General features: G+C 41.5%; 4 protein-coding genes across 5 annotated transcripts; all 4 read right to left on the minus strand.

Moving 5' to 3' along the window:
• Positions 1–11590: 11590 nt before the first annotated feature.
• Positions 11591–59289, minus strand: nod1 (nucleotide-binding oligomerization domain containing 1). 2 transcript variants are annotated; one of them, XM_034173981.1, is made up of 12 exons: positions 59157–59289; positions 50159–50361; positions 49878–50052; positions 39050–40862; positions 38883–38966; positions 24489–24572; positions 24308–24391; positions 20962–21045; positions 20797–20880; positions 20641–20724; positions 18606–18689; positions 11591–11915 (listed from the first exon to the last, which is right to left on the minus strand). In XM_034173981.1, the coding sequence occupies exons 2-12, from the start codon at positions 50333–50335 to the stop codon at positions 11843–11845; spliced, it is 2826 nt and encodes a 941-aa protein (XP_034029872.1). In that variant the 5' UTR covers positions 50336–50361; positions 59157–59289; the 3' UTR covers positions 11591–11842. The 2 variants fall into 2 exon arrangements, with proteins under 2 accessions (XP_034029872.1, XP_034029871.1); XM_034173980.1 differs by having other exon boundaries at positions 50159–50326; positions 59157–59276.
• A 43865-nt stretch (positions 59290–103154) lies between these two features.
• Positions 103155–133841, minus strand: LOC117513412. The gene is made up of 5 exons (XM_034173597.1): positions 133610–133841; positions 106904–106941; positions 104965–105193; positions 104225–104328; positions 103155–103328 (listed from the first exon to the last, which is right to left on the minus strand). The coding sequence occupies exons 1-5, from the start codon at positions 133839–133841 to the stop codon at positions 103170–103172; spliced, it is 762 nt and encodes a 253-aa protein (XP_034029488.1). The 3' UTR covers positions 103155–103169.
• Positions 133842–135381: 1540 nt separating this feature from the next.
• Positions 135382–141216, minus strand: LOC117513748 (CD83 antigen-like). Its single transcript, XM_034173982.1, has 5 exons — positions 141126–141216; positions 139433–139560; positions 137494–137722; positions 136755–136858; positions 135382–135862 (listed from the first exon to the last, which is right to left on the minus strand). The coding sequence occupies exons 1-5, from the start codon at positions 141163–141165 to the stop codon at positions 135704–135706; spliced, it is 660 nt and encodes a 219-aa protein (XP_034029873.1). The 5' UTR covers positions 141166–141216; the 3' UTR covers positions 135382–135703.
• Positions 141217–146480: 5264 nt separating this feature from the next.
• Positions 146481–243468, minus strand: zgc:113232 (uncharacterized protein LOC541546 homolog). Its single transcript, XM_034173983.1, has 23 exons — positions 243292–243468; positions 237870–238001; positions 234424–234477; positions 224931–224984; positions 223993–224046; positions 221433–221486; positions 221036–221089; positions 220377–220430; positions 219591–219644; positions 219217–219270; positions 217669–217713; positions 211457–211510; positions 211301–211354; positions 197538–197591; positions 181976–182047; positions 181822–181857; positions 180622–180666; positions 180480–180512; positions 165330–165476; positions 162652–162828; positions 158068–158158; positions 152783–152860; positions 146481–146745 (listed from the first exon to the last, which is right to left on the minus strand). Exons 1-23 carry the CDS (start codon positions 243367–243369, stop codon positions 146540–146542), a joined length of 1734 nt encoding a protein of 577 aa, XP_034029874.1. The 5' UTR covers positions 243370–243468; the 3' UTR covers positions 146481–146539.
• Positions 243469–276960: the final 33492 nt, after the last annotated feature.

Raw genomic sequence — 276960 nt, forward strand, 5'->3', positions numbered from 1 at the left:
GGGGGATGAAAATTTACAGGGTGATTCCATAATTTTTTCCTCAGAATTGAGTGCTTCCATTTTTTTTTTTCCTCTGCTTGGTCTAAAAAAGTAACCTTTACTGACTGCCACAATCTTTTTTTTCTTGATTTCTTATAGTGTTTCTTAAAGCCAGAAAGTTGCCATTTGAAATGACTTTAGTTTTGTATCATGTCTGTGATCTGCTTTTTTTCTACAAAATTAAACAACTGAATGAACATCCTCCGAGGCCGGTGATTCCATAATTTTTGCCAGGGGTTGTATATATATGTGTGTGTGTGTGTGTGTGTGTGTGTGTGTGTGTGTGTGTGTGTGTGTGTGTGTGTGTGTGTGTGTGTGTGTGTGTGTGTGTGTGTGTGTGTGTGTGTGTGTGTGAGGCGAGGAGTGACGAGGAAAAACTGTTAGCGAGTACAGACACACGCTAACAGTTTTTCCTTGTCACTCTTTTTCAGTAACTAGCAGCACATTTATCAAAGGAGTTTAAACAGAATCCTTACTACTGATACCAGGTGCTGCACTCGTACAACCAAAGTACCAACTAGTTTTTGAGGCATTAGTTGCCAAACTAGTAACACTCAAAGTCTCACTAGTTAACTAGTGACAGGCAGAAACTGAGATGTTAACTAGTAAATCACAGAGGTGTCAAATGAATAATCAGTCAGAGATTTGAGATCATGATCATTTTCCATTCTAAAGTCCACACACCCCCGTTTGGAAAACGTCCTCAGTGGAGTCTGCAGACGTCTGCTGCCAGTGTTTCTCCAGCTCATGAATTCGGAGCTTGAGAGAGAAATTTTCCCTCTTCAGATCTGCGAGTTCCTGCAGATAAAACAAACATTTTAATGAGCACAAACACACAAAAACCAACAACATTAATGTTGAAAAGTTTGAGCCAAAATCTGAATCAGTAACAACAATAATTTGGGTCAAAGAATAAAAGCAGTTCAACATTTTATCCTCATGACTCCCCTTAAAATCACAAAACCTGTTTGATTCTAGTGGAGTTTAACTGCATAAACTTGTGTTGACAAAGTCAGAGATTTAATCAACTAAAGTTAACAGCATTAAAGTACAAATAAATGAAAAGAAGCAAAGCTGCTGAAATATTCCAAAATAAAAAGTATCACTTACATTCTGATACATCTTCACGCTGAGCCTTTCCATAACTGGAGCAGAACCCAAGAAGGAAGCTGCAGAAAATAAAGAAAAAGATCAAATAGTTTTTATTATTTCATTCACAACATGTAAAAAGTCAGAGATGCACAAGTCCACTGAATTTGAATAAAGTCTGAATTTTGCAGTCAGAACAACATTTCTTGTTCTTAATGACTGACTGTGAGTAGATTTCACTGGAACAGAATCTGTGCGAAATTTAATTTGTCTGTGATCAGACGACTGACAGGTTCAAGGTCAGTTCCTGGTTATTGACAAACTGAATGAAATGCCAAGAAAAAAAAACTTACAGAAAGTCATTTTATCTTCCATGATTTAAGTTTTAGGTCGATCGGTTGAAAACATTTTAAAAACTCCCAAACAAACACACTGAACATGATCACCTTTACATGTCTAACAGTAACCGCAGGATACTTTGGCACTGTTTGGCCACCATGAAAAATCAAATCTGACTGAGCTTGAAGGTCACATTCAAGGTCACTAAGATCAGCCCAACATGAAGCCCTGAACAAAAACTCTCATTTTACTGCAAAGTTATTAAAATGTTTTCCACCAGTGTTTAAATAATCAATTAGCAAAAAAAAAAAAAATGATAATCAGCTGTCTTAGTGATCGCTTAATTCAAATGTGAAGGAGTATTTGACTGATTAAAAACAAAAATATATTTATAAATAACTGTACCTGTCACACTGTTTGTTGAATCTACAAGTGGCAAGAAAATATTTAACTGTCGATGCAGCTGATGTAGAAATTAAGACTCTTTCTGTTTACAAACAAACAACTGTGTCTCTGATCACCAAAGAATCACAATTGACCACTGACTCATCATAAAGTGGTGGAACAGGAGCATAAGTGTCATAAAGACAACAAAGCTTTTGATCAGTGTATCCTAGCAACAACCCCCCCCCCCCCACACACACACACATCTTTTTTTTTTTTACACACTTACATTTTAAATATAATAATTATTAATTATTATTGTTTGTTTTGGAACATGAAACTTTAAAACACTGAACAATTTCAGCTCAACATGAAATCCTGAAGAAAAACACATTACTTAATGGGTGATTCTTAGACTATGGGCACTTATTATGTCCTTTGATCATATTGTATGAAAAACAGAAAAAAGGGGAAATTTCACACTTTTATAGTTATCTTTACAATGAAAGTGTGTTAAGAAACTTGTTCTAGTAGTCTATGATGACTTTTTCACCTTTTTTCAGCATCATTATATGCAAATATTGCCGTTTTGTGCTTGTCCCACACCCAGACTTTTGATCTTCAATGATAAAAATGAATGGTAAAGTAATGTTTTTTTCTAATGTTTTAAAATATCTCTGAATAAAATATCAGTAAAATAATCAAAACATAATTGGGGTATTCAATGTCATACAACTGTTGTGATTTTTTTTAAACAAAATGTAGTTGTCCCACACTATTGCCGTAATTTCCACCACAACACTGTAATGTCCCTTTAAACAGTTTGTATGAAAGATTGTTTGGGTAGTTTCTATGGAGATAAACAGTGACATCAGAGCACATGTATATAGCGCCAAATCACAACAAACAGTTGCCCCAAGGCGCTTTATATTGTAAGGCAATGGTGTGGTGGAAATTACATTTACAAGGCCATTAGTACCCGTAGTTAAAGAATCACCCTAATATGTTACATCACTGGATCTTTTTATTTAAGATAATTTCCACCTACAGTCTAATTATGATTGAAAGAACTTAAAAGTTTACAAGATTTTAAATCCTGAAAATTAAAAATTACGTGAAAAGCGCAACTCAATGCATGTTCACTGAAAAAATTATCTGATATCTGAATAATCATTTAATGTATTAATTTTAAAGGAGAATTTGACTGTTTCCACGTTTTGAACTTTGCTAACTGTTTTGATTTTAACCTGTTAGCTAAAATGTGAAGATTCTGCATTTAAATAGATTTTAAGATCATTTATTCACTTCTCATACATTAAATGATTAATTATAAAATGAATTCAGATTCTCATCAGCAGCAACAACTAATAAAACACACAGTGAGACAGAACCAAAGGTTTAAAACTGACTGTACCTGTTACATTTGTTGAATCTGAAATTGGACACAAACTGATTTTGTTGTTGATGCAGCGATGAAGAAATCAACACTGTTTGTGTTTAGGACCAAAGAACTGTGTCTCTACTCAGCCAACAACCACAAAAGTGACCACTTACACAAAGTGGTGGCAGCAAAGACAACAAAGCTTTTGAATATTGAATGACGTCATACAGAAAAAATGACTCATAATCATCCCAAAGACATATCGTTCTCTTTGGCTGCTTTCAGTGATGCTGGTATTTGGTTAGACTCTTTCTCTCCGATTGTTCTGTCTGAGTTATTTTCATTAGTTACTTCCTCCAAACCATCAACATGTCTATTAGACCCCATTCCTACCAGGCTGCTCAAGGAAGCCCTACCATTAATTAATGCTTCGATCTTAAATATGATCAATCTATCTTTGTTAGTTGGCTATGTACCACAGGCTTTTAAGGTGGCAGTAATTAAACCATTACTTAAAAAGCCATCACTTGACCCAGCTATCTTAGCTAATTATAGGCCAATCTCCAACCTTCCTTTTCTCTCAAAAATTCTTGAAAGGGTAGTTGTAAAACAGCTAACTGATCATCTGCAGAGGAATGGTCTATTTGAAGAGTTTCAGTCAGGTTTTAGAATTCATCATAGTACAGAAACAGCATTAGTGAAGGTTACAAATGATCTTCTTATGGCCTCAGACAGTGGACTCATCTCTGTGCTTGTTCTGTTAGACCTCAGTGCTGCTTTTGATACTGTTGACCATAAAATTTTATTACAGAGATTAGAGCATGAAATAGGTATTAAAGGCACTGCGCTGCGGTGGTTTGAATCATATTTACCTAATAGATTACAATTTGTTCATGTAAATGGGGAATCTTCTTCACAGACTAAGGTTAATTATGGAGTTCCACAAGGTTCTGTGCTAGGACCAATTTTATTCACTTTATACATGTTTCCCTTACGCAGTATTATTAGACAGCATTGCTTAAATTTTCATTGTTACGCAGATGATACTCAGCTTTATCTATCCATGAAGCCAGAGGACACACACCAATTAGCTAAACTGCAGGATTGTCTTACAGACATAAAGACATGGATGACCTCTAATTTCCTGCTTTTAAACTCAGATAAAACTGAAGTTATTATACTTGGCCCCACAAACCCTGACCTCTAGTAATACTGTGAGAAATCTTGGAGTCATTTTTGATCAGGATATGTCATTCAATGCGCATATTAAACAAATATGTAGGACTGCTTTTTTGCATTTGCGCAATATCTCTAAAATTAGAAAGGTCTTGTCTCAGAGTGATGCTGAAAAACTAATTCATGCATTTATTTCCTCTAGGCTGGACTATTGTAATTCATTATTATCAGGTTGTCCTAAAAGTTCCCTGAAAAGCCTTCAGTTAATTCAAAATGCTGCAGCTAGAGTACTGACGGGGACTAGAAGGAGAGAGCATATCTCACCCATATTGGTCTCTCTTCATTGGCTTCCTGTTAATTCTAGAATAGAATTTAAAATTCTTCTTCTTACTTATAAGGTTTTGAATAATCAGGTCCCATCTTATCTTAGGGAACTCATAGTACCATATCACCCCAATAGAGCGCTTCGCTCTCAGACTGCAGGCTTACTTGTAGTTCCTAGGGTTTGTAAGAGTAGAATGGGAGGCAGAGCCTTCAGCTTTCAGGCTCCTCTCCTGTGGAGCCAGCTCCCAATTCGGATCAGGGAGACAGACACCCTCTCTACTTTTAAGATTAGGCTTAAAACTTTCCTTTTTGCTAAAGCTTATAGTTAGGGCTGGATCAGGTGACCCTGAACCATCCCTTAGTTATGCTGCTATAGACTTAGACTGCTGGGGGGTTCCCATGATGCACTGTTTCTTTCTCATTTTGCTCTGTATGCACCACTTTGCATTTAATCATTAGTGACTGATCTCTGCTCCCCTCCACAGCATGTCTTTTTCCTGGTTCTCTCCCTCAGCCCCAACCAGTCCCAGCAGAAGACTGCCCCTCCCTGAGCCTGGTTCTGCTGGAGGTTTCTTCCTGTTAAAAGGGAGTTTTTCCTTCCCACTGTCACCAAGTGTTTGCTCACAGGGGGTCATTTTGACAGTTGGGGTTTTTCTGTAATTATTGTATGGCCTTGCCTTGCAATATGAAGCGCCTTGGGGCAACTGTTTGTTGTGATTTGGCGCTATATAAATTAAATTGATTTGATACAGCATCATAAAGGGATGAAACGGTTCAATGTCGCCTAGCAACCCCCCACCACCACCATACAGGCTTTAGCATTTTTATTTTTTGCCGTTACATTTTAAAAATTGAGGTGTAATAAATAACGTGGAAAATAGGATTAAAAGGATAATTCCAGATTATTTTAAGAGGAGCATTAATCCATTGGTGACAAACTCAATGCTAAAGTTGTTTGTCCAAATGCTCTTGCCGTACTCAGCAATGCAAATCTGAGAGTTTTCCCCAAGAACTTTTTGTTTTTTGTTGTTGTTGTTTTGTTATTATTGTTTTTATTTGTTTTTTTATTATTATTATTTGTGATGTCGAGGTCATTGTTGCATAATTCCGGCAGTTATATTATTAAACTCATGTGCAGTTCTCCAGACAGATTTATCACACTGTACCGTGTTGTTTGTGTTTCTTCATGATTGATGTAAATGAAGTCCAACACATATTCAGTGCCTTGGACTGTATTTGATTCGTCCACCAGGGGGCGCAAACCAGTTCATTTCTGAATGTCAGTCACAAACCCACATGAGAAGGTTTGAATGAGGAAGATCATTCTGCATGTTTGTCAAACAGAGCATCCAGATAAAAAATAGTTTCCATCCTGGATCAGTTGAGATCCAAATGAACAACAACCACCACCAGAACTGATCAGCAGGGTGTTGGTGCAAACCCTGTTACTTTTTGGTGAACGGAGTCTGAATAGGCAGCAGAGGAGGAAGGTCAGAAGTGTGGAGGTCAGAAGATGGAACCTTGGATTTCACAGCTCAACAGAGTGTGAACAGCAAAAACCAACTAACTTAGTTTACTTGATGACACCATCTTCAAGTAACTTCTTCTGATGGTCATTTTTGATACCAGTTCTGCAGGACATCCAAGTCTTGCTGTAACCTGTCAGTCTTTAACTCAGTGAAATCTTGGTGTCATCTGCAAAGATCAGAATCTGTCAGTGGACGACTTCCAGCATTTTGTGAACAAAAATAATGAAAGACTGGGCTCAAGACATTTCCTTCAAGATGTCACTAAAATCCTCTGACAGTTCTGAAGGACACTTTATGGTAAAACCTGTTGTTTTGTCCTTGTACAAATTCAGTGTCCAGTCCATTGCTTACTTTGGATTTCATAGTTTCCCACCTTAAATATGAACCTCAGAGGTCAGGTCAGGGCAGGGAGCATGAGCTCATGCTGCATGTTACCAAATCCACCACACTACAGACCATAATGATCATCTGCTGCAGCCAGGTGGAACGTGGGCGTCTCCTTGGCGTTCTCCAGCCACTGGGGTCAACACCCAGTAACTGGAAACGTTAAGGGGGGACCATGTATCATTTGGCTGGAACAGAAAGAAGGACACTTTTGGGAGGTGGGGATGGACCGCTCATCTGCCTGTGTGGTTACCATCCAGATCCCAAGGAGGTCCTGTAGTGTGGTGACACCAGTGCATGCTCCCAGACCTGGTGTTTGTTCACATTTGAACACAACTGCAAACATTTGTACTTGCAAATATTCTTTATTCAAACACTCATTAAGGAATCAGAGTGAGAAGGAGGAGTTACATTTACACCTTTTTTCTTTGCTACATTTGCACATAATAAGCATAAAGAAAACTTCTCCAATTGATCTTACACAAAATGAAACCAAAGTTAAAACAGTCAATAATGAAGTAATTTCTCTCTTTTTGGTTGCAACATATATAAACATTTAAATACTATTTACAAAGGTTTTTTTCAAAGAAAATAATTTTACAACTTTAGCACCTAACATAAAATTTCAGATAGGTTTGAACAACAATGATAGTTTGTTTAGGCCATGTCACACGAGAGCATGAATGCCACATGGATCACATGAATTGGAAAAACATACAAAATTGCAGTTGCATTCATACGGGGCAGACATTTGTACAACCATGTACGAATGCTGTTTGAATTCCTAGAATGTGGTTCAAAGCCGGCTTGAATGATTCGCGCACATACCGAGAGCAGAAGCTCCCCAATCCAAATCCAGGTCGACAAAGCAGAGTGGGTGGAAGGCAAGTGGGGGCGTGGGGGGGTGTACGCTTTGGTCTGCTCTTTTTCACACTGCTGGATGTCAAATGACATTCAACCCATGGACGATTACATGTACACCAGGGTCCCCTGACCATTGCATCAGTGGAGTGCATATGTGATCAGATTATTACGGACATCTGATCACAGACGTGCACACCCACAGCCGTTACTACTGACAGGGGTCAAAGTAAGTTTAGATTCTTGCAGTAACCGTGCTACTCAGAAAAGTTTTTTGCTTTTTTGCATCATATTAAACAGTGGTGGGCACAGATAACCAAAAAATTAACTTCAATAACAGATAATAAGATAACTGAAAAGTTATCTTTGATAAAGATAAATCGATAAACCACCCAAAAATGTATCTGAAGTTACAGATAATCGATAACCGATAAATTCCGGTGTTGTCTATGGGACATTTTCAGTTACTAAAGAGCTGAAATTGATTTTTAACACGATCGCCTTTGAAAGCATCAAAAGCGGTAAAAGATCTAAATAAGCAAGAATGTTTGACCATGCTGCCCCCTGCAGGAAGCAGCACAGACAAATCCTGAGAGCACACACGAAATCAACTCTTTAGTAATCGTAATCTTTTTTTTTTTTTTTTTCCCAACATTCTGCCCCTTTTGGAAGCTCTTGTTTACAACAGTGCTCCCACTACAGAGACACACTGAGAACAGCTATAAGGTCAGCTCCCTATCAATTTCAACGCTCCGGTTAGGCGGAGGTCTTGAAAAATAAAGTCATACTAACTTGTGGTTTTTTTTTTAATACTGATAGAATAACTCCATTAATGTCAATTCTGTCATTTGTACAAAGTTAAAATATAACATATATCTTTTAATGTTGAATAAGGCACTAATTCTGAGGTTTTGTAACAAACACAGACCGCAAAGCATTCTGGGTAAAAGTGCTAAACAGTGATTGGTTCAGTAATCCATTATGTAAACCAACACGTTAATGTGATGTGTGTCGTGTGTTGGTTTAAAGAAAAATGTGCCTTTGTAAAATATTCCATTTTTATTTGTAAAAACAGGCATTTTTACGGAGCCCTGGACGTGTCATCGCAATTGCATGTTTTAAAACTTTTATGATGTTGTAAAACATGCATTCAATATTAGTAAGTAAGTAAGTAAAATTTATTTATATAGTGCCTTTCACAGACATAAGGCCATGTACACACGTTGTCGGGTATTTGTAAAACCGAATATCTTACCCTTTCAGTTTGTGGAAAAAACTTCATCCACACTACGTTGTTTAAAAAAAAAAAAAAAAAATCCATCCACATCGAACCGTATAAATGTGTTGTAATTATTCTGCCAAACCTTTGGGTGGCGGTACTGATTAAAATTCTATCCAATCAAGAGCCTTATACACTAACGTCTATAAACCCAGAGAATATATTCACGAGAGTTTTAGGCACTAGAGTTTAATGCTGTTATCTGTGGACCCTGAACAGAGTGTCTGAAATGCATTTGTCCTGTCGTGAACGTCTGAGATTACCTTATGCTACCCATAATGCATTGCTGCCTGGTACAGCATGTGCTCACAAAACCTTAAAAATTAGCACATTACTTTAAAACGAAAACATATATCTGATATTTTCACTTTATAAACTTCAGACATGACAATAATTTTAAATAACTTGTCTAAAATGAGTAGTTAAAATTTGAACCATAAGTTAAACATGTATGCCTCTGGATGACTTGGTGACATTGCGATTATATTAGTATGGTATTAAAGGAAATTACATTTTTTTTGGTCACCAGTGCTCCTTTGCTTACAGATGATAGAGTGGTTTCTGATTGCAGAGGATAGAACAACATGCTTATTAAGAAACTTTTAAAAGGTAGGTCTCAACAGCATTACACTCCACCAGTCCGTCATTGACAGGAACCTGGAGCTGGTAAAACTGCTGGTAAACTTTGGTGCAGATATCCAATGCCAACAGGGAAGGGTGGAGAACAGTCATTTATACCAACACACTTTTGCCAGATTTGAGCAAAAATAATAAAAAACTACTCTGCAAACATCACCACCACCAACCACTGCAACGTAACCAAACACGGTGCTCAAATACAAAATGTGGCACTGCTTTTATGTAGCACTTCTCCTCGAATCTTTCAAATAAACAAAATAAAATTAAACAGCCACACCACGGAGTGCATCATGGAGATGTGCTGACTTGCTGTGACACACAGTGTATTTGGTGTGATTGCACAATGTTTACGTCGAGTGCATGCAATGATTGTGTGCCACAGACATTTCACATTATAATATTTCTTTTGTGCGCCCAGAACAAGATGCACGGAGGGCACAGTCAGGATGTGCTGGCAGGATTTGGCATGTCTGATCCATTTCGAGGTCCCACGAACCCAATCAGAATGCTCCAAATGCAGCACGAATACGGTACGACTGCCCGTCACCCGACATTCAAATGCAGCACCACAGTGGTGTTTATGTTATACATTCATGCTGGCTGTGCGAATTTGGCAGATTTTGTTAATTACCACACGAATGTTGTATGAGGAATTCGAATGCAGCTCAAATTGTACAAATGTCATTTGAATGTCCATTTGTACGGCATTCGTGCTCTAGTGTGACGTGGATGATGGTCGAGACATTTGGCCAAGATTCAACGTCCTCGAACAATTCGTACAGCCGCTTGAATGCAGTTTGAATTCGAATTGCGTACGAATTGCCATATGAATGTCGTACAGCATTCATACGACAGGCAGAGTCCAGTACGACTGAAACTCGACCGCCGTTCACAACACAAATGTAGAGTGTATTTGCTCTGGCTGCACAATTGTCCTGAATCTTGTAAGAGGCGTCTGAGTGCAACTCCAATTTGCATGTCATGCGAATCTCATTCGTACAGCATTTGGGCTCATTCGTGCTCTCGTGTGATGAGGTATTAGGTCTGAACAGTGAGGCAGGAAGAACAACAGCTGCATTAGTTAGCTACATAAAAAAAAAACTAGAAGCACTCAGAGAGTGCAAACCTCCGCCAAGGCCATGGGGTCACTGACGCCATAACATATACACGCCGTGGAATCACTGAACCTAAAAAAGTCTAATAATGATGTTTGCTCAGTAGTAAAAGAAGATCTAGCTCCATAACATTTGAAGCTACATCAAATCTGATGACACCTTACTGAATCAGTACAGATTCAGCTACAATTTGGTGTTAGTTGTGCATCTCTAGCTTCATTTGTCACCTCACACTGACACATTTTCCATTTTCCCTATATTTTTGCATATTCTGGATCACCAGATCTGGAATCCGGATCCGATCATCACCAAACTTTGTTGTTTGATAGAACATTTGACTATGTTACACCCTAATTTTTTTTCAAGCCTTTCTGCCTTGTTTTTGTGGAGTTAGAAACTAGAATGTCAAAATTCCCCCTATCCCGCAATGGTGAAGAATCCTTAAAAAAATTCCTGGATCCGGATCATGATAAACTATATTTTATATACTTAAGAATAGTATAGTGAAGTATACTTGGCTTATACTGAAAAGTATAAACAAAAGTCTAAGTACATTAATACTAAGACTTATACTTTAATACTAAAACTTATACTTATACTTTAGTATACTTTTTACGTCTTTCTGCCACAAAGTACTAACACTTATTGTGCACTTGGAGCAAGATATACTAACCCTTAGCAAAAAGTAGTATACTTAAGGTTCGTTTTATTAAGTATGCTTCAGTATGAGTATAAGTATAGCAAGTATACTACAGACTGTGTACTGTTAGTATACTAGAAAGTACACAAATTGAATCCTTTTTCGGACTAAATTGGAACATTTCAAGTTTATAAAAGTATATTTTAAAGTTTGTTTTAAGTTTGCAAAAGTACACTTTAAAGTACACAAGTACACTCATCTATATACTAATCAATGTAATTGGTATATCCCTCTTGTATGCTTAAAGTATACCACACGTACACTTACCAATGTACTTGATATATCCCTCTCCTAAGCTTAAAGTATACCACAAGTGCACTTATCAATATACTGCCATTGTACTAGTTGTATACTTTGAGTCCCTATTTTTAGTTTATTATTGTATACTTAAAGTATACTGTCATACACATTGGTTATTTCATTTTTTTACTTTTTATACTTTAATTGTGCTTGGCATATTACTTAAGGTTACAGAAGGTTGGATGTGACCATTCCATACCAAAAAAACAAACAAAAAAACAAAAACAGCTCAACACACAAACACACTCGTGCAGTTGCACTTCACGTTCTCAACAAACAGAAATATCACACGTTCACAGGAAGTCAGTGGAATTGCAGCCGTTTCTCTGTCGCAAACTCTTCCTCTTCCTCTTCACTGAGCTGGTTTCCCTTCACACTGTGGGAACAAGCAGACAATCAACACGCACACATACACACAGAGACACACACACAAATGCTACTGTAAGGCCACAGTTTTCAGAAACACTAACCTGGAAACTTACACTGTAAATTTGACCTGCTCCAGAGCAGATTACGTTCACATTTTAACCTTAAACTCAGTCACTGGAGCATTATTCAACATGTGATTAATTCGAGCACTCAATAGACAATAGACTGTTTTTTTTTCTAGTTAATAGTGTTTTAAAATGTGATAGAAATTCATGAAAAACATGCAGTTAAGTCAGTTATCACAGATAATATTCAGTTTTATTGTCTTTTATCTACTCATCACTCATTTGATTACTTGATTGTGGGATCTGTATCCATCAGCATCATGATCCTGATCAACAGCAAAATTTAACAAGAACAGACTAACTACTTATATGGTGAGACACAATTTCTAAGGGCTCTAAGGGCTTTCTAGTTAATAACTGAACCCACCCAAATCTGTCCAAAAGAGCATATCTGATGCAAGTTTTACATTGATGATTACTTATATGAATAAAAGGTTGTGGTCACATTTTCTTCTGTTTTCTTCAGTCTGACATTGGCACAGCATGAAGCATGAAAGAGGATGTTGTGACAATTTTTCAGTTTCACAGGTGTTTTATGGTGTGATGGTTCTATTCTGTAACAGACTTAAATTTTTACCTTGATTTGAATTTATACTTCTGTTACCAGTTATATAGGTTTGAAATAAATTCTGCTTAAAGATTTCCATTCCTCATAATTACAGTGATGAAAGTGGGCCATGGAAAATCTTTGGCAAGGGCCAAAGGCCCGAAGCCCCCGGTGGGGGTGTTTGGGGGTTCTCTCTTGGAAGAATTTGATAACTCAGATTCATTCTGGTGCATTTTCAGGTCCATTTACCCACCAAAAAAAAAAAAAAATCTAAAAAAAAAATATATATATATATATACTCAACAAAAATATAAACGCAACACTTTTGGTTTTGCTCCCATTTTGTATGAGATGAACTCAAAGATCTAAAACTTTTTCCACATACACAATATCACCATTTCTCTCAATATTGTTCACAAACCAGTCTAAATCTGTGATAGTGAGCACTTCTCCTTTGCTGAGATAATCCATCCCACCTCACAGGTGTGCATACCAAGATGCTGATTAGGCCCATGATTAGTGCACAGGTGTGCCTTAGACTGCCCACAATAAAAGGCCACTCTGAAAGGTGCAGTTTTATCACACAGCACAATGCCACAGATGTCGCAAGATTTGAGGGAGCGTGCAATTGGCATGCTGACAGCAGGAATGTCAACCAGAGCTGTTGCTCGTGTATTGAATGTTCATTTCTCTACCATAAGCCGTCTCCAAAGTCGTTTCAGAGAATTTGGCAGTACATCCAACCAGCCTCACAACCGCAGACCACGTGTAACCACACCAGCCCAGGACCTCCACATCCAGCATGTTCACCTCCAAGATCGTCTGAGACCAGCCACTCCGACAGCTGCTGGAACAATCGCTTTGCATAACCAAAGAATTTTTGCACAAACTGTCAGAAAACCGTCTCAGGGAGCTCATCTGCATGCTCGTCGTCCTCATCGGGGTCTCGACCTGACTCTAGTTCGTCGTCGTAACCGACTTGAGTGGGCAAATGCTCACATTCGCTGGCGTTCGGCACGTTGGAGAGGTGTTCTCTTCACGGATGATGCGAAGGAGATGTGTGCACTGCATGAGGCAAATGGTGGTCACACCAGATACTGACTGGTATCCCCCCCCAATAAAACAAAACTGCACCTTTCAGAGTGGCCTTTTATTGTGGGCAGTCTAAGGCACACCTGTGCACTAATCATGGTGTCTAATCAGCATCCTGATATGGCACACCTGTGAGGTTGGGATGGATTATCTCAGCAAAAGAGAAGTGCTCATTATCACAGATTTCGACTGGTTTGTGAACAATATTTGAGGGAAATGGTGATATGTGTATGTGGAAAAAGTTTTAGATCTTTGAGTTCATCTCATACAAAATGGGAGCAAAACCAAAGTGTTGCGTTTATATTTTTGTATATATATATATTATATATATATATATATATATATATATATATATAATTTTTTTTGTTGGGTCGGGTCAATTTTTCCACCCATCTTTTCACACAGCTTGTATTGTGCTACTGGACTTTAATCCACAAAACATACATTGTGGCTCGCAGTACAGAGTAAAGGAAATGACAATTCAAAGAACTCAAAAAATAATAATTCTCAGTATCAATTCAAATGGAGCAATAGGAGTATTTATGGCACATTAATGCATCAACCTGTTCAACCTTCACTCACTTCTGTTTTTCTAGTTTTGGCAGGAGGTTTGGAGCTATTGATAATCTCTGTTTTCAAATTCTTTGCCACCTTAAAATCTTTACAAATGTGATTTTACTTCAAGATTAATTTCTGATTGCTGTACATTTTTAAGTTAACAAAACCTTTCTTACATTAGAAAACTTGTAAGTAAAATAGTTTTATTTAAAAAAGATTCTTCTTATAAATCTTTGATGTTCATCTGTAAATTACAACCCCAATTTCAATGAAGTTGGGGACGTTGTGTAAATGTAATTAATCAGAATCAGAAGAAGTTTATTGCCACTGCCAGTGAACAGGATTCACAGACTAGGAATTTGCTTCGGTACAATGGTGCAACATTAAGAAGAGATAAAATGCTAAGATAAAATATAACATATGTGTCAAAATAAGATAAAATCTAAGATTTAAAAAAAAAGAAACTCGAAATATGAGAGGCTGTGTGCAACAGAAAAACAGAGAAACAGAAAAATCAGTGCAGTGGGAGGAGTGCAATTAAAAACCAAAGTACACTGTCTAAAGTGACCCGTGATAAAATGATAAAGTGACAGAGTTAAGCTTAAGGTGACTGAGTTATGAGGAGTTCATGAGTCTAACGGCAGAGGGTAAGAAACTGTTCTTATGGCGTGAGGTTCTGGTCCGGATGGACCGTAGCCTCCTGCCCGAGGGGAGTGGTTAGAACAGACCGTGTACAGGGTGAGAAGGGTCAGCTGTGATCCGACCTGCTCGGCCCAGAGTCCTGGAGATGTGCAGGTCGTGGACAGATGGAAGGCTACAGCCGATCACCTTCTCAGCAGAGGCCACAATGCGCTGCAGTCTGTGTCTGTCCCTGGCTGTGGCCCCGGCGTACCACACCATGATGGAGGAGCAGAGGATGGACCTGATGATGGCCGTGTAGAACTGCACCATCAGCTGGACAGGCAGCTTGGCCTTCTTCTGCTGCCGCAGGAAGTACATCCTCTGCTGGGCCTTCTTGATGAGGGAGTTGATGGTTGACTCCCACTTGAGGTCCTGGGTGATGGTGGTGCAGAGGAAGCGGTGACAGACCACAGTGGTGATGGGGCTGTTGGTGAGGGCGAGGGATGACGGGGGGGCTGTGGCTTTCCTGAAGTCCACGATCATCTCCACTGTTTTCTTGGCGTTGAGCTCCAAGTTGTTGCTGCTGCACCAGGTCACCAGCTGGTCCACCTCCCTCCTGTAGGCAGACTCATCCCCATCCGAAATGAGTCCGATGAGGGTGGTGTCGTCCACAAACTTGATGAGCTTTACAGAGTCGTGGCTGGAGGTGCAGCAGTTAGTGTACAGGGAGAAGAGCAGAGGGGAAAGGACACAGCCCTGTAGAGATCCTGTGCTGAGAACCCGAGTGTTCGAGACATTTTTTCCCAGCCTCACACGCTGACTCCGGTCCGTCAGGAAGTCTGTGATCCACCTGCCGGTGGAGTTGGGCACGTGGAGCAGAGAAAGCTTGTCCTGGACCAAAGCTGGAAGGATGGTGTTGAATGCAGAGCTGAAGTCCACAAACAGGATCCTAGCGTAGGTTCCTGGGGAGTCCAGGTGCTGCAGGATGGAGTGCAGGGCCAGGTTTATGGCGTCATCTACAGACCTGTTGGCTCTGTAGGCAAACTGCAGGGGGTCCAGGAGGGGGTCAGTGATGGACTTCAGGTGGGATAAAACCAGGTGTTCGAAGGTCTTCATGACTACAGGCGTGAGAGCCACAGGCCTGTAGTCATTAAGTCCAGTGATGCGTGGTTTCTTGGGGACTGGAACTATGATTAAGACCTTGAAACAGACTGGAACATGGCATGACTCCAGGGAGGTGTTGAAGATCCCCATGAAGACTGGGGCCAGCTCATCAGCGCAGTATCTCAGGGTGGCAGGAGAGACACAGTCTGGGCCCGGGGCCTTACGTGGATTCAGCCTTCTGAAATGTCTCCTCATGTCCTCCTCTTGGACCGAGAGGGCAACAGGGGGAGTGGGGAGGGCAGCAGTGAGAGGGGGGAGGTCCAGAGTGTTTGAATATCCAGTTGTGTGGGGGGTGGGGAGGTGTGAGTCCTTGTCTTCAAACTGTGAATAGAAGACGTTCAGGTCGTTGGCCAGCTTGAGGTCGTCAATAGAACGAGGTGCTCTGGGCTTGTAGTTGGTGATCTCTTTCAACCCCCTCCACACAGAGGCTGAGTCGTTGGCAGAGAACCTTTGCTGCAGACGTGAACTGTACATGGATTTAGCCGTTGCCACCTCCTTGCTAAATCTGTACTTTGCACCTCTATAGCTGTCTCTGTCTCCTTCTCTGAAAGCCACCTCTTTCTGCTGACGGAGCTGCTGGAGTTTAGGTGTGAGCCAGGGCTTGTCATTGTTAAATCTCACCCTGGAACGCTGTGGGATGATGCTGTCTTCACAGAAATGAATATATGACGTCACAGTGTCTGTGTAGTCATCTAGACTGTCTGTTGAAGCCTCAAACATATCCAAATTTGTGGTGGCCAAGCACGCGCGTAGCTCCTCTACAGCTTCATTGCTCCACACTTTAGACGTCCTCACAACAGGTTTAGAGAGTTTAAGTCTCTGTCTGTACGTGGGGATCAAGTGGACCATCACGTGATCTGAGAGTCCCAAAGCTGCACGGGCCACCGCGCGGTAGGTGCCGCTCACTGTCGTGTAACAATGATCTAACGTGCTCCCTTCTCTGGTCAGGCATTTAACAAACTGTTTGTATTTTGGTAATTCCTGACTGAGATTCCCTTTGTTAAAATCACCGAGAATTATAACAAGAGAGTCCGGAAAATGTCTCTCCACGCTCATAATCTGATCCGCGTGCGCGCTCGGCCTCAGAATGTAATTATGTATGTAATGTAATTAAAAACGTGTGGGAACTGAGGACACCAATTGTTGACGCTTTGTAGGTGGAATTCTTTCCCATTCTTGCTTGATGTACAACTTCAGTTGTTCAACAGTCCGGGGTCTCCGATGTCATAGTTTGTGCTTCATAATGCGCCACAGCACACTTTTCCACTTTGCGTCTGTCCATTTCAAATTAGCTTGGGCCCAGAGAAGGCAGTGGCATTTCTGGATGTTGTTGATGCCATGAACTGTGTTAACTGACAATGGTTTTCTGAAGTGTTCCTGAGCCCACGTGGTCAGATCCTTTACACAATGATGTTGGTTTTTAATGCAGTGTCGCCTGAGGGATTGAAGGTCACGGGCATTCAATGTTGGTTTTCTGCTTACATGTATAAAGTTCTCCAGATTCTCTGAATCTTCTGATTATATTATGGACTGTAGTTGGTGGAATCCCTAAACTCCCAGCAATTGAATGTTGAGAAAAATTGTTCTTAAACTGTTGGACTATTTTTTCACGCATTTGTTCACAAAGTGGTGATCCTCACCCCATCTTTGCTTGTGAACAGCTGAGCCTTTGGGGGATGCTCTTTTTATACCCAATCATGACACTCACCTGTTTCCAGTTAACCTGTTCACCTGTGGAATGTTCCAAACAGGTGTTGTTTGAGCATTCATCAACTTTCCCAGTTTTTTGTTGCCCCTGTCCCAGGTTTTTTGAAATGTGTTGCAGGCATCCATTTCAAAATGAGCAAATATTTACATAAAAACAAAAAAGTTTATCAGTTTGAACATTAAATATCTTGTCTTTGTGGTATATTCAACTGAATATAGGTTGAAAAGGATTTGCAAATCATTGTATTCTGTTTTTATTTACATTTCACACAATGTCCCATCTTCATTGGAATTGGGGTTGTACATGAACTAACGATTAAAAATAAACACCTTTAAAAAAAACAAGCTTATTAAAGTTGAGAGTTCTCACCTGCTTAATGTGATTTCTGAATATCACTGCTGATCGCTGAGCAGAAGGTATCGTCTCATTGAGACGCTGCTCTGTTCAGCTCCGCCCCCCACTCTGTGTGTGTGCGCCAGCTGACACAGACAGCTTGCTTGAAAAAGTCTGCATTTTAGACATCTCTCAGCAAGCCATCCACCATTTTTTCGGATGTCTTTTTTGAAAATTGACCGTCTAAATGAAGGCTGGACGGCTCGCTGCCTAAAACTCTGTTGTAATCTCCCAATGGCTCAGTTATTTAAGGCACAAGTTTGGGGGGAAAAAAAATCAGTCTTGTCAAACTCTATTAATCACAAGACCGACAAGATTTTTAACTACACATTGGTCTAGCAGGGAAAAATATCTACGAGACATAGCTCAAAAATTACTGGTCCATGTCCTCGGACCAGTGGATTTCTCTACCCCTGTTTATGCCTGACAAATTACAATACATATACATTGGAATTACTGTAGATTAAAGACAATATAGGTCTTGCTCACCATATTTCTTTCAGTGCTGTATTGTGACAAAGGGCCTCAGCAAGGTGTCTGATCCCATCCACAGTGAACTGGTTACTGATCAACCTGCAGCGGAGGAAAAAAAAATAAAAATCAATTTCTTGATTGATTTTACCTTGTGAAATCACATCACAAAGGACAGCTACACTGGTTCAGTTTGTTCTAAGCAAACAGGGGTGAGCAAGAGTCTATCTTTTTTGCTAGCTTTGGGTCTTGGATTGTCTGTTTTTGGGTCTATCTTCATGACCTACAGTATGGCGTATGGTCCAAAATACATGAAGCAAGTGCATTTGGAGACTGTCCACCACCACTTTGCTAATAATCATATTTTATGAACTATAAATTGTGTTGTTTTGTTTTTGTTTCTCCTCAAAGTGACTTATAAATGAAAAATACTGCACTGTCATCTGTGACAAGCTGCTCCTGTACACTGATCTGAAAGAGGCACTGTGATTCACAGAAGGCAGAAAGAAGGTAGTGCTAATCAAGGTAGATGCCAACCACTGTAAAACAAGAAAAACAAGATGACTGTCTCTATGAAAAGGATATTCTGGTTCTAAAAGAACAGATGAAAATATGTAATAAACCATGCTGTTTAACTGAAAGACCATACTCCTTAATAAAGAGAGGAAACCTAACCTTCATACTACTGGCCCTCCAGTTGTTTGGACGTTTTGGCACAGACTGAACAGCAACAACAAGGGTGGCTAGGCTAGGCTAATGTAAGCTCGCTGTAATGTTTAAAAAATGTGCAGAAGTTGTAAAAACATTTAATTGCATAGAGTGAGGTAAACATGCACTCATTTATCTCTGAACAGATGGTTTCATTTGTTCAGTGGCAACAAAAAAAGCAGTTTCCTCTTGAAATGAATAATGAATAATGTGCTGTTTTAAAACATTTAATAACAGTTAGTGAGGCATATGTGTACACGTTTAGCTCTGAACAGGCTATTCAGTGGCGACAAGAAGCAGTTTACTCTTATGTTGTTTGTGCCTGTGAACATTAATATTAATTAGCCTGTTAAATTCTGGTCACTTCATGGTTTCAACACTGGCCCTTTGCACACTTGGTTTCGACGCCGGCACTGGATCAACACCTTGATGTTACTGTATTTAATTTCATTCAATTAATTTTAGTTGTATAGTGCCAAATCACAACCAAGCTGCCTCAAGGTGCTTTACATGAGTAAGGTCTAACCTTAGCAACCCCCCTGGGCAAACACACAGGTGACAGTGGTAAGGAAAAACTCCCTTTAGTAACAATGAGGAAGAAACCTCAAGCATCAAAGGAGTCTAGTAGTTTCACTTTATATCAAAGCCTCTTGGTATTTCCTTATGTTGAATACACTTTTTTGAGCCATACTGACACAGCAACAATTCCAAAAACCAGGGTCCATCATACTATGGGGCTGACTCAGTGCCCTTACCAAAGGTAGCTTACACTTCTGTGATGGCAGCATTAATGCAAAAAGGTACATTGAGATTTTAGAGCAGCATATGCTGCCTTCAAGGCAACATATTTTCCAGGGAGATTCATGTTTTTTTTTTTTTAAAGACAATGCCAAACCACATTCTGCACATATTACAAAGGCATGGCTGCAGAATAAGTGTGTACAGATACTGGACTAACCTGCTTATAGACCTGACCTGTCCCCAATAGAACGTGCAGAGAATTTTGAAATGAAAAACACAACAACCACCCCATAGTGTTACGCAACTTAAGACATGTTTACAAATGGGAAAAAAATAACACCTGAAACTCAACACAGTGGATCCAGTACATATCCATTGGGATTTGGCACAGGATTTACACCGGATGCCCTTCCTGAGGCAAGTCCATTTCTCCAAGGAGAACCACAATGAGTCTCCCAGTCAAGTAACAATCAGGACATACTCTACTTTACTTCTGATGTCTGACAGGATCACGGGTCCACAAAGTAGAAGGAGTAAATCTCTACAGTTCATTAGAGGCTATACGTATGTGTCTAAAAAAAAAAAATGCAATGTTTCTCCTTACCAGAGGTGAGTTAGCCCAGTGTTTGCTTTGATTAAGTCAGCCAAATGTGGAGTCACATCATCAGTCAACTGATTCTGCACCAACCTAAAACAAGCAAATAGTCACTGTACTGAGAGAAATTAAAAATAATTGCCAAAAGCAAAATAAATGACCTACCAAAATATCCTGAGGGAGCTGTTTTCTTTCAGTGCTTCTGCCAGGCTCTTCCCACCCCTTGATGTGATGCCATTGGCTGAGAGACTAAACAAAAGGTAGGTTACTTCAGTACTTTATTGCTTTAGCTAATCATTTTATTGTCCCTGCAAAATCATGCTGTCACACCTGAGGTTGGTAAGACTTGGATGGTGCCTCAAAGCTTCTGCAAATACTTCTGCTCCCTCATCACCAATGCAGTTCCCCCACATTCTGTAGGCAAAAAATATGATTCAGACATAGGTGCCTATACCAGCTTGCTGAAACTTTAAAATGACTGAAAAACTAACTGAAACAAAACTAAAATTACTGAAACATCAGTATGTAAGATGTCTGGTATGTGTACCAGTATTCCCATCCATAAGTTTTTAAAATATCACCACTGGCAGCTCAAAGCAGCTCAAAGCACTTTAAGTTGAAAAAACTGTTGTGTTACTGAGTCTCACTGACAAAGTGAAAATCGGTGGTGACAAAGTGAAAATGAGGCAGCACACCCAGTGAGGTTTAAAAACATATTTATGCTTCACTTTCTTTCAATTATGCACAAAGTCTGCATGCATTGTCTTGCTCGGTTGAATAGTGCAGTGGTGACACCATGAAAAACAGAAGCACATCTGCTGTGAAGTTTAAAAACATATTTCTGCTTTGCTCTTTTCAGATATGTACAAAGTCTGTTTCTGAGGATGGCACATGTGATAAAACCCTCTTACCTGTCAATCAGATAGCACTTTCTGCATAAATACACAAGTTTATCTTCCTGTCATTCTTGCTGCTCATTACACACACTGCACAGGGGCATAGCCATAGGGGCTAGGGGACAGAATGACCCCATCCACACCAAATGCCTGAGAGTAAAGGTCCACATCTGAAGATATTTTAGACATTTATTGCATATGCTGTTGCTGCTACTACTGCTACTACTAACAATAATAATAATAATAATAGATTTATTGTCATTACAAGTGCAACAAAATAATAATAACAATTATTATTATTATTATTAGTAGTAGTAGTAGTAGTAGCAGCAATCAATATTACTCCGTGCCTTAGTTTTACCCCAGTTTTGCACTTGGTGAAATTGATAAGCCACATAAAAAGATGTTGACTTAATTGACCTTTTCAGCATAACTGAAGTGGGACGTGAAGCAATACATCTTTATGTTGTTCCTGTGTTTGTTTTTTGCTTTTTGTTTTGTTTTTTGAAGGAATATCTAAGTTAGGGCATAACTGGGTCTATCTGGGGTTGTAGCTTTAAAACCATGTCAGTTAGGGTTGAAGAAGCCATATATATATGAAAATGATTAAGGCTCTTGGGGGTTAGTAAACATATTAAACAAAAATGTAGGTTGTGATGTCAATTTGGGATAGAGTAAAAGCAAAGAAAAACTGAAAATATGCAAAAGGAAATAGTAATACAGCATACATTAAGCAGTATAATTAAAGTATTATAGTTGGGTAATACAACACTACACACTACAATTTATACATGCATTTTAAAAAGATTTACATAAGCAGTATTGAGCAAATAAATTTATTGATATCCTGAAACGTATCACGTACTGAAGGTCCAAAGATAAGTATACGGTGCATCTGAAAAGTATTCACAGTGCTTTACTTTTTCCACATTCTTCCACATACTTTTTCTTACAGCCTTATTCCAAAATGGATGAAATTCATTTTTCCCCTCAAACTTCTACACACAATACCCCATAATGACAATGTGAAAAAAGTTTTTGTTTTTATTTTTGAGATTTTTTTAAACTTTATTAAAAATAAAAAATAAGAAGTCACACAAGTAGTCATAGCCTTTGCCATGAAGCTCAAAACTGAACTCAGGTGCATCCTGTTTCTACTGATCATCCTTGAGACATTTCTACAGCTTAATTGGAGTCCACATGGGGTAAATTCAGTTGATTGGACATGATTTGGAAAGGCACACACCTGCCTACATATAAGGTCCCACAGTTGAAAGTGCATTTCAGAACACAAACCAAGCATGAAGTCAAAGGAACTGTCTGTAGACCTTGAAGACAGGATTGTCTCGAGGCACAAATCTGGAGAAAGGTACAGAAACATTTCTGCTGCTTTGAAGGTCCTAATGAGTACAGTGGCCTCCATCATCTGTAAATGTAAGAAGTTTGGATCCATGAGGACTATTGCGAGAGCTGGCCACCCATCCAAACTGAACGATCAGGGGAGAAGGGCCTTATCAGAGCTCCAGCATTCCTCTGTGGAGAATGCAGAACCTTCCAGAAGGACAGCCATCTCTGCAGCAATCCACCAATCAGGCCTGTATGGCAGAGTGGCCAGACTGAAGCCACTCCTTAGTAAAAGGCAGATGACAGCCCACCTGGAGTTTGCCAAAAGGCACCTGAAGGACTCTCAGACCATGAGAATCAAAATTCTCTGGTCTGATGAGACAAAGATTGAACTCTTTAGCGCGACTGCCAGGCGTCATTTTTGGAGGAAACCAGACACCATCCCTACAGTGAAGCATGGTGGTGGCAGCATCATGCTGTGGGGATGTTTTCAGTGGCAGGAACTGGGAGACTAGTAAGGATTGAGGGAAAGATGAATGCAGCAATGTACAGAGACATCCTGCTCCAAAGTGCTCTTGACCTCAGACTGGGATGGTGGTTCATCTTTCAGCCAGACAATGACCCTAAGCACAGAGCCAAGACATTAAAGGAGTGGCTTCAGGACAAGTCTGTGAATGTCCTTGAGTGGCCCAGCCAGAGTCCAGACCTGAATTCTATTGAACATCTCTGGAGAGATCTGAAAAAGGCTGTGTACAGATGCTCCCCATCCAACCTGATGGAGCTTGAGAGGTGCTGCAAAGAGGAAGCAAAACTGCCCAAAGATAGGTGCACCAAGCTTATGGCATCTTATGTAAGAGGACTAGAGGCTGCAATTGCTGTCAAAGTTGCATCAACAAGTATTGAGCAAAGGGTGTGAGTACGTGTGATTTCTTAGATTTTTTTATTTTTAATAAATTTGGGAAAAAACAACAAAAAAGACAACTTTTTTCATGTCGTCATTATGGGGTGTTGTGAGTAGAATTTGGAGAGGAAAAAAAATTCTCCCCACTTTGGAATAAGGCTGTAACATAAAATGTGGAAAAAGTGAAGCACTGTGAATACTTTCCAGATGCACTGCAGTATTGAATTTTGAGAAACCATATACAGATCCCTACCAAGAAGCATACAAACACAATCTGTGGGTTATCAGTACAGTTCCAGTTCCGATTGTTGCTGTGGAAACAAGCAGTTCAGCTAAAATCAGCTTTTTCCACACAGCCTTCATAACAACCATTTCCTTACCTTACAGGGTACTTTAGGAATAGAACACAACCATTCTTGCTCTGTGTATAAGTAGGTAGCTTTTGAGGAGCATGTGCTATAAAATAAATGAATTATACACCCCTATAAATACAAATATTATACAAACAACCTTCTCAGATATAAAACAATCTTACCCCACTTCAAATATAGATGTGCTCTTCTGAATTGCACTGGCCAAATACTTCGCGCCAACACTGGTGATCTTATTTAGACCAATCCTAAGGAAGAAGTTGTGGTTATTATTATTTTCAGAAACATGGAACTAAATGTTGATGTCTTATGTACCAGTGTACAACTTTAAATCTCATTACATACTTGACAATACGCAACTTTGGACACTCCTCAATGATCTGAGCAACTAACTTGGCTCCAGCATCTGTGATGTGATTGTTGTAAAGCCTAAGAACACAAAAATAAATTCAGGGTGAAGTTTCTATAACCCCTGGCAAACAAAATGGAATCACCGGCCTCGGAGGATGTTCATTCAGTTGTTTAATTTTGTAGAAAAAAAGCAGATCACAGACATGACACAAAACTAAAGTCATTTCAAATGGCAACTTTCTGGCTTTAACACTATAAGAAATCAAGAAAAAAAGATTGTGGCAGTCAGTAACGGTTACTTTTTTAGACCAAGCAGAGGAAAAAATATGGAATCACTCAATTCTGAGGAAAAAATTATGGAATCACCCTGTAAATTTTCATCCCCCGAATTAACACCTGCATCAAACCTGCTCATTGACATTGACCCTATGTGTCTTTTTGCAAGGAATGTTTTTGCAGTTTTTGCTCTATGGCAAGATGCATTATCATCTTGAAAAATATCATCCCCAAACATCCTTTCAATTGTCCAAAATATCAACATAAACTTGTGCATTTATTGATGATGTAATGACAGCCATTTCCCCAGTGCCTTTACCTGACATGCAGCCCCATATCATCAATGACTGTGGAAATTTACATGTTCTCTTCAGGCAGTCATCTTTATAAATCTCATTGGAAAGGCACCAAACAAAGGTTCCAGCATCATCACCTTGCCCAATGCAGATTAGCCCACTGTAACCTTGTTTTTTTCTGTTTAGGTGTTAATGATGCCTTTTGTTTAGCTTTTCTGTATGTAAATCCCATTTCCTTTAGGCGGTTTCTTACAGTTCGGTCACAGACGTTGACTCCAGTTTCCTCCCATTCGTTCCTCATTTGTTTTGTTGTACACTTTTCGATTTTTGAGACATATTGCTTTAAGTTTTCTGTCTTGACGCTTTGATGTCTTCCTTGGTCTACCAGTATGTTTGCCTTTAACAACCTTCCCATGTTGTTTGTATTTGGTCCAGAGTTTAGACACAGCTGACTGTGAACAACCAACATCTTTTGCAACATTGCGTGATGATTTACTCTCTTTTAAGAGTTTGATAATCCTCTCCTTTGTTTCAATTGACATCTCTCGTGTTGGAGCCATGATTCATGTCAGTCCACTTGGTGCAACAGCTCTCCAAGGTGTGTTCACTCCTTTTTAGATGCAGACTAACGAGCAGATCTGATATGATGCAGGTGTTAGTTTTGGGGATGAAAATTTACAGGGTGATTCCATAATTTTTTCCTCAGAATTGAGTGATTCCATATTTTTTTCCTCTGCTTGGTCTAAAAAAGTAACCGTTACTGACTGCCACAATCTTTTTTTCTTGATTTCTTATAGTGTTTCTTAAACCCAGAAAGTTGCCATTTGAAATGACTAGTTTTGTGTCATGTCTGTGATCTGCTTTTTTTCTACAAAATTAAACAACTGAATGAACATCCTCCGAGGCCGGTGATTCCATAATTTTTGCCAGGGGTTGTATTTCATACAAGTAAAAAACAAAAGTTGGGGTACAAATGTTGCTATTACAATTTTGTAAGAAAAAAACAATACACTTTAGATTCTTTTCATCTGGAAAATTCAATTCTGGACAGTTCAACTTGGACTGAAGCCTTTTTGAAAGGTATGTCCTTAGATAAACTTCAAAACAATCTTCAGAGAAAAAGGCTGGTCCACTTCAAGCAATGTCTGTTTATGTATACTTTTGGATTCACAAATAGCTCGTGGTTGTCATTTCAGATTCACAGGTCGACTCTCATCACTGTGACAACTGAAAGAAGAAAACTCTCCAGTGTCCAGTGAGAGTCTGAATGATAAACCAGTCACTGAGACAGTACATTCTGTGATCTGCTACCTAGAACCTCCCTCAGACTACAAAGAAATAAAAACTCATTCACAAATTTAAAAATGCTACTCTGATTTTTTTCCCCCATGGAAAAATAGCAGTTGAGGGCAGCACAGTGGATTAGTGGTTAGCACTGTCGCCTCATGGCAGGAAGGTCCTGGGATTGCTTCCCACATGGTCCTTTCTGTGTGGTGTTTGCATGTTCTCATGACTGTGTGGGTTCCCTGGGGGTGCTCTGACTTCCTCCCGCTTCCAAAGACATGTAGGTTAGGTGAACTGATGACTCAACATTGTAGGTGTCAGTGACAGTGTGAATGAATTTGTATGTCTGTTTGTGTCTCTGCGACAGACTGGCTGCCTGTCTGAGGTGTATCCTGCCTCATGTCCTGTGACCACTGGGATAGGATCCAGCCCCCCACCCACCCATGACACTTAATTGGAATAAGCACATGTATCAAAATGAATTAATGAAAACAGTAGTTGAGCCTCAATTCATTCAATGTCCCTGTAGTGTTGGATATCAACTGAATCCCAAACAGCAGTGTGGCTGGGCACGTTAATATACCTTCCAGAGGTGAAAGGTGGTTTTGACATGTTCTTACTGAATGTGGATTCCACACGTTGGGTCCAGTCATTTTGGAGAAGAGAGAGACAAAAATGACAAAAATTGTGTTACTGTGGATAAGGAGCTGGGCTACACATATGTAGACCTGCCTTCACATCCTGCTCACGCTACTTGCCTGTGTCCTTAGACAAGACATTTAATCTGCAATGTCTCAATCCACCCAGCTGTCAATGGGTAGCATCCTTGGATGGGAAAGGTACCTTGACACTTGCATGAATTTGATCCCCGTATTGACACGCAATCTGGCATGCCAGAGAGTAAACTCGTAAATCGTTGAAAACTGTGTGTGGCTGTGTACAAGTGTGCATTTAAATTTTGAAATGTTCACAATCTCTGGCATGCATTAATTTTATGAACAACACATGAACATTGCACAAGCTATTCAAAAACACTGCGAGTCAATGTCAGCACATCACAGTGCATCTCATCTGAATGATTATGATGAGATGTTAAATCTATAATAAACACAATTTTACAGACACTCATAAGAAGGAATGAAAATGCAACTTTTTAATCAAGCCATTACAATATGAATAATTACCTTTGAGATGATTTCAAATGCATTCTCCACATCATGAAGCGCACAAGAACAGCTGCAGTGGTAGAAAATTCCTTTGTGATTCCGGGAGCGAATAAAGGTGGCTTCATCAGCCAAATTCTGAGAGCAAATGATTAATCCACTACAAAATTATTATTTTCTATAATGCAGCATCCAGCAGCACAAAGAGCAGCATGATGAGGAATATAGCGGGTCACATTGGCATGACAAATTGTGCAGCAGTGCAAGGGTTAAATGCGTGAAAGTATCAAAGTGCCTTAACACACGTTGGACTGTTGTCCCCTCCAGGGGGAGTCGTTCATGCTAATCTACTTCCCACTATGGAATCTGAAGCCCAGTAGTGGGCACAGTTCCGCTAATCTGCTACCCGCTAATTATCGAAGATAATATTTTCATTATTGGTTTAGCTTTTTTCATGATTGGGGCTTGTATGTTGTGTCTTTTTGTTTCTTTATTTTGTAGCTACCATTCTTTGTCACTGTCATGTTTGGTGGTGGGATTTTTCTGCTCTGTCCTCTGCTTGGTGGTTGGCGTTTCCTTGTGATCCTCTCTCCAGCTTGCCACACCCCTTCCAGATCCCTCCACACACACACCTGTTTTACATTTCCTGCTAATCACTCCTTCTATTTCAGTCATACCCGTCACCCTGTCTGGTTGTGAGATTGTTGAGCCTTGGGCCACTTTTGAGCACTTATTCTTCTGAGCATTGCTGTCCTGTTTTTGTCTACCTGTGTTTTTGACCTGCCTGCCTGTTTCTGACGCTGTCTCTGCCTAATGCTTCGGATCCTGCTGCTTATCTTGGTCAGCCTACCTGTGTACCGAACCCGGACTGTATTTTCATTAAACTCTGTTTTACTGACATCTGAATCCTGCATTTGTGTCCAGCCATGCCATCTCGGTAAGCCTGACAGAACAATCTCGCCAGCTATGGACACAGCAGGTTCAGATCCAGCCCAGCTGACGCTACATGCTCTCTCTCGCTTCACCGCCGCTCTCCAACAAGTATTCCAACAGACCTGTCCCGGTCGTGAGGCGGCGAGGTCTCTCATGAAGCTCTGGCAAGGCAGACAGTGGGTAGCAGACTACGCCATTGACTTCTGCATTCTCGCAGCCAAGAGCGAGTGGGACACGGCAGCGTTAACTGACACTTTCGTCCAGGGACTCTCCAAGGAAGTGAAAGATCAACTAATCGCCATTGAGCTCCCAGATGATTTGGATTCTTTGATCACCCTCGCCATCAAGATCAACAGACGGCTATCGGACCGGCACCAGGACCGGTCTCGTCGTGAACAGCGCTCCCAGAATTCCAGACCAAGTTCGTCTGGCAGCCTCCGGCCCCTGACCGCATGAAGAGGAACCCATGCAGCTTGGGAGGACACAGCTCTCAGCAGAGGAACATCAGCGCCGCCAGTGGGAGGGGTGTTGTTTTTACTGCGGTCAGCTCGGCCATCTGATCGCAAGTTGCCAGGTCAGGGGTGCCCCGCCCCCAAACAAGCAAACTATCCGGGTGAGTCTGAACGAAATTTTCTCATCTCACATTTTTATTCAAGCTAAAATTAAGTCTGATGAAACATCTGTCAAAATCTCAGTATTTATTGACTCAGGATCTGATGCCTATTTAATTCATACCTCTCTTGTCAGGACGCTGAATCTTAAATTACATCGGCTCCCACGCCCCCTGGAGGTTAAAGCTGTGGATGGCAGTCTGTTGGGGAGAATTATTCATCGCACCCAGTCAGTCCAGTTAACTTTTTCTGTGGAGCATTCAGAGAAAATTAGTTTCCATATCTTTGAAAATATGACTCACCTCGCCATCTTGGGGCACCCCTGGCTAAAATAACATTGTCCTAACTTTGACTGGGCCAACAACCAGATTATTTCATGGGGGCCCAGCTGTACCCACACCTGTTTAGTCAGAAAGGGGGAGCCAGCTGTAGAACTTAACCCAGATCTTTCAGGGGTACCTTCCTGTTATCATGATCTGGCACTAGTGTTTAGCAAAGCCAGGGCAAAGTCCCTGCCACCCCATCGTAGCTATGACTGCACTATTGACCTCCTTCCTGGGTCTTGTCCCCCTAGGGGGAAATTATTCTCGCTCTCCGCTCCAGAATGCCAAGCAATGGAGGAATATATCAATGAATCCCTAGCCACAGGGCTTATTCGGCCATCATCTTCCCCGGCAGGTGCCGGTTTCTTTTTTGTGGAAAAGAAAGATAAGTCTTTGCGACCATGTATTGATTACCGGGGGCTTAACGAGGTCACAGTAAAAACCCTTACCACTACTTTCCTCAGCGTTCAAGCTCCTGGAGGGGGCCAAAATTTTCACTAAACTAGATCCTCGCAATGCATACCATCTGGTCCGGATTAGGGATGGCGACGAATGGAAAACCGCCTTTAATACTCCCACGGGCCATTACGAGTACTCGGTGATGCCATTTGGGCTCACTAACGCACCAGCCATATTCCAGGGTTTTGTGAATGATGTGTTAAGAGAGTACTTGAATAAATTTGTGTTCTTATACCTAGATGACATCTTGATTTTCTCCCCCGATGAGGAATCTCACAAACTGCATGTCTGTACTGTACTACGCAGGTTACTGGAAAACCAGCTGTTTGTCAAGGCGGAAAAATGTGAGTTTCACAGGCCCTCAGTGTCCTTTCTGGGGTTCGTTTTGGCTGAGGGGGAGATACGTATGGATCCATTAAAGGTAGCCGCTGTATCCGAATGGGCCACACCTCAATATCGTAAGGAAGTGCAACACTTTCTTGGTTTTGCCAATTTCTATAAGAAATTTATCAGAAATTTTAGTACCTTTGCACAGCCTTACCTCCACCCACCAGTCATTCGTCTGGTCCCATGAGTGTGAGGAGGCTTTTCAGGAGCTAAAGAAGCGATTTACGTGTGCCTCTGTGATGCTCCTTCCAGACCCTAGCCGGCAGTTCCTGGTGGAGGTGGACGCCTCAGATGTAGGGTGGGGGTCGCCCTGTCTCAAGTAGGTGCCACAGACAATAAACTGCATCCATGTGCGTTTCTCTCAAAAAAGTTATCATCAACCGAACGCAATTACAGCATAGGTCACCGCGAACTCTTGGCAGTTAAGGTGGCCTTGGAGGAGTGGCGGCACTGGTTGGAGGGGGCACAAGTACCTTTTCTCGTCTTGACCGATCATAAAAATCTTACTTACGCGTCGCCAAAAGGCTTAATGCCCGACAGGCCCGGTGGTCCATTTTCTTCAGTAGATTTAATTTCACCCTATCCTACTGCCCAGGGAATAAGAACGGGAAGCCGGACTCCTTATCACGTAAATTCGAACCTGACAGTTAACATCCTATGCCCCAACCCATTCTGCCTTCCACCTGTTTTGTTTCAGCTCTTTCCTGGGGCATTGAGGATAAGGTGAGAGTGGCTCTAGGGGGACTCCTAGACCTCATGACTGTCCTGCAAACAGGCTCTTAGTCCCTGGCACTCTGAAGGGGAAAGTTATTCAATGGGCACATGACAGCCCCTTTGCCAACCATCCCAGCATTAGAAAGACTACTTGGTTAATTAATCAGCGGTTCTGGTGGCCCAAGATGTCACAGGACATTAAGGAATATATTTTGGCTTGCCCAGTATGCGCCACCCACAAGGCTTCCACACAGAATCCCTCTGGTGAACTGCTTCCGTTGTCCATCACAAAGTGTCCGTGGTCTCATATTGCAGTGGACTTTGTCACCGGGCTGCCCGTTTCTCAGGGGTTCACAGTCATCCTAACTGTTGTTGACAGGTTCTCTAAAATGTGTCATTTCGTTCCCCTGCCCATGTTGACCTCAGCTAAGGAGACAGCAGAAGTCCTCCTTTAGAATGTGTTTAAGCTACACGGATTCCCCATGAACATTGTCTCCGATCGGAGTCCACAATTTGTTTCTCATTTTTGAACTGAGTTTTGTAGGTTGGTGGGGGCAACTGCGAGTCTCACATCTGGTTTCCACCCTCAAGTCAATGGTCAGGCTGAACGGATGAACCAGGAGTTGGAAAAGGGGTTACGGATCCTGGCCTCGAGCAACCCGACTTCTTGGGCCACACAACTGCATTGGGTGGAGTTCGCACACAATTCCTTGCCTTCATCCTCCACAGGGTATTCTCCATTTCAAGTTGTCCATGGCTATCACCCCTCTCTTTTCCCCTCCACAGACTTGAACTCACTTGTTCCATCTGCCATGGTGCAAATCATGCGTTGCCGGAGGACCTGGGAGCGGGCACGGCAGACTCTGCTCAAGACGTCGTCTGCTTATAAGACTGCAGCCGACTGTGCCCGTACGCTGGCCCCACCGTATACACGTGGTCAGAGAGTATGGCGGGACCTCCCTCTCCGTGGGACCGTTCGCAAGCTGGCTCCCAAGTTTGTTGATCCATTTCCTGTCTCCAGGGTCATCAATCCGGCGGCGGTTTATCTGCAGCTGCCTCGGTCTCTTCGTGTACATCCATCTTTCCATGTCAGTCGTATCAAGCCAGCCAGGTCCAGTCCTCTTTGTCCCCCGGCCAAGCCCCCTCCCGTCGCACGGTTCGTGGAGGGTGGTCCTGTCTTCTCTGTTCGTCGTCTTCTTTCGTCTCGCCGCTGTGGCCGGGGGGTGCAGTACCTGGTGGACTGGGAGGGGTACGGTCTGGAGGAACGCTCCTGGGTGCCCTCTCGGTTCATCTTGGACCCTTCGTTGATCAGGGACTTTCATGCTTCCCATCCTGGGGTGCCTGGGCCATCTGGAGTCGGCCATGGGGGAGGGGTGATTTCATGAATGGGGCTTGTATGTTGTGTCTTTTTGTTTCTTTATTTTGTAGCTACCATTCTTTGTCACTGCCATGTTTGGTGGTGGGATCTTTCTGCTCTGTCCTCTGCTTGGTGGTGGGCGTTTCCTTGCGATCCTCTCTCCAGCTTACCACACCCCTTCCAGATCCCTCCACACACACACCTGTTTTACATTTCCTGCTAATCACTCCCTCTATTTCAGTCACACCCGTCACCCTGTCTGGTTGCGAGATTGTTGAGCCTTGAGCCACTTTTAAGCACTTATTCTTCTGAGCATTTCTGTCCTGTTTTTGTCTACCCATGTTTTTGACCTGCCTGCCTGTTTTTGACACTGTCTCTGCCTAATGCTTCGGATCCTGCTGCTTATCTTGGTAAGCCTACCTGTGTCCTGAACCCAGACTGTATTTTCATTAAACTCTGTTTTACTGACATCTGAATCCTGCATTTGTGTCCAGCCGCACCATCTCGGTAAGCCTGACAGCTTTTCAGATAACTTTGAAAACCATCACCGGACTAATTATCTTACGATAAGTTTTGGTCTGATAATTCTTAGACCACTAACATATTTTTGGAGATGTGGTAAACAAAGCTGAGTAGTTACAAACATCTATGAAATCTAAAATCAGTTAAGTACCTACCTGTTAAATGTTTTATAGTAGATGTGCAGTTCTATCCTCCGCAAACAGAGGACAGCTGGTTGCAGAATAAACCACTCTATCCTCTGCAGGCAAAGAAGAACTGGTCACAAAAAAAAGACTCAATTCTTTTGACCCCATACTGATACGATGACAATATCACCCAAGTCATCCAGAGGCATACAGTTTTAACTTATGGTTCAAATTTTAACCAAACTAATTTCGGACATGTTATTTAAATTAACGTCATGTCTGAAGTTTTATACAGTGAAAATATCAGCTATATGTTTTAGTTTTAAAGTAATGCACTAATTTTGAAGGTTTTAGTGTGGACATGCTGTGCCCAGTGAATTATGGGTAAGTCAGTACATTCACGACAGAAGAAATGGATTTGAGACGTTCTGATAAGGCTCCACACGGACAACAGCATTAAACTCTTTATATATTGTGCCTAAAACTCTCATGAATATATCCTCTGGGTTTATAGATGTTGTTGTGTTTGTTTTATATAAAAATGCCAGAAGAAGCTTAGATTGCTCCTCCATTATTTTCATTTGGAATCACTGCAATCGATTCTTGTATGCTACTAGAGTTCTGCTTATGTCAAACATTGTCTGTCATCTTTGTTCCAGAGTAATATATAAGATGTCTGAAATTCAGTTTGCAATTATTAAATTCCACACATCTTAAACGTAGCTGACACGGATTGTCTGGAATTTTGTTTAGGCAAGTTTTCGGTCTCTACTGCCATCTACTGGCCAGTAGTGTTCATGGCAGTATTCACCCTAGTACTGAGCATCCAGTAGTTGGCAGTGTTGTATTTATTTTGACACTGGTTATATCAGACTGTTATCTAATTACAACTTGGCTTTTTTTTTTTGTTTTGAAAATGCCTTTTCTTACAAATAAAAAAGTGGCATATTTTACAAAAGCACATTTATCTGTAAACTCCAACACACGACACACCTCAACGGAGGCACATTTTAACCATAATCCTTTGCCAGCTGTCTGTGTTTGTTACAAAACTTCAGAATTAGTGCATTATTCAACATTAAAAGATATGTTATATTTTAACTTTGTACAAATGACAGAATTGACATTAATGGAGTTATTCTATCAGTATTAATTTTATTTATAAACCAAACCATAAGTCAGCCCCAAATCAGAAAGATCTGGGATGGCATGAAAAATGCTAAATAATGCAGTGATCCTTACATTTGCTTTGACTTGTATTTCATGTTTTTCTGTGGTATACTCCATTTCATTTGTTCATATACATCCATTCCTGAATTTAAGGCCTGTAACACTTTCCAAAACAGTTGAAATAGGGACAATTTCTTCAAAATAGAAGGATTAAATCATGGGGGTGTTTTAATACATGAACATTCCCAAGCCTCTCAATATGTCTTGGAGTTTACATCAATCATTAAAAAATACAGAGTGTGCTACTGTATCGGGCAGTACAGTGGATTAGTGGTTCGCACTGTTCCCTCACAGCAAGAAGCCATGGGTTTGATTCCCAGCTGTGGCCTTTCTGTGTGGAGCTTGCATGTCATCCCTGTGTTTGCGTGGATTCTCTCTGGGTTCTCCGGCTTCCTCCCACATCCAAAGACACGTAGGTTCAGTGGAGTGGAAACTTGTTGTTGTCGTCTGTAGGTGTGCATGCGTTTGTTTGTCTAAATGTGGCCCTGCATCAGACTGGCGTCTTGTCCAGGGTGTACTCTGCCTCACTTCCTATGACTGCTGGGATAAGCTCCAGCCATCCGCGACCCTTAATTGGAGTAAGCAGTTGAAGATGAGTGAGTGAGTGTGGTAATGTATCCCAAACCTGTGTAAAACAGGCTGCGCTCAAAAACTGACCATGCTGGAAGGATGACAAAGCTAAGGTGAATCAAAAAAGATCCCACACCTACTGTAGTACCCATAGTTTTTACAAAAACACTCAAAAGATACAAATACTAATTCTTAAGCAAAGCCACGAATTATAGCAACTGGCCTCAGTTCTTTAGTTGAGAACATCCAGAGTGTTGTGCATATAATCTGTATAAGTGGAATGTCAACACGGAGAAAACTATGCTGGTGAGTCCAGATATGACTCTGCAATCAATACAATATTGATTTTAATCAACAGAGGAAAGTTTTATTAACGTGAGGGAACAAATGCCAGGCTGCTGATGTCACTGACCACAGTGAGGTAGAATGGAAGAGCATTCTGTGTAATGAAACTCTGCTGGCTCTTCATGAGTAACCATATTAGAACTATTTTATGGCTGTACATTTTTTTTGTACATTTGTTGTCTGTGTGTTCACTGAAAACATCATGCACATATGAGAATATAAATTAATAACTATTGGGATTTTAGATCCCTGAAATAATTAGCAAACCTGTAAAACATATAGCTAAAACTGCCCCAGCCCCATCTGTTATTTCTCATTAAGGTTCACATTTTTGCATTAAACTAGATATAGAGTATCTTGAACATAATGTTTATGATCAGGACATTATTTAAAAATAATTGCTTTTCATATTCTTCCATTCATACTAAAGGTAGACATCTAAAAATGTGCATGTCTCATGTTTTCATTATAAATGCTCCCAATTGCGGTATTGTGTTGATGCAATGTAGCATAAATGTAATGATTAATGTAATGATTAAATATGCACAAGTGACTTACATTTGATCCAAACATTCTGAATGCCATATTTGAAGAAAACCTGCGTTACTTACATGAATTTTAACCACAAATACAATTTTTGTGGGTGTAAAGCCTGAGTCACACAGAGATAAGCTCATCTCTCATCTTCAACCGCTTAGCCGGGATCGGGTCACGGTGGCAACACCTCCAGTAGGGGACCCCAGACTTCCCTTTCCCAGGCCACATTAATCACCTCTGACTGGGGGATCCCGAGGTGTTCCCAGGCCAGTCTGGAGATATAATCTCTCCATCTAGACCTGGGTCTTCCCCGGGGTCTCCTCCCAGATGGATGTGCCTGGAACAACTCCCTATGAAGGTGCCCAGGGGGCATCTTTACCAGATGCCCAAACCTCCTCAGCTGGCTCCTTTCAACGCGAAGGAGCAGCGACTCTACTCCGAGCTCCCCACGGATGATTGAGCTTCTCACCCTATCTCTACACCAGCCACCCTCCTAGGGAAGCCCATTTTGGCCGCTTGTACCCACAATCTAGTTCTTTCAGTCATGACCCAACTCTCATGACCACAGGTGAGAGTAAGAATGAAGATCGACCAGTAGATTGAGAGCTTCACCGTTTGGCTCAGCTCCCTTTTCGTCACAACAGTACGGCAGAGCAAATGCAATACCGCCCCTTCTGCTCTGATTCCCCGGCCGATCTCACGCTCCATTGTCCCCTCACTCGTGAACAAGACACAGAGGTACTTGAACTCCTTCACTTGGAGCAAGACCTCATACCCAACCCGGCAATCCATCAACACAGAGACAAGCCTGTCTGTGATTTAGGAGAGTCACTGACATTCTGTGTTGCAACTCCCTCAAAAATAGTGGACTTTGTGGGAAAGAAACTGCAGTCACATATATGAGACTCCTTTGCATGCATAACATGTCTGCCTATATGCACAAAGGTATGCTACCTTTGTGCATATAGACATGCAGGTTCTGCAGAAACCTCCAGAGTTCTCTCAGGGATAACAAAATATCACAACAACAAATAACAAAATACTTCACTGACTTTACACTAACAAATAATACATTTTAAAATACTTCTATTACTTTTTCAATCATTACATTACAACCCCAATTCCAATGAAGTTGGGACGTTGTGTGAAATGTAAATAAAAACAGAATACACTGATTTGCAAATCCTCTTCAACTTATATTCAATTGAATACACCACAAAGACAAGATATTTAATGTTTAAACTGATAGACGTTTTTGTTTTTGTGCAAATATCTGCTCATTTTGAAATGGATGCCTGCCAACACATTTCATAAAAGCTGGGACAGGAGCAACAAAAGACTGGGAAAGTTGAAGAATGCTCAAAGAACACCTGCTTGGAACACTCCACTGGTGAACAGGTTAATTGAAAACAGGTGAGTGTCATTATTGGGTATAAAAGGAGCATCCCCAAAGGCTCAGCCATTCACAAGCAAAGATGGGGCAAGGATCATCACTTTGTGAACAACTGCGTGAAAAAATAGTCCAACAGTTTAACAACAATGTTTTCTCATCATTCAGTTGCAAGGAATTTAGGGGTTCCATCATCTACAGTCCATAATATAATCAGAAAATTCACAGAATCTGGAGAACTTTCTACACGTAAGTGGCAAGACCGAAAACCAACATTGAATGCCCGTGACCGTCGATCCCTTGATGTAACACAATGATAAACATACCACTGTCCCAGGTTTTTTTAAACGTGTTGCAGACATCCATTTCAATATATATATATACTCAACAAAAATATAAACGCAACACTTTTGGTTTTGCTCCCATTTTGTATGAGATGAACTCAAAGATCTAAAACTTTTTCCACATACACAATATCACCATTTCCCTCAAATATTGTTCACAAACCAGTCTAAATCTGTGATAGTGAGCACTTCTCCTTTGCTGAGATAATCCATCCCACCTCACAGGTGTGCCATATCAAGATGCTGATTAGACACCATGATTAGTGCACAGGTGTGCCTTAGACTGCCCATAATAAAAGGCCACTCTGAAAGGTGCAGTTTTGTTTTATTGGGGGGGATACCAGTCAGTATCTGGTGTGACCACCATTTGCCTCATGTAGTGCAACACATCTCCTTCACATCATCCGTGAAGAGAACACCTCTCCAACGTGCCAAACGCCAGCAAATGTGAGCATTTGCCCACTCAAGTCGGTTACGACGACGAACTGGAGCCAGGTCGAGACCCTGATGAGGACGACGAGCATGCAGATGAGCTTCCCTGAGATGGTTTCTGACAGTTTGTGCAGAAATTCTTTGGTTATGCAAACCGATTGTTTCAGCAGCTGTCCGAGTGGCTGGTCTCAGACGATCTTGGAGGTGAACATGCTGGATGTGGAGGTCCTGGGCTGGTGTGGTTACACGTAGTCTGCGGTTGTGAGGCTGGTTGGATGTACTGCCAAATTCTCTGAAACACCTTTGGAGACGGCTTGTGGTAGAGACATGAACATTCAATACACGAGCAACAGCTCTGGTTGACATTCCTGCTGTCAGCATGCCAATTGCACGCTCCCTCAAATCTTGCGACATCTGTGGCATTGTGCTGTGTGATAAAACTGCACCTTTCAGAGTGGCCTTTTATTGTGGGCAGTCTAAGGCACACCTGTGCACTAATCATGGTGTCTAATCAGCATCTTGATATGGCACACCTGTGAGGTGGGATGGATTATCTCAGCAAAGGAGAAGTGCTCACTATCACAGATTTAGACTGGTTTATGAACAATATTTGAGGGAAATGGTGATATTGTGTATGTGGAAAAAGTTTTAGATCTTTGAGTTCATCTCATACAAAATGGGAGCAAAACCAAAAGTGTTGCATTTATATTTTTGTTGAGTGTATGTGTGTGTGTGTGCGCGTGTCATCATGTTGCCTGTGAAAAACTATGTCACAGAGACATTCCACGTCCATGTACAAAGACAATAAAACAGCTGACACACGCGGTAAAATGGCTGCAGCAGCCATTAAAACAGCGCAGCAGCCGTTTTAACCTGTGTGTCAGCTGTTTTATTGCCTTTGTACATGGACATGAAATGTCTCCGTGACATTGCTTCTCTGACAATCTGTGACAATGTATCAGATCTGATCACATCTGTGACTGCACAGATCTGATCACATTTATTAGATCTGATCAGATCTGTGACATTTCACGTCATGTACAAAGCCGCAATTAACAGCTACGACAGCTACACAGATGTGTCCACTTACCCCAGACTCTCCACAAGTTTATGCTTACACAACCCTTCAGCAAGTACTTCAATGCTGCTGTCTGACAGGTGATTGACGCTCAATCTGAAGACAAGCAGGATAATGTTGTCATGTCCAGCATACACAGAATAAACAGTCTGTAGTAAAGTATCTTTTATAATGCTTACTTTACAGCTGTCAGCTTACAGAAGGACGGTTTCAGCTGTTTGATGCCATAGTCACCGATGTTGTTGTTATCCATGTCGAGCCCCAGAAGTTTCTCACGGTGTTGAAACACAAAGTTGAGCGCGGCACAGTCACTTGAGTGTACATTACAATATGCCAGTCTGATGAAGTTGGCTGCGATGCCTTGTGCTGTTATCTTGGCGATGTCTTTGCTACCTGTCTCAAAGATGCAACGTAACATCCACAGGAAATTGGGCAAAGCGTGAATTTTCCTGCCATCAGCGCTGTCATAGTGTGGTAAGCCGCGAAGGTGGGACTTTACACTCGTTGAAAGGTATGATTTTAATAAAGCTCGTTTTTTCTTTAATAACATTGGAGAAACCACATTCTCCATCAAACTCTTGTGATCCTTGGAAAGCAGTCCACACATGAAAAGATTAATAAAATGAAGGTGCTCATTTGATGCAAATGGTTTCTTTTCCCTGATCTTGGATAATCTGCCCTTACAGGTGACGCAAGACAGACACAGTGATTCCTGTTTCCTGCTGCACTCTGTGAAGAACTTAAGGATGGAGTTTGGCTCATCCTTGTCATCCAACACAAGAGCAAATGCTGCCAAGAAGGACTGTAGAGTGATGTGGAGAAATTCAAAGGTTGCAGGGCTTCCTCTTGCATCATAATCACTAACAGGTCTAAGAAAGCCCAGGAGGAGGTCCTCCTCTGTAAGCCCACAAGCTGTGATCTCATCTTGGTGACAAATAAAAGCGTCTCTCTCCATACCTTGAAGTGCTAGCTTGGCAAATGCAGCTAGGGGCCTTAGACCTGCTTTGAAAGTCTCAAATGTACATCGAGAGCGTCTCCTCAGCAGACCTGGTGCAGGTATGGCTGAATGGCTGAGGAAAACCTCAGACAACAGCAGGAAAATGTCAGTGAGAGTGACACAGATTTCGGGCAAAACAAAACTATCATGAATGGCATGAAGGTGTCTAAAACTCTTGAATACAATCCAACAAAACAATGGGATGGTACACAGGCCAGAAAGGTGGGGGCTAGCATCCAGCTGAACTGAAACCAGGTCTCGATGTTCTTGTTCCTTGAAGTGCAGATTGATGTAAGTCTTTAGATGAGTTGGAGAGAACCCCCTGAGAGCCACCTTCTTTCTGATCACCTTTCTCTGGATTTCAACACCTGATCGCGCTGTCAGGACCTTTATTGATCCTTTGAGTAATTTCCCACAAAGCAGGCTAATTAGCAACAAGAGGGAATGTGCCTTTTCCTCTGGTGACACCATTTCAGGTACATTTATCAGGTCTACATTGTCTTGAACCTCATCATAGCCATCAAAGGTAAAAATCACCTTCTCAGGAAAGCGCACAATATAGTCAAACACCTCGTTATCTGGATCTTGATCAGGGTAGCAGTTGTACTTGAACAATAGGTCTCTGAGAGAGATCTGGTCTGTTTCCTTGAAAGTAGTGAACATCCTACAACGAAACTTGAAGAAAAAAATGGCATCAGTCTTCAGCTGCTTCTTGGACCACAGGTTTTGAAGCTTCTGAAGGAAAGTAGATTTTCCCACACCAGCATCTCCAGTAACAAATATTGTTTCACCTTGAAGATCACTGGGTGGGCAATCCTCTAGGAGTTGGTCAAGTCTCTCCAAGAAGCCAATACTTTCATTGGAGTCGTTTAAGAGTTCTATTAATGTGTCAGTGTAGAGATCCTCCAGCCGTGTCTCCTCTTTCTGGCCATATGACATAATGAAGCAGGAATCCTGGCCGATTTCTTGTCTCAGCTTCTCACAATACCTGCTGACTTAAAGAGAATAGAAGGCAAAATTACTACTATAGCAAGTGTTAAGTGATGTATTCATGCTATCAGTTACAAACAGGGCCAAAATTGTTGCCACTCTTGATTTTCAGCTGCACACTAAAAACATTTAAAAAAAAAAAAGGGGGGGGGGGGAATCCATTGTTTTATCATGTGAAGATTTAATAAAAAGTCTAAAACTAGTGAAAAAACAAAAATCTGAATAATACCTAGTGGGAAAAAAATAAAATCTGAATAATAATAAAATAACGACACAAACACAAAATGTGCCATGGATACAATTATTGGCATCCTTCATCAATATTTGGTTAAAGAACCTTTGGCATCAGCAGCATCCTTAAAACCAGCAATCTTCAAGTTTGTTACACACATCTGGTACTAGTTTCTGCCAGTCTTCCATTGCTATGTGTTCCAGCTCTTAAAATTGCAGGAACCTTTTGTGTAGTGGCAGATTTCACCTCTGTCTATTGGCTCAAAGTTTAAAACTGGCCTTACAGTGCATCCAGAAAGTATTCACAGCGCTTCACTTTTCCCACATTTTGTTGTTACAGCTGTATTCCAAAATGGATGAAATTCACTTTTTTCCACAAAATTCTACATCTAATACCGCATAATGACAATATGAAAAGGGTTTGTTTTTTTTGCAAATTTATTAACAAATAAACAACAACAACAAAAAACTAAGAAATCACATGTACCAAAGTAGTCCATTTTAACTAGGAATGTCTGGAGAAGCCCAGAAATGCTGAAAGCTCTGGGTGTGGAAGGACTGTCTTGGATGAGACAGTCTCTTCAACATTGCATTGAGGTCTGGGACAGTGCCTAAGAAGTGGTAAACTGGGGTGGTGGTCCCCATATTTAAAAAGGGGGACCAGAGAGTGTGTGCCAATGACAGAGGCATCACACCGCTCAGCCTCCCAGGTAAAGTCTATTCCAGGGTGCTGGAAACGAGGGTCCAGCTGAAAGTCAAACCGAAATTAAGTCAAACCTCAGATTGAAGAGGAACAATGCAGGTCCATCCTGGCCGTCGAACAACTGACCAGCTCTTCACTCTCACAAGGATCCTGGAGGGTGCCCAGGAGTATGCCCATCCAGTCTACGTGCATTTTGTGGGCTTGGAGAAGGTGTATGATCATGTAGCCGGGAGATACTGTGGGAGGTGCTGCAGGAGTATGGAGTAAGGGGGTCCCTTCTCAGTATGGTAGCATGCACTCTACCATACTGTTGTGATGAAAAGGGAACTGAGCCAAAAGGCGAAGCTCTCGATCTATTGGTCAATCTTCATTTCTACTCTCACCTATGGTCATGAGGGTTGGGTCATGACCTAAAGAACTAGATTGCGGGTACAAGCGGCCAAAATGGGCTTCCTTAGGAAGGTGGCTGGTCCTCAGAGATAAGGTGAGAAGCTAAGTCATCCGTGAGGAGCTCGGAGTAGAGCCACTGCTCCTTCGCATTGAAAGGAGCCAGGTAAGGTGGTTCAGGCATCTGGTAAGGATACCTCCTGGGTGTGTCTCTAGGGACCAGCTCCAGGCACGTCCAGCTGGAAGGAGATCCAGGGGAAGACCCAGAACCAGGTGGAGAGATTATATCTCCACACTGGCCTGGGAACGTCTCAGTATCCCCCAGTCAGAGGTGATTAATGTGGCCCGGGAAAGGGAAGTCTGGGGTCCCCTACTGGAGGTGTTGCCACCGTGACCCGATCCCGGCTAAGCGGTTGAAGATGAGAGATGAGCTTGTCTCTGTGTGACTCAGGCTTTACACCCACAAAAATTGTATTCCAGATAAGTGGTTGAAGATGAGAGAGAGTGATGAGTTAGCAGTGCATATCAGAGCACAACCCAAGCATGAAGTCAAAGGAATTGTCTGTAGATCTTCGATACAGTATTGTCTCGAGGCACAAAACTGGGGAAGGGTACAGAAACATTTCTGCTGCTTTGAAGGTCCAAGTGAGCACAGTGGCATCTATAACACATAAATGAAAGACATTCTGATCCACCAGGACTCTTCCTACAGTTGGTTCCCGTCTAAACTGAGCAATCACGGGAGAAAGGCCTTAGTCAGAGAGGTCACCAAGAACACAATGGTCACTCTATCAGAGCTCCAGCATTCCTCTGTGGTGAGAAGAGAACCTTCCAGTAGGACAACCATTTCTGCAGCAATCCACCAATCAGGCCTGTATGGAAGAGTGGCCAGACGGAAGCCACTCCTTAGTACAACCCCAATTCCAATGAAGTTGGAAGGTTGTGTAAAATGTAAATAAAAACAGAATACAATGATTTGCAAATCCTCTTCAACCTATATTCAATTGAATACACCACAAAGACAAGATATTTAATGTTCAAACTGATAAACTTTTTTGTTTTTGTGCAAATATTTACTCACTTTTAAAAATGGATGCCTGCAACACATTTCAAAAATGCTGGGACAGTGGTATGTTTACCACTGTGTTACATCACCTTTCCTTCTAACAATACTCAATAAGCATTTGGGAACTGAGGACACTAATTGTTGAAGCTTTGTAGGTGGAATTCGTTCCCCTTCTTGCTTGATGTACGACTTCAGTTGTTCAACAGTCCGGGGTCTCTGTGTCGTATTTTGCGCTTCATAATGCACCACACATTTTCAATGGGCGACAGGTCTGGACTGCAGGCATGCAGGCAGTCAAGTATCCACACTCTTTTACGACGAAGCCATGCTTTATAACACGTGAAGAATGTGGCTTGGCATTTTCTTGCTGAAATAAGCAGGGACATTCCTGAAAAAGACGTTGCTTGGACGGCAGCATGTGTTGCTCCAAAACCTGGATGTACCTATCAGCATTGATGGTGCCATCACAGATGTGTAAGTTGCCCATGCCATGGGCACTAACACACCCCCATACCATCACAGATGCTGGCTTTTGAACTTTGCGCTGGTAATAATCTGGCTGGTCTTTTTCCTCTTTTGCCGTTTTGACGTCCATGATCTCCAAAAACATTCTGAAATGTGGACTCATCAGACCACAGCACACTTATCCACTTTGTGTGTGTACATTTCAAATAAGCTCGGGCCCAGAGAAGGTGGCGGCGTTTCTGGATGTTGTTGATGTATGGCTTTCGCTTTGCATGGCAGAGTTTTAACTTGCACTTGTAGATGTAGCGACAAACTGTGTTCACTGACAATGGTTTTCTGAAGTGTTCCTGAGCCCCACGGTAAGAGCCTTTACACAATGATGTTGGTTTTTAATGAAGTGCCACCTGAGGGATCGAAGTTCACAGGCATTCAATGTTGGTTTACAGCCTTGCCGCTTACATGTAGAAAGTTCTCCAGATTTTCTGAATCTTCTGATTATATTATGGACTGCAGACGATGGAATCCCTAAATTCCTTGCAACTGAACGTTGAGAAACATTGTTCTTAAACTGCTGGACTATTTTTTTCATGCAGTTGTTCACAAAGTGGTGATCCTCGTCCCATCTTTGCTTGTGAATGGCTGAGCCTTTTGGAGATGCTCCTTTTCTACCCAATCATGACACTCACCTGTTTCCAATTGACCTGTTCACCTGTGGAATGTTCCAAACAGGTGTTCTTTCAGCATTCATCAACTTTCCCAGTCTTTTGTTGCCACTGTCCCAGCTTTTTTGAAACGGGCTGCAGGCATCCATTTCAAAATGAGCAGATATTTGCACAAAAACAAAAAAGATTATTAGTTTGAACATTAAATAGCTTGTCTTTGTGGTGTATTCAATTGAATACAGGTTGAAGAAGATGTGCAAATCATTGTATTCTGTTTTTATTTACATTTCACACAATGTCCCAACTTCATTGGAATTGAGTTGTAAAAGGCACATGGCAGCCCACCTGGAGTTTGCCAAAAGGCATCTGAAGTACTCTCAGACCATGAGAAATAATTCTCTGGTCGGATGAGACAAAGATGCTAGGCGTTATGTTTGGAAGAAACGAGGCACCATCCCTACCGTGAAGCATGGTGGTGGCAGCATCATGCTGTGAGGATGTTTTTCAGTGGGGAGAACTGGGAGATGAGTCAAGATTGAGGGAAAGATGAATGCCGCAATGTACAGAGACATCCTGAATTAAAACCTGCTCCAGAGTGCTCTTGACCTCAGACTGGGGCGACGGTTAATCTTTCAGCAGAACAATGACACTAAGTACACAGCCAAGATATCAAAGGAGTGGCATGAGGACATGTCTGTGAATGTCCTTGAGTGGCCCAGCCAGAGCCCAGACCTGAATCTGATTGAACATCTCTGGAGAGATCTGAAAATGTCTGTGCACCGACACTCCCTATCCAACCTGATGGAGCTTGAGAGATACTGCAAAAAGGAATGGGTAAAACTGCCCAAAGATAGGTGCACCAAGCTTGTGGCATCATATTTAAGAAGACTTGAGGCTGTAATTGCTGCTAAAGGTGCATATACAGTGGGGTAAAAAAAGTATTTAATCAGTCCCTGATTGTGCATGTTCTCCTACTTAGAAAGATGAGAAAGGTCTGTAATTTTCAACATGGGTACACGTCAACTATGAGAGACAAAATGAGAAAAAAAATCCAGGAAATCAAATTGTAGGATTTTTAAATAATTTATTTGTAAATTATGGTGGAAAATAAGTATTTGGTCACCCACAAACATGCAAGATTTCTGGCTCTCACAGACCTGTAACGTCTTCTTTAAGAAGCTCTTCTGTCCTCCACCTGTTACCTGTATTAATGGCACCTGTTTGAACTTGTTATTTCTATAAAAGACACCTATCCACAGCCTCAAACAGTCAGCCTCCCAAACTCAACCATGGCCAAGGCCCAAAGAGCTGTCGAAGCACACCAGAAGAAAATTGAAGATGTGCACCAGCTGGGAAGAGTGAATCTACAATAGTCAAGCAGGATGGTGTGAATAAATCACGTGGAGCAATTGTAAGAAAATGGAAGACATACAAGACCACTGATAATGTCCCTCAATCTGGGGCTCCACGCAAGATGTCATCCCGTGGGGTCAAAATGATCATGAAAACAGTGTCAAAATCCCAGAACTACACAGAGGGACGTGATGAATGAACTGAGAGCTGAGACCAAAATAACAAAGGCTACACACTACGCAGAGAGGGGCTAAAATCCTGCAGTGCCAGGTGTGTCCCCCTGCTTAATTCAATACGTGTCCAGGCCCGTCTGAAGTTTGCCAGAGAGCATATCGATGATCCAGAAGAGGATTGGAAGAATATCATGTGGTCAGATGAAACCAAAATAGAACATTTTGGTAAAACTCTTTTAGTCATGTTTGGAGGAAGAAGAATGCTGAGTTGCCTTCCAAGAACACCATACCTACTTGTGAAGCATATGGGTGGAAACATCATGCTTTGGGGCTGTTTTTCTGCAAAGGGGACAGGACGACTGATCTGTGTTAAGGGAAGAATGAACATGGCCATGTATCGTGAGATTTTAAGCCAAAACCTCCTTCCATAAGTGAGAGCATTGAAGATGCAACATGGCTGCGTTTTCCAGCATGACAATGATCCCAAACACACCACTCAGGCAATGAAGGAGTGGCTCCGTAAAAAGCATTTCAAGGTCCTGGAGTGGCCTAGCCAGTCTCCAAACCTCAACCCCATAGAAAATTTGTTGAGGGAGTTCAAAGTCCGTGTTGCCCAGCGACAGCCCCAAAACATCACATATAGGAGATCTGCATGGAGGAATGGGCCAAAATACCAGCTACAGTGTGTGCAAACTTGGTGAAGTCTTACAGGAAACATTTGACCTCTGTCATTGCCAACAAAGATTATGTTACAAAGCATTGAGCTGAACTTTTGTTATTGACCAAATACTTATTTTCCACCATAAATTCTATAAAAATCCTACAATGTGATTTTCTAGATTTTTTTTTCTCATTTTGTCTCTCATAATTGAAGTGTACCTATGTTGAAATTTACAGACCTCTCTCATCTTTCTAAGTAGGAGAACTTGCACAATAGTGCAGCGGATAACTAAAAAAATACTTCAAATGGTAATGCAAGCACCAAATTTGGCACACATACTCCTTAGACATTACTCTTTTAAAAATGCCCAAGTGACCACATGAACTTTCAATAGGTTTCAATAGGACATAGGTGTCTGGTGATGCCGATATCCTTGCAGAAGAACAAAGTTCCAAGTCTTTAGGTTCCTCGTGCTCCCTGCCATGCAGTATGGTTGTGAGACTTCGATGTTAACCAGTGACCTAAGGCAATGATTGGATGTCTTCAGTTACCAGGTCACTTCAGAGGATCCTTGGGTACCACTGGAATGTCTTAATATCAACGAGTGGTTACTAAGACAACTAAGATGAGAAGTATCACTTGCATGTGAGGGGAGCATCAGTGTCAACAATTTGGCCATGTGGTGCGATTCTCTGTGCATGATTCAGCAGGCAGATGAGCGCTGTAACTGGCCAGTAGCAGGAGAAGGCCAAAGGGATACCCACTGTTCGAATGGCTACAGCAGATTATTTTATTATATGTGGGAACGGACCTCTTGTCTGCCTGAGTGGCTGCCATCCAGGACACAAGGCGTTTCTGTGAGGTTGTGGATATGGTAATTACAGGACCAGCACATGCATCTAGACATGACTTTGCCTTGAGTTAACAAATTTGAAGTGAACATCCCAAATGAGTGTATCTTGGTTGATTTCTAATTTGAGTCTGATCTGGTTTCAGCAAGACCCTCTGAAGACTATTCATTGCTGTGATTTATTCTGCCCTAGCAGTCGTAGGGATTGATTGATTCATTTTAGTTTGTTTATTTGTTTGGTCAGCAATAGCTTGCTCTTTATTGTATCTCCATGCAAACAAATCAGCAACAAAAAAGGCATCAATATTTGGAACTACATGAATTATAAACCTTCCAGCTTTGTTTGAAAGCAGAAATGCCAATATTCCATTTGCCCAGATCTTAATGTGGTAGCATGGGTAGCTCAGCTGTTTATTTTCAAATTCAGTATATGTATCTTCTAATTTATCTGCCAAGGGTCACCAACCCTGGTGCTGGAGGGCACCTGCCCTGCATGTTTTCTAACTCTCCCTGTTCCACTCCAAGGCAACTAACTGTATCAGGTGTGTTCAGCCAATCAAGAGCTGGAAAACACCACTTTTAATAAAATCAGGAATGACTTGAGTAGGTAGATGTGGAAAATGTACAGGGCAGGTGCACTCCAGGAACAGTGTTGGTGACCCCTGTGACAAAGTGATCCAGACAACAGGAAGCCAACTGAATACCATTGTACAAATTAGCAGCAGGGAATGCTCCAGGCATGAGTGTGTTTCATGCACATGGTTTCACTGATTAGTCCCTTGCATCAACTCTAAAGCCCCTTTCACACTGTGTGGAGAAAAGATTATGTTGTTTTGCCCCTGTCTTAAAGTAACCCTAATGATGTACTTGTTATTATTACACTAATTGCACAAATTTGTTTTTGTAGCCACTAACGACTGGGAGTGAAGCATGCTGGGGTCATTCTGAACTGGGAGTGAAGAGCTGGGGTCATTATGTTTTTGAACTTTCAGATGCCTGTTGATTAAAGGAATTATGTGCGCCTGGGAGTTTGAGATGGCCACTCACCCTCCCTTCGCGCACACACTAGAAAAGAGGGGGCAGAGCCATGCTCCGATAGAGTCTGCTGCGGGTTGCGTGCGAACGTCCAGCCGGTTGACAAGCGCACTCTGCCGAAGGTGTTGGCTCTCCACCTTAAAGGCGTCACGGTAAGAGAGAAAGAGATATTTTATGCGCTGCAACCACTTGTGTTTGATGTAACTGCTTTTGTGGGGAATAAACATACGCCTGTTTGTTCTAGCAAAATGCAGTCTGTGTGATCATTTCTGTGTGCCGATCTGACCGAACCTTGTTTCAAAACACACACCGGCCTGCTTCGAGTTGCTTCATGTGGCGTCATGACGATGCAGGAATGTTTGCGTCAGGTGTGCGCAGCAGGGGGCAGAGAGGAGGTGATGATGCAGAGGAGGATCTGCAGGCAGTCTGGCTGCAGCCAGACTGTGCACTCTGATTTCTCTTCTAGTTTATATTTGTTCTTGTGCAGAGCTGCAGAGCTGCACAGCTGTAGGGCTGCTCTCTGATTTCTGTTATAGTTTATCTTTCTTTTATTGACCACGAGTTGCGTGCATGCGCGCGGGCCTGCGTGCACGAACAAACCATCTGTGAGTAAATGTGGAGATGTCTGGAGTTATTCTTGATGTGGACATGTCCTGTCTCTGGCAATCAGTCTGTGAGCAGGATTTATGTCCTTTTTTGTCCTTTATTTAACACAATTATGAGAGAGTTTGAGGGGAGAGCAAGGAACTGCCTGCAGCCAGCCAGTTCTTTTTTCTTTTAATTATTCACATGTGCGCACACGAACGAACTGTCCGTGAGTAGACTGGAGATATCTGGACTTTTTACTGGATGTGGACATGTCGTGTCTCTGGCGATCAGTCTGTGAGCAGGACTTTTATGGACTTTATTTAAACACAGTTGTGAGAGAATTTAAGCGCAAGGACCTGAAGCTGCAGCCAGGCTGAGCATTTAATTTTTTCTGTGATCTTTGAGCATGTAGTTTTACTGCATTGTGTACACGGTATAAAAACAATCCTCTGTGATTTATACTTCGGGAACAATAGAACACAGCAGGAATCATAAACTGGTGTTGGGTAACATTGTATTGTGAGGGTGTGGCTTCCAGTCACATTGAGTACTGTTGCTTTGCCCTGACTTGTGTTGAATCCACTTCCTTTCTGCATCCTGTGCTCAACGCAGAAAAAATTAAACATGTTTAATTTTTGGCGTCCGATTTGCTTCATCCTGTGCGTTGTCACGGTGTTGCGGCTTTGAGCTGCATTGTCTCGGCACTAGGCTGCATCCACGTGGCGTCATCATGACACCGCACGATGCAACTCAAAGTGGGCCCGGTGTGAAAGGGGCTTAAGTGATGACCTTCAGTTGAATGAAAACCCACAGAGTACTCCAGGGATGACCAATAGTGATACTTACTGGGATCTGTGTTCACCACCGTCAGCTCCTTCATGTGATCACTTGGCTTGTAATTGATCTCATTCAACCACGGCTGGAGATCAATGTACGCATCACCAACTTTATACAGGATATAAATGAAAAATTCACAAGCCTCCTCTCCTTTGCATTGGATGAACTCCAATATTTTGCGTACCTAAAAAAAAAAAAAAGATGACACAATATAACAATATATTTCAGAAGGAACTGGTCAAAATGAAAGCTTTATTGAACAATATTAAAAACTGCCTTGACTGAAATACCTGATCTGGCTTGGTGAGGGTACGCAGCACAATCTCAACATCTTCTGGACAGAAAAAACCAGAAGCCAAAAGGTTGTCCAGGATGCATTGAATGCTCCTCACCTTGGACACCAGAACCTCTCGGTAGAAGGTGAGGAGGTGGAGGCACGGCACCACGTCTTTTTCCATCTGACCCATATTTATGGAACAACACACAGTCACGACTGTGGGACAACAATCAGACAAATGAAAGCATGTCAGATTTTATACATCAGCAAATACATTCTGATAAGTCAATTAGGACTGCAACTCACTATTATTTTCAGAATTAATTAATCGATCAGTTATTTTCTTGATTAGACGATTCATTGTTGGGTCCTTAAATCAATGTCAAAAAATAGCGAAAAATTTCAATTATTGTTATCTAAATGTCTTGTTTTGTCCACAGCCTAAATATATTCAGTTTATTGCTAGAGAGGATTCAAGATAATAAATCAAGTCAAATAAATGAGAAAATATTCATATTTAAGAATCTGAAATAATTTTTTAAAGACGTAAAAATGATTAATGAATTATCAAAATAGTCCAGTTAATTTATCGTTACAGCTCTAAAGTCAATTACAACTACAACAACAGCAGTGCTTCATAACAAATCAGGAAATCAGGCTCTTTCAAACAAATGAGGATTGCAGGAATGCAAAAATGCTATGAAACCTCTCCTGCAACATTTTAAAAAGTGCTTGTGATATACAGTTGGGTACATTCATAAGTGTTTAGGCAGTGCCACAACCACAATGGAGTTGAACCAAAACAATCAACATGTATTTGTAGTGGAGACTTTCATCTGTAATTCAAGGCATTAAACAAAATACTGCATTAACATTTTAGGAATTACAGCCATTTTTATACACAGCCTTTCCACTTTCAGAGCCTACAAGCCATTGAACAATTGACTGAACAGCAGTTTTGTGACCAGGTGTGGCCCGATCCCTCATTATTCCATAAAGATTGAGCGGACAAAACGCCTGGAGTTGATTCCAAGTGTTCATTTGCATTTGGTAGTTTTTCTACGGAACTCTTAATATGAGATCCAATGATACAGTGCACCCGGAAAGTGTGGAATTTACAATTATTTTGAAAAATAGTTTCCCAGCTTATCTGACCAATAAAGATTCTCTTCAAACCAGAGCAATCAGCAGTTAGGACTCATCACTGCACAGAAATGGCACTCAGTGAAGGGGCTAACAATACAGTATGGCTCAAGGATTCAGATTCCACTACAGCTGCTGCTGTTGGATCTTAGAGCATCTTATGATACTACTGATCACTGCATATTATCAGACAGACTTGAAAATAATTTCGACGTGGCTATCCATATGTAGCTATATCAATAATTTCAAATTCTATTTGTACATAGCGCGTCCTTGTTATGATTAGGGATTACGGTTAGGAGCTGTTTTAACATAGTTTAGGATTCTACGTATCAACAGCAAATACTAAAGGGATAATAACCAAGCGTGAGGTCTGTATGGGAAAATATCAGACCGAGGTGTTGACTAGGGTTGAGCTGGGTACTCGTCTGAAACGAGTATCTGGCTCAACCCTAGTATAACATGTCAACATGGCAACATGTCATAATCTGTAACAGTGTCTGGTTTCAATGACAGTCTTTGAAACGTGTCAGTAGCTTCTGGGAATGTTTGCCATGTCTGCCATGCAGACCATTTGCCATGATTGGCAAAGAATGACACTGTGTCACAGCCAGTGAAGGCATGGAAAAATGGAAGCCCCAACTGACTTTTTCAGGTCCCAACGTAGCCACAATTTCATGGACTGGAATATGTCTGAATCCACACCAGTACCAAAGGCAATCCACAGTTCTTCCAAGCCAGTGTCTTGAAACTTTGCGACTGCGATTACCACAACATCAGTATCTACTGTGCGGATCATCACTTGTGAATTTCCCTGCTTGACAATGTCATTCACATGAACGAAGATCCTGGTGTTTGCCTCTTCATGTGAACATGCATTAACTGCAGGGCTAACAGCAACTGAAGTGCCAAGAACTTCCTCATTAATGTTGCTGAAGATGAGTTTACTTCAGCAGTTGGACAGTTCACACATTTTGTCGCCAGAAATTTAAACAATTCTTGCTTGTTTTCATTGTTTCTAAGGAAGCTCTGCCAATTTCCAGGTAGGCGTGAGGAAGAATGAACGTGGCGTCTTGTGCCAGAACCGGTTTTATTGTTTCAAAGAACTTAAATAGAAACACTCAACAGAACTATGTATTTTATTTAGCACACAATGGGTGCTCTGTAGGCATCTAGCATAGCATAGCATTTAACAATTTTTTATTTACTACAGATAATAACCTTGAAGCAAAGAACGGCAGAGCACCCAACAGAGCTATTCTAATTAGTACACGATTGGCGCTCCATAGGCATGAACCCATGTGGTGTTGTGTTAGGCTAATGAACTGAACTTTATTAGAGGAACTAATATAACATTTTCTTTATTTACTACAAACACTAACCTTGAAGTGATAAGATTAATGCAGACAACTTAAATTCTCAGTGTAATATTTCAAAGTATCACATTTTGTTCACTTTTACTTTAATTTTCATCACTTCATCACCTCCTTTTGTTTTAGTGAAACTGATTATTTGTAGATGGCAGCACTGAAATGTATGGGAAGCTATTTGCACAAAAATTTACCTTTCAATGAATTCTAAAGAAAAGACATGTAAAATGTATAGTTACATTCTTTCATTCATTCAGTCATTCAATGATAATTGAATTTATTGATTTGACTGTGCAGAGAGCATACAAAGATAGATTACCTCCTACAAGCATCAGCCATATTGGAAACCAAAATGGTCGAGGGCAACAAGGCATAGGGACATCTGTCTAAAAAGATATTTCACCCTATAATCATTGAATTGTCATTTTGAATTATTTAAAAATTTGCCTTACTTGCGGATATATTGCAAAATATCTGTTTTTGGTGGTGGCCATATTGGAATCCAAGATGGCGGACATGATACAATCTTGTAAACAGTCTCATTAGATTTACAGACCCAGAAAATGGGGGATAGCCTTAAACAGAATGCTTTTATCTGTCTTAGTATTGAAGTTATGGGTTGTAATATGTACTGAAAGGCGGCCAGATTGAAATTCAAGATGGCGGCCACCAGGGGGCGTTTCAGGGGTGGGTCCTAATTGAAAAATGACCCTTTGGGGGTCCTCTACCACTGTACCAATTTTCACGATTTCTTCACAAAATGCACTTTTCTTCTGTTTGAATGTGCTTAGCCGCTGACCTATTTGCTCCTACTGAACGCGGTACTTTTGAGAAGAATACATTGAACAAGGCTGACATATTATTTCCCTGCTTGCCATCACTGGATGTTTGCATGAATCACCAAGTTCACACAGATCATTAAAAAAAATAGACAGTCTTACAGACCACTTACACACATACATACATATAGCTGAACACACAAAGTAGCCTATATTAATAGTATTTTTATTGAATATGGCTGCATGCAGTATCTGACACTTTCTCACTGCAGTTCATAAAAATAAATTGGTCAGTCGAACAACCTCTCTCCCTCTCACAGTCACAAACACACCTTAATCACTATTGTTTAACTTTGTGTGGGAAAAAATGCCAAGAATGTTAGGTAGTAAAAATAACTAATTGAAAAAAAATCACAGTTTGATCATAAAATTAAAAAAAGAAAGTTGTGTTGAGTATGACAACTCTTGTTCATGCATACTTAGTAGTTCATAATTTCCTACTACAATGAATGTTAATTCTGAGGCTGTTCTGTAAATATTCATTCATACACTTAAGAATATTAATGTTCTGAGTTCATAAAAAACTTGTTCTGTAAATAGTTCTCTGACTTTTGTGATCAAAAACATTTATTTGAATCTCAATTTTGAGGCTGTTCTGTAAATAGTTTTCAAATAAACAATAAATATAGCAACTTCTGATCAATTCGTATCAATTTCAGACTTAAAATAATGTACTGATTTAAGCCCCAGCCATTTCGGGTTCAACTACGCCCACTTCTGGTTTAGGCCCCGCCCACTACGAGTACAGATACTGACACAGATAATTTAGATGGTTGAACAGATACACATACAGATACAGATAGTGGTGTACTCACTCATCCCTAGTGTTGACAGTAGGGACCGGGTGTTTAGCGTGGTCCATGCGGAAAAACACAGAGGTCTGATATTCCTGTACAGACCGAGCAAGCCAGGTTAATAATTTGTTTATTACAGGGCTATTATATATATAAACACACGAACTTACGGTATCGCCTGAATATGAAAGCCGCTGACGGTGTTGGGCTTGTAATCAAACCTGGTTGCTTCACCTCCATGAAGAACTTGCTAACAGATGGTCCGGTTGTTAGCCGGTAACCTTTCAATCTGTTTAGATATTTATGGAGTATGTTCATGTCCATCTTGGTTTTTCTAATCATGTTTTTAGCTTTCTGGTTTGCAACAAATTTGATGCGCGAGCTGGGCTGATTGTTCTGGTAACGGTCTGATATGGGAAAACACAAGATCGGAAATTAGATCACTGTCCTCAAAATCATTGCTGATTAATGATCTAATTATGGATCATCACTTAGATATGATTGGGTTATGTGAAACCTGGCTTAAACCTACAGCTGTCCTCCCCTTACATGAGGCCTGCCCACCGGCGTACACATTTAGTCACATCCCTCGTGATGTGAAGCAAGGCGGGGGTGTTGCTCTTATTTATAAATCTAGGTTTAGTTTATTAGCTGTTGGGGGTCACAAATATAACTCGTTTGAACATTTGATTCTCTGCTCTGCCCACGATGCTACGTATTGCCAACATCAGGTAAATAAAAATCAGCTACTATTTTAGCACTGTATATAGGCCCCCTGGCCCATACTCTGAATTCTTAGATGAATTTGATAGATTCATCTCTAACTTGTCGATAAGTGCAGATAACATTCTGATTACTAGTTACTTTAACAGTCATATAAATAAGCCTTCTGATCCCCTCTGCAAATCATTTATGGAAATTGTGGATGCATTAGGATTTCAGCAATGCATTCAGGACTCAATGCACATCAGTGGAAATACCCTGGATTTGGTTCTTGCATGTGGTATTGCTGTCACAAATACTGATATCATGCCTCTTACATCAGTGGTCTCTGATCACTCACTTATTAAGTTTACAGTTTCGCTGCCGTGTTTAGTGGAACAAAAACCTTATTTATCACTGCGGCGATGCACCAACTCCACAACTACAACTGAACTTGAAACTAGACTCCCTGAAATCTTAGCTTCATGTTTAGAAAATGCCCAATCAGTAGACAGTAGACAGACACATCTTATGGACAGTTTAAACTCAGTGCTCAAAACTACACTCGACATGATTGCGCAACCTTTGTTAACCCCCCGCAAAACACAATCACCTTGGTTCAATGATTACTTGCATGACCTCAAGCATAAGGCCAGAGGTCTAGAATGGAATTGGCATAGTTCAAAAGTAGAAGTATTCCACCTTGCATAGCGTGATGCTGTCTTAGACGATAAGCATGCACTACTGGCTACAAAGTGGCCCTATTACTCTGATATGATCAACAAAATCAAGCGTAACTCAAAGTTCATGTTCGACACAGTGGCAACACTTATTCATGGACAACCACCTGTAAGTCACACACACACCTTTTACAACACAAGATTTTTTTAATTACTTCAAGAAGAAAATAGAAGACATTCAGTTAAACATATCCCAGAATGCCTTAACCCAGCAACTACACCCTGCTATTGAGGTAGGCGCCATTACTGAGGTATTTCCTAGATTTACAGAATTTGATAGTATCTCACTATGCCTGCTGACGAAACTGGTAAGTCTACAAAAAGCATAACCTGCTTATTTGATCCCATACCAAGACTGTGCTGGAAATGATTAATCTCTCATTAACTTCTGGATCTGTTCCGAAATGTTTCAAATCTGCAGTGATTAAACCATTACTTAAGAAATCTAATCTCGACCCTAGTGTATTGAATAACTACAGGCCAATATCAAATCTATCATTTTGCTCTAAAATTCTGGAAAAGGTGGTTTCACGGCAACTCGTGGACCACCTTACTGAGAATAATCTTTTTGAGCAACTGCTGTCTGCTTTTAGAAAATATCATTCCACAGAGACAGCTCAATAAAGTGCTGAATGATCTTTTGCTTGCAATGGATTCAGACACCACTATGGTTCTGGTGCCGTTAGATCTTAGTGCTGCGTGTGATACCGTGGATTATCATATTCTACTTGATAGGCTGGAGAATCATTTTCAGATTACTGGGAGTGCCCCTGCATGGTTGACGTCATACCTGACCAGTCATACTCACTGTGTTTTGTACAATAACACTGCCTCTAACCTTAGTGACATGAAATTTGGGGTTCCACAGGGGTCCATCTTAGGCCTCCTGGTTTTCTCTCTTTATATAAATTCAAAATTCAAATTTATTAATTTATATATCGCCAATTTACGATGAACTCGTCTCAAGGCTCTTCACACAACATAAAACAACAACAAGAAAACTGAATTAAAATTTAAAACACAATAAAAAGATGACCATAAAAGAATACAAGAATAAAAACACATTATAACACTAATGATAAAACGGAATACAAATGAGTCTTTAAACATGACTTAAAGTCTCCACAGTATCAGACTGCCGAATGTGTGCCGGGAGATCATTCCACAGAGCTGGAGCACGGTAGGAGAAAGCTCTGTGACCGGCAGACTTTTTATTCACCCTGGGAAAACACAGAAGTCCTGCACCCTGAGAACACAGGGCCCGAGCCGGTACATAGGGGCTTACCAGGTCAGTCACTTGCGTGTAGATCTACATGTCAATATATATAGCACCCCTTGCGGAGTTTTGGGATTACCTTTCACTGCTATGCTGATGATAATCAATTATACATGCCGATAACTGCTGGTAATCTCATCCTTAGAAGATTGCCTTACATCAGTGAGAAGCCGAATGTCTCAACTTCCTACTTTTAAACTCTGATAAGAATGAAATGATGGTTCTTGATCCAATGAGACATCGGCATCAATTTGACCAGCTAATGCTTAGCCTAGGCTCGTGTGTCATACATCACACTAACAAAGTGAGGAACCTTGGGGTAATTTTTGATCCTACATTGTCCTTTGACCTCCATATTAGAGATATTATGAGGACTGCTTTCTTCCACCTGGGAAACATAGCAAAGATTCATCCCATCCTGTCTATGGCTGATGCTGAGACCTAATTCATGCATTTGTCTCTTCTAGATTGGACTACTGCAATGTTCTATTTACTGGTTTACCACAGTCCAGCATTAGGGGTCTCCAACTGGTTCAAAATGCAGCTGCCAGACTTTTGACATGAAGCAGAAGGTCTGACCACATTACACCCATTTTGGCATCTCTTCACTGGCTTCCTGTCCCAGTGAGATCAGATTTTAAGGTTCTGTTACTAAGCTATAAAACTGTTCATGGACTGGCACCTCCCTACTTAGCCGACCTAATTAAACCCTACGTACCGGCCCGGGCTTTGTGTTCTCAGGGTGTAGGACTACTTTGTGTCCCTAGGGTGAATAAAAAGTCTGCGGGTCACAGAACTTTCTCTTATCGTGTACCTGCTTTGTAGAATGATCTCCCTGCATCAATGAAACAGTCAGATTCTACAGAGACTTTCAAGTCCAGACTTAAGACACACTTATTTTCCCTTTTGTATGGCTGGCATACTGGCTTAGTATGTTACTATGCTTTTTACTCTTTTAAAATCATTTCATTAGGAAACGGAGTGGGCTGCGGTCTTAACTTTATCTAAATTCTGTGTCTTTTAGTGAAGCTTTGGGCTAGTGGGCAGCGATCACCTTAGTATTTCTTCTGTTTTTCTTGTTGCTTAATGCCTACAAATTATACTGTATTTGTTGTCTTTCCAATGTCTGATTCTTTTTTTTTTTTCTCTCTGTTTGAGGTGTGGCTCCATCCAGAGATGGGTGTGGTGTCTGTTTCTACAACCCTCCTGGCCCAGAGTGTCACCCCTTTGTGTCTGGTCTGCTTGAGGTTTCTTCCACTCAGACCCCTGTGTGCTTGCTCTGGAGGTTGGTAAGGTTAGACATTACTTGTGTGAAGCGCCTTGAGGCAACTTGGTGTGATTTGATGCTATATAAATGAAATAAATTGAAATTGAAATTAGCCAATCAAAGTGCACGTAGCATTGTAGCCATATAATAAAGATACATAGCCTCATAATCATGTGACCAATGAGAGACACGCTATGTACAAATAGAATTTTTCTATACAAATACGGATATGCCACTGCCAAATAATAAGTCCCTTCGGCTACTCCCTTGTTTATACTCGGGGTCACCACAGCAAATCAGAGGTGGATGTGGACCTTAAATTGGCACAAGTTTTACAGCCGATTCCCTTCCTGACGCAACTCCAGATTATATGGAGAAGTTTGGCTAGGGCGGGGTTTGAACCGAGAACCTTCCGCACTGAAAACAAGTGCAGAAACCACTTGGGCACCACCCCTGCGGATAGCCACTGCCAGATAATTTGGGGATTTTTTGGGGGGGGCGTTATGTCCATCATGGTTTGTCAGAAAATATGTCCTGTTCTCAGTCCTTCGTTATTTTCCCTTCACACCTGTTGTACATAAACGGTGAAACTATGTAATTACTTTGGACATTTCACTCTCCATATCATCCCTGTGTTTCTTGATTTGGGGTTTAATTTACTGTCCACACTGTCGCTGGGGTGTCATTATTAATTAAAGCAGTTCAGTTCAGTCAATTCACATGAATTAAATGCCAACACCAAGAGGAAGTACATTATTTAATCAGAACGCTGCTTTCTATTTTTACTTTGTCACTTTTAAGTGAAATACCTAGGAATAAAGGAGTTTAAAAAATGAAAGCAAAGTGAAAACATTAATTCTATAAAAAAAATTTTTCCTACCATCGTATCTTGTCCTCGCATGTCCAAGAGAACTATAAAACAGTTAAATGTCCTTAAAATGTCTTGAAAGTTACTTTTTATAACACTTCTGTGTGTTTCAGGAAGTGAAAACACAAACTCCAACTGCGTCACACCCACAACCTGATGTATTCAAAGAACAGCAGGAATGTGGGAAATTCTAATGCCCTTAGTGCTGCCCTCAGTCAAATTTTACTTTTTTATGATCTACCCTCTAATTTGTAGTTCACTTTACATATTGTTGGAAAATATATTGTTTTTTACACTTTACTTTTCAAACATATTTTATGTTACAGCCTTATTCCAAAATTTTTTCCCCCTCAAAATCCAACTCACAATACCCCATAATGACAACATAATTTTTTTTGTCTTTCGGCTGTTCCCGTTAGGGGTCGCCACAGCAGATCAATCATTTCCATCTCACCCTGTCCTCTGTATCTTCCTCTGTCACACCAACCACCTGCATGTCCTCTCTCAGCACATCCATGAACCTCCTCTTTGGTCTCCCTCTTCTCCTCCTGCCTGGTGGCGCCATCCTCAGCATCCTTCTCCCTATATACCCTGGGTCCCTCCTCTGCACATGTCCAAACCATCTCAATCTCGCCTCTCTGACTTTGTCTCCAAACCGTCACACCTGAGCTGTCCCTCTGATATGTTCATTCCTAATCTTGTCCATTCTTGTCACTCCCAAAGAGAATCTCAACATCTTCAGCTCTGCCACCTCCAGCTCTGCCTCCTGTCTTTTTGTTAGTGCCACCGTCTCTAAGCCGTACAACATAGCTGGTCTCACTACTGTTTTGTAAACTTTCCCCTTCACTCTTGCTGATATTCTTTGGTCACAAATCACTCCTGCCACCTTTCTCCACAAACTCCACCCTGCCTGCACTCTCTTCTTCACCTCTCTACCACACCCTCCATTACTTTGAACAGTTGACCCCAAATATTTAAACTCATCTACTTTCACCACTTCTACTCATTGTAACTTCACTATTCCACTGGGCTCCCTCTCATTCACACACATGTACTCAGTCTTGCTTCTACTGACTTTCATTCCCCTTCTCTCCAAAGCATATCTCCACTTCTACAGACTAGACTCAACTTGCTCTCTAGAAATCACATGTACATAAATATTCACACCCTTTGCTCAATACTTTGTTGATATAACTTTGGCAGCAATTATATGGCATTAAATTTGTCTCAATACTTGCAAATGCACAGAGGGTGGTTTGAACATATCCCTTGATTTGTACACATGCTTTGTGATCCACAAACACAAATTTCTGATTAGTAACGTGTGTGGGTTTTTACAAATAAATGTTTATTTGCAAACCTGAAAATTCTGTTTGTAATGTGTGATTCTGCATTTGTGGATCACCAAACACACGCATTCATCACTTTGCTCAGTTTCGCAATATTGAGACATTCTCAGCACAAAGCTGGACAAATCCACAAACAAACAGTTTGCGCTTCACACAATGTCAAATCCGCAAATGAATAGAGGGCGATTTACAAATATTCCTCGATTTGTACACGTGTTTTGTGATCCACAAACCGAAAAGCATTTGCAAAAAGCATTTTCCCGGTGCGCCCAGACAAAAATAACTGTATGTTGGTTCAATACATGATAGAAAAAAAATCTGTTTCATAATCTTTTGATGACGTTTAATGTATGTGTGTTTTCACATCCATTACACTCACAGTGTCCAACAACACGCCATAAGACGTGTTTATATATATATATATATATATATATATATATATATATGTGTGTGTGTGTGTGTGTGTGTGTGTGTGTGTGAAACCACACTGTAAAACATTTATTAAAAAAAATGAACAATTATAAACTGAACACTCTTTTACTTATCTGTGACTTTTTCATTTTAAAATAAAAGATAAGCAAACGTAATTTGGGTCATGTTTACGTTGGGTTGTTCTGGTTTACTATAAATAAAATTGATGATGTCTAAATGATGATGATGATGTTCGTCCTTCGTGAGTGAAGATGACCATTTTTCTTCACATTCAGCACTAGGTAATATGTGTGCGCAGATGGCTAACCAAGCCAGTCTTTGCTCTGAATTTTTTGCTGCGGTGTGGGCATGAAATGTCTGGCTGGGAAAGGGAGCTTGACCGGTCCTTCCGGTGTTGTCGCTTTTGCTGCAGTTTTTTGGATGCGTTTCACTTCAGAGTCCGCTATGCCTGTTTTGACTGAGGCGCGCCAAGCAGGGCAGTCTGGTGAAACTTCTTCCCAGGTTTCAGCAGGGATGTTACAGCACTTCAGGGAGGCTTGGAGGGTGTCCCTATAGCACTTTTGCTGTCCACCACGAGATCTCCTCCCTTCCTTGAGCACCAGTAGAATAGACACTTTGGGAGGCGGTTGTCTTCCATGCGGTGTACATGGTCGGCCATCAAAGCTGGGAGTGCAGAAGTGTGGCGCGAATGCTCTCCATCTGAGCTCGCTCAAGAACCTCTGTGTCTGGAACTTTGTCCTGCCATTTGATGCGGAGCAATGTTCTCAGTCATCTCATATGGAAGGCGTTTAGCTGTCTGGCATGGCAACTGTAGACAGCCCACGTTTCACTGGTGTACAGTAGGGAAGGAAGTACCATGGCATTGTACAGCTTCAGCCTGGTTTGCTGGCTCAGTCCATGTCACTCCCAGACTCAGACTTTATGTTAAAGTATGTAGCAAGTGGACATAACTAAATGCAGCTGCAATGTTTTAGAGTGTAGGGGCCAGCATGCAGCCCTGCTTTACGCTATTGGTCACGGGGAAGAGCTCTGAGTACTCTCCGTTGTCCTGGACTCTCGCATACATGCCATCGTGGAACTGCTGGACCAGTGACATGAACTTGTTGGGGCATCCATACATGGCCATAATAATCCACAGAAATTTGTGTTTATGGATCACAAAGCACATGTACAAATCAAGGGATATTTGTAAATCATCCTCTGTGCATGAGCAAGTATTAATGAGACAAATTTAACTCCATACATTTACAGCCACAGGTCTTCTTGAATATGAAGCCACAAGCTTGGCACACCTATCTTTGGGCAGTTTTTGCCCATTGAATATCTCTCCAGAGATGTTCAATCAGATTCAGGTCTGGGCTCTGGCTGGGCCAATCAAGGACATTCACAGAGTTGTCCTGAAGTCACTCCTTTGATATCTTGGCTGTGTGCTTAGGGTCATTGTCCTGCTGAAAAAGGAACCGTCGTCCCAGACTGAGGTGAGGTCAAGAGCGCTCTGGAGCAGGTTTTCATCCAGGATGTCTCCATACATTGCTGCTTTCATCTTCCCTCAATCCTGACTAGTCTCCCAGTTCCTGTCACTGAAAAACATCCCCACAGCATGATTCTGCCACCACCATGCCTCGCTGTAGGGATGGTGCCAGGTTTCCTCCAAACATGATGCCTGGTATTCACACCAGAGTTACGAGAATTATGAGTGCTGAGAAAGGCACCTACAAATAAAATGTTTTTATACATACAACCCCTGGCAAAAATTATGGAATCACCGGCCTCGGAGGATGTTCATTCAGTTGTTTAATTTTGTAGAAAAAAAGCAGATCACAGACATGACACAAAACTAAAGTCATTTCAAATGGCAACTTTCTGGCTTTAAGAAACACTATAAGAAATCAAGAAAAAAAGATTGTGGCAGTCAGTAACGGTTACTTTTTTAGACCAAGCAGAGGAAAAAAATATGGAATCACTCAATTCTGAGGAAAAAATTATGGAATCACCCTGTATATTTTCATCCCCAAAACTAACACCTGCATCATATCAGATCTGCTCATTAGTCTGCATCTAAAAAGGAGTGAACACACCTTGGAGAGCTGTTGCACCAAGTGGATTGACATGAATCATGGCTCCAACACGAGAGATGTCAATTGAAACAAAGGAGAGGATTATCAAACTCTTAAAAGAGAGTAAATCATCACGCAATGTTGCAAAAGATGTTGGTTGTTCACAGTCAGCTGTGTCTAAACTCTGGACCAAATACAAACAACAAGGGAAGGTTGTTAAAGGCAAACATACTGGTAGACCAAGGAAGCCATCAAAGCATCAAGAAAGAAAACTTAAAGCAATATGTCTCAAAAATCGAAAAATGTACAACAAAACAAATGAGGAACGAATGGGAGGAAACTGGAGTCAACGTCTGTGACCGAACTGTAAGAAACCGCCTAAAGGAAATGGGATTTACATACAGAAAAGCTAAACGAAAGGCATCATTAACACCTAAACAGAAAAAAAACAAGGTTACAATGGGCTAAGGAAAAGCAATCGTGGACTGTGGATGACTGGATGAAAGTCATATTCAGTGATGAATCTCGAATCTGCATTGGGCAAGGTGATGATGCTGGAACTTTTGTTTGGTGCCTTTCCAATGAGATTTATAAAGATGACTGCCTGAAGAGAACATGTAAATTTCCACAGTCATTGATGATATGGGGCTGCATGTCAGGTAAAGGCACTGGGGAGATGGCTGTCATTACATCATCATTAAATGCACAAGTTTATGTTGATATTTTGGACAATTGAAAGGATGTTTGGGGATGATGAAATCATTTTTCAAGATGATAATGCATCTTGCCATAGAGCAAAAACTGCAAAAACATTCCTTGCAAAAAGACACATAGGGTCAATGTCATGGCATAGGGTCAATGTCAACGAGCAGATCTGATTTGATCAACTTCAATCAACCAACTTTTTTCTTGTATAGCGCCAAATCACAACAAACAGTTGCCCCAAGGCGCTCCACATTGCAAGGCAAGGCCATACAATAATTATGAAACACAGTCTACGTCTAAAGCAACATAACCAAGGGATGGTCCAGGGTCACCCGATCCAGCCCTAACTATAAGCCTTAGCGAAAAGGAAAGTTTTAAGCCTAATCTTAAAAGTAGAGAGGGTATCTGTCTCCCTGATCTGAATTGGGAGCTGGTTCCACAGGAGAGGAGCCTGAAAGCTGAAGGCTCTGCCTCCCATTCTACTCTTACAAACCCTAGGAACTACAAGTAAGCCCGCAGTCTGAGAGCGAAGCGCTCTAATGGGGTAATATGGTACTACGAGGTCCCTAAGATAAGATGGGACCTGATTATTCAAAACCTTATAAGTAAGAAGAAGAATTTTAAATTCTATTCTAGCATTAACAGGAAGCCAATGAAGGGAGGCCAACACGGGTGAGATATGCTCTCTCCTGCTAGTCCCCGTCAGTACTCTAGCTGCAGCATTCTGAACCAACTGAAGGCTTTTTAGGGAACTTTTAGGACAACCTGATAATAATGAATTACAATAGTCCAGCCTAGAGGAAACAAATGCATGAATTAGTTTTTTCAGCATCACTCTGAGACAAGACCTTTCTGATTTTAGAGATATTGCGTAAATGCAAAAAGGCAGTCCTACATATTTGTTTAATATGCGCTTTGAATGACATATCCTGATCAAAAATAACTCCAAGATTTCTCACAGTATTACTAGAGATCAGGGAAATGCCATCCAGAGTAACGATCTGGTTAGACACCATGCTTCTAAGATTTGTGGGGCCAAGTACAATAACTTCAGTTTTATCTGAGTTTAAAAGCAGGAAATTAGAGGTCATCCATGTCTTTATGTCTGTAAGACAATCCTGCAGTTTAGCTAATTGGTGCGTATCCTCTGGCTTCATGGATAGATAAAGCTGGGTATCATCTGCGTAACAATGAAAATTTAAGCAATACCGTCTAATAATACTGCCCAAGGGAAGCATGTATAAAGTGAATAAAATTGGTCCTAGCACAGAACCTTGTGGAACTCCATAATTAACTTTAGTCTGTGAAGAAGATTCCCCATTTACATGAACAAACTGTAATCTATTAGACAAATATGATTCAAACCACCGCAGCGCAATGCCTTTAATACCTATGACATGCTCTAATCTCTGTAATAAAATTTTATGGTCAACAGTATCAAAAGCAGCACTGAGGTCCAACAGAACAAGCACAGAGATAAGTCCACTGTCCGAAGCCATAAGAAGATCATTTGTAACCTTCACTAATGCTGTTTCTGTACTATGATGAATTCTAAAACCTGACTGAAACTCTTCAAATAGACCATTCCTCTGCAGGTGATCAGTTAGCTGTTTTACAACTACCCTCTCAAGAATCTCTGAGAGAAAAGGAAGGTTGGAGATTGGCCTATAATTAGCTAAGATAGCTGGGTCAAGTGATGGCTTTTTAAGTAATGGTTTAATTACTGCCACCTTAAAGGCCTGTGGTACATAACCAACTAACAAAGATAGATTGATCATATTTAAGATTGAAGCATTAAATAATGGTAGGACTTCCTTGAGCAGCCTGGCAGGAATGGGGTCTAATAAGCATGTTGATGGTTTGGATGAAGTAACTAATGAAAATAACTCAGAACAATCGGAGAGAAAGAGTCTAACCAAATACCGGCATCACTGAAAGCAGCCAAAGATAACGATACATCTTTGGGATGGTTATGAGTAATTTTTTCTCTAATAGTCAAAATTTTGTTAGCAAAGAAAGTCATGAAGTCATTACTAGTTAAAGTTAATGGAATACTCAGCTCAATAGAGCTCTGACTCTTTGTCAGCCTGGCTACAGTGCTGAAAAGAAACCTGGGGTTGTTCTTATTTTCTTAAATTAGTGATGAGTAGAAAGATGTCCTAGCTTCACGAAGGGCTTTCTTATAGAGCAACAAACTCTTTTTCCAGGCTAAGTGAAGATCTTCTAAATTAGTGAGACGCCATTTCCTCTCCAACTTACGGGTTATCTGCTTTAAGCTACGAGTTTGTGAGTTATACCACGGAGTCAGACACTTCTGATTTAAAGCTCTCTTTTTCAGAGGAGCTACAGCATCCAAAGTTGTCTTCAATGAGGATGTAAAACTATTGACAAGATACTCTAACTCCCTTACAGAGTTTAGGTAGCTACTCTGCTCTGTGTTGGTATATGACATTAGAGAACATAAAGAAGGAATCATATCCTTAAACCTAGTTACAGCGCTTTCTGAAAGACTTCTAGTGTAATGAAACTTATTCCCCACTGCAGGGTAGTCCATCAGGGTAAATGTAAATGTTATTAAAAAATGATCAGACAAAAGGGAGTTTTCAGGGAATACTGTTAAGTCTTCTATTTCCATACCATAAGTCAGAACAAGATCTAAAATATGATTAAAGTGGTGGGTGGACTCATTTACTTTTTGAGCAAAGCCGATAGAGTCTAATAATAGATTAAATGCAGTGTTGAGGCTGTCATTCTCAGCATCTGTGTGGATGTTAAAATCGCCCACTATAATTATCTTATCTGAGCTAAGCACTAAGTCAGACAAAAGGTCTGAAAATTCACAGAGAAACTCACAGTAACGACCAGGTGGACGATAGATAATAACAAATAAAACTGGTTTTTGGGACTTCCAATTTGGATGGACAAGACTAAGAGACAAGCTTTCAAATGAATTAAAGCTCTGTCTAGGTTTTTGATTAATTAATAAGCTGGAATGGAAGATTGCTGCTAATCCTCCGCCCCGGCCCGTGCTACGAGCATTCTGACAGTTAGTGTGACTCGGGGGTGTTGACTCATTTAAACTAACATATTCATCCTGCTGTAACCAAGTTTCTGTTAGGCAGAATAAATCAATACGTTGATCAATTATTATATCATTTACCAACAGGGACTTAGAAGAAAGAGACCTAATGTTTAATAGACCACATTTAACTGTTTTAGTCTGTGGTGCAATTGAAGGTGCTATATTATTTTTTCTTTTTGAATTTTTATGCTTAAATAGATTTTTGCTAGTTATTGGTGGTCTGGGAGCAGGCACCGTCTCTACGGGGATGGGGTAATAGGGGGATGGCAGGGGGAGAGAAGCTGCAGAGAGGTGTATAAGACCACAGCTCTGCCTCCTGGTCCCAACGCTAGACAGTCACAGTTTGGAGGATCCCAAAAAATTGGCCAGATTTCTAGAAATGAGAGCTGCTCCCTCTAAAGTGGGATGGATGCCGTCTCTCCTAACAAGACCAGGTTTTCCCCAGAAGCTTTGCCAATTATCAATGAAGCCCACCTCATTTTTTGGACACCACTCAGACAGCCAGCAAGGAGAACATGCGGCTAAACATGTCACTCCCGGTCCGATTGGGGAGGGGCCCAGAGAAAACAACAGAGTCCGACATTGTTTTTGCAAAGTTACACACCGATTCAATGTTAATCAATTTGATGCAGGTATTAATTTGGGGGATGAAAATTTACAGGGTGATTCCATAATTTTTTCCTCAGATTTGAGTGATTCCATATTTTTTTCCTCTGCTTGGTCTAAAAAAGTAACCGTTACTGACTGCCACATTCTTTTTTTCTTGATTTCTTATAGTGTTTCTTAAAGCCAGAAAGTTGCCATTTGAAATGACTTTAGTTTTGTGTCATGTCTGTGATCTGCTTTTTTTCTACAAAATTAAACAACTGAATGAACATCCTCCGAGGCCGGTGATTCCATAATTTTTGCCAGGGGTTGTATAACTGTTAAAGTAAGTCCCTTCGGCTGTTCCCTTGTCCTCACTCAGGGTCGCCACAGCAGATCCAAGGTCTACATGTTGATTTGGCACACATTTTACACCACATGCCCTTTCTGATGCAACTCCATACTACATGGAGAAATGTGGCAGGGGTGGGGTTTGAACCGGGAACTTGTTCACTACCAATACTGCTTTAAATATGATTGTGAATCCATGATTTTATTGAACAAAGCTCTTGATTTACTGATCGATCTACGTTCCGACCCTCACCTATGGTCATGAGATTTGGCTCATGACCGAAAGAACGAGATCGCAAGTACAAGCAGCCAAGAATAGTTTCCTCTGCAGGGTGGCTGGGCGCTCCCTTAGAGATAGGGTGAGGAGCTCGGTCACTCGGGAGGAACTCGGAGTCGAGCTGCTGCTCCTCCACATTGAAAGGAGCCAGCTGAGGTGGCTCTGGCATCTTTTCCGGATGCCCCCTGGACGCCTCGCTGGAGAGGTGTTCCGGGCACATCCCATCGGGAGGAGGCCCCGGGGAAGACCCAGGACACGATGGAGGGACTACGTCTCTTGGCTGGCTTGGGAACACCTCGGGGTTCCCCCAGAGGACCTGGGGGAGGTGTATGCAGATCGGGAGGTCGGGGCGGCTTTGCTTGAGCTGCTGCCCCCGCGACCTGACCTCGGATAAAATGGAAAAAAATGGATGGATGGATGGATGGATAGATAGATGGATGGATGGATTTTATTGAACTTTGTTGACATCACATCACCACTTTGGTCAAAGAAGACTTTGGAATAAAATAAAATTAAAAAATCCAAACGATTCGGCATATGACAAAGGAGTTTGTAAATTACATGGTCTTTTTGGCTTCACTGTTGAAATTTAGACGAGTATCACAGAAACAACCGTTTTGACTTCAATCCGATCCATTCTGAACTCGTCCACAAGCTCATCTTCACGCAACTTCAGCTGCAACTTTCACTTCAAAATATTTGTAACGGCTGCAGTACACAGTGTCGACAGCAGGGGGTGGATCGGTGCCGTCTATGAAATTCAGCTTTTATCGTTTTGTGAGATGATTGGATAAGATATTGACACGTGATATAAAGGCGCCATCTTTCAACCCTCCCATTTAAGTGCAACAATTCATAAGTACACCTTATAAAGTTACTGTGGCCAAGAAGTTTTCTGTACCTTCAGAATGCTAAATCCACATGGAATAACTATTTGGTGTTAAAAAGTTGTGGTGTTTTGTGAGGTTGTTGATGGTGTTTATTTGCTTTTTGAAAGATGAAAATAAAGGCCTGGTTTGTGAACAATTCTGTACATTTATGTGGTATTTGTTCAAATCTGTGGAAACCTGTTTATTAAGGGAAAAATATGTTAACTTGAACACTGTCTGCTTGAAAGAACTGAGGTAAAACCTTTCATGTGGGTATGGTATAGATAGAACTCCTGCACCTGTAGCCTGAAATGTAATTATTGCCCAACATCTGTATTTGTCTGAATTGTTGAAGCTGAAGAACATTCAGTGATGTTCATGGGTTATTTCATATTAACTGACTATTTTGTGTCCTGCCTGATAGAACCACCAAAAGATAAGGTTATTTTTTTTTCTTCAGGCCCATAATCAGTGTAAATATGACGTAGAGGGCATATTTTTAAGAATTAAGGCAAATAAATTCTGCTGTGGCGACCCCAAGTGAAAAAACAAGGGAGCAGCTGAAGGAACTTACTATTTGCGAGTGATCTTGCACTAGTCAGAAAAATGCTCTGAAGCAGAGGTTTGTATGGCCGCCTCCGTAGACTCACCAGTGCTCCGCCCCTGCAACCTCACTTTTGTCTTCTCTCCCTGTACCACCTTCATTGCCTTCCAATGGGGATGGTAATCCACAGAGAGCCAGGGCACCAAGCAATGTGCACCGAGATGTCGTGAGAGTGGCTGTAATGGTCTGCTCGCTGTGTAATCCTATCTCAACCAGATCCATACCTGCCAACATTTGAATGTACCAGTGTGGGACAGCCATGCGTGGCCACGAGCGCTAATGGCGTGGAACGTAAGTGGGGGGGTCCATGGGCACCCCCTACTGCCCATTAGTCACACACAGCTGCAGGACTAATGGGCATCCCACACACTTATGCGGGATACAGGAAACAAGGGTAAATACCGGGACTGTCCCGGTTGGCAGCTCTGCAGATCATGTCAACTGTAAACATTATTAACCCAGCAGAATGTTGGGGACAAGCAAGGCAACAGGCAACAATACAACAGGCAACAATACATAAGAAAAAAAAAGCCAAACAAAGCACCTGAATGGAGAACACTGAGCAGCTGCACATCCATGCATCGCAATCTTACTTCAACTTTGAGCATGTTTAAAACATTCCCGATTGCTCACAGTGTCCTTCATCACTACTTTTCTTACCTATGTCAGGCCCTGATTGGATATTCAGTTTCTTTTTGTGCCACAAATATTACCTACCAGATGTCCAATATCAGCAGTGGTAGACCACCTTAAACCATTGGTCACGTTAGCTACAAGCGACAGAGACAAGCCAACAAGCTCCCTTTCATTTTTAATCAGAGTGGGTGTTTTACACCATCAAGAGACAAGCTAGCTGTAGCCAAAATAGACAGGAAGTCTCACCAACCCCTGCTTCAGGCTCCCGGTCAGCTGGTGAAGGGACGGTAATGCACTGGTTACATTAATCCCCAAATACTTAAACCTGGAGGAGTTTACTTTAAAGGAGATATCGGACAGCTTAAGTTGGAGCACTGACGGCATTTGCTTGATAGCATCTTCTCTTCGAAATGTTTACTTTGTAACCTGAAAATGAAGGGAATCTCTGAAAAAGGTCTGTGAGCACCATCCAAGAGGGGTTCTGATTGCAACAGTATGGAGATAGCGGCTAATGAGGAGGAATCTGTTGACTCCTCAGGAACTTCCACAGTCCTTACATTATTACACAGTGATCTCACCTCAAGATCTTCACACGTATTTCCCGCTCTTGCCAGTTTGGCTGAGAGAGTCTCCACTATAGTGTGGAAAGCAGTGACATCATCAGTGCAGGTGGAGTGGGACATTTCCATTTCATCTACTGTACTCTTCAGAGCGCTCATAGCTGACTGCATGCAGGGTAATACTGACGGATCTTTCAGACTTCACTGATTGGTGGATTATTGTAGCTCTGTTCTAAAGGTAGCCACCATCTTGTTATGTAGGAAGGAGAGCAATTTCGCTTTGAAGTCAGTGGTGGAGGCGGTGACCCCTGTGGACATAGCAGCTGGGGTTAAGCAGATGATATATTCATAGATTTGGGTTTAGGAGGCATTTTGGTCCGTACGAAAGTCATTCACTCACTCATCTGCAACCACTTACTCCAATTAAGGGTCACGGGGGGGTGGTTGGACAGAACGCCACTCTGTCGCAGGGACATATATAGACATTCACACTTGCAGGCACACCTACAGACAGAAAGGCCACAGGTGGGAATCAATCCCATGACCTTCTTGCTGTGAGGCAACAGTGCTAACCACTAAGCCATTGTGCTGCCCAGCACAAAATTAAACTTGATAAATTATGCAAAGATAACACCAAAAAAAATTTAAATTGCAGGAGTCGTGTCCTACTCCACTGGTCGCTAGGCTGGAACATAAAAAATAACTAAGTTAATTAATTAATTAATTAATTAATTTCACACATTGTATTGAAATTTTATCTTCACTTATTGTTTGTTATATATATACACACACACACAAGGAAAATGTAGTGATGTTTCAAAAGTAAATAACTAAAAAAAAAAACAACAAAAAAGCAGAAGCGAAAATGTAAAAAAGCAGTACCAGATCCGACGCTCGGAGACGGTGGCCACCTGGGGACTCGGGACTTGGCGGCTCCAGTATTCTCCAGGTTCAGTGGCGGAGGAAATTGTGTGGTTCCGGTTCTTCTCAGGACAGACGTCTTCTATCCTCGAGCCTACCCACACGTCACCTTTGTAATTGACTATTGTCTTACATTCTGTAATCTGTTGTATTGTGGTTGTGCTCATTCACAACAGTAAAAGTGCTCATTTTTGACTCTATCATTGTCCGTTCATTTACGCCCCCTGTTGTGGGTCCGTGTCACGACACTTTCCCAACAGGGATGTTACGTGAAATGGAAATAAAAACAGAATACAATGATTTGAAAATCCTCTTCAACCTATATTCAATTGAATACACCACAAAGACAAGATATTTAATGTTCAAACTGAGACTTTTTTGTTTTTGTGCAAATATTTTCTCATTTTGAAATGGATGCCTGCAACATGTTTCAAAAAAGCTGGGACAGGGCAACAGAAGACTGGGAAAGTTGATGAATGCTCAAAGAACACCTAAATGGAAACAGGTGAGTCTCATGATTGGGTATAAAAGGAGCATCACCAAAAGGCTCAGCCGTTCACAAGCAAAGATGTGGCAAGGATCACCACTTTGTGAAGAACTGCGTGAAAAAATAGTCCAACAGTTTAAGAACAATGTTTCTCAACATTCAACTGCAAGGAATTTAGGGATTCCATCATCTACAGTCAATAATATAATCACAACATTCAGAGAATCTGGAGAACTTGCTCTGCATTAAAAACCAACATCATTGTGTAAAGGATCGTATTGCATGGGCTCAGGAACACTTCAGATAACCATTGTCAGTTAACACAGTTCGTCACTACGTCTACAAGTGCAAGTTAAAACTCCACCATGCAAAGTGAAAGCCATACATCAACAACATCCAGAAACACCGCTGCCTTCTCTGGGCCCGAGCTCATTTGAAATGGACAGATGCAAAGTAAAAGTGTGCTGTGGTCTGATGAGTCCATATTTCAAATTGTTTATGGAAATCATGGACGTCGTGTCCTCTGGACAAAAGAGGAAAAAGACCATCCAGATTGTTACCAGCGCAAAGTTCAAAAGCCAGCATCTGTGATGGTATGGGGGTGTGTTAGTGCCCATGGCATGGGCAACTTACACATCTGTGATGGTACCAACAATGCTGAAAGGTACATCCAGGTTTTGGAGCAACGCATGCTGCCATCCAAGCAACGTCTTTTTCAGGGACGTCCCTGCTTATTTCAACAAGACAATGTCAAGCCACATTGTGCACGTGTTACAACAGTGTGACTGACAACTAGCCTGTCTCACAACAGTCTAAGCCCAACTCATGTTCCCTGTTACTGGCAGAGGTGAGACGAAGTCACCATCAAGTCACTCTCAAGTCATGAATCAGCAAGTCCCAAGTCAAGTGTCGCGGCTCGTCTTTAGTCTTCTCAGGATGTCGTCTTTTAGATAACACAAACTAATTGCAAGTGATATGCTAGAAAATGACACAACACTTTAGAATAATTCAGCCTTAAGCAAGATAAAATGCACAGAGTTTTTAAGTTTATTTAAGCCTTCGACACAAAGCTTAGACAAACTGAGTCCTCTAGAGAGACTGAATATGACAACCGCGCTCGTCTATTTATTGGAGACCCGCGGGCATCGCTCCTCCTTCGACTTTTTTTATTTATTTCATTCCCAAGACATGGTTTTCTATTGGAAGCGTCCTCTAGTGAACCCTAAGCAGGTGTTAGGCCATTATTTCAATGTGACAAACGCTCTCATTAAAACATGAAGGATTTACAACTGATTTTTTTAAAAGACCTTCAGCCACAGGTGCAGCTGGCCTGAGGCCCCCTCCGCACGTGGCCTCAGCCACACGTGCAGCTGGCCTGAGGCCCCTGCACGCGGCCTGCGGGAAAGCACCTAAAAGGCCTTGGAAAGCCCCTGACAGACTAAATGACTAATAGAGCCCTTTTTTTGGGTTGAACACCTGCTAGTTCAACCAGAGGACATACAGTTCGGATCAGGACACTTGATAGTTCATCACAGTTCAAATATGGACCTAAAAATTCTTCTACAGTCCCTCCTCTGGGACTCGAAAGAGTCCCATTACATCAACTATACTCTTGGGTTGTTTACTGACAAGACATCCTCATTTGTGCATTGCAATAAAAAGAAAAACACAGCACTCGACTTACTGATAACTCTGGTGCGGATATGAATATCAGTGATACTTCACACGGTAAATATATTGCAGTGCAGGTGAACCTACATACTAAGGCACAAGGTGAGCAATTAGCTGGATTATATCAACACAAGGTGACATTCAAACATTGAGTTTTGGTGTAATTCAAGGCACTTAAAATGGCCACATAAAACAAGTTACATCAACCTCTTAATCATGGCAAAGTAAAGGCTTCACATTGACATCAGTGCAACCAATCATCTTCTGGCATCTATTGACTCACTCAACCAGAGGCTCCAACCCATTATACTTGGTTCTACATATTATTTTGTTAAAGCGTCACACATTTATTATTTAAATGCATCAAATAACCCCTACGTTACCACTATTTAGTCAACCAATCAAGTAACTATTCTAAGGTTAGCGCAGCTATGTCTAGTTAAATGATAAACACAATAAATGGTTTCCCTTCATGTCCGTCCTTAAGTCATTTGCCTTAGTCAATCGTATAATGGTTTTCATTATAGGCCATTTCTCAACATTCTCCACTTTGTTTTTCTTCTTTTTCAGCTTGTTTTCTAATGCCCGTTTTGGCCAGACACCAAATTTAGGCAATGCATGTCTCTTGAGGCATGCTATAATTTAAGAAAAAAGGGGTCCCTATGGTGCATCTTTACTACTAAATCTACAAACACGCCGTGTAAGGGTTCCCTTTTTATAACTTTGCAATGTGATATCTATGTGTATGCATTTAGCTTTATCTGTGTTACGCAGATGATGGTAAGGACAGACATTTACCCAACCTTCGTTACTAACATATATCCTTCTTTGTTTTATTTACACTCAGATTTCTGAAACCAGTCCGCAATTCAAACTCAAGAACCAAGATCATAGTCCGTGTTCAGTGCCATTACGTCAGTCCGCGCTCCTCAGCATTTACTCAGCATCTGAAGTTTTGGGAGAAGTTGGGGAACATGGGGAGGTTGGCCTTTCAGGGGTAGTGGGGGAAGGATCAGGAATTCTGGCTTTCAGACAGTCGTGCAGTTCTCTGATGGATCTTTCCAGCTCCTTGTGCTGCTTGGCCAGGTTGTACAGGGCCCCCAGAGAATTCTTGTCCACATTCAGGGTGGTGGTGGCCAGCCCTAGCTGTTCCCTTTCCATATGCTCCATCATGCAGGCTAGCATGTCCATACTAGACTGAAGACCACACAGTTGAGTATGGAGGCCCTCCTGAGCACAAGAGATGTTGGCATTGTCACGGTGTATCCTGAACAGGTATGCAGCTGTCTGACTTAGTTGTGGCATGATTTCCTCAAATAGCTCATGGGGAATGTGATTTGTGAGGGGCAGGAGCTGCTCCAAGGTTTTTGGAACAGACTCTTGTGGAAGACGAAGCTCTCGAACCAAGATTGCCATGTCCTGTGGGGTGACCATGACCAGATTAAGGTTGTGCAGTCCAGGGGACAGGAAGTACAAGGAGGAAGGCATTTCGTGTGTGGGGGGAGTATTGTTGATGTCGCACAGGCAAGTGGGTGGGACACTCTGGGCATTTAGCAGCCTGTACAAAGCTCCCCTCTGTCCTGGTGGGTGAGTTCGGCTAAGGTCTACCCCTGCTGATCCTCCTCCAGAGGTACTGGGCTGATCAGAATATCTCTCCTGCCTTGGGGGTGGAAAGCTGGGGACAGGTCCTAGCAGCGAATTGGGTCTAGGATGCACTCGGGCGGTTGCTGCATATGGCCGACCTTGGCTGCCTCCCCTGGAGGGTATCGTTGCCACTGGCACATGTGACTGTCTCCATGGCATCTGCGGAAGGGGTGTGTTCCTGAGTCCAAAGGGTCCTTCAGGTGATGGTGGAGTCCTCGGGCCGACTCTTGCTGCAGGCAGATTCTGTGAAGCTGTCATCGCTAGGTGCTGGAACGATGAAGATCCTTCTGTTGCCAACTGGTTTAGCTGCTGGATGGATGGCGGCTGTGGCGACCAATCATGTCTCGACCATCCCTCCTGTATATCCTCTTCTCCAAACAGTTCTGAGAGTCCAATCAGACTTGATAGAGGCAGATCAGGCATAGGTCCCTGATCAGGGGAGTCTGGTCTCTCAGCCATCCTCCTGTGTCCTAGTAATATACATATACGTTCATTATTACAGCTCCATGTCATTCTTTCAGATATTGTCTATCCTATCCCTCATTTTTGTGGGTGCATGAGTGTGAATGTAAATGTGCGTGCATGTCTTCTTCCTCGTCCACAATATCACCAAGCACGGTCCATCCCAGTCCTCCCTATCTGGGGTGTACGCCACAATATTAGGGAGCTGGGGGCTGTCGGGGAGGATAATTGGTATTTCATCCATTTCCATATATTCTGGTTCTCTGTCTGTTTCGTTTGTGCTTTCTTCTAGGGCTCGGATGGCTAACAGTGGGAGCTGTCCTACTGTGGATGAAAGCAATTTATTGACCAGAAATTTTATCAAGGGAATACCACAACATATTACCAGCAAGACCGCCACCCCTGTTAGTGCCAAGATTACACCTATCTGGTATAACCAGTCTTTCCATGATATCCACCCTCTCCTTAGAGTCCCAAACAGTGAAAACAGTGGGCCAATATTCATTCCATTCCCTACAATGTATCCAGAATCGTCAGTTTCATTTCTCCCTCCTATGGAGTTACTTAACAGTTCCTGTTGCATCTCTTCAAGTGTGATTAAGAGCTCTGTCAAATTTCCGTCTTCCCCTGTACGCATGGGAATAGCTGTGCAACATTCGGTGGCTTTGATCATAATACAAACTCCTTGTTCATCAGCCATCATCATCTCGATAGCTAATCTATTTTGCATTGTCATTAGCGAGGTGGCGTGCAGTTGTTCGGTTAAGGCTCCTACTGCTGCCAATGTCCAGTTCAGGTATCTTTGCTGATTATACCACAAGTAATTAATCCACTACACCTCCTGGAACCTAGAACGGATTTTTGGAGTAACCCCAAACAGAGCCAATGCCCATCCCCATTTATCCGCATCTTCATCTGCTTTAACTCTGCTACTGTCTATGGCTTCTAACTGTCGGGGTATCCCTTCTGGTATCCCGTTTCTTACTGTGATGTTGTAGTCTGTTTTAAACGTCATTATTCCTCTTTTCTTACGAAGTTTCTGTGGCATGGGTTGTATTGAATTTGGCATTTCAATTACTGTTATTGCTCCTGTGAGCATCACAGGAGCACAAAGGCCTTTCCAATTCGGGGACAGCGATGACAGGAGTTTCCTTTTTTGTCCGCATATCCAAAAGATGTCAGCTAAGGGTACCGTTCCCTTAGCTAAATTTGGAGTAGATACCCATGAAGCATGGGTGAGATTCAGTCCAATTACAGACCCCCCTGTGGCCGGTACTATTTGTTCACACTGTATGCCTGCTGCTGGCAGGGTGTGACAGACGGTAATGTTCCATGCTGTTTTGGCCGGTTTGTATTCTTGCTGCTTTTGCATACACTGTATGTGGTGTTTTGGCTGGGTCGTCCCTACCTGCCAATCGCTTATGTATTGTGCTACTAAGCCTTTAGCTATACAGAATGGGTGTATCATCCCTTTCTCTATTTTAATCATAGGTGGAACGGTTCCTTCTGTACTTAGGGGCACTGGACAAAGTTTACTGTCGGCAGCATATTTTTCATCACCTACTGCCATTTTCATAACACATTGTGTATAGCATTCTGCTTGGTCTGGGTTATGTTGGGGGCTCCTATAACAGTTGTTGATATCAGGTAGGGGTTTAGCCTGAGGTATCACACCTTTCCAGTGACAGGCTATGCAAGGCTTTTCACTGATCTGCCTAGCCGAAAATTTCAACCATTGGTAAAATAAATTGGTCTTCAACCCTTGTGTGCGGGCTAGGTCTGTACTGGGATCCCATCTCCCTAAGTGACTGCTTGTTTCTAGGCTTCTAATTGTCCTCTTTTTCCTTGGTTTGATTTTTACCCATTTTGTGGCTTCATGTACTGTAACAGTTACGTCTTGCTTGGTTTCCCTGCATCCTCTTTTATCACAAATTACCTCTATGTTGAGTGTTCCCTCCTCTTCACATTTGATGCTAATGGCTTCGCCTAATATGTAATCCCCCAGCTTTCCCTGTATTCCTATGTTCTTGTAGGCTTTTGATTTAATGTATACCAAATTATATGTTTTTCCTGTGTTTAGAATGCCTTGTTTAGCTGCTATTGCGGCCATGGCCACGGCACAGTCCGTTGTATGTTTTGGATGTCTATTTTCTCCCATACTGACCACCAGTAGTATTGTCAATCCCTTGAATAATTCCTTAATCATTGCTCTGATGACTGTTGAGATGTGCTACTAGATGTGCTACTAAGTGAGCCGTCACTAGATGAGCTGTCACTAGGGATGTGTGGTGTATCTGTGCTTTGTCTGGGTTGTACTTCCTGCGGTTCTTCTGTCGGTAAATCTACTGAGTTGCTGTCCGAGTCTGATGTCTCCTGTGGCCTGTCTATCCGTCGGTCTGTATTTCTGTCTGTCTGTTGGCCTGCGTCTCCAGTTGTCTCTGAGTCTGCATCTGAGTCTGTCGCTGCTCTATCTGGCAGGGATCCACTACTCTCTGAAGCTGTGCGTCGTCTTTGTTCAATCAGTCTCTGTGAGCACCTTGGCCAGTGTTCGCCTGGCCGCAGGGAGGCGTGGCCTTCCCTCGGTGCTTCTTCTGGCTGCAGGGAGGCGTGGCCGTCCCTCGGTGCTGCTGTAGGGTCTCTGGCTTCTCCTGCTTCCCCCCTTGGCCCGGCGGCTCTGCCAAGACGAGCTTGCCGAGGCCGCAGGGGCGCTGGGCCACCAACCCTACAGCAGTGGTTTAAATGAAACCAAGTGTCCTTACCGTCTACTTTGACTGCTGTACGTGAGGCAAGAATAACTTTGAAAGGACCTTCTCGGCGGGGCCTGTCCCACTTCTTTTTGAACACCTTGACGTAAACCAGATCACCAGGCTGGATGCTCTGATTTTCAAGTGGAATCTCTGCTTCTCTGTCTTCTGTAGCACCTTTGACCTGCAAAAAGATAGTTTTGTGTATTTGGGTTAACTGTCTCAGATAATTATGCCATTCGTCTTGTAGCTGCTCCAGCGATGGTCCTTCGTAGGGTCCTCTCAGGTATGGAATAGGCATCGGCCGACCTGTAAGAGCTTCAAATGGTGTCAAATGGGTTAGTCGGTTAGTTTGTGAGCGCATTGACAATAAAGCAAGCGGCAACGCATCCAGCCAGGTTAGTTTGCCATTGCTGTCTGCTATGATTTTTGCTAGTTTGTTCTTTAAAATGCCATTAGCCCGTTCCACCGCCCCATTTGATTGGGGGTGATAAACACACCCAAACTTCTGTTTGATACCCAATTGTTTGAATGTTTCTTGTGTAACCTTGGCTACAAAAGCCCTACCGTTGTCAGATGAGATAGTATCTGGAATGCCAAATCTTGGAAAGACATCTCGGCACAAGAATTTGGCTACCGTTTTATGGTCTTGATTTGCAGAGGCTACTGCCTCAATCCATCGGCTGAATCTGCATATCACTACCAAAACATATCTCATTCATTTAACTCGATTTTCAGCTCCCATGTCTATGAAATCCATCATAAGATGTCTGAATGGCCCATCAGGGACCGGAATGTGGGCTAAAGGGGCTGTGAATGATTTCCGGACATTGTACTGTGCACATACCTCACACTCATTCAACAAACGGTCCACTGTTGCTGCCATATATGGTGACCACCAGACAGCTTTTAGTTTGTTCATAATTTGGACTCGCGAACAATGATCAGGTCCGTGGGCCCAAATGATTGCATGTCGTAATAAATTGGTGGGTAACACAAAATGTCCATGACTACTGCGCCACAGCTTGTCCGCTGGCCCCTTACTGCGTGTCTCAATAGCGCCTCGTTTAACCCACATTCGTTTTTCTTCTCCACTGGCCCTACTTTGAGCCACTATCAGTGCGTCAAGTGAAACCAGTGGGGCACAATCTTGGATGGTTAGCAGGGGAAACATATTTTCTCCTTGTGCTCCTTTGCGAGCTGCGTCATCTGCTAAGTTGTTACCTTGAGCTATGATGTTATTATTCTTTTGATGACCTGCACATTTAATGATGGCTACCTCAGACGGTAATTGGAGAGCTTGTAACAGTTGGGAAATTGCTTCTCCATGAGTGACAGGGGTGCCATCTGCTCTCAGGAATCCCCTTTGTTTCCAAATGTTTGCATGTACATGACATACGCCATAAGCGTAGGCTGAGTCTGTGTAGATATTAACACGTTGATCTTTAGCTATCTGGCAAGCCATAGTTAAGGCTTTGATTTCTGCCAGTTGGGCTGAACAAGGCTGATCAATTCCTTGGGACTCCAGTAATTCAAAGGTCTCGCCATCCGTGTTTAGTTTAACAATCCCCATACCCGCATGCAATCCCGCGGCATCCCGAAAGCATGAGCCATCCACGAACAGGGTTAGATCTGCATCTATGGCGTGATTATACAAATGTTCTCTGGCTCTCAAAAATTTCTCTGTCTCTGCCACACAGTTATGTGGAGTGCCATCTAACGGTGTGGTCAATTTGGTGGCGGGATTCACCGTGTGACAACGTTGTATTGTTATTTCTGGAGCGGACAACACAACTTCATATCCAGTGCGTCTAGCTTGTGTTAAGACAAAACGTTGACTGGTTAGCAGGGCATGTAACTGATGCGACGTGTACAACGTTACTGCATGTCCCATGATTATGGATGATGCTTTTTGAAATGCAAAGGCAGCTGCTGCTAGACCCTGATAGCATGGTGGCAATCCTGTTTCAATATTGTCAAGCTTTGTACTATAATAGGCCAATGGTTGTTTTCCTTCATTTGTTTCCTGCATTAGTACAGCACAAGCATAACCAGCTTTTTCAGTAACATACAAATGGAAAGGTTTCCCATAATCTGGGTTACCTAACGCGGGAGCAGATTGCATGTCTGTTTTTAGGGCCTCAAAAGCTCCCGTTGCCTCATCTGTCCAGACGAGGAGAGCTGCATTGCTTGTTTGCCCCACTGCTCTAATCATGGCACGCAAAGGTGCAGTTTTTATAGCATAATCACAAATCCACGGCCGACTGTACCCTGCCATCCCAAGGAATGAAAGCATCTGTCCCACTGTTTGGGGTTTGGGAGCCTTGATTATAGCCTCCACTTGGCTTGGGGCTATACATCGCGTGGTCCCACACAACTGTCTTCCCAAGTATTCTACTGTTGTTTGCAGAACTGCAATTTGTCCTTACTTACTTTATGACCTCCATCTGCCAATGCATGCAATACAATTAATGAATCTTTTTCACACTGTTCTTGAGTCTCTGATGCAATAAGGAGATCATCCATATATTGCACCAATGTACTGGGTATATCAAGGTGTTGTAAATCTTCAGCCAGGACTTTGTTAAAGATGGCTGGGGACAGGTTCAGTCCCTGAGGTAGCCGTGTATACGTTAGCTGTTGTCCCAGAAATGTGAATGCAAACAAATGTTGTGAGTCTGGGTGCACAGGCACACTGAAATAGGCTGAACACAGATCGATTACTGTGTACCATTTTGCTCCAGCAGGGATGCTTGATAGTATAGTATGCGGATCAGGTACTATAGGTGCATCCATTTCTATTATTGCATTGATAGGACGCAGATCATGTACCAGCCGATACTCTTTGGTATTGTTTTTAGGGATAGGATAGATAGGAGTATTGCATGGGCTTGCAGTTTTTATTAAAACTCCAGCTGCCATTAGTCCCTTAATTACTGGTTTTATGCCTTCAATAGCCTGAGGTTTTAATGGATACTGCCTTTGGTGAGGCAGTTTTGCTCCCGGTTTTACTTTTATTTTTACTGGTAAGGCTGTTTTTACTAGTCCTACATCCGTTTTGCTTTTGGACCACACCACTGGTGGTATTTGCTCTAACAATTTCTCTTGTTGGGCCGATAACACCATCTGTCCCTCTGATCTAGGATTGAGCTCCACTTTTTGAGCTATAGCCTCATCATTACTTTTAAATTAATTCGTATAAACTGCTGGTCTTTTGACAGATGTACTTGTGGACTTTCCATGTTTTGCCATTCTTCAACTTCTGAGGCTGTCTTTACCATTGGACCTAGGTCATGGGATTCGTACTTTTCTGAGACTAAAAGGGTCACATGAGGCATGGCATTCGGCACTTGATACCATTGTTGTTCAGCTGAAGTTAGCTTGACAGAAGCTGCGGCCCCTTGGGGGCCTAAATAAATTTCTGTGGTGGTTATGTGAAACAGCCGTTGATTCATCAATGCATCCCAGCAGCATGCATAGTCAGTTTGTTCTTGTTTGGCATCGAACATCAGGGTGACATGTAAAGGTAAACTAGGTGTATATACTGCTTCATAGTGTTGTTCTGCCCAGGGCTTCCATTTTTCCCATTCCAGTTGAAGATTTGAATTTTCTGGTTGTAACTTCAGCCAGTATACCATGGGTTGCACAGGTCGGACCTTGTTTTCCATGTCCATAAGCACCATAATGTTGGCGAGTGCTTCGTCAGGAAAGTGTATTTGCAGTCCTTGATGGGTACACACTATCTGGGTTTGTAGCTTACATAAAATGTCTCTTCCCAGCAAATTCACAGGTGTATTTTGTGAGTATAACAGGGGTGCTTCAATTGTTTTTCCTGCAATCGTTACAGGAAGTGGGCGTGTAAACGGTATTATTTGAGTCTTCCCAGAGAAGCCGATGGTCTTAATTACAGACCCAGAGAGGGGGAGATGAGCGCCCATTTTCCCTATGCAAGAGTATGTTGCCCCTGTATCCACCATGAACGGGAAATCTCTGTTTTGTATATTAACAGTGACGGTTGGCTCTTCCTTAGGTATCATCGAAATAGCCAATGCCACCGTTTCCCCCTCTGTCTTCTCTAGGCCTCCCTATTGCCAATAGGCAGAGGGTCCAACCCAAGGTCGGGCCGGACAATTTCTCATTCGATGTCCAGGTTGTCCACAGCTCCAACACTCATTAGAGGGTTGATCCCCTATTGGGGGTGTTGGTCCCATAGGCGGTCCCGCTTGACTGTTCCTGGGAGCTGAGTTTTGGAATCTACTTCCAAATGAAGGTTGGCGAGATCCTCTTCGCCACCCTCCTCTTTGACCTTGAAAGTTCCGTGACTCTCCTCTCCACCCATGACTGTAGGTGGGTCCATTTCCGGGTGTGCCAGTGCTATGGTAGTGATAGTGATGCTCCACTGGTGCTGAGACTTCTCCTGTAGGAGTGCTTCCTGCTGCTCCTTGGGGGCTCTGTGTGGCTGTTACCACAGGTGCCTGTATGGTGGCAGCAGTGTTTGCCGTAGGGCCTGTGCTTGCCGACTCAGAAGGAACAGGGGTCATCATTGGTGCCTGGGTCTTTGTTTTTTTCTTTCTTGACTTTGGTTAGCTCTCCCAACTGCATCTGCACCAATTTTTTCGTCAGGGATTTTGCTGCATCTTCTTCTTTTTGTTTTTCTTTCTTGTAGATTTCAAGATGGTGACAAATATGCTCAGAGTATAAAGCCCAATTCATTTTCGATAGTCCCACGACTCCATCTAGGGCTTTCTGAACCTCATCTGGTAGAGCCTTTTTTTACAGTTATTTTAAACAGGATTTCAGTTGCTGGAGAATGGTTCCATGCATTTCCTGTTTCCTCCGCCCATCTCTTCTGGAATCGGTGCAGGAACTTCTTTGGGCACTCTTCAGGTGTCCACTCCTCATCATCCAATTTAGAGGGATCCAAGACCTCAGGGTACTTTCTTCTCAGTCCTTCCCACATGGAGTTTCTATAGCGATTAAAGGGGACTTCATCATGTTGATTAGTGCCCATCATTTGTGTTAATCCAACCTTTCCTGCTAATTCTTCAGTGTCATGTTTTCCCATGACATGCATTAGCAAGGCTTTTATGTCACCTAAAGACAAGGTTACCCCTGCAGTGCCTTCTTCTAAGGCAGTTATCCATCTCCCAGCTCCTTGGGTGATGTCTGGCAGTCTGTTGGCCAGCCCCACCATGTCTGTCCAGCTCCATGGGGTATACACATGATGACCATTTCTAACCACCAATGGGCATATGAGGTCTTCGTCCTCCTCTTCTTCTGTGCGGGCTCCATACTGTCTTCCAGATCGAGTGCGACTGACTGGTTCCAGGCAGTCCATCCAGTCGGTTATATTCTGTTCTAAAGCCGCTATGTCTTTGGCTACACATTGTTGTCTTTGCCTGAGTCGGGCCTCTTTTGCACTCTCAATGATGATCTCACCAGAAATTTTTCGGGTGGGTGGCTGTATAATGTGATTCCCTTGATTGGGCGTCGACTGTTGTAATATTCTTCTTTCCTCGGTGTCCCTATGTCTTTGTATTCTTTCCTTCGCTAGCCGAAGTTGCTCAGCTAGTTCTTCATTATCTCTTCTGGCCAGATCCAGTGTGTCACAGAAGCTCTTGTGCCACTCTTCGGAGCCTCTATAGCCTGTGAAGGTCCAGTCGGCTGACTTATGGTGGGAGGGGACGGTTTTCAGTGGACCTCGATGTGCAGGCGGAGCCTTCAGGTCTCTCTCTTTATCCTCGTCTGCCTCCGTGTCACTGTTATTTGTGGCCCCCCCTGCTGGTCGTGGTGAGCGACCACTTACTTTCGGACTTGGAGACCTTGTATGATCCATTTGACAGACTGAGGACCTGTCTCCTTGTGGCTCTCGAGCTTTTAGTGTCAGTGTGAATTTGCCCTCCACATCCATGCCTTGGTCCTCTTCACGAGTTTCTAATACAAATTGTCCAGCTGTCTTTCCCATATCATGACGTTTATATGGGGGTGGCTCTGATTCCCAGCTCGGTGCACTGGCTTTAGTCTCTTTGGATCTTTCCTCTGTCATTTTTTCTCTTTTCTGCTGTAGCCTCTGTGCTTCCTGCTTGAACAAGGCCAAAACTTCTTTTTCTTCAGTGCGTTTTTTGTTGTTTTTTACGTTCTTCTGCTGATCTTTAATTTCTTTTTTCTGTATTTCTACCGCAACTGCTTCACACATCACCGGATCAAATGATCCCACCAAAGGCCATTGCCTGCCCCCATGTGACCTTTTGTGCCACTTTCTCATACATTGGTTGGCCTTAGTGCGTTTTCCTGGATATTTTCTTAGTACTAAGTCTAGCGGGGTACTTTCCCGACCTTGACCTTGAGAGTTACCCATGTAACCCTGACAAACGCTATGTGAGGTGTTTCTATGGAGTTCTGGTAGTCCCTCAGGGGCTGTCCTGATCCAGACCAATAACTTGCTGGCTGTAACACCTGTTTTGTATTTTAAACCCTTAAAAGGATTAAATTTCCAACTGCTATGCCCGTCTTCTTTTTCTTTAACTAAATATGAAAATTTACCTGTTTCCCACCGAACCTTCCTTGGGACCACAGTCAGAGTCAACCTAGGAAACAGTTCTTCACCTGGATCGGTTGGTAGTGTTACTAAATGATTTAATGGTATGCTAAGTTCTTTATTAGGGTCAGCACAAAGCAGCTCCAGCCACGGGGTTAAACCCTGATGCCACAGACGTCTTATCAGCAGCTCCCAATTAATTAGAGGGAATTGTTCTTTCTTTTGCTTCAGATTGATTACCTTAGTAATCTGCCATAATTTCTGATTGATCTCTTGTTCGTCCTGCCAATGTTCTGCTCCTACCCTGTCAAAATAGGTCCTTTCCAGCCAAAAATGTGTCCTGATTCCCTGGGTTTCGATGTCTCCGTCAGTCAAGTAATGTTCTGGGAGTATTATTTCATCATCACTTAAGTCTCCCATCAAAGACTGTCCCAAGCATTGATCAGTCTGTCAGCTTTTTCACTATAATCTAAGCTTTAACTCTTTTGATTTATAACCAACTTTATTTATTTAATCCTCTTACAACCCTAACACCTCCTAATGTCTTTGCTCCCGACTTTCTATTTCCCTTCTAATTTTTATTTTATTTTATTTTATTTTTTTTAACTTTCTGCTTCTCGTCTTTTTCTGCTGTTTGTTTATTAGTTTTCTCTCTTTGAAATAATATCTACCTTCTCTGTATTTACATAGCACTCTTCTCCTGTCTTTTTCTTCACTGCCTCTGTTTCACACTTTCCTCTCTGCCTGTCATGCACCTCCCAAGTCCTCCTGTTGGGTCTAAATACCTCCCCCTCGTACTCTTTCACATTAATCTTGTATGTCAGCCAGCCTGCAAGTTCTCACAGCTTTACACAGATTACTCTCCACTCTCCCACACACCAATCTTCAAAAGCTTTATACACAAAAATTATTAAAAACAACTTTCTATATATCTCTATCTAGACTTCTGCCACTTTTCACTCCGCGGCTTTAAACAACCTTTTTATTCACTTAACACCAATGTGTTCTGTTTAAGCATGTATCTCTTCTTCACGTTAGACAGCTTCTCCGGCGCTGTCAGCAACTTCATATATTACTTTTTTTACAAACCCTCTTTGAGCGTACAATATTTCATTTACTTCTACGCCTTACCGCGCCTCGCGTGCGTATCCTGTGCTTAATATATTATTTTTCACCAGCTCCTTTCTGAGCATACAATATTTCATTTACTTCTACGCCTTACCGCGCCTCGCGTGCGTATCCTGTGCTTACTATATTATTTTCACAAGCTCCTTTCTGAGCATACAATATTTCATTTATTTCTACGCCTTACCGCGCCTCGCGTGCGTATCCTGTGCTTACTATATTATTTTCACAAGCTCCTTTCTGAGCATACAATATTTCATTTATTTCTACGCCTTACCGCGCCTCGCGTGCGTATCCTGTGCCTTTCTGCACTTTCTTCTACCTTTTTTTTCACTTACTGAGCTCCTCGTGAGCTTAATGTGCCTTTGCACTGAAAATATTCTCTTTTTCTTTTCTTATAAAAAACTCATATTACTGTGTACTTAATTACTTATTCTTCTCCCACGCCCCACAAGCGTGTATTTGGTGCCTTACTGCACTATTTTCTGCTTCATTAATTCTCATGTATTCTGCACTAACTCTCTATTTATTTTATTATTTTTTTATAGTTTTTCTCTTTTCTTAAAAAATGACGTCCTTTATTGAGCTCTTTTACTTACTGTCAGCTGTGCTTCTTTGCACTTTTCTCTTTAAATCTCTTTATCACGTACGGTATTTCTACTGCGCCCCCTCAGGCGCTTATCTTGTGCTTTCTCTGCACGTATTCTCTTGTTAAACTCTTTTTTCTCACTTATTTCACTTCAGTCTCTGTTAAACTCTTTAAATAACCTTGTATTACCTTGTATCTATTTGTCAGTATACTCCCCTAAATTAACCCCTACAGCGCATGCTATCAGCCGGCACGTTAGTAACGAATTTCAACACCAATTATTCCCCAAGCATCCAGGTTAGTTCTCCACGCACTCTTTCCGCACCAGAGTTCATGAACATTCCTGACCTTTCACTCACATAGACATTCTTTTTCCCGGGAACGCACACACCTTCTGAGCATTTTATCTACAAGGCCTGATAATTTTCAATCTTATCTTTTTTAGTCTCTTATCAATTTTCTTAGTCCAGGTTCTTTTGGGTAAGAGGCAATTAAAAATATCACCTGTCAACTTGGGCGGAAATCCCGACTCACTCCTCCAGATCGTGCAGAAATTATAAAAGGTTTCTGCTTACCTTTTAGTCGTGATCACTGTTATTTACGGTCTGGAGGGATGAGCTGGACTGCCCCAGGCTGCCGGAATGCCCCTGGACCCTCCTGAAGCTGGCTCGCCAAGTTCTGTCGCGGCTCGTCTTTAGTCTTCTCAGGATGTCGTCTTTTAGATAACACAAACTAATTGCAAGTGATATGCTAGAAAATGACACAACACTTTAGAATAATTCAGCCTTAAGCAAGATAAAATGCACAGAGTTTTTAAGTTTATTTAAGCCTTCGACACAAAGCTTAGACAAACTGAGTCCTCTAGAGAGACTGAATATGACAACCGCGCTCGTCTATTTATTGGAGACCCGCGGGCATCGCTCCTCCTTCGACTTTTTTTATTTATTTCATTCCCAAGACATGGTTTTCTATTGGAAGCGTCCTCTAGTGAACCCTAAGCAGGTGTTAGGCCATTATTTCAATGTGACAAACGCTCTCATTAAAACATGAAGGATTTACAACTGATTTTTTTAAAAGACCTTCAGCCACAGGTGCAGCTGGCCTGAGGCCCCCTCCGCACGTGGCCTCAGCCACACGTGCAGCTGGCCTGAGGCCCCTGCACGCGGCCTGCGGGAAAGCACCTAAAAGGCCTTGGAAAGCCCCTGACAGACTAAATGACTAATAGAGCCCTTTTTTTGGGTTGAACACCTGCTAGTTCAACCAGAGGACATACAGTTCGGATCAGGACACTTGATAGTTCATCACAGTTCAAATATGGACCTAAAAATTCTTCTACACAAGTCTCAAGTCATAATGACTACCAACTGTTTGCAAGCTGACTTGAGACTTGACTTGGGACTTGCAGTTTGATGACTTGAGAATGACTTGACAGTGACTTTGTCCTACCTCTGATTACTGGGCAAACCATCCAACACTTGGTGAATTCTGCTTCATGATGATAGGAAGAGTTGCCATCAAAGGATCAAAAAAGCGATGTCGCTATGAACGCTCGGCTGGCATAAGCCAGTTATCCCTGTGGTAACTTTTCTGACACCTCCTGCTTAAAACCCAAAAAGTTAAAAGGATCATGAGCTCCCGCTTTCTCAGTCTGTATTCAGACTGAGAATCAGTCTTGACTTAAGATCAAGCGAGCTTTTGCCGTTCTGCTCCACAGGAGGTTTCTGTCCTCCCTGAGCTCAGGACCCTTATTACTCCCCTGGAATGGCAGCTGAAGGAATGTTTCAGGCCATATCCCCAGTTGCAAACCAGACTGTTAGTCAAAGAAATGTAACAATTGTCTTTTCTCAATTTGAGATCAGCCTTTTAGGAAAGAGAATTAATGCACTTTATTTAAATCACCTGAAGGAGGGCATCTTCGCTACAACAGCAAAACACAAAATAAAAATAAATAAGCAAAAAACAAACAAAAATAAAAACAAAACATTTGAATGTGCACATGCCCAAATGTGCATTGCACTGGATTTCATTTGGGACATTTAAACGAATAAACTATTTCCTCACTGATGTACACATCACTCTGATGACTTCTTGTTTTCACATTATTAATAGTTTTGCAGCCTCACCAGTAAGTGTCACCAGAGGAACAATAGCTGTAGAAATATGTGTACATCAGCCATGACGTTTGCATGGGGGCACTGCACATTTCCACAGTCATTTGACTTTTGATACATCTGGACGTTGGCGTGGAGGCAGGCGTATGCCATGTTTTTGTGCATATGCAACCTTTGTACATGAGGCCCCTGGTCTGCATCGGTTTTGCATGCTTCTTTATCTTTCAGCTCTCGCTATTCCAGGGAAACCTGACTGAAGTTGACCCGTGTGTCACCCCTCACTCAGTCACACATTCTTTTCCCTCTTACTCGCTTCCTCTGACAGCATTTTTTTTTTTTTTTTGTCTTTTTACCGGCTCTGCGATGACGATGAACATGTAACAAATAAAGCCTTCATTGGCTTGTTCTTATACAACCCCTGGCAATAATTATGGAATCACTGGCCACCGGCACCTTGGAGAGCTGTTGCACCAAGTGGACTGACATGAATCATGGCTCCAACACGAGAGATGTCAGTTGAAACAAAGGAGAGGATTATCAAACTCTTAAAAGAGGGTAAATCATCACGCAATGTTACAAAAGATGTTGGTTGTTCACAGTCAGCTGTGTCTAAACTCTGGACCAAATACAAACAACATGGGAAGGCTGTTAAAGGCAAACATACTGGTAGACTAAGGAAGACATCAAAGCGTCAAGACAGAAAACTTAAAGCAATATGTCTCAAAAATCGAAAATGCACAACAAAACAAATGAGGAACGAATGGGAGGAAACTGGTGTCAACGTCTGTGACCGAACTGTAAGAAACCGCCTAAAGGAAATTGGATTTACATACAGAAAAGCTAAACAAAAGCCATCATTAACATCTAAACAGAAAAAAAAACAAGGTTACAATGGGCTAAGGAAAAGCAATCGTGGACTGTGGATGACTGGATGAAAGTCATATTCAGTGATGAATCTCGAATCTGCATTGGGCAAGGTGATGATGCTGGAACTTTTGTTTGGTGCCGTTCCAATGAGATTTATAAAGATGACTGCCTGAAGAGAACATGTAAATTTCCACAGTCATTGATGATATGGGGCTGCATGTCAGGTAAAGGCACTGGGGAGATGGCTGTCATTACATCATCAATAAATGCACAAGTTTATGTTGATATTTTGGACACTTTTCTTATCCCATCAATTGAAAGGATGTTTGGGGATGATGAAATCATTTTTCAAGATGATAATGCATCTTGCCATAGAGCAAAAACTGTGAAAACATTCCTTGCAAAAAGACACATAGGGTCAATGTCATGGCCTGCAAATAGTACGGATCTTAATCCAATTGAAAATCTTTGGTGGAAGTTGAAGAAAATGGTCCATGACAAGGCTCCAACCTGCAAAGCTGATCTGGCAACAGCAATCAGAGAAAGTTGGAGCTAGATTGATGAAGAGTACTGTTTGTCACTCATTAAGTCCGTGCCTCAGAGACTGCAAGCTGTTATAAAAGCAGGCCCGGCGCCAGATAAAAAATATTAAGGGGGCGATGAGTTTATCACAGGGGGCGGGGTCGCTCCCCCCCCCCCCAAAAAAACGTGCGCACCGGAGGAGACGTGCCTCTGAGCGTGCATAATGAATTGGGTGCGCTCCTGTAAAGCTCGTGTATTTAGGCTACACCATTGTAAGAGACTGACTAAGAGTAAAGAGTGATAACAGTATTTTTTTTAATTATTATTTGAATGTATAGACCCTCGGTCAAGTGATCTCCTACATACCACACAGAGCCGGTGTTCTGTCGAGATGAGGTGCGCCAACTTTGACACTCTGAGCTGTGACGTACCTTCGTGTTGTCCAATAGGAACGACGCGTCGGACCAAAACACGGAAAACTCGTGGCAGAAACCACTGATCTGTACAAAATGGATCGGACCAATCCGATTGGTGCAGAAACCACTGATCTGTACAAAACAATAATGTGTCACAGGACTGCTCATTTAGAGAGCAGTTTTCTGAAGAAAAATCATTGGAAATGTTTTTTTGATGTTGTTTGTTACCTCAAAATTTCTGATTACTGTTAAAAAAAAGTTTAGAACACTTGTAATTAAAATATTAAATAAATCAATAAATGGTTCTTTAGAAACCTTTTATCTGTAAATTAAAACCACCTGTTATTTTATATTCGATAATTTCTTGTTTAACATAAGGAACCTCAGACATTTATTTTTAGACAAATAAAATAACATGGAAACTTGTATATTTTTTAAGTCTGGTAGATTATTTATATCTCATTTCAACCAGAAAAACAAACACTAAATAAATACAAATGTTTATTATAAATGCAAAAGGAAATAATTTAACAATGACTGCAGTGTGATTGTAAAGGTATCACTTCCTGTTCCGGAGCACAGCGGTGTTTTTCTGTATCTGTTAGCTGTTTAATCTGCACAGTTAGATTGATCTAGTTAACTAGATAACGATTTGTTTCACAGTGTAATCTTCATGTGCCTTAACTAAAGCACTCCCTCTGCTGAATCACCTCTAAATTATTTACACATTATTCACTTTGTGTGTTTTTAGGAATCCGCTAGCTTAGCGCATGTACTAGCACTTAGCCGGTTTAGCATGGCGGCTTCTCCTGTCTCTCCCGCACTTTTCTGCTCTGGGTGTGAAATGTTTAGTTATTCCTCAGCCTCCTTTAGCAGTAATGGTACTTGTAATAAGTGTAGCTTATTCGTAACTTTGGAGGCCAGGCTGGGCGAATTGGAGACTCGGCTCCGAACCGTGGAAAATTCTACAGCTAGCCAGGCCCCTGTAGTCGGTGCGGACCAAGGTAGCTTAGCCGCCGTTAGTTTCCCTCTGGCAGATCCCGAGCAGCCAGGAAAGGAGGCCGACTGGGTGACTGTGAGGAGGAAGCGTAGCCCTAAACAGAAGCCCCGTGTACACCGCCAACCCGTTCACATTTCTAACCGTTTTTCCCCACTCGGCGACACACCCGCCGAGGATCAAACTCTGGTTATTGGCGACTCTGTTTTGAGAAATGTGAAGTTAGCGACACCAGCAACCATAGTCAATTGTCTTCCGGGGGCCAGAGCAGGCGACATTGAAGGAAATTTGAAACTGCTGGCTAAGGCTAAGCGTAAATTTGGTAAGATTGTAATTCACATCGGCAGTAATGACACCCGGTTACGCCAATCGGAGGTCACTAAAATTAACATTGAATCGGTGTGTAACTTTGCAAAAACAATGTCGGACTCTGTAGTTTTCTCTGGGCCCCTCCCCAATCGGACCGGGAGTGACATGTTTAGCCGCATGTTCTCCTTGAATTGCTGGCTGTCTGAGTGGTGTCCAAAAAATGAGGTGGGCTTCATAGATAATTGGCAAAGCTTCTGGGGAAAACCTGGTCTTGTTAGGAGAGACGGCATCCATCCCACTTTGGATGGAGCAGCTCTCATTTCTAGAAAGCTTCTCTCCCCCTGCCATCCCCTCATTACCCCATCCCCGTAGAGACGGTGCCTGCTGCCAGACCACCAATAACCAGCAAAAATCTATTTAAGCATAAAAATTCAAAAAGAAAAAATAATATAGCACCTTCAACTGCACCACAGACTAAAACAGTTAAATGTGGTCTATTAAACATTAGGTCTCTCTTTTCTAAGTCCCTGTTAGTAAATGATATAATAATTGATCAACATATTGATTTATTCTGCCTTACAGAAACCTGGTTACAGCAGGATGAATATGTTAGTTTAAATGAGTCAACACCCCCGAGTCACACTAACTGCCAGAACGTAGCACGGGCCGAGGCGGAGGATTAGCAGCAATCTTCCATTCCAGCTTATTAATTAATCAAAAACCCAGACAGAGCTTTAATTCATTTGAAAGCTTGACTCTTAGTCTTGTCCATCCAAATTGGAAGTCCCAAAAACCAGTTTTATTTGTTGTTATCTATCGTCCTCCTGGTCGTTACTGTGAGTTTCTCTGTGAATTTTCAGAACTTTTGTCTGACTTAGTGCTTAGCTCAGATAAGATAATTATAGTGGGCGATTTTAACATCCACACAGATGCTGAGAATGACAGCCTCAACACTGCATTTAATCTATTATTAGACTCAATTGGCTTTGCTCAAAATGTAAATGAGTCCACCCACCACTTTAATCATATCTTAGATCTTGTTCTGACTTATGGTATGGAAATTGAAGACTTAACAGTATTCCCTGAAAACTCCCTTCTGTCTGATCATTTCTTAATAACATTTACATTTACTCTGATGGACTACCCAGCAGTGGGGAATAAGTTTCATTACACTAGAAGTCTTTCAGAAAGCGCTGTAAGTAGGTTTAAGGATATGATTCCTTCTTTATGTTCTCTAATGCCATATACCAACACAGTGCAGAGTAGCTACCTAAACTCTGTAAGTGAGATAGAGTATCTCATCAATAGTTTTACATCCTCATTGAAGACAACTTTGGATGCTGTAGCTCCTCTGAAAAAGAGAGCTTTAAATCAGAAGTGCCTGACTCCGTGGTATAACTCACAAACTCGCAGCTTAAAGCAGATAACCCGTAAGTTGGAGAGGAAATGGCGTCTCACTAATTTAGAAGATCTTCACTTAGCCTGGACAAAGAGTCTGTTGCTCTATAAAAAAAGCCCTCCGTAAAGCTAGGACATCTTACTACTCATCACTAATTGAAGAAAATAAGAACAACCCCAGATTTCTTTTCAGCACTGTAGCCAGGCTGACAAAGAGTCAGAGCTCTATTGAGCCGAGTATTCCTTTAACTTTAACTAGTAATGACTTCATGACTTTCTTTGCTAATAAAATTTTAACTATTAGAGAAAAAATTACTCATAACCATCCCAAAGACGTATCGTTATCTTTGGCTGCTTTCAGTGATGCCGGTATTTGGTTAGACTCTTTCTCTCAGATTGTTCTATCTGAGTTATTTTCATTAGTTACTTCATCCAAACCATCAACATGTCTATTAGACCCCATTCCTACCAGGCTGCTCAAGGAAGCCCTACCATTATTTAATGCTTCGATCTTAAATATGATCAATCTATCTTTATTAGTTGGCTATGTACCTCAGGCTTTTAAGGTGGCAGTAATTAAACCATTACTTAAAAAGCCATCACATGACCCAGCTATCTTAGCTAATTATAGGCCAATCTCCAACCTTCCTTTTCTCTCAAAAATTCTTGAAAGGGTAGTTGTAAAACAGCTAACTGATCATCTGCAGAGGAATGGTCTATTTGAAGAGTTTCAGTCAGGTTTTAGAATTCATCATAGTACAGAAACAGCATTAGTGAAGGTTACAAATGATCTTCTTATGGCCTCAGACAGTGGACTCATCTCTGTGCTTGTTCTGTTAGACCTCAGTGCTGCTTTTGATACTGTTGACCATAACATTTTATTACAGAGATTAGAGCATGCCATAGGTATTAAATGCACTGCACTGCAGTGGTTTGAATCATATTTATCTAATAGATTACAATTTGTTCATGTAAATGGGGAATCTTCTTCACAGACTAAGGTTAATTATGGAGTTCCACAAGGTTCTGTGCTAGGACCAATTTTATTCACTTTATACATGCTTCCCTTAGGCAGTATTATTAGACGGCATTGCTTAAATTTTCATTGTTACGCAGATGATACCCAGCTTTATCTATCCATGAAGCCAGAGGACACACACCAATTAGCTAAACTGCAGGATTGTCTTACAGACATAAGGACATGGATGACCTCTAATTTCCTGCTTTTAAACTCAAATAAAACTGAAGTTATTGTACTTGGCCCCACAGATCTTAGAAACATGGTGTCTAACCAGATCCTTACTCTGGATGGCATTACCCTGACCTCTAGTAATACTGTGAGAAATCTTGGAGTCATTTTGATCAGGATATGTCATTCAAAGCGCATATTAAACAAATATGTAAGACTGCTTTTTTGCATTTACGCAATATCTCTAAAATTAGAAAGGTCTTGTCTCAGAGTGATGCTGAAAAACTAATTCATGCATTTATTTCCTCTAGGCTGGACTATTGTAATTCATTATTATCAGGTTGTCCTAAAAGTTCCCTGAAAAGCCTTCAGTTAATTCAAAATGCTGCAGCTAGAGTACTGACGGGGACTAGAAGGAGAGAGCATATCTCACCCATATTGGCCTCTCTTCATTGGCTTCCTGTTAATTCTAGAATATAATTTAAAATTCTTCTTCTTGCTTATAAGGTTTTGAATAATCAGGTCCCATCTTATCTTAGGGACCTCATAGTACCATATCACTCCAATAGAGCGCTTCGCTCTCAGACTGCAGGATTACTTGTAGTTCCTAGGGTTTGTAAGAGTAGAATGGGAGGCAGAGCATTCAGCTTTCAGGCTCCTCTCCTGTGGAACCAGCTCCCAATTCGGATCAGGGAGACAGACACCCTCTCTACTTTTAAGATTAGGCTTAAAACTTTCCTTTTGCTAAAGCTTATAGTTAGGGCTGGATCGGGTGACCCTGAACCATCCCTTAGTTATGCTGCTATAGACTTAGACTGCTGGGGGGTTCCCATGATGCACTGAGTGTTTCTTTCTCTTTTTGCTCTGTATGCACCACTCTGCATTTAATCATTAGTGATTGATCTCTGCTCCCCTCCACAGCATGTCTTTTTCCTGGTTCTCTCCCTCAGCCCCAACCAGTCCCAGCAGAAGACTGCCCCTCCCTGAGCCTGGTTCTGCTGGAGGTTTCTTCGTGTTAAAAGGGAGTTTTTCCTTCCCACTGTCGCCAAGTGCTTGCTCACAGGGGGTCGTTTTGACCATTGGGGTTTTTACGTAATTATTGTATGGCCTTGCCTTACAATATAAAGCGCCTTGGGGCAACTGTTTGTTGTGATTTGGCGCTATATAAATAAAATTGATTGATTGATTGATTAAAGTAGGATTTCTGTGACATAAACCTCATGATCAATTTTTTATAGTCATTTAATCTTGTAATTTTGTCAAAATATGTAATTGCCTTTAATGTTATCAGGACAGAGTCATTTCTAAAATATGAATTTGAGCACAATAAGTGGAGAGCTTCTACTTGTGCAAATGTCTTTTGACTTTGATTCGTGGACATTTTAATGATCCGTTCATTTATTGTTAAAATATAAAATGAAACAGCTTTTTAAAAAATAACAAAATAGTTGCTGTTGAAAGAGCCTTTTATTTAGAAGCAGGTGATGTTCTGCTGGATTCTCAGGACCAGATGAAGGTCTCTTCTGCAGCTTTGAACTCTGGTGGTGTTGCTGAAAAGCAGAGATGTTTTTCTTTCGACTGGACTTCGTGGTGTTCAGCTCATCAATGGAAGTTTGGTTGTCTGCACAGCAAATGTTCCTGATTGGGACAAATAAAAATACTTCTTTAAATATAAAGAAACACTAAACAGTTTATACATTAAAAAAGGGGGGGGGGGGGGGGGGGGACGGCAAAAAAAAAAAAACGATGGAAAAAACGCCTGAAAAAATAAATTATTTAAAGCTGAGCTTTTGTGGTGTCTGAAAAAAGCTGTAGCTTTATTTGGTAAAAATAAAAAAGACTGAACCATTTACAAATTAAAAGTGTTCACTCAGATCAACTGTGCTAAAAGGGTAAGCTAACGTTAGCCGATCATTAAACCTTCACAGTTCAGTAAACGTCACGTTTTATTTTTACATTATTCTCACCTCAGTAAAGCTGCAGAACTAAACTCCATTGGGCAAAATGGGACTTCGCATATATCCACAAAGTGGGAGATTTCGGACTGAGTGGGTTTGCTCCATCACCCCGGTGGCCTGGATCGCTCTGCCCAGTGATGATGCCTGAAGGCCGGCTTCTCCGTGCGGGTCGGATCGATATCCCACCAAGACGTCAGTCCTCCCTCGGTCGTTGTCTCTCCGAAAAGTAGCTGAAAAAAGCTTCTCCCAGTAGGGTGATGGGAGAATCGTTCTGCTGTTTTTTAAAGGTTTTTTTGTGGCTCAGGCGACGCAAATTCAAGATGGTGATCGCTGAACTTTATTCAGGTTGTGGAAACAGCCAGAGTGTGACGTAGCAATCTCCCCTTGCCGCTTCCGAAGCAACGTGTCTGACATCACGACGCGTTGGAAACGCACCGCCCTCTGCCACACTGACAAGCGCAACCCTCAACCTATAAAGTCCCTTGAACACAGACACACGCCATATCCGTTTGTTTTAAAATTACGTTAGTTAATTAATTTTGTTTATTTGTTAAATACGTGATGTTAGTGAATAACTAATATTTTGCTATATTTTCCAGTATTTCTTTTTCTTTCTTTTTTATTTTTTTGATAACTCTAACATCCGAGGGGGCGAGGTTGATGAAGTGAGGGGGCGTCGCCCCCAAACGCCCCCTCGTGGCGCCGGCTATGTATAAAAGCCAGAGGTGGTGCAACAAAATACTAGTGATGTGTTGGAGCGTTCTTTTGTTTTTCATGATTACAGAATTGAGTGATTCCATATTTTTTTCCTCTGCTTGGTCTAAAAAAGTATCCGTTACTGACTGCCACAATTTTTTTTCCTGATTTCTTATATTGTTTCTTAAAGCCAGAAAGTTGCCATTTGAAATGACTTTAGTTTTGTGTCATGTCTGTAATCTGCTTTTTTTTCTACAAAATTAAACAACTGAATGAACATCCAACCGAGGCTGGTGATTCCATAATTTTTGCCAGGGGTTGTAGCTGCAAGCTCGCCAGCGGCTTGATAGGGGGAGTGTATGTGTCGTTGTGCCATAAAAGCAAGAACCATGACTCTTTTTCAAAGGACACTGGGTTGGTGTCCCTAAAGTTGCAAGACTGGTTTTCTACTATGAGATGATTCCCCCATTCTCCCCAAAACATGTCATTTAGCGATTACAACTACTCCCAAACTGTAAAATTAAGGTAAAAAATGTTGCAAAGTTCCTCTTTAATGTATAAGATGCCAAATAACATATATATTTTTCAAATAAATTATAGTTACTAGAAGTAGCACTACACAGAAAAGAAACAAAAGCCAAAGCAATAAGTAGCTGAGAGAAAGCAAAAGCAATAGAAAGAAAGCAAAGCAATAGAGGGAAAGTGAAAGCAAAATAGACAAAGACAACATAGTAAAAGAAAACTCCCCCCTTCCCATTGATCCTTCACTGGAACACTGTAAGTGTGTTTAGTAAATGGATGGATGGATGAAAGCGTCCACATGGAAACCTGCATTTTGCAGCTACTCTGTAAAATTCAGACCATATGAGCAGCACTTCCTGAGATCTGCAATAATGTCCAGGGATGCACTCAGCCACAGATGGACAGACAAATAAATCAAAAGCACATACTGTACTTCACCACTGTAATCATGGACAAAAATAATTATTTCAGATGCCAAACACACACACACACACACACAGATATATATATATATATATATATATATATATATATATATATATTATATATATATATATATATAGAGATATATATATATAGATATATATAATGTAAAAATAAAATTATGAAACCTGATAAATATTCATAAATAAATTATATGTGATGAATTTCATATTTTCATTTCATTTCATGTATTCTTTTTACATGAGAATGTACAGTACAGACACAATACATTCACAGTAAGAACAGGAGTAGGATTTTTTAATCCCTACCCCATTCTCACACAGAGAATACAGTAAACAATTAACATAGATGGCCACATACAGTATGACTTTTTTTTTTACATTGTTTTTACAAATAAGACTTCAACATTTCTTTTTTAAATTTAAATTTGAATAATATTCAAACATGATTTTAATTCATTTCCAAAGAGTTCCATAACTTAACTCCAGCATGTGAGACACTCATTTGTTTAAGTGTTATTCTAGAAAAAGGTCATTTAAAATCAAGATTTCGTCTACTATTTTCATCATCTTTCATTAATTCTTATCTTTAATGAGAATGAATATGAAATTGGGTTCTATTTATGTGATTTTTTTTTTTTGGTATATAAGTCACACCAGAGTACGTCACAGGACCTCAAAAACTGTTTTAGAAAATGTGACTTATAATATGAGTAATTGTGTTTTACAATCATTTTAATATTGCATGATCATTACCTCCGCCAGGGAGGTTATGTTTTCGGACATGTCCGTTTGTTTGTTAGTTAGTACGATTACTCAAAAAATCCACAACAGATTTCAATGAAATTTTTACCAGGGGTGTATCTTGGCCTAACTTAGACGTCATTAAATTTTGGTAATGCTCCAGAACACGATCCAGATCCAGCAATTTTTTTAAGGATTCTTTATGATTGCAGGATAGGGCCAATTTCAACATTTTCACAATTTCACAAAGGCTGAACAAAAATTAAGTTATGACACAACAATAATTTAGCATTTGTTTCTCCTCACTGAATAAAGTTGTGTAGTTCATGCAGTTTCTCTTTATGAATACATTGCTGAAGATCTAAGGGTTTAACCACTGAATCTGAAACATGACAGTAGATGCGTGAAACAACGTCGAATAAGTCTCTTTGCCAAAGGGTATTCCATGTGACGTCAGTGACCCTATGGCCTTGGCGGAGGTTTGCGCTCTCCGAGTGCTTCTAGTTTGTATCTGTGTTTGTGTGGTATTCTACTGGCCAGTACACTTATAAAGATATCATTATTATTATGGAATTTAAAAAAAATATAGCTGACATATTCAATTTTGTTGGAAATGATTTTGTGTTGACATGCCAATAAAAATGGGAACCGGGGGCATCAAACACTGCACACACGTCGATGATGATGCAGCACAAAAGTGTCTCTCCTTTTAACTATTACTACTACTACTACTACTAAAGTGCTCAATAGCCAATATCACTCCCTCTATGTCAAAGTATACATTTAACAAGTTTGGCTCAATTGGTGCCGTTTGGACAGAAGAGGGACACATACACGGACACCTACACACACGTCTCTATATGATGTATATAAATTCTTCCATGTTATTATCTCTCCTCAAAATGTGTCCTCTACATTTTGAGTTATCATGCACAGACAGACAGATGGGTTGGGCCACATTACTGTCACCACTGTAAGTTGGTAAAGATAACAGCAAAACAAACATCCAAAGTAAAACAGTCGCTGGTCTAATTCATCCAATCACTTTAAGAAGATTAACAATTATGTCTTTAAAATCATTCACTGACCTTCCCTGACAGTTTTTTCATCAAAACATTCCACAGATGCAAAGCATTGATAAAGCAGGTGACATTTTTAGTTTTCTTCTGAATTTATTATAAAGTCCAACAGAAAAGAAAAGCAGAGTATATATGAATGTACAAGAGAGAAGTCAGTATTCTCACAGCACACTGACTCCAATCAGCAAAAACACAGAAGAATTCCAAACGCAATTGTGCAGACAGGCTGAAAAAATCTATTCAGGCAAAAAATAACATAAAATACAAGATTTACTTTAAAAAAAAAATTACAAATTGTGCTTCATTTGTTCAACAGTAAATACGTTTCTTCAGCTGCACATTGAAAAATAGCAAACATGCTACAAGTAGAAATACTGCTTCAGTTAAAACCATTTTGTTTGTATTTTTTACAAAGAAAAAAGCATATGTATAATATAGTAATATTTTGTCTTACATCAACAAATTCTCCACAACTACACTACAGAACCCTAATATACTACATTATATTTTAAAAGCTGTATTTGTGAAAACCAAAAATTGTCCAAACAAAACAATTTCATGTTGCAGTGTATTTTTTTTTTTTTTTTGCCTTTTCCAGATCAATGTACATAAATAAAAGCTATAGTTTCCACCACACAAATAACAAAGAAAATGATAACTAGAGGTACAAACTCAAAATTCTTACTTTCTAAGTCATGATTATGACATTTTAAGTAACAATTATGACTGCTGATGTCAAAATTACGAGTTTAAAAATAAAAAAAAATGCTGTATGTGTATAAAAACTTATTATGCAACTTATAAAAATACGTCTCCACTTTTTAGCTCAGAATTCTGAGTCAGAAAGTGGAAATCACTGACTTTTTCTGTATTTTCCTTATCACCATGGTAGATCAGGTATATTTACACCTCAAATTGTTGTTGTTATTATTATTATCTTTTCTACTTCTCTATCTTCCTTACTTCCTTCATCTCTCCCTCTCACGCCCTAACCGGTTATGGCTGATGTTCTCTCCACAGAGTCTGGTTCTTCTTGAGGTTTCTTCCTGTAAAGGGGAGTTTTTGCTTGCCTCTGTCGCCTTGTCGCAGCTAAGGCGATTCTTTCTGCAGCCAATCATATCCACTGGTGGGCAGTTGGCCCATCCAGCTTCACCAGCCCCGTTTGCCGACAAAATGTCGTTACCAGGCTCCACGACGAGGACGTGGGGTTGCACTTTGGAACCCATTAGAGAATTAAATTAGGATATTCATATCAATACATCACTGTGGATCAGAAACCTGGAGAGAAACAGCATCGTCCATAACATCCCTACAGGTCTTTATAAACTGCTGCCTCTGGATCTTCTTTGAAGTGACGTGACCAAATACAATCAGTATCGTGTCAGAGAACTAATCAACATCTCGTAGGCAACCCACCCTGATCCATATGTGGAAGTGAATAAGCCAAACACTGAATACGTAAATCGTGCTTGTGCTTGGAGAATGTTAAGTCTATAAATCACATAGCAAATCCGCATACACTGAAAAAAGAACCAACTTAGAAAAATGTTACAATTGGGAAAAAACTGAATTAATTAAGTTGTTTGAACTTATATTTGATCTAACTTATCAACTTAAGTTCAAACAACTTAATTCAGGTTATACCAACTGTATCGTTTTTTTTTTAAGTTGGTGTTGTGTGGGCCGCTGAAGAGGAGGTACTGCTGGCCCACCACCACCAGTCGGCGCCCTGCTTGGAGTGCGGGCTTCAAGCATGAGAGGGCACCGAGACAACAGAGAGTGACAGCTGTCACTCATTTACACCAGCTGTCACCAATCACCACCGTCCCTACAAAAGCCGGATTATTACTCCACCTCCTCGCCGAGAAATCAGCTACCGTCTAAGGTAACCTTCTCTGCTGTGATTATTGTTGTATCTAACATTGTTCTGTGTGCAGCCGTGTTCCTGCGGGCTCTGTCTGAAGCTGGATTGGCGGATAGTGGGAGGGCGACGTTCTTCACCTCTCACTTCATCCAGGGACGAGACTAACAGGAGCTGCACGGGTGAAATTGTTTCTGGAGGTGGAGGTTCTCCCCTCCTTGAAGATCCGTAGGTGAAGGATTACTGGGTGTGTGGATACACACTCACCATTAACTGTTTTTCATCTTCTGCCAGCAGTACCAGGGTCTGCAACAGAAGACGGTGACCACCTGGGGACTCAGGACTTGGCGGCTCCGGTGTTCTTCAGGCCGTTGGTGGTGGAAGCTGTGTGGGTCCCGGCTCTCCGATCGCCAGAGGTCTCCTATCTTCGAGCCTGCCCGCACATCACCTTGTGTTTAATTGGCATTCAACACATATCTTTGTCTGTATCCAGTTGTGCGTTTCACAACATTAAATTGTTACTCTTTGTCTTATCCATTGTCCGTTCATTTGCGCCCCCTGTTGCGGGTCCGTGTTACGACACCTTCCCAACAGTTGGTTCAATATTTCTCTTTTTCAGTGTAGTATGAACCACACCTGAAGTGCCTTACATGATGTTTTTAGTGATTTCAATTAGTCTCTTCATTAGCACTACATAAATCAAACTGAAATGATCGTTTTTGTTTTACAACCATCAGCAATCATCTCATCATGTTACTCTGCTCCTGTCTGCACACCTGTTCACAGTTTGCTTTTGACCACTTTCCCATGATCCTCTGCTGGACCATCTCTGACGCCGAGACCCAAATGGTCCAGACATTGCCTCCTGTCTGCTTGCCAGGTCATTTGTATGTTTCTCAATTTCTTGGAACCACAACTGTGGATGGAAATCACAGGAAACTTGGAGGAAAGCCATGTAGATGCCAGTGGAGACACTTTGAACCTGAACCCTCAACATCCAATAATAGTTTCTACTGTAGAATTGTAGTTTCTTTTGGTAGAAACTATGATGGAAGTCACTGGTATAATTATAGTTTCAACTAGTAGAAAGTCCAGTTGGTACAAACTCAGATGGAATTTCTGTCTGTCGGATTTCCTGCTTACTGACAACAGTCAGTGAGCATGCTGAGGGTTCTCAGGTAAGCCGTGCTCGATGAAAGACGACTCTTCAGCATTAGCCATGGCTTTATAAACATGTGTGTGTCCAGTGAGGTTTTGACCATTTAGGACCTAAAGTGTAGATCATCTCCAAGTCCTTCTTTTCAAGTGGTATGGACGACACATTCAATAAGATTTCTTTTTTACTGGACTCGTTTCTTTCTTTCATGGCTTTTTTCAGACAGCGCTGCAACAGAGAAGAGAGAAAATGCATTCACATTAGTCATGAAAAAGAATGACAGACATAATTTATGAAAAGCATAGTTTTCTAAAAGTGAGACCAGACGGTTGTTGACTGTGTGTGAATCTCACAGCCTGATATATTCTTAAATTCATTTCTTAAGGCTGCTGCAAATTGAAGGGGATTTGCATCAGTGACCAGTAGAAGTAAATCAAATTGGTGTTTGTTATCATGTCACCGAGCGACGTCATATAATGTACTTTTAAAAATAGTGATGTCATTTACAACACAGCGGAAAACAATGGTGGATAGTACAAGTGTCTTTCCTTTGTTAAAGTTCCTTAATTATCCAAATTGTGGCCACACTAGCTCACTAGGTATTAGTCCACAGAACACTGTTTTCTGTGCTAGCTTAGCGAGTTAGCATGATGTAACTGCAATACTGATGTAACTGCAATATTATTGCCTTAAGAATATTTTGGATGGCCAAGCCTTAAATATTTGATAATTAAAGAATGCTAATATTCCATACATGTCATAACATCATTATTGTATTTGCACTGGTGGAATATCTTCAAAAATTAAATAAAAACATGTTTCCCTAAATGTGCTAACTTGTTCATGATAAGGACTAACATGTTATTTTCCAACCAGAACAAACAATAACATGACCATTAATAGAATAGTTTAATATATGTTGGTAAACACACTTAAAATAATATCAAAATTCTTTCTGACATTCCTCATAATAAGATATGGTCCATGTTGACCACTGGGTAGGACATAGTTTAACCTAGATTAGCACATAGGTTAAAAACATTCAATGGGATTCACAATCTAGTTTTCACTAAAACATTTGCTTAGGAAGTAATGTATTTATGGAAACATATTTGATAACTTACATAACTCCAGACGAATATTACAAGTGATGTTATCAGCAACAAAGTGGCAAAAATGACAGCGTAAGCATCTAGCATTACTTTGTTGGGCGGATTCTCAGGACAACCTGAAATGAAATTGAAAATTCAAATTAACTGTTTTGGAACCATCAGAACTGCAACACAATGATGAATCAGGACAGCATTCTGTTTATTGTAGTTTGTTCTGTTATCTGCTGACATTCTGCATCATTTTACCAGGAGGCAAATAGCTGAAGCTAATGAAAAGAATGTGTTTTTGAATGTATTCTGCTTCCATGTGATACCTGGTGGGCAGTGTTCTGAAATGGATGTTCAGCCATTCAAGCCAAATAATGAGAAAATGCAATGAGTGCAAAGTGTTTGTAAATGTGAGGCTTCAACTTGTTGATGAGGTGGGACTTCTAAATAAATGCTGATGTATGACAATTAGATTTTTAGATTTGACATGTGGTTGAGCCCATTGCACTCGTTCTTCACCCCCCCCCCCCCCCACAACCCATGCAATAATTAGTATGAATTATTATGATTATCATGCAAAAAGTATCTTTGCACTCCAATGAGGTTGAAGATAAATAATCTGAAGAACGTCAACAAAGAGCAAAACAGATTAATACAACAGTATACTGAGGGAGTTTTACTTTGTCAGCAGGGTTACGATTTGTTTTTCTCCATGAGGAATCTTATTAACCTCTAGTTGTGGAATGTATTTTTAAAAAACGTACCTCTTAGAATGAGATGAACTTGACTCTCCTGATTCTGTTCACCCACAGGTGCTGCCAGATGACAAACGTATATTCCGCTGTCACTGTACGTCACGTTGGGCAGGAAGAGATCACCGGTGTTGCCCAGCAAATCCACGTGTCTCTCTATGCCATTGTACCTCTGAATGGTGCCATTGGGAAGCTTTTTAGATAACAGTCCCTTGATGACAGCAGACGGCTGCTCTTCAACCTGTGACATCAGCAACAATTTATGAGAATTAGTACCAGACAGATAAGAAAGGCTGACATATTTTGTATATATATATATATATATATATATATATCAAATGTAAAAATAAAACAACTTTTGATCTGATACTAGTGCACAAAAACTGTATAGTTCTCTGTATGATTGAGATTATTTATCTTTGTGCCAAATAATATGGAACTTTAACAACAAATCCCATTCTCAACTATAAAAAGAAACTGTAATGTTAGGCATCAATAAGGATTATGGACAGTTATCCAATACCTGACAAATCAGTATACATGAGTTCTGTTTCTGTGCTAATCAGTTCTTCCTTTAACCCCAAAATACTTAAAAATACACAGTATACTAAATAACATAACAGTGTAGTAAATATTCATATGGGTAAAAAAGACAAAATGATGAACATCAGTGATGAATTAGTTGTACATCACAAATCAAGTCAGATCTGCACCTCTTTTTTTTTTTCCTTTTTGAGGGGCCGTTTAAAACAGTACCAACCTAGGTTAAGCCTGAGCACTGGCCTTTCCAACAGGGACTGAATCCTGAGTAACCTACTACACCTGGCTTCTACCATCATGTCCAAAATGATGGTTTCTTCTGTTGTTATCGCCACCATGGAAGTTATATTTTCATTATTGTCGGTCTGATCTGTCTCTTTCTGGGTGTGTTCAGTTTTTAAAAATATCTCAAAAGAACAAGAAAAATATATCATTGATATATTGACTCATTGGCCTTGGATAAAAAAACCCAACAACAACAACAACTCCTCTGGATCAGGAACCAAATTCTGCCTGTTAGTTTTGATTGTAATTCCTTTAATTTTATTTTCTGATTATTTTTATTTTGATCCAGGGAGGGGTCCATGCTTTGATCCTTGATCCTCGTGCATTTACTCCTGAAATTGCCTTTCAACTTTGACATTTGACTCCAATTCCTTTGATCTTTATCTTGATTTTTTTTCTCCTTACCCAGGGAGGAATCCTTCCTTTGATCAGTGGTGATGATTTCTTACATGCTGATCCTGACTTTCATTTTCGCTTGCTACTCTCCAGTCCTTCTGATTCTTTAATCCTGATCCAGCCTTTCAGACTTGAGCTTTGATCCTGATTTCTTTGATCCTGAACCTGTTTTTTTTGTGGGGGTTGGGTCTTTGATTCCAGTTCTTGATTGCAGGATCCAAGGCATCAACAATCAGGATCATAATTCACTGATTAGGATCAAAGTCCAGCAATCAGGAAAAAGCCCAGGAACAGAATGAAAGACAAGTGATCAGGATCACTGATCATGATCAGAGATGAGTGATCAAGATTAATAGTAAACCATCACAATTAAAGCTTGGGGATCAGGATCAAGGACAACAATCAGGGTCAAGAATATTAGAGATTGAAGAAAGCACCTTGTTACAAATTAAAACAAGTATAAAAGAAAATAGACTTAAGTGTGTGTTCTTCAAGCGCCCCTGTAGTTTACTGTATATTAACAAGATAAAAACACAACTTAAATATATATTTTTTTTTTATATCCCACTATTGCACATCCATAGAAGTATGAAACAATGATATCAACATCCCAAATACAAATCTGAAGAGACAGAACACACGTCTGTGTGTTTGGTGGAGCATCTCTGGTATTTGAGCATAAATTATAAAAGTAGTGCTAATGAAAAGTGCTCCAACAAGTGTTTCTTACCTGCCTGTACCATGTCAGCTGATGTACTGGACTCCAGGCTTGAGATTAGCGGTGCATCTGAGAGTGTAGTCCACACACAAACAGACTTTATCTCCAACACGTCCTGCCTGACAGCTAGGCACAAAGCTGAAGACAAAACCCCATAAAACATACAAGAACCCATATATTAATCTGACAGTTACATCTACACCAAACAGACAATAACAGTGTTTTTTATTATTATATTACATGTCTGCCATTGTTTCATATTCACTGGTTTTCAGTTAAATCAAAAATAAATACATGGAAAGAGTATTCCACAGAAGTAAATACGTATATCTAGTGCAAGCCTTGAAAGCTGAATAATTCATGGAAAATAGTGGTGAGTGCCACCAAGACACCCTTAACAACTCTGAAGGAAAATCAAGATAAATTTGGTCATCTGAATAGAATTAAAGAATAATAATAATCATAAGAATGGTCATGGGGCAGCAGAGAAGATTATTAGGGCCAGGCTGCCAACCATTGGTGAACTGTCAGAAAAGTGCTGCTTATCCGGGGCAAGAAGGATAATCAAAGATACTTCACATCCCTTTAACAATGTTTTCCCTCCTGCCCTCAGGTAGACTGTACCAAAGCCTGAGTTGTAAAACCCGCAGATTCAGGAACAGCTTTTACCCAACTGCCATGACAGTTAAATACAAATCGATAGAAAGGACTGTACAGTATAGAATGTAACATATAGAATACATTGTAACATCTGGTAGCAATGTTATCCTCATAGCATCTCCATATGTGCGATATCATATATATGTGCAAGTTTTTTTTTTTTTTTTTTACATATTTATCACTATCACACTGCTTGGAGGGGTGGTGGCCAAGTGGTTAATGCGCTTGGTTTCAGTCGGAAGGTTCTGGGTTCAAATCCCACCCCTGCCACATTTCTCCATGTAATGTGGAGATGCGTCAGGAAGGGCATCCGGCGTAAAACCTGTGCCAAATCAACATGCAGATCCACCTTGGATTTGCTGTGGCGACCCCGAGTGCAAACAAGGGAGCAGCCGAAGGGACTTACTTACTTACTTACACTGCTTGGACTGGTATTCTGTTTTCCTCTATTTGAGCAGTACATCGATATTTTGTTCTGTGACAGCATCTGTGAGGTTTTTTTTACTGAATGACAATAAAAACAAGTCCAAGTCTCAGGAGAAATTCTCAAACTAAACACATACACTTCAATTTACAAGTTACATAAAGAAAATGGGTAAAAAAATATCTGGAGACTAAAGTTTAACTTATGTGCCATCAACATACCACAAACAGAATTTTGCTGAGTTCACGTGTGCAAAGGAGGTGCACTTTTCAATTGTTATTTCTCTGACTACAATAGTAGTCTCAATTTTTAAATAACTAGAAAGTAAACTAATCAAATATTAAGCATGAGGTTAAAAAAAATTATTTTGAAAACTGACGCCTCGTTTCTATTGCCGTTACTGCGCATGCGCAATAGCGGCACTTTTAGAAAATAAACGCACACCGTTTTTGCGCATCTGTCTTGAAAGTCCGTTTAATCTCCGTCACACAACTAATCTCTTGTTCTTCACGAGCAGCAGGTATAAACACAGAAGCCATTAAATCAGATTAACCAGCGACTTCGAGTACTTTTGGATTCAACACGGATCTACTGTCCGAGATGTTTAATATACTCACCGAGCGACAGAAGCAGCAGGACACCGTGAAGATCAACATCTTGAAGCAGGAGATTTCACTGCAACGTGTCACAACCTGCGCACACACGGATTATAAGAACCCGAAAGACTCGTCACAGGACACGCCCCCAGCCATGACGACACAAATAGTCCCTGGTCGGATTTTCCCTGTTCCTCTATATAAGTTATTGGACTAATCTCAAGTAAACAACCGGTCATAACACAAAGTTTTAATAAAGCGCCGTAGAAGTGCAAGCGAGACATGGATCAAAGACAACATTATGACGAAAAGCTTCGTTAAAAGTCTGAAGGAGGGTGGGCAGTCGTTTAAAGAATGTAAAAAGGTCATTTAATAAGGGGAGAATTTTTAGTTTGTTTTTATTTTTTTTGTATTATATTTCCTGAACAACACACATTGTACTAAAATTCGTTCTATCTATAACATTTGCTGTGGAATGATCATTCTGTACACTGTTAAGTTCAGAAAAAAATGAGAAAGAAGTGCAATGAAGGGAGAAATATTATTTAATAAGTACATTCGTATCAATATCCGGGATTTTGCGGGACTCTATTATATAACACTGGATCACTCATTGGCTCACAGACTCCATACAAACCGCTGAAGCAAACGGGCGGCCATCTTACTACTCACAATTTACGCAGACTGCACTTAGACGGCTTATTAGAACGCCAACAATTTCGAGTAATAACCGAGCTGATTCTCTCATTTCCTTATTTTTGTTCTTTGGATAATGTAGCCTTCATCCCTCCTAATATATGTCTGCCATGATTACATATTTGATTTATCTTCTTTCTTTCTTTTAGTATTTTGACACATTCTCCCCTTCTAATTACTCATATCTCACTGGGACAAATGCACTTCTAAAAACTATCATTCTTTAATCAAAGTTTATACAAGTTTTGTGTAATCATTAGCAAGCGCATCGATATACAGTACGTTTATATAAAGATTTTTTTAACAGTTACACTGAAAGAACACCACTTAACGAGTTCCAGAAGAGTTGGTTTTCCCTTGCAGTGACAATATTTATTACACACAGCTCTATGAGCTTCAGCCTAATTTACGTAATAAAGCTCATATTAAACAACACCTAAAGCTCCAAAACTATGTACAAGTAGATCTAATGTCTTAAAATTGTTCGTCCAACACAAAACCCAACATGTGGCTACACACAGGCTGCTTATTATTAATTATCATCATTATTATTATTATTATTATTATTATTATTATTATTATCTAGGCCTATATGATGGAATAAGGGACACAACTCTTCAAATTATTGTTCATTACTTTCCATTTCAATCATACTCACAGGTGAAATGTTCGTCCAAAGCCTTTTGAAACGGCGATTTGCGCAGTTTATAGCTGCACATGAAGGCAGTTTTTGGCAAAATCACAAGAATAAAATTACATGCGCCTGGATAAAGATCAACAGAAAAGACCGTTCAGGAGCGGCACATGCGAGTGGTAATATGGCGGCCGATTTGCTTCAAAAATATTGGCGATCCAGTCTTATATACAACACCCAGAAAGAATGAAGCTGAAGACCGAATCCTGTTTCAAACTCTCGTTAAAGTAAGAAAGAACATTCGTGGATAACATGTATTAAAAATGGATTAAGGAGGTGAAAGCTCCTTCCTTTCTAAAATATTTCTTTGTTGGAGCTAAATGAATTCTACTGTTAAAGTGTTGGGCTAAAATAAAATGGAAGTGAGACGAGACTTGCTCAAGGGATTTCCCCGTGTGTCTGTTCGAAACCAAAAGGGAATTCCCCAAATAAACCATAACGTGCAAACGTTGGCGTCATCCTCTGAATTAACTTTTACGTTAGTTATGTGCACAAATATACTTACATACAGTTATGCAATATTTTCTGAATTAATTTTGAGTTTGTCTATCTCCTTTTCGAATTGTAGTATTATGTTTTTATTGAAATGAATCCATGCTGTTTCCATGATTTGTTCTTAATGTTTTAATTTTTATTTCTACTTTAGCATGGACTTCTTTGGCTCCATTATTAAAGTAAGTCACAATTCTGTGACGTTCTATTGCTCTCTTCTCAGACATTTCTAAATTCAGTATAACTGTATTATAATATGATTATTGGTATAATTTTATGTCTTGCTGAAGTAAAGTCAGTCAGATCTGTGAATTCTAATGGCAGTTATTACAGTTGGGCCACTGAACAGCTCAAGAGCCCCCGGCCTCCCTTACCAAAACGTAGTACATGCAAGTATGTTTCAAGTATACTTCCAGTTTTTTTTTATATATACTTATCAGTACTATTTTTTGGTAAGGGCTGCCAAACACATTGATTCCACCATCACTGGTATAAGGCAAAACAAAAATTTATTTGCACAGCAGCAGGGGTCCAGCTACAATTTGCTAGAAGGCACATGGGAGATACAAACTTGGATTTGATCCATTTTGTTGTATAAAATGCTGCACTCCATTATGAAACTGTGAGGATGATGAAAATATAAAACTTGCAGTATGCACAATTTCTGCAATAGGTAATGCGCAGGTGATGCCATGGATCACGTGATATGCACTTATGCAGCGAAACTAGACAGCAACTTCCGCATTGCGATTGAACCTTGTTTAGCTGTTTAGCAGATCTGCTCTTTTGCTTTATTTACGACTGTCTACAGAAATTATACCAACAGGGTGTTTCATTGCTGTGCATTTGATGGCACGAACCATACATTTTTATCCTTTAACCGCTGATAAAGAGTGGTGTGAAAATTGGGTGGCTGCCGTGAGAAGAGAGGCTTGGTTACCTGACCCTTTTGCAACTCTGCATGGCCATGCAATGATGTCAACGTGCGTGACAATTTTAAAGTTCTTTATCCTGTCTTTATGCAATTTTTCTGGATTATGCTTTTTCTGGATTAATTTGTCCCTCACCAAGCTCTTCTTTCTACAATCATCAACCTCCAAATCAAAGGTAAGGTCTACAATTTCCTTCATGAATTGTCATTTGAGTGTTTTTTTCCAACTCCATGTTGTGAAGTTGGTCATATTTGCAGACCTTTCTGCCAAACGTATTTGATCCATCATCAAAATGTAATCAGCATGCGCCTGAAAAAACTTATAAAATATGACGGGAGAGGAAGGAGTGAATACATAAAAGTCACAAATCACAGCATTTTGCGGTGTCTGATTTAGCAGGTGCACGTCAGGTTGTGGGTCCCGTGTCTGAACATGGTTTTAAAAAAGGGCCAGACTTTTAATCAAGGATAGACGGTACCCACGTACCTTGAAATGGTGAGTGTCAGTGCTGAACTTTATTTCGTACCTCTGTTACTGGGCACGTCCAGATTGCTCTGTCCGGTACATATGAGAGGTTTTTAATGGAAATGCATTGCGGTCAAACAGGACATTTTGTCCGATGTGAGCGAAAATCTGTTATACAAAATCCGATCCAGCATCAGCCATGCTGTGGTGTACACAGAGCTTGCCATCCAATATGGCTGCGTACACAAAACTGCATGTTGCGTGTGACAGAGCACACCGTCTATTGCAGGGACAGAAGCTGATAACATCTTCGGGGTTGTCTTGTCATTTTGGTGGCTTTCCTCACTAGTCACCTTCTTGCACAGTATGGTACTGTATGATAAATCTGTCCGGAGGTGGAAGCTCCCAAAAACTGTTTGTATTTCTGAATAACTGAGGTAAAAGTAGTCCAAGAGTGTCTAGAAACTGTACATGTATTCATCCCCCGACTTGTCTGAAGAAGACTGGATGTAAAAATGATGGTTTACATGTGCTATACTAAAGGGTGCACTTACTTATTCACACCATCATTTTGGCTTTTAGATTTCTATTTCATGAACTAATTCATTTTTTTCCACTGCGAGTTCAAAGGGCATTATTTTTAGAAATTTTAATAAGCCTGATTTATTTTTTTTATGTCACAAAAAATTCAAACCCATAAAAGCTCAAGCGGGCACTAACCTTTTCACATCACTGTAGGTGTAACCAAGTCCAGCACCACTCACAGTGCTGAGCTAAAACTCTCAGCAACACTTCACAAGGAAGCATCACCACTGAAATGTTGATCAAGGATCAAAGGTTAATCTAGCACCAAGTTCAATTTGTGCAGTGGGTCCAGTAAATCAAGTCAATTATGCAACATCACAGGTCCTCAGACAGAAGAATGGAATAACAAATTTAACTAGAAAATGATCAGAATAAATAGAAGAGGAAGCCCCTCAACAGCTGAAACGTCCATCCCACGGCCTACAACCAAGTCTAGAAGGACCTTGTACACTCAATCAACACTTAATGTTCTCTGGCTCTCAAAAATTTCTCTGTCTCTGCCACACAGTTATGTGGAGTGCCATCTAACGGGTGTGGTCAATTTGGTGGCGGGATTCACTGTGTGACAACGTTGTATTGTTATTTCTGGAGCGGAACACAACTTCATATCCAGTGCGTCTAGCTTGTGTTAAGACAAAACGTTGACTGGTTAGCAGGCATGTAACTGATGCGACGTGTACAACGTTACTGCATGTCCCATGATTATGGATGATGCTTTTGAAATGCAAAGGCAGCTGCTGCTAGACCTGATAGCATGGTGGCAATCCTGTTTCAATTGTCAAGCTTTGTACTATAATAGGCCAATGGTTGTTTCCTTCATTTGTTTCCTGCATTAGTACAGCACAAGCATAACCAGCTTTTCAGTAACATACAAATGGAAAGGTTTCCCATAATCTGGGTTACCTAACGCGGGAGCAGATTGCATGTCTGTTTTTAGGGCCTCAAAAGCTCCCGTTGCCTCATCTGCCAGACGAGGAGAGCTGCATTGTGTTTGCCCCACTGCTCTAATCATGGCACGCAAGGTGCAGTTTTTATAGCATAATCACAAATCCACGGCCGACTGTACCCTGCCATCCCAAGGAATGAAAATCTGTCCCACTGTTTGGGGTTTGGGAGCCTTGATTATAGCCTCCACTTGGCTTGGGGCTATACATCGCGTGGTCCCACACAACTGTCTTCCCAAGTATTCTACTGTTGTTTGCAGAACTGCAATTTGTCCTTACTTACTTTATGACCTCCATCTGCCAATGCATGCAATACAATTAATGAATCTTTTTCACACTGTTCTTGAGTCTCTGATGCAATAAGGAGATCATCCATATATTGCACCAATGTACTGGGTATATCAAGGTGTTGTAAATCTTCAGCCAGGACTTTGTTAAAGATGGCTGGGGACAGGTTCAGTCCTGAGGTAGCCGTGTATACGTTAGCGTTGTCCCAGAAATGTGAATGCAAACAAATGTTGTGAGTCTGGGTGCACAGGCCACTGAAATAGGCTGAACACAGATCGATTACTGTGTACCATTTTGCTCCAGCAGGGATGCTTGATAGTATAGTATGCGGATCAGGTACTATAGGTGCATCCATTTCATTATTGCATTGATAGGACGCAGATCATGTACCAGCCGATACTCTTTGGTATTGTTTTAGGGATAGGATAGATAGGAGTATTGCATGGGCTTGCAGTTTTTATTAAAACTCCAGCTGCCATTAGTCCCTTAATTACTGGTTTTATGCCTTCAATAGCCTGAGGTTTTAATGGATACTGCCTTGGTGAGGCAGTTTTGCTCCCGGTTTTTACTTTTATTTTACTGGTAAGGCTGTTTTTACTAGTCCTACATCCGTTTTGCTTTTGGACCACACCACTGGTGGTATTTGCTCTAACAATTTCTTGTTGGGCCGATAACACCATCTGTCCCTCTGATCTAGGATTGAGCTCCACTTTTTGAGCTATAGCCTCATCATTACTTTTAAATTAATTCGTATAAACTGCTGGTCTTTTGACAGATGTACTTGTGGACTTTCCATGTTTTGCCATTCTTCAACTTCTGAGGCTGTCTTTACCATTGGACCTAGGTCATGGGATTCGTACTTTTCTGAGACTAAAAGGGTCACATGAGGCATGGCATTCGGCACTTGATACCATTGTTGTTCAGCTGAAGTTAGCTTGACAGAAGCTGCGGCCCCTTGGGGGCTAAATAAATTTCTGTGGTGGTTATGTGAAACAGCCGTTGATTCATCAATGCATCCCAGCAGCATGCATAGTCAGTTGTCTTGTTTGGCATCGAACATCAGGGTGACATGTAAAGGTAAACTAGGTGTATATACTGCTTCATAGTGTTGTTCTGCCAGGGCTTCCATTTTTCCCATTCCAGTTGAAGATTTGAATTTTCTGGTTGTAACTTCAGCCAGTATACCATGGGTTGCACAGGTCGGACCTTGTTTTCCATGTCCATAAGCACCATAATGTTGGCGAGTGCTTGTCAGGAAAGTGTATTTGCAGTCCTTGATGGGTACACACTATCTGGTTTGTAGCTTACATAAAATGTCTCTTCCCAGCAAATTCACAGGTGTATTTTGTGAGTATAACAGGGGTGCTTCAATTTTTTTCCTGCAATCGTTACAGGAAGTGGGCGTGTAAACGGTATTATTTGAGTCTTCCCAGAGAAGCCGATGGCTTAATTACAGACCCAGAGAGGGGGAGATGAGCGCCCATTTCCCTATGCAAGAGTATGTTGCCCCTGTATCCACCATGAACGGGAAATCTCTGTTTTGTATATTAACAGTGACGGTTGGCTCTTCCTTAGGTATCATCGAAATAGCCAATGCCACCGTTTCCCCCTCTGTCTTCTCTAGGCCTCCCTATTGCCAATAGGCAGAGGGTCCAACCCAAGGTCGGGCCGGACAATTTCTCATTCGATGTCCAGGTTGTCCACAGCTCCAACACTCATTAGAGGGTTGATCCCTATTGGGGGTGTTGGTCCCATAGGCGGTCCCGCTTGACTGTTCCTGGGAGCTGAGTTTTGGAATCTACTTCCAAATGAAGGTTGGCGAGATCCTCTTCGCCACCCTCCTCTTTGACCTTGAAAGTTCCGTGACTCTCCTCTCCACCCATGACTGTAGGTGGGTCCATTTCCGGGTGTGCCAGTGCTATGGTAGTGATAGTGATGCTCCATGGTGCTGAGACTTCTCCTGTAGGAGTGCTTCCTGCTGCTTGGGGGCTCTGTGTGGCTGTTACCACAGGTGCCTGTATGGTGGCAGCAGTGTTTGCGTAGGGCCTGTGCTTGCCGACTCAGAAGGAACAGGGGTCATCATTGGTGCCTGGGTGTTTTTTTTTTCTTGACTTTGGTTAGCTCTCCCAACTGCATCTGCACCAATTTTTTCGTCAGGGATTTTGCTGCATCTTCTTCTTTTTGTTTTTCTTTCTTGTAGATTTCAAGATGGTGACAAATATGCTCAGAGTATAAAGCCCAATTCATTTTCGATAGTCCCACGACTCCATCTAGGGCTTTCTGAACCTCATCTGGTAGAGCCTTTTTTTACAGTTATTTTAAACAGGATTTCAGTTGCTGGAGAATGGTTCCATGCATTTCCTGTTTCCTCCGCCCATCTCTTCTGGAATCGGTGCAGGAACTTCTTTGGGCACTCTTCAGGTGTCCACTTCATCATCCAATTTAGAGGGATCCAAGACCTCAGGGTACTTTCTTCTCAGTCCTTCCCACATGGAGTTTCTATAGCGATTAAAGGGGACTTCATCATGTTGATTAGTGCCCATCATTGTGTTAATCCAACCTTTCCTGCTAATTCTTCAGTGTCATGTTTTCCCATGACATGCATTAGCAAGGCTTTTATGTCACCTAAAGACAAGGTTACCCCTGCAGTGCCTTCTTCTAAGGCAGTTATCCATCTCCAGCTCCTTGGGTGATGTCTGGCAGTCTGTTGGCCAGCCCCACCATGTCTGTCCAGCTCCATGGGGTATACACATGATGACCATTTCTAACCACCAATGGGCATATGAGGTCTTCGTCCTCCTCTTCTTCTGTGCGGGCTCCCTACTGTCTTCCAGATCGAGTGCGACTGACTGGTTCCAGGCAGTCCATCCAGTCGGTTATATTCTGTTCTAAAGCCGCTATGTCTTTGGCTACACATTGTTGTCTTTGCCTGAGTCGGGCCTCTTTTGCACTCTCAATGATGATCTCACCAGAAATTTTTCGGGTGGGTGGCTGTATAATGTGATTCCCTTGATTGGGCGTCGACTGTTGTAATATTCTTCTTTCCTCGGTGTCCCTATGTCTTTGTATTCTTTCCTTCGCTAGCCGAAGTTGCTCAGCTAGTTCTTCATTATCTCTTCTGGCCAGATCCAGTGTGTCACAGAAGCTCTTGTGCCACTCTTCGGAGCCTCTATAGCCTGTGAAGGTCCAGTCGGCTGACTTATGGTGGGAGGGGACGGTTTTCAGTGGACCTCGATGTGCAGGCGGAGCCTTCAGGTCTCTCTCTTTATCCTCGTCTGCCTCCGTGTCACTGTTATTTGTGGCCCCCCTGCTGGTCGTGGTGAGCGACCACTTACTTTCGGACTTGGAGACCTTGTATGATCCATTTGACAGACTGAGGACCTGTCTCCTTGTGGCTCTCGAGCTTTTAGTGTCAGTGTGAATTTGCCCTCCACATCCATGCCTTGGTCCTCTTCACGAGTTTCTAATACAAATTGTCCAGCTGTCTTTCCCATATCATGACGTTTATATGGGGGTGGCTCTGATTCCCAGCTCGGTGCACTGGCTTTAGTCTCTTTGGATCTTTCTCTGTCATTTTTTCTCTTTTCTGCTGTAGCCTCTGTGCTTCCCTTGAACAAGGCCAAAACTTCTTTTCTTCAGTGCGTTTTTTGTTGTTTTTTACGTTCTTCTGCTGATCTTTAATTTCTTTTTTCTGTATTTCTACCGCAACTGCACTCACACATCACCGGATCAAATGATCCCACCAAAGGCCATTGCCTGCCCCCATGTGACCTTTTGTGCCACTTTCTCATACATTGGTTGCTTAGTGCGTTTTCCTGGATATTTTCTTAGTACTAAGTCTAGCGGGGTACTTTCCCGACCTTGACCTTGAGAGTTACCCATGTAACCCTGACAAACGCTATGTGAGGTGTTTCTATGGGTTCTGGTAGTCCCTCAGGGGCTGTCCTGATCCAGACCAATAACTTGCTGGCTGTAACACCTGTTTGTATTTTAAACCCTTAAAAGGATTAAATTTCCAACTGCTATGCCCGTCTTCTTTTTCTTTAACTAAATATGAAAATTTACCTGTTTCCCACCGAACCTTCCTTGGGACCACAGTCAGAGTCAACCTAGGAAACAGTTCTTCACCTGGATCGGTTGGTGTTACTAAATGATTTAATGGTATGCTAAGTTCTTTATTAGGGTCAGCACAAAGCAGCTCCAGCCACGGGGTTAAACCCTGATGCCACAGACGTCTTATCAGCAGCTCCCAATTAATTAGAGGGAATTGTTCTTTCTTTTGCTTCAGATTGATTACCTTAGTAATCTGCCATAATTTCTGATTGATCTCTTGTTCGTCCTGCCAATGTTTGCTCCTACCCTGTCAAAATAGGTCCTTTCCAGCCAAAAATGTGTCCTGATTCCCTGGGTTCGATGTCTCCGTCAGTCAAGTAATGTTCTGGGAGTATTATTTCATCATCACTTAAGTCTCCCATCAAAGACTGTCCCAAGCATTGATCAGTCTGTCAGCTTTTTCACTATAATCTAAGCTTTAACTCTTTTGATTTATAACCAACTTTATTTATTTAATCCTCTTACAACCCTAACACCTCCTAATGTCTTTGCTCCGACTTTCTATTTCCCTTCTAATTTTTATTTTATTTTATTTATTTTTTTTAACTTTCTGCGCTCGTTTTCTGCTGTTGTTTATTAGTTTTCTCTCTTTGAAATAATATTACCTTCTCTGTATTTACATAGCACTCTTCTCCTGTTTTTCTTCACTGCCTCTGTTTCACACTTTCCTCTCTGCCTGTCATGCACCTCCCAAGTCCTCCTGTTGGGTCTAAATACCTCCCCCTCGTACTCTTTCACATTAATCTTGTATGTCAGCCAGCCTGCAAGTTCTCACAGCTTTACACAGATTACTCTCCACTCTCCCCCACCCATCTTCAAAAGCTTTATACACAAAAATTATTAAAACAACTTTCTATATATCTCTATCTAGACTTCTGCCACTTTTCACTCCGCGCTTTAAACAACCTTTTTATTCACTTAACACCAATGTGTTCTGTTTAAGCATGTATCTCTTCTTCACGTTAGACAGCTTCTCCGGCGCTGTCAGCAACTTATATTACTTTTTTTACAAACCCTCTTGAGCGTACAATATTTCATTTACTTCTACGCCTTACCGCGCCTCGCGTGCGTATCCTGTGCTTAATATATTATTTTTCACCAGCTCCTTTCTGAGCATACAATATTCATTTACTTCTACGCCTTACCGCGCCTCGCGTGCGTATCCTGTGCTTACTATATTATTTTCACAAGCTCCTTTCTGAGCATAATATTTCATTTATTTCTACGCCTTACCGCGCCTCGCGTGCGTATCCTGTGCTTACTATATTATTTTCACAAGCTCCTTCTGAGCATACAATATTTCATTTATTTCTACGCCTTACCGCGCGCCTCGCGTGCGTATCCTGTGCCTTTCTGCACTTTCTTCTACCTTTTTTTCACTTACTGAGCTCCTCGTGAGCTTAATGTGCCTTTGCACTGAAAATATTCTCTTTTCTTTTCTTATAAAAAACTATACTGTGTACTTAATACTTATTCTTCTCCCACGCCCCACAAGCGTGTATTTGGTGCCTTACTGCACTATTTTCTGCTTCATTAATTCTCATGTATTCTGCACTAACTCTCTATTTATTTTATTTTTTTATAGTTTTTCTCTTTTCTTAAAAAATGACGTCCTTTATTGAGCTCTTTTACTTACTGTCAGCTGTGCTTCTTTGCACTTTTCTCTTTAAATCTCTTTATCACGTACGGTATTTCTACTGCGCCCCTCAGGCGCTTATCTTGTGCTTTCTCTGCACGTATTCTCTTGTTAAACTTTTTTCTCACTTATTTCACTTCAGTCTCTTTAAACTCTTTAAATAACCTTGTATTACCTTGTATCTATTTGTCAGTATACTCCCCTAAATTAACCCCTACAGCGCATGCTATCAGCCGGCACGTTAGTAACGAATTTCAACACCAATTATTCCCCAAGCATCCAGGTTAGTTCTCCACGCACTCTTTCCGCACCAGAGTTCATGAACATTCCTGACCTTTCACTCACATAGACATTCTTTTCCCGGGAACGCACACACCTTCTGAGCATTTTATCTACAAGGCCTGATAATTTTCAATCTTATCTTTTTTAGTCTCTTATCTTTCTTAGTCCAGGTTCTTTTGGGTAAGAGGCAATTAAAAATATCACCTGTCAACTTGGGCGGAAATCCCGACTCACTCCTCCAGATCGTGCAGAAATTATAAAAGGTTTCTGCTTACCTTTTAGTCGTGATCACTGTTATTTACGGTCTGGAGGGATGAGCTGGACTGCCCCAGGCTGCCGGAATGCCCTGGACCCTCCTGAAGCTGGCTCGCCAAGTTCTGTCGCGGCTCGTCTTTAGTCTTCTCAGGATGTCGTCTTTAGATAACACAAACTAATTGCAAGTGATATGCTAGAAAATGACACAACACTTTAGAATAATTCAGCCTTAAGCAAGATAAAATGCACAGAGTTTTTAAGTTTATTTAAGCCTTCACAAAGCTTAGACAAACTGAGTCCTCTAGAGAGACTGAATATGACAACCCGCGCTCGTCTATTTATTGGAGACCCGCGGGCATCGCTCCTCCTTCGACTTTTTTTATTTTTCATTCCCAAGACATGGTTTTCTATTGGAAGCGTCCTCTAGTGAACCCTAAGCAGGTGTTAGGCCATTATTTCAATGTGACAAACGCTCTCATTAAAACATGAAGGATTTACAACTGATTTTTTTAAAAGACCTTCAGCCACAGGTGCAGCTGGCCTGAGGCCCCCTCCGCACGTGGCCTCAGCCACACGTGCAGCTGGCCTGAGGCCCCTGCACGCGGCCTGCGGGAAAGCACCTAAAAGGCCTTGGAAAGCCCCTGACAGACTAAATGACTAATAGAGCCCTTTTTTGGGTTGAACACCTGCTAGTTCAACCAGAGGACATACAGTTCGGATCAGGACACTTGATAGTTCATCACAGTTCAAATATGGACCTAAAAATTCTTCTACACAAGTCTCAAGTCATAATGACCACCAACTGTTTGCAAGCTGACTTGAGACTTGACTTGGGACTTGCAGTTTGATGACTTGAGAATGACTTGACAGTGACTTTGTCCTACCTCTGATTACTGGGCAAACCATCCAACACTTGGTGAATTCTGCTTCATGATGATAGGAAGAGTTGCCATCAAAGGATCAAAAAGCGATGTCGCTATGAACGCTCGGCTGGCATAAGCCAGTTATCCCTGTGGTAACTTTTCTGACACCTCCTGCTTAAAACCCAAAAAGTTAAAAGGATCATGAGCTCCCGCTTTCTCAGTCTGTATTCAGACTGAGAATCAGTCTTGACTTAAGATCAAGCGAGCTTTTGCCGTTCTGCTCCACAGGAGGTTTCTGTCCTCCCTGAGCTCAGGACCCTTATTACTCCCCTGGAATGGCAGCTGAAGGAATGTTTCAGGCCATATCCCCAGTTGCAAACCAGACTGTTAGTCAAAGAAATGTAACAATTGTCTTTTCTCAATTTGAGATCAGCCTTTTAGGAAAGAGAATTAATGCACTTTATTTAAATCACCTGAAGGAGGGCATCTTCGCTACAACAGCAAAACACAAAATAAAAATAAATAAGCAAAAAACAAACAAAAATAAAAACAAACATTTGAATGTGCACATGCCCAAATGTGCATTGCACTGGATTTCATTTGGGACATTTAAACGAATAAACTATTTCCTCACTGATGTACACATCACTCTGATGACTTCTTGTTTTCACATTATTAATAGTTTTGCAGCCTCACCAGTAAGTGTCACCAGAGGAACAATAGCTGTAGAAATATGTGTACATCAGCCATGACGTTTGCATGGGGGCACTGCACATTTCCACAGTCATTTGACTTTTGATACATCTGGACGTTGGCGTGGAGGCAGGCGTATGCCATGTTTTTGTGCATATGCAACCTTTGTACATGAGGCCCCTGGTCTGCATCGGTTTTGCATGCTTCTTTATCTTTCAGCTCTCGCTATTCCAGGGAAACCTGACTGAAGTTGACCCGTGTGTCACCCCTCACTCAGTCACACATTCTTTTCCCTCTTACTCGCTTCCTCTGACAGCATTTTTTTTTTTTTTTTGTCTTTTTACCGGCTCTGCGATGACGATGAACATGTAACAAATAAAGCCTTCATTGGCTTGTTCTTATACAACCCCTGGCAATAATTATGGAATCACTGGCCACCGGCACCTTGGAGAGCTGTTGCACCAAGTGGACTGACATGAATCATGGCTCCAACACGAGAGATGTCAGTTGAAACAAAGGAGAGGATTATCAAACTCTTAAAAGAGGGTAAATCATCACGCAATGTTACAAAAGATGTTGGTTGTTCACAGTCAGCTGTGTCTAAACTCTGGACCAAATACAAACAACATGGGAAGGCTGTTAAAGGCAAACATACTGGTAGACTAAGGAAGACATCAAAGCGTCAAGACAGAAAACTTAAAGCAATATGTCTCAAAAATCGAAAATGCACAACAAAACAAATGAGGAACGAATGGGAGGAAACTGGTGTCAACGTCTGTGACCGAACTGTAAGAAACCGCCTAAAGGAAATTGGATTTACATACAGAAAAGCTAAACAAAAGCCATCATTAACATCTAAACAGAAAAAAAACAAGGTTACAATGGGCTAAGGAAAAGCAATCGTGGACTGTGGATGACTGGATGAAAGTCATATTCAGTGATGAATCTCGAATCTGCATTGGGCAAGGTGATGATGCTGGAACTTTTGTTTGGTGCCGTTCCAATGAGATTTATAAAGATGACTGCCTGAAGAGAACATGTAAATTTCCACAGTCATTGATGATATGGGGCTGCATGTCAGGTAAAGGCACTGGGGAGATGGCTGTCATTACATCATCAATAAATGCACAAGTTTATGTTGATATTTTGGACACTTTTCTTATCCCATCAATTGAAAGGATGTTTGGGGATGATGAAATCATTTTTCAAGATGATAATGCATCTTGCCATAGAGCAAAAACTGTGAAAACATTCCTTGCAAAAAGACACATAGGGTCAATGTCATGGCCTGCAAATAGTACGGATCTTAATCCAATTGAAAATCTTTGGTGGAAGTTGAAGAAAATGGTCCATGACAAGGCTCCAACCTGCAAAGCTGATCTGGCAACAGCAATCAGAGAAAGTTGGAGCCAGATTGATGAAGAGTACTGTTTGTCACTCATTAAGTCCGTGCCTCAGAGACTGCAAGCTGTTATAAAAGCAGGCCCGGCGCCAGATAAAAAATATTAAGGGGGCGATGAGTTTATCACAGGGGGCGGGGTCGCTCCCCCCCCCCCAAAAAAACGTGCGCACCGGAGGAGACGTGCCTCTGAGCGTGCATAATGAATTGGGTGCGCTCCTGTAAAGCTCGTGTATTTAGGCTACACCATTGTAAGAGACTGACTAAGAGTAAAGAGTGATAACAGTATTTTTTTAATTATTATTTGAATGTATAGACCCTCGGTCAAGTGATCTCCTACATACCACACAGAGCCGGTGTTCTGTCGAGATGAGGTGCGCCAACTTTGACACTCTGAGCTGTGACGTACCTTCGTGTTGTCCAATAGGAACGACGCGTCGGACCAAAACACGGAAAACTCGTGGCAGAAACCACTGATCTGTACAAAATGGATCGGACCAATCCGATTGGTGCAGAAACCACTGATCTGTACAAAACAATAATGTGTCACAGGACTGCTCATTAGAGAGCAGTTTTCTGAAGAAAATCATTGGAAATGTTTTTTTGATGTTGTTTGTTACCTCAAAATTTCTGATTACTGTTAAAAAAAAGTTTAGAACACTTGTAATTAAAATATTAAATAAATCAATAAATGGTTCTTTAGAAACCTTTTATCTGTAAATTAAAACCACCTGTTATTTTATATTCGATAATTTCTTGTTTAACATAAGGAACCTCAGACATTTATTTTTAGACAAATAAAATAACATGGAAACTTGTATATTTTTTAAGTCTGGTAGATTATTTATATCTCATTTCAACCAGAAAAACACTAAATAAATACAAATGTTTATTATAAATGCAAAAGGAAATAATTTAACAATGACTGCAGTGTGATTGTAAAGGTATCACTTCCTGTTCCGGAGCACAGCGGTGTTTTTTGTATCTGTTAGCTGTTTAATCTGCACAGTTAGATTGATCTAGTTAACTAGATAACGATTGTTTCACAGTGTAATCTTCATGTGCCTTAACTAAAGCACTCCCTCTGCTGAATCACCTCTAAATTATTTACACATTATTCACTTTGTGTGTTTTAGGAATCCGCTAGCTTAGCGCATGTACTAGCACTTAGCCGGTTTAGCATGGCGGCTTCTCCTGTCTCTCCCGCACTTTTCTGCTCTGGGGTGTGAAATGTTTAGTTATTCCTCAGCCTCCTTTAGCAGTAATGGTACTTGTAATAAGTGTAGCTTATTCGTAACTTTGGAGGCCAGGCTGGGCGAATTGGAGACTCGGCTCCGAACCGTGGAAAATTCTACAGCTAGCCAGGCCCCTGTAGTCGGTGCGGACCAAGGTAGCTTAGCCGCCGTTAGTTTCCCTCTGGCAGATCCCGAGCAGCCAGGAAAGGAGGCCGACTGGGTGACTGTGAGGAGGAAGCGTAGCCCTAAACAGAAGCCCCGTGTACACCGCCAACCCGTTCACATTTCTAACCGTTTTTCCCCACTCGGCGACACACCCGCCGAGGATCAAACTCTGGTTATTGGCGACTCTGTTTGAGAAATGTGAAGTTAGCGACACCAGCAACCATAGTCAATTGTCTTCCGGGGGCCAGAGCAGGCGACATTGAAGGAAATTTGAAACTGCTGGCTAAGGCTAAGCGTAAATTTGGTAAGATTGTAATTCACATCGGCAGTAATGACACCCGGTTACGCCAATCGGAGGTCACTAAAATTAACATTGAATCGGTGTGTAACTTTGCAAAAACAATGTCGGACTCTGTAGTTTTCTCTGGGCCCCTCCCCAATCGGACCGGGAGTGACATGTTTAGCCGCATGTTCTCCTTGAATTGCTGGCTGTCTGAGTGGTGTCCAAAAAATGAGGTGGGCTTCATAGATAATTGGCAAAGCTTCTGGGGAAAACCTGGTCTTGTTAGGAGAGACGGCATCCATCCCACTTTGGATGGAGCAGCTCTCATTTCTAGAAAGCTTCTCTCCCCCTGCCATCCCCTCATTACCCATCCCCGTAGAGACGGTGCCTGCTGCCAGACCACCAATAACCAGCAAAAATCTATTTAAGCATAAAAATTCAAAAAGAAAAAATAATATAGCACCTTCAACTGCACCACAGACTAAAACAGTTAAATGTGGTCTATTAAACATTAGGTCTCTCTTTTCTAAGTCTCTGTTAGTAAATGATATAATAATTGATCAACATATTGATTTATTCTGCCTTACAGAAACCTGGTTACAGCAGGATGAATATGTTAGTTTAAATGAGTCAACACCCCCGAGTCACACTAACTGCCAGAACGTAGCACGGGCCGAGGCGGAGGATTAGCAGCAATCTTCCATTCCAGCTTATTAATTAATCAAAAACCCAGACAGAGCTTTAATTCATTTGAAAGCTTGACTCTTAGTCTTGTCCATCCCATTGGAAGTCCCAAAAACCAGGTTTATTTGTTGTTATCTATCGTCCTCCTGGTCGTTACTGTGAGTTTCTCTGTGAATTTTCAGAACTTTTGTCTGACTTAGTGCTTAGCTCAGATAAGATAATTATAGTGGGCGATTTTAACATCCACACAGATGCTGAGAATGACAGCCTCAACACTGCATTTAATCTATTATTAGACTCAATTGGCTTTGCTCAAAATGTAAATGAGTCCACCCACCACTTTAATCATATCTTAGATCTTGTTCTGACTTATGGTATGGAAATTGAAGACTTAACAGTATTCCCTGAAAACTCCCTTCTGTCTGATCATTTCTTAATAACATTTACATTTACTCTGATGGACTACCCAGCAGTGGGGAATAAGTTTCATTACACTAGAAGTCTTTCAGAAAGCGCTGTAAGTAGGTTTAAGGATATGATTCCTTCTTTATGTTCTCTAATGCCATATACCAACACAGTGCAGAGTAGCTACCTAAACTCTGTAAGTGAGATAGAGTATCTCATCAATAGTTTTACATCCTCATTGAAGACAACTTTGGATGCTGTAGCTCCTCTGAAAAAGAGAGCTTTAAATCAGAAGTGCCTGACTCCGTGGTATAACTCACAAACTCGCAGCTTAAAGCAGATAACCCGTAAGTTGGAGAGGAAATGGCGTCTCACTAATTTAGAAGATCTTCACTTAGCCTGGACAAAGAGTCTGTTGCTCTATAAAAAAAGCCCTCCGTAAAGCTAGGACATCTTACTACTCATCACTAATTGAAGAAAATAAGAACAACCCCAGATTTCTTTTCAGCACTGTAGCCAGGCTGACAAAGAGTCAGAGCTCTATTGAGCCGAGTATTCCTTTAACTTTAACTAGTAATGACTTCATGACTTTCTTTGCTAATAAAATTTTAACTATTAGAGAAAAAATTACTCATAACCATCCCAAAGACGTATCGTTATCTTTGGCTGCTTTCAGTGATGCCGGTATTTGGTTAGACTCTTTCTCTCAGATTGTTCTATCTGAGTTATTTTCATTAGTTACTTCATCCAAACCATCAACATGTCTATTAGACCCCATTCCTACCAGGCTGCTCAAGGAAGCCCTACCATTATTTAATGCTTCGATCTTAAATATGATCAATCTATCTTTATTAGTTGGCTATGTACCTCAGGCTTTTAAGGTGGCAGTAATTAAACCATTACTTAAAAAGCCATCACATGACCAGCTATCTTAGCTAATTATAGGCCAATCTCCAACCTTCCTTTTCTCTCAAAAATTCTTGAAAGGGTAGTTGTAAAACAGCTAACTGATCATCTGCAGAGGAATGGTCTATTTGAAGAGTTTCAGTCAGGTTTTAGAATTCATCATAGTACAGAAACAGCATTAGTGAAGGTTACAAATGATCTTCTTATGGCCTCAGACAGTGGACTCATCTCTGTGCTTGTTCTGTTAGACCTCAGTGCTGCTTTTGATACTGTTGACCATAACATTTTATTACAGAGATTAGAGCATGCCATAGGTATTAAATGCACTGCACTGCAGTGGTTTGAATCATATTTATCTAATAGATTACAATTTGTTCATGTAAATGGGGAATCTTCTTCACAGACTAAGGTTAATTATGGAGTTCCACAAGGTTCTGTGCTAGGACCAATTTTCACTTTATACATGCTTCCTTAGGCAGTATTATTAGACGGCATTGCTTAAATTTTCATTGTTACGCAGATGATACCCAGCTTTATCTATCCATGAAGCCAGAGGACACACACCAATTAGCTAAACTGCAGGATTGTCTTACAGACATAAGGACATGGATGACCTCTAATTTCCTGCTTTTAAACTCAAATAAAACTGAAGTTATTGTACTTGGCCCCACAGATCTTAGAAACATGGTGTCTAACCAGATCCTTACTCTGGATGGCATTACCCTGACCTCTAGTAATACTGTGAGAAATCTTGGAGTCATTTTTGATCAGGATATGTCATTCAAAGCGCATATTAAACAAATATGTAAGACTGCTTTTTTGCATTTACGCAATATCTCTAAAATTAGAAAGGTCTTGTCTCAGAGTGATGCTGAAAAACTAATTCATGCATTTATTTCCTCTAGGCTGGACTATTGTAATTCATTATTATCAGGTTGTCCTAAAAGTTCCCTGAAAAGCCTTCAGTTAATTCAAAATGCTGCAGCTAGAGTACTGACGGGGACTAGAAGGAGAGAGCATATCTCACCCATATTGGCCTCTCTTCATTGGCTTCCTGTTAATTCTAGAATATAATTTAAAATTCTTCTTCTTGCTTATAAGGTTTTGAATAATCAGGTCCCATCTTATCTTAGGGACCTCATAGTACCATATCACTCCAATAGAGCGCTTCGCTCTCAGACTGCAGGATTACTTGTAGTTCCTAGGGTTTGTAAGAGTAGAATGGGAGGCAGAGCATTCAGCTTTCAGGCTCCTCTCCTGTGGAACCAGCTCCCAATTCGGATCAGGGAGACAGACACCCTCTCTACTTTTAAGATTAGGCTTAAAACTTTCCTTTTTGCTAAAGCTTATAGTTAGGGCTGGATCGGGTGACCCTGAACCATCCCTTAGTTATGCTGCTATAGACTTAGGACTGCTGGGGGGTTCCCATGATGCACTGAGTGTTTCTTTCTCTTTTTGCTCTGTATGCACCACTCTGCATTTAATCATTAGTGATTGATCTCTGCTCCCCTCCACAGCATGTCTTTTTCCTGGTTCTCTCCCTCAGCCCCAACCAGTCCCAGCAGAAGACTGCCCTCCCTGAGCCTGGTTTCTGCTGGAGGTTTCTTCGTGTTAAAAGGGAGTTTTTCCTTCCCACTGTCGCCAAGTGCTGCTCACGGGGGTCGTTTGACCATTGGGGTTTTTTACGTAATTATTGTATGGCCTTGCCTTACAATATAAAGCGCCTTGGGGCAACTGTTTGTTGTGATTTGGCGCTATATAAATAAAATTGATTGATTGATTGATTAAAGTAGGATTTCTGTGACATAAACCTCATGATCAATTTTTTATAGTCATTTAATCTTGTAATTTTGTCAAAATATGTAATTGCCTTTAATGTTATCAGGACAGAGTCATTTCTAAAATATGAATTTGAGCACAATAAGTGGAGAGCTTCTACTTGTGCAAATGTCTTTTGACTTTGATTCGTGGACATTTTTAATGATCCGTTCATTTATTGTTAAAATATAAAATGAAACAGCTTTTTAAAAAATAACAAAATAGTTGCTGTTGAAAGAGCCTTTTATTTAGAAGCAGGTGATGTTCTGCTGGATTCTCAGGACCAGATGAAGGTCTCTTCTGCAGCTTTGAACTCTGGTGGTGTTGCTGAAAAGCAGAGATGTTTTTCTTTCGACTGGACTTCGTGGTGTTCAGCTCATCAATGGAAGTTTGGTTGTCTGCACAGCAAATGTTCCTGATTGGGACAAATAAAAATACTTCTTTAAATATAAAGAAACACTAACAGTTTATACATTAAAAAAGGGGGGGGGGGGGGGGGGGGGGACGGCAAAAAAAAAAAACGATGGAAAAAAACGCCTGAAAAATAAATTATTTAAAGCTGAGCTTTTGTGGGTCTGAAAAAAGCTGTAGCTTTATTTGGTAAAATAAAAAAGACTGAACCATTTACAAATTAAAAGTGTCACTCAGATCAACTGTGCTAAAAGGGTAAGCTAACGTTAGCCGATCATTAAACCTTCACAGTCAGTAAACGTCCCGTTTTATTTTACATTATTCTCACTCAGTAAAGCTGCAGAACTAAACTCCATTGGGCAAAATGGGACTTCGCATATATCCACAACGTGGGAGATTTCGGACTGAGTGGGTTTGCTCCATCACCCGGTGGCCTGGATCGCTCTGCCCAGTGATGATGCCTGAAGGCCGGCTTCTCCGTGCGGGTCGGATCGATATCCCACCAAGACGTCAGTCCTCCCTCGGTCGTTGTCTCTCCGAAAAGTAGCTGAAAAAGCTTCTCCCAGTAGGGTGATGGGAGAATCGTTCTGCTGTTTTTTAAAGGTTTTTTTGTGGCTCAGGCGACGCAAATTCAAGATGGTGATCGCTGAACTTTATTCAGGTTGTGGAAACAGCCAGAGTGTGACGTAGCAATCTCCCCTTGCCGCTTCCGAAGCAACGTGTCTGACATCACGACGCGTTGGAAACGCACCGCCCTCTGCCACACTGACAAGCGCAACCCTCAACCTATAAGTCCCTTGAACACAGACACACGCCATATCCGTTTGTTTTAAAATTACGTTAGTTAATTAATTTTGTTTATTTGTTAAATACGTGATGTTAGTGAATAACTAATATTTTGCTATATTTTCCAGTATTTCTTTTTCTTTCTTTTTTATTTTTTTGATAACTCTAACATCCGAGGGGGCGAGGTTGATGAAGTGAGGGGGCGTCGCCCCCAAACGCCCCCTCGTGGCGCCGGCTATGTATAAAAGCCAGAGGTGGTGCAACAAAATACTAGTGATGTGTTGGAGCGTTCTTTTGTTTTTCATGATTACAGAATTGAGTGATTCCATATTTTTTTCCTCTGCTTGGTCTAAAAAAGTATCCGTTACTGACTGCCACAATTTTTTTTCCTGATTTCTTATATTGTTTCTTAAAGCCAGAAAGTTGCCATTTGAAATGACTTTAGTTTTGTGTCATGTCTGTAATCTGCTTTTTTTTTCTACAAAATTAAACAACTGAATGAACATCCAACCGAGGCTGGTGATTCCATAATTTTTGCCAGGGGTTGTAGCTGCAAGCTCGCCAGCGGCTTGATAGGGGGAGTGTATGTGTCGTTGTGCCATAAAAGCAAGAACCATGACTCTTTTTCAAAGGACACTGGGTTGGTGTCCCTAAAGTTGCAAGACTGGTTTTCTACTATGAGATGATTCCCCCATTCTCCCCAAAACATGTCATTTAGCGATTACAACTACTCCCAAACTGTAAAATTAAGGTAAAAATGTTGCAAAGTTCCTCTTTAATGTATAAGATGCCAAATAACATATATATTTTTCAAATAAATTATAGTTACTAGAAGTAGCACTACACAGAAAAGAAACAAAAGCCAAAGCAATAAGTAGCTGAGAGAAAGCAAAAGCAATAGAAAGAAAGCAAAAGCAATAGAGGGAAAGTGAAAGCAAAATAGACAAAGACAACATAGTAAAAGAAAACTCCCCCTTCCCATTGATCCTTCACTGGAACACTGTAAGTGTGTTTAGTAAATGGATGGATGGATGAAAGCGTCCACATGGAAACCTGCATTTTGCAGCTACTCTGTAAAATTCAGACCATATGAGCAGCACTTCCTGAGATCTGCAATAATGTCCAGGGATGCACTCAGCCACAGATGGACAGACAAATAAATCAAAAGCACATACTGTACTTCACCACTGTAATCATGGACAAAAATAATTATTTCAGATGCCAAACACACACACACACACACACAGATATATATATATATATATATATATATATATATATATATATATATATATATATATATATATATAGAGATATATATATATATAGATATATATAATGTAAAAAATAAAATTATGAAACCTGATAAATATTCATAAATAAATTATATGTGATGAATTTCATATTTTCATTTCATTTCATGTATTCTTTTTACATGAGAATGTACAGTACAGACACAATACATTCACAGTAAGAACAGGAGTAGGATTTTTTAATCCCTACCCCATTCTCACACAGAGAATACAGTAAACAATTAACATAGATGGCCACATACAGTATGACTTTTTTTTTACATTGTTTTTACAAATAAGACTTCAACATTTCTTTTTTAAATTTAAATTTGAATAATATTCAAACATGATTTTAATTCATTTCCCAAAGAGTTCCATAACTTAACTCCAGCATGTGAGACACTCATTTGTTTAAGTGTTATTCTAGAAAAAGGTCATTTAAAATCAAGATTTCGTCTACTATTTTCATCATCTTTCATTAATTCTTATCTTTAATGAGAATGAATATGAAAATTGGGTTCTATTTATGTGATTTTTTTTTTTTTGGTATATAAGTCACACCAGAGTACGTCACAGGACCTCAAAAACTGTTTTAGAAAATGTGACTTATAATATGAGTAATTGTGTTTTACAATCATTTTAATATTGCATGATCATTACCTCCGCCAGGGAGGTTATGTTTTCGGACATGTCCGTTTGTTTGTTAGTTAGTACGATTACTCAAAAAATCCACAACAGATTTCAATGAAATTTTTACCAGGGGTGTATCTTGGCCTAACTTAGACGTCATTAAATTTTGGTAATGCTCCAGAACACGATCCAGATCCAGCAATTTTTTTAAGGATTCTTTATGATTGCAGGATAGGGCCAATTTCAACATTTTCACAATTTCACAAAGGCTGAACAAAAATTAAGTTATGACACAACAATAATTTAGCATTTGTTTCTCCTCACTGAATAAAGTTGTGTAGTTCATGCAGTTTCTCTTTATGAATACATTTGCTGAAGATCTAAGGGTTTAACCACTGAATCTGAAACATGACAGTAGATGCGTGAAACAACGTCGAATAAGTCTCTTTGCCAAAGGGTATTCCATGTGACGTCAGTGACCCTATGGCCTTGGCGGAGGTTTGCGCTCTCCGAGTGCTTCTAGTTTGTATCTGTGTTTGTGTGGTATTCTACTGGCCAGTACACTTATAAAGATATCATTATTATTATGGAATTTAAAAAAAATATAGCTGACATATTCAATTTTGTTGGAAATGATTTTGTGTTGACATGCCAATAAAAATGGGAACCGGGGGCATCAAACACTGCACACACGTCGATGATGATGCAGCACAAAAGTGTCTCTCCTTTTAACTATTACTACTACTACTACTACTAAAAGTGCTCAATAGCCAATATCACTCCCTCTATGTCAAAGTATACATTTAACAAGTTTGGCTCAATTGGTGCCGTTTGGACAGAAGAGGGACACATACACGGACACCTACACACACGTCTCTATATGATGTATATAAATTCTTCCATGTTATTATCTCTCCTCAAAATGTGTCCTCTACATTTTGAGTTATCATGCACAGACAGACAGATGGGTTGGGCCACATTACTGTCACCACTGTAAGTTGGTAAAGATAACAGCAAAACAAACATCCAAAGTAAAACAGTCGCTGGTCTAATTCATCCAATCACTTTAAGAAGATTAACAATTATGTCTTTAAAATCATTCACTGACCTTCCCTGACAGTTTTTTCATCAAAACATTCCACAGATGCAAAGCATTGATAAAGCAGGTGACATTTTTAGTTTTCTTCTGAATTTATTATAAGTCCAACAGAAAAGAAAGCAGAGTATATATGAATGTACAAGAGAGAAGTCAGTATTCTCACAGCACACTGACTCCAATCAGCAAAAACACAGAAGAATTCCAAACGCAATTGTGCAGACAGGCTGAAAAAATCTATTCAGGCAAAAAATAACATAAAATACAAGATTTACTTTAAAAAAAAAATTACAATTGTGCTTCATTTGTTCAACAGTAAATACGTTTCTTCAGCTGCACATTGAAAAATAGCAACATGCTACAAGTAGAAATACTGCTTCAGTTAAAACCATTTTGTTTGTATTTTTTACAAAGAAAAAAGCATATGTATAATATAGTAATATTTTGTCTTACATCAACAAATTCTCCACAACTACACTACAGAACCCTAATATACTACATTATATTTTAAAAGCTGTATTTGTGAAAACCAAAAATTGTCCAAACAAACAATTTCATGTTGCAGTGTATTTTTTTTTTTTTTTGCCTTTTCCAGATCAATGTACATAAATAAAAGCTATAGTTTCCACCACACAAATAACAAAGAAAATGATAACTAGAGGTACAAACTCAAAATTCTTACTTTCTAAGTCATGATTATGACATTTTAAGTAACAATTATGACTGCTGATGTCAAAATTACGAGTTTAAAAATAAAAAAAAAATGCTGTATGTGTATAAAAACTTATTATGCAACTTATAAAAATACGTCTCCACTTTTTAGCTCAGAATTCTGAGTCAGAAAGTGGAAATCACTGACTTTTTCTGTATTTTCCTTATCACCATGGTAGATCAGGTATATTTACACCTCAAATTGTTGTTGTTATTATATTATCTTTTCTACTTCTCTATCTTCCTTACTTCCTTCATCTCTCCCTCTCACGCCCTAACCGGTTATGGCTGATGTTCTCTCCACAGAGTCTGGTCTTCTTGAGGTTTCTTCCTGTAAAGGGGAGTTTTTGCTTGCCTCTGTCGCCTTGTCGCAGCTAAGGCGATTCTTTCTGCAGCCAATCATATCCACTGGTGGGCAGTTGGCCCATCCAGCTTCACCAGCCCCGTTTGCCGACAAAATGTCGTTACCAGGCTCCACGACGAGGACGTGGGGTTGCACTTTGGAACCCATTAGAGAATTAAATTAGGATATTCATATCAATACATCACTGTGGATCAGAAACCTGGAGAGAAACAGCATCGTCCATAACATCCCTACAGGTCTTTATAAACTGCTGCCTCTGGATCTTCTTTGAAGTGACGTGACCAAATACAATCAGTATCGTGTCAGAGAACTAATCAACATCTCGTAGGCAACCCACCCCTGATCCATATGTGGAAGTGAATAAGCCAAACACTGAATACGTAAATCGTGCTTGTGCTTGGAGAATGTTAAGTCTATAAATCACATAGCAAATCCGCATACACTGAAAAAGAACCAACTTAGAAAAATGTACAATTGGGAAAAAACTGAATTAATTAAGTTGTTTGAACTTATATTTGATCTAACTTATCAACTTAAGTTCAAACAACTTAATTCAGGTTATACCAACTGTATCGTTTTTTTTTTTAAGTTGGTGTTGTGTGGGCCGCTGAAGAGGAGGTACTGCTGGCCCACCACCACCAGTCGGCGCCCTGCTTGGAGTGCGGGCTTCAAGCATGAGAGGGCACCGAGACAACAGAGAGTGACAGCTGTCACTCATTTACACCAGCTGTCACCAATCACCACCGTCCCTACAAAAGCCGGATTATTACTCCACCTCCTCGCCGAGAAATCAGCTACCGTCTAAGGTAACCTTCTCTGCTGTGATTATTGTTGTATCTAACATTGTTCTGTGTGCAGCCGTGTTCCTGCGGGCTCTGTCTGAAGCTGGATTGGCGGATAGTGGGAGGGCGACGTTCTTCACCTCTCACTTCATCCAGGGACGAGACTAACAGGAGCTGCACGGGTGAAATTGTTTCTGGAGGTGGAGGTTCTCCCTCCTTGAAGATCCGTAGGTGAAGGATTACTGGGTGTGTGGATACACACTCACCATTAACTGTTTTTCATCTTCTGCCAGCAGTACCAGGGTCTGCAACAGAAGACGGTGACCACCTGGGGACTCAGGACTTGGCGGCTCCGGTGTTCTTCAGGCCGTTGGTGGTGGAAGCTGTGTGGGTCCCGGCTCTCCGATCGCCAGAGGTCTCCCTATCTTCGAGCCTGCCCGCACATCACCTTGTGTTTAATTGGCATTCAACACATATCTTTGTCTGTATCCAGTTGTGCGTTTCACAACATTAAATTGTTACTCTTTGTCTTATCCATTGTCCGTTCATTTGCGCCCCCTGTTGCGGGTCCGTGTTACGACACCTTCCCAACAGTTGGTTCAATTATTCTCTTTTTCAGTGTAGTATGAACCACACCTGAAGTGCCTTACATTGATGTTTTTAGTGATTTCAATTAGTCTCTTCATTAGCACTACATAAATCAAACTGAAATGATCGTTTTTGTTTTACAACCATCAGCAATCATCTCATCATGTTACTCTGCTCCTGTCTGCACACCTGTTCACAGTTTGCTTTTGACCACTTTCCCATGATCCTCTGCTGGACCATCTCTGACGCCGAGACCCAAATGGTCCAGACATTGCCTCCTGTCTGCTTGCCAGGTCATTTGTATGTTTCTCAATTTCTTGGAACCACAACTGTGGATGGAAATCACAGGAAACTTGGAGGAAAGCCATGTAGATGCCAGTGGAGACACTTTGAACCTGAACCCTCAACTCCAATAATAGTTTCTACTTGTAGAATTGTAGTTTCTTTTGGTAGAAACTATGATGGAAGTCACTGGTATAATTATAGTTTCAACTAGTAGAAAGTCCAGTTGGTACAAACTCAGATTGGAATTTCTGTCTGTCGGATTTCCTGCTTACTGACAACAGTCAGTGAGCATGCTGAGGGTTCTCAGGTAAGCCGTGCTCGATGAAAGACGACTCTTCAGCATTAGCCATGGCTTTATAAACATGTGTGTGTCCAGTGAGGTTTTGACCATTTAGGACCTAAAGTGTAGATCATCTCCAAGTCCTTCTTTTCAAGTGGTATGGACGACACATTCAATAAGATTTCTTTTTTACTGGACTCGTTTCTTTCTTTCATGGCTTTTTTCAGACAGCGCTGCAACAGAGAAGAGAGAAAATGCATTCACATTAGTCATGAAAAAGAATGACAGACATAATTTATGAAAGCATAGTTTTCTAAAAGTGAGACCAGACGGTTGTTGACTGTGTGTGAATCTCACAGCCTGATATATTCTTAAATTCATTTCTTAAGGCTGCTGCAAATTGAAGGGGATTTGCATCAGTGACCAGTAGAAGTAAATCAAATTGGTGTTTGTTATCATGTCACCGAGCGACGTCATATAATGTACTTTTAAAAATAGTGATGTCATTTACAACACAGCGGAAAACAATGGTGGATAGTACAAGTGTCTTTCCTTTGTTAAAGTTCCTTAATTATCAAATTGTGGCCACACTAGCTCACTAGGTATTAGTCCACAGAACACTGTTTTCTGTGCTAGCTTAGCGAGTTAGCATGATGTAACTGCAATACTGATGTAACTGCAATATTATTGCCTTAAGAATATTTTGGATGGCCAAGCCTTAAATATTTGATAATTTAAAGAATGCTAATATTCCATACATGTCATAACATCATTATTGTATTTGCACTGGTGGAATATCTTCAAAAATTAAATAAAAACATTTTCCCTAAATGTGCTAACTTGTTCATGATAAGGACTAACATGTTATTTTCCAACCAGAACAACAATAACATGACCATTAATAGAATAGTTTAATATATGTTGGTAAACACACTTAAATTAATATCAAAATTCTTTCTGACATCCTCATAATAAGATATGGTCCATGTTGACCACTGGGTAGGACATAGTTTAACCTAGATTAGCACATAGGTTAAAAACATTCAATGGGATTCACAATCTAGTTTTCACTAAAACATTTGCTTAGGAAGTAATGTATTTATGGAAACATATTTGATAACTTACATAACTCCAGACGAATATTACAAGTGATGTTATCAGCAACAAAGTGGCAAAAATGACAGCGTAAGCATCTAGCATTACTTTGTTGGGCGGATTCTCAGGACAACCTGAAATGAAATTGAAAATTCAAATTAACTGTTTTGGAACCATCAGAACTGCAACACAATGATGAATCAGGACAGCATTCTGTTTATTGTAGTTTGTTCTGTTATCTGCTGACATTCTGCATCATTTTACCAGGAGGCAAATAGCTGAAGCTAATGAAAAGAATGTGTTTTTGAATGTATTCTGCTTCCATGTGATACCTGGTGGGCAGTGTTCTGAAATGGATGTTCAGCCATTCAAGCCAAATAATGAGAAAATGCAATGAGTGCAAAGTGTTTGTAAATGTGAGGCTTCAACTTGTTGATGAGGTGGGACTTCTAAATAAATGCTGATGTATGACAATTAGATTTTTAGATTTGACATGTGGTTGAGCCCATTGCACTCGTTCTTCACCCCCCCCCCCCCCCACAACCCATGCAATAATTAGTATGAATTATTATGATTATCATGCAAAAGTATCTTTGCACTCCAATGAGGTTGAAGATAAATAATCTGAAGAACGTCAACAAAGAGCAAAACAGATTAATACAACAGTATACTGAGGGAGTTTTACTTTGTCAGCAGGGTTACGATTTGTTTTTCTCCATGAGGAATCTTTATTAACCTCTAGTTGTGGAATGTATTTTAAAAAACGTACCTCTTAGAATGAGATGAACTTGACTCTCCTGATTCTGTTCACCCACAGGTGCTGCCAGATGACAAACGTATATTCCGCTGTCACTGTACGTCACGTTGGGCAGGAAGAGATCACCGGTGTTGCCCAGCAAATCCACGTGTCTCTCTATGCCATTGTACCTCTGAATGGTGCCATTGGGAAGCTTTTTAGATAACAGTCCCTTGATGACAGCAGACGGCTGCTCTTCAACCTGTGACATCAGCAACAATTTATGAGAATTAGTACCAGACAGATAAGAAAGGCTGACATATTTTGTATATATATATATATATATATATATATCAAATGTAAAAATAAAACAACTTTTGATCTGATACTAGTGCACAAAAACTGTATAGTTCTCTGTATGATTGAGATTATTTATCTTTGTGCCAAATAATATGGAACTTTAACAACAAATCCCATTCTCAACTATAAAAAGAAACTGTAATGTTAGGCATCAATAAGGATTATGGACAGTTATCCAATACCTGACAAATCAGTATACATGAGTTCTGTTTCTGTGCTAATCAGTTCTTCCTTTAACCCCAAAATACTTAAAATACACAGTATACTAAATAACATAACAGTGTAGTAAATATTCATATGGGTAAAAAAGACAAAATGATGAACATCAGTGATGAATTAGTTGTACATCACAAATCAAGTCAGATCTGCACCTCTTTTTTTTTTTTCCTTTTTGAGGGGCCGTTTAAAACAGTACCAACCTAGGTTAAGCCTGAGCACTGGCCTTTCCAACAGGGACTGAATCCTGAGTAACCTACTACACCTGGCTTCTACCATCATGTCCAAAATGATGGTTTCTTCTGTTGTTATCGCCACCATGGAAGTTATATTTTCATTATTGTCGGTCTGATCTGTCTCTTTCTGGGTGTGTTCAGTTTTTAAAAATATCTCAAAAGAACAAGAAAATATATCATTGATATATTGACTCATTGGCCTTGGATAAAAAAACCCAACAACAACAACAACTCCTCTGGATCAGGAACCAAATTCTGCCTGTTAGTTTTGATTGTAATTCCTTTAATTTTATTTTCTGATTATTTTTATTTTGATCCAGGGAGGGGTCCATGCTTTGATCCTTGATCCTCGTGCATTTACTCCTGAAATTGCCTTTCAACTTTGACATTTGACTCCAATTCCTTTGATCTTTTATCTTGATTTTTTTTCTCCTTACCCAGGGAGGAATCCTTCCTTTGATCAGTGGTGATGATTTCTTACATGCTGATCCTGACTTTCATTTTCGCTTGCTACTCTCCAGTCCTTCTGATTCTTTAATCCTGATCCAGCCTTTCAGACTTGAGCTTTGATCCTGATTTCTTTGATCCTGAACCTGTTTTTTTGTGGGGGTTGGGTCTTTGATTCCAGTTCTTGATTGCAGGATCCAAGGCATCAACAATCAGGATCATAATTCACTGATTAGGATCAAAGTCCAGCAATCAGGAAAAAGCCCAGGAACAGAATGAAAGACAAGTGATCAGGATCACTGATCATGATCAGAGATGAGTGATCAAGATTAATAGTAAACCATCACAATTAAAGCTTGGGGATCAGGATCAAAGGACAACAATCAGGGTCAAAGAATATTAGAGATTGAAGAAAGCACCTTGTTACAAATTAAAACAAGTATAAAAGAAAATAGACTTAAGTGTGTGTTCTTCAAGCGCCCCTGTAGTTTACTGTATATTAACAAGATAAAAACACAACTTAAAATATATATTTTTTTTTTATATCCCACTATTGCACATCCATAGAAGTATGAAACAATGATATCAACATCCCAAATACAAATCTGAAGAGACAGAACACACGTCTGTGTGTTTGGTGGAGCATCTCTGGTATTTGAGCATAAATTATAAAAGTAGTGCTAATGAAAAGTGCTCCAACAAGTGTTTCTTACCTGCCTGTACCATGTCAGCTTGATGTACTGGACTCCAGGCTTGAGATTAGCGGTGCATCTGAGAGTGTAGTCCACACCACAAACAGACTTTATCTCCAACACGTCCTGCCTGACAGCTAGGCACAAAGCTGAAGACAAAACCCCATAAAACATACAAGAACCCATATATTAATCTGACAGTTACATCTACACACAACAGACAATAACAGTGTTTTTTATTATTATATTACATGTCTGCCATTGTTTCATATTCACTGGTTTTCAGTTAAATCAAAAATAAATACATGGAAAGAGTATTCCACAGAAGTAAATACGTATATCTAGTGCAAGCCTTGAAAGCTGAATAATTCATGGAAAATAGTGGTGAGTGCCACCAAGACACCCTTAACAACTCTGAAGGAAAATCAAGATAAATTTGGTCATCTGAATAGAATTAAAGAATAATAATAATCATAAGAATGGTCATGGGGCAGCAGAGAAGATTATTAGGGCCAGGCTGCCAACCATTGGTGAACTGTCAGAAAAGCGCTGCTTATCCGGGGCAAGAAGGATAATCAAAGATACTTCACATCCCTTTAACAATGTTTTCCCTCCTGCCCTCAGGTAGACTGTACCAAAGCCTGAGTTGTAAAACCCGCAGATTCAGGAACAGCTTTTACCCAACTGCCATGACAGTTAAATACAAATCGATAGAAAGGACTGTACAGTATAGAATGTAACATATAGAATACATTGTAACATCTGGTAGCAATGTTATCCTCATAGCATCTCCATATGTGCGATATCATATATATGTGCAAGTTTTTTTTTTTTTTTTTTACATATTTATCACTATCACACTGCTTGGAGGGGTGGTGGCCAAGTGGTTAATGCGCTTGGTTTCAGTTCGGAAGGTTCTGGGTTCAAATCCCACCCCTGCCACATTTCTCCATGTAATGTGGAGATGCGTCAGGAAGGGCATCCGGCGTAAAACCTGTGCCAAATCAACATGCAGATCCACCTTGGATTTGCTGTGGCGACCCCGAGTGCAAACAAGGGAGCAGCCGAAGGGACTTACTTACTTACTTACACTGCTTGGACTGGTATTCTGTTTTCCTCTATTTGAGCAGTACATCGATATTTTGTTCTGTGACAGCATCTGTGAGGTTTTTTTTACTGAATGACAATAAAAACAAGTCCAAGTCTCAGGAGAAATTCTCAAACTAAACACATACACTTCAATTTACAAGTTACATAAAGAAAATGGGTAAAAAAAATATCTGGAGACTAAAGTTTAACTTATGTGCCATCAACATACCACAAACAGAATTTTGCTGAGTTCACGTGTGCAAAGGAGGTGCACTTTTCAATTGTTATTTCTCTGACTACAATAGTAGTCTCAATTTTTAAATAACTAGAAAGTAAACTAATCAAATATTAAGCATGAGGTTAAAAAAAATTATTTTGAAAACTGACGCCTCGTTTCTATTGCCGTTACTGCGCATGCGCAATAGCGGCACTTTTAGAAAATAAACGCACACCGTTTTTGCGCATCTGTCTTGAAAGTCCGTTTAATCTCCGTCACACAACTAATCTCTTGTTCTTCACGAGCAGCAGGTATAAACACAGAAGCCATTAAATCAGATTAACCAGCGACTTCGAGTACTTTTGGATTCAACACGGATCTACTGTCCGAGATGTTTAATATACTCACCGAGCGACAGAAGCAGCAGGACACCGTGAAGATCAAACATCTTGAAGCAGGAGATTTCACTGCAACGTGTCACAACCTGCGCACACACGGATTATAAGAACCCGAAAGACTCGTCACAGGACACGCCCCCAGCCATGACGACACAAATAGTCCCTGGTCGGATTTTCCCTGTTCCTCTATATAAGTTATTGGACTAATCTCAAGTAAACAACCGGTCATAACACAAAGTTTTAATAAAGCGCCGTAGAAGTGCAAGCGAGACATGGATCAAAGACAACATTATGACGAAAAGCTTCGTTAAAAGTCTGAAGGAGGGTGGGCAGTCGTTTAAAGAATGTGAAAAGGTCATTTAATAAGGGGAGAATTTTTAGTTTGTTTTTATTTTTTTGTATTATATTTCCTGAACAACACACATTGTACTAAAATTCGTTCTATCTATAACATTTGCTGTGGAATGATCATTCTGTACACTGTTAAGTTCAGAAAAAAATGAGAAAAGAAGTGCAATGAAGGGAGAAATATTATTTAATAAGTACATTCGTATCAATATCCGGGATTTTGCGGGACTCTATTATATAACACTGGATCACTCATTGGCTCACAGACTCCATACAAACCGCTGAAGCAAACGGGCGGCCATCTTACTACTCACAATTTACGCAGACTGCACTTAGACGGCTTATTAGAACGCCAACAATTTCGAGTAATAACCGAGCTGATTCTCTCATTTCCTTATTTTTGTTCTTTGGATAATGTAGCCTTCATCCCTCCTAATATATGTCTGCCATGATACATATTTGATTTATCTTCTTTCTTTCTTTTAGTATTTTGACACATTCTCCCCTTCTAATTACTCATATCTCACTGGGACAAATGCACTTCTAAAAACTATCATTCTTTAATCAAAGTTTATACAAGTTTTGTGTAATCATTAGCAAGCGCATCGATATACAGTACGTTTATATAAAGATTTTTTTAACAGTTACACTGAAAGAACACCACTTAACGAGTTCCAGAAGAGTTGGTTTTCCCTTGCAGTGACAATATTTATTACACACAGCTCTATGAGCTTCAGCCTAATTTACGTAATAAAGCTCATATTAAACAACACCTAAAGCTCCAAAACTATGTACAAGTAGATCTAATGTCTTAAAATTGTTCGTCCAACACAAAACCCAACATGTGGCTACACACAGGCTGCTTATTATTAATTATCATCATTATTATTATTATTATTATTATTATTATTATTATCTAGGCCTATATGATGGAATAAGGGACACAACTCTTCAAATTATTGTTCATTACTTTCCATTTCAATCATACTCACAGGTGAAATGTTCGTCCAAAGCCTTTGAACCGGCGATTTGCGCAGTTTATAGCTGCACATGAAGGCAGTTTTTGGCAAAATCACAAAGAATAAAATTACATGCGCCTGGATAAAGATCAACAGAAAAGACCGTTCAGGAGCGGCACATGCGAGTGGTAATATGGCGGCCGATTTGCTTCAAAAATATTGGCGATCCAGTCTTATATACAACACCCAGAAAGAATGAAGCTGAAGACCGAATCCTGTTTCAAACTCTCGTTAAAGTAAGAAAGAACATTCGTGGATTAACCATGTATTAAAAAATGGATTAAGGAGGTGAAAGCTCCTTCCTTTCTAAAATATTTCTTTGTTGGAGCTAAATGAATTCTACTGTTAAAGTGTTGGGCTAAAATAAAAATGGAAGTGAGACGAGACTTGCTCAAGGGATTTCCCCGTGTGTCTGTTCGAAACCAAAAGGGAATTCCCCAAATAAACCATAACGTGCAAACGTTGGCGTCATCCTCTGAATTAACTTTTACTTTAGTTATGTGCACAAATATAATTACATTACAGTTATGCAATATTTTCTGAATTAATTTTGAGTTTGTCTATCTCCTTTTCGAATTGTAGTATTATGTTTTTTATTGAAATGAATCCATGCTGTTCCATGATTTGTTCTTAATGTTTTAATTTTTATTTCTACTTTAGCATGGACTTCTTTGGCTCCATTATTAAAGTAAGTCACAATTCTGTGACGTTCTATTGCTCTCTTCTCAGACATTTCTAAATTCAGTATAACTGTATTATAATATGATTATTGGTATAATTTTATGTCTTGCTGAAGTAAAGTCAGTCAAGATCTGTGAATTCTAATGGCAGTTATTACAGTTGGGCCACTGAACAGCTCAAGAGCCCCCGGCCTCCCTTACCAAAAAGTAGTACATGCAAGTATGTTTCAAGTATACTTCCAGTTTTTTTTTATATATACTTATCAGTACTATTTTTTTGGTAAGGGCTGCCAAACACATTGATTCCACCATCACTGGTATAAGGCAAAACAAAAATTTATTTGCACAGCAGCAGGGGTCCAGCTACAATTTGCTAGAAGGCACATGGGAGATACAAACTTGGATTTGATCCATTTTGTTGTATAAAAATGCTGCACTCCATTATGAAACTGTGAGTGATGATGAAAATATAAAACTTGCAGTATGCACAATTTCTGCAATAGGTAATGCGCAGGTGATGCCATGGATCACGTGATATGCACTTATGCAGCGAAACTAGACAGCAACTTCCGCATTGCGATTGAACCTTGTTTAGCTGTTTAGCAGATCTGCTCTTTTGCTTTATTTACGACTGTCTACAGAAATTATACCAACAGGGTGTTTCATTGCTGTGCATTTGATGGCACGAACCATACATTTTTATCCTTTAACCGCTGATAAAGAGTGGTGTGAAAATTGGGTGGCTGCCGTGAGAAGAGAGGCTTGGTTACCTGACCCTTTTGCAACTCTGCATGGCCATGCAATGATGTCAACGTGCGTGACAATTTTAAAGTTCTTTATCCTGTCTTTATGCAATTTTTCTGGATTATGCTTTTTCTGGATTAATTTGTCCCTCACCAAGCTCTTCTTTCTACAATCATCAACCTCCAAATCAAAGGTAAGGTCTACAATTTCCTTCATGAATTGTCATTTGAGTGTTTTTCTCCAACTCCATGTTGTGAAGTTGGTCATATTTGCAGACCTTTCTGCCAAACGTATTTGATCCATCATCAAAATGTAATCAGCATGCGCCTGAAAAAACTTATAAATATGACGGGAGAGGAAGGAGTGAATACATAAAAGTCACAAATCACAGCATTTTGCGGTGTCTGATTTAGCAGGTGCACGTCAGGTTGTGGGTCCCGTGTCTGAACATGGTTTTAAAAAAGGGCCAGACTTTTAATCAAGGATAGACGGTACCCACGTACCTTGAAATGGTGAGTGTCAGTGCTGAACTTTATTTCGTACCTCTGTTACTGGGCACGTCCAGATTGCTCTGTCCGGTACATATGAGAGGTTTTTAATGGAAATGCATTGCGGTCAAACAGGACATTTTGTCCGATGTGAGCGAAAATCTGTTATACAAAATCCGATCCAGCATCAGCCATGCTGTGGTGTACACAGAGCTTGCCATCCAATATGGCTGCGTACACAAAACTGCATGTTGCGTGTGACAGAGCACACCGTCTATTGCAGGGACAGAAGCTGATAACATCTTCGGGGTTGTCTTGTCATTTTGGTGGCTTTCCTCACTAGTCACCTTCTTGCACAGTATGGTACTGTATGATAAATCTGTCCGGAGGTGGAAGCTCCCAAAAACTGTTTGTATTTCTGAATAACTGAGGTAAAAGTAGTCCAAGAGTGTCTAGAAACTGTACATGTATTCATCCCCCGACTTGTCTGAAGAAGACTGGATGTAAAAATGATGGTTTACATGTGCTATACTAAAGGGTGCACTTACTTATTCACACCATCATTTTGGCTTTTAGATTTCTATTTCATGAACTAATTCATTTTTTTCCACTGCGAGTTCAAAGGGCATTATTTTTAGAAATTTTAATAAGCCTGATTTATTTTTTTTTATGTCACAAAAAATTCAAACCCATAAAAGCTCAAGCGGGCACTAACCTTTTCACATCACTGTAGGTGTAACCAAGTCCAGCACCACTCACAGTGCTGAGCTAAAACTCTCAGCAACACTTCACAAGGAAGCATCACCACTGAAATGTTGATCAAGGATCAAAGGTTAATCTAGCACCAAGTTCAATTTGTGCAGTGGGTCCAGTAAATCAAGTCAATTATGCAACATCACAGGTCCTCAGACAGAAGAATGGAATAACAAATTTAACTAGAAAATGATCAGAATAAATAGAAGAGGAAGCCCCTCAACAGCTGAAACGTCCATCCCACGGCCTACAACCAAGTCTAGAAGGACCTTGTACACTCAATCAACACTTAAAATGCACATTATCAGATGGACTGTCTGCATTCTGTTATCTCATTAAAATCGGTGTATAATAAGAATGTTACAAATATTGTAAGACTAGTTGAACGTAGCTGTAAGTGATGCTGATGTATGAACAACTCCTTTTACAGTAAAGTAGTGATTTGCTGTTTCATGTTACTGTCAAAATGATCCCAGTGGTTTCCAAGCTTGGGAATTCTTAAACACTACTTCCTGCCAGCAGGCCTTTGTTGACCCTGAAACAGGATTCTCATGACATCTCAGGGGGATGACAGCTGCGAGAAAGAAATTCACAAAATAGGAGCGCTCTACCCTTTTTCTGATCTTGCTTATTCCAGTCAAGGGTGACATGGGGCTGGAGGCTGTTCCCAGTGATCACTGGGCGAGAGGTGAGGTTCACTCTGGACAGGCTGGACAGGCTGCCCAATCTGCATGTCTTTGGAAGTGGGAGGAAGCCGGAGCACCTGTAGGAACCCACAGGGAATAATGTGCAAACTCCACACAGAAAGGTCGAAAGCAAACTCGGGACGATCTCATAATATCACTATTTCAACATAAATCATAAATCTAACTGCTGAAATATTCCAAGATACAAAATAAACTAAAGTTATTTTCTGCAGAGATTTGAATAACTGAAAGACAGGTCAGATGTAGGAGCATGTGCTGCTGATGTCACAGTACGCAACCGCTCCTGGATGGCAACCAACCAGGCAGACAACTAGCTCATTCCTCAAAAGAAAGTAATTCATGTGTTGCACATCTTGAATCTTATTTAAGTTTTGTGCATAATGTTGGGCTGCAAATCCTGCATCTGGATCCATTGTTGCTTGGATCTGCGAGTATCACTGCGCCATGGTCATAAAATTTGAAACAAGTTGTCAGAAAGTTTTGTGCAATGCTGAAAATAGAATATTACCCTCACTGTATGCAGTTTGTTACTTTCTCAAGCACACTGAACATTCACTCAACAAAAGCTACAAAAATAAGACAACAACATGAACTTTTACTTTATTATAAAAAAAACTGTAGTTCAGTTCCAGTGTCAGTTAAAATAGCAGTGACTATCAGAGTCTTCATCTTTCAGTGGCCTTCTTCAGATTTTGCGATTGGATGGTCCTTTCACCAGGCCCTGCTCTTTCCGCATCACCGGTGCATAAATGCTGCAGTCCCGTGCCTCACAAAAACCCGGAACACCTGGGATTCCAACCACACCGGGTAAACCAGCAGGACCAGGGAATCCCCGTGGTCCACGAGGACCATCTGTGCCATTTTGTGGTTCACCTGGATGACCGGATAAACCTGCAGAGAGGACATTCAAGAAAATAAGGAAGAGTCTGCAGGTACTCTGACGAGAGCAACGTGTAATGCAAAACTAAAACTGGAAGGAGATTTATAAAACTGTGTTCAGTAAAAGTCAACCACAGACGCACTGAGGCGCATGGTTTCACAAATTCTGTAAAGAGATAAATTTGCAATGTGATATTGCACATTCTGCTATTGGACACATGGACATTAAGCAAAACAAGTCACTGGCTTGCGTGCGCGCGTGTAGGTGCACTTTGTCCCCTGTCTGTCATTGATCTCTGTTTATCTCCTGCTCCCTTGTGGGATTTAGTCATTCAGAACAGTGAAACGGTTTCTTTTCTCCCGGCATACAGCCCTGCAGCTCATTTTCTGTGTTGTTGTTACGCTCACCGCTACCTGATCCTATCTTCGATTCAGCGTCTCTCAGTATTTCTTGCATCTCTGCATTTTTCCATCAGTGGTGTACATTAAAGCGTCTCCTCGACTCTGACCTCTCCTCGTTGCTTGGTTTCCATGCAAGCAGGTATTTCAGATGACAGTCATCTGAGCCTTGTTTCCAGTGATAACAATCTGGTGGGTGTCCTTTGACAGATGGTTGGATCTTGTGTCACCTTCCAGTGTATTTTACATGACTATTCTCTGTAACAGGGTGAAGTGGTTTGACCTCCTGTGTGCTGTTTTTGGACCTGTGATTTTGCTTAACATTATTGGATACTGTAGCTCTGTTTTTCTGGATTGCTAGTTACTCCAGTGTTGGACTTATTTGAAGCACCTGCCTGCTCCCATTTAACTGACATTGAGAACAGTTCTCTTTTCACATTAGGCCCCATTAAAGAAACCCCAAAAACATTAGTTTATCATCCGTGACATCAGAAAAAAATCATGAGGGAGGGTGGGTTTTCATATATACGAGGTCTGTCCATAAAGTATCGTACCTTTTTATTTTTTTCAAAAACTATATGGATTTCATTCATATGTTTTTACGTCAGACATGCTTGAACCCTCGTGCGCATGCATGAGTTTTTCCACGCCTGTCGGTGACGTCATTCGCCTGTGAGCACGCCTTGTGGAAGGAGTGGTCCCGCCCCCTCGTCGGATTTTCATTGTCTGGAAATGGCGGAATGAAAAGGACTTTTTTTCCATCAGAATTTTTTCAGAAGCTGTTAGAGACTGGCACCTGGAAACCATTCGAAAAATGTATCTGGCTTTCAGTGAAAATTTTACGGGCTTCACAGAGAATAAGGACTTTAACTACAGGTTTAAGGACCCCTTTAAAGGACGGTCGGTGCGCCGCGCTGCGAGCTGCGACGATGCGGCACAAACCACTGGATCATTTCTAAGTTGGGACATGTCCAGCTCTCCACAAGTTCTTTTATACTCACTCGACTGGTAAGCACTGAAAGCCGAGATAGACATGTCCCAACTGGTCCTCTAACACTCCGAAACGGAGGTGTTCCTTTGTCTCGCTTCATCAGCGAATCGGTCGTGACGCGCGAAGCCTCCGCGCGGCTTTCCATGACAAAATCTCTTGTTAAAAGTGAAATCTGCCGGAAAATGGCTGATGTCCAGGTCTTGTGATAACCAGAGAAAGAGCACACGACGGTCTCGTATCCACAGAGCCATCAGCTTAGAAATGATCCAGTGGTTTGTGCCGCATCGTCGCAGCTCGCAGTGCGGCGCACCGACCGTCCTTTAAAGGGGTCCTTAAACCTGTAGGTCCTTGTTCTCTGTGAAGCCCGTAAAATTTTCACTGAAAGCCAGATAAATTTTTCAAATGGTTTCCAGGTGCCAGTCTCTAACAGCTTCTGAAAAAATTCTGATGGAAAAAAAAGTCCTTCCGTCATTTCCAGACAATGAAAATCCGACGAGGGGGTGGGACCACTCCTTCCACAAGGCGTGCTCACAGGCGAATGACGTCACCGACAGGCGTGGAAAAACTCACGCATGCGCACGAGGGTTCAAGCATGTCTGACGTAAAAACATATGAATGAAATCCATATAGTTTTTGAAAAAAATAAAAAGGTACGATACTTTATGGACAGACCTCGTGTATATATATATATATATATATATATATATATATAGCCAATCACAGATCAGCCTTTCTGTCCATCATTTACCTGTATTTTGGCATGCTTGGCACCAGAAAGTTATGTTGGATCCAAAAGGATCCAAAAAGGCTAGGACCAAAAGTAATATTGGATCAGTTCCCACTGACCAATAGCGTTAGAGCATACTGCCAACAGCTAACCAATCAGAGCACAGCATACAAAGGTCAGGAACTAGCCGACAGACGCTGGTTGAAAAAATGGCAACAAACATGTCAACAACAGCAGAAAATCGTCTGTCAGCAGAGTTTGCTGAGTTCACAGAGGAGGAACTGGTGGAAATATTGAACTCCAAGGATGCCCAAAACACTAAGAAGGTAGACAAGCACGCTACTGATGTTTTAGAAGCATTCATCGCATCAAAATCGTTGATCACAGCAATTGGAGCTGAATCAACAAACTGTTACTGGACAGAACTTGACAGGCAAGGGCTTGCAAAGTTGTTACGAACATTTTACGCTGAGGTGCGGCTTAACTTGGGAGGGGGGTGGAGAACATAACATCCAATATAACTTTTCTTCATCCAATATTTCTCTATGTTGGACTCCTTACCATCCATTATTTGTATTATATATATATATATATATATATATATAAGTTCTGCCTGATACAACAAGGTAGAAGGATTTTCTACAAAAAAAAAAAGTGAAATTTCAGCTACAGTTTGGCAGAAGGCACACAGAATAGAATATTTCAGCAGCTACAACTCCCTGAGGAAAAACTCACCTTGCAACCGTTGTAAAGCGTACTCGCCACCTACCGGACATGCCGGTGTCACAGACTGAATGGTCCCCCCCCTAAAAATCAGTCTGTCATGCCTTCACTGCACGTGTCATTTCTGAGTGTCAGCAGTGAATCAACGATTATCACCTTGTTTCTGCTTAAAACTGCACTCCAGTCATCATTTATCTCAGCGACAGATATCTGAAGCCTTTGTACAACAATCATTTCCACATGAATTCAGCATTATTTCATAATAAAAGATGGGGGAGTGATCAGAGCGACACAGCAGCACGTCAGACTCAGACGTTCTGCTGTGGCACCTACGTCATTTTGGAGTGTCAGTAGCGATTCACCAGTTATCATTTTGTTTCTGCTTAAAACTGACTCGAGAAAGAGGTTTCACTTTGTCATCTGATGGTTAATAATCACATTGCTCCATCTGATCGCTTTGAGCGTAGAGACTCATTGTCAGTCTTCGATGCATGCGCAGTGAAGGCACAGTGAAGGCAGGCCGGACCAATTTCTAGGTCGCAACACTGGTTCTTGCACCAGCTGTATCGGCATCAATGAAATTCGACAAAATAAAAAATAAAATAAAAATTTGATTGGGGCCGATTTTGACATGCGGTCAGGGATGATAAACTGTTTTTTTTTTTTTTTTTTTTAATGGGGCCTTAGGTACACAATTATTTTTGATTCCTCTGAACTCTTATCACTCAGTGATTTAATAACTGCACATTTTTGGATTCCTCAAACTTTTATCACTAAGTGACTTAAAGGACATGTCGCACTGAAATCATAACAATTTAGGCTGTTAGTAACCATCCGATGATCCACGGGGATTACTTTGTGCACTTCCATGACCGGTTTCAAAGTATACGGCATTCACAGCAAACAGCTATGGAGACTTCTGAAAACAAAGTACTCGTGAGTACTCAGGTGTTTCCAACAGGTGACATCAGAAGCGTCCCAGCGTGCGCTTCAGTGAGCTGACGCACAGATTAATTCCAAAGTTTACACAAGTGTGATGTTGTGTTATGATGACTTGTTTTTAAGTGATAACTGTTTATTTTGATGCAGTCACTGTAAAAGCAGCAGGTGTGAGATGTTTTTTTTTTGTACCTGCAGCAATTAGTCATAAACGCAGCCTGTTAAAAAATGCTAATAAATGTTGTATATAACTGTGAAAAATCTAATAAATATATATATCTGTGTCATCACAGAGACATTCCACATTCATTAAGCGGCAATAAACAGCTGTTTTTTTAAGGGATTATTCAACATTAATTCTCTTTTAAAAAGTTGCTTATAGAGATTGTCAGTTTTATGACATTTGAGAGAGTCTACAGGTAAAATACTGGTTATATATTGTTCAAATTCAGCCAGAAGTCAGTCTAAATTGAGGGTTAAAACAGCTGCTGCGCACACACACACACACACACACACACACACACACACACACACACACACACACACACACACACACACACACACACACTACATCCAAAGACTCTCTCAAAGTAAATAGCTCCATTGAAAAGAACACAAAGCAAAAGATGAAAAAAAAACTTAATATTCTACAACAAAAAGAAGCCCCCCCCCACACGCAGACGTCATGTGCGCACAATCGCAATTACGATCGCCAGGCATGGAACGGTCCACTCGTCCACAGTCAGATTCACAGCCAAAGAGCATTTTCAAGTTCCACTCGGCCAGAGAATAATGTCCAGGTCCACTCGCTCTCGGGTTCTGATTAATGCTCAACTCAACTTCTGTCAGGATCGTGGCACATTACATAGACTATTAGCTCCTGAAAATAGCGTCTTCTGAGTGTGTAAAATACGAGACATACTTCTGCATGTCCAGGCACGTCCGCAGCAGTAAACCAGCAACTGTGGCACAAACAACAGCATCACGACAAGTTCCAAAATCCGACAGACTCTGAAAAAGTTAAGAGTTTCGGGGGTGAAGTGTGTCGTCCCCTCTGTAAATCCGAGCCACTGCTTTCAAAGAAAAGCTCCGAAGCTTTGTTATTGGGCATAACCTCATTCGTTTTGCTCTGTCTGTCTCTGTCTGGGATGTTTGTGTTTTGCTCTTAACTACGTCACACACAGAGAAATGCCGAGAATTGCAGAGTGAGGCATTTTTCGGAAATGCACCTGTTTCCTCGCTTCGGGAGAGGAATAAAAAACATCAGAAACCACTAATTATGAGCGCATGTGCGCAGGGAGATTTACAATCATGAGTACTTTGATGTTGTGTTGTGAACTGGGACGTTAAAACACATGCGACATGTCCTTTAAGAACGGGCACATTTTTGGATTCTTTGAATTGGCCTCACTCAGTACTATGAAGCTCAGTTGCACGACTCTCACCATCGCCACCTGTGGCTATTCATGAAAACTGGCTGTTGTACTCTTTGTTTTTAAACAAGTCCGTCTTTTCATAAATTAATTCGTTTTTTAGCCCATGCTGTCTGGTCACTGCACAGGGCTTGTGGTTGTGGTTCTGGTGCAGCACAGTCGGGAACACAGTAACAAAAGTCCAATGAGTGCTATCATCTTGCAGCTCACCACATAAAAAGGAGACACGCTGAGGATAAACGCTTTCAAATCGAGTCGGTTTCCGATTTCCGTGCAGTATGGATTATGTATGCATTAAATCTTAAATTAAACAATTTCAGTGTGTTAAATCAGAGAAGTAAACAGCTGTCCGATTGTGTTGCAGTGGCTATTTTCTAAAACTCAAATAACACGGTCACACTGCCACACAACCCTGTGGAAAGGATTTCATATTAATTTAGGTATGAAAAAATGAGAAAGGGAGTAAAACGTTTGAGGGAGATAATCAGTGAATGGAGTTTGTGAGAGTGTTTTTGCACAGAAATGTATGAAATTATATTGTAAAGAAGCTATTATTGTGATTGTTTGACAGGTTACCTTCCTAACAACCCTGCAGAAGGGTTTTTGTAATGCAGCCAAAACAGACATTTCTTTCATTTTCTCTCAGCATGGTTTTGAAGTTTGCGTTTCTAGAAAATGAGCGTTTTTCAGTTTCATTCTTCCATTTGCTGCTTCTTCTGATTTAATGTCATAAAATCAAAACCAGTAGAGGTACACAAACTGTTTCATCCATCAGTGTAATGAGAACAGCTTGTTATTACAGTGTGAACTTCTGTGTAAGGACGAGTGATAATGCACCTTTGTCTCCCTGTGGTCCATCAAGTCCTGGCAGGCCTTTACCGGGATCACCTGAAGCACCTTTAGAACCCTTTGTGCCTTTACAAAAAACAAACAAAAACATGAGGATCTTGTGAGAAACAATGTAACTTACAGCTGAATAACACAATGCTTGTTGGTACATTTTGAATTTAACAGTCTCACAGGAAGGACAGTTTGAGACCTTTTTCTTGAAATGATCACTTTATTTTAATGAATTACACATGCTTGGATAATTCATGCGTTCCATGTATTTGATATACTTACTATACAAATACTGTTTAGACAACAGCCTAGCACCAGCCATGCAGCCCCGGTGTTGCTGATCAAACGATCCCCTCTAAAAATTGGTCCACCCTGCCTTTACTGCGCATGCATCTGAGCCTGACTCTCTGAGTCTGACTCTCCACACCCAAAGCAATCAAAGGGAGTAATGTGATTATTAACCATCAGATGACAAAATAAAACCCCTTAAACCATTCTAAAGTCAGTTTTAAGCAGAAACAAGGTGATAATCAGTGAACCGCTCTGATCGCTGCTCCATCTTTTATGATGAAATAATGCTGAATTTATGTGAAAATGATTGTTGAACAAAAGCTTCAGATATCTGTCGCTGAGATAGATGATGACTGGAGTGCAGTTTGAAGCAGAAACGAGGTGATAATCTGTGAATCACTGCTGATGCTCAGAAATTATGCTGCTGACACTCTGAAATGACGCATGGGAAGTGAAGGCAGGGTGGACTGATTTTTAGGGGGGACCGTTCAGTCGGCGACACCGGTATCTCCTCCTCAGCTTGTGCTTTTGTCTTAACAGCCAGGAGTTCCTCTTTTGAATAAAGATGACTGGCTCTTGGTGATATTTTAAGATTAAAATTATCCAAGGGATTACTGTTAGAAAAATTCTTCACTTGAAACCAGATTCAGAACCAAAGCCAAGTTATTTTATCCTTGCAAAAAGGAGCAAACAGTAGTTCACAAAGCTGCAAAGCCTCATTGCTCAAAGGAGTTCTCTGGATGTGGGTGTAGCGCTCTTCCTCCAAGTTGGGGCAGTTATTTTATCTATTCGCAAGGTCATTCTGCACAAACAAGTTCACTTGAATCTTAAAAAAAATGAAGAAAGGTTATATGACTACACAGCATTTAGCAAGGTTACACAAGGAAAACACTTGACATCGTCATTATTTTCCACCAGATAAAAAGAAAAAAGTAAAGTTAAAAGTAAACAGCTCCGTGCTGTGGAGCAACTGGAAAGGCTGCTGTCTCCTACAGCGCCACACGCACGTATACAAATATACAGCAGTGAGCACAGTTGAGCTAATCCGATAACTAATGAAGCTAATGTTTTTGTTAGCGATTAGCTTTTCAGATAACTTTTAAAATCATCAGCGGACCAATTATCTTACGAAGAATTTAGTTCCAATAACTTTCAGTCCGCTAACATTTTTTTTCTGGTAAAGTGAGCAAGGTTTAACGGTCAAAACTGTTTGTAAACCCTAAAACCAAACATTTTAGTCCATCTGTTGTGTGTTCATGGCTGTCGCTTGCTGACAAGCGCAAAACGTGATTGGCCGGTCGATGCGGGAAGCATTGTGGGTAGTGTAGTTCAGGTTCACTTTGGACGTTACAGTGAGTGTTACTGTCCACTTGACTCAGAAACAAAACGGACTCATTTTAACATTATTTTATTTTATTTCTTTGTGACTGACAGCATAATTTAATCGCCAAGACTCAGTGGAAGAGAGGAGATCTCAAGCGCAGCTGTGTTACAGAGGGACTTTTCTTAGACACCGTTTTGGATAATCAGGACGCTTTAATGAATCACACTGAAACCAACAGATAAGAATTTATATTTACTAAGTGTCTTTTATTCTGCCAATCAATGCATTAATGGACATATTTCAGTTTTTTAAGCCACAGGGTTCAAAGCGTGTGGAAAAAAGCTAACATGTATACAGTAGTGTTCAGAATAATAGTAGTGCTATGTGACTAAAAAGATTAATCCAGGTTTTGAGTATATTTCTTAGTGTTACATGAGAAACAAGGTACCAGTAGATTCAGTAGATTCTCACAAATCCAACAAGACCAAGCATCCATAGTATGCACACTCTTAAGGCTATGAAACTGGGCTATTAGTAAAAAAAAAGTAGAAAAGGGGGTGTTCACAATAATAGTAGTGTGGCATTCAGTCAGTGAGTTTGTCAATTTTGTGGAACAAAGAGGTGTGAATCAGGTGTCTCCTATTTAAGGATGAAGCCAGCACCTGTTGAACAAGCTTTTCTCTTTGAAATCCTGAGGAAAATGGGACGTTCAAGACATTGTTCAGAAGAACAGCGTAGTTTGATTAAAAAGTTGATTGGAGAGGGGAAAACTTATACGCAGGTGCAAAAAATTATAGGCTGTTCATCTACAATGATCTCCAATGCTTTAAAATGGAAAAAAAAACAAAACAAAAAAAAAAAAACAGACACGTGGAAGAAAATGGAAAACAACCATCAAAATGGATAGAAGAATAACCAGAATGGCAAAGGCTCACTGATCAGTTCCAGGATGATCAAAGACAGTCTGGAGTTACCTGTAAGAGCTCTGACAGTTAGACGCCTGTGTGAAGCTAATTTATTTGCAAGAATCCCCCGCAAAGTCCCTCTGTTAAATAAAAGACGTGCAGAAGAGGTTACAATTTGCCAAAGAACACATCAACTGGCCTAAAGAGAAATGGAGGAATATTTTGTGGACTGATGAGAGTAAAATTGTCCTTTTTGGGTCCAAGGGCCGCAGACAGTTTGTGAGACGACCCCCAAACTCTGAATTCAAGCCACAGTTCACAGTGAAGACAGTGAAGCATGGTGGTGCAAGCATCATGATGTGGGCATGTTTCTCCTACTATGGTGTTGGGCCTATATATCGCATACCAGGTATCATGGATCAGTTTGGATATGTTATTACACACTAGCACACTAGTAAACCAGCAAAATCTTGGTTCCAAACCAACAAAATTAATGCCTCGCAGATGTGAAGAAATCATGACAAACTGTGGTTATACAACTAAATATGAGTTTAGTGATTCACAGGATTGCTAAAAAAGCAGTTTGAACATAATAGTTTTGAATTTGTAGCATCAACAGCAGATGCTACTATTATTGTGAACACCCCCTTTTCTACTTTTTTTTTAACTAATAGCCCTATTTCATAGCCTTAAGAGTGTGCATATCATGAATGCTTGGTCTTGTTGGATTTGTGAGAATCTACTGAATCTACTGGTACCTTGTTTCCCATGTAACAATAAGAATTATACTCAAAACCTGGATTAATCTTTTTAGTCAAATAACACTGTACAGTTGCTTAGCTGCAACATTTCTGTGTTTGCATGTGTGACGATTTGTTGTTGTGCTTTTATTTTGTCTTATTTGTTAGTATGGACAAAGCAGATGGTCACTCCTCTGAGGCTGGTCTGCTTGAGATTTCTTTGTAGAATCATAAAAAGAAAAAAAAAAAACCTTGAGGGAGTTTTTCCTTACCACTGTTGCCAGTGTGCTTGCTCGGGGGTGTGGGTGTGTGTGTGTGTGTGTGTGTGTGTGTGTGTGTGTGTGTGTGTGTGTGTGTGTGTGTGTGTGTGTGTGTGTGTGTGTGTGTGTGTGTAAGGTTTAACATTTAAACCGTGCTGTGGGGCAACTAATATTGTGAATTGTTGCTGTATCAAATTGAATTGTGTGTATGTGCAGAGTTTACCCATGTCATGAACCGATGAAAATTTAACCTGATTATTGCAGTGTGTGAATAATAGATATAGTGTGCTCGAATTTCATCCGTTTTGGTAGTTTATCCAGAAATCACATTTTGCTCACTCATGACACCCCTCCACTAATACTACACCTCACTGCACCTCATTTTAAGACCAACACACCCACGAGAACGGAAATGTGACCAAGTATATTTGTGATTAAAAAAAAGGTGGTGGGTGTAAAACCGAAACTTCATCTGTTGGAAGCACAATGAACCTTGCATTGCACTGTGCACTGTTTTGTGTTATGACTGTGCAAATGAAAGGTGGTTAGCACACTTGTTTTCAGTGTGGAAGGTTCCCGGTTCAAACCCCACCCTGCCGTGTAGTTGCATCAGGAAGGGCATCCAGCATTAAAATGCAGATCCACCTTGCAGATCTTGTGGTGACTTTGAGTGAAAACAAGGCAGCAGCTGAAGGGAATTATATGAGAACATGTGTTCTCAGCCTGCTTGATGGGAAGGTGGTAAAGAAGGACTGTCCAGAATGTGAGGAGTTCTTACAATTGTTACAGTCACTCAGGTGTGGGAGTGGAGAGCTGGCAATCCACTCAGTCCTTTTTATCACCCGCTGTAAGTCGTTCCTCTCCCCTGCAGCACATCTGGAAAACCAGACTGCATTCAGAATGCTCTCGATGGTGCAGCAAGAAGGCGTTAATGAGCAGATTCTGTTGGAGTTTATTGCGTTTCAGTGTCCTCAGATGAAACAGATGCTTCTGGGTCTTGGGTGTGAGGTATTAAGTCTCCAGGTGAGGGAATCTTAAGGGAATTTGAAGCTGAGGATGTTCACATTCTTCTCCCTACCAATGCACAGCTCAGTGTGGCATTTTTTATTGTTTTTCCTGAAATCCTTGCTTATTTCCTTGGTTTTCTTCATGCTGAAGTTGAGATCATTTTCCTTGCGCTGGGCAGACAGTATCCAGACATCCTCCATATATCCCGCCTCATCGTTGCTGGTGATCAGACCCACTATGGTCGTATCATCTGCAAACTTGACCACAGTTTTGGAGCTGTGGGTGGAGGTGCAGTCACTTGTGAATAGGGAGTACCTGGACTGAGGATACAATCTTGGGGGACGCAATTGCTGAGGGTAACTGTGAAGGAAGTGCGGCGACCCAGTCCGACATGCTGGGGTGTACTGGTCAGGAAATCCAGAATCCACAGACAGAGAGAGCTTTGTAAGCCAAGTGATCAGCTGAGGGAGGGTGTTGTAGTCTGTGATGTTCCATTGCCACATTTTGCATCGACTGCATTCCTGAAACTATCCTCAATGTGCTGCTTGTATATGTGTTCAGTGTCTTTCATGCCTCTGTGCAAGGCTGCCCATGATCTGCTGTAAGCCTCACTGATCCTGAAGTGAGTGCTGCATCCTGAACTCTAAGCAGCAAATTACACACACCTTGAGGAAACAAATTTTGTTATATGCATTGTTCAAAGACAATAAAGACTTTCTTCTTCTGCTACTGAGGACAAGAAACACCAGCTTACCTCTTTCACCCTGTGGCCCCTTTAGCCCTGCCTGTCCTCTGTTGCCTTGAGCTCCTCGGGCCCCCTTTAATCCGGTTTTCCCTGCTTTTCCCTGAGACAAAGAGATACAAATGAAATCAATAAATGGTGAATTATGACATGAAACGATCATGCTTGATAGTGGGCTGGAAGACTCATGATACACCCTTGTGAGTAGACTCTTCTTGGCATGTGCTACATTTATCACATACACCAGGGGTGCACAAGTTCGGTCCTGGAGATCTACCTTCCTGACACTCTTAGTTGTCTCCCTGTTCCAACACACCTGAATCCAATGAAAGGCTCGATAGAAGGCTTTTAATGAGCCTTTCATTGGATTCAGGTGTGTTGGAACAGGGAGACAACTAAGAGTGTCAGGAAGGTAGATCTCCAGGATCGAACTTGGGCACCCCTGACATACACTCTTTGCATTTCGGTGTGACGTCTTCATCTCAACACTCACATCCCAGATAAGCTGCAGATGAGTGACAATCCTGTTTCTCCCATGTGGATGAATCCATCTTTACCCCAATATTAAAATAATGTATGTTAAAACTGAAGACAAATAGCGTGCAATTGTTTGCTTGTTTGTTTTAAATTTCTGTTTATTTTATAATTATATTATTTAGTACTTCATGAGTAAAGTACAGTTTAAAAAAATATTTTCAGTTTCTCCCTGAAACTGCAGTTGAGAGAGGAAGGGCATAAGGAAATATTGCAACACAACAACATAAATGATGTCTGCAGGAGGTACTGGTTTCTTTTTCAGCAGGATGTCACATGGCCCACATGCTACACCTGCAAGTCGACCATAAACTAACAACCAATCGTGCAGATTTGACTGGAACAATAAGTCTGGCCCCGAGTGACTGAAGTGAGATGCTTTCTGGACCTGATTTCAGGTGTTACACAACTTTTCATAATCTGAGAAACAACTACATTTTACAGAATATTTTAAAATTTGGACAATATTCAAAGAATTCAGATACTGCAGCCTATGTGAGTAGGATGTTGAATGTCAAGATAGAACATGAATACTACATCTGCGTGCTGGCCGTGCATCTGGCCACCTTTCTTAATGAAAATCTGTTAAACGCCCATCCTAAATTAAATCATTTTTTAAATTAAAGTTGATTAAACACCCACCCTAAAATAAATTAACTTTGTGACCCAAACACACTGTAAAAAGCAAAAAATAATGAGTCTTTGTGAAATTTCTGCATCTCACCTGTCATCATCAGTGTGTGCTATACGCGAGTTGCGACCAAGTTTGAATTTATCTGGCGCCAAGGCAATAGTCGCACACTGACGGACTGAGTAAAATGATTCTGAGAGTCCCGCTTCTGAGATTGAATGTCCAGAATGTTCCAGATTGAATGTCCAGATTTAATTAATATAAGAAGGGATTTAATTAATATTTTGTTTTTTCAGTAAAAACAGCCTAATCCAGAGGTCTTCAACTTATTCCAGAAAGGCCCAAGAGGGTGCAGGTTTTCTTTGGAACCACCCACTCCACCAGGTGATTTCACTGATTAACTGATTCCATTTGCTCAAAGTGATGTTAATCAGGATCCAGGGTGTTATCTTGACTTCTAATTCTCAATTTCCCTCACACCTACCAAATCTTTTAAATATAACTCATTTTTAAAAATGGGCATTTTAATGAATGACTAAGGGCATTACTGATTACTGATATTGGATGTTGTGGAAGCCTGTGATATTCAGAGTGTTTGTAACATGCATTGCTGTATGAATACATACAGTGAGGAAAATAAGTATTTGAACACCCTGCGATTTTGCAAGTGCTCCCACTTAGAAATCATGGAGGGGTCTGAAATTTTCATCTTAGGTGCATGTCCACTGTGACAGACATAATCTAAAAAAAATAAAAAAAATAAATAAAAATCCAGAAATCACAATGTATGATTTTTTTAACAATTTATTTGTATGTTACTGCTGCAAATAAGTATTTGAACACCTGTGAAAATCAATGTTAATATTTGGTACAGTAGCCTTTGTTTGCAATTACAGAGGTCAAACATTTCCTGTAATTTTTCACCAGGTTTTCACACACTACAGCAGGGATTTTGGTCCACTCCTCCATACAGATCTTCTCTAGATCTTTCAGGTTTGGAGTTTCAGCTCCCTCCAAAGATTTTCTATTGAGTTCAAGTCTGGAGACTGGCCAGGTCACTCCAGGACCTTGAAATGCTTCTTATGGAGCCCCTCCTTAGTTGCCCTGGCTGTGTGTTTGGGGTCATTGTCATGTTGGAAGACCCAGCCATGACCCATCTTCAATGCTCTTACTGAGGGAAGGAGGTTGTTTGCGAAAATCTCGCAATACATGACACCATCCATCCTCCCTTCAATACGGTACAGTCGTCCTGTCCCCTTTGCAGAAGAGCACCCCCAGAGTATGATGTGAGCACCCCCAGAGTATGATTTTTCCCACCCCCATGCTTCATGGTTGGGATGTTTTCTTGGGGTTGTTCTCATCCTCTAAACATGGTAAGTGGAGTTGATTCCAAAAAGCTCTATTCTGGTCATCTGGACCACATGACCTTCTCCCATGCCTCCTCTGGATCATCCAGGTGGTCACTGGTGAACTTCAAACGGGCCTGGACATGTGCTGGTTTGAGCAGGGGGACCTTGCTGCCCTGCAGGATTTTAAACCATGACAGCATAATGTGTTACTAATGTAATCTTTGTGACTGTGGTCCAAGCTCTCTTCAGGTCATTGACCAGATCCTTCTGTGTAGTTCTGAGTTTTCTCAGAATCATCCTTACCCCACAAAGTGAGAGCTTGCATGGAATCCCAGACTGAGGGAGATTGACAGTCATCTTGTATTTCTTCCACTTTCTAATAAATAATCATAACAGTTGTTGTGTTCTACCAAGCTGCTTGCCTGTTGTCCTGTAGTCCATCCCAGCCTTGTGCAGGTCTACAATTTTGTCCCTAGTGTCCTTAGACAGCTCTTTGGTCTTGGCTATGGTGGACAGGTTGGAGTGGGATTGATTGAGTGTGTGAACAGGTGTCTTTTATACAGGTAACAAGTTCAAACATGTGCAATTAATACAGGTAAAGAGTGCAGAATAAGAGGGCTTCTTAAAGAAAAATTAACAGGTCTGTGTGAGCCAGAATTCTTGCTGGTTGGTAGGGGTTCAAATACTTATTTGCAGCAGTAACACACAAATAAATTATTAAAAAAATCATTCATTGTGATTTCCGGATTTCTTTTTAGATTATGTCTCACAGTGGACATGCACCTAAAATGAAAATTTCAGACCCCTCCATGATTTCTAAGTGGGAGAACTTGCAAAACTGCAGGGTGTTCAAATACTTATTTTCCTCACTGTACCTGTCAGCCTCCAAGCTTTTGTAGTTTCTCACCACCTTTAGGCTGAATAAAGCTGGATTCAAGTTCAAATATGTTTAGATTTGTCCGAATTCCAAAGTTGGTCAGCTTTCTGGGTATACCTGTACAACTCCCTTGGAAATTTGTAGGGATCAGGATTTTCTGTCCCTTATCATACCAGCTTGCTCATACCAGCATATCAGCTTGGTAAAGTATCTTTGCCGCGCTTTTGCACCTAATGCCTTCATGTATGTTGAAACATTGGTCATAATTTCATATATATAATTTCATATTACCAGATTTGTTGACTGTGTTGCTCTTCAAATACTAATAACAGTAGCATGCCTTGCTTGTTCAGGCCAGGGTCACGTATATGGTGTCACTTTCAGAATCACCAAATTCTCCTATATGCTATCCTAGTTGGGTTTAAAGAGGATGAAAAGGAGGCCTTTTGGGCTTAAATGGGCAAGACACTGAGGTCAACAAGAGTGAGAAAAGACAGAAATTTTGCAGTGGTATTTGATTTGACAATAATTAACATCATCTTAATGAAATAGTACCTTGCAGAGAAAGCACTTTAGTGGGATAAGAGGTTGGCTGCCAGTTTGTAAACCTGAGTTGATTTCCTGGTCACCCTACCTGTCTGTGCCCTTGGATAAGACATTTAATGCAAATGGTACCATCTTGCGGGGAAGCAGCCTGTGATGGACCTTCATTCCATGCAGGGACAGTTATAGTCTGTAATGCACTTCACCCTACAGAATCTGAAGATAAACACCAGCACCATTGGGCCTCATTGCCTATATAGGACTTATTTCTGTCTGACAGAAGAAAGTAAAACAGCTTGTGACCTACAATAGTAGAAGAAGAGAACTACAAACAACTACAAACAGACCTAATGCACCAATGATCATATTTGAGAGAAGTCAGAAATTGCAAGGGCTTACTAAAACAAAAAAGTAGTGGTAATGGACTAGGAGACTAGGTTATAGAACAGTATGAGATCAGAACAAGAAGAACCAAAGATAATTAAATTCTGAAGTACAAATTCAAGGAGAGAATGAAGAAAAAGGCAACGGTGAATATTGTAAATGAAACAGCCTTAATCATGCTTCCCATTTTTAAGATCAAGTGAGTTTCTTGAAGGGGTCAAGAGACCTGAGCTGCACCATCGTCATGTGATTTGTGCTTACACTGGAGTGGGACTTACAGGTTTGCCTGGTGATCCTGGTGGCCCTCTGACACCTGGGGGACCTATGAGGGTGCGACTGTTGATGGGACAGCCTTGGGAGCACTTGGACTGGATGGAGGCAGCATACTGGGAGATCTGAGCTGTGACCACACCCCTGCAGAGTTGAAGAACCTGCTCTTCAGATAGACCAGGACCCTGTAGAATAGATTCACCATTATTATTCTCTACATTCAGTCATATCATCTGGGACTGAGGCATTAATTTGATGACCAAACAGAAGGTGAGCAATTTTGCTGATAAAAGTTGTTGCTAACTATCAAATTATAGTGTAAAAATGTCATGAATTTAACAGTACAACAAAAATATCTGAAGTCAGCCATAATCAACATTATAATTGTCTCCTTTTTGGACTTAAAGCTAGTGTTACCTTTCATTCACAATCTGTACCTACTCATTCTGTTTGAGGGTTACAGCTCAGGTCAGTAGTAACCCCAATGGCAGACAACCAATCTGACAACCACCTCTGGAAATAGCATGTATCTGTCACAGCAAAGTGAGCTTCCCTTTGGCGTTTCATAGCTGGGATCCTCAACAATGAGGCCTCTGCATGCTGGATCATGCCAAAGTACCTTAGGTCACTGGTTAGTGTCCATGTCTATGAACCATAGAGTAACATATGAAGTGCCAGGACTCAAGAAAGTTGGATCTTTGTTCTCCTGCAAAGGCATCAGCATCACCACACACCTCTGACCATTAACCTTATGATTCCATAAGCACTTCCCAGGTGTCTCTCGATCTTGAAGTCCGAACAGTCAGAAATATGAATGTCACTGCAGAGATAAGTGACCCTCTCTCTATGTTAGTCACATTCGCTGCATTCTGATGGATGTGTCTATGAAGTCATTGAAAACTAGGATCTTCATCTTGATCCAGGACCACTGCAAACCCAGAAACCAAATTCTTCACTTAATTTCTCAAAGACTATTTCCACAAAGATTACAGCTCTGTCCACAAAGTCAAGTTCAATAAACAGCCCCTCACCGACAAAGATACGTAACACACTGGACTCCACAACCCTAACCAACATAATTCATGCACAAATACAATAGGAACCAGAATAGATCCTTGATAAACACCAGAATTCAATGGAAAAAAGAGACTCTGTCCCCAGGTGGAACAGCACTCACACTACCTGTATACAAGCCAGCTATAATGTCCAGTGAATTACTGGGGATCCCACAAATTGTAATAGGTTTCCACAAAACAGTCCAGTTAACCAAACAAAACACTGCCAAAACGGTCACCTGCTGCAAACAAGCTCTGCTGATATTCAAGCTTGTGTTCTGTAAATACTGGCAGAACTGGGATGTGGACAATGGCTGACTTCTTGTGCATGAACCTAGAATGCTCCAGCTAGTGACAGTGACTGAATCCTATTAAGAATAATTCTTGCAAAGACCTTTCCTTACATAGACAGCAATGTAATACCACTGATTTTGTTGCAGTCCAGGTGAACACACCTTCCTTTCTAGAGTAAGATAACAAGTTCTTTCCTTCCACCAGTCAAGATCACAGAGAGCAACACTTTGGACAGATGCCAGTTCATTACAGGACTAACACACACAGAACATTTAAAGTCATCAGTCATAATTGTAAAAGCCAGTTAACCTGCTTTTCTTGTGAGAGGAAGGAAACTGAAAACTTCACTCCAAAAGGCCTAAGCTTGGTTTTGGATCTGAGAAAGAAAAATTACTTTTCTCTGTCCAAACCACTGGTAAGTTCACCCACGCATAGGTTCAATGGACAATGGACAAACAAATTTCACTAGAGTTTGGATTTTAGTGTGCACAAAATTCTCACACTCACGACAGAAAGAGAGAGAGAGAGAGAGAGAGAGAGAGAGAGAGAGAGAGAGATAACATAGCCTCCACACCCTCCAAAAAGGCAAAGGTAAAAAGCAATTAATGAATCTTCTTTCAGAAACTAAAGAACATAAATTAAAGATAAAATCTGGTAATTTCCTCCCCAACTGAGAAATGTTACTTAAGGATTACCACTTAAGAGTGTGTGATGTTTACAGATGGCTCAGAAAACTCACTAGAGTGTTTTTCCCCATTAAATTTGATAATATTACACCTGTTTTGGTTTGCCTTCACTGGTTTCCTGTGAATATAAAAGCAGAATTCATGGTTTTGCTGCTGACATATGGTATAAAGTGCTAAATGGTCATGCCTATTTTGCTGACCTCGTTAAACCTTACGTGCCTTCTTGTGCCTGACGGTCCCAGGACAGAGGATTACTTGGAGTTCCCTGAGTGGCTACAGAGTCTTTGTCTACGTTGCCTTTGACTACAGTTTGCCAGCTGACATCGAAAGTCCAATTCAGTTCAATGTTTTACAGCAAATCTTTATTTTCTAATGTTCATAATTAGTTTTTATGCTTTTTATCTTCATCTTGTACTTGCTGGCTTGCATGTTTTAATGACATTTCATGTGCAATTTTATTTGTTTTTTGAGTGTGTAATGTTTTATTGTTCTGTTTGATGATCTACTATATACAATACTGCCTGAAAGTGCCATATAAATACATTAATATGTTGTTATTATTATTATTACTTTATTATTACTTTAATTCATTATTTACAAGTTTTGTACAAAGAAAGCACAAATATTGTGGCTATAGAAACCATCACTCACTGGTCCACCTTGTACTCCTTTAGGTCCTGGTTGGCCTTTGGTTCCTTGGTCACCGAGAGGACCCCGCTCTCCTCTTGGCCCTGGAACACCAGGTGGTCCCACAGGACCAGGGGCACCATTATGACCAGCAGAACCTTTTGGTCCAGGCTTCCAAAAAGGAGAAGAAACAAGGAAAAGTAGTGACTGACAGATAATGAAGCATAACTCAGAAATGAAGGAGACCCAGCACTAGACTGAACACTGTGAACCTTGGACACACTTTCTGGTATCAAGTCTTTTCTGAGAATATTTCTACAAAAGGTTTTATATTTTTAGGACTTCTGAAAGACGATTATACCTCTGATAGAGTTCAGAGAAGGAGGTTAGAACCTTCAAATCAAACTTGTGCTTTCATAAGACACCTTTAACGTTCTGCTAGGAGGCACTCCTTATGGCCCCTTCACACATAGTGTAAAGTGTGGATGACGTGTGGACGAAAATGGCGAAACAGCCCGAAACAGTTCGAAATTAGTGCACCATGAATCATCGCGCCAACGAGCAGGCGTGCACAACACCAGCACAACAGTTCATGCACAAGACGTGTCTGTCGAGCAGGAACAGCAGCTCACGGTGCTGCAGCTACTTGCATTGTGTTTCATGAGACAAGTCGCACCACTTCGCACTGCTGATTTGGAGGAAAATGAAATAAAAACCAGCTGTATAATTAGTGAATATCACTGGGTTGGTATAAATAATACATAAAAGGGGACGCAATACAGAACTCCGCAGCTAAACAACCCTGGTTAAAAAAAACCCCAACACAATATTCACAGGGTTTGAACCCATACATCCTAATTACCAGATGGCAACTCTACCACTGCACCACAATCACTGCCTTGTAAACAGCGTGAAATGGCTAAAATCAACAAGCAGACAAACATATTTTCTCAAAAAAAAGAAAAAAGAACTGTGATAACTGACCAAACAGTGTTTGCTACGGTGTATTTCTGCTGATATGTGACTGAAAGTGGTGGATTTGTCGTACTGTTGTCCTGCGGTGCTCACTTTCCTGTCAGACAGACATCGCTTGCTGCATGTCCACATAAACTGACGCTCCGGTCCAGCTGGACCTGTCAGTGTGTGCGCTTTCCAGCCCATCGCAAGCGATGTATCTTTTTATGTTTTTGATGTGAGTACAGAAAGCGAGCACACACACGCGTGTCCGTCAACACACGGTGCGTGTTCTGCAGCTCTGATGTCCAGGATGCATGCACGTGTTGGGGGGGTGGGGGAGCGCATGACACACACACACACACACACACACACGTGTTGTGAGGGGAGTCGACGGCACGCCACATCTTGGCAATTCCACAGCCGTGTGGAATTGCCGAGAGACAAATTAGACAAATTTCACTCTCAGTAAGACAGTGATTGTCTGCAGTCTGTTGTCGTGCCAAAAGTGCGACTAGCCACACATTTTCTAAGTGCCACGCGAGTGGTGTTAGGTGTTTGTGCGTGTCACCTGGAATTTGGCCGACACCTGCCGCGAGAGGGAGCGATGTGTTCACACAGCGCACACTTTGTCTTTCAGGCGCTTGTGTGTGCAAATAGTTGTAGCAACAGGTGTACGAGGCGTTAGAGACAGGGACGACATTATACACGATTCCTGTGTTTGCATGATTCCTGTGTCATGCGCACTAAGTGTGCACTTCGTCCAAACTTCGTACTATGTATGAAGGGGCCCTTAATTACTGATCATATCTAGGAGCATCTTAAGCTGCAATAAATAGGTCCTGTATAGGCTCTGAAGTCCATTGGTGCCATTGGTATGAGACTTCCCCTGAATGGGGCACCAGTCCATCACAACACTTTTCCAGTACTTTTGGAAAATTACTTTTAAGTTTGAGAATGTTCACACGATGAATTTTGATGGATTCATGAATCATTGCACCATTTTTTCCAAGACAAAATGGTTGGCAAATTAAAAAAAAATAAATAAAAGAAAATAAAAAAGGACAATGTCAGGTTCCATATGTGCAAGTTCCTTTGGCTGCTCCCTTGTATTTCATTTGGGGTCACCACAGCAGAACCGAAGTGGATCTACATGTTGAATTGGCACACGTTTTACACCGGATGCCCTTCCTGAAGCAACACTACATTACATGGAGAAATGTGGCAGGGGTGAGGTTTGACATGGGACCTCATGCACTGAAACCAAGCACACTAAATAAGTAAAGTTGATCAGTAAAGTATAAATAAGTACTGAAAAGTGATTACTGAACTACAGGTTACGTCAACTGCACTAGCAGTTGTCAAACTTGGCAGGTGACAGGGAGTAGGGCTGGTGAAAGCTGATGACCCCATCGCTAAATGCTCTGTGGGCTGGACCGTCTCTTTTTGGAATGTTCCATTCAGCCTCTCTGCAACCAGTTCTTCACTGGGTGCAACCTCTGACGTACACAGCTAATGAATTGGGACACAACTACGCAGAGTGCACTGCAGTCTACAGGAAATGGTGACCCAGTTACGAAACAGCTATCTCTCTTCTTCAAAGATAACAGCAAGCATTTGCATTGTTTTTATTTGAAATTATTTGGTTTTTGATTATGAATTCTTGCTTTTCTTATGGCCAATATACAACCCCAATTCTAATGAAGTTGGGACATTGTGTAAAATGTAAATAAAAACAGAATACAATGATTTGCAAATTCTCTTCAACCTATATTCAATTGAATACTCCACAAAGAAAGACATTAAACTTTATTGTTTTGTGCAAATATTTGCTCATTTTGAAATGAATGGCTGCAGCACGTTTCAAAAAAGCTGGGACAGTGGTATGTTTACCACTGTGTTACATCACCTTTCCTTCTAACAACACTCAATAAGCATTTGGGAACTGAGGACACTAAATGTTGAAGCTCTGTAGGTGGAATTCTTTCCCATTCTTGCTTGATTTATGACTTCAGCTGTTCAACAGTCCGGGGTAGGATTTTTTACTGCGTGAAAAAATAATCCAACAGTTTAAGAACAATGTTTCTCAATGTTCAATTGCAAGGAATTTAAGGATCCCATCATCTACAGACCATAATATAATCAGAAGATTCAAAGAATCTGGAGAACTTTCTACACGTCAGCAGCAAGGCCAAAAACCAACATTGAATGCCCATGACCTTCGATCCCTCAGACGACACTGCATTAAAAACTGACATTGTGTAAAGGATCTTACCGCGCGGGCTCAGGAACACTTCAGAAAATCATTGTCAGTTAACACAGTTGGTCTCTACATCTACAAGTGCAAGTTAAAACTCTACCATGCAAAGCGAAAGTCATACATCAACAACATCCAGAAACGTCGGTGCCTTCTCTGAGCCCGAGCTCATTTGAAATGGACAGATGCAAAGTGGAAAAGTGTGCTGTGGTCTGATGAGTCCATATTTCAAATTGTTTTTGGAAATCATGGACGTCGTGTCCTCCAGACAAAAGAGGAAGAAGACCAACCAGACTGTTACCAGCACAAAGTTCAAAAGCCAGCATCTGTGGTGGTATAGGGGTGTGTTCATGCCCATGGGATGGGTAACTTACACATCTGTGATGGCACCATCAATGTTGTGAAAGTGTAGGAACACGGACCCACAACAGGGGGCGCAATGAACGGACAATGGAGAAGGTAAATAACAAGGTTTACTATTGTGAAACGAGCACAATAAATACAACAATCACAATTTGGGGTCGAATCCGCTGGTGTCGTGTGGGCAGGCTCGAAGGTAGGAGACGTCCGTCTCAGTCGAACCGGAACCACCCAGATCTCCTCTGCCACCGAACCCTGGAAATACTGGAACCGCCAAGTCCCGAATTCCCAGGTGGCCACTGCCTCCGCTCGTCGGATCCGGTACTGCTGGCGGGAGAGAGCAACAACACACAGGTGTGGATGCGACCGCACCCAGTAACGGAGAGGGGAGAAGCCGCCTCCACCTCTTGTCAAAGTACAGCAGGAAGGTGAGTACTTATCCAAGCAATGAAGCTATCAGTAGTCAACAGTCCTGAAAAGGTTTAACAAGTTTAGCTGGTTGTTCAGAATATAAATGCAGAGAATATTACCTCAGTCTTAGGCGATATCTCGGCACTGAGGTGGAGACGCCATCCTCCTGATATACCTCTGTGCTGAGTGGAACAGCTGTGTCTGGTGATGGGTGACAGCTGTCACCCAGGCTACTCCCATAAGGCGGCAGCGCCCTCTGGTGCCTGGAGCCCGCACTCCAGGCAGGGCGCCCTCTGGTGGTGGTGGGCCAGCAGTACCTCCTCTTCAGCGGCCCACACAACAGGACCCCCCCCCTCAACGGGCGCCTCCTGGCGCACGACCGGGCTTGTCCGGATGGCGACGGTAGAAGTCGGCCAGGAGGGCCGGGTCCAGGATGAAACCCTTCTTCACCCAGGAGCGCTCCTCGGGTCCGTACCCCTCCCAGTCCACCAGATACTGAAAACCCCGGCCCATCCGACGGACATCAAGGAGCCGGCGGACAGTCCAAGCCGGTGCTCCGTCGATGATCCGGGCAGGAGGCGGCGCCGGACCCGGGGTGCAGAGGGGTGAGGTGTGAAGGGGCTTGATCCGGGAAACATGAAAAACTGGATGGATCCGCAGTGAGGCCGGAAGCTGGAGCCTCACTGCGGCGGGGTTGATGACCTTGAGGATCTTATACGGTCCGATGTACCGTTCTTGGAGTTTCGGTGAGTCAACCTGTAGAGGAATGTCCTTGGTGGACAACCAGACCTCCTGCCCAGGACGATACTTGGGGGCCGGGGCTCGCCGCCGGTCTGCATGTTTCTTCGCCCTCGTCCGGGCCTGCAACAAGGCAGAGCGGGCGGCACGCCACACCCGATGGCACTTCCGTAGGTGGGCCTGGACCGAGGGCACACCGACCTCTCCCTCAACCACCGGAAACAAGGGGGGCTGATACCCCAAGCACACCTCAAACGGGGAGAGGCCGGTGGCTGATGACACTTGGCTGTTGTGGGCGTACTCGATCCAGGCCAGGTGGGTACTCCAGGCCGTCGGGTGCGCGGCTGTCACACAGCGAAGTGTCTGCTCCAGTTCCTGATTCGCCCGCTCTGCCTGCCCATTGGTCTGGGGGTGGTACCCAGACGAGAGGCTGACCGTGGCCCCCAGTTCCCGGCAGAAGCTCCTCCAGACGTGTGAGGTGAACTGGGGGCCACGATCGGAGACGATGTCTGATGGTATGCCATGCAGACGGACGACGTGGTGGACCAGGAGGTCCGCTGTCTCCTGGGCCGTTGGGAGCTTCGGGAGGGCCACGAAGTGGGCCGCCTTGGAGAAACGGTCCACTATCGTGAAGACGATGGTGTTTCCCTGGGACGGCGGGAGACCCGTGACGAAGTCCAGACCGATGTGGGACCAGGGGCGATGAGGCACGGGCAGTGGCTGTAGCTGCCCTGAGGTCTTTCTGTGGTCGGCCTTGCCCCTGGCGCAGGTGGTACAGGCCTGGACGTAGTCCCGGACGTCGGCCTCCAGGGATGCCCACCAGAAGCGTTGCCGGACGACTGTCACGGTCCTTCGCACCCCTGGGTGACAGGAGAGCTTAGAACCGTGACAGAAGTCCAGGACTGCAGCCCTAGCCTCTGGTGGGACGTATAGTCTGTTCTTTGGTCCGTTTCCGGGGTCCGGGACACGGGTCAGGGCCTCCCGGACGGTCTTCTCCACGTCCCAGGTGAGGGCGGCCACGATAGCGGACTCCGGGATGATGGGATCCGGGGGATCCGACGGTTCCGTTTTGACTTCGTCTTCGTGCACCCGGGACAATGCATCCGACCTCTGATTCTTGGTCCCGGGACGGTAGGTAATCCGGAAGTCAAAACGGCCAAAGAACAGTGGCCAGCGGGCTTGCCTGGGGTTCAGCCGCTTGGCGGTCCTGATATACTCCAGGTTCCGATGGTCAGTGAAAACCGTGAATGGCACGGCTGTTCCCTCCAACAGATGTCTCCACTCTTCGAGGGCCTCTTTCACAGCAAGGAGTTCCCGATTGCCGACGTCATAGTTCCGTTCAGCGGGGGTCAACCTGCGAGAAAAATAGGCACACGGGTGAAGGACCTTATCGGTCTTCCCGCTCTGGGAGAGCACCGCTCCTATCCCTGAGTCCGAGGCATCCACTTCAACCACTAACTGGCGGCTAGGATCGGGCTGCACCAGAACTGGTGCAGACGAGAAGCGCCGTTTCAACTCCTTGAACGCGGCTTCGCACCGATCCGACCAGGTGAAGGGGACTTTTGGTGAGGTCAGGGCTGTCAGGGGGCTAACTACCTGACTATAGCCCTTAATGAACCTCCTGTAGAAATTAGCAAAACCGAGGAACTGTTGCAGCTTCCTACGGCTTGTAGGTTGGGGCCAATCTCTCACCGCCGCAACCTTGGCCGGATCAGGGGCGACGGAGTTAGAGGAGATTATAAACCCCAAAAAGGACAAAGAAGTGCGGTGGAATTCACACTTCTCGCCCTTCACAAACAGGCGGTTCTCCAACAACCGCTGCAGAACCTGACGGACATGCCGGACATGAGTCTCAGGATCCGGGGAAAAGATGAGTATATCGTCCAGATACACGAAGACGAACCGGTGCAGGAAGTCCCGCAGGACATCGTTTACCAACGCTTGGAAGGTCGCGGGAGCATTAGTGAGACCGAACGGCATGACCAGGTACTCAAAATGGCCCAACGGGGTGTTAAATGCCGTCTTCCATTCGTCTCCCTTCCGGATCCGAACCAAATGATACGCATTCCTAAGATCAAGTTTGGTGAAGATATTGGCTCCATGCAAGGGGGTGAACACCGAATCCAACAGGGGCAACGGGTATCGATTGCGAACCGTGATTTCGTTCAACCCCCTATAATCAATGCATGGACGAAGCCCGCCATCCTTTTTACCCACAAAAAAAAAAACCAGCACCCATCGGAGAAGTGGAATTCCGGATCAACCCGGCAGCTAATGAGTCCCGGATGTAGGTCTCCATTGATTCACGCTCCGGCCGTGAGAGGTTGTACAGCCTACTGGACGGAAACTCACTGCCTGGAACCAAATCAATGGCACAATCATACGGGCGGTGGGGAGGAAGCGTGAGAGCCAGATCCTTGCTGAACACGTCAGCGAGGTCATGGTACTCCGCCGGCACCGCCTTCAGATTGGGCGGGACTCGGACCTCCTCCTTAGCTTGGGAGCCGGGAGGAACCGAGGAACCTAGACACTCCCGATGGCAGGTTTCGCTCCACTGAACCACTACCCCGGACGGCCAATCGATCCGGGGATTGTGCTTTAGCATCCATGGAAACCCCAAAACCACACGGGAGGTGGCCTGAGTCACAAAGAACTCGATCACCTCCCGGTGGTTACCTGACACCACCAGAGTTACTGGAGGTGTCTTATGTGTGATTGGTGGGAGTAGGGAGCCATCTAGCGCCCGAACCTGCACAGGCGAGGTAAGAGCCACCAGAGGGAGCCCTATCTCCCTGGCCCATCTACTGTCAAGCAGATTCCCCTCAGAGCCCGTGTCCACCAGTGCTGGGGCCTTCAGGGTTGAATCCTCAAACAGGATCGTGACTGGGAGTCGTGTAGCAATGTGGGTGTGTCCCACGTGAATATTTTGGCCCACCCCTGGCCCAGTCTCTAGGGGCGGGCGTTGGAGTTTAACCGCTCGGGGCAGTCGTTTGCGAGATGCTCACTCGAGCCACAAACATAACAAGCTCCGTGGGCCCGCCTCCTTTGTGCTCCAGGTGCCCTAAATGTTGCCCTGCTCGTGTCCATCGCTTCGTCAGCAGGGGGAGCCATAGGCGCACGGAGCGCAGGAACAGAGGAGCGTGGGGAGGGCGGAGCTCGATCGGACCCGGAAGGGAGAGGGACGACGCGTGCCTGGCCACGCCCTTCGCCTCGTTCCCGACGGCGTTCTTCTAACCGGTTGTCGAGTCGTATGACTAGATCGATGAGCCCATCTAAATCCCGCGGTTCGTCCTTAGCCACCAGGTGCTCTTTTAGGACCAGTGACAGTCCGTTTACAAAGGCAGCGCGGAGGGCAGTGCTATTCCAGCCGGATCTCGCCGCCGCGATGCGGAAGGCGACTGCATAGGCAGCTGCGCTCCGACGCCCCTGTCTTATTGACAGTAGTGCGGTTGAAGCGGACTCTCCTCTGTTGGGATGATCGAACACCGTTCTGAGCTCCCGTACAAACCCATCGTATGTATGAAGGAGCCGTGAGTTCTGCTCCCAGAGCGCTGTAGCCCAAGCGCGTGCCTCCCCGCGAAGCAGATTTATCACATAAGCTACTTTGCTAGCATCAGTCGCGTACCTCACGGGACGCTGTGCGAAGACGAGCGAACACTGCATCAGAAAGTCCGCGCACGTCTCCACACAGCCTCCGTACGGCTCTGGAGGGCTTATGTATGCTTCTGGGGACGGAGGAAGGGACCGTTGAACGACCAGTGGAACGTCACTTTCGCGCGCAGGGTCCTCGGGAGGGAGAGCCGCAGCGGCGCCCAAAGGGCGCGCCTCCACTTGTGTGGCGAGAGCCTCCACCCTGCGGTTTAGGAGAACGTGCTGCTCGGTCATTAAATCGATCCGAGAGGTGAAAGCGGTGAGGATCCGCTGCAACTCACCGATTACCCCTCCCGAAGCCTCCGCCGCGCCTTGGTCTTCCATTGGCCGTTCAACAGCCGGTTGACGCCCCTCGGGGTCCATGACGCTGGCCGAGATATCCTGTTGTGAAAGTGTAGGAACACGGACCCACAACAGGGGGCGCAATGAACGGACAATGGAGAAGGTAAATAACAAGGTTTACTATTGTGAAACGAGCACAATAAATACAACAATCACAATTTGGGGTCGAATCCGCTGGTGTCGTGTGGGCAGGCTCGAAGGTAGGAGACGTCCGTCTCAGTCGAACCGGAACCACCCAGATCTCCTCTGCCACCGAACCCTGGAAATACTGGAACCGCCAAGTCCCGAATTCCCAGGTGGCCACTGCCTCCGCTCGTCGGATCCGGTACTGCTGGCGGGAGAGAGCAACAACACACAGGTGTGGATGCGACCGCACCCAGTAACGGAGAGGGGAGAAGCCGCCTCCACCTCTTGTCAAAGTACAGCAGGAAGGTGAGTACTTATCCAAGCAATGAAGCTATCAGTAGTCAACAGTCCTGAAAAGGTTTAACAAGTTTAGCTGGTTGTTCAGAATATAAATGCAGAGAATATTACCTCAGTCTTAGGCGATATCTCGGCACTGAGGTGGAGACGCCATCCTCCTGATATACCTCTGTGCTGAGTGGAACAGCTGTGTCTGGTGATGGGTGACAGCTGTCACCCAGGCTACTCCCATAAGGCGGCAGCGCCCTCTGGTGCCTGGAGCCCGCACTCCAGGCAGGGCGCCCTCTGGTGGTGGTGGGCCAGCAGTACCTCCTCTTCAGCGGCCCACACAACAATCAATGCTGAAAGGTACATCCAGGTTTTGGAGCAACACATGCTGCCATCCAAGCAATGTCTTTCAGGGACATCTCTGCTTATTTCAGCAAGACAATGCCAAGCCACATTCTGCATGTGTTACAAGCAAGAATGGGAAAGAATTCCACCTACAAAGCTTCAAAAATTATTGTCCTCAGTTCCCAAACACTTATTGAGTGTTGTTAGAAGGAAAGGTGATGTAACACAGTGGTAAACATATCACTGTCCCAGTTTTTTTTAAACATTTTGCAGGCATCATTTCAAAATGAGCAAATATTTGCACAAAAACAATAAAGTTTATAAGTTAGGACATTAAATATCTTGTCTTTGTGGTGTATTCAATTGAATATAGGTTGAAGAGGAATTGCAAATCATTGTATTCTGTTTTTATTTACATTTTACACATGTACTTCATTGGAATTGGGGTTGTAATCTTCTCTTCAAAATCAGCCAAGCTTGTGTGACAACGAGGTGGCAATGATCACAAAGGAACCCTCAGCCAATCAACAAGTAATATTCAGGTTAAGGCCCTGTCACACTTTGACGATTTAGTCTGCGTATGCTGACCATATTAAAAACGCTGGCGCACACTGCCACACGTCTAATAAATTAATGCAGCTGTCACACCTTGACGATTAACCAGCGTATGCCGACAGCCCCATTTCCACCCAGTGGTTTGGGTCGGTACTGCATGGTGTGGTGCACCTCAGAAACAGAGTAATTTAACATTATTTTAATTTTTATTTTCATTTTATATTTTGGTGGACCATTGTCATTGTGTACAGAATGCTGTTGAGTTGAATGGCTGTGGTAAATGCTGCCGTGAATGAATGGAGTGCTGTGACTCAAAACTTATAAACATCCGGTTGCTTTCTGATCAGGTCCACTGATCGGACCTGATCAGGTCATCACAGTCCTGAATAATGATTATTTAAACTTTTAAATCAGTCCTGTGATGATTTTAAACTTTAAATCAGTCCTGTGATGATTTTAAACTTTAAATCAGTCCTGTGATGATTTTAAACTTTAAATCAGTCCTGTGATGATTTTAAACTTTTAAAACGCCAGTCGACCACGATCACATATGATCAGACCTGAATGTGTGTGTGATCTGTTGCTGTGGTGATCACACACCAACAAATCATACCAACAGCGATGGCACTTTAAAAGTTTAAAGAGTCACAGCACCTCATTCGGCTCTGATCACACCTGATTGATCAGGTTGTCTGATGATCACACAGACAGCGACTGTGCTTTAAAAGTTTAAATTATCACAGCGCTTCTGTGTGAAACACTGGCATCCTCCGAGAAACGCACCTGCAGCAGAAAAACCACAGAGGGACTTGGTTTAAAATACTACATTAGTTGCATGACAAGGAACTAAAGTATTTTCAGACGTCATTTTCCAAGTTCATTAGTTTTATGTGGATATGTGTCTGTCAGTCTGTAATGATCAATCGGACTGAAGTGAACAGATAATATTTACTCTGTGTGTGTGAATGAAACGGTCTGTTTGCATGAGGACTGCAGTTTTCAGGCAATCAGTGGACAGCATTCAGTGATGCCAGTAACACATTATTTAGTAACGCGTTACTCTAATCTGATGGTTTTTTCAGTAACGAGTAATCTAACATGTTAATCTTTCCAAATCAGTAATCAGATTAAATTTACTTCTCCAAGTCCATGTGCGTGACCATTATTTTTGCATTGCTGGTTGATCGCAGCATTAAACTTTAAACATTAAAACCACAGATGAAAAGCTGCGAGCTTTTCATCTGTGGTTTTCAGCAAAAGCTCTGAGTTGAAAAACAGTTGTCATCTCTCAAAGAGCGGTGACGACCATTTTTTTATGCTTTTTTCCCTTTATTTAAAACTCTGAGTGCAGCTCTGTGTGTCCTCGTTAAAAACAGCTGATCCGTGATGCTTGAACGGCTAACACTTTTTTCCCTTCTAAATGTACCTAAACTCTCTATCTGAGGATGACATGACATAAATCAATCTGGTCGTGTCGTCTGCATAAATAAATGTTATCCATTCTTCCTGGTCAAACGCCAAAGCAGGGGCAAATCCAGACAGAGAGACATGGCCCCCCACAACATTCCTAGATTAAAGGTCCACTTTTGAATCCTTTTTTTTACTACTACTACTAATACTAGTCATAATAATAATGTCCATCCATCTATCCATCCATCCATTTTCTTCCGCTTTATCCGGAGTCACGTCGCGGGGGCAGCAGCTCAAGCAAAGCCGCCCAGACCTCCCGATCCACACACACCTCCCCCAGCTCCCCCGGGGAACCCCAAAGCATTCCCAAGCCAGCCGAGAGATGTAGTCCCTCCAGCGTGTCCTGGGTCTTCCCCAGGGCCTCCTCCCAATGGGACGTGCCCGGAACACCTCTCCAGCGAGGCGTCCAGGGGGCATCTGGAAAAGATGCCTGAGCCACCTCAACTGACTCCTTTCGACATGGAGGAGCAGCGGCTCGACTCCGAGCTCCTCCCGAGTGACCGAGCTCCTCACCCTATCTCTAAGGGAGCGCCCAGCCACCCTGCGGAGGAAACTCATCTTGACCGCTTGTACTCGCGATCTCGTTCTTTCGGTCATGAGCCAAATCTCATGACCATAGGTGAGGATCGGAATGTAGATCGATTGGTAAATCGAGAGCTTTGCCCCCCATAATAATAATGTTCACAACTAAAATGTGTAGAGAGAATAAAAATGTTAGAAAGAATTTAATAGTTACATTTATAAACAATGTTTCCTTAAATGACCCACCATCTATATATAAAAACAGATTAATTAAGAAGGTGAGATTGATCTTGGATGATTCCTGTCACCCCCTGTACCCTGAGTTCACAATGCTTCCATCTGGTTGTAGATTTATGTCTAAGAAATGTAAGACCAATAGGTACAAGGACTCTTTTATTCCCACTGTTATTGGATTTTTAAATACTATCACATGAGTGGTTTTTAACTAGGTTTTCTTATTATTGTTATTATGTTTACTGTGTCGTGAGTTTTCATGGTGAGTTTTTATGCCATATTTTAGATCATGTTATGTTTATGTATGTCTGAATGTGTTCTACTGCTGGCTGCACCACAAATTGCCCCTGGGGGGCTAATAAAGTCTACTTGATACTTGATACTTGAATGTAGGTTAGAAATTGCAAGTTTTACTGTTACAGTGCTGTGAACAGTTAAATATGAGGTCAAGAAAGACTGACTTTATTTTATTTTTTTACAAAACAAGTATTTATGTTCATTGAAGTCAAAAAGGGTGACTATTATGTGAGTATTGTCAATACGGGTTATCATTTTCATGTTGAGGTGGCGGGGGGGGGGGGTTGTTGTCAGCAGCTGCTGAAAGTAACTAATAAAGTAACTAGTAATCTAACTTTGTTACTTTTAAAACTGAGTAATCAGTAAAGTAACTATGTTACTTTTTCAAAGAGTAATCAGTAATTGGATTACTTTTTCAAAGTAACTGTGGCAACACTGGCATTAATGGACATATTTGGACTTACGAGTAAATTACAAGAAACGTGTGCCAACAATTGCATAACTTACCTACAACTTATGTCCCGCATGTGCGGGACGTATGAGTTACACGATGATATGCGTTGAAAATTTTCAGCATGCCCAAAATTTTTCAAGGAGCTCAGCGTATTAGGATGTACAGTGGCTGGCAAAAATATTCAGCCCCTTGATATTTCACACATTTAAATTTGTTTATGGCATTTCAAATATAAAAAGTAAATCAGGCTTCTCAATATAAAAATTTCTAAAATTATCTTCCTTAGACTCAAACTCAAAGTAAATCTTTACAACTTGACATTCATTAATTAAAAATATAAAAGCCAAGATGATGGGTTGCATAAGTAATCAGCCCCTTTGGTATAATACCCGTAAATAATTTAATTGCCAGTTTTCTTCAGACAAGTCAGGGGATGGATACATGAACATTTCCAAGTCACTGAATATGTCTTGAACTTTATCAGTTATGAAGAAATACAAACAGTATGACACTCTGTGGTAAATCTGTGTGGAGTACACAGTTCTCAAAAACTGAGGGACTGTGCAAGAAGGAGAAGAGTGAGGAAAGCCATCAAGACACCCAGACAGCCCAAAAGAAGTTACAGGCTTCTGTGGCTATGATTGGAGAAATTGTGCATAGTACATGTTTTGCATTTTGTATCCCCAGTTATACAGCTTCATGATGAAGAGGGATAGAGGAGGATTTTATTAAAAAGAACACTTGAAAGTTCACCTACAATTTGCCAGAAGGTACATCTTAGATGCAAGCCTAGATATAATGTTTTGGTGAAAGAAAATCCTCCTCTGTACCACTTCATCATGAAGCTGTATAACTGGGGATACAAAATGCAAAACTTGCACTATGCACAATTTCTCCAATCACAGCCACAGAAGCCTGTAATGTCTGCTGGGTTGTCTGGGTGTCTTGGTGGCTTTCCTCACTCTTCTCCTTCTTGCACAGTCACTCAGTTTAGAGAACTGTCTACTCCACACTGATTTACCACATTGTGCCATACTGTTTGTATTTCTTCATAATTGACGTAAATAAAGTTCAAGACATATTCAGTGACATGGAATTGTTCATGTATCCATCCCCTGACTTGTCTGAAGAAAACTGGCAATTAAACTGATTATTTACATGTATTATACAATAGGGGATGATTACTTACAGTTGTGCTGAAACGTTTACATACCCTGGCAGAAGTTTTTTTTTTTTTTTTGGCCATTTGTCAGAGAATATGAATGATAACACAAAAACTTTGTTTCACTCATGGTTAGTGGTTGGGTGAAGCCATTTGTTGTCAAACAACTGTGTTTACTCTTTTGAAATCATAATGACAACACAAACTACCCAAATGACCCTGATCAAAAGTTTACATACTCCTGTTCTTAATACTGTGTACTGCCTCCTTTAACATCACTGACAGCTTGGAGTCTGTTGTGGTAGTTTGTGGACGAGGCTCTCTGATGGTAAAGCTGCCACTGAATATGTCTTGGACTTTATTTACATTAATTACAAAGAAATACAAACAGTATGGAACTTTATGGTAAATCTGCATGGAGTAGACAGTTCTCAAAAACTGAGTGACTGTGCAAGAAGGAGAAGAGTGAGGAAAGCCACCAAGACACCCAGACAACCCAGAAGTAGTTACGGGCTTACGTGGCTTTGCATTTTGCATCACTACTCTTAGCTTCATAGTGGAGTAGAGCAGAGAAGAATTTTCTTTCACCAAAACAGATCAAATCCAGGCTTGTATCTCAGATGTACCTTCTGGCAATTTGGAGCTAAACTTTCAGGTCTTCTTTTTAAGAAAATCCTCCTCTATACCACTTCATCATGAAGATGGATAACTGGTGATACTGGGGACTCTTGGGTTTAAGAAGTTAAATTTAATCTGAAGGAAGCAGAATAAATTACATGAATTCTGCTTCCTTCAGTATTCTTACTTTAACATCTACTCCTCGTAAGAATACTGAAGGCAGCAGACATTAATATTTTCCAATGAAACTAATCTTGTTTGATAAACAATCTTCCACATAAGATGTGTGTGTGTGTGTGTGTGTGTGTGTGTGCGTGTGTGCGTGTGCGTGTGTGCGTGTGTGAGAGTTTCTGTGGCATCACGGTAAAAAATAACACTGAAAATAGTCACCACCTCTCCTTTCTGTCCACGGCCGCCTACACTTCCCTGGAAAATAAATGACATGAAACACACGAGTGGGTAAAACCCAGCAGGCGATGAAAGAGGAAATAAAGTAGCATTGATGGTTACATCATTTGTTTACATGTGCACTTACCTTTTGTCCCTGAGTTCCTTTAATGCCTTTCTTCCCTGCTGCACCCTGCCGGGAAAACACACAACAGAGAGCTTGTAATACGAGAGGAAAGTGATACCAGCAGCAGGAGATAAAAACAATTTTTAAAAAAGAACATCTGCTGGTGGAAAGGCCAGTTTATGCTTTGGTTCTTTATTTAATTTGGTATGATTGATTAAACATGATTTGGAACAGGTTCAAGCACCTATCTGGTTCCTTTTTTTGGTTCTGTTTTCAGTCAGGTGTTCGTTCTTTCTTTCTTTTACTCTCTTTCTATTGTTCTTTCTTTCTGTTAGGCTCTTTCTTTCTTTTGTTCGTTCACTCTTTCTTTCTTTTTATTCATTTATGCACTTAAGGTTTTCCATGAGGCTAAACAACAGTTTGAGTTCCAAGCATTCACTCTGTGTTCCCACAACTACAGATCATTACTGTCAGGTCCATAAGTATTTGGACGGTGGCCATTTTTCCACCATTCACCACCACAGCATAGTTAGGTTTGTGGTGACTTGTTATAATAGTTGACTGTGATGAGCAGGTATCCAACAAACTGAGTAATTGTCTTATAGTCATCAACTAGTCGGGTAATTCAGAGTTTTCGGAACAACTCTCAAAAAACAGAGACAGGGTTCCACTGCAGAGATTGTTCCAATGAGTAACAAGATCAAGCAGTAATGAACACAGTTCCACCTTCACTTCAGGGCTTTGACCACATATCCTGTATCGAGCAGAAACACAAATATTGTTTTCATGTAATTTATTGAGTTATTTCATGTTTTTAGCTTGTAGCCTGTAGTTTTGTTGTTGTGTTTTTAAATTTAAGTCAATTTGGAGTTCCATTGTTTAGATTTTTAGTTGGCGAGCGATTTTAATGAGTTATTCCAACCCGAAATGAAAACAATCAAGTTGAGCTTGTCGTGTCAACTTTCAACTTTAATTCAAGGAGTTTAACAAAAATATTGCATGAAATATTTAGGAATTACAGCAGTTTATATCCACAGTCCTCCATTCTCAGAGGATATAAATTAGTGGACAAATTAAATATGAGAATTGTTGTTAATACCAATAATACCAGTTTTACAGATACAAAAATAAAACTTGCTAAAGGTGTCTATCTATTCACACCAGCAGAAGAATGTTGTGCTTGTTTTTAAACTGTTCTTGACATTTCATTGACAAACGTACCTTCTGTCCATCAGTTCCTGTCTCACCTTTGGTCCCCTATGAGAAAAGCAAACAGGATATTGGTGTCTATACAAGTGTTGTGGTATGTCGTCAGTCTGATCCATGTCTATTGTGATGACATATGCATGACACACTGCATGGTGTCTGTACACACAGGTGGGCCCTGCAGGCCTTTTGGTCCTGGTTTGCCTGGTGCTCCAGCATCTCCTTGTTCTCCTTCACTTCCCTATTAGACAGAAAGACAAACAATTAACTGCAGTTAATCCAGGATTACACACTTAAATTTACTTATGGCATATATCACTGTATGCAACAAATTTTATCTAGCAATCTTATTGATAAGAGTCCCCATGATGATTACAAGACTGAAACATGCAGACTAAAGAATTTGCATTTTTTGTCAATGCATTGTTGAAATCATAGCATCAAAAACACTGAACAGTCAAAACAGGAAAAAAGAGTGTTGTTTCATGTCTTGAAAATGTGACACAAATAAAGCTCTGTCCCCATGAGGTGTGTAATCACACACACACACACACCTTTGTTCTGATTAAAATGTGCAGAATTTTTGTCTGTCTCTTGTCATCTGAATTACTATGAGGGTTTTTTGTTTTTTTTTACCTTTGGGAATGTCCCTGTGTTAGTCCTCATATTAATGTCAGAACATGCTGACATAAACATCACTGTGGTGAGGAATCACCCAGGTGGATTTGGGGTTTGTCCAAATTATTTTTGCTCTTAAGAGGCTCATAGGCTCCCTTCACACAGGACGACGCCACTTGTGAGTCGGTCGTGCAGCTTAAAATGTGCCCAATCCACAGAGGTGACGTAAAACACCTTTCTATGTAACTGCTTCAGCAGCACTTGTGCCTGTTGTTGTCTCATGTGGAGTTCGTGAGCTACATATAACATCACATTTCCATGGAGATATGCTGCTTTTTTGACGTACCGTGCATCAGGAAAGTATTCACAGCGCTTAACTTTTCCAAATTTTATTATGTTACAGGCTTATTCAAAAATGGAGTAAATTCATTTTTACCCTCAAAATTCTACTCACAACACCCCATAACAACATGATTTTTTTTTTAATTTATTAAAAAAAAAAAAAAAAAAAGAAATTACGCATACATAAGTATTCACACCCTTTGCTCAATACTTTGTTGATGCACCTTTGGCAGCTATTACAGCCTCAAGTCTTCTTGAATATGATGCCACAAGCTTGGCGCACCTATCTTTTGGCAGTTTTGCCCATTCCTCTTTGCAGCACCTCTCAAGCTCCATCAGGTTGGATGGGGAGTGTCAGTGCACAGCCATTTTCAGATCTCTCCAGAGATGATGAATCAGATTCAGCTCTGGGCTCTGGCTGGGCCACTCAAGGACATTCACAGAGTTGTCCTGATCCCACTCCTTTGATATATTGGTTCTGTGCTTAGGGGTCACTGTCCTGCTAATGAACCATTGCCCCAGTCTGATGTCAATGCAGCTGCAGGATGTGGGCCAGACTCACTGATCCACATGGGCGATGGCGCTGTCATGGCAACTTTACCTACAAGAGGACTAAATTTAACTAAGACATCCATACTTTTCCAGTATGTACACTGAATCACAGCCTTTGCTCCCATCATGTGCATGAAGTGTTGTGGATCCAGTTAATTTTGCTGTAATGCAGTCTGTCAGTCTATATTTATCAATATTCAAAATGTAATTTACCTTTATATCTGTTTAACCAAGTGTTCTACCAAACAGCAACAACACTGATAGAAATATTTTCTTAATGGTACACAGAAAGGTCAGAAGTGACTGGGCAATGGATTGAGTTGAAGTGTCCAGAAAAAGAGACTTCCTCAGGAATTTTGATTATAGCAAGGAACCTGAAGCACACCAGAATCATTGTGGCGACTGTCCTTGCACATATCCTGCACCTTCCTCATGTACTTCTCTGCTATACCAGACGTCCTCATATAACACCACAACTTTTCACTGTCGTAAGCTTCCATTCAGTTTACAAACAAACAGTGCAACCCTTTCTGGCCTTCTCTACACTTCTCCATGAGCACTCTCAGAGCAAATATTGCATCTGCAGTACTCAGTCTGTGTCATTTGCATAATGAAGTATGCCCACTTTATGTGGTTATCACCAAATTGTCAGATTCAACTCAGATGTGATCCACAATGACAACAAAGTGAATTTAATGCAATTTGGTGCATGTATTTTAAGTAAACTTTTGCCATATTTCCGCACGCACGCACGCACGCACACACACACACACACACACACACACATTCCAGCTCCAAATTGACACGCTTTCAAAGTCCAACCCCAAGTCCAAAGAAGTTGGGACATTGTGTAAAATGTAAATAAAAACAGAATACAATGATTTGCAAATCCTCTCCAACCTATATTCATTTGAATACACCACAAACACAAGATATTTAATGTTCAAACTGATACACTTTATTGCTTTGTGCAAATATTTGCTAATTTGGAAATGGATGCCTGCAACACGTTTCAAAAAAGCTGGGACAGTGGTATGTTTACCACTGTGTTACATCACCTTTCCTTCTAACAACATTCAATAAGTGTTTGGGAACTGAGGATAGTAACTGTGAGTGTCATGATTGGGTATAAAAGGAGTATCCCCAAAAGGCTCAGCCGTTCACAAGCAAAGATGGGGTGAGGATCACCACTTTGTGAACAACTGCATAAAAAAATAGTCCAACAGTTTAAGAATAATGTTTCTCAACGTTCAATTTCAAGGAATTTAGGGATTCCATCATCTACAGTCCATAATATAATCAGAAGATACAGAGAATCTGGAGAACTTTCTACACGTACGTGGCAAGGCTGAAAACCAACCATTGTCAATTAACACAGTTCACCACTACATCGAAAGCCATACATTAACAACATCCAGAAATGCCACCACCTTCTCTGCGCCCGAGCTCATTAGAAATGGACAGACGCAAAGTGGAAAAGTGTGCGCTTGTCTGATGAGTCCCCATTTCAAATTGTTTTTGGAAATCATGGATGTTGTGTCCTCTGGACAAAAGATATAAAAGACCATCCAGATTGTTACCAGCGCAAAGTTCAAAAGTCAGCATCTGTGAGGGTATGGGGGTGTGTTAGTGCCGATGGCATGGGCAACTTACACATCTGTGATGGAACCATCAATGCTGAAAGGTATTGGAGCAACACATACTGCCATCCAAGCAACGTCTTTTTCAGGGACGTCCCAGCTTATTTCAGCAAGACAATGCCGAGCCACATTCTGCATGCGTTACAACAGTGTGGTTTTGTAGTAAAAAAAGTGCAGGTACAAGACTGGCCTGCCAGCAGTCCAGATCTGTCACCATTGAAAATGTGTGGCGCATTATGAAGCACAAAATACAACAACGGAGACCCCAGCCTGCTGAACAACTGAAGTCGTACATTAAGCAAGAATGGGAAAGAATTCCACCTACAAATCTTCAACAATTAGTGTCCTCAGATTTAATTCCAAATGCAAACCATACATGATCAAAGAAGTGAGCGAGATTGTCGTCAGCAGCTCCCTTTAGTTCTCTGAAGATTGTGGCACATAGTCCTAGAAATAATGTATTCTGACTTTTTCCAATGTACAAATTCAGGTAGTGTCCAGGCATTCTGTTAAAGATGGTGTCAGATGTCCCCACATCTGTGTCCACAGCTTCAGTAAACCAGCATCCACACAAACAGCATGTCACCACACTTTAGGTTACAAAATCTGACACTCTGAAAAAGTTAAGAGTTTCAGGGTGAAGCGTGTTGTGTCCCGTCTGTAAATCCGAGCCATCACTTTTGAATGAAAGCTCAGACGCTTCGTTTTCGGACAGAGCAGGTTCGTTTCTCTCTGTCTGTCAGTCATCAGGATGTTTCTGCTCATTCTAAAATGTGCGTCACATGCCGAAAAATGCAGAGAATTGCAGAGTGAGATGTTTTCCGAAAATGCACCAAACGCTCAGCCTGAGAGGAATAAAATTCATTAGCGATCACTAATTATTACCATATGTGTGTGGAGAGACTTACAGTCATGAGTACTTTTATGTTGTCTTGCTAACTAGGATGTTAAAAAACTGTGCAGCATGACCTTGAAGGTGCAGTAGACTCTGTGTGCAAAGTTTGGTGTTGATCAGAGTAACGGTCTGGGTTGTGTCAGAAAATATCACTTTTGTATATTTGGCTAATTGTGAAAAAAACTATCCAGGCACAAATGAGCGTGGCCTAACTTAGGAGGATTCAGCTGAAGCCAGTGAATGCATCCATATAAGGGCACTTGAATGTATAACGTATGGTTTGGGAGGTATAGGACAAAACGCAAAACAAGCTGTTATAGCACCCCTTTAAGCGGATTTGCTTAATTTTTGTGTCTGAGTTCGCGCAGGATTTTGTACCAGTTTCTGAAAGTGGCACCTCTCCAGCTTGTATGGTCTAGGCACCAGTATTGCATTTAGTCGGGGGGGGGGGGGGGGGGGGGGGGGGGGGGGGGGGGGGGAATGAATAAATAATTAAAAAACAGAATGAAAACAATAGGGTAGATATGGTGCTATATAAATCAAAATTAAAATTAAATTGAAACTGCCTTTAGGTCCCCTGCAGTATAATGTTTTTCACCCAGAAATGTCTTCACGTCTTGAGTGACTTCCTGTACTTTACCCCATTACTAAATGGTAAATGGACTGCATTTATGTTGTGCTTTTCCATATGCATCAGTTGCTCAAAGTGCTTTACAATTATGCGTCACATTCACCCTTTCACACAGACACACTCACACACTGAACCAAGGATCCTCTGGTCTGAAGCCCAACACTTAACCACTAGACCAATGTGGTAGTCCCCACTTGGTCTTATCTGCTCCTCTAGTCTGCAACTGAAGCATGGTGCAGATTCCTTATGGACTTGTTGGCGTTGGTCATCTAGGTATTACATATAACAGTGGGCTGAAAGGTTCTGCCTCCAACATGATTATTTCAATAACAAGCAAGATATCAAAGTGAAACATGTATGGGAACAATCCTTTGAGTATGTATGATAATAATCCTTTGAGTATCGCTACACCCAACGGTTTTCACCTGCAATTTCAGGTATGCACAGAATCGCCTTTGACGTAATGCATGTACAGAGTAGTTACTTAAAAAATGGTGACGTACATTAAACAACACGCTGTTACTGAATTCCTCCAGCGGACGGTTGTGGAAATTCATTGATGAATGAGTGCTATCTATGGTAATGCCTGTGGAGATGTCAGTACTGTCAGGAGGTGGTCAGACTTTGAAGGGCAAAAATCCAGCCATGAAATATCTGCACGACCAGGCCCCTAGGGGTCACCCCAAAACAGCCACAGAGGCACAGCATCCAGTGTGGGTGGATGAGCTGATTCACGACAATCACCATGTTAAGCAAAAAGACATCACTGAAAGTTAGGAATTTCAAAAGAACAGGTCCATTACAATGTTCTTGATTTACTCGACAATAGAAAAGTGTGCACACAATGGGTCTTGCGGATACTGACTCTTGAAATGAAACAGAAAGTGGGTTTGTCATTAACTTATGACTCGACATGTCAGGAAAGTGACTGTCACTGGTGAGGAGTCCTGGGTCCATCACTGTGACCCAGAAAACAACGCCCGTCATTGGCGTACAGGCATAAGATGTCACCTTGACAGGAAAAAAAATGCAAAATTTTGATGACTTTTTTTGGTCGGGGTGGGGGTACTGTGCCAGCATATTCAGAACAAATATTTTTGAAAATGGCAACACTTGTTATGTGTCGACGCGGGTTGAGGAGCGGACCTGCGTCAGACGGAACCCAGCGCTACAAATAACCAGAAAAGCGGTTCCAAAAACAATATATTTATTTCACCCGCTGTGCATAAAAAGTGTAAAAACAAAAATAGCGTCCTTCTGGTGGAGTGACTGTTGGCACGCTCTCCAGCGCCCGCAAGGATCAAAGCCCGGCGCTCCTGGACCCACTACCACCGCCAAACACCCCCCAGGTGGACACGACAAACTGACTCTCTGTGAAGCAAAGAAGAGGTGAGGTAAGTCAGCAGTTACAACAATAACTTTCAAAAGACACATGCTATCAGCAACACATTCAGGTCTGTATCTTTTTTAACTTTATGCAAATGAGCAGCTTCTCACAACAGATGGAGGACCACTTATCCGCACGCCACAGCAGTGAGAAGCAAGCTGCACAATTCTCATCACAATTCAAGTATACTGTGTAACAAAACACCAAGTTACTATCAACAATTAGTCAAACACTTAATCACATTTGATGTGTGCTGACAGCATGTGTCCTCACCCTTCCTTGCTTCACGGGCTCGATGTGTCAAACCCAGGCGCGGTCCTCAGCGTCTCACAAACGAACATCACAAGGTCGAGTTCCCGGCAGTTGTGCTTGAATCACACATGACTTAAATGCAGAACGCCATCCAATTATCTGCTTCAGCTGAAAGTCTTTAAGGTTGCATGTGAGCACCATTCACAGGTGCTGCACATGATGTTGATGAGGGTGAAGGATTCTTCAGCCAGCACCTTCTCCACAGACAAATCAGCTCTCATGCCACCTGGAGAGCAAAGAAAAAAAAAAAAGAACACCAAAATATCCAGCCACACCCCCCAACACACAACAACACTGTCAACTTTGACCAATATGTGGAAATTTTGCACAAGTTGCGTGCACGCTTGACATGGGTTTGTATTAGAAAAGATGAAATTGTTCAGCATGACAGCGCTCATCCACACACGTCAACAAACACAGGATCTATTGCAGTGGCTCAAACTTTGTGAGACCTTCCCCCCCCCATACAGATGCTGAGCCCTCCGACTTTTCCCTTTTTCAACCAACTGAAAGAACACCTGAAAAGTCAGGTTGCTCTAATCATGCAAAGGTGCAAGCAGCTGTGCATCGCTGGTGCCGAGAAAAGACACCCGATTTCTTCAGCAACGAGACGCAAAAACTTGCCCAGTGTTGGCGTAAGTGTGTGGAAAGGAAGGTGGCTACGTGGAAAAGTAATGACACTGCCTGATAGGACACTCCAAGTCTTAAGCAAGTGAATTCATTTCAGTATCTTGCTTGTTATAGAAATAATTACATAGTAGGCAGAACTTTTCAGCTTACCTACCTTCTCTGATGGACACACAAAAAATTAATTGGTTACTAATATAATTAAGATTCTGGCAGGGGTGGTAGCCAGGTGGTTAATGCACTTGGCTTCAGTGTGGAAGGTTCCCGGTTCAAACCCCACCTGCCACATTTCTCCATATAATGTGGAGTTGCGCCAGGAAGGGCATCCGGTGTAAAATTGTGCCTACTCAACATGCAGATCCACCTTGGATCTGCTGATGCGACTTGAGTGAAAACAAGGAGCGGGCCGAATGGACTTACTTACTAATACAATTAAGATTCTATAAACTCTTGATGGCTGCAAGAATTTATTGTCACTGGGTATCTTGACAACAAGACTCCATAGGAGACGACTGCCGGGTAACAACCGCCTTCATCATGTGAATTTGTTGGTATTACGTCTCGACCTCCATGCTTGTACACAATGCACACCCAAGTACTACATACTGTACTGTCTCTGGTGGTCACCCAGAATTCATAAAACCTTATTTAACATTGCAGTCTTTTCCTAAGGAAACAATATTATTGCTTCCACCTTTCAACCCTCTTTACATGAGAGACTCCTGATACCAGCTGCACACGTTAGTGGCCTCTGTGTACGTGTATGCGTGTGTGCCTGCATGCATGCGTGTGTATGGCTTTGATCACAGAGAAACGTGGGAGAGCTGACATTTGCCTTTTGGTATGCTTATGCATTTTGAGTGATGAATGAACGCCGCGAAAACGGAACATTGATAGGACTAATATTTTTAGAGAAATTACGGATATTATGCAACAACAGTGAACAATGACATTCTGGACTCACACGCCATTCCAAATCATTATAGAAACTTTATATAATTTATTACCGTTCTTGAAAAATGTCAGCTTTCCATTTTATAAAAACTACCCAATCTAGAGCCTGTGCATCCCCACAGGCAACATGCTAGTTGTTATAGGATAAGATAAACTTTATTGATCACAGAGGAGAAATTCACATGTTACATCAGTTCTTAAAAAACACACAAGATGGATGCAAGTAGAGGAAAATGTTTATCAAACAGCGTGTGCAAGGATAAGCAATAATAATAATACTTGTAACAGTACAAGACATAAGAAAATTAGGTAGAAATAGAATATGTATGTATATACGTATATATATATACGTATATATATATATATATATATATATATACACACACAGTAGTGTTCAGAATAATAGTAGTGCTATGTGACTAAAAAGATTAATCCAGGTTTTGAGTATATTTCTTATTGTTACATGGGAAACAAGGTACCAGTAGATTCTCACAAATCCACCAAGACCAAGCATTCATGATATGCACACTCTTAAGGCTATGAAATTGGGCTATTAGTAAAAAAAAAAGTAGAAAAAGGGGTGTTCACAATAATAGCAGTGTGGCATTTAGTCAGTGAGTTCGTCAATTTTGTGGAACAAACAGGTGTGAATCAGGTGTCCCCAAATTAAGGATGAAGCCAGCACCTGTTGAACATGCTTTTCTTTTTGAAAGCCTGAGGAAAATGGGACGTTCAAGACATTGTTCAGAAGAACAGCGTAGTTTGATTAAAAAGCTGATTGGAGAGGGGAAAACTTACACACAGGTGCAAAAAATTACAGGCTGTTCATCTACAATGATCTCCAATGCTTTAAAATAGACAAAAAACCAGAGACATACATGATAACATTAGGAGAGCATTACATATAACAGAGAGAGCGCAAAGGGAAAAAATAAGTACAGTTCTTTTGAGTATTGATACTGAAAAAGCATTTGACTCCGTAAACTGGAATTTTTTATATCTGGCGCTGGAGAGAATGGGATTCAACTCTAAATCTATAAAAATCATTAAAACACTTTATTCACAACCAACAGCCAGAATTAAAATAAATGGAAATTTAACTGGGGAAATTAAACGGGGACCAACGTGGGTACCCACATACTGTGTGGGTACCCACGTTGGTCCCTGGACAAAGTGCAGAAGTCCCAGAAAACAAAGCGACCAGATAGACAGGAGACGGAGACAAGAAGAAGAGGAGTGTCTCTCCCTTATTTAGCAGGAGTAGGGGAAAAACTACAGAGGATCTTCAGACAGCACAAAATCCAAGTTTACTTTAAACCAGTCAACACCTTGAGACAGAAATTAGTTCACCCTAAGGACATGATCCCTAGTTACAAACAGAGCAATGTAGTGTATCATATCAGATGTCAGGAAAACTGTAATGAACACTACATAGGTGAGACGAAGCAACTTTTAAGAGGCTATACCAGCACCGCAGAGAGGTCGCCAGTGGACCTCAGTCTGCAGTTCATCTCCACCTGAAAGACACTAACCACACGTTTGAGGACAAGGAAGTTAAAATCTTAGCCAGAGAGAAGAAATGGTTTGAGAGAAGTGTCAAGGAAGCATTCTTTGTAAAACAGTTGAAACTCAGCCTTAACCGGGGAGGGGATCTCAGACACGCTTTGTCCCCTGTTTACAATGTGGTACTCAGGTCAAAGCAGTTTCAGTCTTTTGTTCATAGTAATGAGTCATTCACGTCATCAGGAGAGAGTCATCAAGGGTGCCATCAGGAGAGGCTTCCGTCCTGTCATTAGGAGAGTGTTAACTAGAGCACAATAGGTGTTAATTAGAGCTATTGTTTAGTCACTAGCCTATAGCAGTCAGCCTCTCGGTAGGTGGGGTCTGGTTAGGTTAAAAAAACTCCAGCTTTTGTTGGCTTCTGGTTTATTCTTCTCTACAAGAGTCAAGACAGAAGTCAAACTACCAGAGCAAGAATTTTAGCTGAGGAAGCTTCTGTGATTTGAAGCGAAATGTCCTCACGTCAAGCAACCCAGTCCAGTCGAAGATTCAAGCTTCTCTACCCCCTTTTCTACTTTTTTTTTTTTTTTTTTACTAACAGCCCAATTTCATAGCCTTAAGAGTGTGCATATCATGAATGGTTGGTCTTGTTGAATTTGTGAGAATCTACTGAATCTACTGGTACCTTGTTTCCCATGTAACAATAAGAAATGTACTCAAAACCTAGATTAATCTTTTTAGTCACATAGCACTACTATTATTCTGAACAATACTGCGATATATATATATATATATATATATATATATATATATATATACACACACACACACACACACACACACACACACACACGCATACACATATGCGCACACATATTCATATGCATATATATAAACATGACTGGGATTGAAAAAGAGATAGGAGCATCTATCTTACAATATGTGAAGTGGAGTTTAGATGTGATAAGGTGACATTAGTGCTGGGATTTGTAAACAAGTTATTGCACATGATATGTGGACATATTAATATTGCACGTGATTGTGGACATATTATTGCATGTGGTTATTTCACAGTGTTATTGTACAGTCTGACAGCAGCAGGGAGGAACGACCTGCGGTATCGTTCCGTCTTGCACTGAAGGTGCCTCAGTCTGTCACTGAACGAGTTGTTCAGCTCCACTACAGTCCAGTGCAGAGGGTGAGAGGAGTTGTTCATGATGTATTTGAGCTTGGCTAACACCCTCTTCTCAGCCACCTTTTTCAGAGACTCCAGAGGACAGCCCAGGACAGAGCTGGACTTCCTGACCAGCTTGTTCAGTCTCATTCTCTCCCGCTCTGTGCTGCCCAACAGACGATAGCATAAAGGAGAGCAGAGGCTACAACAGAGTCATAGAAGGTCTTAAGCAGAGGCCTGCTCTCTCCAAAGGATCTCAGTCTCCTCAGGAGGTGGAGGCGACTCTGGCCTTTTTTGTACAGGGCGTCTGTGTTGTGAGTCCAGTCCAGTTTGCTGTTGAGGTGAACACCCAGGTATTTGAAACTGTCCACAGTCTTTATGTCCTCCCCTTGGATGTTCACCGGTGGGTGAGGTGGTGGTTTTCTCCTGAAGTTGATCACCATCTCCTTCGTCTTACTGGTGTTAAGTGGTTGCGCTCACACCAGTCCACGAAGTCTGTGATGACCAACTGGTACTCCAGCTCATTCCCCTCAGACACACAACCCACAATGGCGAAATCATCAGAGAACTTCTGGAGGTGGCAGCTGTCTGTCTTGTAGGTGAAGTCCGAGGTGTAGAGGGTGAAGAGGAAAGGTGAGAGGACGGTGCCCTGGGGGGCCCTGGTGCTGCACCTTACCACCTCAGACTGACAGCCGTGCAGCCGCACGTACTGCGGGCGGTCAGTGAGGTACTCGATGGTCCAGTCACATAGTCACATTGTTATCTGAATAAGTAGATATTTTGTGTGCACTCGCATTCAAGAGACAGAGTGAGACAGAGAGAGTGAGCGTCTCTTACTCACTTGGAAGTCAGCACTCAAAATTTCTGAGCTACAATTTGGAAAAACAAATAAGATTATGATAAGATGTTCGTCTCCCCACTGCCGGATTTGGCAAACCAGTGAAAAACATTGTAACTACTGACAACTGACACAACAGACCTGTCTGAGGGTTGTGTTTCACATGTCTATCAGATACCCAGCAAAACCTTGTCCAGATTTTCTCCAGAGTTCTTCTAAAGGAACTCTCTGGGTGTTCTTGTTCATCTTTCAGCTGCTCTGTTTTTCTTCAGGGACGCCACAGAAGATCTAGTACAGATCTGCCTTGGAATATTGGCAAAGGTTTTACACAGGGTGCCCTCCCAGGAGCAACTCCAATCCTAACCGGAGAAATCTTTGCAACACTCTGGTCGCATGTGTTTAATAGCACTTACAACTGTCTTTTTATTTTACATTTTGCGGGGGGGGGGGGGGGGGGGGGGGGGGGTTTGTTTGCCTAAATTTAACTTAACCTTTATTTAACCAGGTTAGTCCCATTGGGCTCGAGATCTCTTTCACAGGGGAGACATGGACAATTATAAAGTTCCCAGTTCACCTAACCTGCATGTTTTTAAATGTGGGAGGAAGCCGGAGCATCCGGAGGAAACCCACACAAACATGGGGAGAACATGCAAACTCCACACAGAAAGGTGAGGCAACAGTGTTAACCACTAAGCCACAGTGCTACCAAATAAAGCTAACAATACCATATGTAGTGTAGCGGTGCTGTTTGACCCTCAAATGGTGCATCATGGGGTGGTGTGTCTACAATGTTGTCAGCATAGCTTGAAATTATAAATTTCTTTCCAGACTAGATGAATTCTGATTATATTCTTAATGTAAGATTGTGTATCATTTATTGAAATACTAAAGAATAAAAAATATAGTGATGCAGAGTGAAATCTTTGTGGTTTAAAAAAAGTCTGAAGGGATTACAAAAAGCTTTTGCTGTTGCCAAACTTCCCCTTTTTCTTTTTTTACATTTTTTTTTTACATTAAATTACTTGATTGTTTTTGGTGTGGGGAAGTTTTTAGAAAATATGTGACCTATCATAGCTGGTTTCAGTCACACATCTGCTGTCGTGTTTCACATCCTCACATGAATGCCCTCTGACCTTTGTGTTTCAGAAACAACTCCTTGACGTGTTAACTCTCTGGAGATATTTCTGCTATACTACTACTACTACTACTAATAATAATAGGTATGTTTTATGTTTTCCAATCCTGAATTTTGATGTTCAAGAGTTAGATGAGAGTCTCCACCCAAACTGTGGGAAAAAAACCATCACATGGTTAATAATAAAATCATTTATTTGAAGGTTAATACCTTAAATATTTACCCATTTTATATCCTTCATGTGTCCTCACAAGCTGTATGTTTCAAAATAATCACTTCAAATATTGCACGGTAACTATATAAATCGAAATTGACCAAATCAAATGTTAGTGAAGTACTGATCTTCACCAGCTGTGTGGCTTCTCTGCTGTGTTGCTTAAACTACGCGTTGATGTAGACGTGGCGGCTGCCTCCATCTGTTTAGTGCATCATTTGTATAAACGTCCTCAGAAATTAACTCAACACTTCCGCAAGATGCAATATACACATGGATGGCAGCGGCAGTATCTGGATGATCAGCAGCAAAAAGTCAGGGAGAAGCAGGTGTCAACATAAGGGTTCTCACTGTGTGACACGGTCCCCGAGGGGCCCCATAAGAGGCTGTTTATCTGGACTGGAACCGCTGAGCCGTTTAGAGCTCCCCGTTACATGCATCTAAATGAAATGGATTGTGTGGTATTTCTACAGGTGGGTACAGAAGTATTTCAACAGTAACTCAAGTTTTGTAATTAAACCTCTGCGCACCACCACAAAGGAGTTAAAATGAAGTAATCAAAATGTGATTTAAGTGGAGACTGTCAGCTGTAATTTAAGGCGTTTAACAAACGTAGACATACAGTACCATTAACCACTAAGGAATTACAGTCGGTTTTGTACAGTACCTCCATGTTCAGAGGTAAAAAATATTTGGAGAAACTAGCACAATCACAAAGGATATAATAAGGATTATTGTTCTTAATTGGATGGAAATCGTTTACAGTTTTTTTTTTTTTTTGATTAAGTTTGGAAACCACAGCTGCTGACTGTAATTTAACACTAGGACATTACTGTAATCTTTTTACAGTAATAAGTTGTTGTATCTTACAGTAGGCACACTGTATTATAACGGTACATCAATGTTGTATTATAGCAGTGCAGTAATGCTGTAGTATAACAGTAACACTGTGGTATAATGGTACAATAATACTTTGGTATTGGTATTTGAGGGGAGGTGATGGTCTAGTGGTTAAAGTGTTGGGCTTGAGACCAGACAATCCTTGGTTCAAATCCCAGCCTGACTGGAAAATCACTAAGGGCCCTTGGGCAAGGTCGCTAATCCCCCAGTTGCTCCCGGTGTGTCGTCAGCGCCTTGTATGGCAGCACCCTCACATTGGGGTGAATGTGAGGCATTATTGTAAAGTGCTTTGAGCGTCCGATGCAGATGGAAAAGCTCTATATAAATACAGTCCATTTGCTATTTTGGTATAATGGTACAGTAATGCTGTAGTATAACAGTAGAGTAATAGTGTATTATAACAGTACAGTAATGCTGTAGTATAACAGTAGAGTAATAGTGTATTACAACAGTACAGTAATGCTGTAGTATAACAGTAGAGTAATAGTGTATTACAACAGTACAGTAATGCTGTAGTATAACAGTAGAGTAATAGTGTATTACAACAGTACAGTAATGCTGTAGTATAACAGTAGAGTAATAGTGTATTATAACAGTACAGTAATGCTGTAGTATAACAGTAGAGTAATAGTGTATTACAACAGTACAGTAATGCTGTAGTATAACAGTAGAGTAATAGTGTATTGTAACAGTACAGTAATGCTGTAGTATAACAGTAGAGTAATAGTGTATTATAACAGTACAGTAATGCTGTAGTATAACAGTAGAGTAATAGTGTATTATAACAGTACAGTAATGCTGTAGTATAACAGTAGAGTAATAGTGTATAACAGTAGAGTAACAGTGTATTATAACAGTACAGTAATACAGTAGTATGTCAGTAACCTGGATTCTGTAAATTAAAACAGAAACTTGTCATAATGTAGATTAAAACTTGATGCTTTCCGAAACTCACTTCAAACACCAGATTGATTTGAGGGACTTTACACCTGTGATTCCCCATCAGGACGAGTCATAAATAACAACTATAATCTGTAGTTTCTCATTAATTTTCTAGTAAATTTAAATTTGATTAAAATCCCTGTATAGCACCTGAAGGTGCTGTATTTCCCCTATGATTACAAGCCAAAGAATCACTTTTAGTGCTATTTAGTCTCATTTTTGTTTTGTGTGCAGTTTTTCCTCATATTTGTGTGGACCAGGGACAATTAAAGTGAGAATTAGAGTGAGAATCTGCCAACAATCTAACTGAGCTACAGTTACCCAGACCAAGTGAACTCAATCAAGAGGATTTAAAAAAAATCCAGGATCACAAAAACAAACAAACAAACAAAAAAAACTTAAGATCACAAATAATCACACAAAAATGCACCCCTGCCTGCTAACCTCAGAGTAACAATGTGTGTCATGTAGGTAATGTTTTTGACTTGATTTGTGAGTTTGTTTTTTTGCCAGGACATATCAAAAAAGCAACAACACATTTGGATCATTAATGTTAATAACGGTTTGTTATGACTGGCCTCATTTTGACTGATTGTCACGTCTGTGTACATTTTTCAGAATTTTGGTTGGTTTTGTCTGAAGGAGTGGTTTCTGGTCATCGAGCTTAAAAACAAAAGAAATGGGAGGTCAGTTTTAAATCCATACTGAAAAGTAAAGTAATTCAAAATAAATAAATAGCTGATTTTACTTTAGCTTGTGGACTTTCCGTGATTTAGTCAGGTTGGGCCAGCCTGATCTTCTCATACTTCCTTCTTTAATTTGACGGTTTCCCTAATCTAATGTCTTAATATTGTCACTCTTAATAATGTGACTGGCACTGGGTTAATATGACCTATTTTCAGATTGTAATTTAACTCGGGACTCCTCCTGGAGCCAAACCCAGACGCTTTACATAAAAATACACAAGTAGATCAGCAGTGAGACTTTTCCAATGCTTTGCTCTTCTGTGGTCCAAGAATCAAAGCTGTCATTTAACAGGTAAACAGTCAAATTAACTGCTGCTCCCTTACCATGGTGCCCATTCTACCTTGAGGTCCCGTCACACCACGATCTCCTTTATTACCCTGTGATGGAAAAATGAAAATTAACAGGTGTCAACACGGGGCTAACACTTGATGAAGTACTTCACAGGATGATGCTATATGTCTCTGAAAGTTCTTCAATTTTTACACACAACAATACAGAGATGATGGTGGGCATCATCAAATACACAACATTCCACACTTATGGTGCCATCAGCATGACACAGCCAAACTATTTGAAAACATTTGCATATTAAGATAGAGGCGTGGCCAGGGAGGAGTTTGGTGCATGTGCACGTGTGCTAAATTCCACATTCAGTGGGATGTACAAACTGAACGTGCGTGGATTCATGCATATGCACACTTTGCACACTTACACCAACTTTTTGTAGAAAGTCAACACAAGTCTTTGTACATGAGGCCGTGGTTGCTTCCTATCTTACTGTATGGCTGTGAGACTTGGATGATAACCAGTGAACTAAGGCAATTACTGGATGTCTTTGGCACCAGGGGCCTCATGTACAAAAACGTGGATTTCCTACTGAAACTTGGTGCACTCCAAAACCCAGAAATTGGTGTAAGCACAAAAAATTCAGATGTATCAAAGTGTTTGTGGTCATGGATCCAAACACGTTTGGTTTGTACATCCTAATCAATGTGAATTTGAGCACGTGCACATACATCAAACTCCTCCCTGACCATGCCTTTATCTGAATATGCAAATTTATTCAAATAGGTGTCATGCTGACGGTACCATAAGTGTGGAGTGTTTTGTGTTTGATAACATCCACCATTGTCTGTGTTGCTGTGTGTAAAAATGAAAGAACTTTGGAAGACAACATGCAAAAACAACAAAAGCTATGGCTCAGTCGCCCTTCTCTCACACTGTAACACGAAAATTAAATGAGTGGATTTGTGTGTGTAAATGCTGAGATCAGAGCAGTGTGCACACAGTGAAGTAAAAACATATTAGGTGTGTGATGGCTGAGTGTGTGACATTAATATTACACACACGTTTATTGACAAATACTGAACACAGTCGGGGGGCTTGTTAAGAAGCTCTCTAGTTCCACAATCAAAAAAAGAAAAACATTAATAATAATAATAATAATAATAATAATAACAACAACAATAACAAAAAACATTTGAATGGGCACATTCCCAAATGTATCCGCACTGGTTTTCATTTGGAACAGTTATACGGAAAAACTATTAAACCACCAAGCAGCCACTCTTCATGCACTGTGTCAGCCTCCAGCCTGATGCGTATTTGCGCATCACATATGATTTGAACATTGATGGAATGAAAATGTTTCCTATTAATAAAAACAAATTCATCATGTGATGGCGACTTCATAGCAATATGTGTGCAGTTAAGAACTCCGATCACATCCGGAAAACCAGATCTCGCTGCAAAATGCACTGTCATGGAATGTGATGCACCTGGATTACGTTCAGATGATTGCATTCCACACAGCTTGCATGGCTCAGCGCAAAGTTGACAGGAACATGCCTGACCGATCAGTGAGTTCACGCTGGAATGCCCCGGATGTTAGGAAGCCCAATGTGGGCACAGACAACTGCTGGCTTCTCACCGTATTGCGCTCTGGGTTCTGTTCGCAACTAAAGTAACAGTGGCCTTGGTAATTGAAATCGACTTATGAGCCAATTATCGTCATTTGAAAGTAAATCCTCATCTTCCTTGAATACATGCTCACGTCAGATTGCACCATTTGCAAGGCCGTCTAACAGTGCTAACGCAGCCACTGTTTTGCTTTTCACATACTTTTATATCCACCTATGTAACTGCAAACACATGGGTGTGTTAAATGTTCATTAGTGTGTCTCTGATGTGCACCTGACTCTGATGACTTCATGTTTTTACACTATTAATGGCTTCCAGCATGACCTCTACGTGTCGGAGATGGCACAATAGCTGTAGAAACATGTGTACACCAGCCAGGATTTTTGCATAATGCACCGCACATTTCCATGGTCATTTCACTTTTGATACATCTGAACATGATCATGGAGACGGGTTTATGTCATGTTTTTGTGTGTACGCACATTCTGTACATAAGGCCTCTGCTCTTTTCACAGGATCCTTGGGTACTGCTAGAATGAATGTGTCAAATGAGCTTTTACTTTGAGTGACTAAGATGAAAATTATGACTTGCATTATGCAGGAACGTTAGCAAAACTATTTGCCTCTGAGTATAATCCACCTTCCAGGTTCGTCAGTCTTGAGGACCCTAATAGCTGGAGAAGGCCCATGGAAAGCCCACATTTCATTTTGGATAGATGGTTACTTTCCAGAGCTGAGGATGGAGTGATTGTCTATCTGGGTGGTTGTCAGCCAAGAGCCAAGGTGGTTCTGTACTATGGTGGCCTCCATCATTTATAAATGGAAACAGCTCAGATCCACCAGGACTCTTGCTAGAGCTGGTGAATGGGGGAGAAGGGCCTTAGTCAGGGAAGTGGCCAAGAACTTGATGGTCATGCTGTCAGAGCTCCAGCATTCCTCTGTGGAGAGAGGAGAACCTTCCAGAAGGACAACTGTGTTGTGAAAGTGTAGTGACACGGACCCACAACAGGGGGCGCAAATGAACGGACAATAGAAGAAGTCAAATATGAACACTTTACTGTTGTGAATGCCACAACTACACACAGCAAATTATAGAACGAATACAGAATCAATCAATCAAGGTGTCGTGTGGGCAGGCTCGACGATAGGAGACGTCCGTCTGGAGAAGAACCGGAACCACACGATTTCCTCCGCCACCGAACCAGGAGAATACTGGAGCCGCCAAGTTCCGAGTCCCCAGGTGGCCACCGTCTCCGCGTGTCGGATCTGGTACTGCTGGCGAAGAGCAAAAACAGTCAGGTGTGGGTGTGTGTACACCCCGTAACAAGTATGGTGGTTATTCCACCTCCACCTCTCATCCACACTCGTGTAGCTACTGTCAATCACTTAACTGGCGGGATGCAGAGCGAAGCAGTCGCGGCATACGCCGGTTCCTCAGGAAAACAGCTGCAACAACGTATTCACTGAAACGTTAGTAGTGATAACACTCAGGCTGAGAACGTTACCTCCTTGGTAGAACGATATCTCGGCGACGTGGTGGAGGTGTCGTCCTGCTTTTATTAGGGGTGAGGAGCAGATGATTGGTGACAGCTGTCATAGCCGATGAGTGACAGCTGTCACCCCGGCCGCTCTTGTGGGGCGGCAGCGCCCTCTCGTGTCTGAAGCCCGCACTTCAGGCAGGGCGCCCTCTGGTGGTGGGCCAGCAGTACCTCCTCTTCTGGCAGCCCACACAACAAACTGTCTCTACAGCAATCCACCAATCAGCCCTGCATGGTAGAGTAGCCAGACAGAAGCCACTCATTAGTAAAAGGTTCATGGCAGCCTGCTTGCAGTTTGCCAAAAGGCACCTGAAGGCCTCTCAGACCATGAGAAACAACATTCTCTGGTCTGAGGAGACAAAGATTTAACTCTATGGAGTGAATGCCAGACATCATGTTTGAAGGAAACCAGGCACCATCCCTACAGTGAAGCATGGTGTTGGCAGCATCATGCTGTGGGGATGTTTTTGAGCAGCAGGAACCTTTTAAAATTTGCAGAAATTAAAAAAAAAATGTTGTCATTATGGGGTGTTGTGTGCAGAATTCTGAGGGAAAAGTGAATTTACTCCATTTTCGAAATGCATGAAAGTATAAGATTCCTTCAAAAAGCACTTTATGAGGAAAATCTAGTACATCTCCAATGCTGTCATTAATTTCCTTCTGGAGAACCTCAGATTCTGGTGTCTTGCAGACAAACAGTATGTTGTCATTATGTTAGCCTGCAGAGAACTGGTTTTCTGTGAAAGGTCTGAAGTAATGATCTATTTTCTGTATTAGTAATGCCCCCTTTCCACCAAGCTTTTGCATTGGCATCAACATATGCGCCGGTGTTTGAATCTCTTCTATGTTCAGAAACTTTGTCGGCATTGAACTCAAGTCATGCCCCCGCACAGAATTATAATGTTGATGAAGGTGTTGTGACACCATCCACGTCACATGGAAGCCAAAGGTCCACATGCCTGTTCATCAGCAGCATAGTGATAGTAAACTATTTGTGTGCACATGGCAGAAAGTTTGTTTATCCCGCAGAAAAATATAGTAAATACAGGAAAGCTAATTCAAGCTGTACAAAAATGACCTGTTCTGGTTCAAGGTGGTGATAACTAGAGTACCTTTATTAGAGAGAATGGTGACATGACGAGTCGGAAACAGTCGGTCACGTGACTCATGGTGCCATCTTGAGGCAAAAATAGCGTTGGCTGTTTATGTGTCTGCAAGTAAATCCAGCTGTTTTATTTATTTATTTGCTGAAAATGCTGGGTTGTTGTGCATTTGGATGCACACATAGTCACAGCAAGGGCTTCAAGATGTACAGATTCCCTTCAGAGCCGAACAGAAGAAAAATTTGGGAAAATAAAGTGTGGGATGGAACCCGACATCATCATCATAGCTTTGTGAGGTAAATTTATTGTTCAGTCCCACGTACCGTAAAACTCAACTAAACCGTCATCGTATAAACCAGATATTCACAGTCACCGGACAAAAAAAGTCCCAATGTTTATGTTATGTTAGAAGGAAAGGTGATGTAAGTGGTATGTTTACCACTGTGTTACATCACCTTTCCTTCTAACAACACTCAATAAAGGCCCTGTCCCACTGAGGAGAGGATTAATTGCGCATGAATTGAGTACACAAATTACGGGCATTCATTGTCGTCCGCAACAAAATGACCAAAAATGTCCCAGTATGAATTACGGATATAGTAATAATGTATAACGAATATATGATGAACAATCACGGTTGTATAACGCATGTAGTGAGGAAACGGATCCGACACATTGCGATTATCATGTCAGTATTATGGGTGTATTATGAATGCATCGTGCACGTGTTGCACATGCATGGCATCTACACTGCGGTCATAAAAGAAGCGCACTCGGGCCGTCGGCCTCACGAGTCACACCAACAATACAGGCTCTGTAGCATTTGCTGGACTGGACAAGTTGATTGTTAATGTGCACTGACACAAGCCTGCCTTTTCCTCACGACACATCACGACACATGTGGCGTGCAATGTGGTGCGATCTAATCTCGAACACGACATGCAGCTCAAGAGGAATAAACAAACAGTGAACAAAGCGAGTGGTGACGTCAGCGGGTCGCATCAGAGCGCAGCTCGGCTGAAGGATTATAACAAGTTAAATCTGTTATAAACATCAAAATAAATGCTTTAACAGCTGCACACAAGAAGGAAAAAACACGCAACTGTTTTATCAAGCCTTGACAATGTAAGCAAGTCAAATAATTACCTTTTTAGATGACTCAAAATGCTTTCTGCAGCTTGTTAGCCGTTCGCGCGCGCATGCACGCGGCTCCAGCTGCAGCTTCCTCTGTGATTCAGGAGGTGATTAGAGCCGTTTTCAACAGCCAATTTGCAGAATAAAATGATTAATTTGCCACGAAATAATTATTTTATATACGCAGCATCCAGCGCAGAGCACGTGGCAGCCGGTAGAACAAAGAATGGCGTCCAGCTGTGAACACAGCACATCTGATTTGCATCCACCGCAAATCAGATGCAAAGCAGACATAATAAAAACGCTTTATTCATGGCCAATCTGTATGCAGTCGCTACAACTTATTTTAGTTTGTGATGTGGACATGATGGGCACGCAAAATATCCGTTTTACACACTGTCCCAGTCCGCTGCCAAGCCGCAAATCTGTCAGTTGCAGATATCAGCAGATGACTGCGAATATACAGCGCATAGATTGAGTATGTATTGTGTATGTATTGAGTATGTATGGAGATGGAAGGCGGATGTCATCTGCAGCCAAAATTTTGTGAAGCTCAAAAATCCTGGCAACTGAAAAACGTGCCTCTGCGGATAATTGCGGATGTGTGCGGGTGTCAGCCGACTCATACAGGTATGTTTCACGCATATTGCGGCTGTTTAGCGAATACGAGACAATTTTGTGTGCAATCCATACGCAAATCAGCCTAAACGCCAGTGGGACCGGGCCCTAAGCATTTGGGAACTGAGGACACTAATTGTTGAAGCTTTGTAGGTGGAATTCAATTGAATATAGGTTGAAGAGGACTTTCAAATCATTGTATTCTGTTTTTATTTACATTTTACATAACATCCCAACTTCAATGGAATTGGGGTTGTAACAGTTTTTTATAGCACGCTGATAAATGGATCAGAAAAGTACATCAAATTTACAGCACATAGTCAGTAAAAGAGGAAATTGTACAGCTTACCTTTGATTTGGAAGTGATGATTGTAGAAAGAAAAGCTTGTTGAGGGCCAGATTAGTCCATAATAAAGCATAATCCAGAGACGGAGATCTTTAAAACTGTCACGCACATCATTGCATGACGTGAAGTTACAGAGCAGCAGCTGCATAAATCAGGCTTTAAATTAATGAAATAAATCTCATCAATTGTAAATTCATGTAAATTTGATAGCTTAAGTTGTGTTGCTGTATGTGGTTAAATGATTTAAAAATGTTGAAAACATAAAAGGTCCATTCAGTAGTTCAGCGCAGTTAGACCCAAAATGGCGCCATATTCTGAGTTGTGCCACTCTCCAATCACGGCGCTCTGGTGATAAATGCCATATTTCTTCCTTGCAGCATTGACTGGATGGATTCACCAACGCTTCTTATAATTTTGGTGGTTACACCGGTCAAAATACCTCTCTTAGTTCATCCTCCATCTCTTCCTCGTCTATTTAATTAAGCAGCATAATTTCAATAAATTTCTGTTTGTCAGTCATGCTGCAACACAAGAGCTGATCTTAATTTCACGCTCAAAACCACAAAAGCATATTGCTGCTGTAAATATATGGACACAAAATGAAATGCAGGTGCTAACACTGACAACGATGCAAAAGCTTGGTGGAATCAAGCCATAAGGTAAGTGTTTAGGTTTCGGTTGACAAGTATAACTGCAGGTGTTGTTCTCAGCACATTTTCAAACACTGACTTAAACCTTCTGTTTGCACATAGTGATGCCAGTAGGATCTGGAAATGCATATTTGAAAATCTGGGAACAAGACCCAACTAGATAACTTGAAAAGTGTTGTGTGGGCTGCTGAAGAGGAGGTACTGCTGGCCCACCACCACCAGATGGTGCCCTGCTTGAAGTGCGGGCTTCAAGCACGAGAGGGCGTCATAGCAACCGGGAGTGACAGCTGTCACTCGTCATCAGCACCAGCTGTCACTCATCCACATCACCACCACCATAAAGGCCAGACTGCAACTCCACCTCCCTGCCGAGAAATCAGCTACCTTGGAGGTAATTTCTCTGCTGAATTTAAACTGAGTCATAGTCTGATCTCTTTTGCAGCCGTTTTCCTGTGGTGTTTCCTTATCTGCTGGATTGGCGTTTGGTGTGATTAGCGACTGCTTCGGCTCACACCCCAACCAGATAAGTGGTTAAACAGGAGCTGCACGAGTGTGTGATTGGAGGTGGAGGTGCTCCCTCCCAAAAGAACACAGACTGTGGGATTACTGAGTGTGCGTACTCACACTCACCTGTGCTGTTTTTGTTCTCTGCCAGCAGTGCCAGGTCTGACAGCTGGAGACGGTGGCCACCTGGGGACTCAGGACTTGGCGGCTCGGGTGTTCTTCAGATCCGTTGGCGGTGAGGGCCGTGTGGGATCCGGCTCGGTTCTGGATGGGCGTCTCCTATCCTCAAGCCTGCCCACACGTCACCCAACGTGTAATTGACTGTAGTTCCAAACTTGCTGTTGTCTGTATTCCGTTGTGCACAATTTACAACATTAAATTGTTACTGTTTTGGCTTATCCATTGCCCGTTCATTTACGCCCCCTGTTGTGGGTCCGTGTTCCTACACTTTCACAACAGGATTTCTCGACCAGCGTCATGGATCCCGAGGGGCGTCAACCATCGCTTGAACAGGGAATGGAAGAGCGAGGTGCACAGGCGCCAGCAGGAGGCGTGTTAGGTGAGCTGCAGCACATCTTTACCGCTTTTACTGCTCGGTTGGACTTAGTTACCGAGCAGAGCATTGTTCTCAATCGAAGGATGGAGGCTCTCACCGCCCAGGTGGAAGCGCATGCCCAGGACGCTGCTGCAGCACCTCCTCCTGCTGACTGAATGCCAGAAACAGACATTCCACTGGTTGTTCAACGAACCCCCCCACCTTCCCTTGAAGCATACATAAGCCCTCCGGAGCTGTACGGAGGCTGTGTGGAGACGTGCGCGGACTTCTTGATGCAGTGCTCGCTCGTCTTTTCACAGCGTCCCGTCATGTACGCGTCAGACGCTAGCCGGGTGGCTTACGTTATAAATTTGCTTCGAGGAGAGGCACGCGCCTGGGCTACGGCGCTCTGGGAGCAGAATTCATGGCTCCTAACGACATACGCTAGGTCTGTGAGGGAGTTCCGACAGGTGTTCGACGACCCTCATAGAGGCGAGACCACTTCAAGCGTGCTGCTGTCGATAAGACAGGGGTGTCGGAGCGCAGCGAAGTATGCAGTTGACCTCCGCATCGCGGCAGCGCGAGCCAGCTGGAATGCTGTTGCGCTGCACGCCGCCTTTGTAAACGGACTGTCTCTGGTCCTTAAGAAGCACCTGGTGGCGAAGGACGAGCCGCGGGATTTAGACGGGCTTATTGACCTGGTTATACGGTTAGACAACCGATTAACAGAACACAGACGGGAGCGAGACGAAGGGCGTGGTCAGGCACAAGCCGTCCCTCTCCCTCCCGGGTCCGAAAGGGAGCCGACTTCCCCACGCTCCACAGCCAGGGCACTCCACGTGACGACAGCTCCCCCTGCTGACGTTGCTATGGAAACGAGCAGGGCCAAAATGCGATCAGATCAGAGACAAAGGAGGCTGATCCGTGGGGAGTGTTTTCTCTGCAGCTCAACCGAGCACACAGAAAAAATGCTCCAAACGGTCAATACAGCAGCACTCGTCCTTAGAGATTGGGCTAAGGGTGGGTCACAATACCCACGCGGGGAGACCCCGAAAATCTGCACGCATCCCAGTCACGATCCTGAGTGGGGATCTAACCCTTCACGCCCCAGCACTGGTGGACACGGGGTCGGAGGGGAATCTGCTGGATAGCAGATGGGCAAGGGAGGTTGGGCTCCCTCTAGTGGCCTTACCGTCACCATTGTCGGTGCGGGCACTAGATGGCACCCTTCTTCCACTAATCACACACCAGACACAGCCAGTGACATTGGTGGTGTCTGGAAATCACAGGGAGGAGATTGTGTTTTATGTAACACCTTCTACCTCCCGAGTGATTTTGGGTTTTCCATGGGTGTTAAAACACAATCCCCGGATTGATTGGCCGAACTGGGGTTGTGGTTCAGTGGAGCGAAACCTGCCATCGGGAGTGTTTAGGATCCTCGGTTCCACCTGGTGTGACAGCTAAGGAGGAGGTTTTAGTCCCCCCCCAATCTGACCCAGCCGAGTACCATGACCTTGCTGACGTCTTCAGCAAGGATCTGGCACTCATGCTGCCCCCGCACCATCCGTACGATTGTGCCATTGATTTGATACCGGGTGCTGAGTACCCGTCCAGCAGGCTGTACAACCTCTCACGTCCGGAACGCGAATCAATGGAGACCTACATCCGGGACGCGTTAGCTGCCGGGTTGATCCGGAACTCCACCTCCCCGATGGGTGCTGGTTTCTTTTTTGTGGGCAAGAAGGACGGCGGACTCCGTCCATGCATTGATTACAGAGGGCTGAACGAGATCACGGTTCGCAACCGATACCCGTTACCTCTGTTGGATTCAGTGTTCACGCCCTTGCATGGAGCCCAAATTTTCACAAATTGGATCTTAGGAATGCTTATCACCTGGTTCGGATCCAGGAGGGAGACGAGTGGAAGACGGCATTTAACACCCCGTTAGGTCACTTTGAGTACCTGGTCATGCCGTTCGGCCTCACCAATGCGCCCGCGATGTTCCAAGCGTTGGTTAATGACGTCTTGCGGGACTTCCTGCATCGGTTTGTCTTCATATATCTAGACGATATACTCATCTTTTCTCCGGATCCTGAGACCCATGTCAAGCATGTACGTCAGGTCCTGCAGCGGTTGTTGGAGAACTGGCTGTTTGTGAAGGGCGAGAAGTGAGAGTTCCACCGCACTTCTTTGTCCTTCCTGGGGTTCATAATCTCCTCCAACTCCGTCGCCCCTGATCCGGCCAAGGTTGCGGCGATGAGAGATTGGCCCCAACCAACAAACCTTAGGAAACTGCAACAGTTTCTCGGTTTTGCAAATTTCTACCGGAGGTTCATCAAGGGCTACAGTCAGGTAGTTAGCCCCCTGACAGCCCTGACCTCCACAAAAGTCCCCTTCACCTGGTCGGATCGGTGCGAAGCCGCGTTTAGGGAGTTGAAACGCCGGTTCTCGACTGCACCAGTTCTGGTGCAGGCAGATCCCAATCGCCAGTTTATAGTTGAAGTGGACGCCTCTGACTCAGGGATAGGAGCCGTGCTATCCCAGAGCGGGGAGTCCGACAAGGTTCTCCATCCTTGTGCCTACTTTTCCCGCAGGTTGACCCCGGCTGAAAGGAACTATGACGTCGGCAATCGGGAACTTCTAGCGGTGAAAGAGGCTCTGGAGGAGTGGAGACACCTGTTGGAGGGAGCATCGGTACCATTTACGGTTTTCACGGACCATCGGAACCTGGATTACATTCGGACCGCCAGGCGTCTGAACCCCAGGCAAGCCCGCTGGTCACTGTTCTTCGGGCGTTTTGACTTTCGGATCACCTACCGCCCCGGGACGAAGAACTGACAATCTGACTCCCTGTCCCGGGTGCACGAAGAGGAGGTCAAGACCGAGTTGTCAGACCCGACGGAAACCATCATCCCTGAGTCCACTGTCATGGCCACCCTCACCTGGGACGTGGAGAAGACCGTCCGGGAGGCCCTGACACGGAGCCCGGACCCAGGGACAGGTCCGAAGGACAAATTGTACGTCCCACCAGAGGCCAGTGCTGCGGTCCTAGACTTCTGTCACAGTTCCAAGCTCTCCTGTCATCCAGGGGTGTGAAGGACCGTGGCAGTGGTCCGGCAGCGCTTCTGGTGGGTGTCTATGGAAGCCGACGTCCGGGAGTATGTCCAGGCCTGCACCACCTGTGCCAGGGGCAAAGCTGACCACCACAAGGCCCAAGGCCTCCTCGAGCCTCTGCCCATGCCTCATCGCCCCTGGTCTCACATCGGCCTGGACTTTGTCATGGGCCTCCCGCCGTCCCAGGGCATGACTACCATCCTCACGATAGTGGACCGGTTCTCCAAGGCGGCCCACTTTGTGGCCCTCCCGAAGCTCCCGACGGCCCAGGAGACTGCAGACCTCCTGGTCCACCACGTCGTGCGTCTGCATGGGATTCCATCGGATACTGTCTCAGACCGTGGTCCTCAGTTCTCCTCTCAGGTCTGGAGGAGTTTCGGCAGGGAACTGGGGCCCACCGTGAGTCTCTCGTCCGGGTACAATCCTCAGACGAACGGACAGCAGAGCGGGCAAACCAGGAATTGGAGCAGGCCCTCCGCTGCGTGACCTCCGAACACCCGACGGCCTGGAGTAACCATCTGGCCTGGATCGAGTACGCTCATAATAGCCAAGTATCGTCTGCTACCGGCCTCTCCCCGTTTGAGGTGTGTTTGGGGTACCAGCCCCCATTGTTCCCGCTAGTGGAGGGAGAGGTCGGGGTGACCTCGGTCCAGGCCCATCTGAGAAGGTGCCGTCGGGTGTGGCGTACCGCCCGCTCTGCCCTGCTCAAAGCCCGGACGAGGGCCAAGAACCATGCAGACCGCCAGCGTGCCCCGGCCCCTACGTATCAGCCTGGGCAGGAGGTTTGGCTTTCCACAAAAGACATTCCCCTGCAAGTGGAATCCCAGAAGTTAAAGGACAGATACATTGGACCTTTCACCATAATCAAAATCCTCAGTCCAGCCGCAGTGAAGCTGAAGCTGCCAGCTTCGCTGCGGATCCACCCGGTTTTCCATGTGTCACGCATCAAACCTCACCACGTTTCACCCCTCTGTACCCTCGGACCGACGCCGCTTCCTGCCCGGATCATCGACGGGGAGCCGGCTTGGACCGTGCGCCGGCCGGCTCCTGGACGTCCGTCGGAAGGGCCGGGGATTCCAGTATTTGGTGGACTGGGAGGGGTATGGACCCGAAGAACGCTCGTGGGTGAAGAGGAGCTTCATCCTGGACCCGGCCCTCCTGGACGACTTCTACCGGCGGCACCCGGACAAGCCTGGTCGGGCGACGGGGGGGGGGGGGGGGTCCTGTTGTGTGGGCTGCTGAAGAGGAGGTACTGCTGGCCCACCACCACCAGATGGCGCCCTGCTTGAAGTGCGGGCTTCAAGCACGAGAGGGCGTCATAGCAACCGGGAGTGACAGCTGTCACTTGTCATCAGCACCAGCTGTCACTCATCCACATCACCACCACCATAAAGGCCGGACTGCAACTCCACCTCCCCGCCGAGAAATCAGCTACCTTGGAGGTAATTTCTCTGCTGAATTTAAACTGAGTCATAGTCTGATCTCTTTTGCAGCCGTTTTCCTGTGGTGTTTCCTTATCTGCTGGATTGGTGTTTGGTGTGATTAGCGACTGCTTCGCCTCACACCCCAACCAGATAAGTGGTTAGACAGGAGCTGCACGAGTGTGTGACTGGAGGTGGAGGTGCTCCCTCCCAAAAGAACACAGACTGTGGGATTACTGAGTGTGCGTACTCACACTCACCTGTGCTGTTTTTGTTCTCTGCCAGCAGTGCCAGGTCTGACAGCTGGAGACGGTGGCCACCTGGGGACTCAGGACTTGGCGGCTCCGGTGTTCTTCAGATCCGTTGGCGGTGAGGGCCGTGTGGGATCCGGCTCGGTTCTGGACGGGCGTCTCCTATCCTCAAGCCTGCCCACACGTCACCCAACGTGTAATTGACTGTAGTTCCAAACTTGTTGTTGTCTGTATTCCGTTGTGCACAATTTACAACATTAAATTGTTACTGTTTTGGCTTATCCATTGCCCGTTCATTTACGCCCCCTGTTGTGGGTCCGTGTTCCTACACTTTCACAACAGAAAAGTCTAAAATTGTACTTTACAGGGAACATGACAAATTTGGCAACTATGAATCCATTTTTGTTTGACTTCTGGATATTTTGAGTAAATTTTTCAAGTATGTATGTTGTACTTCAAAAAAAAAAAAAAAATCTATGCTGATGTACTGTGCACTTTTTATTGCAGTAGAAAAGTTTTTTAATTTTGTGCAACAACAGATTTCACAGGCGGGCTGAATTTTTCTCTGTAGTCATACGTATTCAGCAACATTCTGTGTTTTGCTATTGCAATAATGCAATGTGGTGCTCATCAGGGCGTGTGCTACATTGTTGGAAGGGTTCTGATTTGACACTGATGTCTTTGTTCTTTTATTTTTCATTTTACATACAATATTTTGAGTAAAATAGCAGCTTGCCCAGAATAGATATACAATCAATATTTTGAGCCAAGGTGGACAGCATACATCTATATACCACTATTAAACTGTCAAGATATTTATTGCTTGAGGTAAAATAAGGTTATCATTAAAATTCTTAAAGCTGTAGCGCACCCACTTTGGTAGACAATACCTCAAAATATCTAATAAGCAAAACTAAATTTTGGGTTTAAAGTTGGGGCTAAAAGTTGTTACCTTGGGACCAAAGGGTCCAGGCTCTCCCAACACCCCTTGGACTCCGATAGGACCCTGTGGATACAAAGAAGAATCTAAACTTTAGTATAAGTATAAATAACCAGATACAATGTTGTATTTTTTGTATAATTCAGAATTTATTTCTCGATGACTCACATCTTCACCAGGATCCCCATTGCTGCCTGGACGGCCATCCTGACCTTTAGATCCCTGAAAGACAAAGACGGGAAAAAAGAAAAAGACATGAATGGAAACTGTGCAGGATATACTCTTAGGGACTGAGCAAAATGTTTCTGTGACATTGAAAAAATGCTTTGTTTTCTCAACAAGCCTGAGACCTGAGACCACTACAGAAAAATGGAATTTAAAATACGTTTTGTCAGCATTTGTCACACATGTAACTTGAAAATGTTCATGTATCCATCCCCTGACTTTTCTGAAGATGTCTGGCAATAAAACTTATTCTTTACAGGTATCCTATCAAGGCATTCAATTACTTATGCAACCCATTATCGTGACTTTTATGTTTTTAATTAATTTACATCAAGTTGTAGAGATTTGCTTTCAATTTGAGGACAATAATTGTAGAAATATTAAATTTTTTATACTTTTTTGTATTTGAAATGGCATAAACAAATTAAAATGCATGAAATACCAAGGGGCCAAATACTTTTGGACTGAATGGAATATATTTGAATAACACGCATGATGGAGTAGTTTAAAGGAGGTTAAAAAAAAACCAAAAAAACTTTAAAGTTCAACTACAATTTGCCAGACGGCACATTGGAGATTCAAGCATAGAATTGATCTGTTTTGTTGAAAGAAAATTTTTCTCCAGGCAACTCCACTATGAAGGCATGAGTAGTGATGCAACCATACTGTTTGCGTTTCTTCATAATTCATGCAAATAAAGTCCAAGACATAATCAGTGTCATCCCCCGACTTGTCTGAAGAAAACTGGATGTAAAAATGATGGTTTACATGTGCTATACTAAAGGGGGCACTTACTTATTCACATCATCATTTTGGCTTTCAGATTTTTATTTCTGTTAATTCATGATGTAGACATTACTTTTCAATGAGAGTTTAAAGGGCATAATTTTAGAAATTTTAATATATATACAAAGCCTGAATTTTTTGTTTTGTTTTTGGACATCCTAAAATTTCTAACATGTAAAAGCTCAAGGGAGCAAACAGTTTTTCACACCACTGTATAATGAGGACAAATTCTTTTGCATCGGGTAAACTTTGATGCACCAGATCAATCACTACACTGAAGAAAATTTGGAGTGATATTTACTTGAAAAAACCTAGGAAAGTTTTTTCACTCAGAAATTCTAAGTAAATTTTACAAGGAGAATTCTTAAGTAAATTTTACTTGCATATATTAGTTTTTCTAAAAGAATAACTCAAGTAACATTTACCAGCAATTATCAACTGAATAATTTCATTGAATTTTACTCTGTCTTTATTCATAAAAAGTTAACATTTTCAGCTGTTCCCCTTGTTTTCACTCAAGGTTGCCACAACAGATCAAGTTTGGATCTGCATGTTGATTTGGCACAAATTCTACACTGGATGCCCTTCCTCATGGACCTCCACCTTACATGCAGTGGTGGGGTTTGAACTGGGAACCATCTGCACTGAAACCAAGTGCACTAACCACTTGGCCACACCTCTGCCTACTATGGATTATTAAAAACACTTAAATTTGTCAGACAGTGAGACAAAAGAAATTCTGTTTAGACAAGCCAAGCTTTATATGAATTTAGTCATGAAAGAAAAACAGAGACAGGCACAGGGCGTCTGCAGAGAAATTCACTAAATCAGAGAAATAAAACATTTTTTTTAATTATTATTATTTTTTAAAAGCGGTTACATTGTAAAACTCAATTAACAAGGTCAGAAATCCACACAACCACTTTGGAAAAATTTTACAGTGGAAGCAGAATCTCTCTCTCGCTCTCAACCAGGGCTGCCCAATGTGGGGCCTGTGATCAATGTTTGGTCTGCAATGACAAATGGTAGAGTATTTACTCACTCATCTTCAACTCTTTACTCTAATTAAAGGTCACGTGGGGGGAAGGGGGGGGCTATCCCCAGTAGTCATAGGGCGTGAGGCGGGGTACAGCTTGAACAGGACACAAGGCCACATACAGACAAATAAACACAATCACATTCACAACGCACACCTTCGGACAATTTAAATTCTCCAATCCACCGTGTCTTTGGATGTGGGAGGAATCTGGAGCACCCAGAGAGAACCCATGCAAAGCAAATGGGGAGAACATGCAAACTCCACACAGAAAGGCCACAGGTGGGGATCAATCCCATGACCTTCTTGCTGTGAGGTAACAGTGCTAACCACTAAGCCACCGTGCTACTCCGGTAGAGTATTTATTATAACAAATTTTATTTTAGAATTTGAATGTTTTATGCATTTACTTATAAGCTAACTGTTTGCATGTAATTCACACAAAAACATTTTCCTCCATCCAAATTTGTGTCTTTTGAAAAGAAATACTTTTTGGCACCTCTGCTTTCAACAGGTGGTTTTGAAGTTCAGTGTAGTTCAGTATGAGTTTATCGGTTTCTTTCATGTACAAAAGCTGAGGTCTTGTGGCCAGAAAGAACCTATAATTAGAATGTAAAAAAGAAAATGTGTCCAAAAATGAAATAAAAAATAAATTAAGCTTTCATATTGAGCTGGTGGCTTTTTTTTTTTTTGGGGGGGGGGGGGGGGGGGGGGGAATGACTTTTTGTCATTACAAATAAAGTCCACCTGTCTGACACATCATCACCCACTTTCTTTTTTCACCATCTCCTAAAATGACCAGTTCACATCATAAGAGACTGTGGTGTTTTTGGTGGAGGGGGAATTTAAAAACCCTACTTATGTACAATTACTCATTGAGGTACTTTGCAGACATGATTCAGATCTGTGGGATTATTTGTGAAATACACAGAGTTAGAAATGACAGGAAAGAAATTCTTCCTTCTTCCCTGGGACATTTTGCTTTGTACGTGCTACAAGTGACAAACACATGACATGTAAAAAACACAAACATGAAAATTTTCACAGCTGAATACCGTCTCAGGTGGAATTTAATCTGGTATTATGTTTTAATACGATCAACAGAGTGACAGTCTGAACTGAAATAAGATTGTTTGCATTTTTTTTCAACCACTGAGGTGTTATTCTGATTATCCAGTATGTTTGTTTGTTTATTTGTACATCAATTCATCTTTAAACCTATGAAGCAGATCATCAAACAGCCAAAAGCATGAATCAGCTTGGGTCTCCCGAATGATGACCTTTAAAGTTGACCTTTAAAGCTGACCTTTGCAAAAGCTGCCTTGAAATCTTTCCAAAACAAAATTCCAGATAATCCATGTCTGCTGCGACATTTAAGATGCGTGGAATTTAACAAATGCAAATACAATAACGTCTATAAACCCAGAGAATATATTCACAAGAGTTTTAGGCACTAGAGTTTAATGCTGTTGTCCGTGGAGCCTGAACAGAGTGTCTGAAATGCATTTGTCCTGTCGTGAACGTACTAACTAAAACATATATCTGTTATTTTCACTTTATAAAACTTCAGACATGACAATAATTTTAAATAACTTGTCCAAAATTAGTTTGGTTAAAATAAGTAAATTAAAAAAGTAATAAGTTAAAAATGTATGCCTATGGATGACTTGGGTGATATTGTCAGCATATCAGTATGGTGTTAAAGGAAATGATTTTTCTTTTTTTTTTTCTTAAAAAACAGTTTTTCTTTTGCCTGCAGAGGATAGTGTTCTTCATAGAAGCAGCTGTTTTCTGTTTGCAGAGGGTGGAACCATACATCTGTTAGGAAACTTTTATCAGGTAGGTGCTCAACTGATTTTCAATTTTAGAAATGTTTGCTGCTGTTCAGCTTTGTTTACTACGTTATCAGTCTAAAAGTTAGAAGACAAAAATTCATTGGAAGATAATTAGTCCGATAATGGTTTTTAAAGTTATCTAAAAAGACAATCCAATAATGAAAACGTTATCTTCAATAATTATCTGTTATCGGATTATCAGAACTGTGCCCACCACTGATTACAACCCTTGAAAAATGTCAGCTACCTATTTTATAAACACCCAATTTAGAACCCGTGGATTCCCACAGGCAACACGCTAGTGAATCATTATCTTAGATGAGTCAAATCTTCAATCGTCATGACATTTTGAAAGGCAGAACAGAAAATCTTTAGGATTTATTTTCTGAAAATTTTGGAAAGGTCAGACCAGGTTCAGCAGCATTTAATGCTTCCAACTTGAAAAACAAAGCAGCCCAGCAGCTTTATGATCTTCATGATCAGCCAGCCGGTGAGACCATTGTCACATCCACTATGTAAGTTATGGTCCACATGACAGAAAGATCTTTGTGATCCACATGTGGTCCACATGACAGAAAGATCACATGGATAATTTCAGATGGCCCAGCCTAGCTGTATGGGCAGCGCCTTGTGCACTGAGACATGGCTGGGGTGATCCAAAGGTGATCTTGTTTATTTAATTTTTTATTTATGTATTTATTTATTTTTATTTTTCTTGTTTCCTCTCCTGTGGAACCAGCTCCCAATTTGGATTAGGGAGACTGACACCCTCTCTACTTTTAAGATTAAGCTTAAAACTTTCCTTTTTGAAAAAGCTTATAGTTAGGGCTGGATCAGGTGACCCTGAACCATCCCTTAGTTATGCTGCTATAGACTTAGACTGCTGGGGGGTTCCTATGATGCACTGTGTGTTTCTTTCTCTTTTTGCTCTGTATGCACCACTCTGCTTTTAATCATTAGTGATTGATCTCTGCTCCCCTCCACAGCATGTCTTTTTCCTGGTTCTCTCCCTCAGCCCCAACCAGTCCCAGCAGAATACTGCCCCTCCCTGAGCCTGGTTCTGCTGGAGGTTTCTTCCTGTTAAAAGGGAGTTTTCCTTCCCACTGTTGCCAAGTGCTTGCTCATAGGGGGTCGTTTTGACCGTTGGGGTTTTTCTGTAATTATTGTATGGCTTTTGCCTTACAATATAAAGCACCTTGGGGCGACTGTTTGTTGTGATTTGGCGCTATATAAATAAAATTGATTTGATTTGATTTATAATCTGCACCGTGTCATGAGACCTGCCCACACATGTGCATCGCGGTGGTGTGTTGAGAGGTGATGTTCTTCATGGCACAATATGTGTTCTCCAGCTGTGAATTTCAATGACACAACAGTCAGCTATTCCATCATGGACATGACAGCTGTCATGGCTGATGATTTCGTGACGCCCCTCAGCCATGGCACAATTTGTTGGACCTGCGTTCAACATGCGGTGCAAATATTGCGAGCATGATCACATGGCAGTGCGATCTCATGTTCCTTTTGAATGGGTTTCCAATCGAGTGACACGCGAATGCAGAGTGCTGTGGCCAAATGGTTGTGGTGACTGTTGTATGAAGTGTTTGATGTGGCTTAATTTTTTCACGAGAGCCATTTGGCCTCAATCGTGTTATGTGTGAAAGGGCCCTTAGTCTTGGTCCAGGATAATAGCAAACCTAGAAACTCAGTGTTTTGAGTGTTACAATCAGAACATTGATTCCACAAAGATCAGAGCGTCATCCACAAGACATCAGTGAACTCACTGTCATCCAGGACACATGACCTTAACCATGGCCTACATCACTGATGAACTCGAGAACTTTGTAGGAAGAAGTCAGAGACTTTGCTCCCACAGTGCACATTCAGTGCCTGTGTATAGGCTGGCAATGATGTCCAGCTACCTATTAAGTGACGGCAACTGAGTCAAACACCTGTCCATATCCACCTGCTTTAGTCACACCTGGTCAATTAACTGATATTTTCCACCTCTTGATTTGCTGAGCAAACATGACTGAGTTAATTAGCTGTGGATTGATCAGAGAGAGTTGTAAAACATGCTGGGCAGGTGCACTCCATGAGCAGGGTTGAAAAGCCCTGTCCTACACCAACCCTAAGGCCAGTCTGACTGGTCCCCAGATATCATAGCGTCAAGTGAATAAGAGTCTATGACAATCCTCGAACGGGATTCCATTTCATAGCTGGTACCCATTTACAGCTGGGTGGACAGTGACAATGCAGTTGAAACGTGTTGTGCAAGGACTCAAACAGGCAAACTGAAGCACATATCTGGACTCAAACCATGGCCTATATATTGGAAGTTCAAGTCCTATCCCACAGAGACACTTGCTCTGCACCATTCATTATTTGATAAGAAACTAAATCTGTCCAGTGAATCCATATTGGTGAGGTTCTTTTCATGTTAGCATGAAATGAAGATATGCAAGGGAGTGAAGTCTGAATTAGCTGTGGGATGTTACCTTTGGTCCAGGAGGTCCAATTCTTCCTGATTGTCCTGGATAGCCCTGAAGAAGACAAAATGATATAATGGTCCAATGATCACAAATCATGTTTGAAAAACTGAAAACATGGGCAAATGTCTTGTGAAATGAAAACCAGACCCATGACGACAATAACTGACAAAATTATGCTTTTGTGTCGTGTCTTTCATCCCATCTTGTCATGATACCTATGTGGTCCGGGAAACTGGCATGGAAATTCATTACATCATTTCGGGGACACATTTCTCTGGACTTATCTTGAAAATTTCAACTTGTTTCACAAAATCTTCATTATTTGGCCATTTTTAAGCAAATCATTTTTGACTATCAATTGTGCTCAAACAATCAATAATGAAGGAGTCCTCAAGTTATTAAAGACATTCATCATAACAAAAACTTTTATTCTCAAACTGTTAATGACTGAATGCTACAAGAGAACAAACTAAGTAGTATGAAGAACCCTACTGTTGATCTGTTTTATGATTCACCATCCAGATACACTCGGTAGAACTGATAATAGCAGACCTGTTTCACTGTGGAATGTTTAACTAGAACTTTCCATCTGTTTATGTGAGATATGAAGGTTTTTAGGGGTGCACCCAGAGTCACACCCTCTTGCGGTCACCTTGATCTCGATGTTACTGTGCATGTATGTTAGCAGTACAGTATACCCTAATAGATTTACAGCATCGTGCTAGTATATAGAAATATGTCTACTTTTATGAAAATTAGTTCAGATATTTTATTTTTTATGAAGACTCAGGATGACTACATGCTGTACTCACTGATCACTTTTAATGCTGTGTTTTAAATTTCTTATCACGATTATCTTTAATGTGCAGCTTTACTGACATTCAATCAGTGTTTTTGTTACAATTGTTTCTCTTATTCTGAATTTTAATGTATTTCAATTGCCCATAAATATATTTTAAACTTAAATCTGAAACTCAGTCCCTTTGTGTTTGTCAGAAACTGGTATAATTTAATGAAAATCTGGTTTTACATTCTTAAATTATGAATCTATGAAAATCATTCAGAGTCCCAGCAGCAGAATACAAGCTGCTGTTATACACAGAACAAAGAATTTATTTTCAATGCTTACCTTAAATGATGAGCACTGGTAACAGCGATTTATTTATTATTTTTACTCCTTTGTAAAACAGTGTGAACTCCAGATTGAATAGATGTTCTTACTACCATCGCTAGTGGGGAATTCCCCTTTGACTGACATTGTAGGGTGTTGGATATAAGAGCAAGAGGTCTAGTGTTCGAACCCTACCGGAGCCAAAAATATGTAGCTTAGTTACATATACATCAAAGGGTTCATATTAGCTACAACTGAAAAGGTTTTCTTTGAAAATATTCAAATTCTGAGGTCATTTTGTGACATTAAATCATTTGTTTTTATGATTAGTATATAAGTGATTTATCTAGAGTTTAATCTTAAACAGAAAACCAACCGATTACTAGTTGTATAAAAACAGAATGGAAAGAGTCTCAGTGAACATGATTGATATGTTGTCTTACAGTGTATCCTCGCTCGCCTACATCTCCTGGAATTCCAGGCGCTCCAATCTGACCCTGTAACACGGGACAAAAAAGTCAGCTCTGACCACACACTCTGCTGGTGACAAATAGGACTTATAACTTATGGTTTTTTATTTTAAACAGATAAGTCACATTTTCATGTGAAACCTTGAAAAATGAAAAAGTTCATTATGGGATGTAATTGTATGTTACTGTGTTGTTTCCACTGAGGGGAAATCCCATCACTTTCCACCTTATACATCTGTACATGTGCTCAGTGGTAAACAACAGTCCACTGCTTTGCATTCTGGGAAAGTACAAGTACTTCTGAACTACTTCACAGGATTTTAATAATGGAGGTGTTTCTTTCTTACCTTTGGGCCGTCCCGTCCCTGTGGACCCTGTTTGCCTGCATCACCAGGGGATCCCTGAACAGAAACACAGCTGTTAGTCAACACAAGAAGTGTGTGAAACTTAAATACTAAAGAATTTACAAGCAACAAATCCTCTAAATTAAAAGGTTTTTAAAAACACTTTATTTCATTGTAGGTATCTGATACATGAAAACACAAAGACAATTGCTAATGAGGGAGTGAGTGAGTGAGTGAGTGATAGTGGTTTAATGCCGTGCTGGTGCCAGCATCTCGACGCCATGTTCACAACAAGAGTAAAGTATGAAAAGGAAAGAGAGTCAAAGCCCAGAATAAACACAACTACACAGAAACAGCTGCACCAAGGTAACGCACGCACGCACGCACGCACGCACTTTTGTGCCTGAAAACTCAATTTCCTAACTTGCATATTTCACATTCAACAGCAACTTGTGCAGAGATAAAAATAAATACTAGACGTGTGCTTGATGCTTCAATAAAATCAGTAGAGGTACATTTTTCAAGTTATTTTACCCAGATAATTAACAGATAACTAACAGGTAAATAACAGGCAACCAAAGGCAGTGCTGTTTCATTGATGAATGGGGCGAATGTGAAGTGGAGGGAAACATATTATTGGCTTTCAAGGATGGAGTGAAAGAAAATTTTGGGCAAGCCCTGACACAGGGGTGCATTATGCAAATGAGTCTTCACAAGGACAGAAGAATAACAGCGAGCGAGAGAGAAAGAGAGAGAGAGAGAGAGAGAATGTGTCAGAGAGTCCTTTACCTTGATACCTTTACCTCCTCTTGCTCCTGGGGAACCCGCATCACCAGGAGGGCCCTGAAATAAAGCAAACAGTCATAAATTATTTATTTGAGATTTGAGAGAGAGGGAATAAATCAAATCTCTAAATTATTTATAATAACATTTGTTGTCATCTTTGTTGCATTCCTCTCATTTTGTCTGTTTATGTAATTATTTAAAAACATTAACACTTCAAATAATTTTAATTTAAATGAAGCATATAAAAAGTGTTTGTGTACCTACTGCCTTTTAAATAAGTAAAACAAAATGTTTTTGTGCTTTTTTCACAAATTTGTCACATTATAAAAAAAAAACACTTTTTTTGATATTCCACTTACAAATGATTTGTCATCTCATAACCAGCTCATAAATCATCTTCCTCCCATATTTGTTTTTCATTTTATTTTTAATTAGATTTTTAATTTAACATAATTTTGAATTAAGTGAGTTTGGGTTTAATCTATTTTAAAGAAACATAGCCCAGACAGCAGTGATGGCCATGCCCACTGGCCAATGACCAGCTTCAGCTTGGGGACAAAATAACATATTTTATATTTAAGGACTATGTGCTGAGTGTCATTAAATCAAATGAATATTTAAGTCGCAGTGTGATCAACAGGAGTTATTATGAGTTATCTTACAGTTTCACCGGGTGCTCCAAAACCTCCACGAGGTCCCACAATGCCAACATCACCCTGTGGACACCAAGGATGGATGGATTATTACACCATCATGTAACCCATCGTCACACAACCAGCTTTACTGATGATGAAAACAACAAAAAACAAACTGAAACAGAAAAATTACTAAAAGAATTCTAAGCTTGCTATCTGATTTTCAGCTCCCCCACCCACACCCCATTTTTTTTTTTTTTTTAATATTTATTACAAATGTGAGCTGTCATGACAAATTACTGGCAACTCCAGCTGCTGGTAGCTTATTGTAAATTAAAATGGAAATTTGTTACAGTGCACATTAATGCACAAGTGAGTCTAGACTTTGGCAGGCAAACAGTATCTGTGACCTGTGAGCCTTTACCTTGAGACCAGGCTCTCCACGTTCACCTGGGTCTCCTCGAAAACCAACTTCTCCCTGGTAAAAACAAAAATAAGTATATTTAAAAAACACACATTTTAAATATCAGCTACTAACATTTAAGTGCAAAAAAATATTTTATGATTATTACTTTTATTCAAATTATTTCTTGGACTATATGATTGAAACCAGCATCAATTTGATGCACGTCTTCTGCTTGCTCTTTCAAAAGCACAGAAGCAAGATCTGCACATGACCTCTTTTTTTTTTAGCTGATTATTTGAAAATGAGATTTGTAAATTAATTGATTGGTTTTGTTTTGTTTTTAAAGTGAAATGCAAAATATCTCAAAGTTAGTTTTTTTTTATATGAACCTCTGGACATTTTAAACTGGATAATTTTCAAACAAACACATTAGCATGAAGATGAAAGCATTTTTAAACAGGCTTGAGAAAAAACAAGTTCCAGCACAAAGCTCTGTGTGCACCATTGATTTCTATTTAATCCACTACATAGATAGCAGATGCAGCCGGTGAGCTGCTGCCAGGCAGCCTCCATCTTACTTAGCGTTATTACGCCTCATCAGGCATTAGATTAAACAGAAATAGATGATTCACTGGCTTAAACTTGGGTTAAAGTGATCTGAAAATGCCACTGTAGTGTTTGGGTGCAGCAACAAGCCGACAAAGGACTGTGGTTTGACCTTTCATAAGTGTGTATTATATGTAATGTTAATGATGTGGGAGAAATGACTAAAATTGCTGAATAAAGGTTAGAAAATGATTTTGTGTGTGTGTGGGTGTGTGTGTGTGTCTTAAGCTGTATTCTGTAGTGACTTCAGTTTTACTGCCTGAATGCTTTGTCATGATAAATATCTTACATTCGTTTAGCGATTCAGTTAGAAGTCTCACTTTTATAAGTCTCAATTTATCCCTTTTTAATTAGCCTCGGATTTTTTATTCACATCAGGTTTTCCATCCTGAGATATTCGGTAAGAGCAAATTCATAGAATGGAAATGTTTTTTCTCTCAATTTGGTGGGGCACATGACAGTGTATTATATTCTACTAATATAAGAATATATATGAATAAGATTAATTTCTCTATGATATACTCCATATTCTGGTGTAGTGTTTTCAGATTTCTCTCAGTTTGGTCCAGAAAAGATTGAATAATCTTGTTTTCTCTGCAGTTGGCATATTGATTTTATTTATTTTATTTGAGCGCTGCGTAAAAGAGGCGCTGCAGGTAGGTTAAGAGCAGTCTTTAATATTAATATCTTTAATATGATGTTACTTCCACCCCTGATTATTTCCCATCTTTAACGTAACTTCACAATGACGTTAATTAAGGATCAGACTAGTATTTTGTGTCATGGCAGCAACCCAGTCTCACGGCATGTCATGATTCAGCAGCACGAAATACATTAATCTATTGGTTTGTGATATTGTGATGAAAAGCGCCTCATTTTCATCACAATATCATAAATTCATTCTAATTCATTCTGTGATGGCTGCATGAAAGTCAAAGTGAAGTGGGGGTGGTTAGGGTTAGGGTTGGGGTTGGGGTTAGGAGTAGGTTTAGTAATAGTGAGTTAACAAAAAAAACCCTGTCACGAAAATTTTAATCATTTCGTGACAGGAGCACGGAAAAAAAAAAAAAAAAAACCATGAGACTTGGCTGTGTGGCAGACAAAGCGTGTGTGACAAACTGATGGTATTATTTTCTATCTTGCTTCACAACGTCTGGACTGGGACTAACATTCATTCAAGTCTGTCATATAAACAGTCTGATCCTCTTCTGTATTTGTTTTGACAAATATTGGCTGAACAAATGTGGGACTGAGTTTGAATAAAAGTAACAGCACAGAAAATGCAGATTTATGATGAAACTCTCTTGAAAACATTGATCATACCCACACTGATTTCTATTTATGTCTGGTTGTTAAACACGAATCAAGATGGCGGCGCACTGGCAACAGCCAGCGATTGCCCCGGCCCTCCATCTAGTGAGTAAATACAAATCAATGGTGTGCACTAACACACTAACACAGCTCACATAGTAACAGAACTTAACTCAAACATTTAAATCAGCAGACATGTTTAAACATAGTTTCATAGTTTACTGTGACTGTAAGAGCGATGTAAGTAAAGTAGTCCATGTTCATCGATATATTAACGGATTACTGACACTTGAACAGTATTTTTTAAACATAGGCTAAATAAGTAAAGATAATTGTAGATATAAGATTTGCAGTCTAAACCTGAAGAGAAGAACTGGAGTGACTGAGATCACCATAAATGTCAAAATTAACACCAAACTTCAAGTCCAGTCAAGACTAGTCACATGCCTGTGATATGTGGTCACACATCTGACATTAAACAAACGGAGGGTGTTAACAGGACACAGTCTCCTCCAGCTGTGTTAAACTTAAACCTTATGTTGTTTTTATGTTGTTTTATATGACACGGAGCAGTGATGATGTAACAACTGTAATTTTTCATTGTCATTTAAAAAAAAATTAATAATTTCCATGCGGTGGTTTGTGGACAAACTGTGTGTACCATAGCTCCGGAGAAACCAGAAGGCCCTTCATCCCCTTCAGGCCCAGGGTCACCCTGCAGGACAAGGGGTCAAAGATCAGAATTAACACATAAACAAACAAAAACATGACAAACACATTATGGTCGTGACACATCAACAAACTAACTCACACAACAAGGTAATGTAAAATCTTTCACACTATAGTATGATTGTGTTCATCTTATGATGTAAAACTAAGTAAAAAAAAAAATCTAGCGTAGCAGCAATACACCTCCATGTGACGCTGATTCTACTCAACCGACACAAATGGTATTTATCATGTTTTTAATCCAGTCTTGATTTTAATTTCACTTTCCATCTTTGGTGACAAACACTTGTTGAAATATTAAATAAAAATTTGTGTTTACTATAAAAACACTGTCACTCCATGCACAGTATCTGTGTGCCATTCAGTTCAAGTTTTATTTTAAGGAAGAAACCTCAAGTAGACTAGACTCAGAAAGGTGACCCACTGCTTAAGACATTCTAATAGCTACAAGCTTTTGACAAAGTTTTACCAAGCTGAAGAAACAGGACACAGAAAACAAGAATAGCATCAAAACAAAGTGTATTATTGATGTGAGCATGCAGTCACTGACACCACAGGCAGGACATCGTGAGATAAGCATTCATCCATCTGCCTTGTCATTGTCACTCCAGCAAAAACTGTCTTCATGGAAGACTGCATTCCAAAAGCATACTGCAGTGGCTCAGAGGGGTCACCCTCAGCAAGGTGGTCCACGAGCCAGTGCATCAGCTTCAGCTAGGGCATCTCATGGTCAGTCCAGTGCCCTGTGGTGCGCAGCTGTCACTCTTACATGGTCTCTTCAGTGCCTCGGACAGAGAGAAAAGGAACAGAATCCTTCAGCCGGAAATAACAGCACCTATAACTGTCATAAGAGTTATGTGTTTCACTCACCACTGGTCCAGTGTTGCCTCGTTGTCCCTGAGCCCCTTTTGTTCCTTTATGACCCTACAAACACAGATGTTAATTAAAATTGCAAAGAAAACACTATGTTTACATGGACAACAATAATCTGATTATTGACCTTATTCTGAATAAGATTATGGTGTTTACATGAGTTGTTTAAATAATATTCCAGTCATATACATGTCTGATTAATGACTCACAGCCGCATTATGTCCCTGATGTCTTATGTGTTGCAAAATACTGGTAAAACTCCAATAGTTGGTCATAATCTGATTAAGGTGTTTATGTCTACAATGCACATCAATAATCAGAATAAGACGCATGAAAACATAGTCTCACAGCAAGCTCTTTATCTTCACAAAAACCCAAAGGTCCAAACTAGGGGAGCTGCAAAACGTTTGAGCCTATATTCTTCATCAGACCATCTGGGTGAGGTGTAGATGCCGCCTTTGGCATTGTCTGCCATTTTCAGGGTCAAACGGTGCAGAAATGTCACTAAGCATCAAAAACTATCTTCCTACTACTGCTTCTCACCCAGATGATGACAGTCTACCTACAAATCAGGTTAATACTTTATGTATTACAACACTTTTCTACATGCAGTACTTCCAAATTTTAAAAGACCAAAGTACATAACTCAAAACTGTTAGTTTTAATACTTGGTTGCAAATCATTTGCAGTCAAAGAATGTGTGGACTCTGTAACCTATGGGACATACCCAGAATCTGGTTTCTTCTTCAGCTTTATTTACTTATTTTTTAACTTGTTGCGTGTTTCCTGGCCCCTCATGTTGTCTGACATATTCTGTATGTTCTGAGTCGCAAGACGATGTGTTGAGGGGTACAAGGTGGGCCGACAATTTGCCGAGGGAATTCATTGTGAGAATTTTTTTGGTTTGTTGAAAAATCAAGCGACACGTGAGCACAGCTCCGCGACTAAGGCAAGGAATCGTGAACAGCTGTGAACCGCGCACCAAACTACACAAATTACCTTGCAGATGCCATTTGCAGGCTATCACAGCCCAGTGAGATATCAGCCTTACTCAGCTTTTGAGAACGGCCTCCTTCATACAGTACCATACTGTTTGTATTTCTTAATGACTAATGTATGTAAATGAAGTCCAAAACATACAGTGGGTAAAATAAGTATTTAACATGTCACAGTATTTCCTCAGTAAATTTATTTTTAAAGGTGCTATTGACATGATGTTTTCACCAAATGTCAGTAACAACCCAAATAATACATACATATAAAGAAACCAAGCACAGAAATTAAGTTATGGGTAATAATGTGAAATGACACAGGAAAAAAGTATTGATCACCCAAAGAAAGGGAGGTGCAAAAAGGCATGGAAAGCCAAGACACCAGCTTTCATCATAAACCAGCCACAACCAAGTGCTTCTCACAAGATTTCTGACAGAGGAGTGAAAAGAATTATCAGAAGAGTCATCCAAGAGCCAACTGTGGAGAACAAGTGAACAATAGTTTCAAAGAAAACAATAAGTAATGCATTTAACCACCATGGTCTGTATACACGATTACCATACAAGACTCCATTGCTGATGAAAAAGCATGTTGAAGCTCGTTTAAAGTTTGCTGCACAACAATTAGCCAATCCTGTGAAATACTGACTGAATATAGTCTGGTCAGATAAGACCAAAACTGAAATCTTTGGATGCCATAATAAACACCATACATGGCACTGCACATCATCACAAAAACACCATACCAACAGTGAAGTTTGGAGCTGGGAACATCATGGTGTGGGGCTGTTTTTCAGCATCTGGCACTGGCAAACTTCATACAGGTGCTGGTCATACAGTAGTGTTCAGAGTAATAGTAGTACTATGTGACTAAAAAGATTAATCCAGGTTTCACACTATAGGGACTAAAAAGATTAATCCAGATCAATGGGTGAGCCTTTGCCATTCTGGTTATTCTTCTATCCATTTTGATGGTTGTTTTCCATTTTCTTCCATGTGTCTCTGGTTTTCTTTGTCCATTTTAAAGCATTGGAGATCATTGTAGATGAACAGCCTATAATTTTCTGCACCTGCGTATAAGTTTTCCCCTCTCCAATCAACTTTTTAATCAAGCTACACTGTTCTTCTGAACAATGTCTTGAATGTTCCATTTTCCTCAGGCTTTCAAAGAGAAAAGCATGTTCAACAGGTGCTGGCTTCATCTTTAAATAGGGGACACCTGATTCACACCTGTTTGTTCCACAAAATTGATGAACTCACTGACTGAATGCTACACTACTATTATTACTGGTACCTTGTTTCCCATGTAACAATAAGAAATATACTCAAAACCTGGATTAATCTTTTTAGTCACATAGCACTACTATTATTCTGAACACTACTGTATAATTAGAATATCATGAAAAAGTTGATTTATTTCAGTAATTCCATTCAAAAAGTGAAACTTGTATATTATATTCATTCATTCCACACAGACTGATATCTTTCAAATGTTTATTTCTTTTAATTTTGATGATTATAACTAACAACTAATGAAAATCCCAAATTCAGTATCTCAGAAAATTAGAATATTGTGAAAAGGTTCAATATTGAAGACACCTGGTGGCACACTGTAATCAGCTAATTAACTCAAAACACCCGCAAAGGCCTTTAACTGGTCTCTCAGTCTAGTTCTGTAGGCTACACAATCATGGGAAAGACTGCTGAGTTGACATCTTGCCTGGGCTAAAGACAAAAAGGACTGGACTGCTGCTGCATGTTCCAAAGTTATGTTCTCTGATGAAAGTACATTTTGCAATTCCTTTGGAAATCAAGGTTCCAGAGTCTGGAGGAAGAGAGGAGAGGCACAGAATCCACGTTGCTTGAGGTCCAGTGTAAAGTTTCCATAGTCAGTGATGGTTTGGGGCCATGTCATCTGCTGGTGTTGGTCCACTGTGTTTTCTGAGGTCCAAGGTCAATCCAGCCATCTACCAGGAAGTTGTAGAGCACTTCATGCTTCCTGCTGCTGACCAACTTTATGGAGATGCAGATTTCATTTTCCAACAGGACTTGGCACCTGCACACAGTGCCAAAGCTACCAGTACCTGGTTTATGGACCATGGTATCCCTGTTCTTAATTGGCCAGCAAACTCGTCTAACCTCAAATCTATGGGGTATTGTGAAGAAGAAGATGTGACATGCCAGACCCAACAATGCAGAAGAGCTGAAGGCCACTATCAGAGCAACCTGGGCTCTCATACCACCTGAGCAGTGCCACAGACTGATCGACTCCATGTCACGCAGCATTGCTGCAGTAATTCAGGCAAAAGGAGCCCCAACTGCGTATTGAGTGCTGTACATGCTCATACATGTTCATACTTTTCAGTTCAATCCTTTTTTTTGTATTGGTCTTAAGTAATATTCTAATTTTCTGTTCAATCCTTTTTTTTTGTATTGGTCTTAAGTAATATTCTAATTTTCTGAGATACTGAATTTGGGATTTTCATTAGTTGTCAGTTATAGTCATCAAAATTAAAAGAAATAAACATTTGAAATATGTCAGTCGGTGTGGAATGAATGAATACAATATACAAGTTTCACTTTTTGAATGGAATTACTGAAATAAATCAACTTTTTCATGATATTCTAATTATATCTTATATCTATATCTATTATAGCTTATATCTATTATATATATTATATTAAATCGAATTAATTTTATTCACTTTATACATCTTCCCTTAGGCAGTATTATTAGAAAGCATTGCTTAAATTTTCATTGTTACGCAGATGATACCCAGCTTTATCTATCCATGAAGCCAGAGGACACACACCAATTAGTTAAACTGCAGGAATGTCTTACAGACATAAAGACATGGATGACCTCTAATTTCCTGCTTTTAAATTCAGATAAAACTGAAGTTATTGTACTTGGCCCCACAAATCTTGGTGTCTAACCAGATCCTTACTCTGGATGGCATTACCCTGACCTCTAGTAATACTGTGAGAAATCTTGGAGTCATTTTTGATCAGGATATGTCCTTCAATGTGCATATTAAACAAATATGTAGGACTGCTTTTTTGCATTTGCGCAATATCTCTAAAATTAGAAAGGTCTTGTCTCAGAGTGATGCTGAAAAACTAATTCATGCATTTATTTCCTCTAGGCTGGACTATTGTAATTCATTATTATCAGGTTGTCCTAAAAGTTCCCTAAAAAGCCTTCAGTTAATTCAAAATGCTGCAGCTAGAGTACTGACAGGGACTAAAAGGAGAGAGCATATTTCACCCATATTGGCCTCTCTTCATTGGCTTCCTGTTAATTCTAGAATAGAATTTAAAATTCTTCTTCTTACTTATAAGGTTTTGAATAATCAGGTCCCATCTTATCTTAGGGACCTCATAGTACCATATCACTCCAATACAGTGCTTCGCTCTCAGACTGCAGGCTTACTTGTAGTTCCTAGGGTTTGTAAGAGTAGAATGGGAGGCAGAGCCTTCAGCTTTCAGGCTCCTTTCCTGTGGAACCAGCTCCCAATTCTAATCAGGGAGACAGACACCCTCTCTACTTTTAAGATTAGGCTTAAAACTTTCCTTTTTGCCAAAGCTTATAGTTAGGGCTGGATCAGGTGACCCTGAACCATCCCTTAGTTATGCTGCTATAGACTTAGACTGCTGGGGGGTTCCCCATGATGCACTGAGTGTTTCTTTCTCTTTTTGCTCTGTATGCACCACTCTGCATTTAATCATTAGTGATTGATCTCTGCTCTCTTCCACAGCATGTCTTTTTCCTGATTCTCTCCCCTCAGCCCCAACCAGTCCCAGCAGAAGACTGCCCCTCCCTGAGCCTGGTTCTGCTGGAGGTTTCTTCCTGTTAAAAGGGAGTTTTTCGTTTTGACTTTCCATGACAAAAACTCCTGTAACAGTGGAATGTGCCGTTCATTTCCAAACTGGATGCTGTGTTTTATCCGGGATGTCCTCTGACTAGCACAGGAATTGCAGAAGACGTGGACATCAGCACTTTTTCGGCACATTGAGATAGACGTGCGGAGGAATTCTGCGAGTCGCGGTGGAGCCGCATGGCGCAAAGCAACGCCGTGATGAAGCCTCACAGGACATGTTCTGGCATGTCCAGGCTCATCCACAATTTCTCGGTTAGTCACACGACTGAAAACCCACCGACAGCCGTCTGACAGCCATCTCAAAGCCGTCCTGTGAGACCAACACGGAGGTGGTTTTGTGCCGCGCCATGAGCAGCACGGTGGCGCAATCCTCCGCTTTTCTTTCCATGAAAAAACTCCTGTAACAGTGGAATGTGCCGAAAAAGTACTGATGTCCACGTCTCCTGCCATTTTTGTGTTAGTCAGACGACGTCCCGGATCAACAAAGCCTTCACGTTGGAAATGATCTGGTTGTTTCAGCGGGGTTTGAGCCTGTCAATCGGCGCTCGGCGCGCTCTCAGCAGCTGTGGGCGGTCTTTAAACCAGCTGGAGCACTCCTTAATCTGTGTAATCCCCATAAAATCGTCCCTCAAAGCCATTTGAATTTTCCGAATGGTTACCACCTGGAGGTCTCTCACAGTTTCTGGAAAAAAATTGATGCAGCAAAGCTCCAAATCGTTCAGACATTTATTCGCAATAAAAATCCGACGAGAGGAGTGGACCACTGCTTACACAAAGCCTGCTCACAGGCGAACGACGCAACCGACAGGCGTGAAAAAACTCACGCATGCGCACGAAGGTTCAAGCTTGGCTGATGCAATCATATGTGATTTAAATCCATATGGTTTTTGAAAATAATAAAAAGGTCGGATACTTTTCTAACAGACCTCGTAAAGCGCCTTGGGACAACTGTTTATTGTGATTTGGTGCTATATAAATAAAATTGATTTGAAACTGATTTGATATGACCAGCACCTGTATAATAGAAGGAAGGATGAATGAAAAAATGTACAGAGACATTTTTGATACAAATCTGCTGCCATCTACCAGGATGATGAAGATGAAACAAGGGTAAGACATTCAGTAAGACAGTGATCCCAAACACACAACCAAGGAAAATCTCAATTGGTTTCAGAGAATGAAAATAAAGCTGCTAGAATGGTCCAGCCAATCAACTGACTTCAATCAAAATAGACAATCTATGAAAATAACTCAAGATCACAGTTCATCAAAGAGGTCCACAGAACCTTCAAGATTTGAAGACTGTTTGTGTGAATTAATGGGCCAAAATCATACCTGAGCAATGCATGTGACTAGTTTCTCCACACAGGAGGCGTTTTGAAGCTATTATTACAAACAAAGGCTTTTGTACAAAATATTAAATACATATCAATTTAATGCAGTTTAATGGTGTTTAATGCTTTTTCCCCTGTGTCATTCCATTTTATGACACATAACCTGTTTATGCCCAGATTTTTTTCTGGAGTTGTGGAAAAAGTTGCATTAGTACCTTTGAGATTTTTTTTATTGTTAGTAGAAAATGACAGTGATACACTTTGTTAACAATTGTTGCCAGTGGGGCAAAACGGGTTAATATCTGTACTTATTTGTTTTGGTTTCTTTACATGTGTGGGTTGTTTGGGTTGTTACAGACACCTGGTGAAAATGTCATGTCAGTAGGACCTTTACAAATATAATTAGTGAGAAAAATGGTGATGTGTTCAATATTTATTTTTACCCGCTGTAAATCGAAAATGGTCGAAAATGTTGAAACAACTTTTTGACCATTTTCGATTTTACAGTGTTGGTGCAAGTAATTCTGATCAGGAACCAAGCAGCAACACTCGAGCCCATATGTTGGCCCCAACCTGGAAGTACAGTTCCTTGAGTGGCCGCTCGAGGCTGGCTCCAAAACAGAGCACATTCCCATAGAAACCCATTTTAAAATGTCCAACAGAAATAAAGGAGATGACACACCCCCCCTGGTCCCCACAAATCAGTAATATAAAAGTGTAGGGGGATCACCCAAGTACATCCTTATGCTAAACATGACTGAGATTGGTTAACTGGTTAACTGATATCACACTAACAAACAAAATTGGATTGACGGACAGACACATGGACATGCTGATCGCTATATCACCCGTATTTCATACTGGGGGATAAAAAGAGTTTTGGTCTCTATACATAATTTCCTCCTCCACAACCCCTGTACAAGGGTGAATTTCTTCCTAACTTCTTAGTTCAAGGTATTTTAATCCATAGAATTCTGTTGGTGTGGTTGCTTTAGGTGACAGTGGCTGAGCTCAGTGACTCCTCAACATTCCTGATAGATTGGTTTGTTTTTTAGCCTCATGAGTGTTTTCTCTTCAGACATCATATTGATGGTTATGTTGTTCTTTCTGTGGAGATATTCAGTGGTACAGTGTGAACTGATCATATGCCACAAAGCACACAGGCCTGGAGGGCTTACCCAGGCAGACCTGGAAAAGCTAGAAAGAAAAGGAATCAGCCTGTGCTGGCCAGATGACCCAGGGAGACTGTCTAATTTACTAATATCCCAGACAACGAGTGCTAAATTGCATAGGCAATTCAAACCTTTGCATGTTGGGGTGGAGACCGTTCTGCGGATGATAGTGCACAATTGTTCGTGAGCCATAATGTGACACAGACAGCATTATGTAAATGAGGATTTCATGTGTGTGTTAATGGCTGTAATACAAAATACTTTTGCCACATAAATGAGCGTGTTCATGTGCTGGAAATGTAAAAAAGTTTCTTTAAGAATAAATTTCTCTCTGTGTAACACAGAAAAATATATTGGGGCCTGTGTGGGAAATCACAGCTATGTGCAAATGACACACAGTGCATGAATACACTCATAAATTGGTTATTACAACAATAACAACAACAACAAAACACAAATCAAAATAAACAAGCACAAAGTAAACACTTTAAAAAGCCCAACATTTACAATGAATGATTTTTTATTTATTTTCTGTAGTAAGGAGGCAGCAGCAGTCTGTCAAGTGCAGTAATTTACAGCTAGGTTTCAAACTCACAAAATACAGACACTATCAGCACCCACTAAATTTCCTTTTGACCTTGATCAATTTTGTTGGATGTGCAAACCTCACCTATTTGCATGTTCCCTCCCAGAACTGTGTGCACTCTTGTGGACAAACCCAAATTGGTATTTGCATGATTGCAAATGCTTTAACCCTCTGGGGCCGACGCCGTCATATACGATGGCTAAGACCAAGCTTTACTAAATTAGAAATAACTTTTTAATGATATGAGATAGAAACGTACTCTTTTTTTTTGCTGAAAAGTTAACTCCGCGGACGTTCGAGCCAGCCATCAGCCATCTTTGTACTCCTCATAGAAGTTGTGTGAAGCTGTGTGATGACGTGCGCAATGTGAGTGTCCAATCAGAATTGGTTCACCGTCACATGGTTTTCCAAAATCCAATCGTAGGGCAGATTTACCTCACATGAAAAGCCAAAGATCGTTTTCAGGAGTGATGTGTTAGTAGTTGGCCCGTTTGAATAGCCCCCTAGGTGCTCCAATGAGTACATACATACTATTAGTACATACTCAGTGCGCTCTGCGCCATTACGCACAGCAATCAGTGAAAGCAGGAGCAGACGTATAGCCTCTGATGACAATCTCACGTGCTCAAACAAAGAGGACTGCTCCACTAGTTTGCATGGGAATGTTACTGAATAACTCTGTTGCTTTCTCTGCGTAAAGCACTGTTTACCATATCAATGGACAACAAAACGCATAGACCATTTTGTATATATTGTTCAAAATGTGCATTTGTGTTTATTGTTTGAACCTTTTTGTTGTACAGGCTTTCACACAAGACTTCAAATTACCTTTATAAAGTGTCAAAACAGTTGTTTATTATAGTTTGCTGTGTGTTTTGAATAAATGTGTGTGGAAAATTATTTTTTGCTTTATTTTTTCCTTGCCTATTTTTGATTGTAAACCTTTATTACGCTTATAAAACACAACAAAAACATATATTCTGAAAGCACAGGTTGTCCTGAAAAAGAGACATAAAACTTGATAGTGGGATGCAGGGAGAGCTGTTAAAAGCAACATTTATGCCAGATGAGTGAACTGTCCAAAAAATGCCCTTGGACCCCAGAGGGTAAAATGGACCATATGTGCCTTTTAGCACATTTAACAGATGCTATCCTCATTGTGCACTAACTCATTGTGTAGGTGTATTTGTGACTGCAATGGTGTTTGTGTAAATTTTACTGCATGCAAACATTTTGTAAATCAGGCCCTAAGAATCCAGAAACAGCAAGCAAAAGCCCTCTGAGTCATTTTTAATTTGTCCATGTCTGTCTGTACTCTGTCAGAGAACCTGCCTAAAATATATGAAATAAACTGCAGACATTTTGTTTGCTTACTACAAATTAAAGAATGGCTGAATAAAGAGCACACTTAGCCGAGTTTGCAATTGGCTCATTTATTTTCTGAAAGTGGCGCTCAGTGTGCCGATTCTGATCCAAACTACTGCATACTACAGGCCAAACTATAATAATGAAGTATTAAATTTACCTCTCTGCCTTGAGGTCCTGGTCGTCCTTGTTTCCCTTGTAGGCCTTTGGATCCCTGACAGGAAGAGAAAATGTAGTTTATCAATCAATAAAAGATGCAGAAACACAATAATGAATGGGAAAGTGTGTCCAAACATTTGATTGGTAGAGTATGTAATTCATACAACATCAGCATTTACCTTTAGCCCACCGCTGTCCATGCAGATTAATTAATAACCCTTCAAAGGGAATAATTTTGGCAACTGTACCACGTAGGTTGAATAAGAACTGAACTTGTTTAGTTCCCTGAAACAAGTCCAGTTGATTTGTCTCAATGTACCTGGACACCATGAACTGAATGACCGAGAATCTCCACAGACATTTAGGATGCCTGCTTTCAACACATGTATTGGAGGTTGTGTTTGTTGACCTCATCAAAGCCTTTGGCGCAGGCATGTGAAAAATCCTGTCAAGACTGTGGGCTGCCCAGACATATTCAGTACCGCGGTTAGATCATTCCATGACAACACGGCAGCTTGTGGTATAGATGGAGGAATCTGAAAGGATCCATTACTTCTGTCATATGGCACCAAGCCAGGTTGTGTTATGGCACCAGTGCTGTTCACCATAATATTTGCAGTAATGCTCCATGTTGCTTTCACTAATTGCAACCTGGGGATTCCCATCACATTCGGCACTGATGGTGGAGTCTTTAACCTTCAATGGCTCTCAGCTAAATTCAAAGTCAAGAAGCTTGTACTTGTTCTTCACTGACAACTGGGCAGTAGCTGCACACTCCCTAGCTCACCTTCAAGCCATCACAGATTGCTTTGCCACTACCTGATAGGACTTTGTCCTCATGAAAATTCAGTAAGGTATATCTTATATATTATATTCCAATTCTAAGGTGGAACTATGCTAGTATACTAAGGTATATTTAAATATCTAAAAAGGAAGAGTAAAATAGAAAAGTAGAAAAGAGTAGAGTAGAGCCACTTAGGTGCCTGGTCGTGAGAACCAGGGATGGTAGGTTGAAAAGCTTTTTTAATCCCATGGGAACTCTCCCTACCCACCCGAGCGGCTCAAGAAAAAAGGTATATATAATAATAAATAATAAGACATAAGAAAGATAAGACATCATATATGTAACTAATATTTAAATATTAAGGGTAATAAACAACATATACAATAAATATGGTGCTATGATCAGTTTGAGGAAGATGGAAGCTATGCTGCAGCCAAGCTCTGGTGGTGACTACAGACCGCCGCAGATCACCAGCAACAATACTCAGCTGAATGCTGAAGACCACTTTTGTGGCACAGAATGCTGTCATTGATCTACAGATCAGACTCTGAAGCAGTCACGACATCAGGCTCCATACCAAAGTTTTTCTCTTCAAGGCTGTGGTGCTCGGTGTGAAACGTGGGCACCCTATCGGTGTCACATACATCATCTCTTCGATCAGGCCCATCCCTAGTGTCTGCACAAGAATGCTAATATCAGCTGGCGGGACCCAACACTGAGGTTCTTGAAAGACATTTCATTGGGGGCATCAAATCCTTCACCATCACAGCGCAACTACGCTGGGTTGGCCCCCTCACAAAAGGATGCCCAAAGACATCTTCTATGGGCAGCTATAGGATGACACTCCCCATCAAGGTGGTCAGCAGAGGCACTACAAGGATGTCCTGAAGGCCAACCTCAAGACCTGTAACATCGATGTCGGGATTTAGGCGATCTCAGCCATGACACACCCATAGCGGGGATTCATTGACAACATGGGGAGGTGATGGTCTAGTGGTTTAGTGTTGGGCTTCAGACCAGAGGTTCAAACCCCAGTTCAAGCCCGGTTCAAACCCCAGCCAGACCGGAAAATCACGAAGTGCCCTTGGGCAAGGTCCTTAATCTCCAAGTTGCTCCTGGTGTGTAGTGAGCACCTTGCATGGCATCACCCTGACATCAGTGTGTGAGTGTCTGTGTGAATGGGTGCCATAATTGTAAAGCGCTTTGAGGTTCTGATGCAGATGGAAAAGTGCTATATAAATGCAGTCCATTTACCATGAATCGGCCTCTCTGGTGCTCTATGTTAAAGTCTGCAGTCAGCAAACGTGGCTTCAAACCATCAGTGATAAACGTTATTGCAGGAATCACGCCGTCATCCCTGAAGATGCCACCATCTATCCATGCACCATCTGCATCAGGCAGCATGGCACCACAATTGGTTTATTCAGTCACATGAAGACACACGCATAGCGGAGATTCATTGACAACATTGACCCATTCCAGGAAGGAAGGGTTTTAAAGATATATGTAATGTGAAATGAACTTGCCAGATTCTTTGATTTCCAAAACCTTGATCAAGTAACCACCAAGGCTGAAACTGCTTGTTACACAGTATAGTTCCAAAAAAAAAAAAAAAAAAAAAAAGTTATTCACAAAATGCAGTTGTCAGAAAAAAAAAAAAAAATTAAAAATGATACATTTTCCTAAATAACCCATAAATCAACAGTTTACAGATGGAGCTGTTTATTTTGGGACTTTCTGTTTTGATTCTGAAGTGTCACCCTCATATGAGTTTTAGTCATCCAGTGTATTTGTTTTTGTTTCATTAAGTTGGGATAACCCCATAAACAAATGAAGCCTGTGTTCACTGGTTTGACACATGATTTACTTCTACTTTCTTCTCAAATTTACTTTGATGGTATCTTCATCTCAAACCAGACATCTGACTCTTTGGTATCTACATTAGTGTTTTATGTTTCCTAAATTTAAAAATTCCCTAAAGAACTATGTTTCTGAGATAGAGACAGAGCAAGAGAGACAGAAAAATGTTTTGTTTTCTTTCCAGACAGTGACTATAATATGTTGTCATATTAATGTTACACTGGTGCAGGTGGTTAGTGATTATATGTGCAGAGTACAGAGTGTCCAAGTGTTTGAACCTGCTTTTGTAAGGTGCATCTGACTGCTGTGGTCTTTGTACAGTGATACATATTAGACCTGGTTTTTGACGGTCAAACGCGTAAATGCTTTCTTGTGATGGACAATATGAACATGTCGGTTTTGTGTCTGAATGCATCTCATTTTTAATCAAACACACTTGGCTTGTTGCCTGGGTTTGAGGTTCCAATTTTATCAGTAGTATGGAGAGCAAAGTTTGACAGTGTTTCAGAAAGTCTTGAGGATGACTAAAGATGTGAATGGTGTGTAGCTAAAACATCAGTTGCGTTGACCACATGGTGATGGACAGTAGGGACATCCGTCAGACAGCTAATGCTGCTGGAATCTCCTGTGAGACAACTGAGAAGACTGCAAACAGAAGCTAGAATGTTAACGTTTGAGTGGTGGGTGCCGAGTCTCTTGTCCCCTGATCATCATCATGTATTGGCAGAACAAAGAAAATCATCATTGTCAGCAGGATAAACATCTGTGAATAAAGTCAGTAAAATGTAAAGATTATTCCACACCTTTGGCCCTGCAAAGCCAGCAAATCCAGGCTGTCCAGGCTCACAGTCGCACTCCGTGGGCCCCTCCTCACCGAGACCCACATCACCTCCAATCTCCTCAGAGGAGTCAACGCTGGGTCCCGAGAGATGAACCTACAACACAACAATTATCAGTGTTATTAAGATGGAACAATCAGGAGTCTACATTTTCATTTCCAACCATGTTTAAAGTCTGATCCTCTGTGAAAACTGAACTGCCCCATTCATCAAAACCAGTGGGGCCATGGGGAGGAAAAAAGCGGTGTGACAGCAAATTAACACATGACTGAACGTTGTGTGTGTCCCACCCCCCCAAGCTTTAAGAAATCACCTGCATGTATTTCCACCAATGGCTGACTCTAAAACGTGCCATTATTTTATCAAAATACTGCACATATTATGCAGTTTGATGAAAACCAAACCTTCCTGTAACAACCAAGTCTGCTTTGTTATAAATCATCAGGTCCATAAGTAACTGGACAGTGCTAATTTTTTGTAATTGACAAAACAAAACTTTCACAAAAGGGATCAACTCAGATCTTGGCTCGAGTCTTCATTGTAGCTCCAAACAGTCTGAACTTTCAAGTCTGTTTTATTCAGAGAATGCAACAGGCAATTTCAGTTTCAATTTATTTTCTTTATATAGCGCCAAATCACAACAGAGTTGCCTCAAAGTGCTTCACACAGGTAAGGTCTAACCTTACCAACCACCAGAGCAACAGTGGTAAGGAAAAACTCCCTCTGAGGAAGAAACCTCAAGCAGACCAGACTCAAAGGGGTGACCCTCTGCTTGGGCCATGCTACAAACATAAATTACAGAACAATTCACGGACGAATATACAAGAAATGCTATTGGCGCACAGGACAGGAGGATCGCCAACATGAATACAACTCCCATCTCTGGATGGAGCTGCACCTTAAACAGAGAGAAATAGAGAGAAACAGGCAGAATTTTTCCTATGCACAGTCTCTACTTCTATACACAGAAGCCTATAATTCCTCCAGAGTTGCCATGTGTGTCTTGGTGGCTTCCCTCAGTAGTTTCCTTTTTGCATTTTCACTCAGTGTTATACTAAAAGGTGCCATTATGCAACCCATCATCTTGGCTTTGCTATTTTTATTTAATTAATATCAAGGAGTGATTTGCTTTCAGTTCTAGTTTAAGGAGAATGACTTTATAGATTTTAATATAGACAAGCCTGAATTATTTTTGTGTTTAAAATGTCATAAACATTCAAATGTGTAAAAGCCCAAGGGGGTCAATATTTTTTATATGGACTGTACATCTGGTCCTCTCACCCAATCAAACAGCTTTAGAGACTTATCTTATTTATAAACTTAATCTTATGTAGATTTATAGACTTATCTATTCATGCAGTACATTGATATTTCATTCTGTGACAGCATCTGTGATCTTTTTTTATTGAATGACAACAAACACAAGTCTAATTCTAAGATTCCATCAGGACAAAAACTGGCCAGGCCAATCAAAAATGATGAACAAATGAGCACTCTTGAGGCATTTTTGTGAATAATTAAAGTAGCTGCTGCTGCTGTAGAATGATCTTTTGAATCTGCTCAAGTCCAGCACAGAGTTTTTCTGCTACTCACAGGTGGGTTCATGATGCAGATGCTCTCTGCTTACATAGATTAAAAAAAAAAAACAACTAAACAAAACATAATTAAAACTAATGGGAAATTAAAAGATTTAACTGACTGCTTCACCTCAGGGAGCTTTGGTAGCTGCAAAATTCCAGGTGCTGCTCAACCTCTGCATCCAGTGGACTGAGGTGGTGAGAGCTGACAATCACAAGTTCCATCATGAAACTTGAGCCTGGCCAAAAACACTGCTGCTGCAGTGAAAAAAAATACTAGCAGCAACTTTACATCATCAGGCTGCTAAAAAAGGCTAGATTCAACTGCTGCCTCCTCACCTTTCCTACAGAGGACTCAGAGAGAGCATCCACACAAATGGTACCACTGTCTGGTTTAGAAAAACCCCTCAGGCAGAGAGGAAGGCTTTCCAAAAGATCATAAAGACTACAGAGAGGATCACTGGAGTGGACCTCCCATCTATGGACACTCTACACACAATGCTGCAGGAAAAAGGGACAGAACATTCACAGGGACACTCAGCACCCAGCTCACTTCCTGCTCAGGTACTATAACACACAACCCAAGACACAGCAAACCAGAGAGCAGCATCACACACAAGGCATGATTTTAAAACAGCTTCTTCCCACCAACAGTCAGACTGATAACAACGGACATGAAAGAATGAAAAAAAAAAGTCTATTTAATCTCAAATGTGCAATATTCTCAAAATTAAACTTATTTATTTTGACAGGGTTTGTCACTGCATCACTGGTCTCCTTCTCAGAAGTCATGTCAGGATATTTCATTTTAAATGTGCAACATGTGAATGTACAATATTCTGACAGGAGGGCCACTCTGGTTTTATATTTTACTGTCTCATCTCACTAATTGAAGAAACTAAGAACAACCCCAGGTTTCTTTTCAGCACTGTAGCCAGGCTGACAAAGAGTCAGAGCTCTATTGAGCTGAGTATTCCATTAACTTTAACTAGTAATGACTTCATGACTTTCTTTGCTAACAAAATTTTAACTATTAGAGAAAAAATTACTCATAACCATCCCAAAGATGTATCGTTATCTTTGGCTGCTTTCAGTGATGCCGGTATTTGGTTAGACTCTTTCTCTCCGATTGTTCTGTCTGAGTTATTTTCATTAGTTACTTCATCCAAACCATCAACATGTTTATTAGACCCCATTCCTACCAGGCTGCTCAAGGAAGCCCTACCATTATTTAATGCTTCGATCTTAAATATGACCACTCTATCTTTGTTAGTTGGCTATGTACCACAGGCTTTTAAGGTGGCAGTAATTAAACCATTACTTAAAAAGCCATCACTTGACCCAGCTATCTTAGCTAATTATAGGCCAATCTCCAACCTTCCTTTTCTCTCAAAAATTCTTGAAAGGGTAGTTGTAAAACAGCTAACTGATCATCTGCAGAGGAATGGTCTATTTGAAGAGTTTCAGTCAGGTTTTAGAATTCATCATAGTACAGAAACAGCATTAGTGAAGGTTACAAATGATCTTCTTATGGCCTCGGACAGTGGACTCATCTCTGTGCTTGTTCTGTTAGACCTCAGTGCTGCTTTTGATACTGTTGACCATAAAATTTTATTACAGAGATTAGAGCATGCCATAGGTATTAAAGGCACTGCGCTGCGGTGGTTTGAATCATATTTGTCTAATAGATTACAATTTGTTCATGTAAATGGGGAATCTTCTTCACAGACTAAAGTTAATTATGGAGTTCCACAAGGTTCTGTGCTAGGACCAATTTTATTCACTTTATACATGCTTCCCTTAGGCAGTATTATTAGACGGTATTGCTTAAATTTTCATTGTTACGCAGATGATACCCAGCTTTATCTATCCATGAAGCCAGAGGACACACACCAATTAGCTAAACTGCAGGATTGTCTTACAGACATAAAGACATGGATGACCTCTAATTTCCTGCTTTTAAACTCAGATAAAACTGAAGTTATTGTACTTGGCCCCACAAATCTTAGAAACATGGTGTCTAACCAGATCCTTACTCTGGATGGCATTACCCTGACCTCTAGTAATACTGTGAGAAATCTTGGAGTCATTTTGATCAGGATATGTCATTCAAAGCGCATATTAAACAAATATGTAGGACTGCTTTTTTGCATTTACGCAATATCTCTAAAATCAGAAAGGTCCTCTAGGCTGGACTATTGTAATTCATTATTATCAGGTTGTCCTAAAAGTTCCCTAAAAAGCCTTCAGTTAATTCAAAATGCTGCAGCTAGAGTACTGACGGGGACTAGAAGGAGAGAGCATATCTCACCCATATTGGCCTCTCTTCATTGGCTTCCTGTTAATTCTAGAATAGAATTTAAAATTCTTCTTCTTACTTATAAGGTTTTGAATAATCAGGTCCCATCTTATCTTAGGGACCTCGTAGTACCATATCACCCCAATAGAGCGCTTCGCTCTCAGACTGCAGGCTTACTTGTAGTTCCTAGGGTTTGTAAGAGTAGAATGGGAGGCAGAGCCTTCAGCTTTCAGGCTCCTCTCCTGTGGAACCAGCTCCCAATTCAGATCAGGGAGACAGACACCCTCTCTACTTTTAAGATTAGGCTTAAAACTTTCCTTTTTGCTAAAGCTTATAGTTAGGGCTGGATCAGGTGACCCTGAACCATCCCTTAGTTATGCTGCTATATACGTAGACTGCTGGGGGGTTCCCATGATGCACTGTTTCTTTCTCTTTTTGCTCTGTATGCACCACTCTGCATTTAATCATTAGTGATCGATCTCTGCTCCTCCTCCACAGCATGTCTTTTTCCTGGTTCTCTCCCTCAGCCCCAACCAGTCCCAGCAGAAGACTGCCCCTCCCTGAGCCTGGTTCTGCTGGAGGTTTCTTCCTGTTAAAAGGGAGTTTTTCCTTCCCACTGTAGCCAAGTGCTTGCTCACAGGGGTCGTTTTGACCGTTGGGGTTTTACATAATTATTGTATGGCCTTGCCTTACAATATAAAGCGCCTTGGGGCAACTGTTTGTTGTGATTTGGCGCTATATAAAAAAATTGATTGAATTGATTGAATTGAATTGTAAGTTTCTGTAGGACATTTAATGCACATTACAGTGCTTCTTTCTTATTAACTTTTTATTTTATTGTGATTCTCATTTGTTTTGTGCAACTGACTCTAAGAGCTTTGCACAATAATTCCTGTGCATCTGTACTGTATGTGTGTACAAATGGAAAATTAAATCTCAATTTGAAATATGTGCTATGTGCTTTAGACTGTGCACATTAAATCATCAAGATACATCTCATAATGTTTACTGCAGCTTGTCTCCCCAATGAATAATGCAGCAAAGACCCTTCAAAGATCAAAATTTACTTCTTCCACTTTTCTGTGATTAACAAACAATTCTAATATTTCTCCTGGCCATTGATGGGTCTTCTTTTGGAACTGCAGGAATATCTGTAACAGGTCATTATGTGCATCTCTGCAATAAAGCTGCATACCATGATAATAATTTGGTGTTTGGAGTAATCACTGGTGTTCGCATCAACCTTATGTGGATTAAATATAAAAGCCAGTAGAACAAAAGTTCACATGGATTGTATTTGATAACAAAACATGCTGAAAGGTGTAATCTTCTGATGTTCTGGAGTAGTGGAGCCATCAGACCACCCGTTTGAAACCTCTGCTTTAGAAGATCACAATCTGCATTGATGGTAGTCAGTGCATCGATACACATGAGTGATGACAATTTGTGTGACAAAAAGATATATAATTTTTAAGTCGTTCATAGTGTCCCAGGCCTCCACCCCTCCCACCTGCATGGTCTCAGTGTCCTCCTTGGCGTAGTGAGACTCAGTGGTGGTTGCGTAGGGAAAGGTGTCTTCAGTGATCATGGTAACCCTTGTTGGTGCAGGGCCGTAGGGATCGTAGTCATCATTCTCATTGTAGGGCTCATTCTCATTGGGCTCAGGTGGATATTCTGCTGAGAGAGGCCAGACAGTGACGTTTTATCTCTGCCGCAGCACTGATTTCTAAATGAGAGGTCATCACAGTACTAAGAAAAAGGTTAGTACATGAAAAGGAGAAATATATTTTTAAACCAAAAACTAGACACTGGATATTTTTATGTCATTAATGTGCTTATGTAAGATATTACAGTTCAAATCACTTGTTAAAATGGGGACAAAAAAAAACACACACACACACACATTCATTTAGGGCCCCTTCACACATAGTACAAATAAGTACAACTCTGGGTGAATCACGGCGGAAAAGTTCGTATGAGCGAACCACGAAAACATTGAGCCTACAGGCTGGTATGAATGATCCCGCTGCGATGGTGTCGTGCATGAAACCATCGCAGTAGGATCACAATGCGAGCAGCTGGCGCATGTGTAACCACATCGCACAGCTGCTGTGAAAAAAAATAAATAAAATACAGCCACCCACGGGACTTGAACCTGCAATTTACAAGAGCTCTGATTGCCTGCCAGAAACTTCACCACTGTCCTACCATCACTGTCCTGTAAAAGGTGTGGGAAATGCCTGGAATCAACAAGGAGATGGACGTATTTAAAAAAAAAAATAAAACCACACACCATAACTGCATTTTATTGAATTATCAAGCAAAGTATGAACCATGGTCACAGACGTACAGTCATGGAATGACATGAATGAAGCAGGGCATTCTTATGTCCACATCTACTGACCCGTGTGCGTGTCTTGCAGATGGCACACAGCAGGACAGACAGATGTGGGTGATGTGACATTCAGAACGCCCGCTGCATGTTATGATTTGACAGTTGCCTGTCAATGTGTGCACTGTGCACTTGCTAGCTGCAGCCCTTTGCAATGGTGTAATATGTTTTTTCTGTATGTCCAAGTGAGGACAGCAAGCAGACACATGTGCGTCACAGTGGAGAGTTGTAAGTTCATGGACCGTCCAACATAGTATGTGTTCTCCAGCTGGGACATCCAGAACCAGACATCTCAACAGCTGCGGCTGTTTGCGGCCACATCCCCTGCCCGTCCAGCGCACACGCCAACGTGTCACTCTGTGTCTGTGTTATGTGAGCTGTCAGTGAGTCTCTGGTCAGCAGCTGACAGGCACCTTGCTGTGCTGTGTGCACTCAGACCTGCCTGTCCGGCCCCCATGTGATCATGTCTCTGCAGCATACATGTAAGCATTTTTAGGCAAGTGTGCCCCCCGGCACACCACGTGTGCTGGGGGGGCAGAACCATAGGTATGCCACATGTGTATGAGACACGTGCACACATGAGATACACATGCAGGCCACATGTGTTTCTTTTTGCAACGCCACACTCGTGGAAGCACTTAGACAGATTTCACATCTAGTGCGAAAGTGATCATCTGTTGACTGTTTTCGTGCTAAAAGCGTGAATGGCCACACATTTTCTAAGTGCCAAGCGAGCGGTGTTAGATGGTCATGTGTGTCACCTGGAATTTGGCTGAGACCTGCTGCGAAAAGGTTTGATGGGCTCTCACAGGGCACGCTCTGCCTTTCAGCCACTGGTGTGTAATATAGTTGTAGCAACAGGTGTACAAGGCGTTGGAGGCAGCTCTGATTTTCATGATTGCCATGTAATTCCTCCTTCGTGCCCTAGTCGACTTAAACCATGTTATGTGTGAAGGGGCCCTAAACTGTGTTCAAAATTAATGGCAGCACTGAGGCTCAGGGGTTGGACTGTTCTGGTCTAGCAACCAACTAGTAATGTGTGGCTCTGGGTTAGGGTGCCACTCAAAAATAAGTTTGTAATGTTTATTGCCCCACCTACCAGATTTGTTCATAATGTGAAAAGAAAAAAAGCTGACAAAATTTGTATGTATTATAATAGTATTTACTGGTAGCTCAACAGCATCAAAGTTTTGTAATTTTTACAAAATTTGGATATGATAACAGGTGTTTTAAAATAAACATAAGAATATTGTAGAAATCCTTAAAATGAAGACTAGCAGCTGCTAACAGCTTTTTGAACAAAAAGAGATTAACACACAAAATGACTGAAAATGTCACAATGCACTGTCCAGAGAATGACTTAACGGCAGCTTAGCAATAACTCATTTGTCCTCTTGTAGCTGTACAGCTCACCCAGTAGCTACAGATCATTTTGTGGAGCAGGTGACGCACACATGCATGTGAACCAAGCCCTGACATAGACTTTTTTCACAAATGTGTTGAAAATAGCCAAGAGGTGAGTTTTCACATGCAGTCAGTCGGAACTGGGAATGAAAGATGTATATCTTCAGACGGCATATGAGCTTTGCCATCATCTAGCTCGATGGAGCCTGAATGTGTAGATCACCGTTGCCGTCAGCTCCCAGAAACAGCAGTGACAAGTACAGGAGCTCACAGCCATCATCTCTGGGATGAAACTCTGTTAATTGTTGCTGAATGAAGCAAATGATATCCCCCTTAACTGGATTAACATCTGACATTATGAACTCTACATCTAGTCCACTTTCAAAGCCAGACTGTTCAATTGAGCCCCAATTATATTCTGTGATATAGGAAACACTTCAATTCGTTGAGCTACCAGTAAATATCCATATATCTAAATGAAACTTGAAGCATGCAGTTAATATCATTCATAAAAGGAAAAAAAAAATAGGAGGTGGGGCATGGAAAATGTTGAAAATGTCTTTTGCCATAACACTGAGTGGCACCCTAGTCTGGGTGTTTCATCATGTCATGAGAGTAAATCCACATCACCCAACCTACAAAAATATGCACTTATTAAGGATCCAAACCTGACACCTTAACCCATGAAAGGGAGGGGAAAATGTTAAGGTTTGAGCTGCACTCCCTCTGTACGGCATGAATAAATATACACTAAACACTGAATAATTAACAGTAAAAAAATGCACAAATAAAATATGCAATTAACATAAAATGTGCAATGACAGAGAAAAAACTATATGTGAAAACAGACAAACAGACTGAAGTTGTACATGAGGTAGATGAATTAGTGAATTTTTTGGCAGGTTAAATTGTTCATCAGTGTGATGGCCTGTGGAAAGAAACTGTTCCTGTGTCTGGTTGTTTTGGCGTACAGAACTCTGTGACGTTGATCAGAAGGGAGGAGTTTGAACAGTGTGTGTCCAGGATGTGAGGGGTCTGCAGAGATGTTACCAGCTCGCTTCCTGGTCATGGACCAGTATAAGTCCTGGATGGAGGGCAGGCTGGCTCCAAAGATTTTTTCTGCAGACCTGACAGTTCGTTGAAGTCTGTGCCTGTCATGTTCGGAGGCAGAGGGAAACCAAACAGAGATGGAGATGCACAGGACAGACTGGATGATGGATGTGTAGAAGATGATGAGCAGTTCCTGGGGCAGGTTGAACTTCATGAGCTGTCTGAGGAAGAACATCCTCTGCTGTGCCTTTTCCTGATGGAGTCTATGTGGGAGGTCCACTACAGATCTCTGGAGATGGTGGATACCAGGAACTGGAAAGTGTCCACAGAAGGCACAGTGTTGTTGAGGATGGGGTGGGGGGGAATGATGGTGGTTCCTCCTGAAGTCTACTATCATCTCCACAGTCTTGAGCAGTTTCAGCTCCAGGCTGTTCTGACCACACCAGAACTGTTCCACATCCTGTCTATATGCAGCCTGTGGAGTTTGCCTTTTGGCAAACTCCACACGGGCTGCAATGTGTCTTTTACTAAGGAGTGGCTTCTGTCTGGCCACCCTACCATATAGACCTGATTGGTTGGATTGCGGCAGAGATGGTTGTCCTTCTGGAAGGTTCTCCTTTCTCCACAGAGGAATGCTTGAGCGCCGACAGAGTGACCATCGGGTTCTTGGTCACCTCCCTGATTAAGGCCCTTCTCCCCTAATCGATCAGTTTAGACAGGCTGCCAGCTCTAGAGTGTCTCCTGGATCCAGCTTTCTTACATTTATGGATGATGGAAGCCACTGTGCTCATTGGGACCTTCAAAGCAGCAGAACTGTACCTCGAGACAATTCTGTCTCAGAGGTGTGTGTCTTTCCAAATTATGTCCAATCAACTGAATTTACCCGAGGTGGACTCCAAGTAAACTGTCGAAACATCTCAAGGATGATCAGTGGAAACAGGATGCACCTGAGCTCAGTTTTGAGCTTCATGGCAAAGGTTGTGAATACTTACATGCATTTAGTTTTTTTTTATTATTATTTTTAATAAATTTGCAAAAATAAAAAAAAAAAAAACTTTTTTCACATTGTAGAGAAGCTTGAATCTTCGACTGGACTGGGTTGCTTGACGTGAGACGTTTCGCTTCTAATTGCAGAAGCTTCCTCAGCTAAAATTCTTGCTCTGGTAGTCTGACTTCTGTCTTGACACTTGTAGAGAAGAACAACAGAAGAAGACCAAAAGCTGGAGTTTTAAACCTAACCAGACCCCTCCTACCGAGAGGCAGACTGCTATTGGCTAGTGACTAAACAACTGGTCTAATTAGCACCTATTGTGCTCTAGTTAGCACCCTCCTAATGACAGTGTAGCTGTCCCTCCTAACGATGGGACTGATGGCTCTCCTGATGATGTGAATGACTCATTACCATGAACAAAAGACCGAAACTGCTTAGACCTGAGTACCCCATTGTAAACAGGGGATAAGGGGATAAAGCATGTCTCAGACCCCCTCCCCGGTTAAGGCTGGGTTTCAACTGTTTCACATACAATGCCTCCTTCACTCCTCTCTCAAACCATTTCTTTTCTCTGGCTAAGATTTCTTCACATTGTCATTATGGGGTATTGTGTGTAGAATTTTGAAGAAGAAAATGAATTTCATCCATTTTGGAATTTGGGACAAGAAGATAGAAGTAATTACATCTTAGCCTGTTGTACGAGGTCTATTAGAAAAGTATCCGACCTTATTATTTTTTTCAAAAACCATATGGATTTGAATCACGTGTGATTACATCAGACATGCTTGAACCCTCGTGGGCATGCAAGAGTTTTTTCACGCCTGTCGGTTACGTCATTCGCCTGTGGGCAGTCTTTGAGTGAGGAGTCGCCCACCCTCTCGTCGATTTTTCATTGTTTAGGAATGGCTCAGAGACTGCTGCTTTGTTTGATCAAATTTTTTCAAAACTGTAAGGCACACTAAGTGGACACCATTCGATAAATTCAGCTGGTTTTCGGTAAAGAATTTTAAACGGCTGATGAGAGATGTTGGTCTGGTAGTGTCGCCGTAAGGATGGCCCACGGCGCCTGATGGCGATCTGCGCTTCGAGGCGGAAAACTTCCACATTTCAGGCTCTGTTGACCCAGGAAGTCGTCAGAGAACAGAGAAGTTTCAGAAGAAGTCGGCATGAGGAGTTTATTCGGACATTCCATTGTTAACGGACATTTTGTAATGAAAGAACGTGCGGGCAGAGTCGCATGTCGGGCTGGACCTGACCGCTGGGGGTCGCGACAGGAAAAACACCTCCGTTGGAAACCATAACGGGCAAGTTGGAACATGCCCAAGCTGTTAAACAATTTCTCAGTTACTCACTTATTGAAAGCCATCAAAAGCCGCCTGAATTTTACAAATGGTTTTCAACACGGAGGTGTTTTTCCTGTCACGGCGCACATAGATTTGCCGAGTCGTCACGGAAACAACTCGGCGAATTTGCGCGCACGTCTTTCATTAAAAAATGTCCTTAAACAGTGGAATGTCCGCATAAAGTCCTCATGGGAAGTCCTTACAGCGACAGAAACACCCCATAATCTCTCATCAGCCGTTAAACTTTTCACCGAAAACCAGCTTAATTTCTCGAATAGTGTCCACTCGGATATTCCTCACAGGTCCAGAAAAAATTCTGATAAAGCAATGCGCGCCATCTCGAGCAGCGTGTGAAACAAAGGAATTCAGCCAAGAGGGCGGGACCACATCTCACTCAAGGCCTGCCCACAGGGAAATGACGTCACCGACGCGTGAAAAAACTCACGCATGCACACGAGGGTTCAAGCATGATTGGTGTAATCGCACGTCATTCAAATCCATATAGTTAAAAAAAATAAATAAAAGGGTCGGTTTATTATCTAATAGACCTCGTATGCCCTTTATAGAATGAGCAATATATGCGTAATGGTAATGGACTGCATTTATATAGCGCTTTTCCATCTACGTCAGAAGCTCAAAGCACTTTACAATTAGGGCTCACATTCACCCATTCACACAAACACACACCAATGTTAGGGTGCTGCCATGCAAGGCGCTCACTACACAATGGGAGGAACTTGGAGATTAAGGACTTTGCCCAAGGACTTTGCCTTTAGTGATTTTCCGGTCTGGCTGGGTTCTGAACCGAGGATCTTCTGGTCTGAAGCCCAGTGTTGTAAATTATGTTACACAATTCTGATTTAGTATTATTTATCTGAACAAACTGTTTTCTATTTTCTAAGTAGCTTTTTACCCACTGATGTGCAATACCTCCAATTCCATATTGTTGTAACTTGTGAAGCAATCTTGAGTGGTCGATAACATCAAAAGCTTTTTTCAGGTCGATAAAGATACTTACAAAATAATCCTTATTATCTATTGTTGTTGATATTTTCTCTGTTAATTCCACAATTGCCATAGCTGTCGAATGTTTTGTTTTGAATCCATACTGAGCATTATTAAAATATGATGTTTCTCAATGAATTTGTCCAACCTTGTCACAAAACCTTTTTCCATAATTGTACAAAACTGTGGAAGCAATGACACTGGCCTGGAATTTGAAAAATTATGTTTGTCTCCATTTTTATATAATGGGACTACCTTGGCAATTTTCATTTCGTCTGGGAAAATTCCTGTTGACAGAGACAGATTACAAATGTTAAGTGAATGGTTCAATAACAGTTTCTATTATACTTTTTACAGTCATCATATCTAAATCTTCATAGTCAGTTGATCTTTTGCTTACAGTTTTTTTACAATATTTCTTATTTCATCTTTTTCCACATTGTCAAGGAAAATACTATTGACCGCATTTACAAGTGTATTTAATTTATCTTCTACTATTAGTTTATTTTCCATCAGACTTGATCCCACATTTGAAAAATAATCATTAAACTCATTTACAACTTCCTTTGTGTCATATATCTCTTTATTTTCCTTGACACAGTAATGTGGAAAGTTGACTTCGGTCCATCACTTTCAATCACACTATTATAACGGTCCGCGCGTCGGGACGCAGCCGGCGCGGTGTGGCGGCACAGGAAAAACACCTCCGTGTTGATAACCATTTGTAAAATCCAGGCGGCTTTTGATGGCTTTCAGTGGAGTGAGTATATGAGAAATTGTTTAAACAGCTGGACATGTTCCAACTTGTCCTTAAGGCTTCCAACAGAGGTGTTTTTCCCTGTGGCGGAGCGTTGCGGCGGCTGCGAGCCGACGCTGCAATCCGCCCGCACGTCTTTCATTAAAAAAAATCTCCTTTAACAGTGGAATATCCGGATAAAATGCTGAAACCGACTTCTGAAACTTCTCTGTTCTCTCACGACGTCCTGGATCAATAGAGCCTGAACGTGGAGGTTTTCAGCTTGAAACAGGCTGACGACGGCGCCTGGGACCGTTGCGCGATGTCCCGTTCCGTGGGAAGTCCTTAAAGCGACAGTATCACCTCAAAATCTCTCATCAGCCGTTAAAATTTTCACCGAAAACCAGCTTAATTTTTCGAACCGTGTCCACTTCGATGTGTCTCACAGGTTTAGAAAAAATTTTGATCAAACAAAGCGCCAATCTCTCAGCAACTTCTCAGACAAAGGAATTCCGAAGAGGGGCTGGACGACTCCTCCCACAAGGAGTGCTCACAGGCGAATGACGTCACCGACAGGCGTGGAAAAACTCACGCATGCGCACGAGGGTTCAAGCATGTCTGACGTAAAAACATATGAATGAAATCCATATAGTTTTTGAAAAAAATAAAAAAGACCTATACTTTATTGACAGACCTCGTATGTTCATTTGTGCATTCAGTACTTTGTTGGGGCTCCTCTTGCACAAATGATTCCTTCAAAGAGGCATGGCATGGAGTTGATTAGCCTGTGGCACTGCTGAGATGTTATGGAAGCCCAGGATGCTTTGATACGAGACCTACAGCTTACTTCTATTGTTAAGTCTGGTGTCTCTCATCTTCCTTTTGGCAATACCCCACAGAGAATCTAAGGTCAGCAAATCTATCACTAATAGTTTTGGCAGTGTGGGCAGGTGCCACATCCTGCTGGAAAAGGAAATCAGCATCTCCATAAAGCTTTTCAGCAGATGGAAGCACAAAGTCCTCTAAAATGTCCTGGTAGATGGCTGCATTGACTTTGGACTTGATAAAACAGAGTGACTTATTCATACATACATTCACACTTTCACCTACAGTCAATTTAGAGTCACCTGGTACCCCAAGTCATCACTGACTGTGGAAAGGTCACACTGGACTTCAAGTACCTTGGATTCTGTGCCTCTCCACTCTTCTTAAAGACTCTGGGACCTTGATTTCCAAATGAAATTCAATATTTACTTTCATCGAAAAAGAACATTTTGGACCACTGAGCAAAAATCCAGTTCTTTTTCTCCTTAATCCAGGTAAGCTGCTTCTGATATTGTCTCTGGTTTAGAAGTGAATTGACACTAGCAATCCAACACTTGTAGCCCATTGCCTGGACACGTCTGTGTGTGGTGGCTCTTGACTAACTTCAGCCTCAGTCCACTCCTCGTAAAGGTCCCCCAAGTATTGGCTTTGTTCGACGATGTTCTCAAGGCTGCAGTCATCCCCATTGCTTGTGCATCTTTTCCAACCAAACTTTTCCCTTCAAATCATCTTTCCATGAATATACTTTGACACAGCACTCTCTGAACAGCCAGCCCTTTCAGCAATGACCTTTTGTTTCTTACCCTCCTTGTGGAAGGTGCCAATGAGTGTGTTCTAGACAACTGTGAAGTTAGTAGTGTTCCCCATGATTGTAGTTGTGTGTATTGAGCCTGAATAAGAAATTCATGCTATTTACAACACAGAAATAGTGAAATTTAAAATTGTGAAACTTAAAATACAGAATGATTTAAACATTTTAGCTTGCATGTACTGAGTTTGGCATATATAAATAATTCACTTTCTGAAACATCTGACAAAAATTGAACCTTTGTCAATATATACATTTTTGATGTACGCCTGTGCTGGGCTGAAAGCAGACATACTTTTTAGCCAGTTCCAACATCTTAGGTGTATTTGGGATACAAACCACGAGGCTGAAAAACAGGTTTATTCATGCCAGACCTGTTTGTGCAAAGCGGATATCAAACACAAATTTTTCAGAATGCCTTCAGTAAACCGATGTCTACCTCTACATCAGAACTACCCCAGAAACAACCCTTAAGACAAGAGCAGGTTTTTTTTTTTCATAAAATACAATTCTTTCAGACATCATATAAAAAGGATAATACACTCAAACTGGAATCTCATTGAGACAGGAAACACCTGTCTAAGAATAAGGTCAATTTTAACCCTTTAATGGTCAACTTGACCATTTGGTGGAGCATACTGATGTGTACTACATTCTGTTGAAAAATGTGAGGATATTAAAGGGTTAATAATTAGATTTAAGACAAAGGTCTCAAACCGGTTCCAGAAAGGGCCGAGAGGGTGCAGGTTTTCTGTGCAACCACCCACTCTACCAGGTGATTTCACTGATTAACATCACTTTGAGCAGGTGGAATCAGTTAATCAGTAAAATCACCTGCTGGAGTGGGTGGTTGCACAGAAAACCTGCATCCTCTCGGCCCTTTCTGGAACCAGTTTGAGACCTTTGATTTAAGAGGACTCCTACACTGCATGGTAATCGTGCTAACAAACAAATGCAAACTAATGACCTCAGACTACTAAGGAATATAATATTAAAGTATTCATTAACTGCAGTACCATGTTTGAAGTAGCTATGCATTTATCTTGTACATGTTGGTGCTTTTAGTCCTTTTTTGTCACAATTGGTGTTGTGTACTTATCAGCTTATATATACCACCACCTAGTGGTTTCTCCCTGTAATTGTCACCTGTGAGTTCATATCCTTGCCACTCAGGTCTTTGTAATTAGGCAACCCTACACAGAAGGGGAAACCTTGAGGAGCACACCATGAAGAAGGCTGTTTGTGGTATTGGTATGTTTGCAAAGGTTTTTTTAAATTATTAAATTATGACATAACCATTAAAATAAAAACATTTACTATTTTTTTTTTTTTAAGAGTCAGGTGTGCCAACAGGTCATGAGGGAAAAAGCTGGAATGGCCCAAAGGGCCATGATGCCACCAACGATAGCATGTGGGGAAGGTGGGGAGGGGGCTGCCTATTTTATAAAATAGGAGATTATAAGAGCAAATCTGGGCATGTCTGAGGCCAAATTCCAGAGTAAGAATTATATATTTAGGAAACCTTTTAGAGATTTTTATTATAACTGGAGAACATGAACAAACTGAAGTAAACACAGCCGGTGAATATAGGAAACTTCTTTTATTTTAAGATATGGCATAGGTTTGATTATTTCATTGCTTTTTGATCATAGTAAATCACTAATTTATGGCATGAATCACAGGATGTTTCCTGGTGAGACAAAAAAAAATAAATAAATAAAAAATGTGGGAAATTGGCACCCTGAAGAGTGCCTTGTCCACCTCCCCCCCTTTTTTTTCCCTCATCAGGTAATTTCACTACAAGTCCCTCCCTACACCTAAAAAAAAAACCCCAGTAACAACCAACAGACTGGTGATCCTTTGTGCCCATGGATGGCCGTCACTGGAATAAATGGTAAATGGACTGCATTTATATAGTGCTTTTCCATCTGTATCAGATGCTCAAAGCGCTTTATACATCAATGCCTCACACATTCCCCTAATGTGAGGCTGCTAAGGACCTTGCCCAAGGGCCCTTAGTGATTTTCCGGTCAGGCTGGGATTTGAACTGAGGATCCTCTGGTCTCAAGACCATCGCTTGACCACTAGACCATCACCTCCCCCAAAATAATAATAAAATAAAGCTGTGATCTTGTCTTTGGCTGTGACAATGCCCGAGTTTAGACAAACCTTCACTTCACAGAAAAGTATTGGTATTGTACAGCTATGCATGTTAAATATGTCAAGTTGGGTAGACATTTCTTTAAAGAGAACACAAATTAAAAAGAAAGACTTTCCAACAATCCTCACTGATTAAACATTCTACATAAACACAACAACCACAATTTCATTTATATTTTAGGACTCACTCACTCACCTTCAACCGCTTATCCAGGATCGGGTTGCGGTTATATTTGAAGACATTAAATAAAATTAATCAATTCACATTTTGAACTGTAAAAGAAAGGTACATGGTCCCACAATCAAAAATCAAAATAAACTTCAATATGTCTAATAATACCAAATTAAAACCTGTGTACCGTGTGTAGATCTTATTGCTCAATACTTTGAGCAGTAAGATCTACACAGATTCTGAGGTCCACTGGTGCCAGAACTTCTCCTGAATACTGGAGCATGAACCACAAGAGAGTCTACAACTCCCAGTGCATGGGACACCAGTTCATTGTGGGTTACTTCACCAACCAAAACGGGTGCACATTTACAGCTGGGTAGATTGGGACAATGCAGATGAAGTTTCTTGTCCAAAGACACAGGTAGCCTCAAACTCCCTTAGAATCAACAACATTCATGTACAACATGTACAGTAACACTACCTCTAACCTTAGTGACATGAAATTTGGGGTTCCACAGGGGTCTGTCTTAGGCCCCCTGCTTTTCTCCCTTTATATAGCACCCCTTGGGCACATATTGCGGCGTTTTGGGATTACCTTTCACTGCTATGCAGATGATACTCAGTTATACATGCCGATAACTGCTGGTAATCTCGTTCACATAAAATCCTTAGAAGATTGCCTTGCAGCAGTTAGAAGTTGGATGTCTAGAAACTTCCTACTTTTAAACACTGATAAGATGATAAACCTGATAAGACCTTCTTTCTCTGTTTGGTACTTCGCTGTAACAATTTATACAGACAGCCAGTACGCTTTTAGCACAGTGCATGTGTTTGCAAAACTGTGGGAGGAGCGTGGAATGGTGACGTCGTCTGGAAAGCCAGTGACTCATGCCACTCTCCTAACTGCCCTACTGCAAGCTGTGAAGTTGCCTCAACAAATTGCTATATGCAAATGTGCGGCTCACACCAATGGCTCTGACAGTGTTTCAAAAGGAAATGATTTTGCTGACAGAGCAGCAAAAGAGGCAGCAGCAGCTCCTTCTATTTTGTTGTACAGGAAACTACCCCAGAGTTGCATTTAGGTCATACACTGCTTGCTGACATGCAACAGCAGGCAACTGACAGAGAGAAACAAATGTGGATAGCTAAAGGAGCTACGTATGCGAATGGCTTGTGCGTATGACCACAAAAGAAACCCATATTGCCAAAAATATGTTTAAATGGGCAGCTATTATGAGCCATGGCGTGACGCATGTCTCATCAGGGGGTATGATATCGCAATTGCAATCTATTTTTTGTCTTTATGGGTTCGAAGCATATGCAAAACAGCATTGTAGAGCATGCATGATATGTGCAAAACACAACTCACAAGGCAATTTGAGACCCCAAAGAGGTAAATTTCCAACACCACAATATCCCTTTCAAGTGATTCATATGGATTATATACAGCTGAGTAAACATGAAGGGAAGGAATTTTGTTTAGTCATAATTGATGCCTTCTCAAAATGGGTAGAATTGTTCCCTACAAAACATGCAGATTCACTTACAGTGGCTAAAGCATTATGCAAAGACATCATCCCACGATTTGGAATACCAGAAACAGTCTATTCAGATAATGGAGCGCATTTTGTTAATGCAATAGTGCAATACGTAGGAGAAGCACTACAGGTTAATCTCAAAAATCATTGTTCTTATCATCCACAAAGTGCCGGATTAGTGGAAAGGATGAATGGAACAGTAAAAAACAGACTTAGAAAGACAATGGAGGAAACAGGCAGACCATGGACACATTGTGTAGATTTGGTAAAAATGTATATAAACATAACTAGTACCATGGGGTTGACACCGTATGAAACATTGTTTGGCAGAAAATATCGATTGCCATATTATGGACAAATTTGGGATGTACCTGAGGAAGCCAATTTGGCGGATTACATGAGAAAAATGTTAGAAGGACAACGAGGGAGAGTTCCAAACACTGATGATCCCATTTCTCCACAGGAGGACCCTAAAGTGGTACCTGGAGACTGGGTGTTGATAAGAAGCATCAAGAGAAAACACTGGCATTCACCTAAATGGGAAGGGCCCTATCAAGTACTACTCACAACACCCACAGCTTTGAAAATTGGGGAAAGAAGTACATGGATTCATTTAACTCACTGTAAGAAAGTCATTTCTGCAGACACAGACAAACAGTAAGAACAGTAGGACAAGACTAGTAATAGTGTGTGAGCTTGGTGTTGAGATCCAGGTTAGACACGAAAGCTAGCAGAAGACATTAAGAAGCCACTGTTCTGAACATAGGTGTGCTGTAGTGTGCAGAAATGGCGAAAGAAAAAAAAAGAACGGGGGTTTCTGGACCCCACGGACAGTCCTTGTTATGCTACTTTTCTTTTTTGAATTGGGAGTATTATTAAAAGCCATGAGCACGGGACATGATAATAAGGATCACATCCGCAGATTGCAGAGACCAAAAAGAAGTAACAAAGACCCCAGTCCGATAATTAATGCCACAGTACATAGCTGTGATGGGAATAATGCATACCGATTTGGTGTACAGGCCTGCATTCCTAGAAATACTTCTGTGATCATCTCTGTACCATATAGTGCTCTTACCCATGGAATGCCGGATGGTGACAGAGGGACTAATTACGGAAATAGTTTCTCATGGTATATGACCAACGATCAACAAGATAGGAGATGGGAAACGTTGGTAGCCGATGAATGGAGTAGATGGACACCAAGATGGGCACAAACCGAGTGGGCTAAGTACCAGAGTCAAAGTCTCAAAATGTATCAAACAGATGATAAGCTGTCTATAGTGGTGAATACCACAGAAAAAGGAACCATATTCCCACCTGATATAGAGGGAGACTGTTGGTTGTTCCTCCTTTGGGTATACAAACAAGGAAAAGATCCGTATTTCCATTTCTTCCTCTGTGAAACAGATAGAGTACAGCAACCAATATTGACCGAATTAAGTACGTCAAAGGGGGTGTCCATACAAGCAAAGGGGGTGTCCATACAAGCAAAGGGGGTGTCTGTACAAGGCACAAAAGACATGAAGGCAGATGACTGGTTCCTAGTAACTACTGGAATTAGTGGACAAAATAACAATTGGCTTTTAATGGCAGAACAAGCAGGACTAGCAGCAAAGAAGGACTGTGTTGTATGTATGGGACCCAGACCTATATTACAGGTAATACCGGCAGCATTACCCAAAGACTGTCTACTGACTGCTATGACACAGACATACATTGCGGCAAACAACAAATGTTCTAAGTGGGACAAGATCTATCCAGTGACCAAATTGACTAAGATTAAACCTTTATTCTCAAGCAAAGTTGGGCATGCTAACCATACATGTGTACACTTGACAGGGACAAGTAAGACTTTGGGTAGCTTAAACCACACCGCCTGGTGTAAGAATGTGGTCCATAGTACTCCCACATTCAAACCTGTCGGGAGGAGTGACGTATGGTGGTGGTGTGGGGATAACAGAATCTTTGACAGACTGCCACGAAATGTGTCAGGTTATTGTGCATTAATATCATTATTGTTACCAGTTGAAGCCATACCCATGACCCCTGAAGACGTTACGACATATGCAGCCTCTCTTATTCCTGAAGATTGGCAGAAAGGCGTAGCCAGACATAGAGTGAAAAGAGATTGGAAAGGAGTGGGAAATCCAACATATATTGACGCAATAGGAGTCCCCAGGGGAGTGCCTGACGAGTATAAACTGGTTAATCAAATAGCAGCTGGATTCGAATCTTCCATCTGTTGGTGGTGCTCAATTAATAAAAACGTGGACAGAATAAACTACATCCACTACAATGTACAGAAATTAGGAAATTGGACTGAGGAAGGATTTAAGGCTGTCCATTCACAGTTAGAAGCCACGTCCCTTATGGCCTTCCAGAATCGCATTGCTCTGGATATGTTGTTGGCAGAGAAAGGAGGTGTTTGTGCCATGTTCGGAGAACAATGCTGCACATTCATTCCCAACAACACAGCTGCAGACGGCAGTCTCACTCAAGCCATTGACGGGCTGAGGACGTTGAACAGGAAGATGAAAGAGCACAGTGGAGTAAACACCGAAGGCTGGGATTGGTGGCTGGAAGGGATGGGAAAATGGAGGTCTTTGATTTCTTCACTATTAGTGTCTATAGCAGTATTTGCTGCAATTCTAACATTGTGTGGATGTTGTTGTATTCCATGTCTCCGAGGCCTTGTAAATAGAATGATAACCACAGCAATAAGTCCAGGACCAGGAGGGGGTCCAGCATCATCCACTTCTGGGGACAGATGACGACAAGGAGGACGATGGCTCTCCTGACCTGTACCCAGACCAATGGAAGTATGATGACCCAGACACCGATGATGGTGACAATGATGACATCACCTCTGGGGTGTAAGCCTAGAGAAAACATACCATGATGAACCTCTTAGTGAAAATCTCAAAAAGAAGTGCTAAGCTGAGTGATGCCTACTGTATGTTTTAACAGGCGATAAACAGGAGGGGAATGTTAGAGATTTTGTATACATGTTATCACTGTTAAACGTTTGTACATTTGCCTTCTTTCTCATGAGAACGGTGTTGTGCTGTTTTGCACTTCACCCTGAGAACGTACGTGTTATTCAACCTTGTTTAGCTTTGTCTTCTTTCTCATGAGAACGGAGATGTGCTGTTTTGCACCTGTCTTAATGCAATCCTGAGAATTCAATTTTGTTTTGACGTTTGTGATGTGGTGTTTAGTGTGAAGGAGTGTGGAAGACAGGACACTTCAGGCAGATGCAGAACAGCTGATACCTGCAACAGACGAACGAGATGTGCTGACCTGAAGTGTTCTTCCTTACAGCTGCACTTATTGACGTATGCGTTTATGTTATGGGAAGAAACTTGTCTTGCGTCATTACCCCCACCCTTAGGACAAGTTTCTTGTTTATGTGATGAGGGCGTCTCTTAATAAAAAGAGCGGAAAAGCAGGCCAGACTTTAGTGTAGCCTTGGTGTACAGCCTGGCCGCACTCCGCGCGTAATATTTGACTTTCTGTCTCACTGGTGTTTCTTGACTCTGTTTGTCTTGTTAAAGGTTTTAAAATGTTTGGAGGAGAAATACCCAACAGAAATGATGGTTCTTGGTCCAGTGAGACATCGGCATCAATTTGACCATTAACGCTCAGCCTCGGCTCGGGTGTCATACATCACACTGACAAAATGAGGAACCTTGGGGTAATTTTTGATCCTTCGTTGTCCTTTGGCCTCCACATTAGAAATATTACTAGGACTGCTTTCTTCCACCTGCGAAATATAGAGAAGATTCTTCCCATCCTGTCTATGGCTGATGCTGAGACCCTGATCCATGCATTTATCTCTTCTAGATTGGACTACTGCAATGTTCTATTTTCTGGTTTACCGCAGTCTAGCATTAGGGGTCTCCAATTGGTTCAAAATGCTGCAGCCAGACTTTTGACACGAAGCAGAAAGTACAACCACATTACACTCATTTTGGCATCACTTCACTGGCTTCCTGTCCCAGTGAGATCAGATTTTAAGGTTCTGCTAATAACCTATAAAATTATTCATGGACTGGCACCTCCCTACCTAGCTGACCTAATTAAACCTTACGTACCGGCCCGGGCTTTATGTTTTCAGGGTGCAGGACTACTTTGTGTCCCTAAGGTGAATAAGAAGTCTGCGGGTCACAGAGCTTTCTCTTATCGTGCCCCTGTTCTGTGGAATGATCTCCCTGCGTCAATAAAACAGTCAGATTCTGTGGAGATTTTCAAGTCCAGACTTAAGACACACTTATTTTCCCTTTCATATGGCTAGCATACTGGTACAGTTTTGTTTTACACTTTTTACTCTTTTAATTCATTTATTAGTAATTGGAGCGGGCTGCGGTCTCAACTTTACCTAAATTCTGGGTCTTTAGTGAATTTTAGGGCTAGTGGCCGGCGATCACCTTAGTATTTCTGTGTTTTTTTGTTGTTTAATGCTGGCAAATTATACAGTATTTTTTGTCTTTCTGATGCCTGATTCTGTTTTTTCTCTCTGTTTAAGGTGCAGCTCCATCCAGAGATGGGAGTTGTATTCGTGTTAGTGATCCTCCTGTCCTGTGTCAATAGCATTTCTTGTATATTTGTCCATGAATTGTTCTGTAATTTATGTTTGTAGCATGGCCCAAGCAGAGGTCACCCCTTGAGTCTGGTCTGCTTGAGGTTTCTTCTTCAGAGGGAGTTTTTCCTTACCACTGTTGCTCTGGGGGTTGGTAAGGTTAGACCTTGCCTGTGTGAAGTGCTTTGAGGCAACTCTGTTGTGATTTGGCACTATAGAAATGAAAATAAGTTGAAAATGAATCAAACCCGGTCTACATGCTGGGATTCTGAATTCATCCATTTTCTAAACCTGCATATTCTGGTTCAGGATCATAAGGGGCTGCAGGGTTTTCTGACTGTGAAGCAACAGTGCTAACCGTTAAGTGCCTGCCACAATATGAATTTTACTATGCATTGCCCATGGGGATCCATGGGCTCAAGATTGGGTAGTGTTTATAAAATAGGCAGCCAACATTTTTCAAGAGTGGTAATAAATTATGCAAAGTTTCTATAATGAATTGGAATGGCATGTGAGTCCAGAATGTTTTTAGAACCTTAGACCTCAACAGTTTTTAGAAGATGAATGTCTTAATGTATTTATAAATTGTTTAGGTTCTTGTTATCATATACACATGATTATTAGTATTAAATATTATTATTACTTCTACTTGTAATTTGATTTTTGCCGTGAAAACTCTGCTTGCCTCTACTGGTGGTTGGCTCTCACTGCGGTATTGTATCACTTCCTGTTCCGGAGCACAGCGGTGTTTTTCTGTATCTGTTAGCTGTTTAATCTGCGCAGTTAGATTGATCTACTTATCTAGATTACGATGTGTTTCCCAGTGTAATCTTTACGTGCCTTAACTAAAGCACTCCTTCTGCTGAATCACCTCTAAATTATTTACACATTATTCACTTTGCGTGTTTTTAGGAATCCGCTAGCTTAGCGTAGCTACTAGCTCTTAGCCGATTTAGCATGGCGGCTTCTCCTGTCTCTCCCGCACTTTCTGCTCTGGGTGTGAAATGTTTAGTTACCTTCGCCTCCTTTAGCAGTAATGGTACTTGTAATAAGTGTAGCTTATTCGTAGCTTTGGAGGCCAGGCTGGGCGAATTGGAGACTCGGCTCTGCACCGTGGAAAATTCTACAGCTAGCCAGGCCCCTGTAGGTGCGGACCAAGGTAGCTTAGACGCCGTTAGATACCCCCTGGCAGATCCCGAGCCCGGGAAAGCAGGCCGACTGGGTGACTGTGAGGAGGAAGCGTAGTTCTAAACAGAAGCCCCGTGTACACCGCCAACCCGTTCACATCTCTAACCGTTTTTTTCCCCCTCGCGACAAACACCCCCGAGGATCAACTCTGGTTATTGGCCACCAGCTGGAGCACTCCTTAATCTGTGTAATCCCCATAAAATCGTCCCTCAAAGCCATTTGAATTTTCCGAATGGTTACCACCTGGAGGTCTCTCACAGTTTCTGGAAAAAAATTGATGCAGCAAAGCTCCAAATCGTTCAGACATTTATTCGCAATAAAATCCGACGAGAGGAGTGGACCACTGCTTACACAAAGCCTGCTCACAGGCGAATGACGCAACCGACAGGCGTGAAAAAACTCACGCATGCGCATGAAGGTTCAAGCTTGGCTGATGCAATCATATGTGATTTAAATCCATATGGTTTTTGAAAATAATAAAAGGTCGGATACTTTTCTAACAGACCTCGTAAAGCGCCTTGGGACAACTGTTTATTGTGATTTGGTGCTATATAAATAAAATTGATTTGAAACTGATTTGATATGACCAGCACCTGTATAATAGAAGGAAGGATGAATGAAAAAATGTACAGAGACATTTTTGATACAAATCTGCTGCCATCTACCAGGATGATGAAGATGAAACAAGGGTAAGACATTCAGTAAGACAGTGATCCCAAACACACAACCAAGGAAAATCTCAATTGGTTTCAGAGAATGAAAATAAAGCTGCTAGAATGGTCCAGCCAATCAACTGACTTCAATCAAAATAGACAATCTATGAAAAAACTCAAGATCACAGTTCATCAAAGAGGTCCACAGAACCTTCAAGATTTGAAGACTGTTTGTGTGAATTAATGGGCCAAAATCATACCTGAGCAATGCATGTGACTAGTTTCTCCACACAGGAGGCGTTTTGAAGCTATTATTACAAACAAAGGCTTTTGTACAAAATATTAAATACATATCAATTTAATGCAGTTTAATGGTGTTTAATGCTTTTTCCCCTGTGTCATTCCATTTTATGACACATAACCTGTTTATGCCCAGATTTTTTTCTGGAGTTGTGGAAAAAGTTGCATTAGTACCTTTGAGATTTTTTTTATTGTTAGTAGAAAATGACAGTGATACACTTTGTTAACAATTGTTGCCAGTGGGGCAAAACGGGTTAATATCTGTACTTATTTGTTTTGGTTTCTTTACATGTGTGGGTTGTTTGGGTTGTTACAGACACCTGGTGAAAATGTCATGTCAGTAGGACCTTTACAATATAATTAGTGAGAAAAATGGTGATGTGTTCAATATTTATTTTTACCCGCTGTAAATCGAAAATGGTCGAAAATGTTGAAACAACTTTTTGACCATTTTCGATTTTACAGTGTTGGTGCAAGTAATTCTGATCAGGAACCAAGCAGCAACACTCGAGCCCATATGTTGGCCCCAACCTGGAAGTACAGTTCCTTGAGTGGCCGCTCGAGGCTGGCTCCAAAACAGAGCACATTCCCATAGAAACCCATTTTAAAATGTCCAACAGAAATAAAGGAGATGACACACCCCCCCTGGTCCCCACAAATCAGTAATATAAAAGTGTAGGGGGATCACCCAAGTACATCCTTATGCTAAACATGACTGAGATTGGTTAACTGGTTAACTGATATCACACTAACAAACAAAATTGGATTGACGGACAGACACATGGACATGCTGATCGCTATATCACCCGTATTTCATACTGGGGGATAAAAAGAGTTTTGGTCTCTATACATAATTTCCTCCTCCACAACCCCTGTACAAGGGTGAATTTCTTCCTAACTTCTTAGTTCAAGGTATTTTAATCCATAGAATTCTGTTGGTGTGGTTGCTTTAGGTGACAGTGGCTGAGCTCAGTGACTCCTCAACATTCCTGATAGATTGGTTTGTTTTTTAGCCTCATGAGTGTTTCTCTTCAGACATCATATTGATGGTTATGTTGTTCTTTCTGTGGAGATATTCAGTGGTACAGTGTGAACTGATCATATGCCACAAAGCACACAGGCCTGGAGGGCTTACCCAGGCAGACCTGGAAAAGCTAGAAAGAAAAGGAATCAGCCTGTGCTGGCCAGATGACCCAGGGAGACTGTCTAATTTACTAATATCCCAGACAACGAGTGCTAAATTGCATAGGCAATTCAAACCTTTGCATGTTGGGGTGGAGACCGTTCTGCGGATGATAGTGCACAATTGTTCGTGAGCCATAATGTGACACAGACAGCATTATGTAAATGAGGATTTCATGTGTGTGTAATGGCTGTAATACAAAATACTTTTGCCACATAAATGAGCGTGTTCATGTGCTGGAAATGTAAAAAAGTTTCTTTAAGAATAAATTTCTCTCTGTGTAACACAGAAAAATATTTGGGGCCTGTGTGGGAAATCACAGCTATGTGCAAATGACACACAGTGCATGAATACACTCATAAATTGGTTATTACAACAATAACAACAACAACAAAACACAAATCAAATAAACAAGCACAAAGTAAACACTTTAAAAAGCCCAACATTTACAATGAATGATTTTTTATTTATTTTCTGTAGTAAGGAGGCAGCAGCAGTCTGTCAAGTGCAGTAATTTACAGCTAGGTTTCAAACTCACAAAATACAGACACTATCAGCACCCACTAAATTTCCTTTTGACCTTGATCAATTTTGTGGATGTGCAAACCTCACCTATTTGCATGTTCCCTCCCAGAACTGTGTGCACTCTTGTGGACAAACCCAAATTGGTATTTGCATGATTGCAAATGCTTTAACCCTCTGGGGCCGACGCCGTCATATACGATGGCTAAGACCAAGCTTTACTAAATTAGAAATAACTTTTTAATGATATGAGATAGAAACGTACTCTTTTTTTTTGCTGAAAAGTTAACTCCGCGGACGTTCGAGCCAGCCATCAGCCATCTTTGTACTCCTCATAGAAGTTGTGAAGCTGTGTGATGACGTGCGCAATGTGAGTGTCCAATCAGAATTGGTTCACCGTCACATGGTTTTCCAAAATCCAATCGTAGGGCAGATTTACCTCACATGAAAAGCCAAAGATCGTTTTCAGGAGTGATGTGTTAGTAGTTGGCCCGTTTGAATAGCCCCCTAGGTGCTCCAATGAGTACATACATACTATTAGTACATACTCAGTGCGCTCTGCGCCATTACGCACAGCAATCAGTGAAAGCAGGAGCAGACGTATAGCCTCTGATGACAATCTCACGTGCTCAAACAAAGAGGACTGCTCCACTAGTTTGCATGGGAATGTTACTGAATAACTCTGTTGCTTTCTCTGCGTAAAGCACTGTTTACCATATCAATGGACAACAAAACGCATAGACCATTTTGTATATATTGTTCAAAATGTGCATTTGTGTTTATTGTTTGAACCTTTTTGTTGTACAGGCTTTCACACAAGACTTCAAATTACCTTTATAAAGTGTCAAAACAGTTGTTTATTATAGTTTGCTGTGTGTTTTGAATAAATGTGTGTGGAAAATTATTTTTTGCTTTATTTTTTCCTTGCCTATTTTTGATTGTAAACCTTTATTACGCTTATAAAACACAACAAAAACATATATTCTGAAAGCACAGGTTGTCCTGAAAAAAGACATAAAACTTGATAGTGGGATGCAGGGAGAGCTGTTAAAAGCAACATTTATGCCAGATGAGTGAACTGTCCAAAAAATGCCCTTGGACCCCAGAGGGTAAAATGGACCATATGTGCCTTTTAGCACATTTAACAGATGCTATCCTCATTGTGCACTAACTCATTGTGTAGGTGTATTTGTGACTGCAATGGTGTTTGTGTAAATTTTACTGCATGCAAACATTTTGTAAATCAGGCCCTAAGAATCCAGAAACAGCAAGCAAAAGCCCTCTGAGTCATTTTTAATTTGTCCATGTCTGTCTGTACTCTGTCAGAGAACCTGCCTAAAATATGAAATAAACTGCAGACATTTTGTTTGCTTACTACAAATTAAAGAATGGCTGAATAAAGAGCACACTTAGCCGAGTTTGCAATTGGCTCATTTATTTTCTGAAAGTGGCGCTCAGTGTGCCGATTCTGATCCAAACTACTGCATACTACAGGCCAAACTATAATAATGAAGTATTAAATTTACCTCTCTGCCTTGAGGTCCTGGTCGTCCTTGTTTCCCTTGTAGGCCTTTGGATCCCTGACAGGAAGAGAAAATGTAGTTTATCAATCAATAAAAGATGCAGAAACACAATAATGAATGGGAAAGTGTGTCCAAACATTTGATTGGTAGAGTATGTAATTCATACAACATCAGCATTTACCTTTAGCCCACCGCTGTCCATGCAGATTAATTAATAACCCTTCAAAGGGAATAATTTTGGCAACTGTACCACGTAGGTTGAATAAGAACTGAACTTGTTTAGTTCCCTGAAACAAGTCCAGTTGATTTGTCTCAATGTACCTGGACACCATGAACTGAATGACCGAGAATCTCCACAGACATTTAGGATGCCTGCTTTCAACACATGTATTGGAGGTTGTGTTTGTTGACCTCATCAAAGCCTTTGGCGCAGGCATGTGAAAAATCCTGTCAAGACTGTGGGCTGCCCAGACATATTCAGTACCGCGGTTAGATCATTCCATGACAACACGGCAGCTTGTGGTATAGATGGAGGAATCTGAAAGGATCCATTACTTCTGTCATATGGCACCAAGCCAGGTTGTGTTATGGCACCAGTGCTGTTCACCATAATATTTGCAGTAATGCTCCATGTTGCTTTCACTAATTGCAACCTGGGGATTCCCATCACATTCGGCACTGATGGTGGAGTCTTTAACCTTCAATGGCTCTCAGCTAAATTCAAAGTCAAGAAGCTTGTACTTGTTCTTCACTGACAACTGGGCAGTAGCTGCACACTCCCTAGCTCACCTTCAAGCCATCACAGATTGCTTTGCCACTACCTGGTAGGACTTTGTCCTCATGAAAATTCAGTAAGGTATATCTTATATATTATATTCCAATTCTAAGGTGGAACTATGCTAGTATACTAAGGTATATTTAAATATCTAAAAAGGAAGAGTAAAATAGAAAAGTAGAAAAGAGTAGAGTAGAGCCACTTAGGTGCCTGGTCGTGAGAACCAGGGATGGTAGGTTGAAAAGCTTTTTTAATCCCATGGGAACTCTCCCTACCCACCCGAGCGGCTCAAGAAAAAAGGTATATATAATAATAAATAATAAGACATAAGAAAGATAAGACATCATATATGTAACTAATATTTAAATATTAAGGGTAATAAACAACATATACAATAAATATGGTGCTATGATCAGTTTGAGGAAGATGGAAGCTATGCTGCAGCCAAGCTCTGGTGGTGACTACAGACCGCCGCAGATCACCAGCAACAATACTCAGCTGAATGCTGAAGACCACTTTTGTGGCACAGAATGCTGTCATTGATCTACAGATCAGACTCTGAAGCAGTCACGACATCAGGCTCCATACCAAAGTTTTTCTCTTCAAGGCTGTGGTGCTCGGTGTGAAACGTGGGCACCCTATCGGTGTCACATACATCATCTCTTCGATCAGGCCCATCCCTAGTGTCTGCACAAGAATGCTAATATCAGCTGGCGGGACCCAACACTGAGGTTCTTGAAAGACATTTCATTGGGGCATCAAATCCTTCACCATCACAGCGCAACTACGCTGGGTTGGCCCCCTCACAAAAGGATGCCCAAAGACATCTTCTATGGGCAGCTATAGGATGACACTCCCCATCAAGGTGGTCAGCAGAGGCACTACAAGGATGTCCTGAAGGCCAACCTCAAGACCTGTAACATCGATGTCGGGATTTAGGCGATCTCAGCCATGACACACCCATAGCGGGGATTCATTGACAACATGGGGAGGTGATGGTCTAGTGGTTTAGTGTTGGGCTTCAGACCAGAGGTTCAAACCCCAGTTCAAGCCCGGTTCAAACCCCAGCCAGACCGGGAAAATCACGAAGTGACCCTTGGGCAAGGTCCTTAATCTCCAAGTTGCTCCTGGTGTGTAGTGAGCACCTTGCATGGCATCACCTGACATCAGTGTGTGAGTGTCTGTGTGAATGGGTGCCATAATTGTAAAGCGCTTTGAGGTTCTGATGCAGATGGAAAAGTGCTATATAAATGCAGTCCATTTACCATGAATCGGCCTCTCTGGTGCTCTATGTTAAAGTCTGCAGTCAGCAAACGTGGCTTCAAACCATCAGTGATAAACGTTATTGCGGCATCACGCCGTCATCCCTTAAGATGCCACCATCTATCCATGCACCATCTGCATCAGGCAGCATGGCACCACAATGGTTTATTCAGTCACATGAAGACACACGCCATAGCGGAGATTCATTGACAACATTGACCCATTCCAGGAAGGAAGGGTTTTAAGATATATGTAATGTGAAATGAACTTGCCAGATTCTTTGATTTCCAAAACCTTGATCAAGTAACCACCAAGGCTGAAACTGCTTGTTACACCAGTATAGTTCCAAAAAAAAAAAAAAAAAAAAAAGTTATTCACAACATGCAGTTGTCAGAAAAATAAAAAAAAAATTAAAATGATACATTTTTCCTAAATAACCCATAAATCAACAGTTACAGATGGAGCTGTTTATTTGGGACTTTCTGTTTTGATTCTGAAGTGTCACCCTCATATGAGTTTTAGTCATCCAGTGTATTGTTTTGTTTCATTAAGTTGGGTATAAACCCCATAAACAAATGAAGCCTGTGTTCACTGGTTTGACACATGATTTATTCTACTTTCTTCTCAAATTTACTTTGATGGTATCTTCATCTCAAACCAGACATCTGACTCTTTGGTATCTACATTAGTGTTTATGTTTCTAAATTTAAAATTCCCTAAAGAACTATGTTTCTGAGATAGAGACGAGCAAGAGAGACAGAAAAATGTTTTGTTTTCTTTCCAGACAGTTACTATAATATGTTGTCATATTAATGTTACACTCGGTGCAGGTGGTTAGTGATTATATGTGCAGAGTACAGAGTGTCCAAGTGTTTGAACCTGCTTTTGTAAGGTGCATCTGACTGCTGTGGTCTTTGTACAGTGATACATATTAGACCTGGTTTTGACGGTCAAACGCGTAAATGCTTTCTTGTGATGGACAATATGAACATGTCGGTTTTGTGTCTGAATGCATCTCATTTTTAATCAAACACACTTGGCTTGTTGCCTGGGTTTGAGGTTCCAATTTTATCAGTAGTATGGAGAGCAAAGTTGACAGTGTTTCAGAAAGTCCTTGAGGATGACTAAGATGTGACATGGTGTGTAGCTAAAACATCAGTTGCGTTGACCACATGGTGATGGACAGTAGGGACATCGTCAGACAGCTAATGCTGCTGGAATCTCCTGTGAGACAACTGAGAAGACTGCAAACAGAAGCTAGAATGTTAACGTTTGAGTGGTGGGTGCCGAGTCTCTTGTCCCCTGATCATCATCATGTATTGGCAGAACAAAGAAAATCATCATTGTCAGCAGGATAAACATCTGTGAATAAAGTCAGTAAAATGTAAAGATTATTCCACACCTTTGGCCCTGCAAAGCCAGCAAATCCAGGCTGTCCAGGCTCACAGTCGCACTCCGTGGGCCCCTCCTCACCGAGACCACCACATCACCTCCAATCTCCTCAGAGGAGTCAACGCTGTGGTCCCGAGAGATGAACCTACAACACAACAATTATCAGTGTTATTAAGATGGAACAATCAGGAGTCTACATTTTCATTCCAACCATGTTTAAAGTCTGATCCTCTGTGAAAACTGAACTGCCCCCATTCATCAAAACCAGTGGGGCCATGGGGAGGAAAAAAGCGGTGTGACAAGCAAATTAACACATGGACTGAACGTTGTGTGTGTCCCACCCCCCCAAGCTTTAAGAAATCACCTGCATGGATTTCCACCAATGGCTGACTCTAAAACGTGCCATTATTTTATCAAAATACTGCACATATTATGCAGTTTGATGAAAACCAAACCTTCCTGTAACAACCAAGTCTGCTTTGTTATAAATCATCAGGTCCATAAGTAACTGGACAGTGCTAATTTTTTGTAATTGACAAAACAAAACTTTCACAAAAGGGATCAAGCTCAGATCTTGGCTCGAGTCTTCATTGTAGCTCCAAACAGTCTGACTTCAAGTCTGTTTTATTCAGAGAATGCAACAGGCAATTTCAGTTTCAATTATTTTCTTTATATAGCGCCAAATCACAACAGAGTTGCCTCAAAGTGCTTCACACAGGTAAGGGTCTAACCTTACCAACCACCAGAGCAACAGTGGTAAGGAAAAACTACTCCCTCTGAGGAAGAAAACCTCAAGCAGACCAGACTCAAAGGGGTGACCCTCTGCTTGGGCCATGCTACAAACATAAATTACAGAACAATTCACGGACGAATATACAAGAAATGCTATTTAGGCGCACACGGACAGGAGGATCGCCAACATGAATACAACTCCCATCTCTGGATGGAGCTGCACCTTAAACAGAGAGAAATAGAGAGAAACAGGCAGAATTTTTCCTATGCACAGTCTCTACTTCTATACACAGAAGCCTATAATTCCTCCAGAGTTGCCATGTGTGTCTTGGTGGCTTCCCTCAGTAGTTTCCTTTTTGCATTTTCACTCAGTGTTATACTAAAAGGTGCCATTATGCAACCCATCATCTTGGCTTTGCTATTTTTATTTAATTAATATCAAGGAGTGATTTGCTTTCAGTTCTAGTTTAAGGAGAATGACTTTATAGATTTTAATATAGACAAGCCTGAATTATTTTTGTGTTTAAAATGTCATAAACATTCAAATGTGTAAAAGCCCAAGGGGGTCAATATTTTTTATATGGACTGTACATCTGGTCCTCTCACCCAATCAAACAGCTTTAGAGACTTATCTTATTTATAAACTTAATCTTATGTAGATTTATAGACTTATCTATTCATGCAGTACATTGATATTTCATTCTGTGACAGCATCTGTGATCTTTTTTTATTGAATGACAACAAACACAAGTCTAATTCTAAGATTCCATCAGGACAAAAACTGGCCAGGCCAATCAAAAATGATGAACAAATGAGCACTCTTGAGGCATTTTTGTGAATAATTAAAGTAGCTGCTGCTGCTGTAGAATGATCTTTTGAATCTGCTCAAGTCCAGCACAGAGTTTTTCTGCTACTCACAGGTGGGTTCATGATGCAGATGCTCTCTGCTTACATAGATTAAAAAAAAAAAAACAACTAAACAAAACATAATTAAAAACTAATGGGAAATTAAAAAGATTTAACTGACTGCTTCACCTCAGGGAGCTTTGGTAGCTGCAAAATTCCAGGTGCTGCTCAACCTCTGCATCCAGTGGACTGAGGTGGTGAGAGCTGACAATCACAAGTTCCATCATGAAACTTGAGCCTGGCCAAAAACACTGCTGCTGCAGTGAAAAAAAAATACTAGCAGCAACTTTACATCATCAGGCTGCTAAAAAAGGCTAGATTCAACTGCTGCCTCCTCACCTTTCCTACAGAGGACTCAGAGAGAGCATCCACACAAATGGTACCACTGTCTGGTTTAGAAAAACCCCTCAGGCAGAGAGGAAGGCTTTCCAAAAGATCATAAAGACTACAGAGAGGATCACTGGAGTGGACCTCCCATCTATGGACACTCTACACACAATGCTGCAGGAAAAAGGGACAGAACATTCACAGGGACACTCAGCACCCAGCTCACTTCCTGCTCAGGTACTATAACACACAACCCAAGACACAGCAAACCAGAGAGCAGCATCACACACAAGGCATGATTTTAAAACAGCTTCTTCCCACCAACAGTCAGACTGATAACAACGGACATGAAAGAATGAAAAAAAAAAAGTCTATTTAATCTCAAATGTGCAATATTCTCAAAATTAAACTTATTTATTTTGACAGGGTTTGTCACTGCATCACTAGTCTCCTTCTCAGAAGTCATGTCAGGATATTTCATTTTAAATGTGCAACATGTGAATGTACAATATTCTGACAGGAGGGCCACTCTGGTTTTATATTTTACTGTCTCATCTCACTAATTGAAGAAAATAAGAACAACCCCAGGTTTCTTTTCAGCACTGTAGCCAGGCTGACAAAGAGTCAGAGCTCTATTGAGCTGAGTATTCCATTAACTTTAACTAGTAATGACTTCATGACTTTCTTTGCTAACAAAATTTTAACTATTAGAGAAAAAATTACTCATAACCATCCCAAAGATGTATCGTTATCTTTGGCTGCTTTCAGTGATGCCGGTATTTGGTTAGACTCTTTCTCTCCGATTGTTCTGTCTGAGTTATTTTCATTAGTTACTTCATCCAAACCATCAACATGTTATTAGACCCCATTCCTACCAGGCTGCTCAAGGAAGCCCTACCATTATTTAATGCTTCGATCTTAAATATGACCACTCTATCTTTGTTAGTTGGCTATGTACCACAGGCTTTTAAGGTGGCAGTAATTAAACCATTACTTAAAAAGCCATCACTTGACCCAGCTATCTTAGCTAATTATAGGCCAATCTCCAACCTTCCTTTTCTCTCAAAAATTCTTGAAAGGGTAGTTGTAAAACAGCTAACTGATCATCTGCAGAGGAATGGTCTATTTGAAGAGTTTCAGTCAGGTTTTAGAATTCATCATAGTACAGAAACAGCATTAGTGAAGGTTACAAATGATCTTCTTATGGCCTCGGACAGTGGACTCATCTCTGTGCTTGTTCTGTTAGACCTCAGTGCTGCTTTTGATACTGTTGACCATAAAATTTTATTACAGAGATTAGAGCATGCCATAGGTATTAAAGGCACTGCGCTGCGGTGGTTTGAATCATATTTGTCTAATAGATTACAATTTGTTCATGTAAATGGGGAATCTTCTTCACAGACTAAAGTTAATTATGGAGTTCCACAAGGTTCTGTGCTAGGACCAATTTTATTCACTTTATACATGCTTCCCTTAGGCAGTATTATTAGACGGTATTGCTTAAATTTTCATTGTTACGCAGATGATACCCAGCTTTATCTATCCATGAAGCCAGAGGACACACACCAATTAGCTAAACTGCAGGATTGTCTTACAGACATAAAGACATGGATGACCTCTAATTTCCTGCTTTTAAACTCAGATAAAACTGAAGTTATTGTACTTGGCCCCACAAATCTTAGAAACATGGTGTCTAACCAGATCCTTACTCTGGATGGCATTACCCTGACCTCTAGTAATACTGTGAGAAATCTTGGAGTCATTTTTGATCAGGATATGTCATTCAAAGCGCATATTAAACAAATATGTAGGACTGCTTTTTTGCATTTACGCAATATCTCTAAAATCAGAAAGGTCCTCTAGGCTGGACTATTGTAATTCATTATTATCAGGTTGTCCTAAAAGTTCCCTAAAAAGCCTTCAGTTAATTCAAAATGCTGCAGCTAGAGTACTGACGGGGACTAGAAGGAGAGAGCATATCTCACCCATATTGGCCTCTCTTCATTGGCTTCCTGTTAATTCTAGAATAGAATTTAAAATTCTTCTTCTTACTTATAAGGTTTTGAATAATCAGGTCCCATCTTATCTTAGGGACCTCGTAGTACCATATCACCCCAATAGAGCGCTTCGCTCTCAGACTGCAGGCTTACTTGTAGTTCCTAGGGTTTGTAAGAGTAGAATGGGAGGCAGAGCCTTCAGCTTTCAGGCTCCTCTCCTGTGGAACCAGCTCCCAATTCAGATCAGGGAGACAGACACCCTCTCTACTTTTAAGATTAGGCTTAAAACTTTCCTTTTTGCTAAAGCTTATAGTTAGGGCTGGATCAGGTGACCCTGAACCATCCCTTAGTTATGCTGCTATATACGTAGACTGCTGGGGGGTTCCCATGATGCACTGTTTCTTTCTCTTTTTGCTCTGTATGCACCACTCTGCATTTAATCATTAGTGATCGATCTCTGCTCCCCTCCACAGCATGTCTTTTTCCTGGTTCTCTCCCTCAGCCCCAACCAGTCCCAGCAGAAGACTGCCCCTCCCTGAGCCTGGTTCTGCTGGAGGTTTCTTCCTGTTAAAAGGGAGTTTTTCCTTCCCACTGTAGCCAAGTGCTTGCTCACAGGGGGTCGTTTTGACCGTTGGGGTTTTACATAATTATTGTATGGCCTTGCCTTACAATATAAAGCGCCTTGGGGCAACTGTTTGTTGTGATTTGGCGCTATATAAAAAAATTGATTGAATTGATTGAATTGATTGTAAGTTTCTGTAGGACATTTATGCACATTACAGTGCTTCTTTCTTATTAACTTTTATTTTATTGTGATTCTCATTTGTTTGTGCAACTGACTCTAAGAGCTTTGCACAATAATTCCTGTGCATCTGTACTGTATGTGTGTACAAATGGAAAATTAAATCTCAATTTGAAATATGTGCTATGTGCTTTAGACTGTGCACATTAAATCATCAAGATACATCTCATAATGTTTACTGCAGCTTGTCTCCCCAATGAATAATGCAGCAAAGACCCTTCAAAGATCAAAATTTACTTCTTCCACTTTTCTGTGATTAACAAACAATTCTAATATTTCTCCTGGCCATTGATGGGTCTTCTTTTGGAACTGCAGGATATCTGTAACAGGTCATTATGTGCATCTCTGCAATAAAGCTGCATACCATGATAATAATTTGGTGTTTGGAGTAATCACTGGTGTTCGCATCAACCTTATGTGGATTAAATATAAAAGCCAGTAGAACAAAAGTTCACATGGATTGTATTTGATAACAAAACATGCTGAAAGGTGTAATCTTCTGATGTTCTGGAGTAGTGGAGCCATCAGACCACCCGTTTGAAACCTCTGCTTTAGAAGATCACAATCTGCATTGATGGTAGTCAGTGCATCGATACACATGAGTGATGACAATTTGTGTGACAAAAAGATATATAATTTTTAAGTCGTTCATAGTGTCCCAGGCCTCCACCCCTCCCACCTGCATGGTCTCAGTGTCCTCCTTGGCGTAGTGAGACTCAGTGGTGGTTGCGTAGGGAAAGGTGTCTTCAGTGATCATGGTAACCCTTGTTGATGCAGGGCCGTAGGGATCGTAGTCATCATTCTCATTGTAGGGCTCATTCTCATTGGGCTCAGGTGGATATTCTGCTGAGAGAGGCCAGACAGTGACGTTTTATCTCTGCCGCAGCACTGATTTCTAAATGAGAGGTCATCACAGTACTAAGAAAAAGGTTAGTACATGAAAAGGAGAAATATATTTTTAAACCAAAAACTAGACACTGGATATTTTTATGTCATTAATGTGCTTATGTAAGATATTACAGTTCAAATCACTTGTTAAAATGGGGACAAAAAAAACACACACACACACACATTCATTTAGGGCCCCTTCACACATAGTACAAATAAGTACAACTCTGGGTGAATCACGGCGGAAAAGTTCGTATGAGCGAACCACGAAAACATTGAGCCTACAGGCTGGTATGAATGATCCCGCTGCGATGGTGTCGTGCATGAAACCATCGCAGTAGGATCACAATGCGAGCAGCTGGCGCATGTGTAACCACATCGCACAGCTGCTGTGAAAAAAAATAAAATAAAATACAGCCACCCACGGGACTTGAACCTGCAATTTACAAGAGCTCTGATTGCCTGCCAGAAACTTCACCACTGTCCTACCATCACTGTCCTGTAAAAGGTGTGGGAAAATGCCTGGAATCAACAAGGAGATGGACGTATTTAAAAAAAAAATAAAACCACACACCATAACTGCATTTTATTGAATTATCAAGCAAAGTATGAACCATGGTCACAGACGTACAGTCATGGAATGACATGAATGAAGCAGGGCATTCTTATGTCCACATCTACTGACCCGTGTGCGTGTCTTGCAGATGGCACACAGCAGGACAGACAGATGTGGGTGATGTGACATTCAGAACGCCCGCTGCATGTTATGATTTGACAGTTGCCTGTCAATGTGTGCACTGTGCACTTGCTAGCTGCAGCCCTTTGCAATGGTGTAATATGTTTTTTCTGTATGTCCAAGTGAGGACAGCACGCAGACACATGTGCGTCACAGTGGAGAGTTGTAAGTTCATGACCGTCCAAACATAGTATGTGTTCTCCAGCTGGGACATCCAGAACCAGACATCTCAACAGCTGCGGCTGTTTGCGGCCACATCCCCTGCCCGTCCAGCGCACACGCCAACGTGTCACTCTGTGTCTGTGTTATGTGAGCTGTCAGTGAGTCTCTGGTCAGCAGCTGACAGGCACCTTGCTGTGCTGTGTGCACTCAGACCTGCCTGTCCGGCCCCCATGTGATCATGTCTCTGCAGCATACATGTAAGCATTTTTAGGCAAGTGTGCCCCCCGGCACACCACGTGTGCTGGGGGGGGCAGAACCATAGGTATGCCACATGTGTATGAGACACGTGCACACATGAGATACACATGCAGGCCACATGTGTTTCTTTTTGCAACGCCACACTCGTGGAAGCACTTAGACAGATTTCACATCTAGTGCGAAAGTGATCATCTGTTGACTGTTTTCGTGCTAAAAGCGTGAATGGCCACACATTTTCTAAGTGCCAAGCGAGCGGTGTTAGATGGTCATGTGTGTCACCTGGAATTTGGCTGAGACCTGCTGCGAAAAGGTTTGATGGGCTCTCACAGGGCACGCTCTGCCTTTCAGCCACTGGTGTGTACATATAGTTGTAGCAACAGGTGTACAAGGCGTTGGAGGCAGCTCTGATTTTTCATGATTGCCATGTAATTCCTCCTTCGTGCCCTAGTCGACTTAAACCATGTTATGTGTGAAGGGGCCCTAAACTGTGTTCAAAATTAATGGCAGCACTGAGGCTCAGGGGTTGGACTGTTCTGGTCTAGCAACCAACTAGTAATGTGTGGCTC

Source organism: Thalassophryne amazonica, chromosome 7, assembly GCF_902500255.1.
Source record: "Thalassophryne amazonica chromosome 7, fThaAma1.1, whole genome shotgun sequence".
Classification (NCBI taxonomy): Eukaryota; Metazoa; Chordata; class Actinopteri; order Batrachoidiformes; family Batrachoididae; genus Thalassophryne; species Thalassophryne amazonica.

Bases quoted from the DNA above. Each gene is read 5' to 3' on its own strand.
- LOC117513748 (XM_034173982.1), bottom strand. From the start codon at position 141,165: ATGTTTGATCTTCACGGTGTCCTGCTGCTTCTGTCGCTCG. The intron at 137,723-139,432 runs GTAAGAAACACT...CTGATGTCACAG, and splicing joins AGCTGACATGGTACAGGCAG to GTTGAAGAGCAGCCGTCTGC. The intron at 136,859-137,493 runs GTACGTTTTTTA...ATTTCATTTCAG, and splicing joins AGTTCATCTCATTCTAAGAG to GTTGTCCTGAGAATCCGCCC.
- LOC117513412 (XM_034173597.1), bottom strand. From the start codon at position 133,841: ATGGGTTCCAAAGTGCAACCCCACGTCCTCGTCGTGGAGCCTGGTAAC. The intron at 106,942-133,609 runs GTTAGGGCGTGA...GCTAATCTCAAG, and splicing joins GAGAACATCAGCCATAACCG to CCTGGAGTCCAGTACATCAG. The intron at 104,329-104,964 runs GTACGTTTTTTA...ATTTCATTTCAG, and splicing joins AGTTCATCTCATTCTAAGAG to GTTGTCCTGAGAATCCGCCC.
- zgc:113232 (XM_034173983.1), bottom strand. From the start codon at position 243,369: ATGATCACTGAAGACACCTTTCCCTACGCAACCACCACTGAGTCTCAC. The intron at 238,002-243,291 runs GTGGGAGGGGTG...GTTGTGTTGTAG, and splicing joins AGGACACTGAGACCATGCAG to GTTCATCTCTCGGGACCCAG. The intron at 180,513-180,621 runs GTAAGTGCACAT...TTTATTTTCCAG, and splicing joins AAGGAACTCAGGGACAAAAG to GGAAGTGTAGGCGGCCGTGG.
- nod1 (XM_034173980.1), bottom strand. From the start codon at position 59,177: ATGCGAGGACAAGATACGATG. The intron at 21,046-24,307 runs GTAAGATTGTTT...TTTTGCCTACAG, and splicing joins ACATCTATATTTGAAGTGGG to AATGTGGGGGAACTGCATTG. The intron at 18,690-20,640 runs GTAAGGAGAAAC...CCTCCGCTGCAG, and splicing joins ACTGGGCTAACTCACCTCTG to GTTGATCAGTAACCAGTTCA.